The sequence below is a fragment of the Tauraco erythrolophus genome, chromosome 3 (assembly GCF_009769465.1).
Source record: "Tauraco erythrolophus isolate bTauEry1 chromosome 3, bTauEry1.pri, whole genome shotgun sequence".
NCBI classification, from domain to species: domain Eukaryota; kingdom Metazoa; phylum Chordata; class Aves; order Musophagiformes; family Musophagidae; genus Tauraco; species Tauraco erythrolophus.
Window position 1 is genome coordinate 75980885 of NC_141467.1, and position 288358 is coordinate 76269242.

The following is a 288358-nucleotide window of genomic DNA, read 5'->3' on the forward strand; positions in this document are numbered from 1 at the left end:
TATATTTAGCAATTTAAAAGTAGTAGTTTATAGATACAGTGACGAAAAAGAAAATTTCTGAAAGAATTAGAGTTGCTAACATAATTGAAGAAACAATATGATAACTTTTGCTTTGTACACAGTAATCTCAGGAGAGATATTTGCCTTACCTCAATTTTATGAACCATTTTAATTCACAAAAAATGTTCTTCTAAAAGATTCTAGGTGACTATGAGATGATCAATGATTTCAGTACATCGTACTCATGGCTTTTTATTGTTGATCAGCCCCTTTCTGCTACAACCACATGCTTCAGGCACATGGGCCCAAACTCAGCAGCCCATCTCCCTCGAGGAAACAATTTAAACATACACAGACCTATAAGCTTAATTTCCCTGCTGAACAGAACTTAATCCTCCTGCTTAAATGCCTCACACTGTTGGGGCTATAAGGGCTCTGTATAAGCGTTCATGTTTGAAATGTATCTCTCGTCACAAGTTCATGTGAACAGTTCTGAATACCCATTGAAAATCAGCTGCTGCTATTGCAGTGAGTCACTCCATAGATCTGGGAGTCAGTTACCGGCGAGGCCATAGGTCGGGCTGGAGACTGAGGAGACTGGGGGCAGCCACCAGAACGTCCCATTTGTGAGTATGTGAATGTGAGTGTGGGTTCTGTTAGCAAGCCTTGAAGCTGATTAGCCTGCCGATGGGAAGAGGCTCACTCCATTGGAATGATTCACATCTCTGGGAGCGCAGTTTGTGGGCACGTGGTGCTTGTAAGGGCACTGTTCTCCTGTCTCTGTCACCCTGCTGTTGGCTGGTTGTGTGTGCATGTATGAAAGTGTGTGTGTGTATGTGTTGTGTATATGGGGGGTACAAACATGGGCTGGCTCTTGGCAATCGGGCCACAGAACTCCCCAGAGTCTTTGGCTCCAGGGGCTGGGAATGATAATTCCCTTGGGTCTTGAAGTTCACTGGATTTGACATCCTTTTAGCTTGCAGTCTTAGGGGACTCCTGAATCACACCTTGCATGCAGAGGGAGGGAGCTGCAGGCACTGGGCTCATGAGCAGCCTTACCCTGAATCCTTGTTGCGGGAGCCACCAGCCCCACCGAAGCCCCTACATGCTTCAAGAAACTCAAATCCAAGCACAAAATTTGTGTGGAGAGTACCAAAACCTATCAATATGACACAGAAAGAGAGAGGATAGCTACCAGAATACAGAATCAGTGTGCCAATGTCCCATTTTGTACAGTAAGGGCAAGTTAATCAGGTAAAAAAGGAGTCTCTTCCAGAGGAGCCTAGAGCCATATCACATGCTCAGAAGTAGACCCTCAAAAGGCTATTGGTTCCTGTGAATTTGATCTGGAAGCTGACACAATTCTTCCTTCAACCTCCAACCTGACAGCCAATTGGATTTGGGGCACATTAAACAGACAACCAACAAACAGGCTCATCGGCACTACTAAAAGCACAAATGCATTTTTTTCCCCATGCCCTGTACTTAGCATGGCCATCCTCAGAATCTCTCATAGAAGGTGAGTTGCAGTTCTGATACACAATTGTCCAAGTACAAGGGGAAAAAACCAAACACTTTCTTGCCCACAAAAGTGCCCAGAGGAAAATCTAAAGCATGGAATCAATTTAGCACTGTACAAATCCAGTGGAATATGTTTCCTGTTATGTATGAAAAATTCATGGCCAAGCGTTATTGATAAAGAACCCATTTCTTTTTATCTTCTTAGGGTACTGAAAGAGGAAGAAATGGTGACGGAGGAGAAATAAAATTAGTGCTATTCTTTTTTTGTCAGCTATTTTTTCCTTATTCTGTCTTGGTTTTTATTTTACGGCTGTTCTATTTTGTATCTATGCAAGTAACATGTAGGCTGCTGACAAAATCACTTTTCCTTGGCCTCATTCAAAACACTGGCAAGTATATGAAATATCAGAACAAACTCTTTAGTTTTCACTGAAGGGCACATTTCAATTTCATTGTCAAAGCTAATTCTTTTAGGATTAAAAATATCATTCACATCTCAGATCCATCTTGATATTTCCTTGTCCATTCGTTTACGAAAAAATATGAAAGAACTGAACAGCAGTTAACTATGGAGGCAACCACTGCAGAAATCCCAGACCAAAATTATGATGCAAAATTTGCCTGTATTATCTTGCTTGCTCCCAAGGGCCAGCAAGACACTATATGCTGGTCACCATTTATCAACATTATTAAATACATTAAGGGGCATTAAATCCATTAAAAGCAAGGGAATCTTGCTTTTAAATTTACATATAAAGTGACGATGTCTGAGGAAGCTGCCTGAGAAAGTCTCCCTTAATCAGCCCCTTTCTACACCACATATCTCGAATTATTTTTTTACACCTTAGGGAAAAATCCTTCCTTTTATTTAAAAAAATATGACAAATCACTAATTCATTGCAAACTGTACATCAGGTCCATAGGTTTTCCTGAACCTTCCTGTTTGCATATGTATATATATACAGACACATTGCATTTTTTTAGAGAGTAGGTGATAGGCTGAGCACATATATATATATACTGATTGACTTGCTGCGTTACAAAGGTAAAAGATATATGAAAACTATTTCAAGGGTTAATATTTAGTTTTTAATATAGAAGTACTCAGCTGACCTCAGTGTGCCAAGTCAGCCTTTTCATGAGTCACACCGAGTACCAACACACAGAAGGTATATTCAATAGAAATCTTGATGATGTAAAGATCTGTATCAGGGAGACTGTCATAATATGATACAGAGGAATCCTTGTCTCAGACTAGGCCTTCATCTGTGTAAAGATTCAATTACTAATGATGAGCTTAAGTGTTATGAAAGCTCTCAAAGACATATTTTCAGGATCATTATTCCAAAGCTCATCAGCCCAGAAGTGGTTGATTATCATTGTGTCTGGTTTCAGTGAAGAGGCAAAAAAGAATTACATGCACTTATCCCATTTAAATATTGATATTAAGTATATCTACTAATGTATCAGTTGATATGAAATACAGGCTTCACTAAACAAAGATCCTCCACATTTACATTTGAAGTCTCAGTTACCCAAAGCAGTGGGAAGCTTGGTAGTTTACTCCTCACTGAGTCAAGTCAATTATAACAAATGCTACTTGTTTACCAGCTCTCTATATAAACAGTATGGGAATTAGTCCAGTGTCTCGAGCCACTTCCTCAGAGATACCACCGTAAATTTGCATTATTCTTCTCCACAGGCTTTCACCTCGGTGTGTCAGCTCCTGTCTGGAGGACTTCCCGTGCCCATGGTGGTGGTCAGTATTGAATAACTCGAAACAGATTTTGGTTCTTTGCATTTGTCAATTCACTTTTGAGTATATGTCAATTTTTAGTGTCCATGATTATTTGTAACAAGAGGATGAGTGTCTTACCTGTGTGTTGTATAACATATCTACTTTGGCTAGCTTTAAGCCTGCCACCTGGTAGTTTCATTTGATTCACTTACAAGATAAGACAGTGAAAAACAACTTCCTGTATACTTATTCAGGTTTTTAAGCTGTTTTTGTGTTTCCCCTCAGCTGTCTTTCTTGAAAGTCCTCCTATATGTAGGCATTTCTTATAAAATAGAAACATCTTTTTTAACTTTGCTCATCCTTGTAGCCTTTATCCAAACACAGTTGTATTATACAACATTATTACTTTGCCTCTATACAAATTTTGACACGCAAGCGGAGAAATGGAGGCAGAATTTCAAATAGAATTCAAGATGCAGGTACATAATGAACTTACACAGCAGCTTAATGATTCTTTTATTATTATTGTTTTGTGTTTTTTTTCTCTGTTCCATTCCTAACAACTTCTAATATCTCATTTGCTTTTCTTCACTGCTATAGTGTATTGAACTGACACTTTCATAGATTTCTTTCTCATATTCCTCAAACACTAATACTTGGCCCAGAAAACATCATTATATATACGAATTTTTTTCATATGTACTTCGCTTGTACATAATTTTATTTATATGCTATTTCATTTCCAAGTCCTTTAGTATTGTGCAGCTTTTCTTTTCACAACTGTGAACACTCATCCCTTGTCTTTATTACCGTTAGTATTATCAGCAAACTGCCATATAACACTTTCTAGATCATTTGCGAATACAGCAAGTAAGTCTCTGGCAGAGACTCCAATGAGTTTTATTCATGATATCTCTCTATTGTGAAAACTAGGTAATACTGTTTTCTTTTGTTTCCCATAGTTTAATGACTTGCTCATCCATCTGAGGATCTTATGTCCTTTGTTATCACAATTAAATTTCTTTAAGAGTGTTTGGAGAAGGATCTTACTAAACGCCTTTTGGAAATCCAGAAAAGTGTATCAACTTGGTTAACATTATTTAGATGTTTCAAGAACTCTAATAGATGATTCTGTTACTAAAGTAATTCTTCTTCTACTCTCATATGTCATATTTATCCATATGTTTACAAGTCCCTCTCCTAAGGTCAGTTTTCTCACTAGAGATGACAGTTTACTTGGCTACAGTTTTTCAGATATTGCACAAAGCGCTCTAAAAAACCACTACCACTTCAACTACCTTCCAGATATGAGGCAGTTTTAGGAAGACATGATACAGCACAATTCATAAATCGGTTAGTTCTTTTCTCAGTTTCTTCAGAACACTTAAGTTAATTCTATCAGAAATTTGATACTTGTTATCCTATCTGCTATTCTTTAACATTTTATACTTACATTTCAGCTCAAGATGGTACTATGATAATCATATCCATTAAGATAATTCTGCCTCTCCATGTTCTTCCACTCTTAACACAGATACAGAATTTTGCATCTCCAGAGAAGTTTGTTCCAGGAAAACAGTGCCAGGTATACTATCAAATAAAGTGAAATAAACTTAAAGAATATTTGATGGCATTAACCTCAGCTAGCAAACGGATACTCACAGAGGTGCTCACTCATTCCCCCTCCTCAACAGAACAAGGGCATAAAATAGGATGGAAAACCTTGTGGGCTGAGATAAAGACAGGGAGATGGCTTACCTTTCACTATTGTGGGCAAAACAGACTCAGCTGGAGGGAAAAAAATTTAATTTATTGACAATTAAAATAGGTTTGGATAGTGAGAAACAAAAATTAAAAACCACCTTCCCCTCACCTCTCCCTTTTTCCCAGGCTCCACTTCACTCTTTCACTGTTTTACACCTCTCCTGCCCAGTCGGTGCGGGGACGGGAGGTGGAGAATGGGAATTTTGGTCACTTCGTAACAGTTCCTCCCTGCAGCTCCTTCCTTCTCATACTTTTCCCCTGCTCCAGCATGGGGCCTCTCCACAGGCTGCAGTCCTTCAAGATGAACCTACTCCAGTGTAGGGTCCTCCATGGGCTGCAGTGTGCCTATCTGCTCCACCATGGTCTCTTGCACAGACTGCAAGAGCATCTCTGCTCTGGCACCTGGAGGACATCCTCCCCTTCCTTCTTCTCTGACCCTCGTGGCTGCAAAGATACTTCTCACTTTTTTTTCCCCCTCACTCCCTGTGCAGTTTTCACCCTTTCTGAAATACATTTTCCCAGACGCAACACCCACTTGGTTGATAGGCTCAGCTGTGTCCTGCAATCAGTCCATTAGAGCGGGCTGGAATCAGCTGGAACATGAAGCAGCCCTGACCTCTCGCAGAAGCCACCCTGCAGCATCTTACTGCCAAAACCCGGGCACTGACAGCAGATACAATGACAAAATCCCTGTAAACCACCAAGAGGCCTCTAGGAAGGAGATCAGCCAACTTATTCCACGCAGAAGAAACTTGCTGTGACAGATGTAACCTTAAAGTGTGAAGAAACACAGAATCCTCATGGAATTTATCAGTGACTCATCTTAAGACATCCACTACAGAGTCTTTGCTTTCATAGCTAAGCTAGTGCCTAAATTCCTTCTGCGTTGACTGGAGAGGCAGTTTAGAATCAGATTTCCACCAGTTGCCATGATATTTCCTAAATGAATGCTGAGGAAAAAAACAATACTGATAAATACTGAGGAAATAGAGTATTTAAAATCCTTCTTCTCTCTCTGGGATAAGCACACGAATGACAAAAGCTCTCTGGAGATTAAACATCTAATTTTTCCCTTTTTAGACAAAGAGGAAAGAAGATTGAGCTGATGAAAGCCATCTAATTCTTAAGAGCCAAATCCCCTTGAGCTCAGAGCACTTTGGAGTCCAGAAGTTTCCACACCTCAGGGATGATGCTTGAATGAGTCATTTCCAAACGTGCAATTTAGCCAATTCATCAATTGATGATGACCCAGAGCTCCAGATGTGCCTAGCTCTTCTCCTAGCTGGTGGCTAAGACTAGAGGCAGAGTTGCGCTGTCTTCTCCTTCATTGCTTCTTAATAGTAAGCTTAAGTGTCACCTTCCTCAACAGGTTGACTATTATGAATCATATTTTTGGTGGAGAGCTTAGACAAGGAACTTCTTATTAGCAGTTCTACTCATTTCAATACAGAGCATTACAACAGCGGGCCAGTGGTGATTATGTGATTCACTAAGGGTCAAAAAAATAATCTGACTGTGCTGGGGTGTTGAATTTTATTCCAGTTAGGCGAGTGTTGCCACCATCTAGGTATCTTTCTCTCTCAAGCTGCAAGACTACAAAACCAGCTACAAAACCACTTTATGGTCTGTGCAGATGGAAAGAATCAGCATTAGAGGAACTCCTGAGGTTGCTGGGCTGCAGACTGGGACTAACTGCTGTAATAATCCATGTAAAGAGTATGAAGGGAAAGAAACATGAGGGAATAAGATTACCAATGCTAAAATAATTACTTTTATGTATAAAGAAGAAAGCTCTGCATGAGCCACACAGCTTCCGAGATAAACAGGCACGTATGGTTGTGCCAGTGTAATTTGGAGAGAGGTGAGAAAGGTGAAAAGAGAATTTTTGTCCCTCAAGGAGCTGTTCCTGCAGCCCACATCAACAGAGGCATACATACTGCACAATGCTGTGTAGCCTGACCCATCAAAGGAATAATTTAATCTTCAGAACTTTCAATTTCTTGTCTCTCTGAACCACTTAAGTTCAATTCTTTTAATTAACATTTAAACGAGATTACAATTCCCTGTTTGTGTTTTCAAAGGTCATCAGGACTTTATGTCGTTAGGCAATGTCCCTTTCATATCAAAGGATTTGAGAAATCTTCTCACGTCCAGGCATTTTATGCTTTCCCAGCACTGCTAATCTGGATTTATTTTGCTGCTTCCTCTTTAACTACTGATTGTACCTGGGCTTAATAAGTAACACAGTCAGAAAAATGTGCATGGTCCAGATTTCCCCAAAAGTTAGGTAAACAGAAACGCTACTGTCAAAATTAATTTCCATATCGGATAAAACAAAGCTCAGAACTACTCTTTCTAAACACTGTGGTCTTTGCTGCTTTTCTCATTTCTCAGGATGTTTCTCTTTCCCCCATCTTTTTATTACATTAGTAATATTCTCTGTGTCCTCATTTGTCTGTACCCTCATCGCCTGAGAGACCTGAGTACACACGCTACAGTAACGTTTCTCAGGAAGATATAAGCTTGTATAAGCCAGCATATAAACCAAGCACTGTACAAAGAGCTGTACGTGCCAAATCTGTAGGAGTCATTCAGCATAACAGTCAGAGGGCGCTCAGCGCTGCTGCCCTTGTGAGGTCTCTTTTTGCCCTCACCTATATCCTGTCCTGCTGATGTCCATATGGGGTAGCTCAATGAATGTGTCTTCTCCATGCTGTTTGTCGTATGCAAAGGCTCTGCTACACACAGGACTTTCCACAGTGAATTAGTGGAGGCACCTTCCTTACAGGCAATGAGAGCGACTTAACTATACCTGAATTTTAGTTGACTCAAACAAAAGAAATCAGGAAGCGGTACACCTGGAAACAGTGTATCTCTGCCTGACACTTGTAAATGGGAGACTCAGATTTGGCTGTCATCTGGGCAGTGTCCAGTGGAATAGTACACAACTGTAGGACAGTCAGGTGTGCAAGCACATGTTAGATATTTAAACACAGAAGAATGTATTGAACTTTCTTTCCATTTTCCTTTTTTTCTTTTCTCTTTGTATTGTGATTCCTGACTGTCCTGACATAACTCATTTCTTTTAATTGTGTGGGATCTCTGAGCGTTGCTGTTCCTAGTATCATTTTCTATCACCTGCATCTCTGTTCTCTCAGCTGAGGGGTGAAAGGGATGCAATGAAACTTACATGTCTTATAAAGAGAAAGAGTCTTAAATTAACTCCCCAATTAAGCTGTCTGTTCAATGGAGAGAAGAATCAACTTCTGAAGGCCACCAGCTAGTGTACAAATCTATTATAGTCAGGTAGAGCCCTAATGTGGTTACTTTGGGTATGGATTAGGAGGTATAAATTGGAAATTATGCCCTACGCTAGACTTTTAAGGGGCATTTAAATTCCCGTATCTCAAATTGATTTTCTGATAGACTGAGCCAATCTCGGAGAAGGTCTAACTTTTCTTTACCTCTGAGTTTGCTACAGTTCTGAGTCTAAACAGTGCCTGTCTAGTCATCAATTATACCCAAACAAGACTTAGAAACTCATCATTCTTCTAACCGAACTGAACTTCTGAACTGTGAGGTTCTATCTCTTTTTGAATTGAGGTATTTTCAAAACATGCTTTATGCCTGGAAATGTTATACCTGCTAGGATCATGTAGTAGGAATGATGCTATCTTATCCAGTATAACAGAGTGATTTCTGGAATAACTATCTCCCAAAAGAAAACACGGGTTTTATCTCTAAAATTAGACCCAGCTAGTGTACTCCAAAAGAAAATCTGCAATGCATACACAGTATGGACTGCCAGGGAAACAGGACCTGGAAGACAATTGGGAATGAAGTTATTTGACACTGTGATGGTATTCAGATACTCCATATCTTCCTTGTAAAACTAGTCCTTCACAGTTAAAGATAATTTTCTTACAAAAGAGTGACATGAATAGAAAAACTCTTCAGGATCTTTTCAATCTGAATCTATTACTTTAATCAAAGTATGAGCAAAGACATGCAGTGGGAAGCTGGCCAGATTGACAATAACAACTTCCCAGTGTAGAAACGAGGGAAGTGCAGCCACACTTGCCATTTGTCATGGTGAGAATGTTTGACTGATGTTGAAAATCAAAGTAAAAATTATCTATGAACCACAACACAAGAGCACTGCACAATGAATCTCTTATCTAACAATTAGACAGCAAGTGAGCAAATCATGGATAACAAGGATGCCTCCACATGTCACTTCGGGCAAACATTTAAAATAGAAGAATCCTGGAAAAGCAAAGAAAGATAATCAATATGGTGATTAATGACAGTAATTTCACACAAACATATGGAAAATTAAGCATGCTTTTTAGGAGTTGTTTTTTGCAGTGGCTTGTGAAGGGATGAATGAGTTGCAAACCAAACTTCACATCAATATATTGAACAGCGTGGTAGCAACAACAATAAATTTATTTCAGCTTGGAAACTTTCCAGAAATTAAATACTAATGCAAAAACAACTTTTAAAAATATTAGTTCTTCGAATAATTTTTTTTCCTTTTCTTGGATGCTACTTTACTTCTACAGCTTACACACTCTGGCTCTCCTGAATTATAACTTAAATACTTCAGATTAAAAAAAAAAAAATAAAAATCATGGGCAAAAGAGGCACTTAAGTGAAAATGTCAATGTGTTTCATTTAATGCGACAAACACTGAAGTAAGAGAAAATATTTTCATTAAGCCTTGGAAAAGCTCCTTTGCATTCTGAATGTTTGTGCAGAGGATCATAATACACCTGCTTTTGGGTCGAAAGTTACTCAGGAGGACATTGATTAGGCATTGATTAGAATCTAGCTTTTTGTACTAGTGAAACACAATTCAAATATGCACCTAAATCTTGCATATCTTCTAGCAAAACACTTCTTACTAGTACAAAGTAATTTTCACCACCAGCAGCAATGCATTACCAATATACTTTGAGAAAAAGCAGATTGACTCGTGTATTGTAGCCTTTAGGACTGAATAATGTTCATTAAAGTGTGGTCTGCACAATTCATAGTAAGCACACAGAGTTTTCCCAGTTGGCTGAGTAGGTGGAGTATAAAATGCTCATTTATTTTATCTTTAGCTGCTTTTGAGTGGAAAATGAGTGTGTGCCACGCTAATATATGCTGTGTAGAGCTGAAGAAAGTCATATACAATACATTCTTTATTTATGTCCAGATGCTTAGCTGATTCTGTTTGAAATAATTCATACAAGTAGCATGAAAGCAGGTGGCAAGCAGTGCTAGGAATATTTGTTATTACTAACCAGTTTTGTCTAATTGGTGAACCTAGTATTGACTTTGTTTCTTGATCGGAAAGATTTTTGGAGGAGATTAATTCCTGGAAGCTAAGTCTTGAATTTGGGCCCAAACAATAAAACAAAAATGTAATTATCTACCAAATAATTATGTGAAAATAGGTCTGAAAAAGATCTAGTTATGACACTAAATTTCTCATATGTTAACCCTGATCGTTAGATGTTTACTAGTAAGTTTTCTGCCCGTAGCAGCATCTTCACTTATGAAGTGAATGGTACTAAGAAGACATGGATCAATTTTCAAGTTGATTTAATTCATATCTTTCAGAAAAAAACATGCTTCCATGAACTTAAAATGCTAAGAAATCTAAGATGCTCCCCAAACCCTTCCATTCAGAACTTGTGTTTCTCCTGTCAGTCACCTGCAGACAAGGCCCAGCCAGGGGTCTTTTCCTCTCTCGTGTGAGAACTGAAATCAATGACTTCTGTAGCATCTCCTTTATTCAGTTCTCTTCCTTTCTTTCTTTAATCAGCTAAACAATGGAATTTTCTTTTTTTTTTTTTTTTTTACTTCTTTTTAATGATGAGCTACTCGTGAGTTTTAGCAAGGGCAAAACACATGCACCTCTGATTTAGAATGGAAAAGAGCGAAGTTTTGGGTAGCTTAAGATATGTCATGAGTTTGGCCTCAGGTCTTGGATCAGATTAAAGCACTGCCTTTTTTCCTGCTAGAACTCTGAAACAGTAATAATTTTCAGTTTATCTCCAAATAGATTGAGCTTGTTGCTGGTTTCCTACACCCACACATACGCATGGGTGTAGGAAAGCTTTAATCCTCTATAGCCTAAGAAGAATTACATATTTGTTGACACAGGAGGAACATAGATCTTCACAAAGCTGAGCTAGATGGCCAAGGTTTTACAAAACTCTCCTTTGCATCTTAGTCCTGTGGTCTTCCATTATGATTCGATTTCAAGAAAAAGATATATTTTTTTGGGTTTCATTCTTCAGCTATTTTCTAATCTGAATAATTAGACTCATTTACATTATATTTTTCCTGTTTTTCTTAAAATTCAGCCACCTGTTTGTCATTTTTATGGCAGCTGTGACAGCAATCTCTAATGGATGGCCCTTCAGACAACACAGAAGTAGGTCCATTGTCATAGACTTCATCTCTTTTCCAGTAGTTTTTTCTACTCTGATTCAGAAAATTTGCTAATGTTTCACCCTGATTGTACCCAGATGTATCCATATCTCTATACTCTGTCATTATCTGTTAGGCATTGAGGCTAAAGTTGTCTGTAATGGTATATAGTATCCAAAGAGCAGCAGCTATAAATCTTAGACTAATACATTCCAATTAAACCACAATACCTTTATGAAACTTTTTTCTGTTCTCTTATTTATTGACAGATTTTTTTTAATTACAACACAATGAGATGATGGTAAGTACATAAGATGCAATAGTATAAAAAGCCATTTTAACCCTTCCCTTGGTTAAGACACTTACAGCAGACAAGAACTGCCCCACCCCAATTCCCCCTTCTCAAATGAAAACAAAAAATAAATATAAATTAATAAATATAAAACAAATCACTGCACAGCCCTTAACTCTTTGATTGCCACGGCAAGAACCATAATGACGATTCTAGCATGTGACTTTCTGTGGTTAAAGGTTGCCGCAGCAGTCAAAGGGTTATAGCATTGTAAACATAAGTTCTTTGTTGAAAATGTTCAGTCATGTTAATGGTCTACAGCAATGAGATTATTATCATGACCCCTTGACCTTTAATGACACATCATAAGGAGTTAAAGAGATAATAGCTTGGTCAGCTGTTACATAGATTAATTAACCCATTTTGTTTAACAATGCACTATGAGGTCTTGATTTACTAATAAAAGACAACTTGTGTATAATAAAACACTGTTCAATGCATTGATCAATAAAATCAATGAAAAAATCAGTCTAAGCACCACAAAATTTTGCCTGATAATATCTGACAGTCATAATACACTTTAGCACCATTTAGTCAGCCTTGCATTTGCACACAAACAAGCTTTGTGTTTGTCAGTAGAAGCTACCTGAAGGAATAACATATGTCAGTTATAAAAAGGTTACTGTATAGAATGCTGTGTGAGCAAATAAAATAAAATAAAATAAAATAACAATAATAAAATGAAATTTAGTTGCAGAAAGCAAAGAAATGCTCCAGTTATTTTGTTACTAACACACATCCTAATGAGCCAAACATGGGCATGGAATGTATATAGGGCTATGCAGAGAAAAGGCAATAAAAATGAGAAATTTGTGTCACACAGAGAAATCACCACATCCGTATTCTGACTTATTTGTCAGACTCTGTAAATTAAATGAACAACTGTCGGGCAGCTCAAGAAGTAGAGCTTGAAAAGAGTTGATGTTTAACAATGTGTGAGTTTTATGGTCATGTGATACATAAAACCACTTTCAGAGATATCTTAACAACTGCACCAAAATCCTGTCTCTGCAAGAAAAGTTGATTTCCTCTTTCTTAGAGGTGGAAGATAAACAAGCAAATCACACTGTGGGAAAAGTCACAACTGTAGTAGCTTCTACCTAACATATTGGAACCAAAACAATTTCTGCTGGAATTACAGGGATGAAGGAACGGAAACAAGACGGAAAATGGAATCAGCTGCTAAAATAACATCCAACAAGCAGAACTAAGGAAGAAGTCAGGTTCTGGTAGATTGAATATTGCAGCACTTGGAGAGAAAGTAAGGTGCATGGTATTCAGAAAGTAAGAGAAACAAGAATGTGTATGAAGCATGGAAACAATGTGCCCTTCTTGTACAGGTCCATGTCAAACTCTGATTGACTACATACTGACCAAACCAGCTGTACATGCTTTAACTGCTAACAATACTAACCACAGGACAGGCAAGGACCAAACATCACCTCCCTCAAACAGCTTCTGATCATATAAGAACACTTATCACATACAATAAACCTACAGAAGTCAAAACACCGGCATCTTCCTCTGCAAGCTGTGACTGAACTGTGCAACGAATCCGATTCCCAGACTACAGTACAGATGTCAGAGTGAGTTCTTCATAAATATGTTATGATCCCTAAAAATTAGGACCAATCAGAAAGCAGTGCACAATAGCAAAGCATTCTGCCACGCAGCAGTGCTAGCGTATTATGCTACGGCAGTAATGTAATGGTAGTTGATGCATGTGTATGAACTGACTTGTGGCAGAGGAAGGAGTCCAGCCTTATAATTATTGTCCGAATATCCATGACACAGATTACAGGCACCAGAATGCAAAGGAGAAAGAGAAAAACTTAAAGATGAGAACTAGAACCATTGGAAATAATACAACTATTTTTGAAATGCAGCTTTTTAGACTGCTCCCCTCTCACAGATGACATAAACCACGCACACAAATGGCATGCAATGGCATAGGTCTCTGCTGTTGTACACGTGACCAGGCAAGTAGCCACAAGATGCATAAGGAGTCCATGATGGTAAATGCTGGCTGTACCATGTCATTTTCATAAAAGTCTTAAAGGATGGCAATGTCAATGGATGGCAGAGACTTCAATAATCTGAAGTGAGTAACTTGAAGCTCAGTGTTGGGGGACTGGACAACAAACAAGATTTAGTGAAAGATATACATCAAGTTCCTCAAATGTTCACATTTGAGTTTTTAAGAAGGTATTACCTCTTCACTGTAGACACAGAAAGCTGCATTTCCTAGTGACAGACTGTGAAAAGTCATGTGTGATTAAATGAGATGGACAACAAAATTGTATTTTCTTCTTTTCTCTGTATAGTGAACATATCATTTCTCACTTGTCTACCAAGAATATATAAAATTAAATATTGCCTTAATTAGTCAGGAAACATGTCAGGGCAGAGTAAAAAAAAAAAAAAAGGGGTGGAGGGGAATCAGAAGTTTGGTTATGTTTATCAATTTGTATAAAGAAATAGCAAAAGATGATCCATCCAAAGGTCATAAATGTATTTCTATTATATGAAACACTTCAGGAATAAGATATCATGGAGATAAAGATACATAGCTGTAATATAGACTAATTAGAGATAAAGACTTCTTCATGCTTCAGTATCTCATCCAGTGGAGTTCTTCAAATGACATAACTTTTTTAATCTGATTTTTGAAAACAAATGTAAGAACATTTCACTGCAACAAGTTTTTGCACATAAATTCAGTCTGATGTTAGTTTGACTAGATCTGTCTCAAAAGATTTTTGATTGCAGCAGATAAATAATGTGCTCTATATACTTGTTGTCAGGTTTAGATTAACTATACTGAGGAGTCTTTTGTCTGACTGCTCTCTGGTGGGTTATGACACCAAATATAGAATTCAGTGGACATTCCACAGCCTAACAGGTTTCCTGGTTAGAGATCAATAATACTTTCAAAGCTATCACCAACTTCCTTATAATATCTCTTCTCTTTTATTGTTGATTACGTAGCAGTTACATGCAATTTTAGTGGTGTCAGGGGTCCTTGGCTCCTTCCCTTTCTGACAAACTTGTTTTGTACTTGCAACTAAAAGCCAGAATGTTCTCATTCCTTTTCTTATATTATTCTGGAAATGAAAAATGGAAATGTGCTTATGTTGCTTTTTCTGTGTATGTCTGCAGTTTTTGACCAACAGACCTACTTGGCCTTCCTGTGGATCCTAGAAGTTGTGGAAAGAAAGTTCATGACTAATTTAAGTTTCGTCTGAGAAAGATTTCAGTAGGGTGTTCCTTTGAACATCATCACTGTGATCAAGGTACTACCACCTTCAAAGGAATAGATATTGATAGCAAATGATGACCTGTGTATCTAGGGACAAGAAGCGAGGATCATACCAGATTTATCCTATAAAATTATTTTCAACCAGACAAAGTAAGACAGTAGTGTGCATGAATTGACAAGAGACGTCTGCATGGTTTTGGAAACACAATAAATATAGATGTTAGGCATATACTTAGTTGACAAAGTTTTATCAAATGCATCACACAGAGTAAGAGTTGGGAATAGATTATTTGCATGATCAAACATTCCTTCAATTCTAGATTCCTATTCAAGATTAAGTTTTATTTGGTATAACGATCTTAAGTATTTCCGTTAGCAGTGTGAGTATTGACAAGAGCTACCCTGAAAGATTTTTTAGTAGTTTTCCTCTACCTTGTGAAACATGACTAGAGTTCATAGGACTTTATCATACAAGGTAAAACACAACCATGTAAATACAAGTTGCAGCTATGCCTTACAGATATGAATAGTGGGTGTCACGATCATTTAAAACAGTGCTGCAGGTTGTGGATTATGTCTTCTGAATACATGCCATCACATGTACTTTTTCCTAACTTACGTAACTCATATCCAAGCAGACAAACTTCTTGGAGCTGACTTCAACATGGTACTCCCATAAGATATTAAGATGATCAGTATGTGAGCACTGACAATTTTGTGGCAATAGCCAAGCACCAATAGCTGACGTGCATGTCTGTTTTGATTCATTTTATGCCTAAATACGGGGCTGTGCCTTTCAACTGGAATATTTCAGTTGTACAATAGCAATTTTTGAGCTATATATAATACCACGTAGTTGGGAACACTGACAAAGAGTATTATAAACCATCATTCTACATTATGGAAAAAATTACTTTCTTTTCTTTGAGGTTGTAAAATGATAGTAAGGGAAGAAAAATTTGTTTACACTCATAAATGAGCTATTACTGATTGCCTGCTGACTCTAAGCACTCTCAGCTTCTACAAGGCAGATGATTTTATGTACAGTCATGTAAATTATGAATATGTGTGTAGAGTGTTAAACTATGCCAACATATTGGGATAGAAATATGGATTAGAAACATTTTTTTCTGACTTAACACACTACTCTTTGCCAGTGATGAACCCATCTGGGCATGCACTGATGGGCAGTTATGCTATTCTATTGCTGGTGGGTAAGTAACATAATACTTCACTAAAAACTCTTCAAACTCTATTGTCCTATTGTTAAGGACTAACCAGGTACTTTCGGAAGGTATTCTATCCCAGCCTTCTGTCACTAATCCCACTTCCCAGAAAGCCATTTCCCAGAATGATGGATGATCCAGGACACATGAATGGCACAGAATGAAAGTGATTATTCCACGTGTTAGTGCCAGATGGCAAGATGGAGAGAATTTTCAGCATATATTTTACTGCAATAACAAAAAAAAATAATGGACATGAAAGGCTAAGAATTAAGATATGCCAATAGCTCACCAAGGAGATTAAGGTTGTAGTTATAAAAAGTATGTGAAACAACTTCATAGGGTAGAAATTACTATTAACTGAACAGAAAGCTTTGGTTTATGTGGTGGCTATTATAATTATCATCTGTGGACAATGTCATTCTACAGGAGCAGAAGAAAATAAGCTGTGTGACTGGAAGGCTTTGTGCCATCATAAATGGCTGGCATGTGTAATGATGACAGTTTATGTAGTTTTTACTGTGACAGCAAGTAAGTAGCACTGTGCTACTTAAGTAGCATGCACATCCAAGTACAGAAAATTGTCTTTACATGCTAGCTTACATCAGCATTCCTTCATTTATGTCTTCTTTATAGTGTGGGCAGACTGGAGCAGTACTTAAGGCTATCTCCACAGGGCAAACATACTTTATGTACACCTTCCACATATCTCAAATACATAATAGGTAGCTGCAACCGTAAATGTTAATAAATTGATTATAATTTGTAGATGATATACTAAAGCTTATATATACTGGAAAACAAGACCTGTTTATGATGGATGTTATTTAATGCTGTCCACGTGCTGCTTTGAAATACATTTTAATTTTAGGAACAGATGCTTGCTGTGGTCACATACTGATGATCCTTCAAAATACGATCTCCTGATTATCTCTAGGCTTTCCTAGTTACATATACACATCAAACAATGCCACATCATACAGAATCTATGCTGCCTAACATTAGAAGCTACCTTACACCAAGCATCAAATGGAGCCAATATGCAACAAGTGATGGTATGCTTTTGATGCTTACCAGACATTTTCAGCATCGATGACACTGATGACAATGTCTTCTCTATCAGCTTCTGACATCTCAGATGGCAAGTCACAAGAATGGGTTAGACAGATTTGACTCACACATTACATTTTTTCATGAGACCAGTGGCAAACGTTGATATACATGCATACATCAGAGATTCATTTTATGAGCATATGGTTCATTACACCTGATTTTGTAACTGACATATGTTTAAATGGTCTTATCTTATGTGAACCACTCTGTTTGTCTGCAGACTGTGTAGTTCATGCTAAGGAAGTACACCTAACATTAAAGTGCTGGTGTATCAGTCATGGCTATACCATTCTATTCAATAACAGGTTATCTGTTCCTCAGCTCCCATGCAATATTATTTGATTTACAGCATAGCTGAACACCAAAGCAGCCAGTGACATTTGTTCCCTCCACCACTGATAATAATGATTTTCCATGTGGTTCATAGAGTTGCAGTCATCTGTTTACACTTCTGGAAACAGAGCTGTCCAAAGACAGTCTTGATAACAATAAAAGGTGACAGGGACCAATTGTTCTGTAATGGCTGCTTCACATCTCCTACTGCCATGGTGTACGGCTTCCTCCAACTCTGCAATTGGTGATAAAACTTAGGCCATATCGTAAGAAGATACGGGAGCCAGGACAGAGAAAACCCCTGTAGTCATATCCTTGCTCCTTGGCCCAGTCATCTTGTGCTATCTCCAATTTAGGCTGCTAATGGTGTGGTAGCTTGCATTTCTGCTTTCTTAAAAATGCAGTGCCTGGAACATTCACTGTTCAGTTTGCTACGTGTCTTTTTTAAGGTTTGTCCTAGTGATGGTTCAAATGCAAAAAACTATAGGAATAGGAATGTAATGTTTCCATTGCTTATAGGCAGACCTACTTTCTATTCTATGCACTTTTTTCTAACCAACAAGCTAGAATTGGATTCTGTATAATTTGGTACCAAAAGCTACATTTAACTGACATTAAGATTGTGAAGTAAGACCCCCCCAAAAGTTTGAAAAGTCAAAAATTTTAAGCCTTACACTCTGTTCTTAACCCATAGTGCTAATGGCACAGGATTCTTGACCAAACAACTGGACAGGTAAAATACACTTCTAAGAAAAGGTGTAAGTCTGCCCCTTACGTTTGAATTTATTAGCTTCTGTTATTTTCATTCACAAAATTTGCCTTAAAAAAAGCTTTTTCTTTAATTATCCCCTCCCTTTGCCCCACTTTGAAAGAAGAAAAAGAACAAAAGTTCATAGGAAGATATAAAATATGTATTACATTTATTCAGGAGACTTGAAAGGGCTCCTTTGGAGCCATTTGAGTCTCTCCATCCCAGCCTATCCAGTAAATATACAGTTACATAGTATTTTAAATGTATTTTTTGATAAAAATTAATTTTTGTCTACAGTCAATAACCTTTTCATAGGTTTATACATTAAAAGACCAGAGGCAACACTGCCATCATCTACTCTGGCCTCCTGCATCGTACAGATCATAGTACTCTGAAGATACACGACCCTGTATAGTCAGCTTGATAGACTGTAACTGATTAGCACAATGCATATTCAGTTTTGTATTGTTCCACAGTACAGATCATGACAATAGCAATATGGAAATGTTTATTAAAAACTTTATGAAAAAAGTTACGGCACATGAGCAGGAACCCAGATTGCAGAACTGAAAACATTTTTGTTTTTTCTTAATTCTCATAATTGTAGGCCCTGGTAGAAAAACAACCATTCAAAAAACAACATCATCTTAAAACTTTTACTCGTTTGAGTTCAAAACTAGATCAGGCAACATCACTTATTTACTTTGAACTTCTATACTTTGAAACTAGCCAGTATGTATTTGGGAATTACAATAAACACAATTGGTCCTACATCTTTTACTTAAAGCAAACCTTTACGACTGTGTTATAACCTACTGAAAATAGGAGTATGTAATAGAAATGCTGACACAATCTCGCTCTGCATGACATAAACATGGCAATATAATAATATTTTTTCTCCCTCTCTCTGTATATAATATATATGCACTTTTAAGTAAAAGAAAATAGATTAAACAATCAACTTATCATGTATTCATGTATCTATGATGTACCATATACCAAGCACTAGACTTATCACACTTACCTTCCTGCATAATTAAAGTTAAATTCTCCAAATACAAACATTTTTGTTACCTTATCAAAGAACAACAGTCAACATGCTCAGCACTTCATTACTGTTAGGGAAACAGTTGCACAAAAAGTTAAAGCTGCCATAAAAGAGATTTCAAAATTTAAGTGAAATTTTCAAGTGAATAAAAAAACAGATGAGATGCTCTTCTAACTTAAAGATAATATAAAATAATTCCTCCTATTGTAGAGGAAAATCAAATGCAGAACAAGTAGTGCTGTTAGTATTTTCCACCAACTATCCAAGGGACAAAATTGGAATGGCAACATGAATCATTTTGTTCCATCTGTATCAGAATGTAAGTTAAAGTAGTTTGTTGACAATAAAAATCTCTCCATGGATTAAAATATGCATGTGTGTGTATGTGTGCATTTGTAAGTATACAAACACACACACACATTTTAATATATATGACAAACAGGCATAGAATTCCGAATTCACCAAATGAGCTGATTTGTAGTAAATATCCTAGGTTACTTAACTGTCAATTAACCTATATTTTCAGCAACAATTGAATTGAATTTACTAAATAATGCTATGGGCTGATACTGGTGCACCTCTAACCTACAGTATGCAGTACCTCTACAAAACATTTCCAAAATGCCATCTGCATTGCATATTTGTTGTAAAACTATATCTTTTTCTAATCTTCATTTTTGTTAGCCGTACATATGTATATCTGTTTATGCTCTAAGAAATCTTTGCAATGCTTTATAGCATGCCACATATGTTCATAAAACAAGTCCTCAAATGAATATAAAATCATGTAATTGAACAAAAAGGCATACTATTTTTCATGCTATGCTCAATACAAATATAAATTCAAGGCAGTCAAGCTATCCATTACCAAAATAATAATAACCATAATATATATGCATATATACCTACACTCTCTAAAAAGTGATCCAGTTACGTGGATTAAGAAACCAGTAAGAAATTGGTTGAATGTAGTATAAAAGTCTCATTTTACATAAAAGCCAATAAAGGCCATTTCAAGTATTTTAATACTTTCCTATAACCTTTTCATTAATAACTAGCTATTTGTAGAAATGATAATTTTATACTGAAAATTGTATTCAAGTTAAATAAAAATTAACTTCTACTGTAGTTCATTTTTAGAGTGTGCATGTATACATAGCAAAATGTCCTTCTACAGATCTATCATAAATATTTTAATTTATGTCAGTTCTTTTCTATGAAAACACTTGAACTTTTTTTCACGAATTTTAGATAACGTATATTAGGCCTTTTAAGAAATAAAATTCATCTTAGTTCATTCACAACACCAGATTCCCTTCAGGTTGTGCCAGTTTGAAAGTTAAAGGTCAAAGATCAAAGACATAGGACAGTACACTTTAAGGAAATTCAGACAGTGAAGCTATTCACAGAAGACAATGTTTAACTTGGTAATGACAGTCAACAGGTCAATAATCAAGTTCAAGGCAAGCTGTTCATTGTTGCAAAAGCTACTCCCCTCAAATCCTGGCTTTCATAAAAAACCAGGTGTCTTGACTTTTGGGGTGCATCATTCTGACCATCTTTAATAAGTTCACAGCCCAGTGACTGTAAAGCCTATCACTGCAAGAAGCAGCTCCTAAAATCAATAAAGAGGTCTGTCAGTTGCTGACTTTTCTCTAGGAAAAAAATATTGATACAAACCTGCTCTGCAGGTCACATGAAAATGACAATACTGCTGATAGCACAAATTACACAGAATGACAAAATGCTTTGGTGGTCCCTTGGCTCTGTCAGTGATACCGTGTCTGGCTGAAGGCCAGAAATTTGACTAACCCTTTGAGAACTACAATGAACATGCAAAGGGGTAACACACCAGAGGACACTCATGCAATATCAGAGTCATTGTTTTAGCTTTCCTTTGAAACTGGACCTTTGCCTCTGCAGAGGCAAATTGAATTATCATGCAACATAGTTTAAAAGAGAAATTCAAGATGCTTAAGATAAAAGGCTAAGCTATAAAACTGTCGCCAGTTCAGAAAGACTCTTGGTAAGTGGTAGAAGTTATTAAAATAGGTTTGGTTCCTCTAACCAGAAAGTAGCTGGTAAATATATTTTGTTTTTTATTTATGTTACAAATGCCTTTCTATCAACAATGCAAATAATTAAAAACACTCACTTGCAGTCACAGGAAACCTGTTTTGAAAAACTGATTTTTTTAAAAAACCTGTATTTCCTAAACACAATCCTATAATTTAATGACAACCAAGATTAACATCCACCAGACTCTGAAAACGGATGCAATAGTTCTCAAAGGGTTACACCACCAATGTAATACCAGTGTCGAGTTTCTCTATAGCATGACTGTTGCTTTAGTTCATTGAAATCCACTTCAGAGACACACTGCTTTTTACCATGCTTTGGAATGAGTGCTCCTGACAGACCTATGCAAGGCCTGGGGGAGTTGGCTTGGTACAGCTTGGGAAAGATTATGCAGGAAAACCAACCAAAAATCAAACAAACCAATAAAAATGTTCTGCTTGAATACAGTAATGTATATAAATGAGTTTAAAACATTGAGGACGTAGCCCAGAGCAGCTGTAAAAAACACAAAATGAATGTATTATTAAGGCTGTTACTATATTGCAGATATTTTGGCCCCTTGTTTGTTGGAAAATGGCTGTCCGAACAGTCTGAAGTCCTGCGTGTCATCCGAGTCTCCCACCTGACAAAACTGGAAGTAGGAGTATAGGACTTTATCCGTAGCAGACAGAAAGCAATCCTCTTTGGAGACAAAGCTGTTTTGGGTCTTCTCACTTTCCTGAAAGTTCCGTTGCGGGTTGTTGTGTTTTTCTAAAAAAATTTACTTTCAGCAAAAAATTTTTCAAAGGGGAACAGGCCTTAAGGGAAAAATGTAGAAACATTGAAGATTTTTTTTTTTTTCCTCTTTGTTAGTTAATCCTGACAGTTTATAGGGCATTGAGCGTGCAGAGGAAAGGCCTAGAATCGAATGACAAAGAAAGACAAAGGACTGAAGAAACAGCAGATACTGTGTATCATGGAAGCTTCCCAGTTGAGCGAATCGCCACTCGTGCAGGACAGGCAACCCCATGGGTTTTAAAGATCAGCTTTGTTTCAGACTGACAGATGCCCGCTCCTAGCTAGGAAACCGCATAACAGCTCTTGTGTTGAATCTCAAGTTACCACAAACTCCTGGGAGGGAAAGAAAAAAACCAAAACCCTACATCACACCCACTCTTGCATAGAGCGTTTGCAGTACAGTATGTGGCGAGGTGTTCCTTTCCTTTTGAATTGGAACACAGTGTAAACCAAGACAAGGAGGCACAAGGCCAGGATGCAGGGAATGACGATGGCTATGGCTTTCACAGTGCTGGCTGTGTTGTCCAGTTTGATGACAATGTCAACGTCATCTTGAGGGCTGTGTCGGTCTTTATCTCGATCTGTTGGTCCATCACAACCCATAAAATCCTTGAGGATGGATCTGGGATAGCCAGATTCCACCCTGAGCATCTGGTTATTGAATTTCCAGTACTCTTTTCCTTTGTAGAAATATGTGAAGCCTGAGGAAGAAAATTGCAATTATTCATGGTCATAACAGATCAAATCATGCCATCAACACACCATGATCAAAACTATCAGTATCAAATTATTTTGTAATTAAAAAAATTAGGAAGGTATATGAAATAGATTTCAGTTACAAGTCTTTCAAACTGGGGTGGTTTTTTTTTAATTCAATAAATGGATTTTATATTCTTCCATTGCTACAAAAAAAAAAAAAAAATGGAATTCCAGAGAATACGATCTTTGACAGATTAAAGTTCTGCTGATTTGTTCATTCACTGAAAATCTGACCAGAGTTGGAATCATCAGGGTCAGGACTTTAAAGCATCACCATCTCTTCAAGATGGGAAGTCTACTGAAACAAATTGCAATGCTACGCTAGCCAAAAATGGGAACTGACACTCTTTAATGTCACATAGCCTACCACTGAACTTCAGAAGAAGGAAACCGGATGAAATAACAGCAGCTTTGCCAAGAGAAAAGAGGTGTAACCAGATTTAAGTTTTCTGCAAAGAGTTGGTATTTGATCATTCAGGTGTAACCCAACATTATTACTAAACATGTCTAAATGGAAAAAAAACCCACAACAAAACTTGACTCCTTGCCAATAATCTACATTAATTCATTATCTCAACTGGAAAATGGCACTGCTCTGGCAAGAAACAAACCTTCGGGATGGGTGAATTTCCTCCTACTGTTTATGAACTGAATACAAACAGCTGGATTTTTCCTTATCTTCACTTTATAGATCTCAGCTTAGTTCCTGCAGTATGAAAGGCCACTAAGAATACTAAGATTGTTGTTTTAACAATACTTCCTGAAATGACTGGTAACTGGCTATCTAGAGATAATATAAGTAATCATCTATTCAAACAGCAGTAAGTACCTTTCAATTAAAAAAAAAAAACAACAACCTGACTTGAGAGTATATTTTGCAGCTAAAACTGCAAAAAAAATCATCATCTACTTCCGCTTTTCAGAATTTTTAGAATATTTAAGCATTCTTCTATATTAACTGTGTAATTTTAACGACCTTTCTAGCCACTGTAAAGGTGCTATTTTCCTTTCCTTAATCCCTTGGAGTCTTATTATCTGAGAACATGGCAGTGTATCTATAGAAAGGTATAATACTGGTTAAAAAGACAAAAGAAAAGAAAAGCACTGAGCTATATGAAAATGGTAGTTAGAAAGCTTGTTCATAAAATGCCTTTTATTCTGATTAAAACAAAACAAAAAAGAGGACTGTAATTCTTTAAATAAAATTTTAGCATATATAAAGTTCCTTAAAACAATTTGTAGTTTAAACAAAAAATATTATCAAATGCAAAATCTCAGTATTTTGAGCCACAAGTTGCTTTATCTTTGCATTTCATATAACTACGTGTCTGCGGCCCTGGATGAATATTTCAAGTGTGAAAATTTGAAATATTATCTCTATAAATATTCTAATACATATCTAGAAACCATATGCAGATATGACATCTCTAAATCTATTTTCTTACATATATATATAGAATACATAGATGTATACATCAGGAGGTGTATACATAAGTCAGAATACTGACATTAGTTAGTATTAATTGTTACTATACATTGAATATCAAATTAAAACTGTTAAAATCAAAGCAGCAAAAGATTCATTAGCCTCTATAGATCCAGTAAAAATTCTTCAATCAGAGTACATTTTCCACTGGAAAACTCTGAAAGTAGTTTACACTTTTCTGTCATTTTGCTGAAGCAAGCACCAGGATAACAGTAACAGCTGAAGGATGGAAGTTACCAGCAGAGAAGGGTAGTTGTAAGAGACCGAGGGGTTTTATTGCTTCTTGTGGCAGAATAAGTGACTTCACACAACTGTTAAAAGTGATTTCATCTAATCTGCTTGACTTGTTTAGCCTGCTTTGGGAGCTGCTCCCCACAATCTTCCAGGTGTTAGTCGCTGAGAGTAGTGAGCTCAATGCCTGATCCAAACAGCATGGAAGGGCTTAGCAGTTACTAATGTGTCAAACAGAAACTCAAATTAGGATTGTTGGTGAGCACAAGATAAAAAAAACCTCGATGGGCTAATAAATTAACCAGCGTTTCTTTTTTTTTTCTCTCTAAAAATTGCCCCACCATTCACTTCAGCAGAATTTCTAGTTGGGAGGTGAAATTTCCTATGCTGCTCTCAAGGCAGAAAGAAAGATTTTTCCAATCTCGAGAACTTTGTCTCAGATTCCATGGAGCAACAGAAAGGAAATTTCTTTACCTCCTCCTAAGAGTTTCTACCAAAGCGTAGAATCTGGTTTGGTTTCTACCAAATGACAATATAGAGAGTAGCAGTGAGAGTTTCAAAGATGTTACCTGTACCTTACCAAGCTTCTAGGACACTGAGTCAGGATTACGACTAGAGTAGGAAATTATTTTTTTCTCATCTTTCCCAAGCCTCTTACTGCAAGATTTCCCAATTTTTTTTGTGGACAGTGAAGGAAATCTCTTTATGATCAGACTTATTGCAGGTGTTCATTTACGTGGTTTACACAATAGAAAAGCAAGGGAAGGAAAAAAGTATTCTTTAAAACTAAATGGATTAACTGGAAGACATGCTTTCAGATGTTCCCTTACAGAGTTACATAGTAAAACTTTCTTGTCAACTCTGCTTCTGCGCAAAGAAAGGAAAATAGGTTCAGGCAAAACGTAATCAACTTCGTTCCAACTAAGCTGTGGTACTTATCTGCATCTGCTTTTGTTTTTCTCTCCTCATACAAAAAACAGTGGAGTTGTGAATTGTTTCTTAAGACATCTATTTTCTTGATTTCAGGGAAAATGTCTTAGCAGTCTTCTTGGGATCTTTATGGTGCCACTTTTAGTCCCTATTTATGCGCTGGGGCCCTTTTGGGCTTTCTGAGAAGTCCAAGAATGCCCTCTTTTCCTTACCCTCCTCCACAATCTCATGTCACGTTTTACTGCCCTCCTCATTCAAGGAGTCAGACAGACTATCAAAGCCACTGGGGTAAAAAAGAGAAGTGGTTTTGATGTAACCAAGAGTCTTTCCCACCTTAGGAATGAGTGTTCTGCCTCTGCAGTACTTTCAAACCCACCAGTCTGCGTGTTACAGTAAGATAATTTGCATTTGTAATGAAAGACACATGTACCTGAGCTCAGTACAGAAAACTTATTATGGGGAATGCAATCAAGATAAGAAAAAAACCCAAACTTGTACATACATACATACATACATACATACATATGTTAAAATCCTTTTAGATGTAAATCTTTAAGCATACACTTAATAAAGTAATGAAGGGAAGAAAGTAGAGGTTCTATTTATTATGTTTGTCTCTGTATACATAATGTTTGTGTCCATTTCCACATATATGTGTATTTACAAACAGTTATTGAGTGTGATGTATGCAGAACATCCGCTTGACTGACTTACTTTCCAGTTAAAAACAAAACAAAACAAGTAAAAACATCACAAAAGTCCAGTCTAGCCAAAAGGCCAGGATCCAGAGAGTGTTTCTGCTTCTGGACAAAACAGAGACAAAGCAAGGAAGTAATTAAACATATTTCTCAAACATTTCAATGGTAAATTACTTAATCGAGTTAGAGGTTGAAAGAGGAGAGTGAAATGTTTTATACAAGGAAAGAAACCTTTTAATCTGTTTATTAGAAGAAAATTAAAATAATATGGCAATATATATGTGTGCTGTCTGTGAGGCAAACAGAATAAACTCAGAACCTACTAATAAATAAGTCATAAATGCTATACAACAATTCTCCAACAATGATAAGTGATGACAAATGCATATTTTTATTCCCATCAAAAGGATCTAAACTCTGTGCAACTGAGGGCTCCGTTGGCAGCCTGCCAGCAGCCCCTGAGTAGCACCGAATTCTCATAAAACAGAGGAGATTTTGGCTGCTCTCATTCATTTGGAGGTGTGGACAGCTGAGATTCTTGGTTCCTGTATGTGATGATGCATCCTGATACAGGTAATAGCACTTCATTCTAACATCCCCGTGATGTGCATTTCTGCATCATGGGCTTATGACATCTTTGATTTACATAGATTCTTGGGGATATTTCTGCTTAAAGATTTTGCTTCCCTTTTCTAGTTGTTCATAATGTAAGTAATACCCTTTGAGCACTGATAACACCGATAATTCAAATAGGATATACTGTGTTTAGGAAGCTTGTTTCAAGAGGTACTATAATACAGTAGAGAATGAAAATAATTTCGTAAATTAAGACACAAGGAAAAAAACGATGGAAACTAAGGTTTATCATACAAAATTTGAAAGAAAGATTTTTCTCCATTGTGTTATATGGTACATGCAAATAAACAGCCATTTTCAGAATAGCAAGTTCTATAGCAGGAAATATTCTTTCACTACTTAACCTATACAGTCAATCACCCTTCTACTACTCTATCTTACATAAACGATGCTAGTGAATCATTAAAACAGGAATGTGTTTGCATACCATTTTCTTTGTGGACAAAGGCTCCCTGAGGAGATTCTGGGATACCTTTCCAAATGGTGATTGGTTTGGGATAACCAGGATCCATGGATCTCATTTCTTCACTGTACCTCCAGTATCTGAAATTTTTTTTAAAGGAAAAAAAAAAACCAAAACATTTATAAGATAGCAGATGAGTAACTATACTTTTTTTTTTTTCCCTTCTAACATTTGCTACATTCATTAGCTACAAATGGGAATACTCGACTTCTTTTCTTTGAACATACTACCAGATTACAAAGAAATGTATTTTCTGTTTGGGCAACAGTTTCATGTAAGCAAAAAGAAGATAAAAAGATTTTTGCAGTTTGACAATTAAAGTTAGCATGCATCTCACTTATAATCACAGCAATTCTGATGCCTAGGACTTCTGCACAGTGACACAGAGAGTTGCAACATATACAAAAAAGATAAGCTAATGTTTTAGATAACAATTTAATCACAAAAATGACAGCAGAATCAGATTAAAATACTCCCAAAAATCTTAAGTCCTTATATGTATGCATTACAGTACCTTTCATTACATTAAATGAATACAGTGTAACACAAAATTCAACCTACTTTCATGCCTTTTTGTCAGCCAGACCTTCTCCAATTTAAAAAGCTTGAGCATGCAAATTCTAGGCAACTGGAACATGTAAGAGGTATTTACACTTGTGATTTTATTTACACTTAAAGATAATGTTGATGATTTCTTTGTCCTTACGAAGCTGGCTAAATTGCTATGCATATCTTATTATAAGCTGGTTCTAAGAATTAACATACTGTATGTCTAGTATTTCTGTATATCCTGATATAATATTTGGGTGGGTCATTCCATATTTTGACTGACTCTCTGAATTTAGAGCATACCAGTTTAGCACATAGTTTTGCTGGAGAATATTTTTTTTTCTCAAAATCAGTTTTATTCATGTGAAAAATTACATTAAAAGGCAGTCACCATTTAAGGACATCAAGATCCTGAGAATATATCACTTTCATTGATAATCTGGTCACTGCTAAAAACCTGACCCTTTTTTTCTATTTTGAATTCATTTGACTTCAGTTTTTAGAAATCCTTGTTATGATCATTCCTGATATATTAAAGAGTCCTTAAGTGAATAATATTTTGTCCCTGCAAAGGTACTTAGATGCTCTAATCAGTTCACATCTTAATCTTTTTAAAAAATAAAATAGTCTAAATTCCTCTATATTTCTCCCTGCAGGGCATTTCTCTGGCTCTAAACTTTCAAAGAAATTAAAAGGTGACAGATTTCAAGTGGATTAAGGGTTGGCAAGTTATATTAAAAAACATTTGTATTTTTTTTCTTATGCAAAATTTATTTTTATAGCCTGATTTCTTAATCTAGTCACATATGCATCAGTAACCAGACAACAAAGTGATGCTCTTTATTTTGAAATGTAACATCTTTAAGATTTTACATGGAGAAAGAAACAATATGTAGAAATAGTAAACAAAGCTCTGACATCAATACTATTGTAACCAATTCTTGCTCATCTTTTGACTTTGTGTTTCTTCATCCTTAGTTTGCATTTACTGTTTTCACATTTACTTGTTCTCTCTTTCTCTCTGTTTCTTTATTCTCACTCTTTGTTGAGCTTAATATTCTATTATCTAATCTCCATTTTTATCTGCATTTTTTCTTCTTTATCAGCTATCTTACCTTTTCCTCTGTTCCTCTTTCCCAGAATATTATTTCCTTCCTGCATATTTCGACTCATTTTCCTCTTTTCTCTTCCAACCTTTTCACCTTTTTGAGCTCCTTCTTTTAATAACCTCTGCATTTTTCCACTAGGCTGTGTGATGGAAATAGATAGTCCTATAGGACTTTCAAAAATATACACTGTCAGTAGAAAAACAGTCTTTGAGGACACACTCAGTGTACACTCAAAAGTCTTAAAGCTGTTGTTTTTTCAGCATTGATGAGAAATCCTATGAGTGAAGGACTGATCATGATACTATCGATCTTGGCAGTCTGTGCTGGAATAATGATCATGTCTACAGGGTAAGGAAAAGCCTGGTCCTGATTCTCCTTGGCATGCCACATGTTCACAAGCAGATTAACCAATGATGATTTGAGCTTTACAAACTATATATATTGTGTTACTGTATCTCAAAGACTGATAAAGTAACAGGGAGAAAATAAATGAAAGTGCACTTCATGGCCTTAGAAAAAGGGAATTTTGAAAATATTTGCTAAAACATATTTTTTCCACTACGTAATCTTATTTACTTAATGATATTCTGGACTATTGGATGACTAATTTTTATGAAGGAAAAAATATTAATTTAAACTATAAAGTACAAAAGTCAGTCACACCAGACAGGGGCATAAACAAGGCCATGTGTCAAGAAGTGCAGTAAACCTGTTATCATCTTGTCCTACGCTACTCAATTCTGGTAGGAGAAGAATGAGACAGGGCAAAATGTTTTCTGTAGTCATCTTTTGTCTCCTCTATAGCTTTCATACAATTATTTGGAAGAATTATCTTTAGTGTTTAAATGGATCATTTCAAATATTAATAATAATGATTCATACCTAAATTGCTTTAGACATACGAGTATTAAAATGTAAGTTAATATTTGGACTTTTAAATCTTCTTACTGTTTTGTCTGTTTTTTATTTTTTTCTTTTCATTTTATAGTCAATATTTGATGCTTTCTATTCTATTGCTCTAACATTTTTATGTATACCACTGTTCTGGGACATTTAACTCTGTCTAGATTCTGCCCCGGAGCTCCTTAACTACAGATTACTGTCAAAACAAAATAAATATACAGAGCCTTCAGTTACATAAGGAGAAACGTATTTTGTTATTTTGATGCACACATAACTTTTTAGTTCCCTTCATTCTAATCTCCTGTCACCGAGAAGCTACATTTATGTTCTATCTTCTTGAGGAAAAGATCCATCCCTATAGTAGACTTATATATATTACTAAATCCAGCAGGAGAATTTGACTCTAACTTTACATTAAGAAAAAATTGTGATATAAGCAATACACATTAAGAAGCTTAGTGAAATATGGGTTTATTCCCCCTGGTGGTCAATATCCTGTAATAGTTCAATTATCTCTGCAAGACTCATGTTGTTCAATCTTCTAACATACTGTATTGCATTTATATCCTGCTGAGTTTCGTGGTGCTTGTTAGCTCTAAGTAGCCACCTCTCTGTCAGCTGGTGTTTTCTCTGATAGTTATTTTTGTCTTCTGTTATTACCTCCAGTGTTTTAGGAAAGTCTTGACTATAAGTAACTGCCTGTTAATGGAAATATAAAAAGGACACTGCTGAATAAAGCCTAAAAGAAGTACAGGTCACATCAAATTCCTCCTGTATATACTTTCCCAGGAGTGTGGAGGTGGAAAATAATTACTTGAAAACGAACTTACTTTTAAAAAAAAAAAAAAAAAAAATCTACTCAACCATGAGAAGCAAACTATCTAGGTGGCTTTCTTCTTCACTGTGGAAAACGATTGTTTGAAACAATACCTAGTTTTCAAATACCACAAAAATTTTGCTACTTTCTACTTTCCTCATCATGAGTGTTGGAGAAAGTGTTTTTAAAAAAAACCTTTAACGATAAAATTGGTTGCTACAATCTGTAGTGTAATATTACGTACTGCTAAAAATGATGAACTGTAGTGTTTAACATATTCTATGATGTGCATTAAAATAATTTCTTAAGTGATCCATGAATACTACTAGTGTCCCAGAATCCTAAGTACCACACAGTAACAAAAGCAGTCATCATAATTTTAATAATGCTAATACAAATACTACAATTATTAATATATATTAATTTATCTCTTAGCACTCAGAATTTGCACAGCAATACATCAGTCGAAAAACACAGTAACATCCTGAAAAGCTGTAAAATCCATCATTGAGATAACTTGCAGAGTCTCAAAAATTAAAAAGTTCTCTTGACATCTCTATAAAGTAGACAAATATTCTTTCCCTTATTTTTACAGACAGGGAAATGTAGACACAGAGACACTAAGTGACTAATGAAAGACTCTTTCAGGACTGGAAAATAACTCAGATTTTACTTTTTTTTCCTGCTCTTTATTAATCATAAAAATAAGTGTCCTTTCTGAAGGGAACTGTAAGATTTATTTTAAAGTAATTCCTAGGGAACTGCTCAAATTGTTCTTTAGCTTCCTGTCGTTTCCCTTTCTCATCTCATTTTTAAATAGTAGCAGAGAAGTCATTTTCACTGACCTTAAAAAGCTTTGGATCATGCCTCGCCTGTTTATGTGATAGGGTTTAGAAACATGGATAAAAAGGAGCAGGTAAGAGTGTCCATAACTACATTACTTCGAGTATTTAAGTTTAAATTCACCACAAGTGTGATTTGCCTGTTGATTTCTAAAACATCACTTTTCCACTGGATATACGTATATTCATTTCAGTATGTTCACACAAATATAATTCAGCTCATGAGAAACGTGAAAACAGTACGATCTTTCATGCAGAAGTTAATTTCATCCACAGAAAGTGGACTGTTTAAGTGGCTTGACTTCTTTTGGGAAATAAAGGAAAAGGATTAACATGCTTAGCTGATATCCACAAAAGTGCTTCCTTGCAGAATTCCTATACCAACCTATCTCCTTTGAAGAAGTAGGTTTTCCCAACATCTTCCCACCAAATTGCTGAATCAATGCCATGGGAAGGAATTCCACTTCCAAGTGTTATCAAATCATGAGGATAACCTGGCTGGAGAGTAGTGTCCTTGAAAACCCAGAACTTGTTACCTGTACGAAAGCATATATATACACATATACATACGTGTGTTAGTCTTCAGTGGTCTAAGTATAAATATTAATACACTCCTAAGAAATAAGACAGAATCCCGAAGGGCTACAGTGTTCTGCCAAACACAATGAAATGAAAAATGTTCTATCACTGCAGATAATGCAAAATTAAATATGTCTTACAGATATCTTGCATGTATAAAGCACCTTTCATTCAATAAGCCCACAGAATATTTTGTTACCAACTATATAGGTATCAAACCCAGAAAGAAAATGAAGTCATCTCAAGAGGCTCTGTGGTTGATAATGTAATACATTTACAGCAATACTACAAAACCAGTTTACATTTCATTAGGAAAGAGTGAATTTTAAGACAGCAGGAGGTAGGGAAACACATAAATAAATAAAAACCAGAAATTCCTATTCTCATAGAGACCATATAGTTTTATTACTCTCTACTCTCCTTCTCAAGAAGTTATATTACTTATGAGGGATGTACAGACTATTTCTGAAATGACCATAGAATTTAAAATATAATTTTTAAATCACATTTTCTTTAGTGTGGTCTAAAGACAGCAAATTGAGGTTCTGAAGTCCCACAGGTGAAAACCTTGTGTTTCTGAAATTAACGGCAGGTTGCCTTTAGTAGCAGTGGCAGTAAGATTTAGCATTTGGTTGTGGGTGACAAATCATTCAAAATCACTCAATTGACTTACTACATGCTGATAATGCAAGGAAGTTGTATGACTCTAGGTGGTGTTAGCATAGTGTCTACACAAACCTCAGGTTACTTGAACTGTCTTAAAAATTATTAATAGCCTACTGCCTCCTGGACAGCAGTGCTCAGTGGTTGAACCCCTACTGTTGTAGTTACTACCTAAATATACTATATATAGGGATATGTATGTCTACAGAAGCAGCAGTTGCAACAGTATTTTGCAGTATAACCCCTCCTGTGCCAGTTTTTGGAGGGGATGCTTCCTGCGCTCTCTCTTCTAACTGGATAGCTTACCTCACCAGCCCACAACTCCAGTTTCCCAGCTTCCTAGCCAAGCTCTTCCTCCTCGCTGAACACTTCCATGATTATCTCACCTAGTTCATCACCTCATGTCAAGCCTTTAGTCTAACACTTTCCCCAATAATTGTGTTGTCCTCCAAACTTTTTACTAGGGTCTTCTCAATACAACGTGCCTCCTGACCTATCCTTGCAACTATCTTCTTTTTATGTTTTTTTTTTTTCTTCTATTTCTTCTTCAAAATACACTTCTTACCTGTGTACCTGTGTCTTTTCAGTAAAGATTTCTCTTTCAAACACAGACATTTTTGGCTGAAAAAAGGGAATAAAGATCCTCATGTGTCCCTAGAAATAGGGGAAAGGGAGCATAATTTGCATTTTAGTACTTATCCAAAGAGCTGGCTTTGAGGCCTGTCCTCTCTTTGCATTATGTCATCTAGGCCATGGGAATGCTATTTCTGAGCTAGGCTATAGGCTCCATTGCGTAGGACCCATGTGTTTATTTTCTCTTCAAAGCACTACCTTCATCTGTGTTTCCAAAAAGCATTGCTATTGTTAGAAATATTAACACCGAAGGAGAAGATACTCTTTGACGTCATGTAGACTCTTCTGAGTTACTTCACAGAAAGGTCTAGAGAAGATCCATGAATATATATATTGAACTAGCCTATTTGATACTTTGGTCTATCCATTGTTATTTATGATGATGATATTTAAAATACAAGGGGAAAAATTTGAAAATATATTTTGCTCAAACACATTTGGGAAGAGATCCTAAAAGATAAAACCATGGCAGTTGATATTAGCCATTATACCTACGCGTTAGATTAAGCAGGCTGTTGCACAGACTTAGGAGGTTAAGGCACTGTGCTGTATAAATATTTTATAAGGAAGTGTTATATTACCCCAATGATCTAGGACTAGGTGTATACTAGAGTCACCAAGAGGGAAAATCTGGAGAACAGTTTTGCATTTGATTTTATATTTTAGCTGCTCCTCAGTGGTATCAAATGTTTGTTTAAATGCAAGGGTTTCCCAATCTTCTCGTTTCCACTGTAGTGATTTAAAGCATGTTTTTATTTTATCACAGCTTTAATTAGGAGAGGGGATATAGTTTCAGTCCCTTTCATGCTGGGTTTCCAGAGTAAATTTTTTATCAGCTTCTTTACAGCTGCTTGTCACCCACTTCCAAGCACAGACGCCACAGTTTGCTCAACATATCCATCTTCTCCCCCCTGCCAGTTGAACGAAGAAAGGGTTCAAAAAATGAGTATGTACAGAGTCATTTGAAGTACTGAAAATAAAAGAGACACAGACATCTATGAAGAACAGTCATGGAAAGCTGAGGTCTGTGCCCATCTGGGATTAAGGTCTATGCTAACCTGACATTTACCTTTGCTGAGATTCCTTACAAAATTCACTTACAGGGTTTGATCATGACAGATGTGAGCTTCTTCAGTCATTCATTGTCCCTTCTCTCATGTTGTTTAATCCTTTTGCCAATTCACATGACTGGACACAGAAAGCTTCAGATGGTAATGGCAATTTGAAATGCAACGATAAGAGAAGTCATGCGTTTTGGACCTTACTAGTTGGTACTTATGGTGTGAACAACAGATGGCATCCAGTGAATGATACTGAGCCAGCTCATTTGTGTTTCAGAAGATCATTCAAAATGACAGCTGTTGCACAGCATTGAGAGGCATATGCTGTGATGTATGTAATGCCATTACCTTTCTCTGTGCCTCATAAGGAATTAAAGTAACAGCAATCATTAGGAATAGATCATTATTAGCCATGCCCAAGGAGTCAAATTTAGCTATTAACAAGATCACGTCATACCAAAATAAGCAAGGGTTGAGAACACACCATTGTAAGTGACAGCACCACGGAGCCAGGTATTCACTGCATATTCAGGTATACTGAAGAAGAAGGAAAATGTAGATGTGGGAACACAAGACTAAACTCTTCTTCACATAAAGAAACTAAACTCTTCTTCACATAATTTCTTACTAAGAAGCAAATTCTGAGTAAATAGAGAAAAGGTAAATTTAACTTTATTTTATGGAGACAGTAGAGCATTGAGAGCTCTAACACATGTGGACAAAACTATTGATTCTAAATAGAGGGAATTGTATTTAACATTTGCTTTGGAAGACATGTTTAGTCTGGTACAACTGTGCTGATGGTTAATGGGAAGGACTGTATATAAGAAATCCAAATGTTCCATCTGACAGTTTTCACTTCACTTTTTTTTGTTTATTTGTTTCAGGGGTTCTTAAGTGATTTGTTGCTGGTTTTGTTGTGTTTTTTTCTGTTTAGCTTTTGTCCCTCAGCTGGAGGAAAGTGGGTGGCTGTTGATCAGAGAAATTGAATTTACCAAAAGTCAGAAAAAATGAGAAGGTTTCAGATTCAGAACCAAATATTAGGAGGAGTTAAAGCTGAAAATCAGTGCAAAAGATGTCTGACTGTGATGAGAATTAGCTCCTTTTATTTCTAACTTATATTTATGGGTCTTAAAATGTATTAAAAATGAATGCTTAAGTCATTATGCTTTCATTTAGGTCATATTCTACTTTCACTAGTAAACAGTCACTACGCTTCATTAATTGTGATTATAATGGAAATAAAGAACATACGACAAAACTAGAATAGTTATAGTTTGATCCTTCTTATAGATAAGTAATGCTTGTTGAGGGTCCTAGCCTATGCCCTTGGCAGAAATCACCACTGTATTTATTTTACAAAGTTGTTTTTTAAGATCTGGTTGGTGGGTTTGTTATTCTCACAGAGAATAAAGCACCACATGTTTCATGAAGCCTGGCCAACCTTCAGAATGTTTCATCTCTCTGCTTTTATTCCCTAATGTAAGATCTAATATTATAACAAGCAGAACGGTAAGGTCACAAGCTGAGAATGAAGCAAGTGATAAAAAAGTCAAAATGTCTTACTTTTTGCAATAATGCTTTGTTAAATATCATCACTGTAGGGAAACAATTGAGAAGGATGAACTGTGACTGCAATTATTTGAAGTCTCTCAACATCTATCTTTGACATTCTAAGAAAAATACTGGAAATAAAGGGCATCTGTATTGCTATGCTTCACTTAAAATATTGAATACTTAACTCCAGATATTCTTCAGACTATTTAACTACCTACTGACTACTGCAAACAATTACACAGTTTTTAGTAACTATAGTTCTTCCTTTGTACAATCAGAATGTTGAATAGTTGTGCTCCTATGCTGTCAGCAACCAAGTTTTTTGTTCATGTTATATGCAATTATGGTATGCGTATAGTGCAAGACCTGTGTGGGACATAGCATGTAATCACTGTAAATGTTACAGTGATGAGACAAATTCTCAAAACTTTTAAGAACTATATTCGGTTGAAACCAGTTAAAATTTTAATATCTAATTCTGAAGGGGTTTTTTTCTCCAGTCACCTTTGCTCTTAATTTTGGTCTTTCAAGTCAGGATCGAGTGTCTTCTTACTAGTATCCCCAAATTCTTATTCATGCTTCCTTTTTTCTCATTCTCTATTTCCTACATTAAGTTTGTGTCATTTCTCTGCTCCATGATCTGACACTGTAGTAAATCTATTTTTCAAAATAAAACTGTCAAGCAGTAGGATAAGTGCAGTTGAAAGTTATGATGGTGGCACTGGTAGTATGAGTTTTACAGCAGCCTTTCTATTGCTACATTTGGTTTACCATAGCATTCAACAGCACAGATGGTTTGACAATTGCATTTTTAGCACCATATAAATTCCCACAGGTACACAGAATAAATTTTACTATTCACATTTCCTCATTTAAAAAAAAAAAATAATTCTGGTGCCATCCTCTTATTATCATTCAGCATGGACATCAGCAGTGAATAATAACAAGAATGTAAACATCTGCTTTTTGTAAGCAGCCATCCACCAGATTGCTATGTACTGTATGAGCATTACGAGACACAAGGAGGCAGGCCAAATATCTTAAGCCACACGAAATGAGCAAGCATCACTTTGCACTACAAGCACGCTACTGAATTTTTAGAACTGTTTTTCCCTTGTGTAAATAAATATTAATGCAAAAACAACCCCACTCAAAACTCAAAAAGCATATAAAAATTAAAATCGTAAAATAAATTTTAAAAATCCACACCAATGAAATATCAAAACCAACAACAGCCCTTGAACCAACAGTCTTCAATTTGATTCAGCTTGATTTTCTATAGACTTCTAGCACATTATGCATGATCATAGAATCATAGAATCATAGAATGGTTAGGGCTGGAAGGGACCTTCAAAGGTCATCTAGTCCAACCCCCCTGCAAGGAACAGGGATATCTCCAACTAGATCAGGTTGCTCAGGGCCTCATCCAACCTGGCCTTGAACGTCTCCAGGGATGCAGCATCCACCACCTCTCTGGGCAACCTGTTCCAGTGTTCTACCACTCTCATGGTAAAAAATTTTTTCCTAATATCCAATCTGAATCTACCTCCCTCTATTTTAAAACCATTACCCCTTGTCCTATCACAACAGGCCCTCCTGAACAGCCTCTCCCCATCTTTCCTGTAGGCCCCCTTGAGGTACTGGAAGACCGCTATAAGGTCACCCCGGAGCCTCCTCTTCTCCAGGCTGAACAGCCCCAACTCTTTCAGCCTGTCCTCATAGGAAAGGTGCTCCAGCCCTCTTATCATCTTCGTGGCCCTCCTCTGGACCCTCTCCAACTGGTCCATGTCCTTCTTATGTTGGGGGCTCCAGAACTGGACGCAGTACTCCAGGTGAGGTCTCACGAGGGCAGAGTAGAGGGGAAGAATCACCTCTCTCGACCTGCTGGCCACGCTCCTCTTGATGCAGCCCAGGATGCGGTTGGCCTTCTGGGCCGCAAGAGCACATTGCCGGCTCATATTGAGCTTCTTGTCCACCAGTACTCCCAAGTCCTTCTCCTCAGGGCTGCTCACGATCCATTCACCACCCAGTCTGTATTTGTGCCTGGGATTGCCATGACCCAGATGTAGGACCTTGCATTTGGCCTGGTTGAACTTCATGAGGTTGACACGGGCCCACCTCTCCAGCCTGTCGAGGTCCCTCTGGATGGCATCCCTCCCTTCCAGCGTGTCGACGGCACCACACAGCTTGGTGTCATCGGCGAACTTGCTGAGGGTGCACTCCATGCCACTGTCCACGTCACCGACAAAGATGTTGAAGAGGGCCGGGCCCAACACGGACCCCTGAGGGACGCCACTCGTGACCGGTCTCCACTTGGACATCGAGCCGTTGACCACTACTCTCTGAGTGCGGCCATTGAGCCAATTCCTTATCCACCGAGTGGTCCATCCATCAAACCCATGCCTCTCTAGTTTAGAGAGAAGAATGTCGTGCGGGACAGTGTCAAAAGCTTTGCACAAGTCCAGGTAGATGATATCCATTGGTCGACCCTTGTCCACCGATGCTGTCACCCCATCATAAAAGGCCACCAAGTTGGTCAGGCACGATCTGCCTTTGGTGAAGCCATGCTGGCTGTCACCCACCACCTCCTTGCTCTCCATGTGCCTTAGCATGGTTCCCAGGAGAATCTGCTCCATGACCTTGCCAGGCACAGAGGTGAGGCTGACCGGCCTGTAATTGCCCGGGTCCTCCTTGTTCCCCTTTTTAAATATGGGGGTTATGTTCCCTCTCTTCCAGTCATCGGGGACCTCACCAGACCACCACGACTTCTCAAATACAATGGCCAGTGGCTTGGCAACTTCATCCGCCAGTTCCTTCAGGACCCGCGGATGGATCTCATCAGGTCCCATGGACTTGTGCACCTTCAAGTTCCTCAGATGTTCTCGAACCTGCTCTTCAAGTACAGTGGGCGGTGGTTCATCCTCACAGTCCCTGCTAGTTCTTTCCACAGCTTGGGTGGTAAGACAAGAGGCTTTATCAGTGAAGACTGAGGCAAAAAAGTCACTGAGTAACTCAGCCTTCTCTATGTCCTGGGTAACCAGAGCACCAGTATCCTTTCGGAGGGGGCCTACGTTCTCCTTGGACTTCCTTTTGTCCCCTACATACCTATAGAAGCTTTTCTTATTGCTTTTTATATCCCTTGCCAAATTTAATTCCTTCAGGGCTTTAGCCTTCCTCACCTGATCCCTGGTCACTTGTACAGCTTCTCTGTATTCCTCCCAGGCTATCTGTCTCCGCTTCCACCCTTTCTAGGCTAACTTCTTCATTTTCAGTTGGTCCAGGAGCTCCTTGCTCATCCACGCGGGCTTCCTGGTCTTTTTGCCCGACTTGTTCTTCATCGGGATGCACCTCTGCTGAGCTTGGAGGAGGTGCTCCTTGAATGTGGACCAACTTTCCTGGGCCCCTCGTCCCTCCAGGGCCGCCTCCAACGGCACTTTGCGCATCAGGTCCTTGAAGAGGCCGAAGTCCGCCTTCTTGAAGTCTAGGGCACAGAGCTTGCTGTATAGTTTCCTTGCTGCCCCGTGGATCTTGAACTCCACCATGTCGTGGTCACTGCAGCCAAGGCTATCCTTAAGTTTCACATTGCCCACCAGTCCCTCCCTGTTGGTGAGCACAAGGTCGAGCATGGCACCCCTCCTTGTCAGCTCCTCTATCACCTGCAGGAGGAAGTTGTCATCCACGCATTCCAGGAACCTCCTGGACTGCCTGTGCCCTGCCATATTGTCTCTCCAACAGATGTCAGGGTGGTTGAAGTCCCCCATGAGGACCATGGCTTGTGACCGCGAGGCTGCTCCTATCTGTCTATAAAGCGCCTCATCTGCTCTGTCCTCCTGGCCAGGTGGCCTGTAACAGACCCCTACCGTAACATCGCCTATCCGTCCCCGTCCTCTAATCTTGACCCATAAGCTCTCTGTCAGCTCCTCCTCCAACCCCAGGCGAAGCTCCACGCACTCCAGCCAGTTGCTGACGTAGAGAGCGACACCCCCTCCTCGTCTCCCCTTCCTGTCCTTTCTAAAAAGCTTATACCCCTCCATGTTGACACTCCAGTCATAGGAGTCGTCCCACCACATCTCCGTGATGCCAATAAGGTTGTAGCCCTGCTCATGTGCACGCATCTCCAGCTCATCCTGTTTATTTCCCATGCTGCGTGCGTTGGTGTACATACGTGATCTCACAGGCTCCTCAAGTATTCTCAGGAGAGTAATGTCATATAGGTATAAATATACTGATAGATTGTATTAGCACAAGTTAAGAATAATTACTTTTTGCATAGTGAAAATATAAGCTATAAAGACATTTCAGAGGTTCATAAATAAGTGTTTCATTCTGAGCTGCTATTTTATATCATTTGCATATGGCTCACATTTTAAAACATATCTTCCATTCAAAAAAAATATTAGTCCTTAAATATTTTTATTCCTTTACTAATCTGTATGTCTACTACTGCAAAGAAGTCTACCAATATGATGAATCCAACTGTATACACAAAAGGAGAAAAAAATCTAATGCTAATAAAAGTAATAAAGATCTAAACCTGGTTCATAACTTAAACCAACTGTCTCAAATTTGATGTTTGCCATTCTGAAAGACAAGGATTGAAACAAATCAACTAGAGCATAGATTATTGAAAACAAATGAGATATGTGGATTTGTAAAGAGATAAACAGACTGCTCCGATCCAGGACGGTTCACAAGGTCTATCCTGAGTGCATCTTAGAAATGCCACTGGCCTAACAGACTATTGTTTATCCTGAACTTACGACAGTGTAGGCATGTAAGGAGAAGCAAGGGGGCAATTACTCACTAGCAATCACAGAGTAAATTGGCTTACTTCTTTCTTCACCTTCCTCAGAGAGTAGAGATATTGTTCCACAAATAGGAAAGCAGCAGTGAAAAACAAGTCAGTCACACGAGGCCCTTTTTCACACTAGCAAAAAAGTCTCCAACGCGAGTGAAAGAGAGAAATGGAGATGGAAGGTGTGCCTGGAACCTTCCTCTGAGCATCTGAAGAAGAAGCAGTGGCTATTCTGAAGGGAGGATATTTACACACCAACCTGTTTCTCCAGCCAGAGATTCGAGACTCTATACCTTACAGAACATAGGATGTTACTGATATTGTTGAGAAGATGTTTTGGAGACGATTTAAAAATCTGCAAGTAAATGCTGTCTTCATTAAAACACCACACTTTCTGCCATGAAGAACTGACAAGTCCTAAAATGAAGTAATCTGGAAAATGTTTTCTGAGCGGAGTGCATAGTGACATTTCTCCAGCCCAATCTCTGTGGTGGCACTGACTCCATCTTTTACATTTTTTCTCCAAATAATGGACATATACATTGGCTCAGATATGTGCTTTCTGAAGACATGTATATTCCAGATTTCAGATTTAAAGAAGCTCCTTCTAGAACTTACTTGGTTCGACTAGTTTAGATTGGTAAAACACACTACCTGGATAACACATTCTACTTGCTCATCATCTTAGCAACAATCAACTAGTTTAATTTTAGCACTTTTAGGGGAAAACATACGGTCTTTTCCCAGGAAGAAATTTTATGAAGGAATGGAAGAAGTGAGACAATGATTGTTACCTACACTCTATTTATATAGATTTGTGCAACATGTTCCACAAGGCAGCTGAGATCATTGGTGAACAGGAATTTTTAAGGACACACATACAAAAGACTCAGAACCTATTGATTCTGTGGCAGTGAAAAAACATGAATTACAATGATAGACAAACACCATCAGGTAGATACTGAAAATCATGAAGAAGTGGCAGAGAAGCAAAAATTCAGAAAAATTGCACAAGGAAATATGAGGACTTTTGACTTTGGCAAACAAAGGGACAACACAAACGTCACTGGAAAAATAATGAAATGAACTTTGAAAAGAAAGCAGGTGGAAAAATACCTGCAACAGAAAATTCAAGTATTATATCAGCTAAAGAGCACAAAACTAGCTGGTCTGAAGACAGCGAGCATATGCTGGGGATGATGAGGAAGGAAAAGAAAACAATATTCTGACTTGTGAGAGCACAATCCTGCTTCTGCTTGCTTTAATTAATCCTGATTATTTAGTTTCCCAGGTAAAATATAGAGAAGTTCCTCTCCTCCTTCTATTTTTTGTTATCTATAACCTACATACTACTGAATCAATCCATTCTTCTAAGACCTAACAGAGGTCAGTCAGCACTGAGTGAAGAGTTAAATAATGATAGAACATATTTTGAGATCCTTGGGAAGGAAAAGAAAGCAGGTATAAGACTAAGCTTGATCATTTCTACCTGAGGCTCAGGTAATGGATCCCAGGATTATCAAGGTAGAGGTCTGGAATGCACAGGGTTAGTTCTTTTGTTGTAAGTAGCAGTGATGAGCAAAGGACTATCTACAGAATAAAATTCCTATCCTCCCATGTCCCATGGACCCAAAAATCAAGCAGGTAGTGGAGATTTGGAGGTACTTTGATCACGATTCCTGATCTTATCAACTTTCCATAGTTTATGACATGAAGTTTATTTCATGGCAAAAAAATGTAAAAGCATATGCTGTGTTGAAGTCATGTAAACAGAAAAAGAGCTACATGAAATGTAATTTTTCTTATGATTCACACAAAAGCTACAATTTCCCTATAAGTAAGACATAAACTTCATCTTCATTGTACTGTTATGTAGTGTTTCTGCATGTTATTAAACTTTTTCCATTTAGCATTCCCAAGATGATGATGTTTCTATAGTGAATGAAATATTATTTCTATCTCGCCATTAATGATTTCACTTGTAAAAAACAAAATCATTTTTGATAAAATAACTTTTTTTTTTTCTACTTTTTTGTAAGGAGTTAACAAGTGAATCACTCAAAACACTAAATAGCTGACTAATTTTTCACATATCTATTCAGTTTCTTTGTTCTTTTCTCAAACTATTATATTGTAAAACACATTTTACATAATTTTCACTCTTTTGTTGCTAAATGGTATTTATTTAACATCTAGGATAATTTTCTCATTAAATCTAAATTAAATGCACGTTCAAGAACTTTCATTTTGAAGAACTGCTGATGCCTGGAGTGAAACTTAAAAACAAATGATTAGCAACAATTCAATCCATACAACATATTTTCTGAAGTTTATGCTTCTTTAAAAACACTGAATACACACCTATGAAAAAAAATATTTTTCCACCTGAAATGCCTTACATCACAGTTCTCAGATTAAATAAATACAGTGCAGTATAGTGAGATTATTTGTAGCACAGATGGCATTTAAATATATGCAAATTTCATTTGCAAAAAGAAAGAGCAAAAGAATCACCAAAAAAAACCCACCAAAAAGCTGTGCTCATTCTTGCTTCTTAATCCACATTTTTCAAGAAGAATTTCATAGCAGATTACTACATTGCTATGTCTCTTATTTATACTTCCAAACTTTTACTGAATATATAAGAGTAAATGATCTGATACTCTGAAGGGTAATCATAAATTAAAGCTGTAGTTGCTAAAATGAGAAAACATAATTCATATACTCTTCATTTAGCTTCTAATTTGCAACATGATTTACAAACCATTAGTAAAAATAAGCAATATATGCTCCAAGAAATCAACACAGCTGAAAGTATTACACAAAAATCTTGCTTTTCTTTTCTTACCTTTAAAGAAGACGAAATTCCCCTCACTGTTTTCATAAACTGCATCAATGCTGGGAGGCAGTCCCCTCCAGAAGTAGGTAATCTGCATGGGGTATCCATCCATCACCCTGTTGTTTCTGACTCGCCAAAACCACTGATCCTGGAACCCAAATATATGTCTCTTATTATGGTTTGAGGCATTTGTATGTGTTCAGTTGCCGTCTTGAAAATGCTCAACAGCCTGTCCTAGCGTTTTCAGAGAAGGACCTTTCGCTGTTTGCATAACCGTATTTGTGTTTGCATTTGTGTCACATCCTCACATTACAAATGTGTCAGAACTAGTTGCTCCCTGAGATGGGAATAAACTACCCATGTGAACTGTGTGTTTAGTGTAGACATCCTTCGGTAGGAAATATATCGTGCTATATGAGATGATGTAACTTTCTCAACATCATTCCTATAATGGGCTCAACTTAACATTTGTGGACTGACTACAAATGCTTTTAGATGGAACCGTATGTATATGTGTAAGCCTAATATAACAGGACTATAAACAGGCTTTGAAGATCAACTAATTCTGCACACCATTTTTTTTTGCAGTGGCTGCTAACAGTGAAATGTTGACAGATATAGATGCAGCATTACTACATCAAACTGATTAGAACTACACTTTGATGACAGCTTTACTGTAGTGAAGATTTACAGTCTTTCCATCTGATATTAAATGGAATGGTTAATATTACAGCCAGTTTTATGTGTTAAATCCAGTGTCCTGGTACATCTCTCTTAGCTTGTTGCCATTTAAAATGGCTTCTCTGTGTGGGATATGTTATTGCTTTAAGCGAGAGTCATACAGAAGTTGCACTGTTGAGGAATAAGGAATGTTCAAGTTGAGAAATGAGTATGTGACACATTAGGTGGGTGTCGATAAAGATGTCATTGTTGTACCTCTTCAGCTCTTATAACAACAACAGTTCCAGTTCATCCAATATTTAGAGATGAAGGATGGAGTAAGCGTTTAACTTTTTATACACATTTGCATATTTTTACAGCATTAATCTTATATAAGACAAAGCCCCTTAAATGATAAAGAAAGTGCTATTCTGTCAGATATCTATCACAGTTTTACGTGCCAGTTCAGCCTTTTTTTTGTACAGGTCAACTTGCCAAGTAAAAGAGATCTGTGGTCTTATGGGAACTGGCAGAGCTTAGAGAGAAGATTAATACTTTGCGAGAGCAGGCTTATGATAAACTGCATTTATCATCTTTCCAAACCTGAGATCACAGCTCTCTTTAATTGTTTATCTTTCAAATGACTCAACAATTTATAAATCTCCACAAAGAGTACTAGCCATAAAAATACAAAACAGCTCAAAAGATATATACAAAAATACATCCTAATCATATGCATAAATGAGTTTAAAATTGAAAGAGTGGTTTTGAGTCCCACATTTCTGAGTTCAAATAGCTTACACAATCTAAAAAATATTGTATTGAAAACATATGAAGATGTTTTTTCAAGTCTAGCTATTTCATTGCTAGTGTAACACAGTTGCACTATTCTCATCTGATTAGATTCCTATTTTCATCTTTCGTTGTTTTCTTTATTGTAAGATGTACTATAACATATAAGGAAGGTCAGCAAAGTAATTTTTTTAGGATTAATTGACTAAATTCCAGTAAGAGAACTTGCAAAATTGGGAGAATACAGCTTAGAGATACAAATACTAAGGAAGGCCTGTCTTAAGCATGCATTCTGAATGCTGGAACAGATATTGTCAACCTCTTTTATTTCTTATTATAGCATATAGATAAAACAACAAGGCTTTGAAAGACTAAAATTAGGGGGAACATCCTCAAAGCAGACATTTGGAAGTACTTTTTCACTGAAATGGTAATAAATGCTTGAAATGGATTTCCAAGTCAGATTTTTTAGGCATCATCAGTCTAGGAATGACTTAGGGAGGAATGATGCAATGATAAGTCTCAATAGGCCAAACAGTTCTTTGTCCTCCCCAAATTTCTCTAACAACACCCTCAAAAGCAAGGCAACACCTCAGAGATCAATTATTAAAGTTTAAAAAAAGGACAAAGAAGTAGCAAGCTGCAGTGATTTAAAATTGCAGTCTTTGTGATATGTATTACGCTCTTCATTACAATGGAATATTCTAATCTCGTCTTTCTTCACTCCAGCATAGAGATAATACTTTTTATTTGACTGACTTTGGTTGAAAAAGCACATCTTAGAAAACAGTGTTTAGTTGCAGGAAGGAACATATCCACCTCTCATAAAATGTCTACCAACTCAGAAGGACATTGATCAAGTTGTGGGTACAAACTAAGCAAGATATTTAAAGCTGAACAAGGCCTGACTACTTAGCTGAATACAAAAGCACCTAAGTACACCCATAATCACTTCACTGAACAAAGGTTGTAAATTAAACACTCAGGCTCTCAGGAGTTTCCCAATACAACATGCATACTCTGGAAAGTCTGGACATCAGTACTATAGACAAAGCTTGTAACATTCTAGGTTGGCTAATGAATTTCAACTTTCAGCTAGTACACCAAAGCAGATCTTGCAAATCACATTAACACATTCATGTATTACAAGAGAAGGATTTCTGTAGCTTTAATGACAGGAATAGTCTTCTTTCGATCAGACTCAAACTACATTGTTAAATATTCAGTCCATTCCATTGACTGTTTTGGGTTTGTTTTTTCTTTGTAAAAAAAAGTTATCTTAGCTTGGGGAGTACTGCACTGCTGTTTGACTAGTAGTATCCCTTCATGGTGATTTCTGGTACAGTATCAAAGTATCAGTGGAATAATCTCAGTAAAGAGACTAAACATACACTCTTTAAAGAAACTGGCTCTGTAATGAAGACAGATTTCCCAGTGCAATAAAACCTGTAAAATCAACAAGTCAATAAAGATTCTCTTCTTGGGAATGAGTTATGTTTCAGTTTTAGTGATTTGTGGAATATATTTGCATTAACTTATTTTGATAACAAGACCAATAAAACTATATTCTGAAGATTTGGTATTCGGTCGTATATGAAATAGTGTAGTTCATATTTAATATTAGTGATTTGTAGCATAATAGTGAGACTATTCTTACTTATTTTTTGCTCAAATTCCTTAGCAAATCAATAATTTGTGCTGCTACAACAATAAAAACCTTCACAATAGTACAATTACGGCAAAGCTGGAATGTTTGATTCATGCAGCATAGCCCCAGGAATTTCTTTTTGAATACATATTCATGTATATTTTTATATATATGGTAATGTCAATACTATGCATCCATGATCTTTCAACAAGAAATAATTCAAGGTATCTGGCAAGAAATTAATTCAGCAGGGTATTACTGTGTATATATATCCATCCTCGACTAGTACCGGCCTTTTCACCTGACACTGAGTATAGTGCACTATTCTATTCTATCATACCAAAACCAAAGGGAACATGCAACGTCACCTCTCTGATACGCTCTCCCAATCACCCATCACTTGTGGTTCAAGGACCTCCTGAACCAAAGGTGATAATTTTGTGATTAATAGCACTTGAGGGACTTTTACTCCTTTGGACTCCTTCCTAAACACACGCAAACTTAGAGCATCTACAGCTATCTGCAGAAATGTGTATGACAATTTAACAACCCATAGTGTGAAAAGCCATAAGCAATCAGCAACCGTCACAGCTGCTCACTGGTCTTAAGCCTTCATTCTCCTTATTTATTTTCCTTTATCACTGAGAATAGTAGCACTTTGATGGCAAGATCTAATCCAAGATCTTTGTCAATTCATATTAAAACCACCTCGTAGACTAAACCCTTCTGCTTGTTTTCAAGAAACCTTTCTACACTGTAACACATTTGGCAAATATTAAGGATAAAGGATCTGCGGCTTGAAACAAGATCTGCTGATGTCATTGCCTTTAATGTCTAAATATTTTGTTCTGAAGCATAACATACCATGCTCTCTCTTCTGCTGATGGAATCCCATAGACTCCCTGTTTTCCTGCTCTATTTTCAGTAGATTTACGTGTCATTGCAATAATTGCGAACAGTGGGGTATTACTTATCAGTAAGGACCCTACAGGTTTCCACAGAACTAAAGTTTTGGAAATAAATAATTTTAGCATTTTTATGGTCTTATTTAAACAGATAGAAGCAGGCACATGATTTGCCAAGAGATGTATTTTTAAAGATAGCCAGATCAACAAGAATCAGCAAATATCTGGAAATGTCTGAGAGCAGAGCTGGAAGTTTGGATCATTTATAAGGCTGGACAAGGTAGATGTTGGCAGAGGTTGATAGAATAATTGTTTACATAAATTTAATTTTTCTGGCTGACTTTCCTATGAACATGCTGGACTCAATGGTTTTAGACTGCCAGAGTTCAAACTCTGGAATTCAAGTTAAGAAACTCTAGCGTGTGGCTGTGAAGCATGCCAAGGATCTTTCTGAGGTATCAGATGGGATAGGCGCTGCTTATGGAAAGAATGGATCATTTCAGCACATATAACTAAATGCATTTACTTTATCTTAAACAAAGCTATATTTACCAGAAATTTTATCATCTGCATTTTGATAAACAGGTACAATTACTGAAAATCTGTTTTCAACACGGTTCAGTTATTACTGAAATTCGAAAGAGGCATAGTCCGAGAAAGTGTATTCACTCAAAGAAAGCTCTTTCACACTTGAAGTAAATAGCTTGAAACCATTTCTCTGACAAAACACATCTCAGTGTACTTGGTTATACGTAATAAAAACAATTTTTCTCTTTTGAGAAACGCTGGGAACTGAAAACTGTTTGTCTTTCCCACTATATTGGTTAAATATACTTTTAATTATTTTATTTCCCCAAAATACATTAACTCCTGCAGACAGGTTTAACACATGACTTTGTCACATGCACGCCAATTCCAAGCCTTGCAGACATATACATTGAATGCCAACAAAGAGGGGCTGGTGGGGAACGTGATGCTCAAGGATAGACTTGGATGCAGTGATCATGAAATGGTGGAATTCAAGATTCTTAGGGAAGCAAGGAGGGTGCACGGCAGGCTCACTACCCTGGATTTCAGGAGAGCAGCCTTTGGCGTCTTCAGGGATCTCCTCGCTAGAGTACAATGGGACGAAGCCCTGAAGGGAAGAGGGGTACAAGAAAGCTGGTTAATATTCAAGGATCACCTCCTCCAAGCTCAGGAGCAGTGCATCCCAACAAAGAGAAAGTCAGGTAGGAACACCAGGAGGCACGCATGGATGAACAAGGAGCTCCTGGACCAACTCGGGCACAGAAAGAAGGCATACAGAGGGTGGAAGCAAGGACAGGTAGCCTGGGAAGAATACAGAGAGATTGTCCGAGCAACCAGAGATCAGGTTAGGAAAGCTAAAGCCCTGATAGTGTTAAATCTGGCCAAGGACATCGAGAGCAACAAGAAAAACTTCTATAGATATGTCAGTGATAAAAAGAGATCTAGGGAAGATGTAGGCCCTCTCCAGAAGGAAATGGGGGAACCTGGCTACCCGGGATATGGAGAAGGCTGAGGTTCTCAGTGACTTCTTTGCCTCAGTCTTCACTGGCAAGAGTTCCAGCTGCACAGCCCAAGTCACGGAAGGCAAAGGCAGGGACTGTGAGAATGTAGAACCGCCCACTGTAGGAGAAGATCAGGTTCGAGACCATCTAAAGAACCTGAAGGGGGACAAGTCCATGGGAACTGATGAGGTGCATCCGCGGGTCCTGAAGGAACTAGCAGATGAAGTGCTAAGCCACTATCCATCATATTTCAGAAGTCGTGGCAATCTGGTGAAGTTCCCAATGACTGGAAAAGGGGAAACATAGCCCCCATCTTTAAAAAGGAAAAAAAAAGAAGACCCAGGGAACTACAGGCCAGTCAGTCTCACCGCTGTGCCCGGCAAGATCATGGAGCAGATCCTCCTGGCGACTATGCTAAGGCACACAGAAAACAGGGAGGTGATTGGTGACAGCCAACATGGCTTCACTAAGGGCAAATCCTGCCTTACTAATTTGGTGGCCTTCTATGATGAGGTTATGGCACTGATGGATAGGGGAAGAGCAACTGACATCGTCTACCTGGACTTATTCAAAGCATTTGATACTGTCCCACATGACATCCTTGTCTTTAAACTGGAAAGACATGGTTTTGATGGATGGACCACTCGGTGGATAAGGAATTGACTGGATGGTCGCACTCAAAGAGTTGTGGTCAACGGTTCAATGTCCAAGTGGAGGCCAGTGACGAGTGGTGTTCCTCAGGGGTCAGTACTGGGACCAGTGCCATTTAACATCTTTGTTGGTGACATGGACAGTGTGATCGAGTGCACCCTCAGCAAGTTTGCAGATGACACCAAGTTGTGTGGTGTTGTGGACACGCTGGAGGGAAGAGATGCCATCCAGAGGGACTTTTGACAGGCTTGAGAGGTGGGCCTGTGAGAACCTCATGAAGTTCAACAAGGCCAAGTGCAAGGGTCTGCATGCAGGTCGGGGCAATCCCAAGCACAAGTACAGGCTGGGCAGAGAATGGATTGAGAGCAGCCCTGAGGAAAAGGACTTGGGAGTGCTGGTGGATGAGAAGCTCAACATGAGCCGGCAATGTGCACTGGCAGCCCAGAAAGCAAATCGTATCCTGGGCTGTATCAAAAGAAGTGTGGCCAGCCGGTCGAGGGAGGTGATTCTGCCCCCCTACTCTGCCCTCGTGAGACCCCACCTGGAATACTGTCTTCAGCTCTGGAGTCCCCAACACAAGAAGGACATGGAGCTGCTGGAGCGAGTCCAGAGGAGGGCCACAAAGATGATCCGAGGGCTGGAACACAGGCTGAGAGAGTTAGGGCTGTTCAGCCTGGAGAAGAGAAGGCTCCGGGGCGCTCTTATAGCAGCCTTCCAGTACTTAAAGGGGGCCTACAGGAAAGCTGGAGAGGGGCTTTTTACAAGGGTGTGTAGTGATAGGACAAGGGGCAATGGATTTAAACTGAAAGAGGGGAGATTTCGATTAGATATAAGGAAGAAATTTTTCACTCTGAGGGTGATGAGATACTGGAACATGTTGCCCAGAGAAGTTGTAGATGCCCCATCCCTGGAAGTGTTCAAGGCCAGGCTGGATGAGGCTTTGGGCAACCTGGTGTAGTGGAGGGTTTCCCTGCGCATGGCAGGGGGGTTGGAACTAGATGATCTTTGAGGTCCCTTCCAACTCTAACCATTCTATGATTCTATGATTCTATAGCTTTTAGTGCCTTTCCATGCTGGCTAGCAAATGTCTTTTTGTAAGCATCTGTAGTTACCCACTGTCTATGCAGCTGGGATACTGCATAATAATGGATCATTAAATATTATGACTATAGACATACTAAGTAAATGAAACTTGGACAATTATTCCAGTTCAAAAAGCAGAACTGAAAAAAAAAAAAAATCAAAATTGAATTGAAAAGTAGGAATACATCTAAGAATCAGAAAATGGACATTGAGTAAGGAGACACTGTAAACTGTGTCAGAAACACTTATGGATAAAGACTAATAGCAGGATGAAGAAGCACGTGCAGTCACTAAAACTGAGTGTCATGAAATTTGTTTTATTTAGAAGATAGGATACTTCTGAGGAAAATAAACAAGAAAAAGACAATAAAGCTTTTTAGAGAAAACAAACTGAACAGAGGTAATACATAAGTGATTCTGCACTGTCGGTAAATGCTCTAGGTATTTTTTCCTGTGCATATGTAACTCAGAGATTAGATGAAAGGATTAAAATATAGTACATTGCGTATGATCATAGTGAATATCTTCCTCATGAAAGCACTTCTTTATCAATATCTTGGAGAATCTTGAATGGAAGAGTATATTTGAGTAAAAAAATCTGGCTTATAATGCATAATTTTCATACTTTATTGTTAGATACAGTCTCCTCTTAATCTTATAATAAACCACTTTTACCTTTTTAGTAATGATTGTCTTAAATTGTTCTTCATGTTTGATTCTATGAACTCTTTCATCAAAGTTTCTAAACAAAAAAAGTTTGTATTTTTCCTTTCATTTATTTCTATTTGATGCTGGTAAGCATTGCTGCCATCTCATTTTTCTAAAAATTTGTACTCCTCAGAATAATTAATTTCCATTTAGGTATTTATTCTCACCTTAAACAACTTTCAAGTTCCTTAAGGGACACAACTGATGGGTAGGAGAATTAAAACCAATCTCCAGATATTTCAGTTCATCTATAATACACAAACTAGTTGAGTTTTTAGTGCAAAATTAATGGAGCTTTCTTCTCTCGACACCTCATTTTTTCCCGTGTTTTTGGACCAACAGCCATTGCCAAGAATAAAACATTAATTTGCTACAAAATCTTTACAGCTCTGCCCTTTATTTTATACCTAATGAACTCTATCTGTGATTCTGTAATGACATTTGACACTAACTCAGAGATCCAAACAATACCTACTAAAACCAGAAAGATCGCTCAATGTGATAGACATTCTAAAAAATCTACAAAGAGCTAGAAAGAAGAAAAAATTAGAAACTTTCCAAGTGGTAACTTTTGTAACTACTTAGAGATGAAGATTAAGCTGACTGTAGCAGAAATTAGGTTTTGTGGGATAGGTGAAAAATGAGGACAAATCACAACTGTAAATAATAATATTTTGACTATGATTATAAAAATGTGTGTGAAACCCCCAGTAATTTGTGAAATACCCTCACATTGTACAGTAAATATCTCTGTGTGAATTTCTCTGACAATACTGAGACTTTGACTTGATGTTAAAATATATCTGTAGTGCTGCTAAGGGTATTCCACCTCCAAAAGATGGAAGGAGATGCAAACTGAAAAATATAGTATCTACAGCTGCTAAAGAGAGAAGTTTTATTGTGGCTAGATTCCACAGGATCACTGCTTGGCCTTTTTAATTTCCAAAAATAAAAGGAAAAATAAATATAATCTGCCCTAAATCAATTTTAATGAAATGCTGAATTCTAATTAATACTGTATCTTAATATTATTGACAAAACACATCAAGGTTTCACACTGGGTCATATCTTCTCCCATAAGCTACCTCTGACTATGTGCAAAAGCAAGCATTTGTCAATGGAAGATTAAACACATCCAGCAGCTAGGCAAAGCAGGCGCGGCAGACTGAAACATTCAGACAAACGAGTATCTTATTTTTTTCCTATCTATCTGAGCATTCTAAAAAAAAAAGTCAGTGGTAAACAATATACTAGACTATTAGTAACCTTAAATTATTCTCTTACAGAGAAAGAAAAGTTCATTATGTACAGAGAAATTCACCTGCAGAGACTAGATTTCAAGTCTGGGATCTAGGAGAGAATGAAGTTCCCCTACTACACACCTTTATGGGAGTATTAAGAAACATTCCTGAATTTGGGAAATGCAATGTATATTCATTGTATCTAAGCCAAAATAAATTGACAATATCCTTTTAAAAATCTTTATCTAATCTCAAAAGGCACTTTTCCACATCTGCTTCATTAGTTCATGTGAGCTTCACCAGGGGATCTCAATGATGGCAAGCCTGCAGCATGTGGGATTAAAGGCTTTGTTCCTACTCATTTGGAGAATTCCACTATTTCTTTAGTAACATTCATTTTCAACATTTCAAGTTTGGAATTTACAGCATTTAACTCAAAGGACACCACTGCACAGAGTAGGAAAAAAGACTTCAATGCTTTTGAGCAACTTTCTGAGAAATAATTTTCATAGAGCACAAGAAAAAAGTTACTGTCCAGGGGAGTTAAATGTAGAAACAACATTGGCACAATTCGGCTATGAGAAAGATTGCTGAAATTATTTTTCTTTTTCTGTTTTGCATTTTTTTTCAATACAGAACTTGTAAAGAAACTTATAGATTAGCCCTACTTCAGTTCCTACTTAATTCCACAGCAGAAAACAACTGGCTCTAGTGAGACTGGAATCAGACACTAAATGGATGCTGTCAATCTAGCTCATTTTAGGAAATAATTAACTAAATGGACTGTTCTATACGCTCACCAGAATACTTTAACTCAGTTTATCATTAGGCTGATTCACATTAAGAACAAACAAAACGCCTTTAAAACTACAAAGAACTGTTATCCGTTCATTAACTGATGAATATATAATGTATTGAAGATTACTTACTTGAACTTCTAGAAACAATCCATCTTTCCTAATGTGTTTGAGACAACAGCATGGTTGTAAGAGGGTAAAATGTGGTCTGAGAACCACTGTGAGAAGTCAGAGCATTCCACACTGCTCAGGAAAACCTCAGCACCTCCTGTGTTGAGATCCTGAACCTCCTGATCATATCCTCACTGGAAATGAGACCAACTCACTGGATTCAAAGTACAGTAATGCAAAAACATCAGCAAATGCTATTGCTAGTTCTGTTGTTTCCTTACATTCCCAAACAAGGAATGTACTTCCTTGATGCAATTTAGTAACCACTGTTAATTATCATTTATTCTTAGCATCTAATCAGACACCGAAGCACTCCTCCAGAAAAACTAAAGCCATGGGTTTTTATGATCTTATTCTTTTTCTTAACAACATGTTAATGCTAACCAACATCACGACCAAAAGAACAAACTGCTGTGACTCAGAGTACGTGCAAGTAAAAATCTAGTAAAGTTACACATTTGTTGTTCATGAGAAGTACTATACTGGGCCTGCTTTAAACTGTCTGTCTTCAGCTAAGTCACTGACATGAAAAGTTCACTGGTGTAAATACATTTTCAAGAAGAAAAATTGTCTTGTGATTTTATCTAGCATAATTTTTTCTGCTATCTGTTCTTACTTGCTTTTCTGTGTAACTGACAAAGCAATGTCAAGTAATGTTTTCAAGGTCAAAATGGCTCTGTTTATGTTAAAATCTACCTTCTTGGCTTCATATTCTGAGTCCTAGCTATTGACCTGAGTAGCTTCTTTTGCTCATCTGAGATATGTGCAAACTATTTGTCATTGCTCATGCTGAAATCTATAGCTATGCTTTTAGAAAAAAGCTACAGCCATCCAGAAATTAGGGAAAATATGAAAAATAACATCTTTTTTCCGAAGGAGTTAAAGGGCTGTGGCACTCCATATATACTTTGACTCTCTTTACAAGATGAATCTCTTTCCTTCCCCTTCCTCCTCCCCATTTATCAATGCTATATAGATCTCCTTCATGGACACTGTATACAATAAAATTATAATGTGCAATCTTGCTCATCCAAAGTCTGATTGTGGTTTATGCACCTCCAGGATGGCAGGATGTAACAAGAGGAACTATGACTGAAGCTGGAGCAAAAATACCTCCTTTACATTCAACATCAAATTCTGAACTACGGTCGATCAGCCAAAACATTGGCAATCCCTCTGAAACCTCTCCTGGCTTTTTGTAGCAATTTCAGTAAAGTACTACCAGCCGCACCCCGGTTTTCCCATTCCTAGTGCTGCACAGTGGTAGCTTCAAGATGGAGTTTCTCCTCCTTTATTTTGCCTTTGAATGTGTTCTTTTCTCTGTAAACTTCCTTCTTTCATTGTTTCTTTCATGCATAGTTTGGCCATTTGTACTGCGTGACGGTGCCTCAGTGCAAAAGCATTGCTCCCCACTCACAGTTTTTTATATTCAAAGCACTGTCATGTTCAGTAGCAGATTTGAGGAATTTCTGATTTTATTTCCAATACACAAAGGGTAATGCTGAATGCCTGATGGCAAGCGATACAAGAATTCTGCAGTTCTTCAACAAGCTTTGAGAAACACCCATTCATGTTTAGACTAGTTTCTGCAAGTCACTCCTTCTGTTGAAAGACAACATTCTTTCTTCAATTATTTCAAAGAGGTGCTATTTTGTCTAAAATCATCAACTTAAAAGAAATATAAAATCATTAATATTTTAAGAATATAACTGTGAAGTTTATTTTGGGTATTGTATGTTGAAATTTTGCTAAATAACTTGCATGTTACAAGGCAAATATGAAAAAGGTGCACAATGCTGCGAATATACATTACCTCTTCCTAAAGAAAATATAAGAAAATATTCAGTCAAGTACCTCCTCCAGTTTGGGTATTTACTGTGCAGAAATGGTTTTGGACATCTATTTGGATGAACTATTAGTATAACCAAATACTCTGTGTGCTTCCTCGAATATTGAATGTATAAGACATACACATACATACACAAAGAAAAACAGCTCTTAAAAACAGATTTTAGGCTTAAAAAATTCTCAAAGAGGCTGTTAATTTTTTTTTTTTTTTTTTTTTTTTAAGGAAATAGGCTTGGTATAATTCAGAGAGAATCGCCAGAGAAATGGCACTACTCTTTAAATGAATGTAGTGAACGTAGCCTACTTGCATCCATAACCATGGTTATAGTTCTCTTTTGGAAGATACGTCTTGATTTAAATCCTGACCCTTTCCTGTCCCTGAAAAGCTGAGTGCAGTAACTGCAGTAACTAACTTACTTTCATCTGCACCGCAAAGGACATATGATTGCTGTTGCCCTTTCCAGTGCAGATGAAAACAGTTTTTAAAAAAATATCTTCTGTACATTTCAGATTAACAAATTTAAATTACTTCATATGAACAAATCCACTGTAAAATAAACATCTTTTAAGACTGCTATTAGTATTTGGTGTCTTATGGAAGTAATTAATTTAAGAAGACTTTGATGTACATTTGGTTAATATTTAATTTTGAAATACTATATCCTTGTTCTGTTACAGATCTATTCTCATTAGTAAATGATTCTTTCGTTATATCCTTTATTTTAATTATTTCAATCTTATTCAAATATGTATTTTATAAATTCTCCATTATCAAATTGTATGTGAGGATTTTATAAAATTTTTGATGCATATCCATCTGTCCTATTTTTCCTGTATAGACAGTAGCAATGTTATTTATCCATTTCTTTTCTTTGTATACATTAACCTTTCAAAACTACTCTGAAGCAATCAAAACCTGTAAGTATCTATAGAATACTTTCAGTTCAAGGAAAAACCATTATGCAGAATACTTTTAAAATGTGCTACAGCCTTTGGTTACCACCAGTGATTGGGTCACACTAGGTCTTATGTCATACATGAGACTCAGCAATCTTAGAGATCTCTAACAAGACTGTAAGTTGATCTGGGTCTTATGTGGAAGAGTACCATGTACTTGGCTCCGCCTGGAAAATCTTCCACATCAGAACTTGTCCAGTGTATAGATTCGAATTACAAGTCTGACAGCTACACACTTTTCACTATGGTGCAGCTGGAGACAATATTGTGCAGTGCTATTGCTTTTCTGATGTGTCCCAGAACATATTTATGGTAACAACTCAGGTATGAGAGTTATCAATGCTTTATCTTTGCCAACTGGTCATTTAATTAAAAAAAAAAAAAAAAGCTATCTCCCTTTGGACGTATTTCTGTATTCCTAACTGAATTCAGCATTTCAATTCATTCTGATTTTGTCCAAATAACTAAAATGACTGAGACTGTATAAAATGTTCCCATTGCCATGAGATGATGATCCAATATGAAGAAACAAACAGACAGCCATAAAAGAGGCACAATAAAAACCTCTGAAGACATCAAATCTAGGCTTGCAGCCAGGAATATCTGGAATGCTCACATTCCCTCCCATGCTCTGTAGCTAACAGCACATGCACATGAAGTACTGCACAAATCCCTTCATCCACAGGATGAACATTAGGCCTTTACAGAGCAGTTAACTGTTTATTTCTCCAGTAGAGATTGCAGTTTGAGCCTACAAAACCATCTGTAAATTTTCCCAATTCTGTTGCCTATACTCATAAGGAGTTTTCATAGAAGTCAATGAGTTCCACAAGTTCATGGAGCAATGGTGTGTTCTGCACTGCGGAAAGATAACTAGGCATTTCCTATTATTTTTTAAAAAATATTAATTTTCTTGATTCAAACTTAAAAACTTTCTCCTGGCATTGAGAAAAAAGTGTTCTGCTGAGGAATATGTTATATTTAAACTGCAGATATTCTAACAATGATGACTCAAATACAAAAAATATGTTTTCATTAATACATGTGCCTGTCTGTGTAATATAATTCAAATAAGGGATTCTTGGTAGCTCCATCTTTGAAACCAGGCAGGTACATAGTACGGGCTAAACAATGAAAAGAAGTGAAAAGGTTTAGTAAGTAGTTGCATAACAACATGAGGTGAAGATGTCTGCTTTGCAGTAGCTATCCTTGTCTCTTTACAAACAATAGTGGAAAAACAAATTGGAATGAAGACTGGCTTTCTGAGAGGCCTGCATTTATACAGACTGTGTCAACACATAGAATCATAGAATCGTCTGGTTGGAAGAGACCATCAAGATCATCGAGTCCAACCATTCGCCCTGCACTGTCACGGTGCCTAAACCATGTTGCTCAACACCAAATCTACACGGTTTTTAAACACCTCCAGGGCTGGGGACTCCACCACATCCCTGGGCAGCCTGTTCCAATACTTCACAACCCTCTCTGTAAAGAAATTCTTCCTCATATCTAACCTAAATTTCCCCTGGCATAACTTGAGGCCATTCCCTCTCGTCCTGTCATTCATAACGTGGGAGAAGAGACTGACCCCCTTCCTTTCAGGTAATTGTAGAGAGTGATAAGGTCCCCCCTGAGCCTCCTCTTCTCCAGACTAAACAGTCCCAGCTCCCTCAGCTGCTCCTCACAGGACAAATTCTCTAAACCCTTCACTAGTTTCGTTGCTCTTCTTTGAACCTGCTCCAGCACCTCAATGTCCTTCTTGAAGTGAGGGGCCCAAAACTGGACACAATACTCAAGGTGTGGCCTCACCAGTGCTGAGTATAGGGGGACAATCACTTCCCTGCTCCTGCTGGCCACGCTGTTTCTGATACATGCCAGGATTCCATTGGCTTTCTTGGCTGCTTGGTCACACTGCTGGCTCATGTTCAATTGGCTGTCAACCAGCACCCCAAGGTCCTTCTCTGCTGTGCAGCTTTCCAGCCACACTTCCCCAAGCCTGTAATGCTGCAGGGGGTTGATGTGGCCCAAATGCACGACCCGGCACTTGGTCTTGTTGAATTTCATACAGTTAGCCTCAGCCCATCGATCCAGTCTGTCCAAGAACATGATCATGATTCTTGGAAATATCATGGGATATATGATAAATATAATGTTTAATTTAGTTAAATCTCCTTTTCCATTTACCAATACCTACTTCTTGGTACTTTCCTTACACTAACACATTCCCCTCTTGATGTGCTCTGTGGGAAACTAAATAACCAATACTTTTCTATGACAGATTGCTAGGTTAAATTTGAAAAACATGTGAGCCTCTATTCTATTTGAAAGCTCCATAATACTAATTTTACAAGTCCTTTCATTCCCGAAGTCATCACTAATACTATATGTCCTACTCTCAACTTCTTTCCACCATTTCACAGTCTCTTTTACAGTTAAAAAAAAAAAAATATCAAGAACGTTGGACTACCTTTTTCCCTTTTAATAAAATTGTCAAGAGGATTTGAAAACACGTGCAATTGCCTAGAAATAGACAAGATATCAGCATAAAAGTATTTTCAAGATTCTTTTCCCGGCTGCACAGTATTCTCTAGCATTATGCTATATTGCCTTACCAACAATAGCACAGACCTTAGAACAGAAATCTTCCTGGAGAAGGCCAAGTATACCACCTAGGATCCTATAGAAAAATTGAGGATTTTTTTTCTGCAGTTTTTTCTAATTTATTTTTGCTATCCATCTTGGGCCATTAGAAGAAAATAAGGAATATTTGGGTTTGTGTGCTTACATTTTCTTCTGTAACTCCCCCCACTCACCCCTAGAATTACACTCTATTTCTCATCAGTCTGAAATTGTTGACTCCACGTTTGTAAGGAATAGACAAACAAATATGTGAAAATGGTGCAGGACAGACTTATCTTTGTCCAAGCAAAACAGACTAATCTTTTTAATGAAATAATTGTGTTTTCTCTTCTTTTCTGTCCTTGTGACTTTACCAGTTGCAATATGATGCTTCACCATCTGTCTGAGGGGTGAGTAGACTATTTTAAAAGCTACTACAAATATGTCTGAGTCATCAAGCTCGGGCACTCCTTGAAAATCAAAAAGTCCAGAGGACAGCAAACCCTTTTTGCAAACTCAACTCCCTTTCTTTACTTTTACCCCCAAAGCATAGGGATTAAATCAGCATGGAATGGAAGTTATGGGCCTAGATAACCAAAAGTTACTGACAAACCGAGAGAATGTATGGCCTGTTTCATCAAAATTTCTAGACACGGGCAGGGAAAACACTGAAAGAAGTCAAACGGAGAAATTATGATTAAGCCAAGCCATAAATACTTGTTTCGAGTTTCTTTAACCTAGCTAGATACCACTGGCAAACCACTGGCAATTGGAAAACTCTAAATAGAGCATGGGAGGATTCACTCAGCAAAACATAATGTTCACCTACATGAATAAGCCTGTGGCTTGTGAACTATGGCATGTCTAGGACATCATCTAGCATAATTTCCAGCTATAGGAAGCTTCTAAGTCTCTTTTCACTGCGGAAATAAAATATGAATCATTACCATTCACTCTTGCTGGTCAAAAGCTTGTGAAGACAAGGGAGTAACAGACTATATCCACCAATATTAGCTAAAATCAACTATCAAAAATTTATTGTTGATATTGTAGGAACACAGAAATTAGTACTCAAAATATTTTCCTAGATGTAATAGATTTTTTTGTTTTCTTTAAGCAGTGATCTTTTTACTCTAAAATGAATTGTGATATGTTTATGTTAATATTTATATGACTTATCACTACTGTATCACCTGTCTTTTCATATTTCTGCCATACCCATAAACTCATATATATCTATGTTTCTCTCCATATGCATATGTATGTCCCTGCCCATGGCAGGAGGGTTGGACTAGATGATCTTTGAAGGCCCCTTCCAACCCAAATCCTTCTATGATTCTATGACTAATAATAGGAAAGCATTCGCAAGGAAGTAAGAGGGAAAAAACATTTAAAGAATAAATGAAAATTGGGCAAAATGTTCCCAATAGAACAGAAACATTACAAGTTGTAAAGAAAGATGGATGTCAGTGGGTGAGGACATAGCATGAGCTGATGGAAATCACAATGTATGTGTGTATCACACATACACAAGTCTAACGCATGAAAACAGCTTGTCAGTAACTCTCACATTGACATTTCTTACCTCTCTGAAGACCTAAAAGAATCATGTCCCTCTCTTGAAGCTTCATAATCACTGAAGCCAAATTTCATGGTTTTGCAATACAGTGTGATCCTAAGTGCAGATGCAGTATGTGCTCATCCTACCACTTACCCTCTCTCCCCGCCTTCCCCACACTGCACATTGCATGGATTCTCTGAGGAGACCCAAAGAAGGGGAAGTGCCCTGATGAGTCACATCAGAACCACAGGTGGAAGCAAGAAAGTGACTAATTTAAGCATTTCCTCCTGGTTGCAGTTGTTCAGGACAGTCCATGCATAAATAAGAGACTGAAGTAGGCTGGGGCTCTCAAAAGCATGTCCTACTCCTTTTAAACACTCTTTGTAGGGTAAATGGAAGAGGACCTACCCTACTTATTTCAAGGCCATACCACCTCTGTCCACACATGCATACCTATAATGAGTAGATGTGAAGAGATGTATTATCAGCCTTTAAAACTCCATGGGTTTGTAAACCTAAATGCAAGATTTCTGAAATCAAAAAGTAGAAAACATGTAGTTATTCAGGTCAGAGCTGTGGTTTCTTTTCAAAAGGAATCAGACAGTCGTAAACAATATAAGAAGGCATTTAATTTTATGCATGCCAACCTTTGTAAATGCAAATAAGTAAATATTTCTGTGGAAGTCCACTAATGCAATACTCTGAAGGCCAAAATGTCCCAATCTTCTGCCTCAAAATCTTGCTATTTTAATGGTGCATGGATACAATGGAGGATACAAGAATTCTGAGATATATTGAAACTAATGAACTAGCTAACTAAACACTTAGGTAATGGACTAACAAGAGGCTGTTTGTAAATCATCAAATGACATACAAAAGTCCACACAAGTCACTTGTAAAGAGCGAGATGTGCTCTATATGGTTATAGGGTATAATCATATTCGTATTTTAAAAATATATAACATAAATTGAATATATGTTGCTGATAACTCAATCTTTCCTGTTGTTTAGGGTGTGAATTAAGCAACAAGCTCTGAAAACATATGAAAATAGAGGAAGACACGATGTAAGAAACTCTGCAAGTGAGCGTATGGGAGTTATTTTAGATTCAAGTCGCTGCAAGCTAAGATGCTAATATATGCTGTTTGATCTCAGTTTAATACTTGTGATCTATGAAATTGTGCTGACAACAAAAATTAAAAAAGTCTGGGTACCAAATCCAGGTTTGAGTAGCATGGGGCAAGGCTAAGTAAATCTTCTCCCTCATGAGAGGGATTAGAAAAAGACTGTAGAAGTTCCTGCTGCAACCACTGGATGAACAGCAATATTCTCAGAGTGACTCAGCTTTAAGGTTGACAGCACTGGCCAAAGAGAAAAATAGACCATTAAGAGTGGCATATCCAGCACAGAGCAGCCAACAGTGACATCTGTCATGATATCACAAATATGAAAATGGTAGATATTTGATTGTCTTTGCTCACTGTCTCTGTCACAGATACAGGGATTAGATCATGATGAAAGTGAAGGAATTTCTAACAGTGAATATGCAATATTGTAAATTACATCTGATTACAGACAAAATGGGAATGTACAATTTGAAGTAGTAAATGACTGTGTTATAAAGGGCTGGCCAGACATCTCTCCAAAACATCAGCAAAGGCTCCATCATTATAAGATTGAGGAGGAATGTTGGTGAACTGTTAGGGAGAATGGGAAAGGACTGAACCCTGTCATTATCAAGTATAACCTCTGACCTAACACAGACTATTCTCCTCAGTGACAATATTCTCACCAGATATGTCAAATCATTAATTTAAGTGATTCCTGTCTCATTTTGATTTATAGACTGGACAAGGAGTATAATCAAATTTGATTTTGTATAGGAAAATATTTTTTGATTTCATATGCTTGGTATTACCTAATATGTATGACTCAAAATAGTCTCCTTCTCATGTCAAAGGTATTTGTTTCCCACTTAAATCTTGAATCTGTTACAGTCAATGGAATTTTTTCCCATTACTTTCAACTGTGCCAAGTTTTGACTCAGTAGTCAAGAAAGGCAACACTTCAAAAAAAAATTAAGCTAAAGCTTATAATAAAGAAGAAACTATAGGATTTACATAAATATCTATTACAACTTTTTTATGTCTTTCAATACATTTTAAATAGTGTGAATGGTGTTTCAGATTTGTTGAAAAAACAAACATGGATGTTGTTTTAATTTATTTAAGACCTCAACTGTTTTGTAGTGAAGTTTTGCATAGGAAACGACTAATTCAGAGGAACAAATGAGATTAGTTTCTTTTCATTTAAACACCTGATAAACTTCTGCATTGTGGACCCTCAACCCCTTGAAAAGGAAAAAGAAAAGAAACAAAGAAATTAAAAATACACAAATACTTCTGGAATATAAAGCTTTAGCTGTAAATTGAGATTAAATAAATATTTCCAAGAGTGGTCAATACCACTGCTTGAAAAAGCTTACATTACAAGCCATTACAATTGTTTCCCAAAATGTTTACCTAAATTAGTTGAAAGGCCACAATTTTGTACAACAAGAAATTTTAATTAAGCCTGGTGCTTGAAGTGTTTCTGCAATTACTCCCTTTGGTTCCATTAGGATGTAGCCCCAACTAAAATGTATTGTTAATATTACAAGATAACACTTTCCGGTGGTACAAAAATGAAGATATGCCTTTATGTAATTTTAGATTATTCCTTGCTGTAAGTTTTTGCAATTATTTTTCATCAATAGTGCTTTTTTCTATTGTCTTGCCAATGGAATATTTTTAATAAGTTCACTGAGTCTCTAAAACCAGGCAAGTTCTACAAAATTAAATACCTGTTGCACCTTAGTATTCAGTTAAAGCTTTTTGTTAGTCATTTTTATTGTAGTAAAATAAGTGAAAAATTAATAGGGTCACCAGATTCTCTGACTGTAGCAAGGAAATATTGTAATTGTGATGGATAAAAAAAGCAGGATTTGATCTTTCAACTTCAGTACACATCGTTAGTCCTTATTCAAGTGATTATGCCCACTGAGGGCTTATGGGCATATATTTTCCCCACTGAGATTCTCTGTCTAGGCTTGAGTTATTCATAAGAAGTAAATCTGCCAGATCAGTCTTTCACGTGCATTTATTTATCTGCATTTTTAATTTCTTTCACTTATTTAATACTGCTATGCAGAATTAAAACCTTTCTGTATTTCTTGCATTTGATAGTATGTAAAACTTGTTCTGATAGAATTACGTTAATGGTCAATTAGATTTCAGAACAACCTCTTCACACATGGGGAGAAAAAAGGAATAGATATATTCAATGACTAGGAAAAATAACAATTCTAAACACACAAGTAACACCATATAAGCATGATATAATTTGTTAGAGGAACCTGTAGATTTTTGGGGGCGGGTCAAGAAAAGTCATAATTTTATTTTTTATTCAGAATTGTTACAAGTACTTTCTTAAGAATATATAAAAATTTGAATTGAATTTTGGCCTATAATATTTAGTCTCATATTTTTAAGTATTTATTAGATTAAAACTAAATCAGAAATAAGAATTTGTTAAGATTCACATTTAACTGTTCAAACCTTTACAAACTTTTTCCCAAATCCTATAACCATATTTGTACATGGCTTCACACAAGAACTTGAGTATTTCTGTTAAACTCAGTATGTCCACCCCATTGTGAAAACTCTTGAAGAGTCTGAAGGACCTCTTTTTAATCTGTGAGGACTCTCATAGAGACAGGACCAGGTCTGAATGAAGTGTTTTAGCCCGGAGCCTGACCTTAGAAAGGAGGCTGATTTCCCCTGAAAGCTGAGACAGGAGAACGAGACAGCGGAGAATGTCTCATGCAGCTGGAAGAGGTGCACATTCCCTCCCTTGCAGTCCCTTCTTAGCGCTTTGTGAGCAGCAGCCACACACCTCAAACTCCTCTGCCGGGTCTCTTTTCAGCTGAACACAGAAATCACAGAATCACAGAATCATAGAATGGTTAGAGTTGGAAGGGACCTCAAAGATCATCTAGTTCCAAACACTCTGCCATGGGCAGGGAAACCCTCCACTACACCAGGTTGTCCAAAGCCTCATCCAACCTGGCCTTGAACACTTCCAGAACATTCTCCTGACCAAATCTCACTAGCTATTGCCTGTGAGGACCATATCCCAAAAGAGATGATGGATCAAATGCTACTGGGAAATGAGTGAGTGAAACAGTCAAATTTCAGTGGATTCACGGAATCACAGAAAAGCTGAGGTTGGAGGTTTCAGGGGATTATGAAGCAATACCCAATCCCTCCTTTGGAGGAAAGTGGGGAAAACAGGTAACACGGAAATGTTTTGGGAGGCTGTGCTTTTTTAGTGTTCATATTTCAATTGCTACACAAAATAGCAGAGAGGTTGATGTTGGAAGGCACCTCTGGAGATCCATCCCCCTCCTTAGCTTAAAGCAGGGTCAACTACAGCCAATTGACCAGGTCTATGTCCAGTCAGCTTTCAAAGATGGAGACTCCACAACCTCTCTGAATAACCTCTTCCAGTGTTTAATCTGTAAGGGTTTACAATGAAAATTTTTTTCTTATGTTTAAATTGAATTTAAACAAGGCATTCTGCCTTGCTTTTCACTCAGGGAAAAGAAAATTCAGTAGGATATTAGTTTGTAAGGTCAAAGGGATGTCTCAGCACAGCTGCTAAATCTGCCTCTTCTCCCCAGACTGTTTTGCAATGCACATCATCCAAACTTGCATTACGGAAATAATCAAGCAACAGGTACCATCGCATCACTCAAAAAATGGTATGAGGAGAAATAAAAATATGTGCCTTGCATGTGAAGGTTTATTTGGGTCAAGATGGTGTGAGCAATTACATGTTAACAAGATGGTAACACCACTTGCATTACATGAGACACTTGTGTGGTACACTCTCGTGAGGGTCACATTCAAAGACACCAGTGTCTAAGGGATAGCTGCCCTTCACAAAAAACTGAACCACATGTATAGTGGAACTGTTTGGCCTCAGAGGACAGACTGTATCTAATTAAAAGCAATGCACGTATGATGGACATGAGAGGAGCATACCATCTGCTCTGCTACTGATCAAATCCTTTTACATCAGACTGTTTGCCAATGAAAACATAGGCTTTTTGAAAAAAAAAAAAAAAGTACTTTCTTCTGATAAATCTAAAGCCCTGCTGACGATACTGAGTCATGCATCCTGCTGAGGTTATACTTTTTAACGGGCTAGTACATGAATAATAGGAATTTTATTAGCCAGATAGATAGTACAGATTGTTAATCAGTTCAAGTTGTTTACAGGTTTCAGTAACGTGTCTATCCATTACACTGATGCTGTTGTAAATAAAGTCCTAATAATAATATACTTATGATTTTTTAGAACTTTCTATATATATTTATATGTGTACAAGTATACCTGTAGGTTAACAGATGCTAGATAATTAGTATAGCTATGATTGGATTGACGTCTTTTGAATGGACATAAAACTATGTAATAAAGATGTAATAAAGTTCAAGACTATTTTTTAAAAGGTGAGACGGTAGAAGGAGTTTTAATTGAACTATTCTAGTACAATTATTACCCAGGTGATTATAATCTTGTCTAAATTCCTCTGCAGTCAGATGGAATATACTGCCTACTTTCCATACAGTGAACAGACTGTGCTTTCCATTTTAAACCTGTGAAATGTGCTAGCTAAAACCCTTCCCTAGCTTAGAAATACACTGAAAGGTTTAGGTAACATTTGGAAAATATTTTTGCATCTGTTAGTGAAAGTATCCATTTACCAAAAATATACAAACTATGACTTTTTACTATTCCAGCATGTCCCTGCTTTTTTCGTCTTGACATCCTACAACTTGTTTCTGTACCACAAAACATCCATCCTGTACATTTCCGATGGGCTTGCTCTATTGTGATACATTGAAGTCCCCATTGAGTTTTTTGCTGCTTTTCTCCCTCCTTTTCAACATATAACCTGAATTACCTGAATTAAAACAGCCTTCCTCCCTGATGAGCTAAAAAATGGCAAATTCCACCAGATTATTCTTCCTAACACAATGATATAAAATGTAGGGGTAAAGGAGTCCACTCTCTGCAGACTTGACTACTTGTGACCTCCTGTTCCCAGTCTTTTACAGCTGAGACATTAAGTTGTTTTCCCTCTCACATCTCGAAGTGTCTACTTCCACAGCATCCTCTGCTGTACTTTCCCAGGCTGCAACTGACAGTCCGGAAACAAAAACCAGCTACACAAACAGACCATGAGAGCTTTGAAAAAATAAAAATATCTGCTTTCAAATATGATAGAGTCAAGTCTCATGCTGTAGTTGTTTCTTTGTCTCTACTTTTTATTAGTAGTATTTTTCCTCTGTCTCACAGGTTTTTTATTAGACCTATTAGTTATGATTAAATAGCCAATGCTTTAAAAATTCCTCATGTGTTTACCACATATCAAGAAACAGGATTTTCTTTTCCTTTTGTGTTTAACAGCATACTCTATATAAATACACAATTCTGAAAGGAATATTAAATGGCATCTATACAGTTATGTATGAAAGCAACTGCAGTCTAAACTAATGCCAAGGAGTAATGACAGGCTAATTGGCTTGGCTTGTTTGGCACGTCGTAAATGTTTTTACAATGGTTCTTAGCAGATGACGAGTCAGAAAACAAATTCCTGCAAGTTGTAGAGAAATTACTATAAAATAGTAAAACACAGCCTGTTAAGGCCTTCCTAAAATTGGTTCCATATTCTACCATCTGTAATGTTAACATTTCAGAAGACGTTTGTCTGAACTGTAAATGCCATTTATCTAATGGACAAACTTCTTTCTCCTATACTTACATCACATTTCAACAAACGCCCTAGTATACAACAGTGGTTAAAAATACTGTTCTTCAAGGTGCGAGTTAATTTTTCCAACATGACCACTAAAATGATTATAGACTATTTAAGATCCATTCATTTGTTTCTTAAGGATTTAGCATTCAACAAAGAAAAGACCAGTGCAACCTCTATGAGATGCTCTTCTGTGAAGCAAAAATCTGTCTCTCAAACAAAGAGCAGTGACTTATCCCTCTAACTTGCAGATTACGGAGGACAAGTTCCATACATCTAGTGCTTACTTTTCTAGATGTAACCTGTTCAAAAAACTACGGATTTTGTGAAAATCTATGAAACTGAAAAGGACATAAAGAAAAAGGATATTAACAGCAGTCACACAGATTGCTGAAGCAGAGCTAGAAATAATTTTGTTGCCAAGGAACAATCAGCGTGTAGAGTCAAATACAAGCTATACACAGTTCAAAAATGACAGGATAAGCAACCAGTGTTACTTGATCTGCATCCTTTGAGAGATAAATACACTTTATGCAACCATGGGCTCCCTTGAACATTTTTTTAATTGTGTAAAAGATTCAGAAGGTGTTAACATAAGTATCTTTATTGATAGGACATCTGTGATAGTTTGATGTGGGGAGGTGTTCTGGTGGCAGGAGAGGGGATTTGCTCCCTGTGCCACCAGATCTGAGTCCCATCCCCCTCGGGGGGTTGAGCCAAATTGGCGCCTCTGCGAATTGCCCTATTTAAGTTGAGACAAAGGGATGGGAAAAGGTCTTTTGCTCAGGAGAGGAGAGGGCAGGAGGGCGCTGCTCTCGCTCCCGGCTCCCGGCCGGGCGGCTGCCCGGGCCCGGGCTGGCGCCATGTGCTCAAGATGGCGCCGGGGGAGCCGCATGGGGGGCTCGGGAAGCACCTCGCTCCCGGGGTGCTCGCCGGGCCGAGCTCCCCCAGAGGGGATTAAGATCTAAGAGAAAACGACCACAATGACCAGGTCAGTCAAGATAGAGCAGGAGGAGGTGTGCTAGAGCTGAAGTTTTCCCTTGCAATCAGTGTGAAGATGGCAGGCGGCCCCCCTGCAGCCAGGGTGTACTCAGCGGAGCAGAGACCCACTCGCAGCCCGTGGAGAAACCCACGTCGGGGAAGAGATGCCTGAGCCCAGGAGAGGTCGTGGAGCAGGGGATGCGCGACCAGGTACTGTTAATAATGGGCATGGAATGCACGACGAGGTCGTGGAGGCATCTGGAGTCCGTGGGACGACCCACGCCGACGCGAGTGGCAGCAGCTCCCTAAGAGGCCGAGACTGGTAAAGCCCGAACTGGTGCAATCCGTGGGGAACGATTGCAATCCTGCGGGCAGGACTTACGCTGGAAAAGTTTGGGGATTTTTTCTTCGTGAGTAGGGGATCCACCGAAGCAAGGGAAAAATGGTGTAAGGACTCCCCCTCCTTTAAGTAAGGAGCGGCAGTTAACAACATGGATGAACTGACCTGCACTCCCCCATTCCCTGTCTGCCTGCGCTGATGGGGGGAAGGTAGAGCCAGGAATGAAAGGAAATAGGGGTGGGGAGGTGTTGTTTTAAGATCTGGCCTTGTTTTCTCTTTGTCCTCTCAAGTAACCGGTTTCGTTCCCTTGTGTCTCTTGTTAAGTAACTGTTAATAAATTGTTTTGTTTTTAAGAAGAAAGCCTGAGTCATGTTTTGCCCGGGACCATGGTTGGTGGGTGCTCCCTCTTGGTTCTTGTCTCGACCCTCAGTCCAAAAACCACGACAACATCTTAGATTATCTTCAAAACTCTTTTGCTACAGAAGACTGTAAAAGCAGTGTGAATTGCACAGAACACAGGAAGAAAGTGGAAATATATGCTATAAACTTCTTCACTAATGGATCTTTTCTGGTGACCTTAGACAGTGGGGTTCCTTTTCGTCATGCAGTAGCCCTGGAGATACTCTCAGGGACTTTAAGGAGAAGACCGTATGGTTGGATACCACATATTGCTATATACAATGGCTGAGAGGCTTTTCCATTAAAGGCAAACAGTGTCATACCACTCCACACGACTTTCCCAGAAAAGGAAGACCAATTTGTTTTTCTCCATTTTCAGCCATTTTCTGTGTCCCAGAGGAGTTCGAACTAAGCAGAAGGAGAAAATAGCTAGAGAAAAGATTGGAAATGAGAGTGACAGCTAAATACTAATTGCATTCAGCAAAAATACAGAAACTAACTGGAATCTCAAGATAAAAAGTGGCGCTCATGAATTTTGGCATAGAAACTCTACTGTCCTGATGGTTGCTTATACCAGTTCAAGCATATACTAAATAATAGCAGCAATTTAAAAACTGCATTCAGTTAAGACAAACTTCATACACTTTAAAATATCAGTTGGTGACAAATGAAACCTATAGTTACAATATATTGATTTAAACTAATATTTTTCTTCTATATTATACTGTATCTTCAAGCCTTACAGCTAGCAGGGTCATGTTAAGGACATCTAACTTAAAGAATTCAGGAATAAGCTCTTTTGGGACAACACATTTATATGTCAGTAATCCATGTTTATTCGATGGAAAATAATTTTGTTTTCCTTAAAATCCAATCATTTCTACCAAAATAATTGATTCCCAAAATTCTATTTTTATTTGGTCGTCTTTGGGGAATCTTTAACAAGTTGATTGCTTTACTTTTGTGTTTACTGTTCATGTTGGATCAAGAACAGTTCCTCTTTATTTAATTTCTTTAACCCTACAATTTTTATCAAGTGTTGCTAGGATTGTTACTTTGTCAAAGTGATGGCAAAACAATAAAAAGGGATGGATAATTGTAAATTCCATTTTCCTTTTAAGCTTACTGTTATTCAGTTTTACTCTGGATATATCCATTTGAGAATGCCAGATAATCTTAAAACCACAGACAAAGCTCATCAGTTTGAACATAGAAATTGTTACTAATATTCTGATACTCTTAAGTATACCTAATAGCTCAACAGCCAAAAGAAAACAATCTTCTTGAAATTAATCTTGTTTGTTATCTACTGTGAAAATCCACAGTGTATCTCAAACTGTTATCTTTTGTGCTTCAGTTTTATGTTTAAATTAGAATTTAATTATTCAAAAGGGCTCCCATTCTTCAACTCTGTGGCTAAGTTCCCAAGCAATTTCAAGGATTATTTAAACAAATTGAGCTCGTGAGCTTGAGACTTGCCCATGAGATAAAAAAGTGGTTATTTTCAATTTGGAATTGGTACATGGCATACGTGCCATTCAGAAGGCAGTAAAATCTGTCACTACACAATCATTACAGACTTGTGGATAAAGACAAAGAAGGAAAAGGATGTCATTTGATTAGCCTCCAATTTTATTAATTTAACTAATCTGGGAACTATCCAGCAATAATTTTTTCAATGACGGTCATAATTCTTCTTTAATTGTTTCCACCTGGTACAGTACTGCCATCAGTCCCCTCTTCTTCTCCACCTCTCTGTACTTTGCTCTCAGCCCATCACTCATGCCTTCACAGTCTATCCTCATACTAACATTAAGGGTCAAGGGCAAAGAGGTTTGGTGGTTTTTTTTTTCTTGTGTCAGGCCACAGAACCTCCAGCTTCGCTTCCTCCATTGCTGGATGCTTCCCCTGTATTCAGTCCCTATTCCTGTTTATAGCTTCTGAGAAATAATTCCTGCCCTGCTTCTGCTACAGTCTAACACGCTGAGCTTTTCCTTATGACCAGCCCCCTTGAGATTCTGCAAAGTAAGTTGAAAATGACTAGCAACCCCTAACTTTTCTAATTCCTTCTCTCCTTTCTTGCTCCTTTCATAATCCTCCCCATACACTCCTCCCCCCCCCAAAAAAAAAATCTCAAGCAAGTAGTGAAACAACTTTAGCAGATGAAAATCTTCATTTGAAAATCAATGTACAAACCAGAAAGTTAGGGCCTATAAACTCAAGCATTCAAAGACACTCAGATTACAAAGTCAAGATTTGTACACTTAAGCAAACTCCATTGCTTAGCATGCTAACCCAAGCCATGCCTTGCCATGCTTCCAGATACCCTGAGAAGAAAAGGGGAACTGTGGGACACTTAAAGAAATTAATCTGGACAAAGGTCATCTCTTTCTTCCCTTCTCAGCAAGTTGCTTTTATGATTGCAGCAACTTCATTTTGGAAAGTCAGGCTCTAAATCTGCAAATGCTCCATTACTGGTCATTTTTCTCTGACAAAGTTTTGTCGATCATGAATGGAGTTTTACTTTTCGACTATAAGGACAGTTTGCACATTAGTAAGCATGCAAACTGTATACTAAATACATAGTGCTAAGGCAGTAAGCAGTAAACATTTTTGGAAGAATCTTAATTTTTATTTTCAATCAGAATATATCAGAGTGATTAGTGGTGAATCTGTTTATCCAGGAACACAGACTTGGCTAGACAGGAAATTTTATATTAGTGGGACAGCATTTCACTATTTATTGATTTATGTCTAAAATAAATGAGAATACGTTCTATTGCTCTTGAGGTGGATGACATGAGATTGAAGTAGGTATTTTAATATCCTGTTTAATGTCAAGTTAGAAAATTAGATTCTTCCTTAACCTTTGAGTTTTAGTCATAAAAAGACTGATGGTTCAGGACCTCCCAGTGTTTGAAGATATACCATGTATTCGAATGGAAATAGCTGACAGCCCCAGGGCTGGTAAGATCCTTAGCTGTTTATGGGAAACATATTTCCTGTCCATTGGGTTGTGAAGGTAGCTCAATAATTTTGAATGAATTCATGTAAAGCTATTTGTACATATTTTTTTCAGGTATGCTAAAGGAAGTGAAAGCCTGAATACCATTGCTAATATAAGATTTATCTGGAGTGATAAATTACATAAAAAGAAAACACGTGAGGGAGAAATGCGTCTTATCAGAAAGGATAACAAAAGCCATTGAACTGCAAGCTTCATGTTTTGGGACAAATTCATTGCACTTCCCTTGCACTTACACTATTGCTGAAGGGAAGAGTGTTATCTATTCACATGTGAAAGGCCCTTCTTCTCTACCTATAATGCTGAAGTTGAAAAGAATAATTTCATGTATTTACAAAACAAATCCCACACTTCCTATTGCTTAAACAAATTTGACACACCGGTAGTTCAAAATAATAGATTATGCTGTTGCTTGTTTCTGGAACATTTGCACAGCACTATGTGTCAGCAAATTGGTTTAAGATTTAAGAAGGTGAATAATAATGATTCTGTAACTATTCTTCAACATTCAATGCCCTCTGAAAACCATCCTGCAGATTATTTTCCTAAAATAGCTTTGATGTCCATGAGTTTTAGTAAAGTCCTTCTATCAAAAGATTGCCTTTCGGTTCCGTTTGTTTATTTTATTTGCTGTTTATACCACATTTTCAGCTCAGAGTAAAAAAAAATGAATGGAAACAAACAATGTCACAGTTGCAATAAGATTTTTGTGGCAAAGACCTTTACTTAGATATTGTGATTTCAATTGCTACCACAAAACAATGACAAACTTCCTTTGTAAATGACAGATCAAAGTGTAAAGTTAAAATTACAACTCCATGGAAAAAAGAAAAAAAAAAGCATTGAAGAGACAATCTACTGTATGTCTGGATGTGGCTGTATTCCCAACATAATCATTCCTATTATTCATGAGTTGATTTACACTTTTTATCTCTCCATAACATGCAGCATTTATTTACCCTTACATTTTGAGGCATTGCAGTTTCTGCTGACATGGATATTTTCCCAAAATAGAACATTACAGCTGTTCTCTGCTAGACGTTTAAGCCATGTGTATGTTTATTTTCTAATTTCTCTCTTGAACTTTCTGTAAGCAGACTAGGAAAGTGGAGTCATGATGAATGAGAGTTTGCTTGAAAAAAAAAAAAAAGGAGAAATGCAGACATTTGATGTAACATTGAAAAATTCACAGCCTCCTACCTTGAAAACAAACATTTCCCGGCGAAGAATAGCCAGAGTGTTGAAGTTCCCATCACAGATGTTAGGCTTGGCTCCAGGATAGGAAGGTTTGTCACCAGTGGGTGGCCGAGGAGGTTTAGGTTGCCTGTCATTCTTCCGTGGGTCTACTGGAGGGATTGAACGATGTGGGGGCACTGTTGGCAGAGGTCTTGTTGGTGGTGGGATTCTGTCAGGTGGACCTTTAAATACAGCAGCAGTATGTAATTTATATGCCCACCAGTGCCACTCGAAGAAATACACAACAAAAACCTGCTGTAAGCAGTGCAAATCCTACAGTGGCAGTGGAATGGAAAAAGTGATCTAACCCATGTTATATGGCATAATGTATAATGAATAACTACCATAAAACCATGGCATGAATGAAGCAAATAATTACTTTTCACTATCCAGAATATTCTTTTCTTATTGAAACAACATTCCAGTAAAACTTGCAAAAGATGCATATTCCACTATCATTTCAGATGAGAAGCAACTCATAGCACATACTTTAGGAACTGAGTAACAACTGTTAAAATAGAATCATTGTCCATTGTACAAAATAAAACAAAACAAAAAACCTGTTTCTAATGAGATCATCAGCAGAATTTTATTTTACAGTAAGTTTTACGAAGCTCAATACCTAGTAATTAAAGGAATTGTTCTGAGGATAAATGAATTTAAAAGAACTAAAGTGAAAAGCTAAAACTCTGCACAGTGATTTAAAAATATTTTTCTTCTTTCAAATACATTTTCTGTCATAATATACAGAATTTGATGAAAGCTGAAATAACTCTCCCATTCGTAATTTCTCTACCTGAAAGTCAAAAGGCCATCCTAGACAGATGCTGTTCATGACCTTAAAGGCATACTGAATGACTTGCAATGGGTGTACTGAAAACTCCTTTCTCTTTCTACACATATTACTATGTTCACTTATATTTTCCATCTACAAAAAGATAAGAAGTTTCAGTTGGATCAGTAAGAATTCTGGAAACAAGATGAACACTTTAATTTTGCTGATTCTATTTGTTCCACTCTCCAAATCATTTAAATACATAATAAATTTTGACATTAAAAAATAAATATCATTTGCAAGACCAGTTTCAGAAAGACTTTTGAATAGTAAGACAACTCTAAAACTGCATAAACGGCATTTGAATTTCTGATATTTTTTCAAAAAAAGTGTACTTTGTAAAGAACAAGATGGACTTTGTAAGGAAATATTAAACTCACCAAACAGTTGTCATACAATTTAATAAGGCATTTATTTCATTCATTTTAAGGCTTGTGACATTTATAATTTACAGTTAATAATGGTGTTTCAAGGAATACTGCAGACCAAAGTAATTATTTTAATAGGTGAGACATTTTTATTGAGGCATATGATTCCAGATTACCTCTTGATTTTAAAGGAAGCAAAGGAATCAGTTTGCAGTAGCTCATGTTGGAAAGTTTTTAATCCCAAATCAAAGTTTTCATATGCCATTTGGTGGTGATGTCAGATATTACTTCCCAGGTGTAACACATTTCTCCTAATGTATAGCTCACAGCTGTTAGAGCTTAGCAGTTAGTTTTCAGAAAAATACTCTTGTCTAGCCCTTAAGTCTAGACTACCAACTTATGAGGTCATGAGAAACAACCTTCTTTCCAGCTAATCACACATGAAAAAAAACCCCAAACAATACTTGATCAGACAATCATTTCAAAATTGCTGTTTATGCTTAATGAAAATATATATCAGTGCTTGCTAATATAATAATATTTTAAAAAGCTTTTTAATGTAAAATACCACGGAGGCTGCAGAGTTACAGTTAGCAGTACAGTAATTCTGCATGATCATAGTTTTCCTTTCTAGTAGTAAAGATAAACAAGGAATGGCCCTGATAATATTCAATATAAACCTGACAAATCTTTAAACTGAAAATAATAGTGAGTACAAAATTGAATCTGATACAGAATTAATTGGAGAATATTAAGCAAGACAATTCCAGACAATTCCAAATATTATCTACTAGATATCTAGTATTAACATACAGATACCTCAGATTTTTCATTGTAAGAGAGAAAAATAAAATGCATTTTTAAAGAAAAAAAACAGACTATTTAACAGGTACCAACAGAATCAAAGTCTTTAAAATAAGAACAAAACCAAGTCTTTGGAAACATAAGGAATGGTAATATGGGAGTTAGTGTTACATTCAACCTGTAATCAGAATAATAGTACTGGGTTTGCTTTTTATTTTATTCCATTTTCAATTGCTTTGCCTTGTCAATTTGAATTCAATACATGCAGAATTTATTTACACTATAGATGTCTTTTACATCAGGCCACAACAAACCTAAACAAACATATTTTAAAGACATGCACCTTTTTCTCCCTAGGTAGCTCAAAATGTTGGGTTGGTAATAACAGTCTTTTGGGATTAAGAAAGGGTTTTTCTGAGACCACAAATTTTGTACACCCAGGGAACTGTTTAGTACTATAACTGATAAACTGAGAAGCAATCAATTCATCCAGTTACACAAGATTGAACTAATGTGGAAATAAGCTTGTTATGGTTAAAGGCCTGCATTTCTTAATATTTCATTGTTTTGGATCCTTTTGCACATATTTTCTTTATGGGTTTTTAAAACATTTAAAATTGCTATTCCAGCTGAGTGCAAATATGAATGCAAGTTGTGAACAGTGAGAAACAAAAGTAAAAGAACTTTGCCCTACTCACAAGCAGACCTCCGGCATGTAGACTAGCAGAGTCTACACTAACAAACCCTTTTGGAGAGGTGGTATGGACAGGAAGACCTGAAATATATTCTAAAGTGAAAAACTGATGTTGCTTAATTAGAGTACGACATACCATATATCTTCTGGATGCCCTGTAAATCATCATTAGGTAGTTTGAAGTTGTCAGTTTCCATGTACTGGTAAAACGGAGCCATGATTGCAGTGGGATCGTTAGAGTGCTCCAAGCCCAGAGCATGTCCCAGTTCATGTACTGCAACTAGAAAAAGATCATTTCCTGTGAAAAGAAGAAGGGGAAAAGAGACTTTTGAAACTAGAAGCATAGTAACAGAAATAACACAAGTGGACGACTCTGCACTTGAGAAACATTTACACTGAATTTAAATTTTACAAGATAATGCTTAATAATGAGTCATAAGGATAACGCGGTACCAAAGGCAGCTTTCCCTTTTTTTTCAAGAAGGGAGCCATTATTGTTATATATAATATATGATACTCTTACAGATTATTGTAAGTATAATCTTTTTTAACTGAGGCGCATGGTTAACGTAGGGTTCAAGTGTGATAACTCATACCTAGGCTTATGTGCATCTTCTGACTTAAAGCTGATGTTGCAATGAACCTGACTAAAAATGCTTGCATCAAGACACAGTTCCGCAATGAAAGTATCCTTGCTGTGTGTGGTAAACTTCACAAACTGAGGACTATCTATTTAGGACAAATCTCACAGGAAACTTAGTCATTCAAGTGCTTGTAAACAGACCCCTGCTGATTATTTGTCGATGCCCCTTTCTGAATCACCATAACTGTAATCCTAATGAGGAAAATATGGGTGTTGTGCTATCCTCCTCAAAACAGGATGCTCTTATTTATTTCATTATGTAATTCCCTTATAAGTGTAGTTGCTTACTTAAGTATTAGAACTTTTTGACTTTTGTACATCTAAAAAACAAAACAACACACTCATGTTATAGATTGATTTAATTTTTTTCTTATTCCCTTCTAAAATCCTCTTTCTGTTTTTTATTACAGGCTATTTGACACAAATAGAAGTCTTGGCAGTAGAATTATGGCACTCTGTGAAGCAAACACAAATTCAAGCCAATGGGATTGTTTCCGTAAAAATTTCAGAGCTGGACGTCTATGGTATTAATTTTGTCTATTTTTATTCACCTAAGACTTAGTTCAGCATATCTTTCTGTAAGTCATGTGCAGATTCTGTCTGTAGTCAACCTGTCATATAATGAAGCTTTGGAAAAATGTTTTACATCACAAGAAAGATTCCGGTCACTTGGAGAGGGTTACATCCAGCATATTGCTCATTTTCACCACCGTGGGAGGAATCATCCTCTAGTTCCTGTCCCACTGACAAAAGAAGTATTCTAGATCAGTAGCTTATGCTGAACATCCAGCTTTTATATGGCTGGACTCAAGAGAAACAGGTGTCACCTACAGTAGGTAGTTTCTTCCTGAAAGAGCCCTATAAATAACAAAAGGCCTGTAAGTGGCCTAATAGACAGTTCTATATTGGAACAAGAAAATGCTCAACATTAACATTTATCTTATGTGCTGTAAATTCTTTAGGGGTAGACAGTTATTTTCCACTGCTGGCACTAGATTTGGAATTCTAAGTACTATTATAATATTAAAAGTAATAATATTAAAAAGTTGAATTTAGAAAAACAAATTACATATATTTATAGCTACAGAACTTCGAGGACATAGTTGACAGCATTTCATTTTTCAAGTACTTCCTCCTGTTGACACAAAGAAATAAACTGTCTCCCAAGTATATATGAAAGGGGAGACACTTGGCGGTAGATGTTTTCATGATGTAAGGAGCCATGCTGATATTTGTAAAATAAGTGTTTGATTGAAAGCATAGAAACAGTCACAACTAAAACTATGTGCTCAGTTGACAGAGTCTTTTCATGTCTTTCTGATCCTTAACCTGGAAATATGAAAACTAAACACTCTTGCTCTTTTATTCAGTATAACTGTGCAGACAAATCCTGTCTTTCAAAAATTCATGTGATATAATTTGCTTTCAGAAATGAGAAGAATTTATCCTATCATTTATAATTATGTGGTTTCCAGATGAAATATTTTCTTGACAATATTTTTTCTTGGTTGCAGCTTGATAGGCTTGACTGTCCTGGTAACAAATGCTATTGACATCTGAATCTGCCCTTCTATATGCAGTCAAAGCTGATCTTGACATGATCTTTTATGAATAATCCACAGCTTCTGTCGCTAACCTCAACATTGGAAGCGATGCACAGGAGAAAATACATGAAAGTTTTCGTTCTGCACTCATAATGGAATAATTAATATAATTTTAAAAAATTTGAGGCTTAAGACAGAAAGACATGAAGGAAGAACATGTTACTGTACTGTAACTATGTACTGTGACATGTCTCACTTTATTTTTCAGTTCTTTTCTGTGTTTTATGAAAGTTAGAGGTCTAACCCAGGTTTATTGGAATGAAATATTTCTTTGGCATTAACTAATATATATGTAAGATGCAACTTTCTTTTGCTTTTCGGACCTTGTTAAAGGTAAATTTACTTCCCAAACCTCTGCTTCCTACATGATAATTAAGAATATTATCCAGTCTAGGTCTTATATTAATAATTGTACTACTAAGCTGGCCATAGTCTTTTCTGAACTATTTTCAAATAGTTTTAAATTAATAGTATTTGATTCTACCACTGTTATTAGGCTGGTCAGTATCAGGAGACCAAAGAGTGTTACATGTGGCATTCAACCTCTACTATTTGAGGTAGGAGGTCTGGGAAGTGAATGTCTTACTATTTCCAAAAATTCAAGAAACCACAGTTTATAAATAGTCTTGGAAGAGTCTACTGCTTCTTTCTATTTGTGCCAGTTATGCAATGCATGAAGAATCAATACATTCTTTGGTTATCAGTCCTCATTGAGTCCCTTTAAAGATGTCCAGGAATTTCCATATTTTGTTCCATGTTGACCTTGAAAGAGTGTGAATTCCATAGTAACAGGGAAATAAATAAAACACACTGTCATCTACTGGCATATCTTCCTTCTGGGATCACAGATAATGAGCATATGGTAGAGCATTTCCAAAGTAGTACTTCTAAATGACAGTGAGACTATGTCAGAGAACAGGCATTATGCAGGGTGTCGCTGTTTCTTAGTGTGTCTTTCTCCCTCTGTCTTTCGGATAGAGGTTATTAAGAAAAAAAAAAAAAAAACAATTCATCATCTAAGCCTAAATCCAAAACGGAAAAAAAGCAAAAGGACTATGAAAAGTAATTTCCACCTCCTGCAATGCAACTGGTAGCCATCGGGGGAGCTATTAAATGACAGAGCAGCCCTTGGAGCAAATGGATAAGGAGGGAAGGGAGAAGGTCACAGAAAAGAGCTGGGAGAATAATATTCTTGCCTGAGGTGACAGTGATTTAACAGGGAACATATTTTCTACTTATAGTCAAATAGCCCCATTATTCATAACAATTTCCATCAAGAGTCATGATTGTCTCCAGGGCATCCTGAATTTAAACTGACCCAAATAACTTAGTGCAGTTGAAACCGAGGTTTAAAGCAGTTCAAGATGTGTTGTCTGAGACCAATGCAGGTAGGACTTACTACTGTCTTAGTTTCCTTCCTTTTTCCTTTGCATATAATTAAATTTCTCCAATTAGGCAACAATTAGTCAGTCCCTCTTTGCTTCCAGGAGCAGATTTACCTTGAGCATCTCAATGTCACTGTAACTAGCTACTGAGAGCGCAAAAGGATAACCCTGAGTGCTCACTCTTTCTCTCCAGGCTGCATAGAAACGTACTTGTGACTGCAAGGTTGATGGTAGGCCAACTTCAGATCCTTGGCCAGTGGTCAGAGTAAGATGAAAGAGTGTAAAGGCAAGTGAACATTCATACCAGTTCAGGCTAGCTTTGTTAGTGACAAACTAACTGACATTGGATACAATTTTTTGCATGTTTTTGGTCTCCACCACTGAAGGAAAGAGGCCCAAATTACTCTATATTTCAGTATACATTACCCAAGTAAAAATATATATTTCAGTCCACATGGCAAAATGAAGCACCATCGCGAAACTTTAACAAGTTATGAGTAACAGAGTTAATATACATATGGCTATGATGACTTTTAAACTAAACATTGCCACTGCAGGATATACGATGGTGAACATTGATTGTGATAGCCTCAATTACATCTTGTTATATTTAGCTATGGAATAGTAAAGAAATATTGGAAAATATATTTCCCACCTCCCAAACCCGTGCATCTCTGTTCTTGTGTTCTCCATTAGCATGGAGATTTGAGATAGAATGGATATAAGCTCAAAACATTGTGATTGTTTTTATTTTACCTCAAGTATGATTTCACAAGGAAAAAAAAGTACTGTGTGTAAAGAACTAAGACAAAATTATTATTTTTATACTGACACTTTTCTCTGAGGCTATAAACTATTTTAGGCACTAAATCTACCTGACTTTACAATCACTGTCCAAGCTCCAGGATATGAGTATGTATTAATATACCAACTATTCAACAGCCAGCATTGTGGAGCATGCTGTATGTGGAAGCCTTTCCCTGTAGCTAATATATACACTATTTTTCATGTCTGCAGATAAACAAAGCTAATATTTTTGTCTGCAGCACACTATTAAGAAACCCTAGTTCTGAAGACATTCATTCCTGTTTTAAATGGTATTTGAGCTTAATTTATAAAAGCAATACCCTAATGGCTTAGCAAGCCTTTGATTTATCATTTGGCCATCTTTTTAATGTAGCACTAAATGACACCTCAGAGCATGTCACTTGGTTCTTCTTCTTAGCACATGAGAGCAACTGCTACAACACATTGTGAGCTCAAGAGTTGCCCAACATATAAATGCCATGTGACCTCAGTTTTGAAGACTTTCCCATCCAGGGAAAACCAAAAAATCTAAAAACTAATTTTCAAATGACGAACAAACTGGAAAACTATAAAAATGTTTTATATATGGACATACACTGTTTCTTCCAAAGATTATTCTACTTCATTTTTCATGTGATGAAGATGGAAGATTTCAGATTAAGTCCATATTAATCTGAAATGTAAATCTGTACAAGAAAGACTTCTATTACAGCCCTGTTATCAACAAGACAATACCTGAAATCCAAGCTTACAGTTCAGCAGAAAATATTACACGTTACCCATGAACTTGTGTCTGATGTATTTGGAATTTGCATTTCCATTATTCTGTTCATTTGTACCATTGACTCATCAAACCAATGCTGCTAATCCCAACTGGCCGAAATGCTGCAAACTTTAGAGTAAGATTAGTACTCTACATATCATACAGAAAGGGAAAAAAAAAGAAACAAACAAACAAAAAAAGTTTTATATCTTTGTTATTATTATTTTTCCAGACAGGAAAGAATTTTAAATGTTCTATTTCAACAGCCAGTGATAAGATTCTTTCTCTCTCTGACCTCATGGCAGTAGAGCGGAATTGAGCATATACATTATGTATGCACTTACATAAGCACCATATATGCATATATATTCTATACAGAGAGTATACATGGATCTAAATATAAATCACAGGCATACTTTTATCCAAATAAAGGTGCCATATTTTCTAGTTTAAGAAATCATATACAGTTATTATCTGAAACTTCTGCCATTGGCACTGAAATTTGGTAGCTTGGTGATTATTCTGGAAAGAATAATCAGTAGCTTTGGTGCAGTAGCTTTGAAAAATGAAGAGCAAAACTATTTTTTCCTGGTTTTAAATAAAAATAAACCTGTTTTCTGTATGAACTTGGTGTATCTATTTTTTACAAAGTGTATTTTAAACAATCATTTATCAATAACATATCTATATATTTAGTCTTTTCTCCATTGTGACAAAAGAGAATGACATAAAAATATTCTTCTTTCACTCTATTGTTACATATACTAACATATACACTAAAATCTTTGCAAGCTGACTTACTGATATATATGTATTTGCAGACAGAAGGGGAGTAACATGCAATTTGTTATTAAAAAAGTATGTACTAATATACTCTGTGTATAATTTAGCATACCTACACCCACACGTGTATATTTTTGAAAAACTATTCTATTTTAAAAAGATCAACAGATTAGTGCGAAATTTAAACATGCTTGCTTGTAATTTGACAAGGGGATATTCCTATAGGGCAAGACTGTCTTCAAGTGACTCAGTGATCGTTGATGAGATATGATAAGGACATGTGAGTTTAGAGGTGTTTATTTCCTTCCTGGCAGTATTCTACTGTTTCTGCGGGTATAATTTAGAAGTCGGGAGCCTGAAAAATAACATATTTAAAAGGAGTCCACTTTCTTCTATAATACAGATCAGCCTGTGCTTTAGAAGGCAAGAACATGCAAAAGGTAAGAATTTCTGCCTTACTACTTAGATTTATCACCAAATACATTCTACAACTTTCTAGTAAATTGCTTGAAATGGGTGGAATTAATTACTTAATGTATTCTTAATTTTCCTTCCAAAAAGGCATGGATGTAAGGATATTTCCACTTTGTTTCTGACAGTTTCAATCACTAGTACTGAAAAACGTTGCAAACTATTCTGACTAGTGAATGAATACCAACTTCTCCAAAGAGTGAGAGGTGAAGTAGCTAGAAATGATCTTAGGGGAGGTAAAGAAGACATGAGAGCTCGCTCCTTCCCAAAAAGATGTAATATGACGTTATGTGTTCCTTCTGCAAATGTAATGCTTCTGGCTTAATTTATGCTTTGAGGAAAAACTGCTGTGACAGTGAACCTAACAAACTAAGAAAAACTACACTAATGCTGAATCTCTGGCTCCTGGGATTAACCTCTTCATTGCTCAAGTCCACTACTGAATACGTATGCTATTCTCAAATGGCATTTGCTTTCTATTACTAAGAAAGTCATATCAGGTAACAGACTGAAAAGTTTTATTTTGGGTATTTTCATGGTCACCTTTAGACAATAACTATTTTAGACAAATTATATTAAAATTATAATGGAATTTTGCATTTTGCTAGAAAAGATATTAATAAATTAATTTCTCTCAGCAAGCTCACATCAGTAAAAACATTTGAAAATACAATGGTTGTTCTCATAGCATGACAAATGACCAGGTTGCTAAATAACATTTTTACTATTTTTCCAGTAGTGTCAATGCAATTAAAAATGCTGCAAATACTGTAGCAGCCTTATCTGTTTATACTCTTTCCCATCTTCTCTTTGTTTCTGTTTTTGGTTGTTGCTGTGGGAACAATAAGATGGAGAAGTATTTTAAACTTCTTTTTGAAGGCTGTGAGAATGAATGCATGCTGGGATTGAAGATTTGGATACGTGCATGAAAAGAGCATGTGTCACACAACTCTCAGTTATCCTCTGTGGTCCTGTCCCTGAGGGTCATTCATGTGAAGGGAATGGACATCTTTCTGTCACTCCTGAGTAAGTGCCAGTCTGGGTGAGAATAAATGTAAAAGGACCTTAATTGTGCATGAGTCTGTATTAAAATCAAATCCTTGCCTTTGACAAAAACAAATGTAGGTTTTGTCTTTAAGCCACTCAGATAAAATGCTGGCATGTTAACACGGTGGCTGCTTTTGATTTGAAGGGATGTTTTTTTTTTCACTACATTTCTCCTAATGTCCTCTGTGTCTAACTATAAAGAAGTATGTGTAATTACTAGGAGGAAGGTCAAAGTCATGCTGTCAATATTCACAATAGATGTAACTTGCCATGGGGCAGAAATCTGAAAGGGTCCTACAGTTCACTAAAATCCCCACAATAGAATGTACAGAGAATTTAATTTATGTGTAAATCTTGTGTTGGCTCTCTGCAGAGATAATTTTTTACCCTATGTGAGTTAAACTACTGACAGTAAATATATTATCCTCTAACTTAACTCACATTAAAGCCATCAAAAACAGGTTGTTATTCTTACTCTATCATTGTATTTACTTAACACGTATATAAGACTTTAAGATTTTTTGAAGAGAAAGTGATATAGTGTTGTAAGTATATTTGAGAATTTCATATCAACAGCTCTTCTTCCTTCACTGTTATTTTGCTTGTTTAATTCCTATTAAGAAAAAAGTGTCAAGATAGAATTGTCTATGTTTTTTTCCCTTGAACTGGTGATAAAAGAAGTGAGAATTTTGAATCCTAATTGGCAAAGTGATTAGGAGAAAAAAAAATCATTAAAAGTTCTCTGATCTGAAAAGCAGATATGTTTTCTAAGAAGTCTGCAGACTTCAAAGGAAGATGTGATCCAAGCGTGTACCATTTTCTAAATTGAAACATCTGCAAACTGGGGATCATATATATGGATAAAGTGACAGAAAGACAAATCTGCTACTTTGGTTTTACTTTGTTAAAATTTACTCATATGAAATGCTCTGATGTATTGGATAATCTGCTACTATTACTGGGTATACTCATACAGCTGATTGGTTCACTCTAGCTAGAGGAACCACAGTAAACTTCTCTAGCACTCAGAGAATACTGGCAGTTTGGCACTAGTGACTTTTGGCACTTGTCAGCATGGAGATGCCTCAGCACCCGCTGCGGAGGGGCAGTCTCCGGGATGAAAGATTGCAGAGGGCAAGGCAAAGGGTGCTGGAGAGGCCAAGATGGTTAGGCAGCCAAGCCATCCTCCTGGGCCTCCCGGCAGAGGAAAACCTGTGCAAAAGGATGCTTACAGAGGAAGATGAATGCAGGAGTTAGCTGCTCCTGCCAAAGTGGGAGAGGAGATCTTGGACATGGGAATGTTAGCCAGGGCAGAGGTAATCCTGGCACACTTTCCCTTCTTTGAGTTGGGAGCTCAGCAGGACCATGGTCTGGGGTGACTGCAGCTGGCACAGAAAGGGAGAAAGGTCAATGCCAGAGGTACCAGGTCTGTGGCTCTCAGACCACAGCTTCCCACCAGAAAGCAGGGAGCTGAGTGTAGAGTCATTGGGGACACACTGCTCCCACAGCTGCTCTGCCACATCCCACACTCAGGTCGGTCCAGGACCACTATCTCTCCACATCTGCCAGCCACCATGGCCAGCCCTACCAGTAACACAAGTGATCATTAAAAGCACGAACCAGCTAAAGACTGACTGCTGTTATATACTGTAGTTGCTAACTCTTTCTGAAGCTCAGGCTCTAATATTTTTACTGCTTCTGCTAGCACTGCTAGCTGGAGTACAGCTAGCAACATTAATCCTATGTCACTATCGCATCTTCAGTTTCCTGAATACTCAGCAATAATCCCATTTCCTCATACTTACATCGTATTAGTTCCTAAACTGCATCATAAGAAAAGAGCTATATATGATTCTTAGAAAAGGGAAACTAATAGTATGTTTATACATTATCATGTTACCAACTATGCATTCAAAATTTCAGTGGTGCAATCCATTTGCGAATGACCATATTTAGACCAACAGGAGAGTGTTCGTCCTGCCATACCAGGGACAAAGGGATAGTTTACACCAGTAACTACCTTTTCTGAGTGTAATACTGTTCACAAAACAGACATGTCTGCTGCTGAGACAGATTCCTTTGGACCTCAGTTGGTGCTGTTATTTGGAAGTACTTATCACTTCAGTTCTCCTCTAATATGAAATCGTGCATGATTCAACATCACTGATGGAAGTCATCTAGCTACAGAAAACTGTAACATAAATGTCTATACCTGCACCTTTCACAGCCAGTGACGAGAAACAGGTATTTCAGGACATGATTCATCTAGTTTATTTTAGACACCTACCTCAGGATGCAACAAATCTTACCCAGGAAGGCAATACATCTCTCCTCTAACTCTAAAGGGACTCTCTGAGATTAATTCAGATATAAACATCAACATATGGTCAGATTAATTCCACCCCCTCAAGTCTTCTGGCTGCTGACTTAGGTCTTTTCATTTAAGTCAGTGGCAAAACATTAATTGTAAAAGTACAGGATAGGGACTTAAGTGATACATGTACAAAACCAGGAAGCATTGAACTAGAGACTTAAATCTGTCCACTACAACAAAACATTTTGCAGAAAACAATATTGTTATTTTAATTTAGCTGGTTCTTTTTGATTTTTGTGTTTCCATCTTTTTTCCCAACTTGATGTTTTAGCTGTAGATGTTTCCAGGTATTGCTGTTAGCTGCTCAGCACTTTTTGAAACCCAAGCCACTTACGAAGGAGTCTAAATATAGAATAAAAACATTTTGGCCTCAAGAACATATGGTTCGAGCATTGTAAGTGAAGAATTTTCAGGCTAAAGCACAAATTATTCTCTAAGCTTGAGAACATGGATATTGTAGAAGATCTTTTATTAGTTAGTCATACACAATTCTTTGAGAAGCTGTGTATAGTATTACCTTATATTTTGGGGTTATCTTACATTATTCTACTTTTGCAACAACAATCCATTAAATTTCTGCCTCATAGATAAATAAATATGTAATTACTGTAAAATTCTTGTCTCAGTCTCTCAGGAAGCCATGACAAAATCCATAGTAATAGGCAACATGATTTTTCAGATTCTGTTTGCCCCTGAAAAGGCAGGGGAAAGGAGAGGGCATCACAGTAATAATATTTTATAGAACATGTTTGGGAAAAGTCAGATTTCCTAAGGCTGCTGTCCTGGTGAAAAAGTCTCTGTGAAGGGGTCCTAGCAGCAAACAGAGACTTGAAGATCTCTGAATCACATGAGAGTTGGAGTGTTAAGCCTGATGCTTGCTTTAAAAGACAGAAATGCCACTTTCTGTTTAAAGGGACAATTTGATCATAGATAGTTTCTCTTTCCTAAATTATTTCTACTAACAGATCAGACTGAAAAGAAAAAAAAATAATTTCAAGTCGTTAATTCATTATGTGATTTTTCACTTGTGAACTGATTTCAACTTATTTGCAACAATAAAGGTAATTTTCTCTTTTTCTAACTCCACATGTTTGAGATTATGGCTTTTCACAAGCTCCCCAAAGCAAGTAATCTTCAAGAACCTGAAATTCAGTCTCTGGTATGAAATCTCATAGGTCATAAGGTAGTTCCTTTGTTATCAGCATTCATTTTATTATTACTATTTTTATATTATATATTTCATACATTTTAAAGAAATATTGCCTTTTTGTAAGCTGATAGAGAACACATAAAAAGATTCATAGCAGATAAGAAAAAAAAGCACTTGAATACATTAAATTCTTACCTTTTTCCTCCTTTTTCTATAACTTTTTGTCATGTACAAGAATTATATGAAGCTCTCTCAGATTCAGGACTAAAACTTAAAATCTGCTAAGCTTCTTTCTAAGAGGAGGAAAAGTTAAGTTAGGAGCTAGATTTATTTGTTTGTTGTATGTGAGGTGTTACTTTTTTCTTTTTCCTTGTCATTCCCACACACTAACTATATGTGAGAGGTTGTGGGGTCATAAAAATAATCATGAAGGAGCTGGCCCACATTTTATGTATGCACTTACTCAAAATACATCTGTTTCCCTGAACAAAAAAGCCTTCCGAATACTCTTTTCTAGCATACTGCAGGGGAGAAAAAAAACTAACGAAGCAAAACTAAAAAATCAACATTGTTAGTTTCAACTTATTAATAATCTTACCAAACATTTTTCAACTAAATTTCCACATATTAACTTAGTACTCTTAATATATTAATACGAGTTTCTGATCAAATGAATCCAGTTTGGGAAGATAAACTTATTTTCATTGTTGTATAAACAATTGTTTGAGACAAAGATATCTCTGAAAAAAAAAAAAATAATAAAGGCAGTTCTTTCTCTGTGAATGCAGGTGCAATGTTTGCCAAAATTGTCTGCAAAGATCCATTCTGCCTTTCAGTATGATGTTTCCTTGGCAGTAAAATTGATGTAACAGACAATGTGAACTCTCCTCATTTATTTCACGCAAAGTCAGCCAGCCTCGTTTTAACACTTTTCATTAGCAGTTTAAGACAGGCTGGCTGATCACAAACTGAGGCAGATGGCAAATGCAAGCAGTTTGTTCTACTGCCCCTGGTATGTGGGAAATAACCTCCAGTTGCAGTTTGAATGAATAACTGAGTTTGCAACTTCCCTAACTACTCCACATAGGCTTGCAATGATCTGTGTTTACCTACACCATGATGGAAGCAATATGCAGTTTAGTGGCTCAGGTTACAGTGCCTTTTTTGGTTTATGATCTGCATCATGACCATTTCTGTTTGGCAATTAAGCCCAGGGTAAATATCACCTTGCTTCTACAGACATAAAAAGCACAATGTAAGACGGTGTGTAACAGTCTGCATTTCCATTGCTTTAATTAAGAATATCACAAAGTCCATCTTCTTGACATAATCCTCAGCCTCTTTCAGTTCACATAATAGTGCACTTGACAATTTTAGGCCAAGAAGGAAGCTGAGAGCATGATATTGCACACTGACAGCCCCTGGGATGTATTAAGAGCAGCCAGCTAAACACACATCTAGAACATGGGGCTGGATTCATCCACAAGACTGCTTTCACTGACTGCCAGTGTTTAACAGATTTCCCTTTTAATGGCATGTAAATAAAGTGTTTTTCTCAAAGCTGAAAGGGTGTTCCATGAAAGCAAAAAACCACCCCCAAAACAATGAAAATGAGGTCATTACCTTGCCAACAGTTAATATTTCCCTCATTGGGCTTCCAGCCAGTAAATGGGGTCTAGCAGACAGATCCTCTTCTCCTATTTGTATAGCCCTATGTCTAATGACCAAGTCCTCACAAGCCAGCCAGGGCCATTTATGGTTTATTTTTTAACCATTTTCCAACTCTTCTATATCTGAAAGGGTTCTTTCTATTCTCAAGTGCAGCTTTGCATCCTATGATACTACTTTCAAGGACACATTTTATGCAGCAGACACTGAATGTTCCAGAGTTACCATTTTTTGTAAGATCTTGGAATGACTGGATATGGAACATCTGGGCATATGCACACCAAGCAAGCATAATCCATGGAAGGTTTAGGAAGTTTGAGGACAGATTACCCTGTTAAATTCTATCAGCACAACATGCACTTACTGATGGGAAAAGGCTGGTTTGCTTTTTAAATACTGAAAGCCTTGAGGTTTAGAAAGAGAAAGTATTATCTATGTTAGTTGACTCCTGAATTAAATTGGATTTCAGAGGGAATGGTGAATTGAAAAGAATCGTTACTCTGTTCGCCTGCAACTTGGAAAGTTCTTTTAAATATTATCCTGGCATCTTCATCGCTGTGCAATATTATAAATGTAATAGTTGTTTTTTTTTCCATATTTTATAATACTGCTGATTCTCTGATTTTGCATTCAAATAGATTCCATTTAAAAACAGAAGTTGTGCTTCCTTAACATCATATAAACAAAGCTGTAATTCAACAGGCTAGGTGTCTTTATCCTGGAAACAAGATATGACAAAGGTCCATAAAATTATGAATGGCATAGGTAAAATTATTAAGAAATTACTTCCTCACAATATAACCACTAGTCCATCTAAAATGAATTTATCAATGGCAGGTTCAAAATTCAGAATTAGGTAGTTTTTCGCACCTGCTTAATCTATAGAATACATTGCCACAGGTTGTTGTGGATACCAAATGCTTACATGAGTTCAAAAGAGATTACACCAATTCATGAAAGGAAATCCCTCAAAGGCTATTAAACACAAAAGTATGGCCTGTGGCTCAGAAATTCAATGAGCCACAGATTGCTGGAAGCTAAGAGGGAATATCCTGGGGTTTTGTTGTCATATGTTCGCCCCCCTCTTATTCTCTTCCCTAGATATCTGTTAATAGCCGTAAATGGAGATAGGATAACCTTTGATCTGAACCCATGTTGGCAAACACGTCTGTGTTTAAAAGTATATATACAAGTATAATACAATACAAATTCAAAGAAGATATTAATCTTTTACATATGTATCCTAGTACAGATCTGGAAACCAAGCATGTGACAACTGCAAGGTCACACTGCTTGGTTACAGATCAAGTTTGATATTGATAAGAGCTTATTAAAAATACATATAATCAATTAAGTAAGATCACTATGCTTTATGAAATTAAAGTCATGGTAATATTGTAATACAGAGCTCCCTTTAACCTGAATTGCTTGGCTTTCTTTATACCTAACCATAGCATATGATGTGAGCATGGTTTAAGACACAGAGCTCCCTTAGGAGACTTAGTTTTCATAACTCCACTGGTTCACATTTCCAGTAGCATATATCTCCAACCACACTGACAGCCAAAAGAAATTTACTACAAGTTGATCTATGCAGTTCAGAGATCAGGATTTTCATAAATTTTTCTTGGCTGCCAACATAGTGCCCACAGCAGAATCTATGCACTAACTAAAGCCCAAGTACATTACACTAGATACTGTATTTGCATAAGGTACAAGAAGCTTTTACTTGGCACTCTACAAACAGCATGGTACAAAGTGACAGGTTTGGAGGTTTGTTTTTTTTTTCTTTTTATTGCCTGTAAAATTTGAATAATTTTTTGAATGCTGAAGAATTAACAAAAAAATTACCAAATTCTTGAAGTTCTGGTTTTGTTCTCCCAAAACCACATCTTCATACTTATACAAGTTACAAACATTCCACATGAATGTAAGCACTACATTCTTCTTAAATTTAAATGCAACTAACTGTAAAAACATCTATTTCTTCTGTAATGGAGTTTCACTTGCTATTATTTATTGTATATTCTTTAATGGAAGAAGTCGCTTCTGCAGAATTTCAGTACGGTACAGTAGCTGCCTTGGTAAATTTGCTACAGAGGTAAAAAATCATGCATTTTACTTTGTTTTCTGTTTCTTTTTCAGATATGAATATGAAGATAAGAGCGTCAAACTACCATTACTGATTTACTGGGTTTATCAAAGGAGAATTTTAACTTAGTTTTTGCCAAATATTTTCTGCCACTAAAAGACACAGTCTGGCCATCAGATTTTAGCCAGTAATTGGTACATTAAGCATCATGTCTAATGTGCTTGAAATCTAAGCTCCCAAGAAAGCCTTGTTTTCCGCGAGAGCTACTTCTAAATCTTGATCTGTTTAAAAAAGCTGCACTTGTGTAAGTAGGTCAATCCTAAATTAATCTAGTAAATTAGTGTACTCTCCATTTAAACTGGTTTAACACTCCCTTAAATAGGCTTAGATGTATCAGTAATTTCCCAGAAAAAAAAAAACGAACTGCTTTACACAGGGTTTAAGCTAACCTAAGTCCATGTAGCCAGACAAATGTGAAATCAACTTTGATAAATCAACATAATTTTTGAAATACAGGCAAGAGTTCATGCCTTAAGTTAGAGATGTTTACCTTATGACAGATAGCAAAAATGTTTTCATACACTCTCAGGTTAAGAAAGGAAATATATATTAATTAAGAAGCCATAAAATATATGATGATATGTATTAGTAATAGATTTTTCTCTCTATTAGAACATATCTTCATCCATGATGGACCCTTCTCTGCATGTCTTCCTTTCTGCTCTCTCTGCCATAATTTTTAGGATTCCATCCAAGAGCTTTCCTATACTTAATAGGAATTATGTTTATAATTCATTATGCAATAAATCTAGGGAAAAGAGGTTAGTGGAAAAAATGCAAGGCAATAATGACGAAGAAGAAGAGAGACATCTAAGCCATTTTTCCTAACTTATAGGAATAGTCTGTATTTCATTCAGGTAGCAGTGACTATTAATTACAAAAGTCATCACATTCCTTTCTTCCCTTCCCTGCCACTATCAGCCAAAATGAAACTTCTGAGCACTGTCACTAGTTAAGGAACAGAGGGAATTTCAGAATGTTACACAAACTTGATCCATGAAATGGCCCTTGGGATTTGCCAACAGAACTAGTGAAGATACACAGATTTCTAAAGATGAGACAGCTTCCTCTGAAGTCACTGTTCAGAAGACTGTTTTCAGACTCTGCGTTTGTCATAGAATCATAGAATCATAGAATGGTTAGGGCTGGAAGGGACCTTCAAAGGTCATCTAGTCCAACTCCCCTGCAAGGAACAGGGATATCTCCAACTAGATCAGGTTGCTCAGGGCCTCGTCCAACCTGGCCTTGAACGTCTCCAGGGATGCAGCATCCACCACCTCTCTGGGCAACCTGTTCCAGTGTTCTACCACTCTCACGGTAAAAAATTTTTTCCTAATATCCAGTCTGAATCTACCTCCCTTTATTTTAAAACCATTACCCCTTGTCCTATCACAACAGGCCCTCCTGAACAGCCTCTCCCCATCTTTCTTGTAGGCCCCTTTGAGGTACTGGAAGACCGCTTGTCGTGGTTTTAGGCTGATCCAGCAACTAAAACTCACACAGTCTCTCCTTCTCCAGTAAAGTAAAGAGGAGAGAAAAAAAAAAAAAACAAAGGGACTGAGGGTTGAGACAAGAACAGAGGGAGCACCCACCAACCATGGTACTGGGCAAAACAGGCAGAGCTTTTCTCAAAGCAAAACAGTTTATTAATGATTACTTAGAAGGACAAAGGGAAACAAAAACCAATTACTTGAGAGGACAGAAAGAAACAAAAACAGATCTTAAAACCGACACCTTCCCCCCCCCCCCTTTTCTTTTTCCTCCCGGCTCTGCCTCCTCCCCCCAGCAGCACAGGGGGCAGGGACTGGGGGAGTGCAGGTCAGTTCATTCCGTGCTGTTACTGCTGCCTCTTTCTTAAAGGAGAAGGAGTCCTTACACCCTTTTCCCCTGCTCCAATGGATCCCCTACCCACGAGGAAAAATCCACAAACTTCTCCAGCATGAGTCCAGCCCACTGGAAACAATCCTCCCCACAGATTGCTCCGGTGTGGGCTTTACCACAGTCTCGGGTACTCAGGGAGCTGTAGCCACACGCTCCGGCGTGGGTCGTCACTCAGACTCCAGATGCCTCTCTGCCTTGCCGTGCACCCCAACACGACCATCCTCAGGCTCAGGCATCTTCTCCCCATGGGCTGCGAGTGGGTCGCTGCTCCACCGAGGCCGTCCTGGTTGCAGGGGGGCCGCCTGCTATCTCACCATCAGCCGCAGGGGAAACTCGGCTCCGGCACACCTCCTCCCGCTCCATCCTCACTGACCTGGTGTCGATGCAGCTGTTTCTCTCAGATCTCAGTCCTCTCCATGTGAACTCAGCCCAGTGGGCACCCCGGGAGTGGGGTGCCCCCGAGTTCCCCAGCTGGCTCCGCCGCCGCCATTCTCCGTGGGCGGCGCTGGCCCGACGCAGGCAGCTGCCCGGCCGGGAGCCAGGGAGCGGGGGCAGTGCCCTCCTCCCTTCTCTGCTCGATCCTGGGCGAAGCACCTTTTCCGGTCCCTTTGTCCTGACTTAAATAGGGCAATTCGCAGAGGCGCCCTATTGGCTCAACCCCGAGGGGGATGGCAGTCTGATCTGGTGGCCGGAACCAAACCTAACCCGGTTCCAAAACCGGGGAGGTCACAGGGAGCAAAACCCCTCTCCTGCCACCAGAACCATCCCCCCTCCACATCAAACCATGACACCGCTATAAGGTCACCCCGGAGCCTCCTCTTCTCCAGGCTGAACAGCGCCAACTCTTTCAGCCTGTCCTCATAGGAAAGGTGCTCCAGCCCTCTTATCATCTTTGTGGCCCTCCTCTGGACCCTCTCCAACTAGTCCATGTCCTTCTTATGTTGGGGGCTCCAGAACTGGACGCAGTACTCCAGGTGAGGTCTGACGAGGGCAGAGTAGAGGGGGAGAATCACCTCTCTCGACCTGCTGGCCATGCTCCTCTTGATGCAGCCCAGGATGCGGTTGGCCTTCTGTCCCTCTCTTGGGTCTTAACTTCAGAAATGGTGAAGGGTCTGAGATTCATTTAGCTTTTGAAACTATCCGCTTTTAAATTACTGAGAAAACTACAAACTAAATTAAGAATAGTTCTTGTCCTCCCCAAGGCTTTACAATGGATTCCTCAAAAAAACTAAGCCAAAGCAAACCAAACAACCAAATAACACTTCCCCTCCAAAATACAGCAGCTAATGATCCTACAATAAGGTGTATATATCTACTTCATCATTTCAGAAGCAGCCCCCACTGTGTAGATTGCATTTAGCAGTTCTTGGGTTAAATATTGCCTCTTCTCTTTCTCAAAATTCTGTTATGGGATCATAGACAACCTTCAGTCACAGGAATGAGGCAATGAAATAAAATCTATTGAGTACTGTATATAATATGTGGTTTGACTTCTTTCTAATTTGCTTTTTATCGGAAAACTGGTCTATTGAATTTTTTTATTGGTTTTATTACTCTATGCTATTAACAAGGCAGAGTTGCAAGGTAAGTTCTATTCCTAATCATGCCACTGTAGAAATACACCTTCCATTTTTTCCAGTAGCAAACATCTATGCCCAGCAGACATTATTAAAAGCTTTCAAAAGACTGTTGATCAAAATATAAGTAGAAGCAAATAATTGCCAGTCCTGTGATAGGAAAAGATCTTATCTATAAGACCTTGTGAATGTTTATGGTCCATCATGCTGCAGTAATTTGGAGGATAGTGAAGGAGGGACTATAGGCTCTGAAGCTTAACAACTCCATAACGGAGCATATCTTCCAGAAATCTAGCACACTACTTTTTCTACTAGAATCTGACACTTCAAGCTCTCATTATATTGCAGTGCATCAAAAAAATTCAATGCTGCAGATTTAATAATGGACAGATGAAGGTAATATGTGGGAGAACCTTGTTAAGGCTAATAGGAACACTACTTGCTGTTTTGGTACAGGAAGACAGGGCATAGGACAGGATTTTTCAGCTAGCTACAAGAAAATTTACAACAGAGACAGTCAACATCCTCCCCACTCCTTGGCAGTGACTTTGAATTTCATCACAGTGATTTGAAATTGAAAAAAATACTTTGAAAATATTTTTGTTGAGGATTTTGACAATACAATATCTGTAAAATATTGCACTCTGAGCAAGACATCATTGTCTTTTTCTGGATTTAGATACATGATTCATTTTCCATAAATTTTTCATTCAAAAAATGAGGTGATATATATCACCGAAATGGATTGGAGTCATGAGAAAAATGAAATTTCTCCCTAGCCTCAGGACTGGTATATTAAGATTTCTTCGTTTTCCTTTTTCCTCTACATCTTTTTCTTTCTAGCACTGAAGTTCACAAGAAAATAAGGATTTAAAGTATTTCCTAATAAGTGCTGATTTTTCAGGTAGCTGCTTATGTAACTTGATTTTCATCTCCTGTTTATTCTTTTCTCTTTTTACATCTTTACATGTACATATTGTGGAATGTTTTCTGTGATATCCCTGTCCTTTCTGATTTGCTATTCCTGAACGATGTTTCACCTTCAATGTTTGTTTCTTTCATCCTCTTCTTCTACCATAGTTGACAAGTGTTACCATAATTGAGTTTTAACTGAAACTGCCTAAAAGCACAAGATACTTCATAAAGTGCATGAAGAAACCCCCGTCCCAAATAATTTACAAACCTATGGCTGTGATCTCACATTGAAGCCTGAATAGTCAGACCATAAAGGAAATGGAGGCTACCATATGAGAAACAGCCTACTCCCACAGAACACCTTGAAAAGTAGATGTCCTAAAAGAACAAGTGGAACATGAAAGCTGACTGGAGGAAGGTACAGTCCAATGCATACAAACACTTTGTCCAAAGTGTTGGAAGAGTAGAATTTCCCTACCTTGCAAAAAAACCCCAAACACCTTTTATCCTCCAGTATATCCCTCCTTCACTAGCAAAAGAAATTCTGTCCTTGTTTCCGTTGCTCCCCTGTGATGGCAAGTTTCTCATTCTTCTTTATGGTCAATACTTCTGGTAACACTTGCGGCACTATGGAAGGAAATTTGGAGAAAAGACCTCTACAGATCAGCCAAAGTTAAGGTGCCAGTTGTACTTTACTTACAGGGTATTATGAAAGCAGAGGAATACATCACTTTAAAGAGCCTGCAACTGTTAAATTTTATGACAGGAGGTTTTTCCTTGAACGACAGGTCCATTAGTCTTTACTCCTACAAGAGCCTTATTCATTCTTCAGAATGAGGGAGGACCTGAAGCACAGATCTCTTCCTCAGAACGTGATTGATAAGATAGGTCTACAATCCACAAAAATATACCACTGAAGTGAGTATAAAGGAAAGCAGCACTGCAATGTGGAAATCATATATTTCTATTAGAACTGTCCTTTCAGTCTAGAGCAAAAACCATTAAAACCAAGCAAAACACGAAAATCAAACAAACATGATAAGAAAAAAAACCCACAAAACAAAACCAAAACCCAAACCTAAAGTATGAAGACACTGCAATTAACAAGTCAGGATAAATTACCTTAGGAATTAACTATACTCAGAATACTGAGTTTGTATATGATTCCTTATTTGAAATGAAAATTATTTTTTAAAAATACAACAGCTCCTGAAAGCATTTCAAGAAGTTGCCTCTCTTTTCTGAGGTAGACAGTGTGCAAATCGTTTTCATTAGATGGACAGTACAAGGTGGAGAATGAGGCTAGTACTTTTCAGGAGGATCTTATATTTGCATTTTTACTGCTAAATAACCAAATTGTTTCGTGTTTTCAAATCACTCAGGGAGAACAGAATAGGAATCAAAGAAAATCAGCCCTTTAGGGTAGAGTTAATTTAAAAATAAAAGTAAATCACCAAATCTTTTTCCCCTTCCATTGGATTTCTAATAACACTATGTGAAGATGACTATTGGATTATTGGAGCAATGAACCTTAAAAAAAAAATGATACTCACCTTGGAAAAATGACTCATAGCTAAGATCATACATATATTTTTCAACCTTCTGCTTTTCAGTGCTCTGACACAGAGCTCAAGAAGACAGGGAGCCTAAGAGAGCTGTAGGTCTTTTCTTCCTGTCAATTCCAAATGGCATGTGTGACTTCTTTTTCCACCCAGAAATTTTTTCCAGTCACAAAAGAAAATTTGGACATTCTTTCAGGATTCCTAGACATAAGCTAATGCAGTAAGATCATCAGCAGAACTTGGCCTACCTGATAACTGGAAGTCATAGAATCATAGAATCATAGAATGGTTTGGGTTGGAAGGGACCTTAAAGATCATCTAGTTCCAACCCCCCTGCCATGGGCAGGGACACCCTCCACTACACCAGGTTGCCCAAAGCCTCATCCAACCTGGCCTTGAACACTTCCAGGGATGGGGCATCCACAACTTCTCTGGGCAACCTGTTCCACTGCCTCACCACCCTCAGAGTAAAAAATTTCTTTCTTATATCTAACCTAAATCTGCCCTCTTTCAGTTTAAATCCATAGTCACCAATTACACGAATAAGCACTCTGCATATACAGGTCAACTGCACATTTCTATCTATTTCTAGAGTTAAAATGACATAAGGCTTTTCTCTGGACAATAACTATGACCTAAGATCTGTGGTTCATACCATCTCAACAATGAAACTAGCATTTGCCAAAATTCCATTCTAACAGTAATAGGTCTCTCCCTATTGCACACCAAAGTACATAACTTATTAAATTTACAGAATAAATTTCCAGTGATACCTATTAAACCTTTATGATACAGATATATTTTTTCTATTGTGAAAGTTCAGTGTTCTAAAATGATTAGTGACAGCATCGTTTTACTTTCACTTGATTTTTTTCCTTCAAAATATCTTAAAATTCATTAATACAATAAATATCTCTTGAAAACTGCTCTACAAAACTCAACCACAAAAAGACATATAGACATGAGTGCCTTTTTGCACTCTGAAAATTATTTACGTTAAAGGAGAAGGAGATAGTCACAAGTTTGCATGCTTTCAGACAGACTACAAGTATCCATATGTGGAACTGCTCCAAAAGAGCTATCACATTTTAAATTGACACCTAGACTTCAACATACACATGCCTATGGATTTTCCTGGGTGCTTGCAGTCATAGCTCCAAAAACACAGGACATTATGTGCAGTGTTGTTCTCCCACTAGGCTCATAAAAATGTCTTAATTTAGGCTCACAATGCCATGACAGACTATGTACCTGAACTGCACAAACAGAAGATCCTCACTACTGTTTCTTTGAGCTAAACTTGTGAAGAGGGCAAATATCAACAGTGCAATACCACGGATTTTGCTCCAGTAAGAATCTAGGGCTTGGACCACAAGAAATAAGCTTCTTTAACTCATTCTGCTACTAAGGGCTTTCACAGTGCAGTGCACTGCTCTTGCTTCACTGACCCTGGCGAGGCAGATGTATTGCACCACTAGAACAGTCACAATACCATATTTATACTCCTGAAACATTAACTTCAAGCTTTGCTGCAAACTCCAGGCTACAAATACTGCTACATAAAAAGGTCTGAACTTTACTTGGAAGATCTCAGGTGAGAAAGGGAGAGGAAAAGAATTAGATAAAGCCTCTTATTGTTCACAAATTCAGTGTAACATTGAAATACAACAGTTCTGCACTTCTTGTCATCTGTACCGTCTTTTGTATGCCAGAAACATCCTCCTTGTGCCTCTGTGCATACCCTTCTGTGCATCATTGTTTGCTGAAGAGACTCTCTCAAATTCTATGCAATTAGGTTAAGGAAATCTACTAGGACAACTGAGGCTGCTAGGAACCAAAACCTGTCAAAGCATCAAAGCATCGAAGACACATCTACACACGAAATCTCATTTGATACTGCTCTGCAGAGACGCAAAGGCTAGTTTAAAATTAGGTTTCCTGGATAATGGCACTAATTTAGTCACATGAACTTGGAGCTCAGCAAGGGCCAGATTATAGTTCTGTGAAGAGTAACTTTATAGAGTATTTTTAATCTCGATTTGGTAAATTTTAGGTATGTCAACTGCACTGTGTAGTCACTTATTTGACTACGGGGAATGTACAACTTAAGTAAATTGGAATTATTGTTGGAATTAACAATTGCAAAAGACATTCAAAATTTATTGGGAAAATACTAACTCTGTTCTTGGAGTGGCATCTTTAAGAGTTGACTTTAAATGCTGCCACTGCATCACCAGAAAAAAAAATGGAGAAGACTAAGTTTTATGTACATTGGTATCCACTATATTGGTGGGTAGTCTCTTAAGTTGTCCTTATATCACTGCAAAAGAGCATTCCACATTTTCCCTAAATTTAAATAAGATCTATATGGCAAACAATTTCAAAATGAAAGTAGTTTATGTAAACATTCAACAGTACAATGTTTGAATGAACACAAAGGTTCCTTACAAGAATTTGATGCTTTTCAAGAGAAACACGTTTTCATACTGTAACTTGCATTTAGACAGAAGCACAGAAATAGTTCTGTTAGCTGAAAATTCATGTCATTTATTTATTTTGTTTAAACTGAAATCTTCTCTTACCATCATGATTGGGATTTCCCAAAGTCCACGGCTCATCTGAGTCAAAATGAGTATCTCCCCCAATTCCTGGCCCAGGGAAATATGCATGAGCTAAAAATCCTCCCTCCCCATCAAAGGGAGAACTGTCTCCATGAAAACCTGATGCAAAAATGATTGTAATATCTACGTCTCTCTTGCCATTTTCTAATTCAATATAAGGAACTTCTTCAAATGTTAGAGGAGTTACATTCTGCCACACATCGAAGGCACGGCGAATGGCTTTACGAGTTTCAGCATCACCTACTTTTGGAGTGACGTTCTTTATGCTGAAAGAAACAGAGAAACATTAAATAGATTAAATTTGACAGAGCAGTAAGTGACACTACTTACATTCGTTTTCCCCTAATTATTAAAAGCACTGTGTTTTTAATAAAATGTGGCATCCTTTAAGAAGAGTTTTTAAACAAGCTGGTGCAAAATTATTGTGTCCATCTGTGTAGTCCTTTATCCTACAACTTATATGTTGGCTAGGTTACTCTCAGCAGTACAAAAATCTTATTTTTAGAAGATTAAAAATGTTGTAAAATGAAAAATTCTTAACAGTGGGATAACCAGATTAATCAACCACTGACTGTTTACCTCCTGAACCACAATTAGAACTTATCACAGCTAAAGAACAGCATGTCATTTCTGATCAAAAGAAAAATGTTTCCAGTTAAATTAAATGTTAACTTCTTAGTGAGTCCATTAACAACAGCAGAACTCCATACTGTGACCACCAACCAGTATTCACAAAGCCTTAAAAACAGTTTTTGTTGCATTTGTAACTGGATAGATAATTCCTTTTCAGAAACAAAGCCTTTTTATTTTAATACAGGCTAAGATGTCCTTTCATGATCTGATTACTTCTATAAATCTTGCATAAAACTGTAGAATTCTTCCGAGAAATCATTTTATAGAAGACAATTATGTGTCAATTCAGAAATATATATTTAAACAGAAATTTCAGTCTCCACTACTTCTTCAAATGGCACATAATAGAAAAGCAAAAAAAATTGCTTTTTTTTTTTCAACAAGAATTACTGTTGAGGTCAGAGTCACAGTTACTTGTAAATTATAGTGGAATCACCTTCAAAAAAACCTTCTTGATTTATTTGTATTATTGAATTCAATGAAAGAATGGCAATAATCAATTTCAGATCTAATTTCCTCCATCATTTTTACTCAATTCATACAGCCAGCAAAAACTCTGTTAGGTTTGTGTCTGTTCTTAAACTGCTGCAATCAGATGCTCTTTGTTCATCTGACATATGCTTGACTGAATGTCCAGCACAAATTTCAGAAATTACATAGTTCTGAAGTATATGTAAGATTTATGCAAGTTTACACAGCATGGCGTGTTAATGGAGAACAAAAATATTTTCATAAATAAACCTGGAATGATTGATTGGTTTGGTGCATTAAATGTGCTTGATTATATGGTATTGTAAGTTTATATAAATGGAAATAAATCCTTCAAGTCTAATTTTATAGATTTGACTTGCCATACATTATATTTTGTTCATAGGTTCATGTACAAAACATAAAGTTATCTATTTTGACTTCCACTCATAAATATTCTTGTATTGAGTCCAATAATGTTAGTCTAACAAAAGCGTTATTTCTTTTTAGTTAGTATGTATGTTCCAAAGAGACACCAAGACAGATTAGAAGACAGTATACTGTAGAGAATCCATTGCTTCCCTTAATCTTTTGTTCCAAAGATGATTTAACCAGTCATTACATACTTGTGCCTATTCTCTAGTCTGGCTTGTAACATCAGTTCTTGTTGTCTTTCTCTGTCACATGCATGAGCTATAAGAACGTTTTTTCTCCCTAAAAAAAAGACATTTAAAAGACATTTCTGCACTGCAAAGTCATCTCCTTTTTGTTGTCTCTTTGAAATTAAAAGTTTGAACACTTTAAACCTCTTACAAGACATTTTCTCCAGTCTATAAATATTTTCTGTGACTTTTATTGAACTTACTAGAATTGTGCAACGTTCTTTTAAAACTTCTTCAGTTTTAAAAGAACTACTACTGCTGTGCTGATCTCACTGCCAGAGAGAAAAAGTCCTTTGATCTGTAGACACAGCCTTACCCTATATGATGTAAATGTCACGTGATTGAAATCGCTTCGTATGATGCTCTTTATTCATAGTTATTTACTCATCAGTAATTTTATGATAAGTGTTGTGTTGATTTTCAGGTGATTTAAAAAATATTGGATGCACTGGACCAACTATCAGTCTCTGCAGAACCTCTCTCTGAAAGCTCCCTCCTTTGTGAATTACTTTTTTGAGATCTTTTATTTGGCAAGTTCATAAACTACTCATCCTGTGCCCCTTGAGAATTAACAGTATTTTAGAACCAGAGTGTCATGTGGCACTAAATCAAAACACCTCACAAAGGCTCACAACAGTTACACTGCCACTACCAAAAACTTGACAACAGTTAACCTGTTGCTATGCTATGAATACCACTTACAAAGCTGATGAATTTTCTCTCAGTCAATCCTGCAGTGTGCTCTCTAAAGCACATAAATTGTCTCAAGCACAGCTCATGGAAGGAATAGAGCCTTTGTTATTTGCTACATATAATGAATACAGCAAATGAATCAACAGGCTTTCATAGAAAATAGAAAATGTCTAGTAAAACTGATATTTTGATGTAGGAAAAGTTCATGTGAACGATACAGTTATTATTTTTTTATTATTTTGTATTTAGGAATCTTAGTAATAGGTCAAAGTCACACTTTGTGGTTATGTAAACAGAGCAAAAGAATGGTCTCATGCTGTTATATGTGACATGAGGAAATGGATAAAAACAGATTTGAATTTTGTATTGGTGGAAAATTAATTAATTACTTGGCCTGAAAGGGTTTGACTCACTTTTTAAACCTTACCGCTTTTTTATATATATATATATTTTTTTTCTTTTACAGTGCACAGAATTAAGTTTTAGTCATTGATTACAAATGAAAAATTGAGCCATTGTGCTAGTTTCACACATATTAACTAGGGGTGATTACCTATGATGGGAGACCTTTTCCAGGGGATTCAGCTATTGAATTACTTTAAAACTAGCATTCTACATCTCAAGATTGATTTTCAAGAAGAAAGACTTTTCAAAGCAAACATTCTGTATTGAAACAAGACAGATTTCTGGCTTCCAAAACAACCTTACGGAGAGGGTGAGATTGCACTGAAAAATGTAGCTTCTAAAAGAAAGGAAATAAAGCAATAGTTATTCCAATATAAGAGTATTTCCAGAAAATGTTTGTCCATTTTAATGTGTTTAACACAAGCCATGCTCAATCTTAAAAGGGCAAATTCTAATACTATGTGTAACACAAATGTTGAAGTTGTCTAGCTGGGAACTTTGCTTAGAATAATTCGCTAATATAGACATATGAAATCCAAGTTATTTTACATTTCTTTCATGGTGTCGATCATATAATCTCCAAAGGGGAAGTATAGTAAGATCAATCCATACAGACAATGTATCCACTACCAGAGATTTTAGGACTCATCTCTCAAAAGTCTTTGATTTAGATGTATCACTGCAATAGCAAATAAAGTTTTATATGAACCTTTTTCCTATTACATTTGGCTCTACATCATAATGCCAGCAGTCACGTGAACTACTGGCAACTGATAACACTGATAAAAAAAAAGGAGGAACTAAGTATCTTACACTCAAGATATCTAGATAACAGAGCTAAAATAAAAAAAAAAGTGGAGGACATGCCAACTCAGAACCACTACTATTGCAAGGTGACAGCATAGCAAGACAAAGGTCATCACAGTAAGAAAATAAAGTTTCCTAAACCTTACATTCCTAACCTCCAATTCTAGTGATCATTTCACAGAAAAGATGTTCAGTAGAGAGAAAGATTCAATGCTCACCTTGAACAGATTGGCTGTGCAACTTTTATAGAAAGGCTGAAGAACATACTCATAATTCCTTCCAAAGGGAAAGTATTTTAGAAAGCAAAAAATTATATATAAGATGAAATATTTACTTCAATGTCATTTTTTACAGACTAGTAAACTGAGGGATCATAGAATCACAGAATTATAGAATAGTTTGAGTTGGAAGGGACCTTTAAAAGTCATCTGGTCCAACTCCCCTTACAATGCGCAGGGGCATCCTCACCTAGATGAAGTTGCTCAGAGTCCGGTTCAACCTGACCTTGATGTTTTATACAAATTTTGAAAGCTGCTATTTTTAGACAACCACAACCATATATCCATTGAATTCAGTATTTTGTAGTTACTACTGCAGGTTGATGCAAACATGGTTTTCAGCCTGCTAGTTGCTTTGGGCATTACAGCTTTTAAATCCATGTCTTGCAGAAGAAGAATAAGATGTCATCAATGATACACACTTTCCACACTGATTTACTATTTCTACAGGTACCTGGAAAGTCTTGGTTTGGAGGCTGTTATTCTGAAATTCTGAGTGCTATTGAGAAAAGCTTTGTGTTTTCCTTCAACTCCCTCTCTTTCCCCAAAATATCCTCAAAAAAAATTATCCATGTTTCAGTGACACATTTTTGGCTGCAATCGCTTCAGGAGCCTTGCAGGGCTGTCAGGGTAATACCTCACTTGGCTGTGTAAAATCAGTCCTCTGAAATTTAAATACAGTACATTAAGTAGCATGTATTTAACATTAAATTTCACTATTTCCTTTTTTTCTTCCTGAGCTGTCATTAGAACAGCCCATTATATTTTTCATGTAAATTCCTACAATTCTGTATATAAAACCAACCCTTCCGATCCAAGCTAGACCCAAGAGGCAATTCAGCAAAGGCTAGACAAAGCTCAAAATGCATAAAGCTTATTATTACTGCTTACCTTAGCAGTAATGCCCTCCACAAGAGTTGTAATAACTCAGTGACAGACTTCTTCATGGCCTGTAGACTTCGATACTTCTATTCTCCATTGCATATAATAAATACTGTTTTTAAATTGGTTCTACGCTCATTTGTGCATTAAATCCAGAGTACAAGATTAACAACATCTTACTACCCTGTTGTGCTTATTAGACTGGATACTAACGAGTGCTTTTAGAATTATTAGGTAATTATAAGGATGCAAGATGATTTTTTTTTTTTGAGAACATAAATATATCAACCAAATATAAATGAGGAAAATATTTCTACAGTGCCACTTGTCTAAAACATTCCAAGATTTTCTTGTAGCAAAGTCACATATTGGAAACCCCATTCTAAAGAAAGAAAGGACACAGAAGACAAAAGAGCAGAAAATTCAACAGAGTAGGTTAAAAGATGCAGTCAGTAATCTGTTTGAAGTAGGCCAATTATAGATCTGTATTTGATATGAAACAGTTAAGATAAAATGAATTGAAATATAGCTTAAATTGAATAACTGGTTGAAAATACTCTCTTATTGCCATTATTGTCAATCAAACCTAAACTGAACCAAAGCTTTTTTTTTTTTTTTAATCCCACTGTTACTTTTATTGAAATTAATAGATTACCTCTGGTCAAAGGTATATTACATTTTTACGCCATCATTTCTCTAAAGATACTTTCTATCGAGTTGCTTCATTAATCTCTCACTGATGTGGGCTTTCTTTGCTTCAACTTCTTTCCAGTCTCACTTTGTTAACTCTTTGCAGCTATAGCCTAAGAACGTTTCTCACATAAAATGTGATCTTGGTTCACATAGCTCCTGCTCCAGTTGATTAAACTCAAGACAAAGATATTGCTTTTGATTTTCTTGTTCTGTGACCACATTAAAAGTCAACCTGCTGCTGCCATGTTGGAAAGATTCTATAATTCTCTTGCCTTTTTGGTTTCATGGATAATATTCTCCCCATAATTCATTAAAAGAATCTGAAAAGTGACAAAGATGAGATTTCCAAGATACAAAACCAAGATTAGCAAAATACTTGACAAACGTTTTTATAGGAAAGATATCCCATGTCATAATTTACTACTAATTAATTTAAAATGAATAAAAGGCAAAAAAAACATTTACAATTATAGCATATTGATATCAAAATATTTAATTATTTCAGGATTGATGAAGTAGGTAAGTATTAAAGAAATGAGAAATGATATTCTACAATATTCAGATTTTATATGGAAATGATTGGCACTAAAAATATACATAGTGAAGAGCATTATTTTGTTGATTACACTGTGGAAAAGCATAACTAAACGGCTTAATTGATTGTTACTTAGGAATCCTCTCTCACAACTACAGTTATCTAGACTTTTTTCACTGCATAAATTTTAGAATCATCACAGTGTAGTTTAATCTCCTCTTATTAGGTATATTTTACACGACTTCCCCCTTTCCATTCAGAGGTTAAAAATGCTAAGGTAGGTAACACTGCTAATACAGTTAACGGTGAGCATTACCTTTATTAAATTGGTTTTGGCGAATGCATTGAGCTTTAACAAAGGGGTAAATATGTTTAAATCAACATTTAGGAACTGAAGTATTCCATTTTATTCAAATTCTTATTGCCTATAACGGCATTAGCAGATATCAGGTAGGTAGATACTGAAAACTTTCCTGTATATCATCAGGTTGACTATAATTGCATTTTTTATGGTAATCTGATGGAAAGCTGGTAGGACATGCAGTTGTAATGACAAAAGAATGTTTAATAGAGCCTTAATTAGCATCTATTCTCCATCTATGCTTACTACAGAAAGATAATGCTTTGTCAGGAATCATCTCATCCCTGCCCCATTAGTCCCTAAGGATTGAAGCTCTATGGTAGGTAGTCTAAGAGTTTATGAGAACTTTGGTAAAGAAAACAAGTAGTCTCTCTAGTACAAATTACTATTTTTCTAGATGTGCAGCTGTAAATCATCAGAGTTCCAGCAAAACATGCAAGTAGAAACTCTAAGAACTCATTGATGGGTCATTTTGAAAACATCTATTTTCAGAGAACCCTGAGAACTTCTTCACCATGCCGCTCAAAATGCTTTCCACATCTGGAGGTATCACTTTTCAATATAAATCTGCATGTATTTTCTATACTACTGTGTGCTCAGTGATACAGAAAAGATACGAACTTCAAAAATTGTTACTGGCTCAAATTGGTAGGGTAGGATTTTAGAGCATGTAGTTAGACATTTCCACTGCCTTCAGGTCTTGTAGGCCTCATATGTACATAGCAAAAAAAATATATTAAAATGAAGCCCAATTCTGTAAATGTTTCTGGAATGTTTCAAAATATATTAATCAGGTACAACTCAATTAAAGCATAGAATATTGCTAGTGTATTGAAGACTAGTTTCCAGACATTTCAGTTAGTCATAAATTTGTTAAAGTTGGAATGTTCTTGGTTTGCTGACAAATTATGGATTTTACATTACATACATGACACTTCCTTTGGTTGGCAGAGCTCTAGCAGGTACACAGTTTGCATCTAACTTTCCCTGCAAAGATCAGTTTCGACAGTAGGCAACATACTGTGTAAACTACACACCAGACTCAAGAGTTATATGGATGTACACCTCCGTGCATACTCCTATGCCCATCATCATGTAGGCAGAAGATGGTTGGGTCAGTGACTCACCAAATTATAACCAAATTCATTTGTACTTGGGACAGAGCTGTAGGCACCTCCATGTTGCAGAGAATGACTCCTTTCAATAACCTATTTTACATACTTAAATTAGAGATCTGAGTTCCATTACAGCGATCCTAGCTTCAGAACAGTGTTGCCTGGGAAGTTGCCAAGAGGGTTGAAAGGTAAGGTTAAGGACATATTTGGTGTTAAATCAATGCTGAAAGCTTCCGAGACTTTACCAATTACTAAATGTATGCAATTTTAATCCAAGAAATAATTTGGCTCTTACGTAGCACATACATACTTATCCAAGAGTATCTAAATCAGCATTTTTATATCAGATATTAATAATAAACTCCTCAAAATATTAAAAAATATTTCAGAAATTTATAGGGAAATTTATATATCTATATGAATATCTTTGGTACCTGTAAGTGATATGTTTATGTTGCCATTTCTGTCCTGTTAACGCGTAGCGTTTCCGACGAATGTTAAATTTGGAGCTACCTCTTGTTTGGTCAGGCACACCACATCGAGGCTTCTTCATCCAGCTGCAAGACAGCACCATACAGTTAGAGTAACATGAAAGAAAATTCATAGCCATTGCACCTAACTAATAAAAACATCAAACTTTTTTAAAATTAGAGTATTATCAATTTTGTGTCTACATGCAACAATGGCTACCAAAAGGAACAGTTAACTTGTTACCAGTTATGTAATTTGTGGACTTTCATTGCCTCCCATGACATTCAGAAACAAATTAATTTGCTGTTATTTTTTTCTAGTTTTCTTCTGCTACAACCTCTGAATAAAGACTTCACAACTGGACAATCTTTCACAATCAATAATTTATTCTGATTCATTCAAGGTAATTATGATCTGTATTACTAGCTTGCTTGCTGAAGGTGAAGACAAAGTATATACACAAATCTTTTGTCAAATCACTGGTTCTTAATTTTTTTTTTCTGTGATCCTTTTCTTTTCTCTAATTGTCATGATATCGAAATAAGCCTTAAGTTCTTTTAATCAATCAGCCCAGTCAACTGCTAGAATTTTTTTATAATTCAAGATACTGAAACTGCTAACTTTATGATAATTAACTTCTTCTATTTTACTCTCTTTCCACACAATGAAGAGTATCTCTTTGCAACTGTAAGCTCCTAGTGGAGATATTTAACTCCAGAATTCTGCCTAAGAATATTTAATGCTCCGCACAAAATCAAACTAAAAAGGTCTAAATTTCAAACAACACAAATGATCCTTGTAGCAGCATCAGAATTTCCACAGAAGTGCGCGATTTTTACAGTGGCCTTCAATATTTCAACGTTTTCCAATATTTCAAAAACTTCAAATGTGTCAGCATTCAAAATGCAACAAAATTAGAACGACGTCTAAATTAAAAGCATGAGTTCAACAACAGTACCAGGTCAGCAGGTCGAGGGAGGTGATTCTGCCCCTCTACTCTGCTCTCGTGAGACCCCACCTGGAGTACTGTGTTCAGCTCTGGGGCCCCCAACATAAGGAAGGACATGGAGCTGCTGGAGCGGGTCCAGAGGAGGTCTGCAACGATGATTGAAGGGCTGGAGCACCTCTCCTAAGAAGACAGGCTGAGAGAGTTGGAGTCGTTCAGCCTGGAGAAGAGAAGGCTTAGGGACACCTTCTAGCAGCCTTCCAGTACTTAAAGGGGGCCTACAAGAAAGCTAGAGAGGGGCTTTTTGCAAGGGCATGTAGTGATATGACAAGGGGCAATAGATTTAAACTGAAAAAAGGTAGATTTCGATTAGATCTAAAGAAGAAATTCTTTACTCTGAGGGTGGTGAGGCACAGGAACAGGTTGCCTAGAGGAGTTGTGGCTGCCCCATCCCTGGAGGTGTTCAAGGCCAGGTTGGACGAGGCTTTGAGCAATATGATCTAGTGGAAAGTGTCCCTGCCTGTAGCAGACGGGTTGGATGCAGATGATCTTTAAAGTCCCTTCCAACCCAAGCCATTCTATGATTCTGTGATTTTATGATCATTGAACTATTCTCACTTGTAGTATAAGGGGTTGTTTAGTTTGAGTAAAAGTGAACGAAACTCAGATGAAGTTATCATTTTATATGAGTTGAATAGCTGCAGAACAATTTACCATCAGGAAGATAGTAAGATTAAAGACATTCACTGCATAAGGAAAAGACAAATCTCTTCTGTTACTTTTCCAGTTCATTTGACTTTATTTCTACCATGCCAAATAATTACTTATGTAAAAGCTATAGTTTTCCAATGGTATTTACCACAAGAGTAGTCATACCCTATATTCAGGCTTGCATGAATGAATTTCTGACCATTAAACTGGCATTTGAACATTGTTTCATAAATAAATATACACACAGCAGCTGTATGTATGTATGACTAGTTGACAGAAAAGTAATTTGAAATGTCATCTCAGATAGTAGACTCCTTTTAAAACATGTGTAGGTAATGAAAGATAAAAAAACCAACCAGCCAACCACCTTTCATCTTTTCCAGTAGATATTCTTAGTTCAATATATGCAAAATAAAGAAAACCATCTTCTTTTATACAAAAGAAAACATGCAATATTTGCTGTACAATGGATTAGTGTGTGTGTATACAAAATACACAATGTAATGAAATCATTCATTTTTTCAGTTCTGTACTCAAGAAATGAGATGTGCATTGTAAGTTTTACACTTATTAATACAAGACAAACAATATTGCATATCGAATGAATTTTTAGAGGCTAAATCCAGTCAAAATCAGCCATGCTCATATTCATAAATCCGTGTGAAGAGGTTTAAAAGTACACTCAGGTGTATAACACTTCATATATGCTGTAGCTATGGATATATAGCAAACTATTGTTCAAGTGAGTAAATAGGAGTTAAGCTCACCAGCCTGTGGCAAAATACAAAATTTTAGTGATAGTACCAAGATGGCATGGCACCCCACTTTCACTCATAAAGACTATTGAAGTCCCTGCAAAAGCTTTGATGCATGACACATCTGTCAAGTAGTACAAGTGGGGAAGCCAAAACTTATGAATTTGACTGCCCAAACGGAAGACACTGAGTTCACAGTTACCTGTTTCAAATAGGAAACAATGATTTGCTCTAATTTCTTGTCAGAATAATTACAAAGTATGCATGGCACATAAAACAGTTGACCGTTACTTGTATTTGCAAGGAAGAAAATCTTCTTTCCCTACTGTCTGCAAAGACAATACTATAATATCTATAAAACTTTATCCCATCAGTATTTGCTGAAACACTCTGCAACTTTACTTCAGGTTCCTCTGTTTTTTTAAAAGAAGTGTCAATTAAATAAAGTAGATGTTAGCAATTTCTGGGATGAAATATTATTGAAAAGTTTAATTTGCTCTAATAGTAAAAGAAAATGAAGGAAAGAAGCAGATCTTAGTAACAGACCAAAAGGCAGTTCTATTCTCCTTAGTAAAATGATATCATATTTACACTTCGGCAAATTAGATTAAAATTGGTTTAAACTTCAGAAAACATTTAGATGTGTTGTCAGTAATACTTTTTTGCAAGGCACGTTAGATCAGCATGCAGTTACCATGCATTTTAATGACAGGTTATATTTAAATTATGCTGTTGAAACTGCACACACACATTGCAGAAAAAGAGATACAGATAACAAAAGATCAGTGTTCTCACCTTAAGGTGATATCACTACATCAAAAGAAAGAAGCAAGGGATAAAGCAAAAACAAATAACTACTATAGTCTATTAGACACGCTATACAAAATGTCAGGGTCTTGTAAAAAATACATATTATATCACTTATTGTTGTATTGTTTCAAGGGCAATTACTTTAAATCAATTGAATTAGGCCTCCTTCCCAAGAAAAAGTTTAAATTATTTAGCTTAACTGACAGAGACCTATTTTAATGACAGGATTTGCTCACTGGCAAGCCAGGGGCGTATAAGTGTAAATATTCCAAGTTGTGAATTTAAAAATTAATTTTCAAAGCTGTTACTGAAACAATCAAGTTATGTCAAAGGTTCAATACTCTTACAGAAATAATGTTAGCATAAAATGTTTTACACTTAAGGTTTAATACAAAAGTCAAGAACAGTAGGTAGCATGGATTCAAAATTCAACATAATATTATCTTATTAGAACTACTGACAATCCATTTTTAGCAAAATAAAACATAGCTCAAAATAACTTATTACGAAATTCAAGCAGTCACACTTTGTTCTTGCATTGATTTGAAGTGGTATGTACATATCCAGAACATTATGCTTGTATCCTTATTGGATTGGATGGGCAGGGGATGTTCCATGTTGTCATGCTGTCTGGCCCACTAATGTTCTTACTGTTCTTATCTTCTTGGTGATTCTTCCCCTCTACTGGTGATTCTTCCCTCTACTCTGCCCTCGTGAGACCCCACCTGGAGTACTGTGTCCAGTTCTGGAGCCCCCAACATAAGAAGGACATGGACCAGTTGGAGAGGGTCCAGAGGAGGGCCACGAAGATGATAAGAGGGCTGGAGCACCTTTCCTATGAGGACAGGCTGAAAGAGTTGGGGCTGTTCAGCCTGGAGAAGAGGAGGCTCCGGGGTGACCTTATAGCGGTCTTCCAGTACCTCAAGGGGGCCTACAGGAAAGATGGGGAGAGGCTGTTCAGGAGGGCCTGTTGTGATAGGACAAGGGGTAATGGCTTTAAAATAGAGGGAGGTAGATTCAGACTGGATATTAGGAAAAAATTTTTTACCATGAGAGTTGTAGAACACTGGAACAGGTTGCCCAGAGAGGTGGTGGATGCTCCATCCCTGGAGACGTTCAAGGCCAGGTTGGATGAGGCCCTGAGCAACCTGATCTAGTTGGAGATATCCCTGTTCCGTGCAGGGGGGTTGGACTAGATGACCTTTGAAGGTCCTTTCCAGCCCTAACCGTTCTATGATTCTATGATTCTATGATTCTTACATGAGGACTCGGACTGTGGTTCACACACAATATAAATCCCAATGTAAGTCAAATGGAAGCCTTTGCACAAGTGATTCACTAGCTTTCAGAAAATTATCTTCATGTAAAATTTAAGGAAAGATGCAATTTGCAGCTGAGGAGTTGGACTACCACCGAATCTATCACCTAGATCTTAGCCGAGCTAAGTTTAGCAGTCAGAATTTTAAACAAATTATCATACGATTAGTACTGGAGTTCAGTATTTTCTAGCACAGAAATGAGGCAAAATGTTAACAACTTCTGGCATATAAATTTTCCTTTTCTTTTTTTAATATATTTTTAAAAATTCTTTAAACAGTAGTCGTTCTCACACTGACTGTGAGGACAACTTCCGTCAGTAGTAATCACTAATGCTCATGACATTTGGGAGTACTTAGTATGTAATATGCTCTTTCACCTGAGGGGGAATTGAGAAATAAAACATTCATTTCTATTTTCTTCCAAATATAGCTGCCTTTAACATAATACAATAAAAGTCTTCCATGTTCTTGTTTGCTTGTTGGAGCTTAATTAATTTTTTGAAATAATTGTTTTTCATTTTTAAAAAGCGCATATTAGTAATGACTTTGCCTCTCGTTCATCTGTTTGTTTCTCAACTTGCAAAAATCTTATGCAGCAGCCCCTCAAAATTAATATTTTATCAGTACTCAATAAGAGGCTTAATTGTGACTAATGTACTCTATCTGTAGACTATGTCACATCAAATTCCTCTCTTAGCTCCATTAGTCTGAATTTTGAGGAGCTGTATATGCCAAGAGAATTAACAGTTTAGACTCACAGAAAATCTGAAAAGATTAAAATAAAAATATGCAGCAAAACAGTAATGCTTTTCCAGTAGAGAGAGAGTGGAAACTGAACTTCTCATAACTCAAGCCAGGTGCATAACCACATTTTGCTCTTTGAGGGTTGAGAGGAAGAATCTCTTCTGTCTCCTCACTTTCTTAAGTCTTCAGGGAAGAGTTTGGTCTAATGCAGAATCAAACATTTAAAAAACCTACCTTTGGTTAAACGTCCCCCTTAGTTTATTCCTCAACAAAATTGCTGCTTAGCCTGTATAATGTTTTTGTTGTTGCTGGGTTTTTAGGGCATTTTTTTTGGCAGAGTTATAGCAAAAAAGGAAAATAAAAGGGAGAATCCAACTTGACTTAGTGCAACTTGACTTAGTGGTTGGGAAAACTACAGACATTTATTTAAGAAAACTACTGAATGGCACCCTTAAACTTCTTGTGAGGAGAGACAGATACATTTTCTAAACATCTTTACTCTTCCCTGCTGTGCTCAGCTATTACAGGACTTTGCTGACACCTCCTAAGTAATAGGAAGCAGTCAAAGTGATGTAAGATACTGTATTTCAGCCTGGTTACTGACGATGAATTGTCTGCAAGGCTTCTTACTGAATGCTTGCTGAGGGTACAAGACCCTACCTATAGCTTTTGTACAAAAACATTTACTAATAAAACAGATCGCTGAGTCAATTTCAACTGCTCAAAATTTACCATTCACTCTTACTCTGTGACTGATAATTAACACTTAAACAGCAGAGATAAAGCATAAATATGACTACACCTTAATTAAGAACCTTGAAGTAAACTGATTAGAAGCTCATATGAGCATTAAAATAACCAAATTTGCCATTTATTTATAAAGGATGACATTAAAAAAAAAAAGAATACTTTGTTACTATCGCATAGGTTTAGTCAGCATCCTATACACCACCATCTATCTATATGCCAAGAAGTTTGTAATGTATCCCATTAAACCGCAATGCATGTTTTGGAAATAAATATGTATAGCAGTTTTAAGAAAAGACAAGAACTATTCTTTTTCTACTTAATGTGTTTAGTTTAGGGATGTGAAAGACCAGGATGCCAACAGCGGGTCCATTTTCAGAGGTCTCCTTTTTAATGAATCATTGACTGTGCTGGGTAATACGTAAATGAATCACAGAAAATACAGTGGCATCCCATGCAATTGTCAAACAGTATTTTCATCGGTTTTGCCATTGTCATGATACTTTTACTCAGAACATCCCTCATATTTTTATGCCATTACAATTATCATTCTTTCTGTAACTCTCCCTTATCCCCAGCAATAAGCATGCATCATGTTTTCAAGTCACTTGGGAAATGAAAAATATAGCAAAAACATGTGAGTGGTGAGCAGTAGGGAGATCAACACTCTTCATATTTGTGCATATCAAATAGTGAGGAATTATCTTTTTTTCAGAGCAAGAAAATCTCCACAGAAGACTTTTGATGATGCTGCTGCAAGGCATTATTTCTCTGTTAATATCCCCAAAGCTGGTTCCTATCTAGTTACCACTATAAGTTCTTTTAATTGCTTGCCCTTCTGAAGATGAATAGGCACGTTGTAATCTCTTCTCAAGACATGCTAGAGAAGCAGGTAAATCCTCACACACAAGGTGAGAAGATATTGTTTTTATGAGGTTCCTGCTGCACTCTTTATTTTGTAATCTCAGCATTGTATGTCATTATAACACATCAATCACAAAGAAACAAAGGGTCGACTGTCATGTATATCTGGCCAAAGAGAGTATAGATACTTCCTGTGTAGATGAAGGGAAAATGATTTTGAACATTTACAAATACTGCCATAAATGAACAATTAAAAAAAATATATTTATCCTTTGTTATAGTCGCATGTCCCAAGAATACTCAGTGGTGTTAATTGATGGTAACTTAGGCCACAGTTTAATTTAATGAGTTTATTTTTTTTCTCAACACCAATGCAAATGTGACAAGTCTCTAAGAATCAGATCTGTTCCCAACTTGACTCAAGTTAATGCAACACCAAATGTGTAAGTGCACACAAATTCATCCAGCCGAGTTATATGTACCTAAGAATTGCTATGCTTTAATATATCTTTCTGTGTACAAGTAAATCATGCATCAAAAGGTTTGGAAGACTCAATATCCACTAGATTGTAAAATTAATGTTTTGGACTGATGCATAGATGGATACCTTTGTCTCTTACATAGCAGAAGAAGTGAAGAAAACCGTGCTGGCATGCTGGCCAACAAGCTCAATTTAGCAAACATAAACCACTCTGCTTTGCAATTAAACTTTTGGTTTTTTTTTTCAGCTTGATACTTTTTTTCAGCTGATACTCCAAACTAAAAGATGGCCTCCACTTTTCCTTAGGTTACCACTTTCTATCCTCTCTGTGCTGTTAACTGGGGACAGATTATTTTCCTTTTAGTGAAATATATTGCCTCCTACAAAGCTGCCACTAATGCGTCTTTAAAAGGCTACTAGTAACTGGTATAGCAGCACTCTCCCTTCAAGGATCAATCATTGAAGCTGTATAAGAGCCCAGTCTCTCCACCCTGCAGATTGGATCATAAACATACTTTTTAGCATGGCTGTCTCACAAGGCATTTACTGCTATTGCATGGCATGTTCTAAGGTCCTTTAAATTCCTAAACTGAGGGATGTGTGATCGACTCACCTCCCCTTAGGGCAGCCCTAAAATCTGCTTTGCTTTATTGCTTTTCAATGCAATAAAGCATGTGCCAGTGGAATAAAATGATTTTTCCAATCCTGCCAGCATTTTGGGTAGTCTCTTCCCTAAACTCTAAATGATAGAAAAATCATTCATGTCAGCTACTTTACCAAAAAGAATAATGAAAGATGACATATTGGGTTGGGGCTGGTAAATGGGAAATGAAGGCGGACTTTTTTTCTTCCCCTCCTAAAAAGCATTTTAGAGAAATAGTAGAAACATATTTCAATAAAGTAAATCTTGGATATGGAGTGACAGTACTATTTTGTTATTGTTTGCTTTACAAGCAAAGTAACTTTTTCTAAAATCACAAGATAATCTTTATTGCATTTTAACTGAAATGAGTCCAATGGGCACTTCAATCTTAGTTCCAGATAAGTTTTCTTAATTGTGTGCTAATGCTCTTTTGGAGATTTTTTTTTTTTTTTTCTGGAACATTTTGAAAATTTACATAGTATAGAGTTGTTTGGAAGTGTCTTTTAATAGCTGTTTCACAAGTTTCTCTGTGTTCAGTCCATCAGTAAAATCAGGCACTGTTGGCTTACACAACTTCAGAATTGCAAAGGGCATGCAAAACTAATCCAATTTATTGCATGTTAAAATGACCACACCTGGTCTTTTGTTACTGGAAACTATTAAATGAATGGGCAGTGGAGTGTGCTCTAAAATTTTTTTGCAATGAGGATAAGGAAATTTACACTTCAGATTTTCAGTAAGAAAAGACTCTTTCCACTTTGAAACATTTAATTAATTCTTGCCAATTTTGAATAGGTTTCTCCACTTCCACATTGATAACCTTTTGGCTCTTCTTTAGTTAACCCTGAAACATTTTCTTTACAATCACATGCCCAAAGGCAGACAGTAGTCAGGCAGGTGACTACCTGCTACCATGAAACATAGAAGACGGAAAAAAAAAAAAAAAAGGCAGGGAGAGAGAGAGAGAAATATTTTAACTCCCCATCTGAAGCTGCAACACTGTTAGGATATCCCAGTCACTCTGCTTCATGTGTTATAAAGTTTTTCCAGTTCTATTTACCCTTCTACAGAAAAAGTCAAGAGCAGTTCAGTACTGGTTACTTACTCAATTGTGTTCCTGTCCACTTTTCCTGTCATATTAATGCCATAGAACTGCTGCATGGCAGCTATAGCTGATTGCATGGTTTTCTGCAGAGCGCAACACCGACATTCGGGGGTCAGTTGGTGGAAGGTAGCCATACTTTTGTAACCATACCTGCAATGACAAGTGCAGTGGCTATTAAAAGAGAAATTAGAGGTAAATAAAATGTGCCCTAGTAACTAGCTTTATACCATATATAATGACGCTTCTAATTCACCAAGCACAAATTCTGTTAGTTTGGGTTTGGGGTTTATTTTGCAGAGAAGGAATTCTTTGGGGCTTTTATTTGATCTCCTTTATTAAAGGTTCTGCTATTTTAAGACTTGAAGTCTTTTCCCACCAGGAGCCAGCTCTCTTTATTAACTTAAACTTCCTGCTTCAATTATTTATTTAATGTATTTATGTATTTGAAGTTACAACTGAAGCACCTAACCCTGGCTCCAGGCACTTCAAGAAATTTGTAAAGCAGACAAAATATAAAATCTACAATATGTGCCACATATAATTGACTGTCCACAGGGTACATATAATATTCACCAACTACAATATAAATCCACAATAGCTCTTGCACAGTTACACTATATTGTTATCGTCTCTCAAAGAATATGAAAGAGAAGGTGGGGACACATTCAACTTTCCAGGAAGAATATAAGAATCGCATACTTATAGGCAAAGCAGGTGGACACGAGATAGTGAGCAGCAGAGTCTCTGCCCACTTACAGGGAACTCCCTGAAAAGGATCTTCGTTTTTAGATTGAGATAGATTTAATGCCAACTGTTTATGCTCTTAATTGTGTAGAAGTGAGAAAGTATGGTCCAAATAATTCAAAGCTTTATGGGTTAAAGCCAATACCTTAAAGAACACCTGGAAAAAACCCTCTGAAACATGCTGTCCTCTTGAGGCAGTATTTCATAAACAAGTAGCTGCAGTTATCTTAATGTTTCTAAGCATTCTCAAAATCCAGCCCTTACAAAGCACAGTGTAAGACTTTTGAAGCAATGAGAGCACTGACACATCTTTAAAAATGTCTTAGCTTCTCATCTAAAGACTGGAACTACCCACTAGAATGAATGGTACATATATTGTCTCTCTACAAGACACAGTTAAATTGCATTGCTGCAGCTTCACTCTCCTCAGTAACAAAGTACTTGTGATCCCACAAATCTTATCTTCTCTTCTTAAAAAAAAAAAATGAATGAGTAGATAAACAAATTAAAAAATGGTCCAGCCACCTCTTTCAAATGTATCACATCCCAGTTCACGGATTCTGAATCATTGCATTAACGAATGCTATCCACCCACTCTCCCCTTATAGTGCGTTTCAGGGTCTATCCGCCTCATGCAACACTTCTGGGTTTTTTATCTGTTTATACACACTGTTTCATATACAGTCCTAACACCAAACTGTGTAGCTGAAATTTTCAGCCTTAAGTTTAGCTTGCAGAGTCCACCCCAATTCAGTTCTGTAGCAGGTTAACCATGTGATGGTGCACTCCCATTTTACAGTCCCACTGAAGAACCTGAAGATGGACCAATTCATTGCTATGGTTCACTTCACTGACACTGGACATATATCATAGGTGAACATTGGCTCAGTGTAAATAAAAGATCAAACTAGCACTAAAGATAGGGAAAATCTTCAGGTTATAAGCTCAAATCTTTCTAAATTAAACAAGTTTACCTTCCCATAGCACATTTCAGATACAATCTCAGTGACGTCTGTGAGCTCCACACAACAGGGAGATACAGTACAGACAGGATTAAGACCCAGCCTAACCTCTTTCACCTTCACACTATCTCTATATACAGGACTCATTCAGAATAAGAACAAAACTACGTTTAATAGATAGGAAGATGCTCTTATTTCCAGTATAAAGGAATTGCTACAATCAGTACCTACATCTGACTTTACATACTCCTGATTTCTTTCACTTTTCGGCTTCAAGAGTGAACTTGTGAACACTAAGTTTGTGCTAGATTTGGGTCATCACACAAATAATTTTGTTTATGTGTCTCTTTGCACAAGAACTCTGGTTTTCCCTCCATTATTGAAAGACAGCTCTGAAAGGCCAGCTAGAGATGGAAGGCTGGCAAGAGCAATGCGATGTGTGGAAAGAAGATCACGGAAGCGAGAGATAAGTTTGACATATAGAGTAGACGGATTTCAATGTAGCACATAGAGTCCCTTTGAATTAATATTTACAATAAATATATTTAAGGATGGGGTTATTTGAGATTCATCCTCTCAAGTCATTCCATAAAAGGCAAGGGAAACAATGCCAAACACAGTAATATTAACACAAATGATCAGTCAGAGAAGAAAAATAATTCTGAGCAGTGCGTCACTATTGTCTAAAATGATGCCACCTTCTTGTCATCTCAGCATGAATTTGGTATGCAGACACAGAGCAGGGCTTTTCGTTAAGCTCTCTTTCAGGTGCTAAGGGCACACAAAATTGCTTGGTATGCTTGTGAGGCCACCTATCACCACTCAAAACATCCTCACTGTGACATAAATGAAGGAGACAGACCGATGTGACCTGGAGTGGACCAAATTTACCAGAAGCTAAACCTTCAGATATTTGCATTAGGAAAGCTTATAGCTATATAGAGAGACAGAAAAATAGACTATTTTTCAAATTGCTTGGGGAGTATTGCTCATGGGACAAGGGGAGTAGAGAGGACAAACCGGAATCTAGCAGAGTGCCACAGCAGACACAGGAAAGGGTAAAGAGAGGTGGCTCAGAAAAATCATGAGAGGACAGTCTAGCCTCTCCCTTCTAAAAAGGCTTAAATACAAGTTAAATGTGGGACGCCTTATAGCCAATCCGTATCATTGAACAAAGGAAGTAGACCACCTGGGTCTTCCTTCAGCCTTCAAAATAGCAACTAGAAGACTCAGTCAACATACCCGAAAGTCAGATGGTACTCTGAAAGTAAATTTCTTTTTTTTTTTTAATTTAGACAAATTGACCTCCAAGACTAATAATTGGTGAACGCTTGCAAGCTAGTAGCATTTAATAGCATTAAATGCTACTAGTGTTCTATCCTTGTGAGAAAGGATCATGAAACAAGATAAGAGACAACTTATCTGGTTCTTGTTGCATTCCTCAGACTCCTCAGTCTTCTATTAAAAATTTTGAAAGACCTTGGCTCAGTGTTCCAGACACCTGAAATATGCCCCTCAGATTCTATTGTCATAGTCAAAAAGCTGGGGACTGTGAAGAAGCTTGACTTAAAATGAGTCCAAACATCGTGGTGGGCAAAACAACAAAGAGGAAAGAAACAGAATGAGGCAGCCACAGCAGGAGAATAAAGGAAAACAATTAGTTCACAGCCTTGTATTTTTGAGGCAACCTATTAAAGAAATTATGACAAGAATTTCCACCTCCCCTTCTACTGAAATTAAATGTCTCTCTGACTTAGTGCATTTCAGCATTGAAAACACAGTGTTGGTGGGCCATCTATCATCTGAGGAACTCATCTGTCTTGGAACAAGGAAATAGTGAAGTAGATCCATTCCATAACATGTAATGTCTGGAATGCCAAGAGAGACCCCTTACACAGATTCCAAAATCATTGATATGTCCCATTAAACAGTTCTGGAAGATAAAATATTGCTATTTCAAGTGAAGTTTTTGGGCAAGAATTTCTTGTCCTGCAGCAAAATGACAGCCATGTTAACCACAGAAAAACACAGCTGGAAGACAAACAGGCTCCACCACTTCCCTCTATATTACAGTGCTTTATTATCCTACTGCTGTGAAATTTGCATCAGTGTTGAATCTCCCTTATTATAATTTAAACCTGTTACTTCTCATTTTACCTGCTATGGTGAGAGGAAACCGATTATTCCTTTCTCCTCTGCAGCAGCTTTTTATGTATTTATAAACTCTCTTACGTGAGCCGCTCTTTCTAACCTTTTTTAAACAAACTAAAGAAACTCCTTTTGTTCAATCCTATTTCATTGTCCACATTAACCTCCAGGAAATTAGATTTGTATGTTAGTTCCCATTGTTAGCCTATTAATGAACACTGGAGTTTAGCTGAAGATGTTATTAGTAATTCAGAAGAACACGGACTCTCAAACATTTCATTTGGGGGAAAGAAAAACAACAACAAAAAAAAAAACCTCAGAAATAAAAATTAGCCTAAAATATTTTTTCTCACTACTTGAACGTCAAGGCTTATGTCCTATTTATCTATACATTTTAAAATTATAAACCATGCTTTTTTCCATCAGAAAAAATCTTTCACCATAATTCCAGTGTCTCTTTTTATAATTGTAAGTTAAAAAGATAACAGAACCCGTTAGTGACAAAACCTGTAGAGATGCTAGGAGTTGTTGGGGACCTGCCACTTCTGCAGGAGTCGTTCCATGGAACCTGTAAGTGCTCAGCACATGAGCTGTATCACCTTCCAGATTTTGGATGTCATTGACTAGATGCCGAGGGTTTGGGTTTTTTTTCTGCAATGACGAAAAGATCTTGTCATTTAGTTTTTAAACTGCTACTAATGCTATGCTACACAGATCATCTGGCTATGGACCAGAAAGATAGCCCTTTGTCACATGGCTGTATGTCTATCTCCTCTAAAGGATAAGCATGGGCTAACTTAAAGTCTATTAAATATACACCAATGTACTTCAATCATCAGATCTTTGCTAGTTTGAGAAGAAAGAGTGCTCTTAAAAACAGTATGTTGACACGACATTGTTACTAAGAATAAAGAAAAACCGATATGTCATCATTAAACATTAAGCAAGAACGTTATGAGGATAATCAGAGTTTCAGGGAGCTTACTGATTTCTAAGATAGAACTTATCAACAAATTATTAATGTTCCTGAATGGCAGTACATAGTATAAGCTACAGGACAATTATGTTCTATGAACCTGAAAGCTTAGTAAATCAAACAGTGTAATAAAGCATGGATCAAAACAATTTAATAAACACCTTCAATAGTGCAGCTGCATATAATTATTATTCATGTATTCATGTTCCTTTTTTAGATTTATAATGCAAATAAAATTCCTGCTTGTACGCGAGTAAAACTCTGAGATTTCAGAATTTCAAAATATTTTGACTTTTGTTTTTTAACACACTTTCACCAAAGACATTATAAGTGAAATCATTTAAAATGTCTGAGTAATTCAGGAGACTTATATTTTCAAAAAGTATACATTAAGGATCTTACACTAATCGCCACATGATTTAGCAGTTCACGTGCTGATTAATTTTGAAAAAGAGATTGAAGGCTGTTGCTATGGTATGGATGAATAAGCCAACTCCAGAATTAGTATCCATATGACCAGGTCATTCCTCCATTTAGGCCAATCAATCATGGCTAATGGTATGTTTTAATTACAGACCTAACTATTGCAGCTAATACTGACTTTTGAGTGACAACTTGATAACCAGATAGACGGACAAAACGGTTTACATAGAGCCTTATAGGGATCTTCTGCTGCTTTTCCTACCTCATATCTTTAATGCCACCAATTCCTCACTGGCGACGTTTCTACAGAAGACATCAATGTGGAATTTACAGAATTGATATATTGTGTATGATATCTAACGAAAAATATACTTAAAAAAAAAAAGCATATAACAAAAACATACAGTCCAGGAGAGCCTAACCTAGTCTATCGGAAATGTCTACAGGATGAGAATAAGAATTATGATAGATAATATAATAGCTTAATGGTTATGGTTGTAATTTGAGATAACTAATCCTTAACACCTAAAAAAGAGCCTGCATATTCAGAACACATTAGCTTGGAATGCCTTGAAGCTTGCAACAAATCCACTTCTTGGAAATTGTATAGCGGAGTGGAAGAGATCTCAAATAGAAGGAATCATCTTCAAACCAAGCAAACACCTTACTGTCATTATGAACATGCCAAAAAAAAAAAAAAGTTTAAATACCAACTAGCAAAATTTAGTTCTCCAAAATGACATAAACTAGAAGTGAATCAACTTTGTTTCTGTGAATTCTTGTGACAATCCCAAACAAAACCCAATATTGATGTGGTATTCACATAGTCTTAGACACATTAATGACTGTAATCTTTATTGTGGGTTACAGAACATGTAGCAAGGACTTAATACTTAAAAAAGTCTGTGGGATGTCTAGGTTGGCAGGCGGCACTATCAGTAACTTCCTAGATGCAGTACTATAAGTAGCAGAGTTGAGCTGACAGTGGGCCAAAGAAGAGAATAAATTAGGCCTCATTGAGTTCAGTGTTACTGCAGCTAGATAGCTAGTTCAAAATTAGTTGAGACATCTCCACAGTTCCTAGTGTGTACACGTGTCCTGTTTTTGACTGGGTCATAGTTTTCAGCAGCTAGAAGAGCTCTGTGTTATGGATTTAGTCTGGGATTTATTATGAGAAGGATGTTGGCAATGCACTGATGTTTATAGTTGGTGCTGAGACATCAAGGACCTTTCAGCTTCCCATGTTTCGCCAGTGTGCAGGAGCACAACTGGTTGGGGGGAGCATAGGTGGGACAAAGGGTCCACAACTCCCCTTGTGATTTGAACTTAGACGTTGGATTGAGGGCCAAACTGGCCAATGGAGTATTCCGTATCATGCAATGTTCATGTCCAGTATATAGATGAGGGTTGACCGGGAAGTTGGAATGACTCTTTGGGGGGTCTCTCTTGGTCTCTTCTCAGATTCTTGGGCTCATTCAGAGTTCTCTCTCTCTCTCGCTGTCTTTTTGAGCCTCTCACTCATCTGGGATTGCAGTGTCGGGACTTATCTGGTTTTGGGATCACTTACCAGAGAGTAGTGAGCAATTACACTGCCACTCACTGTTAGTATATATTATTTAAAATTATATATATTTCTATATTATTATTATTTAATAATTACTAGATTTAGTTTTATATTATTTTTAAATTGTTCTTATCTCAACCCATGAGTCTCCTTCCCTTCTCCTGTTTAATTTCTCTTCCCCACCCTAGGTGGTGGGGGAGGGTGAGCAATAGTTGTCACATTTAGTTGCCGCCAGGTTAAACCACAACAATATGCTCACATTCCTTTCTGCGTTCCATCTACAGAAGGGATGATAAACTGAACATGCATATATATTTCTCATATAGTATAAAAAGTATATTTACCAATTTAAATATATAATACATATTACCAATATAAAACTAGATTTACCAATACATGATCTTTATGTCTCTTGCTATACGAAAGTCGAGAGGGGTCTGGAATCTCCCCCACACATATGGTGACCGAGGTAATTATAAAAGGCAGCTCCTGTTCTCAGTGAGAGGTATTTGCATTGCAAGAATCAAAACTGCAGCCCAAGGCCAGAAGCTCTGCCTGGTTAGTGACTTGAAGCAAAGTCAGAGTCCAAGGAGTGGCAAAAGTTAATAAGGCAAAATATATCAAAATCATTTGCTGATTTTCTTTCATTTATAACTCAATTTCAGTTTAAACATGCTAAATCCTTTGCTCTACTGACACACTTGTCCATGGAAAAAACAAGGTATCTTGAAAGCAACAAGAGTGGAAGGTGTAAAAGAGCAGCTGAGAGCTCCAGGGACAGAACCATTTGCAGGTTCCAAACAGGTGGGGAGCAGTAAGTGTCAGATGCAGGATCCACATGCGAAACTCTGCTTCAGAGACTCTGAAATACACTTGGAACAGGGATGAGACACCACCCAGCTCCAAAGGCAGGAGTTACCTCGTTCATTCACTGCTTCTACTCAGTATCTGTACCGAGAGTAGGTTAGTGTTACAACAACCATGACACAAATCCTTGCCCTGCAAAGAAACTCTTTGTACCTTGATCGTTCCCTGTAACAGTATGTACATTTATAACTGACTGCAGAATGTGGACTTTATTCGTTAGTTCCTCAGGGGAATTTTCTCCAGTCACTAACAGAAATCTCTGGAGAAGTCTGGCATGGACCCAGACCAGTGGAAACACTTCCACAAATAAAACTAACAGTTCTAGTAGATGTAAACATTCAATCATAGAGCATATGTTAGAGGACACTGTCCTTACATTTTACTAGGATTTCTATAGCTTCTAGGAAAATATGAAGTGCTTTACAGGGCTGTGTTGAATAATCTGGCTAAATAAATCAGGACTGCTTCAGAAAAGAAACAAACAAACAACACCACCAAACTTCTAGGGTTGTGAAGATGATTAAGGGATCGGAACACTTCTCGTATGAGGAAAGACTGAGAGAACTCCATCCTTGGATACATTCAACAGCCATCTGACATATTCCTGGGTAGCTGGCTCTAGGTGACCCTGCTTGAGCAGGGCTTGGACAAGATGACCTCAAAGGTCTCCTTCAACCTCAAACATTCTGTGTGATTCTGTGATTCTAGACTGAAGCTCCCAAAACTGTAACATCCTAAAAACTCGTAGAATCCTGTTTATACTGGCTTAAACCATGGAAAAATCCCTGAAGGATTAGAAATCCAGGTAAGCTATTACTGATATTTTTATAGGCTTTTTTTCCCCCAAGCTCTGTTTTAATAATTACTATAAAGCTACTCCAGAATAATTCTCATACAGTCAAACAAAACAACAGATTCTTCTTCTATGTACACTACTTTCAAACTGAGGTGAATGTATACTTAACTCACACAGAGAAAGGTGCAGAGGTGCATACAGGAATAAGTTCTGCGGCTGGCTGATTTAAATTAACAATTCTAAAAGACTGTTCAGTTGACTTCATGGCAAAACTTTGGTTCAATACAGAGAATACTAACTTTGGCTAAGTATGTACTCCTTGAAAATTACATTTACAGTGACTGATTTTCTCAGACAGACACTCTTCTCACGGAAAAGGGGAGACTTCATTTGGTATTATAAGTCACACACTTATACCCAATGTCATTCCAAGATCTTCAAGACAGGAAGAACAGTAGTCGCCTATGAGGAAAAACATCCCTACACGCTTATTATTATATACATGCTTATTTTCCTGAACAGCCAGCACATTCCATGGCCCCTCTTACCTTTGGCCTAAGGCATTGACACTGCTCCTAACATGAGGATAAAAAAAGATCGGCAGAGAATCACGAAATATGAACATGGAAACAACACTAGTTACCAGTATTTGTGCAGTAGAAGTCAGACAGTTTGCTGTAAGAAGCAACAAAGTCCCACTATGCTGCACTGAACAAACTGAGAATGAGAGTTAACTCCATCAACAGAAATAGGCACTATATAGTTCAATGTGAAATGAAGAAACAGCTTATAGGCAGGAGAGACTGAAAACATCTTGTACAAGGGATGTGGAGTTAATTTAATCTTTTCAAGAAGATACAATAGAAAATGTAATGAGTAATTTCTTGGTAGTCATCCACATTCTCTTTCTACAATACCAATTCAGTAACATGTTTTATTTACGAATGCTAAACTAAGGAAGAACTTAGGTAAAACGCCATCCAGGGGACCTTGATAGGCTTGAGAAATGGGCCAGTGCAAACGCATGAGCTTCAACAAGTCAAAATGCAAGGTCCTTCACCTGGGTGGGCCAATCCTAGGCACAAAATACAAACTAGGCACAAAGTGGGTTGAAGTAGCCCTGAAGAGAAGGATTTGGGGTGTTTATAGATCAGAAGCTCAACATGAGCCGGCAGTGCACTCATGCGGCCCAGAAGGCCAACCGCATCCCGGATTTATCAAGAGAAGCGTGGTCGAGGTCAGAGTCAAGAGAGGTGATTCTCCCCCTTTACTCTGCTCTTGTGAGACCCCACCTTGAATACTGCTCCAGTTCGGCTGTCCCCACCATAAGAGAGACATAGATTTGTTGGAGCATGTTCAGAGGAGGGGCCACAAGATGATCCAGGGGCTGAAGCACCTCTGCTACGAGGACAGGTTGCGGGAGCTGGGATTGTTCAGCCTTGAAAAGAGAAGACTTCGGGAGACCTAATAGCTGCCTTCCAATACCTGAAGGGAACCTACAGGAAGGCTGGGGAGGGACTTTTACAAGAGTGTCCACTGATAGGACAAGGGAAATGGGTTTAAGGTTGAAGGAGGAAAAGATTTAGATAGATCTTAGGAAGAAATTCCTCAGTACAAGGGTGGTGAGACTTGGAATAAATTGCCCCGAGAGGTTGTGGATGCCCCCTCCCTGGAGGTGATCAAGGCCAGGTTGGATGGAGCCTTGAGTAGCCTGATCTAGTGAGAGGCATCCCCGCCCATGACAGGGAAGTTGATTAGATGATCTCCTAAGGTGCCTTCCAGCCTATGCCTTCTATGATTCTATGATTCTATGAACTTTTTGCCTGAGAGCTAAGCAGTCAGGCTTCTGAATACATTTTCCAAGACTTGTGGTCTATTCATCTGACCACCACCATATTGCAGGTATGGAGATTGCTCACAAGATCCACAGCCTTCAGTCCTATGGGACTCATTTTATTTGTGACAGCTTTACATCTTTTTTTTTTTTTTTTTTTTTTACCTCTTTCTCTCTGTGTATCTTCTGAGAGGTTACTCATGTGTGCCTATCTGGAATATCCTTATCTTGGCTGGGTTTAGATTTTTCCCTTTCACATGTTTTCTATGGCTATGTTATATGCAACGTGGGAGTTCATTCGATGCATGGATCCTAGAACTCACCTGGTCAGATCAAGGTGACTGGAATATATAAAAAACAATGATGAGAAGAACAACCCTGTTTTGAGCCACAGGCCATCAGGCTTTCTGGGAAATCACTGGCTTCTGTGTTTGCAAAAATAAGAATGAATGATGCTTCTGAACTTTCCTCAGCACAGCATTGAAAGAATCCAGACAGGGCTTGGAACATACAAAATGCTATATAACGCAACTGTCTTTTGGTGATGTATCAAGGAAGACAAGAGTTCAAAGCAACTCTTTCATCACATTCCAGAAGATTACCCCACCTTGTCATTGCCTTGGTATTAGCATCTTTGATCCCTATAACTGTGCAATATCTCACCTGCAAGCTGATTATTTTGGTGTAATTCCATCTATATTGCTGGGCTTATTTTGACTATGCTTACCATCACAGTGCAGTTGTTTCTTCTGTTTCATTATTTCTAAAAGCAATAATGATTCGAACAACAACCAGGCAAATAGAGTTTGCTGCTTAGATCCTAACCGCTTAGCATTCACTCAGACTTTTATTTCTTTTGGTTTAGATTCCACAAGAGAAAGGCCTATTGCTCCCCCCACGCCCCGTATGCTAAATAACCAAAGCGATGCTTTCATCAATGAATTCATAGGATCGCCTCACTACTTCCATTGCCATCCTACAAGTAGAAAAAGTCTCAAAGTAGTTGGCACCAGCTAGAAAATGGCTGCAGATTTTTTTAGGCTCTGAGAAGACCATTGCAGTCAAGCACATACTTCAAAAGAGGAGGCATCATATCAGTAAAAATTTAATGGCAATATAGGATTTTTCCTCATAGACTGTAAAATCATTTGCAGCAGCAGCCACATCAGACGAAAAGGAACTGTATTACTACTATAAGACGAATGTGAAACATCTTGCTTATTTGATATGTCTTCTAGGGCACAATTCTAAATTACATGCTGTCATGTAAAAACCAAACAAAATTAAAAAAAACCCTAACAATATATTAACAAAAAATACAGTAATCAATACTGCTCTTTTTTATTGTCCCAATAGGTTCTTTCAAATTATCTTCTTAAAAGTACTAGAATTTTGTTCTAAGACATTTACATAGGAAATACATAAATACATAATGCACCAACAGATGGTGATATGCTACTTTAAAAAGCCTTGTGGGAAGGTAGTCCATTGTAATAAAATCAAAAGGTCAAGCTACAAAGTTCCTTTGGGGAAATAATTATTCAAATCATATCTGACACTTAGTATTTGAATCCATTAGATAAAATAACTTTACTATTATAGTTTATGCAGTTTTAAGTTCATATCACTGAAGGAAATGAACTGCAAGGTAAACATCTCTAAGAAATGTGACTTGGCCAAACTTCTTTTTTCCTCCATACCTTTTATATTTAATTTGCTTCATTATAATAGTTTTTTTTCCTCATTTTATAGACATAAGAAGTATACTATTTTGAATCATAAACACATCCATTAAATATCTATGCAAATATTTCCTGTATAGATATCAGCATCTCGAATGCTCTTGTATTACGGATTAAACTAAAACTGCATTAATGCAAAAGAACAGAAATGCAAGAACGCATTGCATATTTTTCTGGATTTATACTTCACAGGTTTTTTTACTACACCTTTAAAGGTAAGATCGCATGTAAATTCATATCTTACTGCACATAAGCAGTGTTCGAAGTTGTTGTCTGTAAACAAACAACTGTCTAGCTACAGTCAACAGCAAAGTCGCTTTCAGTGGAAACAGAAGGTATTTAATTGAATGAGATGTTCCTTTATTTTGTTGAATGTTACTTTACTTTTTTCCTTTCTATCTCTTTTCAGCAATTAATGACGGTCACTTCTACTTGCAATATAAGTTTTTATGGCACGGTATATTTTTTTCCCATGATCAAAAGAGTTTTAAAATATAAATTCATAATAAACCCATTTTAAAATTGAAAATATCTTTTTTTCTTTCTTCTGCTTTTCAAAGTCTGATATATAAGATATAAAATTCAAGAAGCTGTGGTTCCTTGAAGGGTATCATTCTATATTTTAGAAATCCTTCTTTTTCACAATCAAGCTGGTAGAAGATTTGTGATATTTTAGTACTATAATAACTCTTTGAAAAATCTGATACATGTTTTCCTGCAGAAACCTGTAGATAGAAGATGAACATGTATTTTATAAGGCATATAAAATCTACAGAGAGTATCAGTTTGTCACTTCCCAGGAAGAGACAAGAAAAGAATGCAATGAACATAAAAGGTAATATTGTAGTTTCCCAAGTTACTTTATTTGGTCCATACGGCAGAATGAAAACAACAACAACAAAACAGTAAATACTAGAACACCACATAATTTGAAAGAAAAAACTTGTAACTTCTGCAAAGAGGCCAGGGAGCTAATAGAGCAGAAAGGAAGTAAAATCCTTGAAAGGTATGATTCGTTCTTTGGAGCAATGCATCCAGCAGGGAGGAAGGAAGGCAACATTTTAATTCAGACGTTCTGTTCCTGTTTTGCAATGAAGACAATCCATTCACCTACATAGCAAATCTATCTGATCGGAAGCTGAAGGATGAAAAGGAAAACAGTACGGAAACTATCTCATCCTCTGTTCCATCCTCTTTTAGTTTCTGACATTATCTCCCCGTTTTGAAAATGCTGGGTCCGTAAGGAGTTCCATTGTGATTGATCTGTAATAATGTTTTCCACTTTCATTTCCACCCTCCTCAGAAAATGCCCGTTGGAGATGACGCTGCCACAGGGAGGGCAGGATCATCAGAACTAGCACTTCCATTTTTACATGCTTGCTCTACTGATTCTCTCTGATAATTTATGCAAATTACACCTGTCTTATTTTCCCCTTTGTACAGGTGTTCAAATGGAGGCAGGCAGTGCTCTACAACTGAAGAGGTAACAACGCACACTTGTTAAACAGTTTACTTTTTTTGCTGCTAATCAGCTTCACACAGTCTCCACACACCTTTCATAAATTCTGTTTTAACATGGATCACAATTGGTGATACAGTAGTTTTCTGTACAGAGTTCAAATCTTAAGTAGCAAGAAAAGGGATTTTAGTATGTGTAAGTCACTTACCCTTGCCTCAAATCACCCACCGAATCCTCACAATTGACTCCTGCCATGGATGTTAAGATGAAGAAAAAAGACCAAAAGTGTAGAGAAAGCGTCTGTGCTTGCTGTACTAAAGACATATCAATTCTGAAGTAAAAACATTCCCTTTCCTTGAAACCATCTCTGTGTAGATTAGTTGAAGAATATGACCACTCAGGCAAACTGTATTAGCCACCTACTTTCATAAAGACAAAAAAGTCTGTCATCCTTCGTTTTGATAAGTGAGTCTATTTTGCTTGCTGTACACTAACTCACCAGCTCCTGCAATCCTTCTGCAAGTAGCAGAAAGACTGCATATATTTCAGTACATTTGCAACTCTCCTTTTTATGTCATCCTCTAACTATTTTTGGTTAAAGGGCAGGATTACAAAAATAGAAGGAGGGAAGGGGAAGTGGTGGATTGATGCAAGTGAGAGATGTGACAAGGTGAGTCCTGCAGGCAGAAAGGGACGTACAGTAATTGCTTCAAAGTAAACCATGGGATTATCTTTATTAGCTCCCCTATGGGCTACAGTCATGTGTACTGCAATTTTAAAATGTAATAGAACAATTTTAGCTTTGCTTAATTAGGACCTGATGCTGGGAATTCCTGAGTACTCTGATAGCCACAGATTCAGACGATGTTAGGGCACATCGATATCTGGGAGAAAATCAGTCAAGTGTCTCATCAACCAATAGCAAGATTATGATTTATCTATACTTTTATATATACTAAAAAAATAAGTTGCTAAGAGAAATAATTTCCTTACACTCATCACTGGTAACATGTATAAGCTCAGAAATGTAGAGGGTTTTTTTTCTCTATAAATACATTGTTTTTCTAGCTGAAACATGCAGATAGAATCAAAATAGCGGAAAAGGACAGAGAAAATTCCATGTGCTGCTTTCGGTTTCTTCTTCTGAGACATGTCCGTCCATGCAATTAAGAAAGATAATATGCAAAACAAGTAACCAAGTACATTTTAGAAAATTAATTAATTATCTGCAATTAATAAACATAATAGGGTCCTGTATTCTCCTAGCAATGTCATTAGCATGCTAACCCTGTGAATCTAATACTTAAGTATCTGAAGCAGCATCTCATTTGATATTCGCTTCAGTTCAACAGAAGTTTTTTAGACTGGTGATCTATGATAAACTAGAGGCAAAACTAGAGCTGGGATTACCCCATTTAGCAATTAAATACAATTTCCGAAACTGTGGTAATGCATTTTGTACAGGTTCAACTGCAAATAAGAACAGCTTTTGCATGTATTAAGCCAAGGGTGTGTTACAACTGTTATCTGTGTATATATACATATCATTAAGAAAAAAAATTCACATTGTTTTCAGTCTAGAAACAAGAAAAGATGTTAATATAGTGTTTGAGTAGCAGTTACTCATGAGAAACTGATTTCTCAGCTACTATCAGGAAGGAGGAAGAAACTTAGGAAAGAGAAATTGTGTAGGTTTTGCTATACTGGCGGGGGTGGTGGTGGGGAGAAAAGAAAGACAGGGTTAGAATCAAATGAATTCCTGCATTTTGCAAACATTAAGTTATCCTCCAGATTAAGGTATCTCAGAGCTGCAACTAAGGAACCACACCCAACAACACTCCAGCCTCTGACCCATGTATAATGAACAAACAAATACAGATTATGACTGACATGCCATAAACGGGTTAGGATACATTGTCGTAGTCCATCCTAGTCCCGAAACAAAACAGCATACAAAACATTTCCAACTGTGATCTTCCAATAGGTGGTGGACATCATGGAAGTAGTGTTCTCATTTTGCTGTAGCAACAACTAAACTGAGCTTCTTTTAGACACTTGGTAATGTTTTTGTAAGAGCTAACAGTATGATTTTGCATTGTTTTGAGGGTGATATCTGTATAATAAAAATCTGCAGTATAAATTTCATTTTTATCAAGCACCATCTCCTTACTCACCTTAAAATTGTACAATTGACCTTCATCATATCTATGCTAAGGTTGGATTTGTTTAATACGTGCTTGCCATACACTTTTTTCTGTAAGTAATTTTTCACAAAATGTAATCTCTCTTCTTTCTCCTAAGCTAAGTAATATTCAGTTTGAGAAAGTGATAAAGTTACCCATCCTTTTCAACAATGAGAATTTCATGGTACTAAAAAGTAGAAATTCGTAGTGTTACTTTCTAATTTTGGAATGCTGTATGAGATCAGCTTTAAGTAATATAGCTTCTAACTGAACAATCTAACTTGGTTATTTTTAAAGGCATTTTAAATATATTATTAGGACTCAAGTCTTTTCTAGTTATCGTGGATTGAATAATGCAGCCAGTATCTGAAGAGAACTAGTGCAAAGGTGACTTCCTGAATCTACAGAAGTGCTCATGCTGGGTTTTTGACGTCTTATAAGGAGAAGCAGGGATATGAACAAGATTTTAAGAAGAAGGTCCTAGAGAGTGGAAGCTGTGAGAACTCATATTGCTGAGAAAGCAATCTGTAGCAAACACAAGGATGTAAATGAGGCTCAGACATAGCAACATTTCTTTGTCTTCATAGCAGAAAGTCTGAAGAAGCAGTGATGGAGACCAAGTTTGCAACTTGATGCAAACTTGAAGAAGTTCTTCTATCTCACAACTATGGAAGGACAGAGTTTCAAAGTTACTAAGCACCCAATAGTCAGAAGTAGATTTAAAGGCCCTAAGACATCACCTACCAAAACTATAACCAGCTTTCCATTAGTTGTTAAGGTACCTATAGTCATTGAAGTATCTCATGTGTCCTTTCCATGAAGTTCAGCACTATAATCTTAGGAACCTAAAGCCTGTCAGTGAAAACTGGAGTTTTCTCCTCATTCAGTTTTAACGATAAAAAGTGAGTCATGGTCACAACGGTCTACTGTCGAAACGTTAGGTACATGTAATGAAATTAGAGTCTTTAGCAAGTGGCATTTTTAGATTCACGAAATGTAATTCATCTCTAGTATCCCTTTCCTCTTCCTTTCCACCTTTCTAGAGAAGAAATGTAGTCTTGCTTCAGCAATGGGTAAGTTTTTCAGATGACCAGAAAGCAAAGTAAAGCTGAACAATCAGATAACGTCAAAAACGCTTAAGTGACTGTATGTACGCATACCAGGATCATTACTTCTATCCCATAAACTGATAATCACGATAGTGACTGGAAACTCAGTCAGGAGAACTCAGTTTAGCTTTTCTCATTCTTAAGGCTGATCCTATTTAGTCTTCCCAAATGAAACAATATTAATACAGTCCGTTACAAAGTGGCATTCCCTTTCCTCAAATTTCACCTCACTCTTTAACTAGATTCTCTCTTTCTTGATGAATCACTTCCTGACATAAAGTTATAAAAACCTAACAACACTATGTAAGAAAGCAGTAACAGATTAACTTAATGAATTCAATAATTTCAGAATTTTTAGAATTGTTTTTTAAATGTCCTAGCATTTCCTTTGCAGCACATTGAACAGCTGTTTTGCTGAGCTGTCCAAAACATTGCCCAAGTCTCTTTCCTCAGTGATTACAATTAATTTAGGAATCTGCAACGTGTGTGAGAAATTCAAATTATCCCCTCTAGTATGCACTACCTTATCACACTGAATTTCACCTGTCATCCTCAATAAACTGACAACCATTCACTTCAATCCAAACATTCTGAGACCTGTACTATAGCACTCAGAAAAGAACCTCTCTCTCTCTCCACTCCCTCTGCCCCAAGTAAATTAAAAATATCACCATAAACCAATTTCTTAACAAAATCTGTGGGAAAAAGTCTTGTAAAGGTAACTAACTAATGGAATAAGTTTCAAAGTGGTCAGAAATATTCTTTTAACTGGCAATTAAAAATCAGATGGATTGCTTTTTCCCTAATGGGTGTGCTGCATTTCAAAGAAGAATTAGTTCAGGGAAGCCCTATGACCTTTACTATGAACACAGAATGATCAGCAGCCTTCTATGAGAATACATCTCACATTATTTTCCTCCTAGAGGTAACAATCTTCTGAGAGATAATAATTCTTTCGGAAGAGGAAGATGTGATGTGGACTTGTACCATCATCATGGCAGGAGCTATCAGACTTGCATTTTGCATATAATGAGAAATCATGAGTCTTTCTTTTATGCCTGTTCACTTTATCTCAGCCCCACAAAACACATGGTTGTGACAGCAAAGAGGTAACGCTCACTGTAAGAGAAAGCTCTATATTTAAGTGATACACATCATAAGAGTTTGGGGAGGTCTGGCAGTTGATGCCTCCAGGGAACAGTGCAGAAGCCTTATTGAAAAAAAGCAGTCAGGGACTGACAAATAACAGGACATAGGTCTGCAGAGGGACTAATATAGACCAGTCTGGTACTGGAAAGAACTGGAAAAGATTCATGTTGCTTTAGTGAGCACTGAACTGCTTGTAGGAAAAAGAATCTGAGAGAAACGATCAAAAGTGTGCTACTGAAGTCTGGGATGACGGATTGGCTCAACGGCTGTTTATATAAATGGCTTCATTTATACTCATAAGGTCTAGACAGTTAGAAAACACACATACATCCCTTCAAACTTAATCAAAGCCAGTTTCTGTCATAGGATTAAAAAAAAACACCTTAAAATCTGCTTGCAGGCTCAGAACAAGCTATTTATTTGTTTATTTCCATAGGGCACATAGGGCAGCTGACACCCTGTTCTGTACGTGTCACTTTTCATAATGGAACATTTCAACTAAATCTTGTAAAATCCTTACAACTATCAGTGTGAGAAGAATATATAGAAAGTCTCTGTTCCCAATCTTGTGAAGGTCTTCAAACATTCAGATAATGCCAACTAGTGCACAATTCAGCATTATAATAGACATACCTGGCGAGGACTTCTTTTTTCTTCTCCTGATGCTAATTTTTACATTCTCCTTTCCTTCTTAACTTTAAATTATTGAAAACTTGTAACACCAAGAAAGTATTTGGAATCTCTCCAAATGCTGCTTTGATTCTCATATCATGTATCGAAAATTCTGCTTAAGACTTGAGCCATGGGGACTCTCCTGTTGTATGGATCTGGCATCCTCAGGCACTTTCTGCCATTCTGAAAGGCTTCTAGAGTAGCTGCTTTTTTGTAGAAAGGCACAGAATCTAATTTTGAAATACTCAGACTTAAAATTGAATTTCCACACAAGATAGGAAAAGTTTTATTATGGACAGGTTAATCAGTACAACATGGATATGTACACATAAAAATCTATCGTAGAGTTTACATTGCCTTAAAAAATTAGTTTATCTGGATTATTTCACAATTTTAAAGGATTTTCTTCCAATAGCAGATCAGATAGAGAAATAATGGCAATATCCTTTCATAGATGGTGAACCGAAGCAGAGCGAAGGCAAAGAACTGTCCCATTAAGCCTCTGACAGGAGTTTCAGTGGAGAGGAGGAAACAGGGGAGGAAACCCTCTTGGACATAAACTGTGCTTCTTCCTGATTCATCAGAACAGAATCTTAAGCTGATACTTTAAACTCCTTGAAGTTGATAGAACTATTTTCACCCTGATATTTGGCCAAATGCTTTGGAAACATATAAAAATACTCACTAAGGAAGATTTTGGGACAATTTAAGTCTTTTGCAAAGAGGAATCACATGAACAAAAGCACATACACTGTTATGCTTATTTCCATATTCAGATATCAAAGCCAATCTGATAAAGTGTATTTAACTGTTAGCTACTTCATAGTTTTGTCTTATCTTTGAATAGATACTTTAAAAATAAAACTCCCATACTTTTTTAAGTACAAGAGCTTTAAAAATCTGTGCCTGTGACTCTTGTATTGCTCACTAGCTTTACAGATGTGTCCCCACACTATACTTTGGATCATATACTAATTTCTTAAAATAACTGCAAATTTCTCATACTCCTAAGCAAATAAATATACTTCTATTGTACTAGTATTACAAATATACAGTAACAATTAGCATGCTGTGGGGTATTTCTAGGAATAATTAAAATAATTGGAAATAAATAAATCTAAATGTCTGTATGAAAATAAATCAATGAAATACACATATGAAAATGCTTTACTATTTCTTCATCTTTTAACTCATAAAATTCAATTACCCTAAGTTCTCACCCAGTAAAATTCTGCTCTCACCTATGAAATTCCAGCTAAGATTATCTCAGAAGTTATTTTAAAGAGCATTCAAATAGACTTGCTACTAAAAATGTATTTTTCCACATTTCAGTGTTATAGTTACAGGAATTTAAGTTACTTTTCCAGCATTTTTGCATAGATTCATTGAAAAAAAATTATAAAAATTTTACGCTACGGTATACAGAAGTTTTCCCCCCAACTTCAATTTATCCAGAATTTCAATATGTTTAATAATATCATTAAACATTTTCCAATTTCAGTGAATTTACAGAATGTGAACAGTTTCATGGAATATTTTCCATTTTTTTTCTTCTGTCAGATATTTTTATGGTTGAAAAGCTGTTATTGAAAGCTATGTATCTCATTCTTTAAACTACTGATTGTGGAACATCTGGTTCGCTATCTGGTTTTAGCACAGTACCTATAGTGCAACTCTGTTTATTTTTGGAGACAACACATTTTCCTCGGATAGCGTAAGCATTACCTCAGATTCCTCAGGTTGCTTTGAATTCAGATTTTTGCTATGCCAAAAGATCTTTAGATGACAGAGGTATGCATGTAAATTTCTTTCGCAGAAAGAGCAATAAGCAGCCTTTGGTCTCGTTCTCCTGTTTCATATTCTAAGCACTGGAATACAAATCCACGCTCTTACTTGTGCCCTCCTCTGTGGAGGCACTCCCACTACTTCAGGTAGCATTCCTCCTATCCAGCATTTTTCTTTCCAGCATATTTCTTCAGAGGGCAGAGAGCTTCAAACTTGCCCCTAGTCTAACAGACTATTGCAAGGGACTGTGGCAGGGAAGAGTCAAGAACATGAGCAAATGCTTTATTTACAAGACTATTATGGAAAATTGGACATCCCCTTAGCATCAGCTATCTGTCAGTACTTTTCAAAGACCACAGTGAGCCAAGTACCCAAAGAGCTTATTTAGCTTGACAAAACCTGAAGAGAGTAGATGTCACAGACAAAATGCTCTTTTCCATATTTCTGAGTGAAAGCTGAAGGCATCGTATATCCCGTGATGATAAATACCCTGTTCTCCCTTCCCTGTAAAAAGAACGTTGATTTGGAACATGATTTTTTGAACTCTCTTCCTAGTCTAAGCCCTGCTAACACTCAACTTTGTCACATCTTCCTGCTTGCCTGGGTGTGACTTTTTCACACACGATTATACGTGACAGCATATACTACAGTGAATGTGAGTCTGAACTGCTTAAAAAGCATAGACTCAAAAAAAACAGGAAAAAGAATGTGACAATGAAAACAAGATAGGAGCCTATATAGAAAAACAGGCAATCAAGGGAGGCGTTCACCCTTGTGATCCAAACCAACAAATCTTTTAACCATCTTTTGTGCCCTCGTATGTAAAATTTTCAATGCCTCTAGGTTTTTGCAAAGTGGCAGGCTCTTAGATGTCACAAAGAGAAGAACAACATGGATAATGACAAGAAATCCTCGGAAGTTCTCAAGTGGTGGCTTAAGCTACTTAAGTTCAGAGAAGCATCTCAGAGGCAGACTGAAAAATCTAATAGTGGACTTGAACACATATTCTGCGTCAGTTGCAAGCAACGAATTATAATCTGGAAATGCTTCTGTTAAAATTAAAGCCTGGAAAGTTAAACCAAAGCCTCTTCAAGAAGACAGCTCAGTAGGTCAGGTGGAATCGTACACAGGGTACATATCATGAGTATTGCATCATTATATATTTCTAACTGGCGAGGATGGTTATATCCTGAAGAGTTTTTTTCCAACTAAAACCATATTTTCATACCATATATTATTCATTACTACTCTGAATTATAAATTCTATAAAAACATATAAAATGCATGTCTTCACAGATAATTGCACATGACCGAACTTTACAGAAATTGTGAATATAAACTATTGAAAAAAAATCTCAAATTAGGAATAAACAAGGAATGAAAAAAATGCAAGAGCCAATATAAATAAATAGTACAATACACTTAAGGTATTAAAAAATATAATGAGCTATTAAAACCACATCTAGTTTCTCTGTGGTTTTTTTTATATTAATACAGTGACAAAACCAAAAAGCATGGATTTTCCAACCGGAATTGCAGGCACACTCTGTGTGTACTGATTAAACTAAAATACCTTACATGCATTCACTGTATTTGCAGCCAGATAGAAATGAGTTATGAATTTCACCGTGTGTTTACATTTTACTTCCATTACTGTTACATTAACTGTCTCATAGTTTCAAAATATCTTAATGGTTATCACTTGACTCTGCTTACTGTCCTTCACAGGTTCTTTTCCGTCTGTTCTCTTGTTTAAAGTGCCTTTCATTTGATAAAACATACTTGTATTTCCATTTACTTCGGCATTAAGTTTTATTATGGTATATACTTGGTAGTTTCTTACTACACAAAAAAAGACACAAATTGGCAGCTAGGCAGAAGCTTTAAATTTAGGCAGAGAGTCTCCACAAGCACAGTTCTTACCAGGCATTTTTCATGTCCTATTAGCAGTGACAAGGCCCATGGATCCATATGACACCTTAAATACTATCCTTTTACTGTGACTGATCCCAGTAACAATGGCTTGGCTTTCATTTAAATATTTTCCATCTTTACAACAAAATCTGTACATACTTAGAAAAAGAAGTCTGTGTTTCACTATACATTAATGTATCAAAGTAATGCTTTTAATGTTGCCTGTAACACCCAAGCTCTTGTTGATAACTGTGCTTCAATTAATAAAACGAACTACAAACACATTAGTTTTCACAAAGTCTTAAGTTTATGTTGTTTTTTCAACACTTGGTTGTGGAAACAGGGAATTAAATCCAGACCCAGATATCCTCCCCTGTGTGTTACAAATTCATGCAGACTTGCTCATGAGGAAAGGCTTAGCTTAAAGCACATGAAAGTCAGAAGTTGTTTTTTTATCTGGATGGGATATTATTAAAATTGGGATTCAAATGGACTCACCAGATGTTTACTCTTGTGAAATGCTAAAGAGCAGCACCAAGTTAGACTTGGTGTCAACTGCTTAGTTTCATTTTGATAAAGAATTGATAAATCCTACTTTTTTAATATTCTCTGAATTTAAGTAAACTATGACGAATGTTTGGAAAGATAGTTCTCATTTCACCTGATTTTGCTGGCAAAAATTTTATCAACTTTCTGATATGCAATATGATACGATAGATGTATGATAGTAGTTTGATAGATGATTTTGAGAGTTACATTTTCAGATAATGCCCAAATAATGCTCAAATTTTATTAGCCTATATTTGCTGCCCCAAAATTCAAACAGAATCTCAGTGACAAAGGATCTGACAAAGAACCTCCAAGCAATGCCATCTGTGATGAGAATTTGACATGTTCAGCTTTAGAAAGGTCAATGCAGAAGGACAACCTTGCTTGCCACATCCATCACAACGGAAATCAGCAGCTTGGATGAAGAAAATGCTTTCCTTTAGTCTGATCAATCACACAATATCAGGGCAATGTCTCAAAATACTATGAACAAGCACTAACGTGTTTGAAAATATTGATTTTTCTTCAATGCTGTCACCTTCAAATCTGCATAATACTGCAGTTTGGGAGACTACTTCAAACTATTCGACATCATAGAAAGAATGAATTAGAAAAGTCGTCAGAAAAAATATTTCAGGAAATACTATTCTCTTTAAATCACAGTTTTCATAATGCCTCAAAGAACTTGTAAAAAATGTTTAATTGAAAAATAAGTTTAAATTTTGGTTAACGAGTTAAAATGTTGTTCAGTCCAACAACCTTCAGGCCATGAAACTACTTTAATTGTTTTATTCCTTCATGAGTTACTCAATCCTGTCTATGCAGACAATGCCCTTCATCAACTTTTCAGTCTTCTGGTCTGCAGGAACACTCTGACCTTCTGCATGCATCTCAAAATGTGAGAGCAAAGTAGAATTACTTACACTATGCTTTGCTCAGAGTTCAGCCTCTTCCATGGACATGTCAGAAAAATAGATGCAGTAGTCAGGCAACACTTGAGTCTTGAAGAAAGCTTGGTGCTACTTTTTGGTGGTGCCAGCTTTGTAGCTACACAGGTAGCTATGAATAATGCGAGTAGAAACCATACATGGAAGTACGTATGGATGCAATGAACCCTGTTCAGAATTCAGTCAAATAATGTAGAAAATACAGTAGGAGTAACACTACAGAAAGTTACAGAATAACAGTCTGAGGCATGCTGCCATCGAAAACAGTATCAAGCACTGCTTGAACTCTATGGCACAATGCTTTATGGTACACTAGTTGTAACTGATCAGTCTGAAGTCTGACACAAAAGTGTATGTATGTGGCCTCAACTCTTTGGTTACTTTCCACTGTTGAAATCATATAAATAATAGTTTACATATGATGATAATTATTTCTTTGGGATGATGGAACACTCAAGTAACATTGAATTCAAGAAAATGTATTTATTTCTTTAAATAGTTCATGGGGTTTTTTTGCTACCAACACAACTACTATAAACAGACTATATCTTCCAGAAGTACTACTTGCTCTAATTCTTTCATCCAGGGATAGTTGTTTCTCCTTTCCATTTTATTAGAACTAAAAGAACAATTCAGTAACAGCCATATTTAGCATCCTGCCTAGATAGTCCCCTGCGACTAGTGTAGCAGTCTACAGGTAGAAGCACAAACATGAAATAAAATTAGAATATGAAGAAGATGCTCAGACCTGTGATAGTCACTGCCATTAAAAACACCTAGAATCACAGAGTGGTTTGGGTTGGAAGGGACCTCAAAGATCATCTAGATCCAAACCCCTGCCATGGGCAGGGACACTTTTTACTAAATCAGGTTGCTCAAAGCCCCGTTCAACCTGGCCTTGAAAACTTCCAGGGATGGGGCAGCCACAACTTCTCTGGGCAACCTGTTCCAGTGCTTCACCATCCTCAGAGTAAAGAATTTCTTTCTTAGATCTAGTTGAAATCTAACCTCTTTCAGTTTAAAGCCATTGCCCCTTGTCTTATCACTACATGTCCTTGTAAAAACTCTCTCCAGCTTCCTTGTAGGCCCCCTTTAAGTTACTGGAAGGCTGCTAGAATGTCTCCCTGGAGCCTTCTCTTCTCCAGGTTGAACAACCCCAACTCTCTCAGCCTGTCTTCATAGCAGAGGTGCTCCAGTGCTCCTATCATCTTTGTGGCCCTCCTCTGGACTCGCTCCAGCAGCTCCATGTCTTTCTTATGTTGGGGGCCCCAGAGCTGAATGCAGTATTCCAGGTGGGGTCACATGAGAGCAGAGTGGAGGGGCAGGATCACCTCCCTCGACCTGCTGGCCACGCTCCTTTTGATGCAGCCCAGGACATGGCTGGCTTTCTGGACTGCAAGATGGGGAGCATCTTGCAGATGTCTTATTAGTTTTTTACTTATAATTGTTTTACATCTTAAAGATGTCTTATCATTGTTTACTATCATTATTTCGCATGCTGCTTCTAAGTAGATGGTGTCTGAATTGTGAAAAAACGTATCCCATAGTTTCCTTGTTTTGGACTAGAACAACAGCTAGCAAACTGTTCTGCTATATCCAAGACCAATGCAGACTTGATGGCAGCTCATTGTTGGAAGTGGTGCAGCTAGTTATGAAGTAGCCCAGCTAGGACATTTGCATTAAAGTGCTGTCCCCACCTCTATTGTGCAATGATAATTACCACAAACTGCACACTCCTATTTAAGATCAGTGCTTTGCAGAGAGTCAGGATGAACAGTGACTCATACATTTTTAAAGCATGAAATGTATTCAGCCTTCCAATCCTGACAGCTTGCCCTAAGCTGTCCCCGACCTCGGCTGAAAAACATGTATCAGGCAGGAAAGCCAGGCAAAAGAAAGCAAAACTGCTGCTATCCTAAAAGTTCTTTGGGATCAAAGTCAATGTCATAGTTTGATGTGGGGGGGAGGCTCTGGTGGCAGAAGCTGCCCATCACACCGGGCTCCCATCCCCGTCGGGGCTTGAGCCAATCGGCGCCTCCACAAATGCCCTATTTACGTCGGGACAAAGAAAACCGGAAAGGTGTGCCTTTGCCCAGGAGCAAGGAGAAGGGAGGGGGGCACGGCCCCATTCCCAGTGCCCAGCCGGGCTGGCGGGCCAGGCTGGGCCGGTGCCCCCCCCCCCTTGCTGAGGATGGCAGCGGAGCCGCTTGGGGAACTCGGGGAGAGCCCCGCTCCCAGGGCGCCCACCGGTCCGAGTTCATCCAGAAAAGACTGAGATCTGAGAGAAACGGCCACACAGACACCAGGTCAGTGAAGATGGAATGGGACAACGTGTGCCGCAGCTGAGTCCCCCTTGCGAGCGGCCCCTTTGCGACCAGCCCTTGGTGGAGCAAGCAGAGACCCACTCGCAGCCCGTGGAGGATCCACTTCAAGAAGAGATGCCAGAGCCTGAGCACGGTACGCATCTAGAGTCCGTGGGATGACCCCCGCCGATGGGGAGGTGCTTTGTTAAAGGAGATGCCTGAGCCTGAGACTATTGTGAATCATGGGCACAGGTCGAGGTGCATTCACGCATTTACGCATTTAAAGTCTGTACGGAGATGCATTTAAGGTCTATATGATGACCCACGCCAGAGCGCGTTTAAAGTTTGTGTGATGACCCACGCTAGAGCAAGTGGTAACAACTCCTTAAAAGTCTGAGACTGTGGTAAAGCCCGCACTTGGAGCAGTCCGATAGGGTAAGGATTGCATCCTGCGATCACGCTGGAGAAGTCTGTGGCTTTTCCTCGTGAGTAGGGGATCCACTGGAGCAAGGGAAAATGGTATAAGTACTCCTTCTCCTTTAAGAGAAGCAGCAGTAACAACATGGAATGAACTGAGCCTCTTTTGCCCAGGACCATGGTTGGCGCGTGCTTCTCTGTTCCTGTCTCGACCCTCAGCTCTTTTATTATATTTTTCTCCTCTCCACTTTCCTAGAGTGGGAGAGCTGCGTGGAGTTTAGTTGCCAGATCGGCCTAACCCATGACAGTCAACCAGTGCAAGTCAAAGCACACCACTTGGAGTTCTTTCACCTGTGCTTAGAAAGTGGCTTCATGGGAAACCAACCTGGCTTGAAGTAATGTTTGCGCCATCCACCACTTAAGATGTGCCAAGCACTACTTGGTCACAGCTGTGATTCTAAATGAAAATATCTCATATTTGAAAAAAAATATATAAATAATTCATCATTCACTTACAAAAAATAAGAGCTTCCAGATGGTACAACTGTCAAGGCAGATCAGTTTCTGATGCAGTTCCAGCTACCTTGACAGTATCGTCTTTAGTGCAGATGCAGACAAAAAAAGTCCAGAAAAACAACAGGACAGATGAGATTTGAATTTCAATTGTAAGGTTCTCTCTCTTTTAATCTTGTGAAAAAAGTCACTTTAAAATAATGTAGCATTCTGCTATTGCCTTTGAAACATAATATGCAGCTATATGTTGTAGATAGAGTTGAAAAGCCCAATTCTGAAAATAGCATAATGACACCAGACTAGTATTTTACAATAGAGCCCAGCCAATATACCCTTCAGTATTGTTTCAAGCAAAAGCAAAGCAGAACTGATACAGCTGAAGTGTCTAGGAAAACTGAGAGCTCTAAGAGATGAGAACATGTAAATCAGAGAAACTGCACGTCTCACAGAGGGAAATATTGCTGATACTTGTGAAGGAATATTACCCAGAAAACCCAGTAGCCTCAGTTAAAAATGACACGCAATTCTAACCAATTAGAATGATATCTAGTTTCATAACAAATTTGACTCAAAGTTTTCTCTGCTGTTTCATACAGGTTACACCATTACTTCATCCTTTCAAGAATCTTTCTCAGAACATTTCATCACCTGGCGTTTCACAGTTCACCCAGCTACTGTCATGCAAGCTCACAGATCTCTGGGATAAACTGGCTTGTGGCAGGTGACTTCCATGGTCAAAACATAATGTATGAAAGATTTAAGCAAAGCGAGTCATCACACCTCACGTGGGAGATACATTGTTAATTCCCAGAACCCTCTGCTGTATATCACAAAATGTTGGATGTCTGGGAAAACTTCATAAATAAGTGCACAGGAAGGAAAGGAGAAAGAGAGAGAGAAAAGTAGGGTACGAGTACGATGAGAAACACAAAAGACAAGAATAGCAACATAGTATGTATTTAAAGTTATATAAGATCTTCATAAAAAAATGTATTTCTAAGACAGAAATTTAACCTGGCTCTAAATGGGTTCCTATACGTGCATATAGGAAACATTTTGCTGTATAACTATGATGTGCGCAAACCATTTTGATGCTTATTTTCTCAGCTACACCGTGCAGGACACATAAGCCATATATGGTTTAAGGTTTTTGCCTTACTGCCAGTAGACTTTTAGAAATTACTCATATTTGTAAATAATTCCCAAACAATTTTGTCAATTATTTTTCTCCATTTGAGGAGGGAAAAAATCCAAACAATAACTCCCAAACAAAACCAAAATCCTTAAGGTTTTTTTGGACACAAAGAAAAGAAGCCATTATAATTTTAAAAAACACAAGCAGTTGGTGGATTGGCATCTAGAGGTTGATGACAGCTCTGTGGAGTTTACGGAACTTATATGCACTTAAATGCCTGCACTCTAAGAATGATACAAAACTGAACTACCCATTGCTTAGCCTAAAGCAGCATTAAAGTCAGAACCGTGTTTTATAGTCAGATCTGTCTCAGACAAGAAAAAGACATTTGTACTACTGTTGCTGGTTACCATGTAACCTGGTACATTTACCCAAACATGTCCCAAGATCATCCACAGCACTTCCCAACCTCAAGTACCCATCACCTTCCAACCATATAACAGGCTTTAGACTTCCACTATGAAAGACCAAGAGCTTCACAAATGATAATGCTGCAGTATACCATCTTTTTCAGGAGTGTTATGGTGACTTATTTGGAAATACAGTGTTTGTATCTTGCAGAAGAGAAACACTAGCACCAAGGGAAAAACTTGAGGGTATATGGTGATGAGAGTTCCTTCTACTTGGTTTTTCACGTCTGCACCTGGTGGTGCCATTTATAGCTGTTTGCCATCATAAGCATACTGACCTAAAATGAAAATAGGAACCATTACAGAATGACATGTGTAAGCTTTCTCAAATAAAAACATGCAGGCAGCCATCAGCAGAACTAAATTTATATGATCAACCTGAAGTATGCTTTAAAGCAGCTGTGTGGTGATCATAACGTGAAGGAAGAGACTGCAGCTGGAAAAATCTTCAACAACTTCATGCCTTTGCCTTTTGATTATAAAGAAGAAAAAACAGAGATAGTTGATATCAACTGCACCTTGCTTCACCACAGCTTGTGAATTAAATAAATTGCAATACATTCTGAGTTTAGAAGAATCAGACATTCCTTCACAAACCAGCTATTTAAAGTCTTCCTTCTTAAAAAACATGCACTATTTTATGTGATTGCATAGTTTGCTCCCATTCATTTGCCCACTTGTCATTGCAAACCTGATTGACACTCTTCCTAAGGCGTTCCCTGCTCTCATACACCTGCCTTCTGTGCCTCTTTAGACTTACATTCAAAGCTCTGCTGCTGCCTTGTTCAACATTTACAGTCCTGGATTATTCCTATTTACACCCCATTTGACCTCTCTACAAACTCCAAGAAAATTTTACCTTTCCTCCTCTTTCACTATCCAGCTTGAGATTTCAAAGCACCAAGTCTGAGTGCAGTACTTGCTTGCTCACTTCACCCAGGTTTTACCCCAGCCTCTTTCCCTATATTTTTCACGCCAACTGCTTCCATAGCAGACTATAGCCTTTCTGGCAATGGCCCACGAGTCTACATGGTGCATTACTACGGGAGATGCTGAGTTCGTTCTCTCCATCCTATGGGATAGACAAGTGTGGTGGTTTTATAATAAAAGAACTGAGGGTCGAGACAAGAACAGAGGGAGCACCCACCAACCGTGGCCCCGGGCAAAACAGACTTGGCTTTCCTTTAAACAAAACAATTTATTAACAGTTGCTTAAAAAGGACAAAAGGGAAACAAAACCGGTTACTTGAGAGGAGAAAGAGAAAACAAGACCAGATCTTAAAAACAACACCTCCCCACCCCCCTTTCCTTTTGTTCCCGGCTCTACCTTCCCCCCAGCGGCACAGGGGGACAGGGAATAGGGAGTGCAGGTCAGCTCATCCATGTAGTTACTGCCGCTCCTTTCTTAAAGGAGGAGGAGTCCTTACACCATTTTCCCTTGCTTCAGTGGATCCGCTACTCACGAGGAAAAATTCAGAAACTTCTCCAGCATGAGTCCTACCTGCAGGATGCAATCCTTCCCCATCGGATTGCTCCAGTGCAGGTTTTACCACAGTCTTGGATTCTTAGGGAGTTGTGGTCACTCACTTCAGCGTGGGTCATCCCACGGACTCCAGATACCTCACTTCCTCGTTGTGCATCCCATGCTCCATTATTAACAGTTACTCATCGTGCATCCCATGCTCCACGACCTCTCTCAGGCTCAGGCATCTCTTCCCCGACATGGGCTTCTCCACAGGCTGCAAGTGAGTCTTTGCTCCACTGGGACCGCCTTTGGCTGCAGGGAGGTCGCCTGCCGTCTCACCACCGGTTGCAAGGGAAACTCAGCTCTGGCACACCTCGTCCCATTCCATCTTCACTGACCTGGTGTCAGTGTGGCCGTTTCTCTCAGGTCTTAGTCCTCTCTGGGTGAACTCGGCCCAGCGGGCACCCCGGGAGCGGGGTGCTCCCCGAGATCCCCAAGCGGCTCTGTCACCGCCATCTTGAGCGCGTGGCGCCGGCCCGATGCAGGCAGCTGCCCCGCTGGGGCCAGGGAGCGGGGGCAGTGCCCTCCTCCCTTCTCCTCACTCCTGGGCAAAGCACCTTTTTCTGTTCCTTTGTCCCAACTTAAATAGGGCAATTCGCAGAGGCTCCGATCGGCTCAACCCCAAGGGCGATGGAAGTCTGATCTGGTGGCACAGGGAGCAAATCTCCTCTCCTGCCACCAGAATCCCCGCCCCCACATCAAACTATCACACCAAGATGTATCTGTTTGACACAGAACTAAGCCTGAATTAAAAAAGCCCTCCTGAGATATAAAATACATCAGATAAAACTCAGCATTATGTCAATATAGGCACAGATCTTTTGGACTCAGCTCAACTCACATTACACTTTCTCAGAGCCCACATGACAGACTCTAAATATACCTATAGAATATCTTGGACATATTTCCTCATTTTTCTAATTTTCCCTCCTCTTTAAAATGCCACATGCATTCACACAAATTTGTGCAAACCATTTGTGGATGAAGGAAAAAAGACAAGCCCATACTCCAGAGTATTCCTTCTTGTTTACCCTTGCTATTTCCTCTGTAGTTTTGTTTGTTGAGTTGTTGGGGTTTTTTTAATTCCCCTTCCCACAAAACTTCTGCTGAAGGTGCAAAACCACCTGAGCCAGCTCTGCTTATGACCATGTGGATATAGAGGATTGCTAGCCCATGCTGTTCCTTACTCAGGTACAGTTGCCCTGCTTCTGATTCTGCCTCTTTTTGGGGGAGATTCCTATTTCCACACCTTGAATACATTTCCTATCATGTCGTGGATTACCAGAGAGGCATAGACACATGGGAGCAAATCCAGCCAAGGGCCATGAAGACGATTAATGGACTGAAGCACCTGCATATGAGAATAGGTTAAGAGAGCTGGGACTGTTCAGCCTGAAGAAAAGAAGGTTCAGGAAGGATCTCATCGATGTGTATAAATAACTGATGAGTAGGAGTAAGAAGACAAAAGCAGACTCTTGTCAGTGGTTCCCAGGGACAGTTTAAGAGGCAATGGGTACAAATTGACATAAACTGACATAAAGGAAATTCTCTTTATACAAAAGAAAAATCTTTCTCTCCATGAGGATGCTCAAGCACTGAAACAGGTTGCCCAGAGGGGTCTTGGAGGCTCCATCCTTGGAGACATTAAAAATCCAGCTGGACATAGTCTTGGGCAACCTACTTTAGCTGATCCTTTGAGCCAGGGGGTTGGACTAGAGCATCTCCAAAGATGCCTTCCAGCCTTCAAACATTCTGTGATATCTATCATCTTTGTGCTTTTGATCCATTTTCTCACTTTTGACACTATTCACAACTCCCTCTTCTTTCTTCTTCCTCTATTCCCAGCATTTTGTGTGGTTCTTTCCTGGAAGACTCACTAGTGACACCCAATTGCAGAGTCAGCTCAAATCAGAACGCAGCACAACCATCTCTACACAGCTTTTGGATTTTACAGGGACAGCACATCCAAGAAGGCCAGAAGAGAGTTAATTGCGCTAACTGAACGACAGCATGACCTACATACAGACCAGATAATTGATAACAGAAAGTTGATTTAATTTCTGTTCTCTCAATTCCTGCTCAGTCTTCTCACCTTTGCATAAAATGCCTCTTTGTTTTTTTTGACCAAATAAGAGGTTATGCTAGCTATGATTAAAGACAAACTACTTCTGTGACTCTCTTTTGTTTATTATAATAGGCACAATTTGGCTTTTAAACAGGAATATCAAAGTAAAGGCCTTAAAATCCTGGGATTTTAAGGAAAGAGTTACAAGACTTTAATTTCATTATTTTTTCAGTTACTTTATTCATTGTAAAATCAACATATCCAGAATATAGGCCTCCTCTCCCTCCATCTCCACAGTCCTTGAGTAAACAGCAAACCTGATCATCCTCTCATCAACTCTAACGACTTTGGTGGAATTATTCCTTGCTTACGCTGGTGCAATGGAGGGAAGAAGCTGGTCCCCCATGTTGCAAGACTTACATCAAAGTACTGAAGAAAGAATCACCAAGTCTTCTACGGCTTTTTTTTTAATATTGCATTTAATTACTGTTATAAGAGTGGTCCACAATAAGCTTCAAACCTGGCTATATATGAACTGTATTTTTTTTTTTTGTTGCCACACATGCAAGCTGACATAAAGGAAAATCTTCAAAGAACCCATTTGTCCAATTGAGACGGCCTAGATTCAATTAAAGATAAGAAAAAGGCAAAGTAGTAAATTATTTAATCATCTGAATGTCTGCTTTACTAGAGGTTGCAGTATGATAAAGCTTTCTGTAATCAGATTTTACTTTATCACAAATCAAAACAAATAAATTGAAATATCATCCTGCTTCATGAAAAAATATAAACTATCAATGCTATCAAAAAATGTTTTTTCTGCATTCTGTTATATAAGCTGGTATTGCCAAAAGTTATGTAGTGCTTAAAATACGTAATTATACTGAATAACAGGGACAAAGCCCTGAGGAGTTTTAAAGTAAGAGATAAAAGCCAACACAGTAGACGCAGCTCTGCAACAGGGAGACTGGCGTTAGTGCTGCTTGACTTTTACTGCTAGAAGTAGACTGACAAGTCAAAATCTGGCTATGATAGATGCAGACACAGGTCAAAATGATTGAAGACCTATGTGAAACAGAAAAGTAGAGAGGGCATGCTGGATAAGGTGCTCCTATTCTAACTCAGTGCTTGCAGGGCCTATGAATGCCACGATCTTCCACACTTCCCCATCAACAGAAACATTTCAGTGGTAGTTATGTTAGGACAAGTTAGTTATTTTAGTCATGTATCCATCCTTATCGGTGGATAAGGAATTGGCTGGATGGTCGCACTCAAAGAGTTGCGGTCAACAGTTCAATGTCCAAGTGGAGGCCAGTAACGAGTGGTGCTCCTCAGGGGTCAGTACTGGGGTCGGTGCTGTTTAAAACCTTTGTCGGCGACATGGACAGTGGGATCGAGTGCACCCTCAGCAAGTTTGCAGATGACACCAAGTTGTGTGGTGTTGTGGACACGCTGGAGGGAAGAGATGCCATCCAGAGGGACCTTGACAGGCTGGAGAGGTGGGCCTGTATGAATCTCATGAAGTTCAACAAGGACAAGTGCAAGGTCCTGCACGTGGGTCAGGGCAATCCCAAGCACAAGTACAGGCTGGGCGGAGAATGGATTGAGAGCAGCACAGAGGAAAAGGACTTGGGAGTGCTGGTTGATGAGAAGCTCAGCATGAGCCAGCAATGTGCACTTGCAGCCCAGAAAGCCAACCGTATCCTGGGCTGCATCAAAAGCAGCGTGGCCAGCAGGTCGAGGGAGGTGACTCTGTCCCTCTACTCTGCTCTCGTGAGACCCCACCTGGAATACTGCATTCAGCTCTGGAGTCCCCAGCACAAGAAGGACATGGAGCTGCTGGAGCGAGTCCAGAGGAGGGCCACGAAGATGATCGGAGGGCTGGATCACCTCTCCTATGAAGACAGGCTGAGAGAGTTGAGGCTGTTCAGCCTGGAGAAGAGAAGGCTCCGGGGTGATCTTATTGCAGCCTTCCAGTACTTAAAGGGGGCCTACAGGAAAGCTGGAGAGGGACTTTTTACAAGGGTATGTAGTGATAGGACAAGGGGCAATGCCTTTAAACTGAAAGAGGGTAGATTTAGATTAGATGTAAGGAGGAAAGGTTTTACATTGAGGGTGGTGAGGCACTGGAACAGGTTGCCCAGAGAAGTTGTGGCTGCCCCATCCCTGGCAGTGTTCAAGGCCAGGCTGGATGAGGCTTCGGGCAACCTGGTGTAGTGGAGGGTTTCCCTGCCCATGGCAGGGGGGTTGGAACTAGATGATCTTTGAGGTCCCTTCCAACCCTAATCATTCTATGATTCTATGATTCTATGACAAGGAAGCAAGCTCACATGGGTTTTCCACTAGACAGGTACTTCTTCTGGTATCCCTCTCCTAGAAGCCACTTTCCTAGGTTTTTCTGACCACGCTTTTCTGAGAAAAGAAAAGAAAATGAAAGTAGAATAATTTATCCTTGCTGAGGACTGAAGAAAAAGATAAATACTAGATTATCACTTCCCATGTAAAAGGAGAAAATCTGCAAATAAGACCTGTGAAAATACATATAAAGCTAAGAAAGCATCCATGCAGGTTTTGCTATAAAGTAAAACATGTGTAAGACCGATTTGGGAATTCCCACCATGTACCTACTGAATATCAGCCATGACAAAAAAAAAAAAAAGGTTGAAATATCTGAGCTCAAAGAGAAGTGAAATGCAAAACTAATCAATGAAGATAAATGAATAATGAAAACTATTCTTGTCATTCGTTGGACCAGAACAAAAACATTACAATGGATGAAGAAATATGGATGCTATTGTTGTTTAAATGGACAGAAGTTTTGCATGAGATTGCTTTCATTATCCACAAAACAGCAAATACTTGAATGCTTTCAAGGAATTTTATAGCTTTAGTAAACTTCCATTGAAAAACAACATGATATGGTGGTCTACTATTTATTATTCAGAATAAACAAACTGTTATGACCAGAGTATTATGTATTAAAGGGAAAATGTGACTGTCTTGCCAGAAATAACAAAACAACCCCAGCAAAACCCAAAACAAACAACTCTTTTACATAATCATTTCAACTGTGAAAAACGGAAGAATCCTGCTTAAAAACCAGAATACCCCTAAGTATCACACATCAGCTGTGCAGGAGCAAAATAAACAAAAGATTACACTACTGCTGCTCCTGAAGCAATGACTTTCCTTACTCCAGCCAAGAATCCCTTTCTTTTTTTTTCTCCTTTACTGAAGCAACAAAGATGGAGATATCGATGGAAATTAATTTCACCATCAATGAAAATAAAACCTGTCCAACTATGCTTTCATATAAACCTCTCAGCTTTTAAATGAAAGGAGAAAATATTTATGAAAAGAAATCCCCCCAACTATGAAACGAAGTCCTGTTTTCTTACTGAATCAAACAGTTTGAAAGAATTTGCTTACAGTTCTCTCGCTTTCACAGGCACAAATCAGGAATAAGTCTGTCGAAGCTTATGTAACTCCTCTGGTACAAAAGTCATGCGAGCAAACAGAATACCCAGCGCAGTTTGTTCTGAGAGAGCGGTGAAATACGTGTTAGCCTGTCTGAACTACATTTTCCATGAGGCACTGCAGTCTCACCTAAATGAAACCAATGTGATAGAGGAGATCTAATCTAGTAAGGGAGACGGAAAACAAATGTCAAAATACTGGAATTGCCTACGGACAAAATTTGTGATTCCAGCTAGCTCTAATGTGATGTGCTCAGATACGGTGGCTGCTATTTCCCTCAAATAGCCCCAAAATAAACAAGATCAAAATCTGGAGAAGTGATATTCTCAGGCCACAGCAGAAAGACTGCAGTGCTCCAGATGCACATCTGGAGAATCCACAAGACAGAACAGTGTTCATGCAAAACTGTAGAGAGAGTATCCATGGAGTAATACATAGCAGCAGTCTGGCAAGTGACTCACTCTGAGCTGATTCAGAAGTTCTATTCCCTGTCTCTGTGTGTGTAAACCTATTTGGAATATCCGATTCATTACGAAGGCATCATATTTGAGGTAACCTGTACAGTTCCCCAAATATAAAGACTAAATTAAAAAGCCACATGAAACAAAATAGAAGTTTAAAAAGAACACGGATGAGGGCAAAATCAGAATTTTAACATAGCATTTTGCAAAGAATCATAAAAATGGAAGGCTGGCTGAGTGTACAGGAGTGATGAAGTCACTTGCCTACCCCAAAACCATAGTTAAGTGCATCTTGACTTCAGGACAGATTTTTTCCTTAAAAATCCCCAGTGAAAGAGAATCCACACTGTTTCCTGTTAGTCAGCATTCCTGCATTTCATTCACAAAGGCACAGTTTTTTCCCAATACCGAATCTAAAGCACTGGGTTTTGATTGGTTGGTTCCTTCTGGGTTGGTTGGTTTGTTTGTTTGTTTTAAATTAAGCTAACCATTACCTGTTTATCTACACCGATGTCTTTTGTCTATAACAGTCCTCTACATACTGAAAGTCTGTTATCAGGAGTTCCACCATTTAGATGAAATCAATTAAAAATGTCTTCTCTGCTAAAAGGGGATTTTTCATACGTCTTGTAATTTTGCGACTCTCCTCTGAGCATGCTGTAACTTTAAGCTCTTTTCTAAAGTGTGGAGACAAAGAATGGACACGTTACTTCATAGTCAAATCTTCGTCAGGTCCAGAATGAAATTAGTAACTTAAACACACTGCATATGACATTCTGGTTAATACAATGAGAATAACATCTAAAGTTTATTTTTCAAAATCATAATTTTTTTAGCTGACAAAGTCTGTAGTCCAATATGGCATTCAGATACTGTTCTTCAGAATAAATACCTAGTTCTTTATCCTCATTTTGTATTTGTGCATTTCACTCTTCCCCCTAAGCTTTTTACGCTTACTTATTACTGAATTTCAGCACAGTGACACAGACCATCTCAAATTTTCCAAGATAGTGATGTTTCTTTCCTATTATTCAAAATGATTCCAAACTTTCAATTTCACCATAAACTGTATGAAGTATACTTGTTAGTCCATTTCCAAGTCATTTATGAAAATGCTGAACAAAACCAGGCCCAGCACTGTCCACTCTCCTTGACAGTCAGACATTGATAACTCAGCTTTAAGTATTGTTTCCAACTAGTTATGCACCTTGTCTTAATTCCTTCTGTTGTCCTAATTTATTTACGGACTCCTTTATGGGACAGTGTCAGAAACCTTGCCTGAAGCCAGAAGTTAATCCTATCTGTTCCCACATCTGATTAACCCAGAAATCCCATCAAAGAAAGTAACTATCGAGTATGTTGATGTGATTGTTTTTGACAAAATCATACTAGCTGTTTTTATTGCTTTATTATCTTCTCTGTACCAGCACATTGAATGCTTAATAATTTGTTGCAGTAACTTTCCAGATGTTGAAATTACACTGATTCATCTATAATTCTACAATAGCCTATTTTTCCTTTTTTGAAGATAGGTACTATGTTTGCTAATGGTTCAGGGATTGAGCTGGCTAGGTTTTCTAAGTACTTAAGGGCAAATTTAATTGGATCCTGTCAACATGAATACATCATGTTACATTAATATTCTTTAAATCGTTCCTTCTGAATTCTGTTTGTATGTACTTGGTAATGTTGTTTTGTTAAATAAATGCCTACAGAACCACAGGGGATATTTTTTTCTCCGTTTCTTGTTATTCTTTCTTGCTAAGCAATGGACCAGCGCTATCCTTTATCATTCTGTCATTCTAATGTAACATATAATTCTAACACCTTCAGAACTTTTTCCCCAAAGCTTTCATGTGCCTTATTTGTGTAGCCTGATGCATCCATATTTCTGAGTATAACTCCTGTCTTTCCTCACCATTGTGACAGTTTGTGATTCTGCTTTTAATACATTCAGTAACTGCTAGCTCTCTTTCACTCATTTATCCTTTAGATTATCTTCCCAGGAGACCATTTCTCCTAGGTCCCCAAGTTCGTTAAAGTATACCTTTTTGAAGTCAGTTGTTCATGTTCTGCTACTATGGTTGCTTCTCCTAAAACCACAAATATTGCCATTTTAGAATCACTTTCACCCAAATTGGCTTCCAAGTGCAGATTCTCATTCAGTTTCAGAGATCTCTTAGTCTTAGCCAAGACTAAGAAATGCTATTTGTAATAACTTTCATTCTTTTAAAGTAAAGTAAGTTGTTCATATGTCAGACCTTCTATAGCCTTACATACCATTTTTGGAATTAACTGATGCTTTCCAATTCAACCACACCAAATCTTTCAGATGTTTCCAGCAACTCCATTCTTCTGACCAAGCTGTCTACAATAGATTCCAAGAATGACAATGTCTCTTTTCTTCTCCCTTCATAACTTTATCCAGGCTAGTGAAGGTGTACCTTCAAGAAGTCTACTTCTTATTTCCTGCCTTGAACATCAGAGAGCTATAAATACATTTTTCTGATGAACTGTAACTCTACTGGATTTCCTTGGCTTGACTTTTTCTTAAAAAAAAATCATACTCTTCTAATCCAGTAGTCCAGCTTCATGGCATCTCTGTGATCCATACCAAATGATACTTTATCAGTGATACCTTTACTCACAAATAGGTTCTTGTCATTAACACATTTCAAACTTAAGTCAAAATGGCTGGAACACCTCTCCTATGAAGACAGGCTATCTGTGATGATACCTACAGACCGACAGTATTGGGGTTGTTCAGCTTTGACAAGAGAAGGCTCTGGGGAGACCTTATTGCAGCATTTCAATACTTTAAAGGGGACATATAAGAAAGACAGAGAGAGACCTTTTTACCAAGGTCTGCAGTGGCAGGACAAGGGGCAATGGTTTTACACTAGAAGAGAGTAGATTTAGATCAGATATAAGGAAGAAATTTTTTTACTATGAGGGTGGTGAGACACTGGCACAGGTTGCTCAGAGATTTTGTGGATGCCCTGTCCCTGGAAGTGTTCAAGCCCAGGGTGGATGAGGCTTTGAGCAACCTGATCTAGAAAAAGATGTTCCTGTCTACAGGTGGGTTGTACTAGATGATCTTTAAGGTCCTTTCCAATCCAAACCATTCTATGACTCTTCTATGAAATCTGACCCCTCCCCAGGGCTAAGCAAGCTGACAATGGAGTGTATTCTCTTCCTAAAATTCATCAGAAGAGTTTTATTAATTATGTGTCTATAATGAAAGTGAAATCAAAAAGAATGGAAACCAAAAATGTTTACAAAATTTACAAACACCACAATAAATGCTATTAACCAAATCAATCAAGTCCTTTAATATTAATACTTAAAACACCACAAAAACAATTTTGTTATGGATATGGTTTTTAGGATTTGAACATTTTTGTTATTGCTTTAGGCTGAACTAATACAATCCTAAGTGACTTTATGCTTTCTTAAGTACTAGGTATTATGTGAAGACTTGTCAGTCATGTCCCTTGATCTCATTATGACTGGAATTTTAATTAAATTATCGTCAGAACTGTGAGGAAATTCTGAATTACAAAGATTATAATGAATGAACAAAAGTGTGACTTTCTAAAATAAATTAGTTTAGACTAAAATAAGCACTGAAAGTACATATTCAGAACACTGGACAAAACCTGGTGCAACTAGCTGTTCTTACGTTCAGTGAAGTCACAGCATGGAGATAATTGTGCAACAAGGCTATATCTGCAATAGAAAGTTCCACCACTGACATTACAACATTCATCTGTAACTTTGAGACAACGTGCATAGCACCTTCATTGTGCAAGAGAATTTACAAGAATATAGGTGGGTTGTTATATTAGCAGACTAGTGAAGGAAGATTACTTCCTCAGTGAGTAGGCTTTGGAGAGAATAGAGGCGCATGCATAAATTCATCTGTCCACATAGTAAGAAATATCCAAACGGCCACTATAGCAGTTTGATTCCTACCATCACAAACTTGTCTTTGAAAGGAGGTGAGCATTTTGCTATATATACTTCACATCTCTTTTTCAAGATAAACATATCTACTGAAACACCGAACCTGTAAAAACTTTCTATATAAAAGATACAATAATCATATCTATAATTTTATAAGCATATACAATGATGAAAACATACATCCACATATGCAAATATTTCAACAGTTATGTATACCAGGAAATAAAAACATAATTTGTGTTCTTGAAATAGACATAATGAAATTTACAGAGTCTCTACATATTTTCCATCATATATGTATTAGGAAAATGCAACAAAAATTTAAAAGGATTCATTTAAATTCTGAAACTATGGCTCATATAAAGCTGATTTCTTATCTCAGATTAAACCTAACTTAAAGACTGGGCATCTGAGTTAGAAATGTAGCACTTCATTGTACTAAAATCAAATTAAATGAAAAAAGAATTCCAATAAATAGCAAATTCCAGTAAGACATAATATTTTCATAATATTTTCTTCATGTTTCACATACACTGCTGCAAAACAAATAAACTGAAATAATGACTTTGTAATTATCAACTAGTATGGTGACATTATTTGCATTTTATTAACTGTTTAATTTACACTTAATTAAGTATTGTTGCATTTGCATGAGATTTTCTCAATATGCAATTGTTTTATACACAATTCTGATAAGATAAAACTTTTTCAGCCTTCTGCAGGGTTTCTTTTACACTGTCACTAGCAAATGCCTGGCAATTTAACGACGTCTCTACAGTATAAACATTTATGAAAATCTTAATCATTGTGGCTTATATGTTCTTAAAATATTTAAAATTTCCCCAGAGGGCAGTAAGCTCAGTTCCTTGTCCTATTCTTGATACAGTAATAGGCTGTTGTTATTGAAAGTTCTCTCAGAGTTTTCTGTTTCTTTTAGCTGTTGCTAAACATGGTGAGAAGAAGGCTTTCTCTACTGTCTTTTTAAAGGCTTCTCTAAAATGGCTTTCTCTCCAGCTCATTTGCGTTTATTCTTGCATTCTGTTCAACAGGAGGTAGGAGATGGCTTCTGGGGTCTTAAAGGTTATGTAAATCTAATCATTAAAGCCATTATGGATGTGAAGTCTTTTCCACCAAAAGATAGCTAGCATGATAAAAAAAAAAACAAAAAAAAACCCACCACAAAATCAAAACCAAAACCAAAACGAAAAACAAAACCAAAAACAAAACCAAAAAATATCAGAGATAGATAAAAGGCATTTAATGTATTGCATGATTTCCAAAGGTGCCTTAATCTGGTTCTATTTCGGAGATCGTGTAAACTGTCTTCTTCACACTGCTGAATAGAGTGTAATGGAGAAACATTTTTTTCATAGTTTAGCTCATTTCAATAATTTAACGCTGAATAAGACACTGGCAGTTATAATGAGTAGTGTGCTCTGGTGCAGAGCATAAAGAGAAATTAAAGAAGAGGAAAAGAAATTTTGAGGATCTAAGTACTGAAAGATGACATTTCTTCACTAGAAGACATCTTAAATAAGCTATAGCACATTAACCTTTGGAATTGGCACAAACATGTCTGGCAAATCCAAAAGGCCAAATGCAAACTTCATAGCTCTCTAAAGTGAGCAGAATATTAAAATCAACAAAAGATCCACTAGCTTCAACAAGATCCAGATTTCCTCAGGACACTGTAACACCATCACTTCACTGTCCCAATTTACTACAAATTTCAAAGCTGAAATAAAATCGTAGTGGTAAAATTAATGAAAAGAAGTTTTGAAAAGGGCAACGTAGTCTATCAAAAAGTGACAGGAAAAGTTTCAAGAAATTTAAGAATTCAAGAATTTCAAGATAAAAAAAAAGAGGGGTCAGATGTTAGGTTGAATCCATCGTAGACTTTGTTACAAAGAAATGTATTCATCCTTGATGTTAAAATAATAAGGTCTCTCTGATCTGTTTCTGCAGTAGCCTACACTGCCTGAGCCAACAAAGAAAGATGTTTTTACAGTTTCTACTAGAAAGGAACAAAGCTTTTTCTCTTATTAGCAGAAAACGTTATAGAAATTCAATAACATGTTCCCAAAGTTCACCCTACAAATTGAGAAAAATCTTGTTCACAGAATTAGACTAAAACACTAAAGAAACTTAAAAGGAGACCATTGAAACAATGGTTGAATCTGTTCCAGTTTATATGAACTTTGTCAAAAAGTGTAAGAGACATTTTAGCTGAGGAAGAGGCCTGTGAGACAGAAAATCACGAAATCAAAAAGAGGTCAACAGGCTAGAGAGATCTGAAAGAAATTCTTATTGTGATGAGTTGTAGGCATTTAGACAAGCTACATTTTAATAAATTTAATCTAATTTACTGGAATCAAATCTTTGCTACCAGATTCTTCATACAACAAAAGATTTATCAGTAAACTAAATGTCATTTTGCTATGCATAATTTTTTACTAAAATCACATACTCTGCTATCTAGCAGTGGGTTCCAAGAACCACAGCTACAATAACAGCCAAAATGTTTGAACCGTACTGAGAACTTTTGACTAAGTTAGAATTCTGAAAAAAGTCCACCGAAATTTAGAGTCCCATAAAACAAAGCAGAATGAATTGTCCATTACAGAAATTTAAGAAAAAGGGTTGTTTCGCAAACAAATAAGAGTCATATCACAATTCTTTTATCTAGAGTAGAGGATCCAAACATTCTAGACCAACCACTCCCAACAATATCTTTCATTTCTCACACACATATTTTCATTACTTGAAGGTTTTAAGTAAAAAAAAAAAAAAAAACTACCTTTCATCATTGTAATAAGGTCCTGAACAATTTTGGAGTCAGTTCTAGGATACATGCAAGGATCTGTAGGCTGTAGAATGGAGAGTGCACAGGAAGGAAAGCACATAATGTTCTTAGCACCCTGCAATTTATTCCCCACAACCTTTGTACTAGGAGACTTGATGCTCACACAGGAAGGAGGTGATCACAAATTCTGAAAGACTTCTTTCCCCACAAGCTCCTTTCTGAAAAGTGCAGTGCATAGCACGTGCATGGTAGAAGTTGGGTCAATGAACCTTTCCTTGGATTTACTGGGCTTGAGGTACGAGTTTAACGAAGGAGACATATGTGGCTACCAGTGTCAGCTTTCTGTTACTTTTTTGCTGCTCCTAAAATCCTTAAGCTGTGTATTTGTTTAACTCTCAGACTAATTTGCACCTTTCTTTTTCTGACAAGGCAAAGATGCTATATTTAGTAATTCTAAATAGCTTTTCTCATACTGTCAAATAAATGAGCAGGAATATGTCTTCAGACCATTAAGGAGAAAACATCTGCCCCTACTCTGGAATTTACCACATTGCAACAGAAAATGTTACAGAAGAATGAAGAGGGGAGGTTTTTGTTTGGTTTGGGGTTTTTGAGGTTTGGGGTTTTTTATTCCCTGTTTTATTTGGTTTTTGAAAAGTTAGCCTAAACTAAGAAGTAATAATGTGTAAGGCTAAACACTAAACCTTCGATGGAAATAAACAGGAGTCATGATCAACAAACATATCAATATCTCCAAGCAAACATCTAGACATTAATTATACTATTTTCATACACTAATAGCTTTGGACTGCACCTAAAAGAGCCTACAGTCACCTTGTGAAAGAAAAAAATTAACCAACAACATACAGCTCCTTTTTACAGCTCTTGCTACTGTGAAGTTATATTTAAATTCTTATTCAGTAAGCAGCTAGTGACACCTTTTTTGCCTTAGCTGTAGATCCAGTGGTATAAATCTTTATTTGTTCTGGTTTTAGAGCAAAGAGAGGAGCTTTGGATCAGCTGAAGAGATGATCAATTCTCATTCCCTGAAAGGAAAACACCCATTGTGGGCTTCTCCAATTTAATTATAGATCCAGCTGCAGCCTATCAGAATCACATTAAAAAAGACCTATATCAAGCTTCTAATCTATATACTCACCTCGAAACTGACTTTTTCCCCTGACATATTAACATATCAGCTTGTAACATTTGGGAAGTCTGATTTCCTGTTCAATTTGTAGATGTCCAGAGTGCTCTTATGAGAGAGGATGATTTCAAAACCATTATATGGTACAGGATTTTCAGTCCACTTAAGTCTATTCTTTTAAAGAAGACTGAAACCTAAGAATCTGCCATAAATCCATACATTTTTTATTTAATAGTCAAAGATAAATAACACTCTTTCTAGAAAGCTGTCACTTCTGCGAACTATGCATACATCCATCATTTTGCAATCAGTAGTCTGAAAAGCTTAAAGTTAATTACTATAATGGACTCATTGCATAACAGATGTCTCCAACCACTTTATAATGAAAAAACACAGAAATTTTATTTACTATCATTTAACGTATGCAGTATGTCTTTCACTTTTCAATGACAGATTAGGGGCAAATTCAAGTAAAGAATTCAGATCTTCTGACTCCAGTGTTCTGCTGTGCCACCTTGGCATTGAATTTCCTCTCTTTTCTTCAAAACAATTAGTGAAATACAGTGCCTAACTAACTAACTATATGAAAAGTGTAAGCTAAGCAGAGAGGGTTTTATCTTTTTAATTGAAAAATATGCTAGCCAGTGTCTGTATTGTGGCTCTAATGAATTAAGTCTACTATAACACCATCATGTTTTGAATTGCGACTTTGTTTAATTACAGCTGTGGGTAAATCTCCTCTGCCTGTGGTTAGCATAAAACACCGATATGTATGACCTACAAAAATTCAAAGTCTTAAAATAAACCTAATAAAATCTATTCTGTACTTATTTAAAAGTACTCGAGTATACTCATTGCCTTAAGTACTTGAAAGATTAGAAATTGTCATTTCTTGTTATGAAAGAACAAAAAACTTACCCATATTAACCTGCACAACATTGATCTGTGCTTAGGAGACTGAGTTAGAAATAATGTTAGTTTCCAAATACAGTGTTAAAAGCAGTTGCATGTACACTATAGGCCTGCAATTCCCACACCAATTTGTGTTTCTACAATCACAGTTTCTTAGTGTTAACACTGTTTTTCTCTCCTCTTTTGTAGTGTAAAACACCTACACTAAAAGTGAGAATTGACTTATTAGCACTCTTTTTAAGTAGATCTAATGCACAAAGATGCATCTGGAGCATCTCTCTTCTCCCGTGAAAGAGCAAAGTAACTCTGAAGCCTATTCATCTTTTTCCAAACTTAAATAAACTCATTTGCATGAGCAGTGATGTTAAGAGATAGTGCTCCTATCTGGGACAGATGTTAGACCCAAGAAACAGCTACTGAATACAGACAACATCTTTTCTCCAAAGGATACAGAACACTCCAATTTGCTTCAAATATTACTGATGCATGGCAGAATGAGAAGCACTAGTTCACTCATGTAGCACAGCTAGTTTCCTTACACATAACTCAGTAGGAACACTTGACAGTAGTAGGCATCTAATTGCAGGCACTGAAAAAAGATCTTCTTATGTGACAGGAGAAAGACAAAAGTAGGGCACAACAAGAAACGAGAAAATTACATGTCTGGCTGAAGTCCACATCCCTGCTTTTCCCATTAGTACAATGCTTCTTTCCATTACAGATTTACTATTGAAAATCAGTGATGGACATAATTCCACTAGAGACAAAATATGACAAATATATTTTTTCTCATTTGCTTGTTCTGAGAGGTTTAAACTCACTTCCAAACTCTACTTGATCATACTTAATTGAACCACATGCTATATGCAAACTATATGTAAAACATTGCTGCAGCAGCCAGCACTATGTATTCTGCTAAGAAACAGATCCCTTTATCCATACATCCAGCTTTCTGCTGTGAAAACTCTAAATTCTTCTTTAATCTCTACTCAGGCATTAAAGAAATGTGATAATCTGTTGCCACAAAATGCACCCCTACAAATAATATCAATATCCAAAAATTATTAATTTTTCTTTTTTAAATGCAACCAGAAAGTTTAAATTTCCAGTGAGTTCAGTGGACTGCCTAAGAACCACCTAATGTATTATCTCTTTCACTTTAGATTTAGGGCCACTTCTTTCCATCTCTTGTCGTCTGTTTCCTCAGCTACGCAAATAATAAAATGAAAATCCTATAATCTATTCTCTCTTTAATTTAATGAAAATCCACAATATAGTTTTTCTCTTCCAGTGTTTATCCACTAAGCACACATCTTAAACGGGTTCATTCTTGATAAAAATGTTAAAACCAAGCCCTGTATCACAGCTTGGTTCAGCTCTGCTTTTCTCAGTGCAAGCTAGTCTGTTGTGATAGAATTAACTTACTTGCTATAAAGCTCCCTCTGTTTTAAGCAGTGGGTGATAACGATGTTTACTTTGGCTCTCTCAAGTGCAAATTCTAATCTGACACTATTCTAGGTGAGCAGAATCCTCAGATTCAGCTGCCTCAACTCTGGAACTAGCTCTTCAAGGCTTTTAAGTGCCACAGTTAATTGAAAACATTTCTCCTAGAAAACATATGGCTATAACAGAGATGCTGGCTTATCATTACCTTCTTAAAGGAGAACAAGTTGGTAACAGAAAGAACTCAGGTTCAGCAAAGGAATTTCTAAAAGACACACAAGTGCCATTCTCCTGAAAAATAAAATTAGTGAAAAATAAAGGAGAAAAAAAGGAAAAGGGGAGGGGTGCAGCCGGCAGAGTAAGTTCCTCAGGGAAACAACAACCTCCTGAATATAATTTTAATTCTCAAACTTCTAATGAACTTTATGCTCATCCAAAAGTTACATCCATTCTCCCTCTTCATATTCCATTTCTGAGTAAAAATAGCCTTCTTTGTCTAGAGAATATACTCTTTTTAAACCTTTCCTACTTTGGCTGTTTTAATGGAAGTTCTCTTTGCTCTAATGCTCCTGTCATTTGCTACTGGCTCTCTGGCCAGAGAGCTGTTCAGAGTAAATGGCCCTTCCTAGAGAACATCCACGCTGTTCCCAAAGGGAATCAATGCCAATAGCATGGCTTTTCTCTCTCACATCTTCCCACACTGGGCAGTAGGTTTTTTTGTAGAAAAATTAACTCATACAGCCTCAGTAACAATCCTATTCAAAATAAGACTGAAATGCATTTTGACAGCCACGCACACACACAGAGAAAAAAATAACATCCAAAACACCAAGGACTTCAAACCCTGGTGAAGCCTTAGCCATCATCTAGGTATAGTATGTAGCACAACAAAATATGTTTGAACTAGTAAGTGCAGTCAGTTTTAAAGGGTGATCAGCAAAGCTCAATGTTCACTGTTTTTCAATGACTTCATCAGTTTACAAGTAACAAGATTATAAAGAAGCTCCCCCCGCCCACACCCTTTCCACCTCTCAGCATGGGATCCAGAAAGCAGGTTTCTCTCATTCTCCCCAGTAATCTTGATCCTTATTGTGTCCAGTTTTGGGCCCCTCGCTTTAAGAGAGATATTGAGCTCCTGGAGCGAGTCCAAAGAAGGGCGACTAAACTGGTCAAGGGGCTGGAAAATAAAACTTATGAGGAGCGGCTGAGGGAGTTGGGGCTGTTTAGCCTGGAGAAGAGGAGGCTGAGGGGAGACCTGATTACGGCCTATAAATACTTGAGAAAAGATGGTGGGGAGTTAGGGGAAGGGCTCTTTACATTAGTGATGGGTGATAGAACAAGAGGAAATGGGTATAAGCTTAGTCAGGGCAGATTCAGGTTGGATGTTAGGAAGTATTTCTTCTCGGAAAGGGTTGTCAGCCACTGGAATAAGCTGCCCAGGGAGGTGGCTGAGTCCCCATCTCTGGATGTGTTTAAGAATAGGGTGGATGAGCTACTTGAGGATATGGTTTAATGGGGATTAGGGATGGTTGGACTCGATGATCTCTAAGGTCTTTTCCAACCTAGAAATCTATGAATCTATGAATCTATGATCCAATGTGTACATAGCAAAGTGACAACTGTGGCAAGGATCACTTCTCTGGACTACCGCCCTCATCAGTAAATGTGGACATTAACCATTTTCTTCTTAAAAAATGATTATTTGTTTGATAATATTTATAAATCCTATACATATGTTAAAATATATCTGGAACCTACGCCCAACTCGCCAAACTCTAGGCACATACAAACTCCAGGTGCACAACTTGCTTGAAAAAAATGTCTTTACCCACATTTTGAAGGCTAGCAACAGCAGATAGACTGCACAAGCAGTTGTACTCCAAGGCTTCCGCAGGAGGTGACTGGGAATATTTGAGAATGCTGTTCTCTCTAATCACTGTGAAGAAATAAGTTCTGGAGAGACTAGCCGTTTTCAATTTCTAGAAACTCACCGCAGATAAAGTACAGTTGTATTCCAGTTGAGGGTGATGTGGCCCAAACACTAAAACGCTGATGCATATTTCTGTGCATAAAATTCAAGAACAATTTGTCACCTGCTCTTGCTACAGATGGAGCATCATCAGTAAGGGCTGGGATCACATCGCCCATTGCCCTGCCACTGGTAGTAGACCATCCAGGAAAGTGCTACTGTGTGCCCCAACTAAAGAGGAAGGCTACAACCACCTTCACCTCCTGGGTAAATCCAGGCTATTACGAGGGTATAAATGATTATACCCCAATTGCTTTCTTTAATGTCTGCTTACATTAGTGGTTTAATTACTTTTCAATATTTTTAAAAAGGATGCAAGTACAATAGAAAACCTTACCCCTTCACCATAAATCAATGTCTCATTTGGAAGATTTAAGGGTAAAGTACCATCTGTGTTAACAAAGAATTTAGTTTTGGCAGCTAATTATTCTGACTGCACAAAAAAACCCTCTGCCTTTCATAATATTTTAGGTAGTCAGAGGTTAAATTCTTGATTACCTAATAAAACACCTGCATTTTGCGGCACTTCTCTGTGTAATTAAAGGTGCAGCACTGAGTTGTACTGTCCAAGGTCAACAACTAAAAAATCAATCATTTAAGTAATAAGCCCTGGCTGACTTTCCTAAAACCATTCTTCAGCTGTGAAGTGTTTTTTAACAGATCAAGAAGACAGCTAGGTTATGAAATAGTTGCATTTCTCACTGTCAGACCTTTCCAAAAGTTTTAATTAGAATATAAGCTTCAGATACCACAGCATAACATGCCTATTAAGAGTCACATAGGCATAGTCAGGAGTGGTGCTCAATTATAAGCATGTTATAAAATGATTTTGCCTTGGTATTCCTCCCAAGCTAAACGCTTCCCTTCATATTCTAAATATTATCTTCATTAACTGTATCTTAATAATGCCCAGCATTGTGTACTGTAGATAGTTTATCATGTTTCATTAGGCTGTAATTCAACCAGATATTTAACTACTAAGAACGTAATTGATGTGATCTAAGTCAGTGGGTCTATTTAAAAAGCATAGAGCTGAAAGTTTCCTGTGGGAATTTTGAAGGTTAGTACCAGCACAGAGACTGCAGAAGCAGTTGTGCTCCAAGGCTGGTGCAGGTCACTGGGAAGATTTAAGATTTGCTTGTGGAAGGACCTTGCGGTATCTAGGGGGAAGGAAACAGTTTCACACCTGTGTCTCACTGAAGGGTGGATACAGCTAGTTTTTCTTAAGCAAGACTCCAGTCACATTCAGTAGTGGACATTTTACCCGAGTTACTGAGCTAGAATGAAGCATTTAGTCCAAACTACCTTTCTGAGTTTTGCAATTCAGCACAATACAGAAAAGCAACCCAAAAGTTCCCTGAATGTTTGACTACGCCCTTTCTCCATTCAAATATTCAACATGACCTCAGAGGAGTTAAACATCTCCTTTTAAGTATTTAAAATGGAGAATATTATCTATCGTGCACTAATGACAGAATTATTGAAAATATAAGTATCTTCCCTTTTTCATAACTCTCAACCACTCGCATACATAAAAAGTTGGAAGGAACAACCATGTATTGTAGTTCAGTGCAAAAACATTCACAATATTTTAACAAGGCCATGTCACAAAGGGATAATTACACTCATTTACATTTTCATAGCATTTTGAGACTTTTGAATTAATTTTAGTCACTTTTAAGGAACTTAAAATTCTCTTCCAGATTCCAATATTCCAGGAAGCAAATACCTCTGTTCTTCTTATTCCGTTTTTAAAAGGTTTTAAAATGTAAAAAAATGTAAAAATGTAAAAAAAAGGTAGAGCATAATAAAAGCAAGAATGACTGAAAAGCAATTGCAATGGTTCACTGTTTCACAAAGTGATGAATGGAAAGTAAATGGTAGAAAGAAGGAAAGAAGAGTGGATAAAGTGTTCCAAACAGGGAGAAATAAATGCTTTATAGTACTTATGAATCTGTTAAGCAGTTATGGTTGCTCTGAAGAGGAAAAAAATCTTATTTCCTTCTTAAAGGTTAAGAAGAAATCTTATCTATTTAGCATAAATACGAGCCACTACAAGAGAAAATAAAAATATTTCCAATATAGTGACTATTTCACATTCTATCATATGCATAATATCTTTAAAGGGAACTCCGCTGAATATGCAGCCTCGTCCCACTAAAGTTACCTGATCGAACTGTATAGATCTTTCTGTAAAAAATGTGCCACATGTTCTGTAAGGCATATTTATATCAACTGAAAAACTAAAGGATTAAGGTTAAAAAAGAATCACAACTTGCGATTATGTGCACTAACTCCCTGTTACATTAACATTCTATTATCATTCTGTAGAGGCCATATATATCTGCCTATAGATCTGTTTAATGAATACCATACAAAAAGTGCAAAGCCCTTTTATTTCAAATTAATGGGGAGAAGGTGGTGTTTGCATTAAACCAGAGGCTAAGAACAGTCTTTATTTCTCATATAGCAGTATGTATGTCAGCTATGTTGCAAGTGATATTTATCCTCCTGAATTTGCAAACCATATCAGATCTGAAGGCCCTATATCACTCTTCTTAATCTGCACCATTTCTTTTAGGGTCTTATTCCTCTTCTGTGAATGGAGTTTCAAAAAATTGCTCATAATATAGCTAAACTTGTCAGAAAATGATACCTACTTTATTCTATTAACACGGTTCTAGTATTTGGGCACACATCCTACAGAGCCCTTTCAAAGACTAGACTACAGGTCATTAAGATCAAACCCATTATCCATCAAAAATGGCTTGCTCTCCTTTATTGCCTAATTTCAGTCAAATGCTCATACTTAACCATGCAAATTACTCTCATTTATATGCTTATGTAAAGTTATAGCTGTCCATTGTTACAGAACATGGGCATTTCAATGTATAAAGTGTATAAACCATATGTGTTTTGAACTCCACATTCTCAGAAACCTATACACTAAGAAACGGAGGAAAGAATTTCAAATATCAGCTGAGTTTGAAGGAAAAAAAACATTTTCGCTTCAGCAGTACTCTTCAGTTCTTTTTAGGCAAGAAAATGATCAATACATGTTCACACTTTCCAGTGCACTGCCTGCAACAATCCATTAGAAACTGTAACATACAGGAAGAGAATATAGAGATAGATACACTTTCACACATTCACACTGATTCATAATTCCACCATTTGGAAAATATTGATTTTTCTTCTTGTGCCCTGAACAGAAGTGAAATTTGCATGTCTTCATTTGTTTAACAAGAGCAACTTCAACTTGCACAGCGTCTTGACATTCCCATATATCTTTGTCTGCATACTACCATCATTTGACTGATACTTGCATAGCTCTAGGAATAGTGATTGCCTTTTAACTGCATCAGCACAAAAAGGGAAGAACCAAAAATAACGTCTGCATACTCCACAGAAATAGAGATTTTAAAAATCTTTACATCATAATACATTAAAGGTAACCCAGCCTAGATAAGGGGGATCTGAAGACTATAATCCAGCAGAAGATAACACTCAACAGCTGAGCCTGATTTGATGTCGGACATTTACTATTACATAATAAATATATCATGCCAGACTAATATCTGGCCGAGTTCTGGCTACACTGCAATGAAAGTAGTCTGATCACACTACCTTTGAGGGCCTGAATAAAAAGCTGGGATTTGTTTCTTGTACTCCTAATGTACTACCGAACACAGCTCTGCTCATGCCCTGAAGAGTCTGGTTTCTAGTAAGACGGAGAGAAAAAAATGTAAGGAATAACTAGTAAATAAAAAATATTTATGTCTGAAAAAAAACCTAACCAGAGAAAAAAATGCTGTATCCACAACATGTTGTAAATGGATGATACACGGAGACAATTACGAGTTTCCTACAAATACATAGTTCTAGTTACTTGCAGATATAGAACTCCAAAGGCATTTGGAAAAGGAAGACTGAGTGACCTTGAGGACAGTCCCTAAGTTTGGCTATTATTGCACTAACTGAGAAAAAAAAGTGTCTTTACAAAGGTGTTATTTCCCAACAAAAATTCTTGTGTGCATGACTGTGTGGAAATATTTATTTTTTAAAAAGACTTTGGTTAAAGAGCCCAGCATATTAAAAACTGCAATAAAATCTTCCACGTAATTTATTTGTTTCAGTAGAAAAGTGGAGCTGGTCCAGGGTATTTTATGTATTTCACTTTGTAGCAGGGAAGCAGTCAGTCACATTTATGGAACTGCAGTCCATCTTTGAATTACATGTATTTGACTCAGCAGTCACTTACAGATAGAAAAGTACAGTTTTTCAAATAGTAAATCTCAGAGTAATAGCTTTAGCTAGCTGGTACTGTGGGATTAAACTTCTTCAGTAGCTCATCAGCCACAGTTTAGCCCAGTCAAGTTATATTAAGGTCAGAGGTTCAGGTACAGTTGCCTTTGGCTGATGAGTTCTGGGATAAGCAGTGCAGGTTGTCTGTTGCTGTAATAGGCCAAGAAAACGTGCAGAACAGCATGTTTCTCTTCAATTTATACGGCTGAGCTTAATACAATGGCTTTCTCTCCATCCCTTCCCCATAACCTAATATCTTAGCAGAAGTATGCCTATTCTAGCTTTTTAAGCATATATCAGTATTCTAATTTATTATTGAAAGAGCTTTCGCCAGACCTACCTGTGAGGGGTTACTTTTCTTAACCATTTCTCTGCTATGCTTTGGTATCTGCTTCACCTGCTGTGCCTGCAGTCAAGCAGGGCATGTTCTGCAGATGCTTCATCCCATATTCTCATTTGAGATGTTACCAAAACTTCATCAGGCGGGACATGCTTTTGCAAATGGAGAACAGAATAAGGTAGCTAGTGGGACAGTGTCCAAGGAGGGTCAGAGACAACGAGAAATGGGAATACAATGGAAGGGATAACAAATATTGAGAGGTAAAGTTGAGGAAGGAAGGGAAAGAGAAAGCAGAAGGTTTGGGAACACAGGACAGTTATGAAAGCATTCTGGGAGTAGAATTTTTGGTAAAGTTCTGTGAAAAAGGAAGTAACATAAATATATAATGGCAGAAAGTGGAGAACAGAAAAAGGGAAGAAGGAAAAGAAAAAAAAAAGGAAGCCATAGTGAGCTTTTTTAATATTTTAAAACATGTTCACCTTAGTCAGTAATTTCTAGGTATAATGGTGAAAAAACAGCTATGCCTATTTGAAAAAAAAAAAAAAAAGGATTTTTAAATTTCTGGATGAGAAAGCAAAATCTCCCTTTTTTTTAACTTTTAACTCTGCCTTCACCTCCTTACAGAAAAATATATTAGTTTGACTGGACTTGATGTATGGTTCACCACAGAAAGGCAGGGTCATGGGGATTCTCCCCCCAAAATATCTTCTCTTCTTAGATGCAAAAATTTGCTCCATTCACAAGAAATACCACCCAAGACACTTCTTAACACTCATCAGCCACATAAAACTACGTGATACTAAGTGGAAATTGAAACAACAGATTGAAAAAAAAAACTAGTTGATGAAAACTGTAATGGAATTTGAGAATTGCGTGCTACATTTTCCTCCTTCTATGAAATTCCAGCATGTTTCTATCGAAAATAACAAGATCAAGCAAAATATCAAAAACTGTTTTATAATGGCACGTTTCATTAGGTAGACATTTATTCCCTTTTCAACCACAGCCATGGGAAGTAGATATTAAGTTATTGAACACTCTATAAAGTATTAGAATCAGACAACTGAATAGCAGGCAACTCCTTGTAATATCTTCCTGGTAAGGTATTTAAGCTGTTAAAAAAAAAAAAAAAAAGGCAAATATAGCAAACCCAAGAATATGGCAAAGCAGCCTATTTTTGGCTCCCTACTTATAAAAAACTGACTAGTAATCATATTCTGAACAATCTAAAATAAATATGGATAGATAATTCTGGAAGACTCAAACAGTCAGAGCAGTGCTATCCAATAGGATTAAACAAAATTCTGCAGCTGCAGTCACTTATATTGAGCTAGTACAAGCATTTCAAGATACAGACATAGAAATGAAATGTGCAGTAACACTTTGAACATAAAAGCTCAATACACAAACAGAGTGTGGAATGAAAACATACCACTTGTAAAAAGACAATGCTATTTTCTCCTAATAGGATTCATATGCATTTTAAATTTCAGTGGACATACAAGAAAAGAAAAATAAGTTAATACTTTAGTGAGAAAGCTTACCAAAATCAACACTCATTCCAGGCATCCAGAAGATAAATTTTAAATAAATCATTACTCAGGTTTTACAAATCAGCATTTCCGTTCACTTACAGAAAAATGCAAAATATAGTGGGCAACAGCATCAGATAAGAGTTTAGCTTAACCACGGACCATATGGGAGGATGTCCCCATAGACTGTGTATCTTGTACTAGCGTGGCATCTGCAGTACATAGCAACACTTTATCAGATGTAATAACGCCTTCTGCTTTTAGCCTTTCTAAGTTATAAAACAAATGATTAAGCGATTTCACCACAAGCAGCCTCATGGAACTGACGAGGTGGGATGAATATAGAGAGTTACCATTCCACATGTCAAGCACCTTGTAAGTCAACATATTAAGAGTTACAGCCTAAGTTTATCCTTTTTTTAGAAGACTACATTGTTTTAAAAAAGAAACTTAAAATGTTAACTTGCAAATTGAGCGTAGGCTCCTGGAGCAATTTGGTTCCTTACCCTACTTATGCTGGTGGATTAATACATTCAATGAAAATATAATAAAATCAATGTAAACCTGTTATCAACAAATGGCTATCATGCTTTGAGATTGTTCTGCTAGCTAGAATGCAGTAATGTAACCAGGTTATAAATCCAGAATGTGTTTACAGCCATTCATTTTCAACAAACATTAAGAGAGCACAAACAGACTTTAATAACTTTCGCTATGAGGTGTGTTCACAGCAGTGCACCTTCAACAAATACTAAGAGAGCACAAATAGACTTTAGCAACTTGTGCTTTGAGCTGCAGTCTTTAGAGCAGAGGGCCTTCCAACGGGATAGGTGCTCTCTGTAGGCACCATCTCCCATTGCATCTCTGGAATAGTTAACAGAAATGGTGCTAATACACACTGGAAGGGAAGGTGGGAAAACATTAAGAGAAAAATGGTTTCCAACAAAGTCCATGTCTCAATCATGCACCATAGAAGGGTGGCATCATTAAAATTTATTGCAATAAACCAAATACCAGCATTCCTTTTTCCACAGAAAGACCATCAAATATGGCCTTTATTATTCCCTAGTATTAGAATACGTATCTACATACATAAAGAAAAAGAGACATGAACGCCATAAAACTAAGGAAGAATGACATGCGTTTATCTCTTTAATCTTCCTCAGAAAAGGGATAAGGAAATCACCTGTCATCAATCTGGATTTACCTAAAGGAACAGAGACAGAAAAAACAAACTCATCCACTGTTTCATGGGAGTCTTCATCACAGGAGAAAATAAGTGGAGAAAGAAAACATACTCATGAAATGTTTCGGTTTTATCGAGTTAGCGTTTTCCAACATGTGCTCTTCCTTAAAAAAATTTCTATCCGGCACTTACCTTGTCTTGTCCTACGCTAAAAGCAGTGAGCAGGAAATGCTCTCACTGAAGTCATAAAACCAACAATATAATAAAAATGTCTTCAGAGTGCTCTGTCTTCTGAGAGCTCCCTTATAGTGTCTGCATCCAAAATGACAGCTCTGCTGACAGCTACTGACAGAGCTAGCCCAAGACAGGACCACATTAGAGATTAGTTTTAGAGATTTCAACAGTGATGTCATGTTCTCACACAACAGAGATTAATCCATGATATTAGTCTCTTGTTTTATTACAAACTCAATTTTAGTATACTATGTCTGCTTTTAAACATTCTTCACTGATGTGTGAACACCACTTGACCAAGCCGTGTTCCATTAAGTACTTAAAAGGAAATTATTTTTCAGAATTGTAAGAGATGGATTATCCAGAAAACTAGAAAGTCAAATTTCATACTGCTTTTCCTTAAATATTTTTATCCTTAAAGGCATTGACTCTCCAATAACACACAAAATGCATCTCCAGGTACAGTAATCTAATCCTCTTTAAGCAGGGGAAATTCTTTCAGAGTTTTCTCAAAATCTGTAAAATGTTTGTCATCTTTTGGCCTCAGATAAAGATAGCCTTAGAATAAACTATATTTTTTCACCCCCAGGATTGCCTTCAAATTAACATTCTGTAAATCAGAATTATTTTCTCTGTAATAAATATCTACCTAACAGTCTGTTTCCTATTGTCTGTTTTAGGGCAAAACCAGCACAACTGCACTGGTTATAAAAGAGATCCTCTGATTTTATACAGCTGAATTTGCTCAAACCTGCCTATTAAATTTGACTGCTGAGGAGATTACAGAGTTTAAGGATTCCTTGCTTGTGAAGCTCGAATAACCTCAACTGGGTTATAGGTCCTGAGCACTCCACACAAAAATGATACGGTCTCCAAACATTTGTAGGTAAGTGGACAGTCCTCAGCAGGGCTTTTGAAGAAAGGCTCTTTCAATTCAAGTGCTGACACTCTACCTGAATTTTCATTTGAATGCTAGAATGATTTTTGGATATTTTCTTAAAAGGGATTACACAGAAGGAAGATGTTTTCATGTTTGAAAGCACTGCATGTTACATACATACTGCAGATTGTCTAGTATAGCTAAAAACTAGTGGATCAGTAGTTACTGCCTGCTTGAAAACTGCCACTCATGTCCCAAAGGTCTTCATGCAGTACAGTCATTCCATAGCTAATCATCAGTAATAAAAAAGTAACACGTCTTCCTTCAGTAGCACAACTGCTAACTCAGTTGACAGCTAAAGGGATCAAAAAAAAAAAAAATCTTTTAATAACATGTCTTAGTTTAATTTTCTAACAAGCCATGTCAAATGAAACACATCCAGGCAACAAATGGGATTATCATGAAATAGGAGGGCCACTCTACCCCCATTCCAGCCACTGATATAGATCTCATCCTCATTTTCAGTGTAAACATAGGTGCTTATCCTTTTTGGTCCAAACTCAGAAGTAACTACATTAACAGAAGTCAATTTCAGACTCTTAATTTTTGGCATTGCCTGTGAGTTCAAATAGAATTCTCTAGGCCTTTTTTCCTACTTGGACTTTTTGGATAAACTCTATTCCCTATAATTCCTAATTCCATGCGTGACTGATTCCTTCCAGTTTTGGTCACAAAGGAGGATAAAAAGATTCAGAGATCGGGGCTGAGAGGCAGAATACTTAGCTTTGCAGAGATGTGCTAATCTTTTTAACATAACACTGTCATTGTTGTATGTGAATGAGATCACGCAGTAAGAACCAACATCACTGGTCTCTAGCTGGAGGTAGAACAGAAACTCTTGGCTAAAGAGTAGGAAGAACAGATAAAAAAAGAATGAATAACAAAGGCGGAGAAGAAAGAACTGAGCCAATCTGTGCCAGAAGAAATTAATCATTCAGATTTTTCCAACAACTAGGAATAGATATCAAGCTTCTACTACTCTTCCCCAATAAGTGGCACTTCTTTGCAAGGTCCAGTGAAGGATGAGGCAGTCAGGAGTCTTTTCTCCTATTTAAACTGGTACCCCACAGAAAGGTGGATTTTACATGTTCTGCGAAAGAAGTTTGGTACTAAAGTAATTAATGCTGATCCCAGGAGGTGTTATGTTTCTCCTCACAAGGGCTCATTTAAAACAGCTGTGTTCAAATCTCCATGACTTGTTGCCACACATGCTTTAATGCTGTTGGAGGCTGGGATGAACCATTCCATTTCATTTCACTCAGTAATAATGGAGGGCCCTGCTATCCTGCTGTGAAATCATAGGGAGGTACAGCATGGTGGAAACAAGAAAGTGTGTCAGCAGAAAGCAGTGAGACACATCAACATAGGAAATGGTTTTAATGAAAATAGACTCCTACTCTTCTGCTCATATTTTTACCCCTTCACTTGAATTTCCATGCAGACTGGCTCTGAGCTGTAATGCTCTTGTTCTGCACAGGCAGTAGGCTGAATTCCAAGGGATGTCAGCAGGATATAACATTGCCTGTAGAGTTGCACAAGCTAGCTCAAATACTAGAGGCAGTACAGTTGTATTATAGAAGTGTTCTGCCACAGCTAATTAGACCAACCACTTCATCATGTTGTGGGAACATACCCTAGGAGAGTTCCTGAGATCTGACACTGGATTTCTCTTACATTTTAATTTCCAAGGTGGTGTATCTTTTGTTGAACCTAGACTGTTTCATGGTCTTTGAAACACTTTGGATGCTGAGCTTTCCCATCTGAATTGACTCAGAACCCCAAAACCAATCCATACATTCGGTGGAGCTCTGGCTACCATCACAGCTCCTTTTCCTTCTTACTGGCTAAATTTCGGCCTATTTCATGAAGCACTTCATAGCTATCAGCAAACACAATTGTCAGCTTCTGTTTCAGGCAGATGCCCAAATCGCAGCATGCTCCAATAGTGAACCCTGAATGATGTGGAACTTTTCGAGGCGTCTCAGTCCTAAAAAAACTTGTCTTTGTAATGCAAGCTTATTTCACTTGCAATGATTTCCCACATCTCCCTACTCTGTTTCACAGAGAAATTTCTTCACTGTTTGAAATCCCCAGCAGTCCAATAGTTTTCTAAACAGCTATAGAAACAGAGTACTTGCTTTTCCTGAACCAGAACAGCCAGTTGTTACATCCTTCACCTGGAGGCTTCCTCTACATCCTGCTCCAAATACTTCACCTTCAAAAGCTATGCTATCACTCTTTGATTTAAAAGTGGTACGCTGGTACTCAAAGGAGCACTTTACACTGCAGGGTGAATGAATTTACCAGTTCATATTCCACTAACGTCTACTCTGACATTAGCAGCTTCTTTGGTAAGTTTTCAGTAGATCTGAAAACAGATTTGAGTTAAGTCTACTGAATTATGGCAAGAGATAAGCCTTAGTATGCGTACTTTCCTCCTGTACATTCAACTTTTGTTCTTCATCTAGATACTGTCTTAAAATATCAAATGCCTGTTAGGGCATCAGCATTATTGAGTTTCTGTCCATGTCTGCTTTAACTTTATAATCAACCATAACATTTCAGGGTTTCATTCTGACCACTTAGCTAGCTGCCCCTCAAGATTCCTGAACCATAAAATCTATTGCAGGGATACACAATCTCTCTTGAACAGAAATTATGAAAAATAAGATGAAAATGTTCTAGAATGTAATCACAACTACAAGGTTGTGTAATTATTTATTTCAGGAAAATCTTGACTTCTCCTATCGTGACATACCACCTTCTCAAGACACTGGTATGCTTACGTACTGTTCTTAGACTAAGGACTGCCGTGTATGTTAAAAGCATTTTGGCATGCAAGCAGCCTAAAACTTGAGAAATTACAAGAGCTGTCAATGCCTGAGAAGGAAAAATCACATTGCATTAACTACTGTAAGCTTGCCTTTCTCACTTAACCTGTGCAGTGGCTGTGCAATACTAATTTAGCAATATTACTGATCAAAACAAGAGGAAGACCCTACAAAACTTTCATCTCTTAAAAGGAATGGAAACCCATCTATTTCCACATAACCTTACTTATTTCAGAAGAAATGCTGATCTCACTCACTTACTGTCCTCTTTTTAAATAATTCTTTTCTCTTTGGATTCAGTTTCTGACTGACAGCCTTCAGTTTATCACAGACCACTTGCCAGACACTTTTTCAAAGATTTCGGCATGCTTAAGGATATATATTAGCAGGATAAGAAACAGACCCGGAAAGTCTGCGTCGATTGAGTTATGCTGAAACTTCCACACTTCTCTTTGTTTTTACGTTCTCTTTACTCTTCCACATGCAGCCACTATCTTCTCCAAAAACACGCCATCAATGCCCACTGTAGTGCTCTGCCAAAGCTTTTCCACACACAGCCTTTCCATTTCTGAGCAGCTTTGTGCTATCTTTGCTTCAGACAGATAGCAATGCTCATCTGTCACATGTAACCATCAGAAATGAAAACCAGATATTAAACTTACTATTTCCTTATTTTGAACTTTGAACATGAACTGTCGTTTTAATGAATGAATGTTCAGCTTCAATCTACCATACAGCTGCTGATGTAGTAATTCTTTTAAAAAATAAAAGAAACGTCTATATAAATATTTCCAGAAATTGAAAAATATTAGACAGTAATAAAGCAGCAAGTAGCTTTCAACTTCAGCATGCAGATTTACATTGCTGTTAAATCTCTTGATGGTATAAAATAGGGCCATGATTCAAAGTTTTTAAACACATGCTGTACTTATTTCTATGGAAACTGAAAGTTTGCTTTCATTTGGAGATGCACATCAAGCAAACCTTACAAATTCTATATAACCTATTTCGGAAGTGCTCAATTCTGAAACAGTCCTTTATCACATCCCACCAGAAGTGCTTTCATGTGTCCAAACCACACACCTCACCAGCTAAACTCCACAATGAATGAAAGGAAAAGAAATAATCTGCAGCTTTTTTTTTAGACACTAAATAGCTTGTCCCCAAGGGGACGAATAAGGACCCTGGATTCATAAGACTGACCGCTGAAAACTGTCATCCATGTACACAATCATCAACCCCGTGAGCTGTATGTGCACACAAAGGGACAACCACAGACAGACCAGCACAATCAAGAACACACCAATGACTGAACGACATGTTCCCAGGTACCAGCATCACTGCTCTTAAGAATCTCTCTTCTGATAAAAAAATTAATTGATCATCATATTAATAAAAGTTATACAACACTCATTATGCATTATTTGATAAACACTTCTGCCTGAGTGTGTTCTGAAGGAACATTTAGAATTGACTCCCCCACAACGAGTTTCTTTATACAGTGATATCTTTTTAACTTCTTGCTTCCATATCTAGAAACAGATAAATCAGTATAGAGGACCTTTACGTTCATGTTAATTCTGCCAAGCCATGCTGGCGTAGAGTTTGCTTCTTTACCTATCTCTTTTACCGCTAGGAAATAAATCTGTAGTGTGAACAAGCTGTGATATGCAGCTTTTGGCTTTCATTCTTGATCGCAGTTAGGAACACTTGTTGGGATGGAATCTGTTGAAAATTTTGCTTTTTCCTTGGGGAGGATATCAAGCTTCCTCAAAGAGAAAAAGGTCAAGCAAAAGAACCTGCATAACAGTACAGAGCTGGGAGCCTGCAACTCATTTGAAAAGGTGAAGAAACGATTGCAAGGAGCAGATAACCAGGACTCAGAGCTGATGGGATCTTTTTTTTTTTTTTTTCCCCTGAGAGCCCGACAGGATGGCACTGAGTCAGGAGGTCAGTGAGCTTTCTGCAAACAAGGATCAACTCTGGGAAGTCATTTGCTTACAAATCCTTCTTATTTCTATTGCTTTTCCTAAGTTATTTGAATTTTCTCAGGAAGTTAACTAATCCAGTGTTATGCTAATAAAACCTAAAGGTAATTTACTTATTTACTTGTTTATTTAAAAGCCTTTTGGTTTTCTTTGAAGAGTTCCTTGTAAGGAAAAGGTCTACACACATCTGCTTTGCAGCTGTGAATGACTCGGGGTCCCATGACACTAAAAAGTAAGTTCTCAAATCAGTAAAGCTTCAGATGTTTCTGGCAAAAACAAACAAACAAAACCACCACCAAGAAAACAACCAATAACGGAATCCAGCTGTACCTAGTATGTTGGTCTTGCAACTTCATGGATTTGGCCACCAATTCAATAATTCAGCCCCCCAAACTTTTAACCTTGACTGCTGTCAGACAATCACCTACCAGAAGGAATAAGAAGTGCCTCATGAATAATGAGGTCAGATTAAACCCAGCTATACAAAAAAAGGAAAGCCAAAACCACAGCACCAAGCACCTCTCTGCAGCCCCATCAGTCTCTACATTGGCAGTGTGGTCTCAAAACTGTGACATTGCTGTATAATACTCCTCAAGTATTTTTTATTCATAATATTCCTTAATTTAAATCAAACATTTATAAATGTATTTTTGAAGTATACACTTTTCAAGTTGACCTGAAGTTTTTCCTTTCTAATTATAACAACAGCACACCAAATGATGTAGACTAATTTCCAGGTAACGTTCATGCTTATTGTAATGCTAAAAGTATACACATACCAACAGCAATTTCTGGAGCAACACAAACAAGAAGGTGGGCAGCTGCAGAGGTCCTGGGACACGGTGGGGGGCTGTCCAGCAGCGCAGCCACCACACTAAGTTTTGCTTTCCTTCTCACGACTTCTTTAAGAGCTGTGCCAATCACCAAACCCATGCCAGGCAAAGTCTTTTGCCCTGAGAGCTGATCTCTTTATGCAGTCTCTACTCTGCTTCTACACACACTTCGATGTGTCATCAGAATCATCCCATGCTTCTTTTTCTCAGTTTTATTCATGCAAATGTTCAACTTAATCCGACGGAAAATACCAGAAGAGGATTAAGGTAATCAGCCGCTAAAAGAGATTCAGTCCACTGCACTAACAAACAAGAGTTAAAGTGTCATGTTTTGAGTCATAATTTACAACAGAAATTTCTCCTTCCATATCCCAATTGTGAGGCCTTTTTGAAAGGCAGGCCTAACGAATATGAAATTATTATGAAATTACTTATTATTTCTTAAATAATGTCGGGTTTAATTGCATAGAGTAAAGAAAGTGCATTTCACACTCTTAAATTATAGATTACAGTCTTCTACTTCAGCAGGGCTATGAGATCATACAGTGCATTAAATGTTAATTAGGATATTTTCTTTCAGTTCCTCCTTAAATTTAGAGAAATGAGAATGAATTCTGCAGAACAACTCCTGGCAAAACTCTCTTCCCATTTATCTAGGATGTAAATGACAGGAGTAATATTAGTGCACTTGAACAGCATTTTTCTCCGAGTAAAAACTGTATAAAACTGAAACTGACTTATCAAAAAAGTTCTCTGTTTTCTTCAAAAAAAATGTCAGGAAGACATCCAAAATAATATACAAAACTGGATAACAGGCTTTTAACTGCTTTGGGGAAATTTGTTTGGCATTCTAGAATTTTAAAAAAAGAAATATTTTTTTTCAAGAACAAAATGCATTTCCTATGGCATAGGTAAAGTCACATTATCTTAAAGGAATTCTTCATTAAACACAACTGCAAACTAAAGATGTGCAAACCTCATAATGTTTCTTTAAAATACCATTCATCCTTGCTCCAGACACTTCTATTTTAAGTAACAGAAGAAAACATAAGAAAAAACATGAAGAATATTGCAATTTAATACCACATTATACAGCTAGACCATTGACTAATCAGTTTTAACTAATGGTATAGTAAATTTTTAAGCCTACTGATTAGAGGTTCTACACCTGACTTCTAAACATACCTGAGCCATTCAGCAACAAAGTCAACACAGTGATGAAAGTATTTTGACCATGGTTTTCAAGTGTTCAAAATAGCAGCAAAGATATGGAGACTGAAATCCTTTCTTCACTAGGTTCAGCGGCAAATTGAGCTATTTCAACAGGGCAAAATGGCACAAGGAGATGCTACTAAAATAGTTAGTTCTACTAAAAGTGATGTTGAAACATAACAGTCAAAACCACACACTACATTGCCTGTAGAATTTATTTTTACATGTCTACCAGGTAACACCAGGTTATTTTGAAAGCCAGAGCTGGAAAAATCAGGATATACCTCATAAATAACTGTAACTATAAATTAGTAATCAAAGCTGATCAAAGGTCCTGAATCACTTTAGCACTAGCAAGATGGTTATCACATTGGATGATTAATGTAAATAACCAGGATTGATAAATTGATACTATAAAAAAATCAAAAAATATGCATATTGGAAAATAAAATATATTACTTACATGCTATCACTTTAAAAGCAAAAAGAATCCATTCCCATCCTTTAGTACCTTCTTTAGAATTACAATTTCTCTAATGTTAATGGGATCAGTCTAATCAAGATCTTATTTAATGAGTTTTATCTGCACTGTTGCAATGGTATTTCAAGGAATTTATTTAATACACAGACAATTGTTTTCAGTGGATTCTACAAAGATGCTTTGAATTTTGAAGTCATGTTTTTTGTAACATTTTAAAAGTGAAGCTAAGTATAAGCTTACATGTTTGATTGTTTGGGAGTAAATACAATCCATGTAATAACAATACCCAGATGTTCCACCTGTCAAAATAATATAATCTAAAAGAAAGGAGTACGTAAACTCCAGATTTCAGCTGTAAGTAACCACCTAAAAGTCTTATGTAGAGTACCACTGCCAGATTCAGAATCAGTTCTCCCAAGAATAACAAATATTCCTATAAATGAAGAAAAACCAAGCTGATAAACTAAGCATTAATGAAAGAAGAGAATAGTACTTGTTGATTATTCACAGAAAATGCAGACTTTGGAATTTCCTAGAATCAGAAATCTATGTTTCCTTTCTGCTGAAGCCATCAGTGTTTCTGCATTATACTGTTCTATTACTGTGGTATGTTTGCCTGATCAAAAATGACTTCTTTTTTTTTAAAATCATTAGCTGTCTGCCTTTGGATTATACTGTATGTCTTTACAGTGACTTCGTAAGGTCTTCAAATTCTTGTATTCTCTAGATTATAACAGAGCTCTGTATTTACTAATTCATCTTTATTTGCAGCTTGCAGATGCAAAGATGTTAGCTACACTCAGGAGACTTTGACTTGTGACTTCTTGAAATGTAGAGAATTTACAATTTTCCCTTTAGCAATCTGTTACATGTTTTATTTTCAATAAATGTGAGTCTCAAGGCAAAATGAGATTATTAGACTGACTTACTCTCTTTCAAAATAAGGATTTAATGACTAACATGCAGCTTTTCTAATAGCCTTAGCAAAGGCTTCAGTTTAGTTAATGTTACTTCTGGTTAGAACAAAAGCTGAGTGCAAGGGGACAGAGTAATCTCAGACCCTTCTTTCTGAGTCCTGTCTTGGACTTACAAGCTGACAGAGCTCTAACAGGATCCTTCTGGCTGAGGCTGAAGCTGCAAAGACGAATGGAGTGAAGGTTGGGCACAGGCACGCTGCTGCTTTGCGAGCCAGCGATGGTGAGAGGTAGCACCATGAGCATTGCGCCGGGTTAGTTCAAGACACACGTGGACTAATTACACAGTATGCTAAGCAGGGAACATTCCTTCTGCAGGTTCAGATTTCATGCATAAGGTCAATGCTGTATTGTCATGTCTAAACTGAAATGAGGTGAGTCAAGCAACAAAATACACCTGAACTTCAATCCCCTGACACAGGCATGGTCCCCACACTGGATCCGTCCAATGGCTCATTAGTAATCCTTACTTAGTGCTGTTGTATAAAGAGGGGTCATAAGATGAGTTATTGTATGGCTCCAAAATATGCACAAATACACCACGCCCAGGGAAAAAAAACTATATGAAACATTTCACTTTTTCGACATGAACAGAGATTGGGTCAGTGGTAGTATGAAATAATCTTCTCCCCTTAAGAAGAAAATCATGAGTTCTTCTGAAACAGAGGGCTTTTGAATCTTAGCCATGCATGTATTGGTACTCTGCCCTGAATTACACGCATGTACATAGATCAAACTTTTAAAAATCAGGCAAAATTTGTCTCTGAAGTCTGAGGTGCCAAATCAAAGAGTGTGCACTTGATACATAACCTCTTCCCCTAGTAGTCCAAATGTTCTTCATATTTGCAGTATGAGGATAATACTGTTAGAAATAACAATAACTTCTGTCTAATCTACTTAGATTCCCTACCCGCAAGTATGCCTCAAAACCCAAAATTGCATATATGCATTTTGGATTGGATACATGTAATCCAAGCACAATAACAATGCAGAAAAAAAAAGATAGGTCAGTTAACTTTGTCAGAAACAATTGACAACTACCAAACACTCTTTCACAAACAGATACAATCATCTAAACACGCAGAAACACATAGAAACTTTGGGTATAATTATTTCTGGGCTTAATAATTCAGTGTATGATAACGTCAAACCCTTATCGTAATTTCTCTCTATGAAAGTATATTGTTAAAAATGGAAGAACAAAATTGTTCAAACATAAATAAAAAAAGATCACCAAGGGAAAGGTGACTATCAACTTCCAGATTTATTATTCTGTTATTTTCTGTTCATAACCATTGACAAAATGTGGGTATCCAATATGGACAGTGATTAATAGCAGAGCCTTAAGAAAAACAAGAGCAAACTGATCCCTCTGCTAGCTGGTGAGAACCCTCAAGCACATCAGTATAAGCTGACTGATGTCACCTCGCTGATCTCCTCAGTTACTCACTAGGAGCCTGTTGCTGTATTTTTCTTCTTCAGCAGAGCTAAATAATTCATCAGGGCATGGCGTTTTGTGAGCAGGCCAGACTGCAGGCATCAGGCCAGGACCAAGGTCGCCATGGAGACCTACATGCAGCTTCATCCCTGCTCCCTCCCTTGCAGAGAGAAGCCATGAGAAACGGCATCAGCCGAGCAGCCGTGCTCATTTCAGCAGTGAACAATAGGTATAATAAAAACAAAAAGAAGAAGCAAAATAAGGATATAAAAGCATCTGCTGTAACTGCGTTGAAAGATTTAAATGACAAATGACTCATTAAGCAGTTCCTATTTGCACTGATACAACCATTATTTTTCATGAGAGAAGTACTAACCCCCCGTTATTAGTAAGAGTTATTGCTGCTCTTCAAACCAACAGATTACTCTATACATTGCAGATGGCAAATTATTAAAGATACATGCTCTTTAGAACTCACTTTTGCTACTAAAATACAGTTGTAGGGGTAAAATGAAATCCTAATACAGAAATAAGATTTATTGCTTAAATTGCCTTTACCCTCTTAATATTACATCTAGTTACTGTAGAATACTGATTTTCAGAGTTCTCTCATCAGTCTCTAAAAACACAGGCATATTAATTATCTAAATCAAAAAAAATAGTAGTTAGAAACGCAAAAAATTACATCAAAGAGGAAAAATGCTTTTGAACTGTGTTTACTGAAGGGTTGTCTTGTTTCTCAATTAATGTTTTCATTAACACAAAACTAGTGTTTTTGTAAGCTTTATCAATGAAAAAATGAAAATCTATTTTGAAATATTTATAGTAGATCATCTTAATTTTCTAACTTGCGTTCTTTCTTATTTTTCCCGCTACATATTGCTGTTCTTTGACTATCTTGTTCTGCAGGCACCTGTTGTTAAACATCACCATATTTTATTACCCAAAACCACCTGTAAAGAGAGGGCCTAGTCATTTTTTTACTAGATATATAAAGTAGAGAACTTAAAAGAAACTACATTCTGCAACCTCCTAGAACGAAGTTCTTGATTTTTTTTTTCTCACTTCTAAGCCTGTTTATTCCAGAAACCATATAAAACCACTCCTTCTAGCACATTCCCACATCCTCGAGCTTACGCGTTCATTGGAAAAAGTGATTCTGCGGAACGCTGACATCACGCTAATACAACATAGTACTATATATATATATAACCTTCACAAGCCACAGTGTGCTCTCTGTAGGTGCTAATGGGAAAATTTACAGTATGAGACCACAAGCACGTAAGTCAGAGGACCACATGACTTCTGTGTGGTAACCCTGAAACCAGAAGAGGAGCATCTCTGCCTGCCTGCCTGCCTGCCTGCCTGCCCTGGAAGGTCCTTATGGAGCCTCCCGTTGCCTCCAATACACACTCCTGTGAGGGCTGCAGAACCCTGAATCCAGTATGGACTAATCCCTTCAAGTTTTTTCACTATGAGTGCCAGTCTCATTCTCTGCTTTGACTTAATGCTGTCCAGCAATATTCTTGTCTATCACTTCCCCTTCCGATTTTTTGTTTACTAAAAACTCTAGTCAAAGTATAGCAGGGCTGAGCGGGCAAAATAGACTTCTTCTTCTGATTTCCCATACCCCCATAGAGATACTCCATGTTCAAATAGAACTCCATAAACCCAAGGCCCACAACATTTTCCAGCAGTGGTCCCTATGGCAATTGCATGTATGTGAGCCATACAGATTTTGAGACCAATTTCTCCTGAGGTAAAGCTGCTAGATGAGAACTGGAGATGAGTGAACTTCTTCAAAAAATCTGAGGAGATAAAGGTCAGGCAACTCCTGATCTCAGAACCATCAAGCCTAATATAAATCCCAGTCCAACCACCAAAAACCTCAATATCAATGTATTTCTTCTGTCTTTGCTGTATAATTATTAAGGAGGTAAAAGAGTTCAAAAACATACCTTTTTAGGTTTTAGAGAAGACTTTTTTTTTTTTCCAGAATAATATTTTGGCATCAAGAGATCCAGAAATCTAGGTATTAACATGGGACTGACTCTTACCATCACGTATTTTATGGACAGAAGGCACGTGGGACATCTTTTCACTATTTCATCACACAGAGAACAAAAGCTCCCTTGTCTAGAAAGAGACTACTAAATCACAAAAAAAAAAAAATCTGCTGATGCTCTGAAGCACCTCAGACAGAAAATTAGAACAAGTAGAGTCCCTTTCCTCAATTACAAAACAATAAAAAATCGAAGGTTAAAGCCTTGCAGTTCAGGTAGGGACAGCACAATGGATAGCTGGAAGCCCAAACTCCACTACAGGAGGGCAGACCTCCGGGTGGAGTTTGCATTCTCGATGATCTAACTGCAGCCTTCCGAGCCAGCTGGCCATTACATTTATTTTCCATTGGATTTGACAGGTCTGGTCTGCCTCCAAGGCTGCACACAGAACAGCCTGAGTATCATGGATCTGAAGACCTCATTATGAAATGTGTAAAAAATCCAGATACGGTAACAAAAACACCAGCAAGTGTTGGACAGCTGAGGAAACATGCTAAAGGGTTCTGATGCCCACGCTGATTTAAATGGACTAGAAGAGAGTGACTTCCGATCCAGCCTTCACGTAACACCAGAGCCAGGCCTTTTATCCTCTCCTGAACAAACACAGCTTGGAAAAAGTTGTTATTCATCTGCCTTAAAATGATCTATTGTTTCATGAATATTGCACTTACTCCTGTAAATCCTTGCAGCTATTGGTATTAATAAATCTCTTTGATTTTTACAAACTGTTACTTGTAAAAAGAACAAAAAACAAAGGGAAAAAATATATAGCTTAATTTGCTTTATTTCTAAAACATGCAAAGAAAAGGCATAAATGAGAGTCTGTTGCTGCATTTATCCTTTAGAACACAGCATAAGTGGACATGAGGAAAAGTATAAAAAGAACAATTACCATGAAAACTTGCTAGAAATATTGTCACAGATGGATTCAGTGGCTGCTGAGGGTATATGTTGTAAAAACAAAAGAAATAAAGAAAAATCACATTTCCTGACATATAGTTTCTTCTTTTGTTATCATGATCATATGGGAGATAGAGGACATCAGAAACGAGTTCTTTTGGACTTGGTTTTCAGCTACCAGCCTGCTCTTCTACTCTTCTATATACAGGAGTCCTACAATGGACATAAATGTTATTTACAGAGTTTTGGATCCTTTTAACATAGAAGAAGGTAGAAAAATAGTTGTTTGCCTGAGTTGCACTAAATTTCAAATTGTCCCAAAGCAATCTCCTCTTTCTTCTATATGCTCTTAGGGGGAGGGAAAAATGGGTTAGAATGTACAAGCCCTTTGTCCTCTGCCATGGGAAGCCACAGCTTTAACCAGAGGGAGGCCATTTTCTCTACTCTTCACAATTTCTTGAGTCTCTTTCCATCTCCTGGTTCCTTTAGCATCCCTTTTGCACTGTGCTGTTAGTTATTTGATCCACATTTCTTCTAATCCTGTGCAACCCTTGTAGAGAGCACGGCTTATACGCTGGCGTACGAAGGATTTTTAAGTTTGTTATTAGGGGAATGTGTTAACATCAGTGGTCTGACACTGCTTTTCCAAAGATATTAATCATGATGTATGATTCTGGCTCTTTCAGAGATGTTTGGGCAGATTAACTGATGTCAGTTTCCTCATATGTATGTTACGCTAATAAAAGCATCCTAGAAAAATCTCATTTGACAAATTAAGAATGCATACTTTTGTCAAAGGTCTGTTGAAGTTTCACAAGGCTACAATGGTATAAACATACTAGTATCAACAAGTATGAAAGTATTGCAGCTCACCTTTAATCACATAGATCAAATTATCAAACACTCCACTTATAGCTGAACTGGTATATATGAGGAAGACTTCTGGAGCAAGAACTTTTGGATCCATGCCATGATGCCTTAATGACTTTACCACCAAACCACAGATAACTCCTATGGCATATAATAGATCCATAGGAATAGGTGGGATGGTAGGCTTTTTCTGAATGGGATCTTTAAACAAAGAGTGAGCATGTCGAGAATCTGAAAGCGGTACAGACTGAAGACTCAAAAAGAACAATAGGACTGTGGCAGAGTGATTGAAAAGTCTGTCTGGAGTGATGACTAATATTTTGCAGCATACATCTAGAAGGTTTTAATAAATGTCTCATAAAGTGCTACAGAAAGCACAGAGATAATGCTTTTACATAGTATTATTACTGTTGTGAGAATTTGTTTGCCAGTGTTTGTCAAGCATTTAGAACATGGGCATAATTATATGCAGTAATAATAAAACATATTTAGCTGCTAGGTAACTATGAAAGAATGTAAGGCTCTTCCTCCAGACTACCATCACAACTTCATCTTGACGCCCCGTCTTTCTTCCTATGCACTTGGGAATCATGGGCACCTACATTTTGGTTCCACTATTTTAATTGCTGTACTGGTTTTGGCTGGGATAGTGCTAATTTTCTGCATAGTAGCTTGTATCATGCTATGTTTTGGATTTGTGATGAAAACAGTGTTGATAACATAGGGAAGTTTTAGTTATTGCTGAAAAGTGCTTAAACACTGTCAAGGTTTCTTCTGCTTTTCATGCTGCCATGCCAGTGAGCAGACATGTGCACAAAGCATTGAGAAGGGACACAGGTGGGACAGCTGACCCCAACTGACCAAAGGGATGTTCCATACCACATGTCATCATGCTCAGCCATAAAAGCTGAGGAAAGGAGAAGGGGCGACATTAGGAGTGATGGCGTTTGTCTTCCCAAGTAACCGTTAAGCATGATGAAGCCCTGATTTCCTGAAGATGGCTGAAACCTGCCTGCCCATGGGAAGTAGCTTTTGCTTTACCTACTAAACTGTCTTTATCAAAACCCATGAGTTTTCTCACTTTTACCCTTCCAATTCTCTCCCCCATCCGACTGAGGGGGAAAGTGAGGTAGCAGTTAGTAAGGGACCTCCCCTAGGTTCTCTAACCAAAAGGAGTAAAGTGATGTAGGTCTGGATCTACTCATACTAATTTTCTATCTTTGGATATGGGGGGGTTTTGGGTCAGGCACAGCACTCTATGACTGCTATTGGGAGCCCAATCAAGTATCTTTACCTAGCAGGCAGAGCAAGGTAGAATCAATGGTAGTTTCAGGATATCTGTGTTTCACTCTGTACTGTGGTACAGATACACCTTGCATCCCATAAACAGTATCACAGATCTGCATGTCACTATATCTGTCCCAGGATACAGTCCAAACAAAGAGGTTAGGTCAAAGTAGCAACATTTACATCTTGTTCTGCCGGTGACCATTCAGACTAATTTTGAGAGAGAATAATTTCAAGTTGACGAAGAAATTATGATGAAACATAAGAAAAATATTTCTAGTGATGAGCTATATATCCAGCTGGTACATACAGGTTAAGTTAAACTGATTGATAATCATCTGCGACTTTTTTTCTGTAAGCGGCTTAAACTGAGGCACTACCTTGAAAATTGTCAGACACCTTATTTCAAGGATCCCTAGCTAAGTCTCTCCCAGTTCAAATACCTCCATTGCCTCATTTGATACTTCGGTGTATTTTAATATTTTCTAAATAAAATAAAAGAAATAAGTCTTAATGACTTAAAGCTACTTTGCTAAGCACACAAGAAACATTCCTGGAGAATTATGAGCTGTATTATCATCCTGCAAGCAATACTCCCCTGGCTTACATTCATCCCATAGTCTACAGTGTTCAACTAATATCACTGATGTCAGCAAGAGCTAATCCCATGAGTGAAGAGTACAGAACAAAAGCAACATGAAACATTCTAGCTGGTGACAGGGGATTCCACAGCTTCAGACACTGTCCCCTTGCACTTGAACTGAAAGCTTTGTAAGAGAAGTGCTCCAGGTGAAACCACAGCCACACACAGCTCAGAGTAAAACTCCCATTAACTTCAGTCAGGACACAATTTCACTGTAGGAATTTCATTGTCGCTAGCCTTGCTGTATTTTCAATATCCTTTCTTCTACTCAGAATAAAGAAGAGTAAGTTAAAAAGGGGAGAGTAAGCACCATATGCTATATGATAATAACTATATTTACATAAAGAACAAGGGAGGATCTGAAGAACTGAAATTCTGTAACTCTGACTTCACTTTTAGGATAGAAATTGGAAATGCTTGTTATGGCCTCATTTAGAAAACTGTAAAAACTTTAAAACTGTATGCTGCATAGACTAGCCAAAGTAACTCAAATTCTTAAAAAAAAACATGCGTGGCAAATTTACTGGATGTATTGCTGATATGACAGATGATAAATGTGACACAATGAACATTTTATCTCCATTTCAAATCAGTTAATGCTGCATCACACCTACAAGGTCAGCCATAAGAAAAGTTGCTCATACAGATTAAGAACTGGCTTACAAAACGAGAACAGAAGGTGTTGGATCAAGAGAAAACATTTGACTTGTGTAGGAGTAATAAACACAATAGGTATCAATGGCTTGATTTTGTTTACACAGTTTATACTGAAGATAGTATTTCACAGGGTATCAGAGGAGGCTAACAATATCAATGACAAAAAAAACAATATGGGCTTTCTCTTTTCCAAGACATTGAAAGGTCTAGCTTTCCTAAACACAGTTCTCAATAGCATGCTTTCCCAAATCAAGGCTAAAGTCCTCTGCTATGTACCAGGCTGAGCTTTATAAAGACAAATGCAAAGGAAAAAAGCAGAGGAAGGCTCATTTTTCCCCATCTAAGTACTACTCTGAATATGGTCTTAAAGGCAAATAATGCTAGATCATTGCGACTACAGGAGTTCAGAGGGCTGCTAGTACATAACACAAGTTGATCTTCCCAGCTCAGTTCCCAAAAAAAACAGTTCAAATCAATTCTCAGTAGCACTGTTCCTTGACAGTCCCAGGAAGTACCAAAAAGTGAAGGAGTCTTGGAAAGCTCTTGACTTACCTCACCTTCAGCACAGGAGACTCCAAGTACTGGTTGCTTCTTTTGCCTATATATCCCAGCCAGCATACAACTGTCCACATTCTACAAAGGGGTCTTTGGTTTTCTAACCAAAGGGCACATGTTTTCGGGCAAAATTTCATCCACTGTGAGACTTTACCCAGAGATATGGACCTGACTGTGAGACAACAGGGTAACATTTGCGCCATCCACAATCTGCAACCTTAATGGAAGTTTGTGACATGGAACTGAAAACATATAAACTGCAGAGAAGCATTTCACAAGAGTCAAAGGCGTAGGTCATGGTCAGAGGTAACAATTGATGTTTCTGCTTCGGCTGACTCTATTCTCTCACCTGGACACTTGGGTGCTGCTTTCTCCAGCTCAGGTTTGACCAACTATGATACAACGTTGGGTAACTTGCCCTGTCACTAAGCATTCTAGAGACAATGATGGGAAAAACGTGTCTGTCTCCTCAACAGTTGGTCAACATAAGTCAAACTTACAACCAAGAAAAGAGGATCATCAGAAAGCAGAGATTCCAAAGAAATACAGTGCAGGGCACACAAACAAGGTGCTGACTCTCAATCTCATGTATGCACCAAATGGTAATAAAATTTTTTCAGGCTTTTGAAGGCATGTCTTCTAGATCACACATAAAACCTGACTGAGCTCTAGCTCAATACAACAGTATATGCAGACAGATACTTAAAAAAGTCCCATCCTCAAATCCTCAAATCTGGTTAAAGTCTCCTCCTACCACGGAAGTGTCTGGGGCTAATCTTTGTCTGTGCTGCCTGGATGAGGCAAGTCCAGAGAAAATACTGTTATGCAAAAAACAAAAAAATAACAAAACTCTCAGTTTTCCAACACAGCATCTGTCATCAAATTTTTTTGAGAGAAACTGCAATGAATGGCAACAAGGACATAGATGTTCTGGACCTTTCCCCTTCGCACCTCATCTGAACAGAGTGAATCACCAAGAGGGACAAATAAGGATCAGTTCATTTAAGAACACTCACAAAAAAGACTGGTCATGTCTAAATTAAATGTGCCTGAGACCATTCTCCAGCATGAAAAAATTACTGGGACAACAGCCCACCTCCATACTGTTAAACACACAGAGCGTCTTAATTCAAATCTTTCAAGAGGTTGTCCCTGGTCAGTAAAAATGCTTGCTGGTCTATACTGAAACCATGCCTGAAAATATTTAACTGCATAGGTGAGTTCAATGCCTGAAGACTTCTCTGGCATTGCTTCGATTACCAATATAGACAGAGTTACTCTGATACCGAATTTTATACTTTTTGAAACGTGACATGTTACCTTGAAACTTAACTCCTGCAAGTTAACTTGTCATGAGCTTGGTATCTTGCATCAGGCAAATCGACAGGTGAAAGAGACAGAAGTTCCATGTGATATAAAAGTTCATCCAACACTTTTCAGTTTACCATCTGCACTGGAAATTTCTCAACATAATTAAAGATACTGAAGACTTACAACAGTTTGTTAGGTGTGTAAATAGTAATTTAAACTGTATTGGCACTTTTGCATAGAGCTCTCCAGAAAACCTGCAAAAAAAAGTTTTATTATTTTAATGTATATAAAGACAGTCAGATCTCTTTCAAAAATCTTCCAATACTGTGTTCATTCAGCATAAATCCATACAGCGTAACTTGAAACTCGCAGTGAACTCAAGGGAAACCTTCTTGTACAGATTCTGCTTCATCGTAAATAAGACAAGGGTTTTGCGGTCATCTAGGACTGCATTTCAAATACTTTTTTGTCTCCAACAGTAATGTGATTAGGGCTTTACATCTGAGCTGGATGCAATGAGTTAAATTCATTCCACTGTATTTAGAGAGACCCTTTGTGCGACAACACCTCAAAAGCTGAATCTAACCCTATTAATAGAAGCAAAGAGCAATGCCTGAAGGCACTACCTCCTCTGTTCTTTCAAAATCAAGAGCCACAGCATCCGCTGTCATCTGCCATTTATCTGACATAAAACTGTGTTTCTGTTTAGCTCTTACTTTAAAATTCCTGACTTGCTGTCTCCTTTCTTCTCAAGCAACATTTTCTGAATCGTAGGACAGAAATGTGGTGGCTGATTTAAAATATCCCCCATTATAGACATATATGATTAAAATAATGTTGAACACCCTGTTTGCATTCTTGAACAAGCAGAACCCCTATCGTCAAGTCTTCCAAAGCCTGTCCTCTGATTTTCAACTCGTGACTCGTGCATGAAGTCAATCACTATGGGAATTCTGAAGTTTAAATTTATATTGTTAGGCAGTCCACTGTCTACCATGTTGTATCATCCCTCTCAATCAATATCCATTGAATATGTATCAATCATTGGCATTTTTCTAATGAAAATATTATCTAAGTAGTCAGCTACTGAACAGTCCTGTCTTCTTAAATGTCATATATCTCAAAGTAAAACAAAATAAAGCAAGAAAATAATATAAAAAGAAAAAGCATCTGATTACATAGAGAGAGGGAGGATTTACATTATCTAAATACTCATGTAGAATTCATTTATATTACTTCAATACTATTATCTAAATTAACCTCACTAGTTCACAAATTGTTGTTAGTTTATGACTAAAAGTACACATCACTACTAATATCGGTGTTTTAATATACTATGTAATCTTTAACCTGTAGGACACTGGTCCTACCTCACTACAACTCTTATTTGTCTCTCACAGATGCTTCAAAATACCAAGTTAAGAGTACAAAATCACAAACCTAGTTTAAAAGCAGTAAAATCGGTGCTTTTCTTCTCTTACCAGAGAAACCACAGTACCTTTAAAAATAAAAGCTAAATTTCTGATGAACTGCCCAGTCCCTGCTGCTGTAAACAATCAGTGGTCAAGTCGTAGAATCAAACTTAGGCTTGCAAAAAGCAAACAAGCTAACAGCGATGCACAAGGCCAGCCAGGTAGCCACTGTTAAACAGTTTAATGGTGTTATGAAAGTTGTATAATATTAGTAGTCATCATATAGTGAAAACCAGTGTTTGTCGGCAGTTAGAAGTATCTTGACCTTTTGAAGCGGCAAGTTTTAACAGCAGCAAAAATAGCAGCAAACTCAATTTTGAAGGCAATCAAAACCGAAAAGAAGTATGAAGTGAGCACTGTGGCTAGTGCTTGATAGGTTTCATCTTAAATATTTGGTATGTTTCCTGAAGACTCAGCTTACTGGATATAATGAAAATATTCCGTTTCTTCTTTAACTGTGAATTTCCCATCCTTGTTTCAGAAAAAAAAAAATAAATATGAAGATGTGAACTGAAAATCTCAAAAAGCAGAAGAACTAAAAATATTCCAAAAGCCTTTTTATGATTTCCAAACCAGTCTGGTTGATTCCACAGGCCTTATTCACAATTGACAGCATTGAATTAAATGTTACTGGAAAAAGAGACTTTCACACATGGTGTCTGAATTGTCTAAGTGACAAAAAGCAATGAAGCGGAGAAGTCAATTGACGCAATATAGTCCACATTTTTGGTCTAATGCAATAGCTGTGGAGTTCTTAAGGTAGACAGACTAATGCAGAAGAATAAACATTACAGTCAATGACTGTCAGTAGAGCCATCAGCCTCACCGAATGAGGAAAATCACTGTCAGACTGAGGGTGTAGAACAAGGTAGGAACCCAGTCCATTGCTGCTGATAAGAGAAGTTATACTATGTAAGCCCTTTCATTAAATAGTTAGATCCCATCTCAAAACGAGTTAACTTTTTCTCCCCTACACCACCCACCTACTATTCTTTCTGGAAAGTAGTTCAAGAATACCCCTCCTCTGGTGATATTAATTTTTCTTCTAACTACAAGATTCAGTTTACACATAGATAGGTAGCTTATTTCCACTCTATTTTTTTATTTCCACTTCTTTTTGTACCAACTTTATCCTTTATATACTGGTTAAGGCTATGGATTTCCACTCCAATATTTCTCTTAGGTATTTAATATATACATACTCTTAATTTACTCAGTTAAAATACTTGGCATGTCAGTGCTTTTCAAACAGCTTGGAGTAAAATCTCAGATCCAATGAAATTAGTGGTACAATCGGACCAATTCCATGAAGTTAGAATCTCATAAAAGTTTTCCAATCAAGACCACTAGACACAGATGTCTTATTAGAATAATAAGTAAGTAAGCAGTTATGTAAAAGAAAATAGATCAAATATGGGTGGATTCCCTTCTTCTTCCTGTCTCTGAACAGTTTCTTCTTATCACTGAAACATGGGTAGTGTATGAGCTCTAAAAAAAGAAACCATGGAACAAAGCCAACCATGGAACCATGGTTGGACTCGATGATCTCTAAGGTCTTTTCCAACCTAGAAATCTATGAATCTATGAAAGCATATTTATACTCTCCATTTCTATATAAATCTGAAGGCTGTTGATTTCTTTCAACAACCCTGTGAATTCTTTGTTCCAAATGAAAAAACCACAATTTTTAATCTTTTTATTAGATACTTTATCAAATACTGTTAAACAACTTTCAACTACACATGTAGCTATTTTATTTCTAAAAACAAGTAAACACCTGCAAAGCCCTTGCATCGTAGGACACCTAAAGTTAAAAGACCCACTCAGTCCTTTTCTAGCTATCATGCTAAAGCTAATAGGCATGATGAATTTCCCTGTTGTGTTAAGAGTTGGAACATGAGCAAAGCTATAGTTGCTTCAGGCTCTCCTGTCCTTCCTCACTCGTAGCTTTTGCAAAACATCACAGAATTTATTGTTCTAACACTTCTAAAGCTTAGTTTCACCTTAAGAATCATTTCCTCAGCTGTTGAAAATTTAGAGAAAGAAGGGAATATTCATAAAGACATTAAAAAAAAACTTTAAATGAAATGGAATCTTTATTTTGAGCAAAGCTAAAGAAAGAACATGTTTCTATAGAATCTAAATCTTTTGGTCCAAATTAAATTGACATCACCTCCTTAGAAAGATCTTGCACGTAGAGAAAATTCTCTAATATCTCAGTGGAAAAGGCATCTAAGCAATTAATCTATGAAGAACAATGACTCTATCTTTATCTGACTGCTAGGACAAAAAGTGAATTCTCTTGGCGGACGGGAAAAATGATGGGATTATTCACAAAGGAACTGAAATACTGTTTTTTCTCTAAATGAGCCTGTCAGTCCAAAACAATAGAGCAGAGCTAAATATTACAAAGGAAGCTCTTCTGGAATAAAAGATTGCAGATATATCACTCTTCCTTCCCAAATGCAGACCTAAGAATCAACAGCAGATCTAATCTCTCTATAATTACATGATAGCAGAAAACTCATTCAAATAGTACATCAGGTAGCACACTCAGGTGTTTCAAATTTTGGACTTACAAATAAGTAAATAAGCAAACATATACACATAAGCTGGTCAATAACATTGTTATTCTGATCCAGTAAATTTCATAGTTCTGAAGAGCTAAAGCAACTAGTGTAAACAAATCAGTCGAATTACATACCTGCCTATGATGAGATCTAAATTCTGGTATTAACACAGAAATGCAAATTTCTGTTGAATTAATCCACATTTTACTTTACATAACAAAAGTACTTGAAAACATAGCTAATTATTCTTGAGGGCCTAGGGCTCTTACCCAAAGAAATTATTAAAATGTCATTTTCATTTTTATCTTCTTGGAGATTGTCTATCAAACAATAGACATTTAGCAAGCTTATTCTTCTAGAATGTATCTTCTAATTATTTTTAAAAAAAAAAATGCTTAACATTCTCTTCTCTCCCTGCAAGAGCAACAAATAACTGTTTAGAGGTTTTTATGTTTTAGAAGGAAAGACAGTCTTTAAAATCCTTTACAATACATCATTGGATAACAGTCAGGAGCACTAGTTTATAAAACGTGCCAGAAGTACTCTCTGTAAGTTAGGTAATGCGTTTTACAGATTTAAACAAGCCCAGGCCTGGTCTCCTTGAGGTTGAAGGCAAAACTGCCTTGTTGACAGTGGAGAAATGTTGTGTTCTTTATATCCCTAACTAAATACTTAAAATACATGAGATCTAAAGATGTAAGAAAGTGTTAGCCTCTTGCACTGAGGGAGAAACCTATTTAATAAGGTGCAGGGCAGCAGAGCGAGAGGGTAAAAACTGTACTACCATAAAAATTGAGGTCTGCTCTTGGTTTTGTCAGAAGTACAGGCATCTGGTGTGATCTGAGATGATCTACATTATCCAGGGGATGGCAGATACATCATCAGACCTTTAAGAGATACATGATTTTCTGGAACATTATCTAGAGGCCAAGCAAGACAGACCATAGGGCATAAACAACAGCGGGTACGTAGGCAAGCGTACTGAATCCCACCATTGCAGACGGAAGGGATTCAGCGCCAGACACCTGAATGCCAGTGTCAACCTGGCGGGAGTCCTGTAGATATAGGTGTCACCATCACCACCATCACTTAGATTGGGAACAGGATTCAGTTACCTGAACTGAAGTGTCTAGTGACACCTGAGATGACTTAGGACACAGTCTGGCTTTTTGTTGCTAGCCTAAAAGATAAAACTTTCACAGGTTTCATGCTATTTGTGCCAGCCCTGTGCACATCTCAGCCAAGGGCACCCAAAATGGTGCTGGATGCCTACAGGTAAGCAACTAAATTACGGTACTAGTCAATGCCAACAGCAGAGTCCAGAGAAAAGACTCAAGTCACTCTGATACAGACATGAACCGGTTGCTCAGCTGAATTAGTCTCACCAGGGAGCAGACCATTATTAATACGCAGGAAACACGTACAGCATGTTTGAACATCTAGATTTAAGTACTGTTCTCTCCAACTGAACCCCTTTCCAAATCTAACCCTGTAGCTTGCACACTTGCTGGAAAATATACCTCACACAAATCATCCTGCACAAATCTCATCATCAGGATGTATATCAGCAAACAAATTCAACCTTCCCACACAAAATATCTTGAGATCCTTGTTTTGCAAGTGTTATATAATTTGCAAAGCATGGACATTATGATAGCGTATATGTGCCAGTGTCATGAACATCTTTAAGTCTGTGTTTGCGACCACAATAAGGATGTAATGTGTGGAATTCCAAAATAAGATTTTTTAACGGAGCGTAATATCTAGATATCCATAACACTCCTAGTAATATCCGATTTTATTCACTAGGTAGTAATACCTAAATACAACAAGACATAGGACTTTGAGGAAATAATCGTAAACTAGTCAAACCCTCCTGAGACAGTGTCAGCGATTCATACACATCCAGACATCTTTTAAAATCAGGTAGTGTTAGTCCATTTCAACTGCAGTAAGGATTTCAAATGGAGTGAAAATATAAATCAATCTTTAATTCCTCTCTGCCCCTCCTGTATTTTTCATTCTGTAAAGTCAAAGAAATGCATCGAATTATCAATCAGTGCTTGCCATCTATGCTCATAAACAGCTGCTATCATCTTGGATTAGAGAACAGACACCACTTACTATTAAAAATTGCCTAACCTAAGCCAACTTCAATCTGTTGCCAGTAGCTAAAGGAAAAGTCTGTTGAAAAGAATTCTTCCACTGTAGTTTTCCCTACTGTACTTTTACCAGGTTTTTTTTTTTTTCAATTCCAATTTTGGAAGTCCCACCACTGTGGATTTTAAAATTTGACTTGGCAAAACTCCAGCAAATATACAATAGTTAGCAGTCTTTCACCGGCAGAGAAATAGGCTCTTTTGAGAAGTCTTTCCCATCTCTAATATCTCTGAATCCATGGTTCAATGACTGACGATTTTCCTTGGTTGCAGGAAATGGTCTGTAGGAAGACAAGCTGAGGGTAAAGAAAATTCAAAAAAAAAGAAGGAAAAAAAAAGAAGAAAAAAGATAAAAGAGATAAGAAAAGAGAAGCAAGGAAAATAAAAGGAAGGAGGACAGTGGAAAGAAGGAAGGAAGGTCATAAGGTGAACTCACAGTACAGGAACCCTGAAGAAAAGGATTCGGTTTCTACTTCTATCATACTTAACATATCAGCATAGCAAATCTCTAATTTCCCCTGTGCCTCATCCTCCCATCATTGAGTTTTTAACATCCAGGGGTACGCAAGCAGCATGTCTGCCTATTAGTGGTGTCTAACAAAAAACATTAATACCTGGAGCAGTGAAAGGCCAATCTTTTACTGTATTTCATAAGAATCCACAAATATTCAAATGAAAAAGGAGAAACTTAGGTACTATGACAAGGCAACATGAATGTTCGTGGAACAATTTACTTATTTAATAGTACAATTGTCCAAAAATAGAACAGTTTAATTTCGCATCGTGTAACATTTACAATCTGATCCAAAATTCATTTTCTTTGTTAAGTCTTACATTTATTTAAATACATTCTGAAGCAGACTATTTGTTTTCATATTTGGGTAACAAAAATTATCTTATTCAAGCTTTCATTCTGAGAGAGAATGTCAATACTCTCTTATCTTCAGTCACCTAATGACATCCTTTACATAATCCTACCGATAATATTCTCTACCAGGTTTTGGTACTTAAATATTAAAAAAAAAAAAAAAAAACAAAAACAGGAAAAAAAACACCAAACCACATCAGAATTTGAAGTGTTATAGGCACATTTTTCACCTCTTCTGCTCTGGTACTTGTCTTTTGAACATATTCACTACTTGAATGATTACACAGCAGATCAAACTGAAATGTCGTATTTATATTTTACGATATCCCTCTACTACTTTTTATGAAAAAAAAGTGAAACAGTCCTGAGACAAATGAATGATGAAGATATATTCTTGGCTCTTTTAAATCACTTCTCTTCTATTGTTATCGACATGTATTGGAAAAAGCAGCGAATACTCTTCAGCTAATCCAATTCACATTTGTGCAAGCTAGGTTACAAAGATGGACAAGCTATGTGATTGGTATGAAAACTCATGCTGAAACTGGACACACAACCCCGATCTCCAGCCCTCCAGTACAATGCCTCAGTCACTTACTCACATGGCCTGTTTTTCCTACGTATTTAAAAGTACATGCAACAGAGAAAGAGATAATAAAGACCCTTCCAAAGCTGACATTCCATGTACGAGTAATGAAGGACAGAAGTATCAGAATCCAGCACTCCAAAATCAATAACAAAAATCGAAAAATGGAACACAGTCCTGGGTTGTAGGGGTTTTTTATTTTTTAAAACACATGGAAGTAATGAAATAAAAAAAAAAAAAGCCTCATATGCCAAGACTAAAATCATGCTGTACAGTTAGCAATATAATACTATTACTTCTAGTAATAATAGATTTTATTGCGTGGAAGACAGATCATTTATTTTACTTGCAATTAAATGCATTATTACTATTCTGTACAGCATGTAAACCATGACGTGTAGATAAACACAATCTGTCAATTTCTCTGCAAAGATTGTGGGTCAAAGCAATTTCCTAGAAGAGCATCACACAACCAGCCTCTGAGGTAAGAAAGAAAAACGTGACAGGATCATCACCTTCAGATCCGGATGCAGTACAAAAAGGAAGCAATTTCCTCTTTGGTACAGTTTGTAAATATCCACTGATACATTTAAAGGAAGTATGTTCCTTCCTATTGAAAGGGATGATTGTTTTTCTGTTTTGCTATCTATATTTTAAAGAAATTGGTAATTTTGCGTCTGTCTTTCAGCTGGTAATTTTCTGAAAAGGCAAGTTTTCCCCTTGCCAACCTGTATTTCACACTTGTAAGTGGAGATGTGATTACATGTTAGCAAAAATGAACAGCACCAGTGAAATAAAACAACTGTTTCTCTACAAGATCATGAGGAAAAAAATAATAAAGACCAGATTTTCTGAGGTTAGCATTTCTTTTCAAATTTTCCACACAACTGTGAAACCAGTTCAATTGTTTCATAAAAGGTAAAAACACATAACAGCATCTTCATGTACTACAGACATGTCATATGAGCGGGAAAAGCTGATGAAAATCAATACAGATTTGCCTGACAGCAGTTACTTTGTCCTCCATAACCACAGCCTGCTATGAAGAACACTGGTGAGTTAACACAATCAGAAGCTCAAAGTAGAGGGCATCAGTCCTAGAGGAACTTTCTTTCCCCAAGCTCTGAGCCATTCGGGACAGACGCAAAGCCACTGCTACCAAGAGGCTGCAGTAGAAAGACAAATCTACATCCATCCTGCCCCGACAGTGACAGATGTTCTTCTAAGATGCATCCATAAGGAATTTGTTCAAATACTCCTCTCAATGTGCAGAGACATCTACAAATACTCTGTAGCACAACTGCCCCTTTCAACACTGCTATGCCACACAAGAGTCAATCACGATATGATCCATAAAGTATTAATTCAAAAGGCAAAATGTTTTTCATTCACAGTCACAATTGTCAAATAATATGCTTTAGGAATGTTTTCTCACAGTGTAATAAAAACTGCTATTGTTCTACAGAGAGCATCAAGTGACTTCAGTGTTCTACAGAGCTGTTGTGGCTTACTGCTTCAGCCACATATCCCCTGCTGGAGCAGTTGTAATCCCAGAATTTTAAACCCCTTTCCCAATACTAGGTTCAAGCCTCACCACTTGATACTGGATTGCCTAATGCTAAACACTGAAATCAACAGGGGATAAGTTTCCTCACACCTTGAAGCCTTGATCTTGAAATTAACAGGAGATTTTAAGCATGACAAAAACACCTGAACAAGCCCTTAAGTCAATTATATGCTGTAATACCTCAAAAGGTATGCTAGGAACATTATGATCACAGCTGAAGTGCAGAGAACTCCTCAAACGGTACAAACCAGCAGTTAATAAGTAGAGAAATATTGTGCCAACAGTTTTGGTTACTAAGTAAAACTACAGAATTTTTTTTTCTTATTTATGTAATTTATGTCAATTTTAATTCATCACAGAAATAAGTTGTTACCACTTAATTGCTCTTACTGTACAGCAAAGATGCTTATAATGAATGATGATAAGCAGGAACATGAATGAACAGTTGCCAGGCAACCGATAAATAAAGGTTCCAAATAGCATGACCTCTCTTTAAAGGATAAAGCTCTAATCATAATTATTTTTCAAATCCATTTCAGTGCCAACTAAAATCATGTTTGCAGCACTAATCCTGGTCTTCCTCATACAAAATGAAACCAAATCTGTCATTTGACATATCACAGATAACAAATGAAACAGACTCAACCTGCTCCTTCAGACTAGGTCAATAGTGTAGTTTGAGGATAGCAGACAGGTTAGATAATAAACTGGAATCCGAAACAGAGAGGTGAGAAGAATTAAGCTGTTTAAATAGGTTATTAAAATTTATAAAGAGTTACATTGTTACTTTAAGGATCTTCAGAAAGCATCAACACAAAGTCCTCCGGTGTTTAACTTCACAAAATGATCATTCAGGAAAGTAGAAGGATGACACAGACTTTAAAATACTGAAAACAGATGCAGTTTGAAATGTTTTCAAATCTATATAATACCACATTCTATCTTTATAAACTCTTACAACTCAGTCTTGTCAAGTGCATAAGCAGAGCTGAGGTGCCTAGAGCAAGCACTGACCTTTTAGATGGATTAAAATAAAACTGACAAAGAGCAGCATAAATCTTAAACCAGTTAAAGAACACAGTATATCCATTCTGAAGAAACAATGAATGGTTATGCAGGAGTTTTACGTTATGCCTCCTGAATAACAGAAGGCAGAGAGCTTGCGCTTCTTCAGGGTTTCTTGGTAGGCTAATGAATTGTGTACTTATTTTAGTAAGATGTCAGAAAACATTAGGAATACATGTTTTGGTAAGTTTGTCTTGCACTACATAAGGTAATTACATAAATCTCTTTATTTAACCATTTTATTTCTTTTCTTTAGTCAAATTGAAAATCACTAGTAGCTGTCATGCTTAAACACCAAACAGTCAAAAATCTGCAATAGGAAAATAAGATGTATTACAATTATAACCAAACATGTCTTGCAGCTAAGGTCTAACATACTATGTCAATTGTGAACTCGTAAGAACTGAGATCGTCTTTTCAATCTGTCTTTGAACGAAATACAAGCAACAGGATCCACAAATTTCCCTGCAACATCAGTAGCACAACTTTACAGTAGAAAATTGATCTACTGGAATTTTCATAAACAGGAATTATTGTTTAAATTACAGCAGAGAATGCACTCTGCTATCTCCACATTTCTTTATGTCGAATGAGAGCCAGTTCGTTACATAGTAGGTATTTGCCTTCTATGACAGAAAAATGTTCTGTTGCCTATCGGACACATAACTTTCCAATTATTTTCCTTATCTAGATATATGTGCTCATCAGAAGCCTTTACAGGAGGTTTTCTGTGTATCTGTATTCCCTCAATAATCACACAGGAAATACAGATACATTATATCTACATTTTTATTGGCTAATATTTCACCCACCAACCACCTCCACCACTGGATTCAGTAACTCCTCTCCATCCTTCTTAATAATTTCAGTTTGAAATTCTTGTTCTAACAAAAATTCAATTCATTTAGTTGATACCTTATGCAAGAGTGAGATTCAGAGTTTAAATAACTGAGAATCATGCATACTGACTGCAACTGAAAACAGTGCAGAAGACCCTGTAAACTCCTTTTAGGACATGCGGCACTATTTATACCAAAACCACCTTAATTGCTTCTCCAGTTTTGAGCTTGCATTTTAACAAATTATAAAAATATTATGTTGTGCTTGTAAACCTGACAATCAAGCCCACTACTTGAAAGATGTGTAAAGGCGATACTGGAGAATTTTTTCCTCTCCCAAATATTCATTCCTTTTCAATTACCAGCTGAAGAATTAAACTGGTCTGGTTTTAAGCTTAAAAGACCCAAAGCCTATGGAAGAAAAGGTCATGCATTACCATCCAGCAGGAGCTGGAGGCTATTGAAAAGGAAAATAATGGGGTTCTCAGCCACTTATTACCATGGAGGAAACTGATGGCGTTTTTCTGAAGTTTGGATTCTACTGTATTTTGTCCACAATGTGCAATTTAACTGTCCCACCTCTGAAAATGGGAGAAGAGAAAAGACTGTATTGTTTTAAAAAGTCGCACATACTAAAATAAGTGTCATTTTAAGATCTCCTCTAGGGATTCGAGTCTATATATTTAGCATTAGAAGAAGGAACGTAGAATGTATCTGCCAGCTTGAGGAGAGAGATGATGAAGTGTGCTTTGTCCCTTGTGCTTCCCGTATCACAGACACAGTCAATGAAACTAGGCATGATTCTAAGAAACACTTCTTTGCTCAACAGGCTTTACGCAGATACCCAGCTGAGTAAGCGTAGGCAGTACTAGGATCCAGAGACTAATCTTACTCTACATTCATGCTGATCCTGTCTTCTTCTGACCAAGGTATTCTTTTTTCAATAACCATTTTTCCCTTAACAAAATGGTGATACCCTTTTTCATTTTTTTATATCGACTATTCAATAGTAGATTAAATATACACATACTTGTTTTTTAAATATACACATAAACTAACATAACAGTAGAAGATAAACTCACAGGCTAATAGCAGCTCAAACAGCACAGTATTATTGGTTTCAGGAAAACATAAATATATAAATATAGTCTATATGGACAATACTTGCGAAAGATCCTCTATAGATACTCCCAATAACAAGCAAAGGAGTTATCTTTGAGCAACACAAGACATTATTACTATAGTGAGGAACCTAAGAGAGAGAAGGGCGAAGCTGATTGCTCTGTCAGTTTTTAGTAACTATCTTGTGTGTGCTTTTTTCAATTTTACATTTAATGTTTTTTTAATAACTCTTATTCCACTCACTACCTCACTGATGGACATTTCCTCTGGCTAGTGTACAGAAATAGTTGAAAATAGTAGAAAAACACTACATTGATGAACTCTACATTCTGTCAGTGCACTTACTCATTGATGTTATAGTTTTGTACCAATAATTCAGCATTGAGAAGAGGGAGCTAACAATGTAGTCCTCAAGTCTTCTCATGATGTCAGAAACAACGTCTCACAAAAATGCCACTGGTAATCAGTGAACTTTGAAAAGTAATGCTAAAGTCTTCTTCCCCATAAGACTACGTGAATCATAAACTTCACAGAATCATAGAAACATAGAACGGTTTCGGTTGGAAGGGACCTCAAAGATCATCTGGTTCCAACTCCCCTGCCACAGGCAAGGGACACCTTCCAGTAAACCAGACTGCTTCATCATCATCATGATTACTTAAACTGTCAGTCTACAATCATCTCTCATGCAGCTTTGCCACAAAGCCTTCACTGACTCAGAGTGCAAGTATGCCTCTCCAGAGCCCCATACTCTGTGATTCAAATCCTACTCAGCTATGTCTATGACATGAAATACCACATGCGTGAATACATTTCAGGACTGACAACTCAGTTATCATTGGAAGCTTGAGGACTTCATCTATGTAGATGTTTGGTTAAAAGAAATTTTATCGAGGGACAACAAAATTGTAAAGAACAGTAATGTTCATACAAGCTTGTAAACTTCAGCTTTGTGTTTTTCCTTGAAAAGTTAAGATTATTATTTAGTATCTTTGAGCTACAGTAATATCACCGAAAAATGGCCCTGCACCACAGCCTAACAAACCCTCATTGAAACAAGCAAACCAAACAATCTAACACTACTACATAGATTTTGCTAATACTACCACATAGATTTTGCTAATCAATCAGGAACATGGATTAAATGAGAGAGAATAACAAGAGGGTACAAATGATCTCTGCATTTTATAATGTTCAACAGGTATTATCTGCACTTTATTTAGAGACAAGAAAGAATGAAAAGAAAAAAAAAAATCTGCCTCCCAACCATCCTAAGTATTTGTTCAGTGACATTTCATTCAACTAAACATACACCACTTCTTCCCTGAACCTTACTTTCAGTATTTATTCTTATTGCAATAGGAAATGTTTGTCATATTTTCACAATTTACTATCAAGTACAAAAGTTTTATGCACTTGTGCTGACACAGAGGATCACACAGCACAATACACGCATGCTGTTGCCAAGTCCTTTGCCTCAAATTTCCCATGCATTTAGCCTTTGCTATTCACAACAAAAAGAAAGTGAATTTTCAGCACTATCGAAACAATGTGAACATGGCAATGGCTGTTCTGGGGCAAATGTCAGGTTCCTTTAGCCCAGGACCATGTCGCTGACAGTGGTCAAAGGCAGCGGCCCAGGGAAAAATCCCATATTTTAGGACAGCTCTTGAATACTGGAGTAATTCCCTGGAACACTCTCCTGGCTCCCAGCAATCTGTGGCTGAAAGATTTAAATATGAAAAGAGATGAGGAGCGCTGGCATGTGACAACACACTTTGTTTCAGAAGGACTGGGAGCAAGAACAGGAGATGGCATATTTCAGTAGGAAGAAATATGTGCCCTCATCACACACGCACGCTACTTCATTCCACCCAACAGCATTTCTTGTTCTCGATATTGCCTTTGCCCTCAAAATGTGCCGTTTTCCATATGGAAGAGGTGGCAAAAATGAAAGTGTTTCCCTTCTTCCCTCATAAAACCTCCTTCTGACTGGAGTTGGCCTCCTGTTCATATTCCACTTGACTAAACCAATCTTTTTTCTCCTCCCACACTAGCTCCATCTGCCGCCCGTCTCTCCAGCAGAGCCAGATGCCAGCAAAGCAGACTACTGTGGGAGGAGAAAGTTCTGTCGCTGGAATTTCTTCCCTACACCCTGCAGGGGGGCAGCCTGTGAAGCCTGGAGAGGAGACAGGGAACGACTTCCTCTCTTCCACGCTGCTCTCCTCTGCTCATCAGTAAAGAAGGCAGCTGAGGACACGAGCAAAAGAAGGACAAAACTTGAATCTGCGCTCTGAAATTTGCGACTTGAACACTGTTTAGCAAAAGTTTCGCAATTGTACTCCAGACCCGAGCATGGTACACGCTGCAGAAACATGTTAGAAGACACAAGTCCTGCCCCAAAGAGCTTACAATCAGAGGCAGAGATGCACGTTTGTGATCAGGCACGAACAAGACTGGCTAGAGCACAGATGACAGAAAAAAAGACTAGGATTTTGAATCGGAGGAGATCTTAACGATGGAGTAAAAAGACGTTACTTGCAAGAGAAATAAAAGGCAGAGAAGCTACAGATGTGTTGTTAAGCTGAGAAAAGGATTGCATGTGGCAAGGCAGTTGCCTGTAGAGAGGGAAAGACTAAAATGAAAGCAGACGTGGGGAAAGAAAAAGTGATTTTTTTATATGTTTGAGGCAAACTTGCAGGAGGCAGAGGGAGAAGTAGTACAGGTAAGAATTTTAGACAAAAAGGGACAGAGTCTAGGGACAGAGGAGCATCTGCGGGAGCAGTGTTGCCAGAGACAGTAGCAAGAATGAGTGTCACTGAGTGAGAACAAGAGCTCATTAAAACAAGCAAGTGTGCATATGTGCGAGACAGAGGAAAAGACACAGACTTAATTTCTGAGAGAAAGAATTATGGGAACACAGAAGACGAAAGAGAGTAGAAACAAGAATGACTGAGGGTGGTGCATGGGTGCAGCAGAAAGTTTGGAGAGGGCAGGACAGAAGAAAGCGAAGGAACACAGAGATCTAACAGGAAACCAGAATTATGTATAAGAAGTTGAAAGAGCACATATAAATTAAAGAGACATATAACAAGAAAGATTAAGAAAGATTAAGAAAGAATAGACAGGGAAAGGAAGAGGGGAAATATACACATCACATTGAAACAGATTAAGAAAAAGGGCTCACAGCAGAACGAATGGAGTGACAGGAGGGGGGAAAAGGATGAAAGAACATATGCAAAGACGATAAAGTCAGTAAAGGATCATTAGTTAATAAAAAGCACTATGTAAAAACCTCGAATGAAAAAACTGGGAGCGTATAGAAGAGTGACTAGAAACGGATGTCCACCAAATTCTCACTGTCACTGTAAACTCTCAGGGTTTGCCCCGTCTAGGTATCCCCACATTTTAAAGTTCTTCCCTTGGAAAAATTCTGTTTCCTGGTCCTCCATACCCTCTAACTTTTGAGCTGTAGTTGCACCTTTATGCCGTTTGTTTCACTATTTCTAGTGGCAACTCTTTTTGTTACGTTTAAATCGGAAAAAGATCTTATTTTGTCAATTACTCTACCAAAAGGAAACGTGTCAAAATCTCCAGTTTCCTTCCTCCCGTCCCCATAACGCTCTTTCATTCATTCTTCTTTCAAAAAAAAAAAAAAAAAAAAAACAAAAAACAAAACCAAGGCTGAGGAAACTCAGCAATACAGCGGCATCCTAAATCCAAGATATTCACAGAGCCTTCCCTGAGCCGCGCGTACACGCTACGCCCCAGGTCTCCTGTGTGCCCGGGCGGAGGGTTCCCCGTCTCCCGTGGGCGAGGGCAGCGGGGAGGCGCGCGCGCTGCGCTCCGGCGCGCGGCATCGCGCTTTGTGCCGCCGCGGATAACGGGAGCTCCGGCTGAAACGCATCCGTCAGGCGGGGGAACTCAGGGAGGGGAGCTAGCTACCGGCCGCTGGAAAGAAAGCCGACACAGGCGTATGCCCTGGCTGCTGGAAGACATGGCTGGCTGGATATTTGATGTGATTTTATTTAGGGGGTATAAATAAAGGGGGGGGTGGGGGGGCGGGGAAGGGAGAGGGGGGAGCACACACGCTCGCACACGCATACGGCTGATCTTACCTCCACATTGAAATATTGCTCCGCTTTGCACACTGTAGCACATAAAATCCAAAGGAAGGTTTGCAAGAAAAACACCCTGGACTGAGACACGAAATCCAACCGGCTTCCAGTGCTGAGTGCGAGTACGATCATAGTGAACTGTGCTTCAGTGGATGGAAGATCTCTCTCTTTCTCTCCCTTTGCCTTAAAAAATACACAAACAAACCAACCCTCCCCCGGTGTCGGTGAAGAGCCCGTAGCGCAGGTTCACCCACAGCAGGGGAGGAGGAGGAGGAGGAGGAGGAGGAGCAGACACTTCACAGCACAGGCGGCGGCAGCGGCGACAGGGTCAGCTCTCGCTCATCCTCACCCCCAGTCCCGTAAGGAGGGAATGTGGCGTCCGAGTACCGCCGCAGCTCCTGCACGACTCCTCTCTGCCCAGCAGCAGCAACTGCCTCCCCGTGTCCTCCCTCCTCTCCTCCCCCCCTCCGTCCTCCTCCCCCTCCTCCTCCTCCCTTGCCTCCTCCCCTGCCTCCTCCCCCTCCGCCCAGGAACGGCCGGCCTGGCCGCCCGGCGGCTCGGCTGAGCTCGGCTCGGCTCGGCTCGACTGAGCTCGGCTCGGCTCGGCTCGACTGAGCTCGGCTCGGCTCGGCTGAGCTGGGCTCGGCTCGGCTCGGCTGAACTCGGCTCGGCTGAACTCGGCTCGGCTGAACTCGGCTCGGCTCGGCTCGGCTCGGCTCGGCTCGGCTCGGCTCGGCTCGGCTCGGCTCGGCTCGGCTCGGCTCGGCTCGGCGCCCTGCCCTGCCCTGCCCTGCCCTGCCTCGCCTCGCCTCGCCCCCCGCCACTCCAGAATGTTCAGCCGCAATCTACATAGCCCCGCCCCGTAGGCGTCTTAAAGGCGACGAGCCCACCGGGCCGCCCCGCCGCCGTACGGCCGCGCTCGGCGGGCAGCCAGCCCGCTTCCGCGGAGACCGGCTGTCAGAGCGCGGCTGCCGAGGAGGAGCGCTCGGCACGTCCGTTCAAGCAGCCGCCCAAGTGCCAAGTCCGCCGGGAGGGCGGCTCTCCCCCCGTCACGGACAAGAGCCCGGCGCGACGTGACCGCTCCGAGTCTTTTCCCGCTCCCGCCGCGTGTGCCGAGGGGTTACCACACGAACGCACCGCCCGGGCCGGGCTTCCCCGCCCGCCCTCTGCGCCGGGGAGCGGGGGCGCAAGCCCGGCGGGGTGGCGATGTGCGCTGCTCCCGCTGAGCGACCGTGAAACGCCGTCTCGGCGCGGTCTGCGAGCGGCCGCCGGGCCGGGCGGGGCGGGGCGGCGAGGGTGTCCCTTGGCCTCGGCGTTCCCCGGCCGCCACCGAGGGGCCGGGGACGCGCAGCTCGTCCCAGCCCCGGTGCGCTGCAGTTTAGCGGCGCAAGCCCACCCGCCTGGCCGTGCTGCCGGGAAACCTCTCGGCACGCACCGAGACGGAGCGCGGCGAGGGAGGAGCACGCAGTGGAAGCGGGAAATTCAAGTGGTTGGACAGTGACTAAGGCGGAGAGATGGATTTGCTCGAAATGCAGCCCTTGGCGGGGAAGGATCATCGCGTAGTCATCAGTGGGTCCCGCAGCCGTTTGTTCTTTCCGCGGCTTGGAAGAAAATCCGAAGTCACTGCTGACAAAGTACTCAGAGAGTGAGATCATGATAGCGTAGTTAACAGTGACATAAACAAGCCAGAAAAAAAATCTGGGTATGGGGTTGATTGGAAATCTATTTTAATGCGTCCAAATATGTAGTCAGATATTTAAGGGAAAACCATGCATGACATACCTATAGCTTAGACGAACTTTATGCTGGATATTGTGATCTTCAAAATGCCTTGTGATTATGGCAGATAAACTACTCTTGCAGTGATTTTATGGTTAATGAGACATTTTCTGCAGCCCATTGGTGTGTTATCCAGTCAAAGGAATGGAGGAATGGTCCCCAATGTTGGTGAGACAAGCTATTGCAATAATCCATCTTGGGAAAAAAAGAGAAAGCAACGACAAACGCCAACAACAATGACAACACCCCACCCTCCCATCGCCACCCCTCAAGCTTACTGAGAAAAAAAAAAAAAATTAAAAGTTCCAAGATTTGAAAATTTATCTTATTTTTTCTTGTTTGTTTACCAAAAATGTTACAAAGACACTTGATCATGGTCTAGAACAGCCTGGAGGACATACCTGACAGATCTTTGAGGTCCCTTCCAACCCTAACCATTCTATGATTCTATGAAATTACGTTACTCAGATAGTTGAAGTCAATGACCAGAATTAAATCACATGCAGATTAGATGTATAAAATCTTGACAATATTCAGTAGCAGCACACAGGATTGTGATAGGTTATCATAGAATCATAGAATGGCATAGGCTGGAAGGGACCTTAGAGATCATCTAATCCAACTTCCCTGTCATGGGCAGGGACGCCTCTCAACTAGATCAGGCTACTCAAGGCTCTGTCCAACTTAGCCTTGTACACCTCCAGGGAGGGGGCATCCACAACTTCTCTGGGCAATTTATTCCAAAGTCTTACCACCCTCGTATCCATCATATGATATCCTTGTTATCCATCATATGGTATCTTAAGAGTAATGCAGTTATCTCTGAAGAAGTCATGTTCTGCCTAGCCAGAAGTAATCAGATTTAAGCAGGATTCCTTATACTTTTTTCATGTTGACTGCTTGATCTTAAAGGCATTTTCCATTCTTCAGATTGTTAGTGATGTGAATGATGAAACCATGGAATATAGAGTTGGCAGCAAGCCAGAAGGACCTGTTGGCAGTTTGGTGTCTGGTATCAGAAGTCAAAATGATCTTAACAAATTAATGTCTTGGAACCATCAGGAGGAAACTTAATACTGAAAAATGCAAATTACATTTGGGAAGAAAAATCAAAAGTAAAATCAAAAGAATACTGGTAAAACAGCAGCACTTCAGAAAAGAATACGGGGGCTGTAAAGGACTATAAAGTAAATATGAGTCAGCATACCGTTAAAGAAAAAGACAAGGCAGCCTCATTGTGGATGTATTAATAGGTGTGCATTATCTCTGACAGAAATATTCTAGATTTTCTGCTAAAGATTGATAAAGCCAGCTGTGTTCGTTCTCAAACTAAGGACAGTCCAGAGGAAAAAAAAAATATATTAAAACACATAGAAAGTCAGACGTGTAAAAGTTGAAAGAGCACTATTTATTTAGCCTGAGAAGACTGGGGGTAAATAGTCTCTTGATATGGAAAGCGTTGCTGTGAAAAGGACAGAGATAATAGTTCATTGTTTCTGGGCTTGGGATGAAGGAAAAAATGAATCAACTAACTTATTCAGAAAGTTCAGATACAACGTTAGACAAATCTTTCTAAAATGTGATGGAAGTAGCAATTGGAACAAGATACTTAAGTGGGAGTGCAGAACCTCGTTTATACAGAGGTTTGATAGGCAAGAATACTACAGCTGTCCTCTCTCCATTCCTAGGGTAGTGAATTGTATTATGACATCTAGTAAACTCTGTAGCTTCTAGTATATCAGTAATTTCTTTCCTTTCATTAGTCTATAAATTAAGCACTGTAACTGGTGTGAAAGAAACACTACCTCACTAACTTTATACTGTCACTTTTGTTTTTCCTGTTCTCCTAAGGGGCCTCCTTCTTGTTTGCACCCTCAGCAAGCACTGGATCTATTTTTGCTGGTTTATTTGGTAGAGTCTGCCATTAGCGTAATACCCAGAAATGGAAACGGAAATGGAAATACATATATCCCTGTAACTGGAATTTCATTCACCTGTCCCATCAGGACTGCTGTGGCTATGTATTCTGAAAAGCACAGGGCCATAAATACAGCTACCTCCTTCCTTTACACTGTATTCATCAGAAGAAAAAAGAAGAAAAGCAGTAGTATGAATAGAACGGTGGAGAGCAAAAGCACCTGAGTATTTGTAAGCGTGTTTGAGGAAGAGAGAGGGAGACCACACAGGTAAAGAAAGAAGTTGGTAAGGAAAGAGAGTAGCAATGTGTGAATATGAGTGCCAAGGGAAGAGACAAGGCACGTGAAGGACAGAGAAGATCTTTGAAGTGAAAAATGTCATTCAGGAATGCTTGCGTGAGGGAAGAAATGCCAGCAATAATGAGAAAGGGATTTGAATATTTATGAGTAAGCTGTGGGCAGGAACATACAGGAGTAAGGTCAGAGCCTCATGGGACATTTAAAAGGTAAAAAGAAATAGAAAAGAATTTAGAACTCATACAGAGGGCTGTTTGTCGATATGTGTGCATGAGATTATGAGAGAGAATAAAGCAAAGACAGAAAAAAGCAACAAAGATGAATGGGTATGTAAACAGGTAAAGAAGGAAGGAAGCAGAAAAAGCCAATTGGAAAGAAATGGGACCTGTTGAAGTACTGGAATGATTTAAGTCATATACTTTATAAGTGTCTTGCAAATTTTTATCTTTATCAAATACCTATATGATTTTTCTGTCCTTGCCTATGGCAGTTACCAGCAGCAATTAATAAGCAGTGTGCAGGTTTATAAGGGAGCAAAATTGAAAAACTGAGAATTCCATTTAGTTCTAAAATTTTTAGCCTTTTTGAAAGGCAGGAAGAGGTCTGTCTCCTGTGGTCCTTTACCAGCTGAGTTTCTTAGACTCTGTAGAATATATCCTTTATGAATGACTATAGTCACAGGTTTACAGTGGATAATTACTAGAAGCAGGCACAGACGTCGTCAAACATTCCCATGTCCAGTTTTGAACACAGGGCAAAAATCTTCCACTTCACTGTATATCAATTCTGAATGGAAACGCATATGACAACTAAAAAATAAAAATATTACATGTTTTTTCTGCATTTTGTGTTGCTTAGCTGCTGATAGTACCAGCTGGAACTTTTAAAGAGAAGAGAGCTTCATTACAAGATATAATAAACTGCAAAGATTGAGGATAGATATCACATATCGCACACATCTATATTTATCTCACACTGGTATATTTAATTCTGGTTTGGAAAAGACATTCTAAACACCTGGCCTTTTGCTCATGGAATGAGGCTTTCATAGATATGTCCATATGAATTCTGTTTGACTATTTGAAGAGTCCAACAGGACATGAAAGCAACAAATGAGTTTAACAGTGTAGGAGGGAATACTGCACTGAATATGCGTTCCTGCCAGGATCACGCTCATATTGCCTGTGTTCAGGTATCTACGGTTCTTCTTTTATACAAGGTTCACTGTAGGCATAAGGCTGTCTGGTCAGGAAGCAGAGCGGACTTAGACTGCCAGTGCACTTTACCATGTTGTCCTACAGCTCCACCGATGGCTTTATAAAGAACCTAAGTAAAGATAAATGACAGTGCAAAACCTCACACATAATTGTTGTAGGATCACAAGGAAAATTTCTAGAGTCATAGAAGTCGGTAATATTTCAGAATGTTTTGGTTCATGTTTAGGTTGCAATTTTTCACAAAGAGCCAGTGAAGTCAGAGAGCAAGAAAGTCTGAAAGTGTAAAAATTCTAAAAAATTATGAAGTTATAAATTGAATTTCTAATTCACAGAGTCATAGAATCATAGAATCATAGAATCATAGAATTGTTAGGCTTGGAAGGGACCTCAAAGATCATCTAGTTCCAACCCCCCTGTCATGGGCGATGAAACCCTCCACTACACCAGGTTGCCCAAAGCCTCATCCAACCTGGCCTTGAACACTTCCAGGGATGGGGCATCTACAACTTCTCTGGGCAACCTGTTCCAGTACCTCACCACCCTCTGGGTGAAAAATTTCTTCTTTATATCCAATCTAAATCTGTCCTCTTTCAGTTTAAATCCATTGCCCCTGTCCTATCACTACACACCCTTGTAAAAAGTCTCTCTCCAGCTTTCCTGTAGGCCCCCTTTAGGTACTGGAAAGCTGCTATATGATCACCCCGGAGCCTTCTCTTCTCCAGGCTGAACAGCCCCAACTTTCTCAGCCTGTCTTCACAGCAGAGGTGTTCCAGCCCTCCGATCATCTTCGTGGCCCTCTGCTGGACCCGCTCCAGCAGCTCCATGTCTTTCTTGTGTTGGGGACTCCAGAGATGAACACAGTATTCCAGGTGGGGTCTCACGAGAGCAGAGTAGAGGAGCAGAATCACCTCCCTTGACCTGCTGGCCATGCTTCTTTGGATACAGCCCAGGATACGGTTGGCTTTCTGGGCTGCCAGCACACATTGCCGGCTCATGTTGAGCTTCTCATCAACCAACACTCCCAAGTCCTTTTCCTCTGTGCTGCTCTCAATCCATTCTCCTCCCAGACTGTACTTGTCCTTGGGATTGCCCCGACCCACATGCAGGACCTTGCACTTGGCCTTGTTGAACTTCATGAGGTTCTCACAGGCCCACCTTTCCAGGCTGTCAAGGTCCCTCTGGATGGCATCTCTTCTCTCCAGTGTGTCTACAATACCACACAACTTGGTTTCATCTGCAAACTTGCTGAGGGTGCACTCGATCCCACTGTCCATGTCACCAACAAAGTGTCATAATATCATAGAATAATTTAGGTTCAGCAAGACCTCTGTAAGACATCAGGTCCAACTGTCTGCACAAAGCAGAGGCAACTCAGGTTAGGTTACTCTGGTGCTTGTTCAGGGAGTTATGAATCAAGTTAATCTAACCCAAGCATCATTTCCTAGTCTGCAATATGATTTCTCTGTCTCAGGGAGCTATTTTGAAGATAAAATCTCTTCTGTGAGGCTTTTGTCAGTCCTTCGGTTATTTTGGTCTTTGTGGTGACAACATCCGTTTCAGCACATACAGCAGGTTTTCTCCTAGTATCTTGAAGGCAGGAGAAGTGGCCAAGAGAAATAGATATAGAAAATGTAATTATGCAGTTCAAGACTAAGAGAAATATTTTTTAGGGAGAAAGAAGATATGGTATGAAAGAGAAATGGCTCCTGGAAGAAAAACATCAAGAAATACACAATAATAATAAAAATCTCTTGTTTGATAATAACATTTTCATAAGAACATCTCTTGGAACATGACTTAATATTGGGTTATATAGTGAAGAACAAATCCAAAAAAGGCGCTGAAGCAGCCAAGTCCTTAGTTATATACTCTGTGTAACTGTTCGTATCAAACTTTATTTTTTCTACTTTATGACAATTTTCATGCTGCTGTTTCCTCTCCCACTGCTGATGCACATTCTCCATGCTTTCTTATTTTTGACTCAGTCTGCAGAGCAAGAATGGCCCGTTGAAACATCAACTTCATCAGCAATTTCCCAACATTTTTGTGTCAAACTAAAGGGTTCCTTACAGCCAAAGGCTTACGAATGGTCCAGCTCTCCTTTGGACTGTGCTGCTGATTATTCACTGAGTTTACTGTAGTGTCAGAATGGCAGTCTGGTGATTGTTGTAAGATCTTAACAGTTTGTGTTGAACATTATCTCCTTCATTTGTACAAGATACCCCGTGTGTAAGATTGATATTATTAACAGCTAAGAGAAGAAAGCAATATACAAAACTGAAATAAATAATACAGAGCAGTGACAGGTGTGCCTGACAGATTTGAGGAGGAAGATACGAGGAGTTCTGAGAGAATACTCTGACATAGCCAAACCGCTTGAGAAGCAACAAAGTCCTCTTAGAAATATGTTGAAGGGTTTGGTCATGAAAGAAACAAACGTCATAAATACTATGTTTCAAAAGTGTGAAAAGGTCTAGTTACTAAGTGGCTTCTGTAACACAAACACAAAGGTATCCATAACTCCATATCAACTTGAGCTTTAAATGAAAGGTAGTTATCCCAGGTTTTGTGTTGCTCTAACCTGACTGGAAATTCCACATCAACATGGTTAAAATAGACTTTTTTAAAAATTACTGTATTAATTAACTTGCCCAAATTAGCTGTACTTACAACCTGTGTCATTTAATTTTTGTCCACAGAAATTAATTTTATATTATCCGTTTCAACTTTCAACACACTATTTAGTACATTTTTTCTTCCATATGTTTACAGCACAAATGAATGTTGGAAGTATTACCTGGGGAAAGATGAGTCTTGGCAATCGAAGTCTGGGAGAAATAGCGTTCAATTTGGCACTGGAAGAGTAAACCGAAGGCTGTGGAATTTCCTAGATGGATTGGATGCATCTGGAAAAAATGAGTAGCAGTAAAATAGATAGGAAAGTTAACACTTAAATACTATTGATGAATTTCAGAGTTAATTACCAGTGTCATTAATGAAATCATGGCATCTCTTAGAGCTATTGTTCTGCACACTCAGGAAAAAAATTATTATACTTGGCACATACATTTAAAGATATCTTTATCATCACAGCATAATTTATTTACTTATTTGCTTTTGCATGAATTAAAGTTTAGGTTCTAAAAAGCAGTTCTGCTGCTTTGGTAGCCCAAGAACTGGAGTTACTCACCTCAAAAACATTGGACATTTATGACTCCTCAAGAGGATTTTGGTTTATAGCATTCATATAGGAGATTTTGGATCAAGAAGAGCTGCTTAGAGAAGAAAACTGCACACTGATTGTAGAGAAAGCAGTGTTAACAATAGAAAATGTGGTTTAAAAAGGCACATTTGAAAATGTATGTGAAGAGTGTGTATGGCAGTCTTGTCAGCCTGCAAGAAACAGGAGGTTCACTCAAGGTTTAGCTTATATGCTACTCTATTCTGCAACACAGATACATCCCAAGTGGCAGATACCTATCTGATAGAAACAGGTATTCAAGTGAGAGAGGAAAAATCACACACAGAGGATTCGGTTTCTCTGTGTCCGTACTCCTCCGACTACAACCTGTTTGTTTTCCCCTTTTATTGGCAACCTTTGCTTCCATGTTAGCGTCCTTTTGCTATAATTGGCTGATTTTTTTGTCATTTAGCAAATAGTGGTCAGGTCAAAGAGGACTATAAAATAATGCACATTCTCATGAGACTAGTGTTAAGGTTCCATTTACAATTTCAACTTTTTAACTTGAATGCAGATGATCTAATAAGCAACATCTAACAATTTTAAAAATGCACCTTTAAGTGCAGGAGTATTGAAGTATCGAAGTGTGGATGTGAAAGGAAGGATTCAGAAAATGAATTCTTTAGAACAGTAGGTCAGACATGTTTACTAGGGCTACGCTGTCTGAAAGTGCATTGCACACTTACAAGACCTAGTTGCACCATATAGATGGTTTCACCTATCTTTGGGGAATATATGTTTGGACCTGACTTAGTTTTCCTTTGTCCAAACTCCTCTAACTAAACAATGTTCAGTGTCTCTGTTTCTAGCACAATTTGCTTCTCAATTAGAGCAATGTGAACATTCTCTTCTTACTCTTACAGGTGGTTTTTAATTTATATTTGAACTGGAAGGAGAGGATAGGGAATGATTTTAAAGTAATTAAGCTTAAACCGAATTTTACCCTGATAACTTTTTTCATCAGTCAAATTTAGTGGCCATCCTGGCTGTTCTTTGCTATTCCATTGGCAGTCATGACTCTAGCAACAGCAATTTTAAAAATTTGCATAAAATATGTGAAAAAGATTGAAGATGCTGGTGTAGATGTGATTGTTGAGAAAAGAGGAAATTTCTTAGAATCTGATGATCTGCCACAATATTACTGTAGCATTTCTGGAGGGGAGGATCTCGTATAAAGAGGAAGATTTCAAACCTATCTGTACATGTGATTGTATTGTAGGTGTGTGTAGAGCTACAAAAATAGATTTAAATTCATTATATTTCTAGTGCTGTATCAGGCGAAATTATTATAAAGGAAAAAGATGGGAAAATAAAGTGGTGGAGCACAACCAACGGTTATTAGCCTCAAAATTCTCTTTAATCATGGCTACTGGTAACAGTGACATTGGCAAGAGAGTGAGATAAGCAGTCCAGTTTTATATCTGTATTCTGGGAGGAACGCAAAGGAAAGAGTTAGATTATGGTGTGGACTTTTATAAAGTCTTACTGGTTCAGTTTGACGTGACCTGTATAACTCAGGCATAGAAAAGTCACACAAAAACTACTGAAGATTTTGCAACACCCCTCCCCACCCACGGATTTTGCTCTGTACAATGTGTAAGCACAAACAGAATTCTGGTCCTTGAAATGTTTTGTATGGTCTTTCTTCAAGAAAACCACTATTTATATATTTTTAATGTATATATTTTTAAATCTTCCTTAAGCTGAGACATATAGGATTTTATATCTTTCCTCTGTCTGTCTTCTGGAACTTTTCTGGTCTTCCCAATTTTATTTTCTTCTAACTTCTGTATTGCAAGACACACTCCATAAAAGCACAAGAACTAGCTATGCAGTATTTCTGTATCATTAAGGGGGCTCCCAGTAGAGATCCTAAGCATATGTTCTTACTCACGCATAACTGAAGAGGAGGCAGAATTATACTCAGACCTTTAGCTTGAGAGAGGTTTCCAAATAGTGCTCATACTTTCAGGTTGAAATTTCAAGGCAACCTAACAGATTTGAACACCTAGTTCTCATTAATTTTTATGAGAACTGGACAAACCTTTCCCATAGGCATATTTGAAAACACTAGGCTTACATGTCATTAATTTCATTGTCCTATGGTGGAAAGGACTAAATAAAAATGAAATAAAGTAAAAATAGGAGAATTAGAAAGCGACTTGATAATACAGGTAATCATTTTTTAAAGTGCATTTACTGCTGTTTATTTAGTTGCTTAGTCATCACCTAAGGTTTACACCGGGTTTACATTAATTGATTGATATTGCAGTTGGCCAACTTATTAACTGCTCTGAAGCCTTTCTTACTGTTCGTATGGTTTAGTATTATTACCGTTATTAATGTGTCCAGTCCTTCATAGTGAAAAATCACCTTCTTCATATAGTGAGTGGGCTTTATGAGGTCAGGGGCTTCCAGTAGACTTTCAGACCTTCAGCTCTCACTGACCTAAAGGCAAATGAAAACATTTGTACATTTTGGAAAGTTTTTCACATTTTGTTAGAACATTCCCATGTTTGTCAGGATGATTAAAGTTTCTGGAGGACAGAAGATGTCAACAGCATCATTAGAAATATGTGAGTTTTTTCATTGTAACACACATACTAAAGTTGCTATTCTGCAAAAGCATATATATGTGTGCATGCACACACAAGAGTGTGTGTGAGAGAGGGAGGGAGAGCTCTCAAGGCAGAGTTTCAGATTGTCTTAATAAAGGTAATATAATATCGATTTTTTCATTACAGCTATCCAGAATGCTGCCAGAAAGTAGAGTGATAGGTGGAGTTCTGAGACAAAGGCTTCTTGCTTTTCCCAAACCCATACAGGTACTAATCTTCAAATCCATGATGTTCATCCATGTTTAGTATTGAACAAAATGAGTGTGAATAAATTTTCTCATTAATTATTTGAGCAAGATCCATTTTACCAACTCTTAACTTTTCAGTCTGGAACATCAAATCTGTAAATTTACCATTTTTTATTAACCAAATAAGTGAGCTTGTCAGTTCTTTAGTTATCATTACAACTTTGAAACTGGAGTTCATAAAAGAATTTAGTTGGAAATTTATTTATTTATATGCTGTTTGTGCTTCATTTCTTACTTAAGTGATGTTAAGATGCATATATTGTAGTGTTTAAGTGTCTGTCTCTAAGCTTTGTAGTTATTTTTCTTCCTTAGACAATATTTTGAGCAGAGGTTATAGTAGGAACATTCAAAACCTAAAATTTAAGGCTAGGTTAAAAATCTAAATATCCACAGAGAAAAAAATTATATTCGAACTATGTAAGTGAACAATAGTCAAAAGAAAATAGCTAATTTTACATTTAGATGAGGAATTCAAACACATCTGTAAATACATGATCATATGGAAAATATTCAGGGACCATAAATAATATTCAGGTGACTTGCAAAGCTATGCAGGCTCATACAAAACTTGGAAATTTCCAGTAAGTGTTCTGCAAATAACCTGTGAATTAAAAATCATTTGCTTAAAAATTCAGCTCCAAAAAAAATGTAAAGCACATAGATGCATTTCCGGCATTCAGGTGAGGATTCAGGTCAATATGCTGTAGACTGATACTTTCATTGTTTTCAATAGAACTAAGTTTTACTACCAAAGGACCTGTCTCAAGAAATCTATATTTGACCTAAATAATTTCCTGTGGCACAGTACAACCAAATACTTTTCATAAGAGAACAGATTACTGTATATGTGACAAGAGAAGCACTAATAACTTTGAAAACTAAATATTGTTTTAGTTTTTACAGTATGGATTTCAGGTAAATTTAAAATCTATGGAACTGAGATCTTCAGCCTAACAAGACTACTTTGATATTCAAAAGAAGTTCTGGTATGTATTAATGGTGCTTTCTCATTATGGCATTTTACAAATACTTAATAAAATTTAAGCCTTTTTCCTAATCATGCTATACAGTTCCTTGGATTCTTATTATCTTCTCCCTTTTAAATCATAATGATGTAGGTAATATGGTTTACCAACACACGCCACATGTTCTTAACTTATTTTCTTTAAAGTAGTATGACTGGATATGTACTTCTTCAACCCTCAAGAATTTCAGGTTACTTGACAGTATTTCATAAAATGACATTGGGTGTAATGGTATTGAATTGGCACTTGGGAATCTCCATTTTCCTACCTTACCATAGGATCAAAACAGTCCAAATTTTCCATTTTCAAGATTTGATGGTTCAAGTCAAACATAACTGTTTGCTCTATGTGTTTTAGCTGAGTGCTCTGTTTCCCACCAAAGGACTTTGTTGCCATGATAGAGAAATTATTCACTCTGAGGGTGAGGTCTCTTCCAAATCAAACCATTCTATGATTCTATGAAACAAATCCTTCCATTTTACTTGGTACGTTCACCAATCAGTTTAGTGTATGTTTTTCATGGAGGGCAGCAGAGATTTAAGCCTGAAAATGTGGGACAATAACCAGGTGATGAAAAAAGTTCCTTTCTTAACATACAGTTTTTAGAAATCCAGCTCCTTAACAGTATACTATCATGTTAATTTTACACAGTCTAGAAGGAATTACCAGAAGAGGTTAAAAAAATATTGACGAGTTCAATATTGACATAGTTTTGTTTAAAACTGGAAAGGTGATGCATTTCTGTCTCAGTTGACCCATTTAGAGAAACAGCTTCTCTGAAGGTCTATTCCATATTTTCATTAATGATTTAAACAATGAAATGAAGGATATAGCTATGCAATTTACGAATGACACATTTGTGGAGTTTGCTAATATTCCAGAGATCAGTGGATGTCAGAGAAAAGCTCCCAAATTTGGTTAAATTTAACAATGACAAATGCAGGCACTATGCTGGGGAAAGATGTTATGTAACCAATGCAAAAGGAGGAAGGGCAGTGCAAGAAAGACTACAGAAAAATATAAACATGCGATAATATGAATTAAGGTTTATAAGATGTTGCCAGAAAAGGTAAATGTCATTCTGGGAATGGTTAATGGAAAATTGACAGCTCTGAGTGATATTTTTTCATCCTTTCTCAGTCTTGACAAGGCTGCAGCTAGAAGTTTAGGTTTGGGCACCATTAGCTAAGAGTAAACAAGCAGAAAGGAGCAAGAAAGGGATCAGAGATTTAAAAGTTTTTAAAAGTATGAGAAAAGTTTTATCTTGGACTGAAAATTGAATTTGAGCCTAGAAAGGAAGACAATGCAGAGGACATGGCAACGATATCTATGTAGCTTTACAAGTATCATGAAAAGAATACATTTATCCCCCATCACTGCGGGATAAATTTGACTTAATATAAACCTGATTATATTATTAAAGATACTTAAGATACTCAGTTTAGACTTTTTTTTTCCCCTTCCTGTAATAATCTGTAAATATTGGAAGAGGCTAATTAGGAAAGCCATGAAAGTTTTAAAAATAAGAATCTTTCAAGTTAGTCCTACCTCAAAGCAGAGTAGATTGACCAAATGACCAGCCCATTGAATTATACTTTTAATGAATTATATATAAACAATGCAATCAACATTAAAGAAAGAGCAGATTTGACCTAGATTTAAGTATGTATAGAAGTATTTTTTTCTATAGGAATAATTTTTCACTTGTTCCACTCCTTGATAATGAATATAGGACAGAGAAATATATGCATTCCTCCAGTTCATACATTAAATTTATTTATTAAAGATCAGTTTCTCCATTTTTATTATTTTGATTTTTTTTTTGTCAGGAAAAATCCTCACATGATGGGAAGTTCTGTGGGCTTTTGTTGAACACATTAGTGTGCTGACTAACAGGACTACTCTTTGAAACACTAGCATTCTCTCCATTTTTGATGACAGATGATGTATTTTTTCATAGCTCTTGGAACTAAAAGCTTTTCAATTAATGATTAAAAATGTACTTGCTTGGAATGGTATGAGCTTGCCATTCTGAGAACATGATGACAATAATATGATTGTGATGTAATTACAGCATGTGCAGCTTTGGGAAGCGATCTTATTTTCAGAAACCCGTAGCCCCTCATAATAGTTACCAGTACAGTCTCTAAACTTGCCTTTACAAATGGGAAAAGAGTAAAGCTTGTCTGGACCCTGTGCAGATGCCAATAATGAAACTGTAGCCATCTTTTAATGTATATTGTTGCCCTTCTCAAAATACGAACTTGAGGATCCTGAATTGTTAAAAATACTGGCCACAACAGGTTATTTTCTAGATCATTTTCACTATATTGGTAGCTAAATAAGAGAAGTAGGTAAGTAGGTGAGTGTTTCTGGTACATGAATGAAGATAGCCTTTTCTAGCCTTTTTTTTTTTTTTTTTCCCAGTAATAGATACCACTTGCCATTTGAAGGAGGAAAAATGAAGAACAGGATACCTTTTAAACCTTGGTCCACATCATTGAAGACCACTCTGTTATTAATGCAGCTTTAAAGGGATCATTTCAAGATGAACAGTGATACCGCTAACCATATCATTCTTCTACTTGCTGTTTGCTGTAATAAGCGATGTGTCTTATTCTGCCTAAATGTCTACAGCCAGGATGACCACTGACTTAGCTTCAGTAATGAAGACAGGGAAGAATAAGAAACAGCATGTCTGAGCATGTAGTGCCTTACAAACAACTCATAGTCCGTATGGCTAGAAACCTTTCACATGAGTAGAGTAAGAGACAATATGGCATAGAAAAACAAAATATGACACCAGTACTGTTTAGAAAAACAAAATGAGGCATGCAAGGGCATGACCTTGTGTTGAGTAACCTACTCTTTATGCAAGCAATTTTCATTAAGATGAGCTAGTGAATACAATAAATGATTTCTGTAAATATTCATTTAATTTTTTTAATGAATTCACTTCAGCATTTTATTTCTTGGTCATGTTTGTCTATGAATATTCTAGTGAACTAGAATTTCAGTGCAGGATTGTACTTATTTGGTTAGTTAGCTATTCTTAAGAAGTAATTCATTTAAAGGAAATGCTGGAGAATGTTAAGGGAAGATGAGTCTTGTACCTGTAAACAAAACTAGTCATGGCAATTAAAATATATTGCAATTGAAAACCTGATCAGCTGCCAGTAAGTGGAAAACAAACAAACAAAAATGTCCTGGGAACCAGATCTTCGCTTTTAAAATGTGTGAGGATACTAATGCCATTCTTTAGTACCACCTCTCCTCCTTTGAGCTATTATCTGGAAATATGCTGAAGCAGCTCCAGAAACTTTATTTCTGAGGCCTCCAGTCAAAATCTTTTACTTATAATTTCCTTAGAGTGAGAGGGAAGATAATATTTTTTTTTCCAGTGTATCTGTTCTCTTCTTACCATATTCATTTATTTTACTCAAAAGATTTACAATTGTTCCCTCTTCATACTGCTCCAAGGGCAGCTGTGTTTCTATTCTTTTTCACTGCTACCTCCATATGGACTCTGATGAATTATATAATTAGTTGTGGACTAGAACAATTTGAAACTTTGGCTTCCTCTACTTTCAGGTACTCCTAATCATTTTACCTTATATCTAATTGCATGTGGGACTCCTGCATACTATAATAGAATGCTCCAGGAAGAGTTTCACTAATAGTAGGTCGTAAATTTTAAAGTTTTTCCAGCTCTACAAAGTCCGCATTGCATGCCTAGAAGTAGGTCATGGGTAAAACTAAGTCTGCCCCTTCATGCTACTTCTTTTGCTTGTAGAAGCCATGATCAGTTACCGACAGAGCTTAAATTATTTGTAAGATGGTAGTGAAAAGAAGAAGTAAAGCAAAAGAATAAAAAGTGGGGGAAAAAGATCCTAAGACAGAGAAGCAGCAGAGAGGTCAAACACGAGCTTGCAATTTCTGACGCATCCCTCATGAGTATCGGCCTTCTCAGGCATTGTTGTCTTTCACCATTTCCTGTTAATGCCTCTGACCGTCCTCCATTCTTTGGGAGACATTTGCATTTCTGCGATGAAGGGAAGAAGCAATCTCTTCCCTCTTGAGAGTGGTAGGTCGTGTTTGTGACATCCATCTGAGGGCCACTTTCATATTGATCCGTAATAGCAAAGAGCAGAGCAAAAAAAATGCAAAAACAACCAGAAAAGAGATGATAAGTGATAAAAACGATGAGTCAAGCTGAATGGAAGAATATCTCTCTTGGATGTAGACAAGAGATTGATTATATGTGGTAAGGATGAGATATCAGTGCACCTAAGAGAAAGCAGGAAAAATGATACCATCTGAGAACATCATGATTGGGACAATGGAACAAAGAAATAACGAAGTAATAGGACGAGATCAAGAAGTGGAACTGTGAGGCTTTGTTCCTGCTTGACTGAATTGGGAGAAAAGATCATTAGTCTAGAAATTGCCAGGAATATGTTGAAACAGCAAGGGCAAAATTACTAGGAAAATGTTAAACAAAACTGAGATAAATGGAAAGATATCTTTGGATCTAGTCACTTCCTTGCTCTACTTAACAAATGAATTGTTGTTGCCCTCCAATGTTGCTCACCAGCCTGGGCTGCGGCACCAGGGACACTGTTGCATCCTCCGCAGCTAGGAGGAAATGGCCTGCCTCTTGTGGGCAGGGTCGGTACCTTGAGTTGAGTAGTTAATTAGTTAATTAGTAGTAGTTCATTAGCTCAACTCAGTCCAGCTGGATAAGAATGATTGGTGCCATAATTCCCCCTTTTTGTTTTACCGTTTTTTGTTTTCACAAAGGCTTTATGGGTGAGCAGAGACCCGGCCCATTCATCCAACTCCAGCACGCTTCCCTCCTGCGAATACCACGTCGGGGCTTGCGGCTTTACCTTCTTCTCCGAAGGACTCTCGCTCGAGCTCCCGGCTCCGGCTCTGGCTCCGGCTCTTTTGGCTCGGGCTCCTTTGCAGCCAGGGCTCTCGGCTCGGCGAGGGAGTCGGGGCTTCCCAGGGCTTCTCATCGATGTATCACGTCGGGGTCACCAGTTGTTGCTCACCAGCCTGGGCTGCGGCACCAGGGACACTGTTGCATCCTCCGCAGCTAGGAGGAAATGGCCTGCCTCTTGTGGGCAGGATAGGTACCTTGAGTTGAGTAGTTAATTAGTTAATTAGTAGTAGTTCATTAGCTCAACTCAGTCCAGCTGGATAAGAATGATTGGTGCCATACTCCAAGTCTGATTTTCAGGTAGAACAGAAAACAGTTTCTCTCTCCTTACAAGAAAAATGGTGAAATCCTGGGTCCCCTGCAATTCAAAGAGAGATCTGTCGTGTAGCTACAGCTTAGGGATATGAGTTCACCCGGTGTATTGAATATTTGCCTTTATACTTTGCTGTATTTCAAAGTTTCTCTCTTGTGCCTTTCCTATTAAGAAAAATTTCTTGGACAATTACTTGAGCAGTACATATTTTTATTTTTCAAAGTATCTGTTATATACTAGCTATGGCCTTGAGTTAATAAGGATATTTTAAGAGGCAGGGGAAGGAGCAAGATTGTGAGTATAAAAAGACACAGAAAGGGTAACACCAGGCAGAGGAGTATGTTGCCTGTTGTGGTGGGTTTTGGTAGTAGGGGAGTGACTGCAAAGATGACCCCTGTAAGAAGCTATGAGAAACTTCCCTGGCTCCAAAACCAGTTGGACTGGCGTCAGGCCAGGTCGGACCCCTCCTCCCCTCTGGCCAGGGTGGAGCCAGTCAGCACCTCTGCGAATGCCCTATTTAAGAAGGGGACAAAGGTGCCCAAACCAGGCTGGACCTGCAATGAAGGGAAGGGGTAGGTGGGAGGCTGGCCTCCTGGGTGGGCAGCTGCCCATGCTGGGCCACCACCACTTGACTGGAGCTGACCACAGTGGCGCAGCTTGGAGAGCTCTGAAGCTTCCCACTCCCAGGATGCTCACTGGGTAGAGTTCATCCTGCTGGGACTGCCGACATTCATCGGATCGATTGGACTTGGCATGGCTACAGCAGAGAGAGGACTGAGATCTGAGAAAAATAGCTACGCAGACACCAAGGTCAGTGAAGATTGAGTGGGAGGAGGTGTGCCAGAGCTGAGATTCCCCTGCAGCCCATGATGAGACAGCAGGTGGCCCCCCTGCCACCCGTGGAGGTTAACGGTGGAGCAGAAACCCACCCGCAGCCTGTGGAGAACTCCACGCTGGAGTAGAGATGCCTGTGCCTAAGGGAGGTCATAGAGAATTGTCTCCATGGGAAGGAACCTCCACACTGCTGGAGACTGACAATGAAGCAGAGACACATCTGAAGTTCGTGGAGGATCCCATGATGGAGCAGGTGGCTGTGCCCTAAGAAGCCACAACTCTGTGAGAAAAGTCCGTGCTGGAGCAGTCTGGTGGGTAGAGATTGCATCCTGTCACAATCATTGGAGAAGTCTGTGGGCTATTTTTCTCATGAAGAGGGGCCCCAAAGGAGAAGAAGAAGGGCATAAGGCGTCCTCCCCTTTAAGAAAGGAGCAGTAGAAACAGCATGTGACGAACCGACCTGCAACTTCTCCATTCCCCGTGCCCATGTGCCACTGTGGGAAAAGGTAGAGCTGGGAAGAAGGAAGGTGTGGTAGGTGTTTTTAAGATTTGGCTTTGTTTCTTGTTTTCCTCTTTGAATGCGCTGTTAACAAATTAAACGGACTTCTCCCCAAGCCGGGTCTATTTTGCCTGAGGCCATGATTGGTGGGTGATCCCTCTTTGTTTGTATCTTGACCCTCAGGCCTTTTGTTAAGTTTTTCTCCTCTCCACTTCACCGAAGGGAAGGAATGAGCGACTGTGTAGCAGCTTGGCTGCTGGCCAGGCTAAACCACACCACCTATGTATTAAAAGAAAAGAATACATACAGTTTAATGCAACATGACAAAATTCATCTGCATTTTTGGGAAGAAAAAAGAAGATAGTTCAACTAATGAAAAAAATGCTTCTCTTTCAATTACACTAATATATTAACCATACAGAGAAACAAACAATATTAATGTAGCCCACTGAGATCAAGCAAACTCTACATCAGCATTACTTGACTGATAACTTTATTTCTCATGCTGGAGAATGCTTTATTTCCAAATAAAAATAACTTTATTTTTCATGCTGGAGATGAGTTAAAATCCATGAATAACAAAAAAGTGGAATCTTGCTGTGAGATAGATGTACATACTTCTTCCTACAGAATTTAAATATAAGGTTAATTAATATAAAACCACAGATCTAACGGGAAGTGCCTGCAGTAAATTTTCAGCTAAAGTTGGCTATCTCAAGATCTCATAAAACTAGTCTTAGATTCTTATTCACAAATATTGCTGTAAATTTGGATTCTGTCAGTCTTATTCATAGAGTCAATCCTGTAATCTCATAGAATTTTATGAAATTCCTAACAAGATGAGCACAATTCAAACTCAGTGAGAACGCCAAATTGATTCCTTAATGTGAGGAATCCAGCTCAGTGACATTTTTGACATAATGTAGTGCTGGATAACAGTTTATCATAACCACTCAAATGCTTGCTTGCTTTCATCAGCTGCATATAGAGTGTTTTATAGTTGGTCTGACACCAGGAATAGTACAGGGATGGAACTGTATGCATGGCTGACACACGTCACCACTCACCTTACTCACCTTACTCGCTCTTAGAGGTCGGGTGTATGAGGCTTTATAACAGTGTGGTGATACCTGTATTGCGGAGCACTTGAACTGATCAATTTTTTATTATGGCAGAGGCAAAGCACCGTCATGCCAGATTCCATTTCCTTGCTTGCTTCTCTGAGGATGACTAAGATATACAGTATCTGTTCACACTTTCACCATCAGTTTGATGTTTTGCACTTCCCTCACCACCCTCAGACATTAACTCCCAGATAGGCACCATATAGTTGAAGGATGTTGGCCTAATTTTAGATTTCAGCTGTGGAAGCCTCTTCTCTCACAGTCCTTTTGATTTTACTTGGGGATCTCAATGTATTTTTTGCCTAAATCGACAGTTGCTGTGAGATCATAGTTGGCAAATTATGCAATCGGAAAACAAATTTTAAACTGTAGATACAACTTAGCAGTTAAATGCCATTGTTAAAAAGTGTTTAAAATCTCTGAAATGTGTTTATAAGTGAAAAGTGATTTTTAGGAATGTATTAGGGTTGCATATGACAGAAGCGGAATAATGCCAGATTAGAAAATATTCAGAATAATGTAAGAAATATGTTGTAGAAAAAATTACCTCTAATTTTTTATGTGATATGTAGATTTCCTGTCTGCCCTTAAAACTCAGACACATGAAACATCATTCACAAAATTGAAGCAAATATAAATTTAGGCCTAATTTACTGATACTGGATGTAAATTTGTTAGGGAAAAATTCTCATTTTATTCATCTGTTTGCCAGGGAGCAGCAAGAGCCTGACGGGTCCTTTGAAGAGGATGAACCAAGAGCTGAGAGTAGGTATGGCACAGGCAGGGCAGTGCCCTCCCTGACGAAGGCATAGCCTTACTGCATCAGAGTGGGGCGATGAAAGGGATGAGGTCCATCAACAGTCCCAGATAAAGTGAGATAATGAGTCAAGTCCAGGGTGAGCCCAGGGATCCCCTCAGAAATGATAGGAGAGAGGGTTGGAAACAAGGCTACTACAGGGTAGGTGCAAGGTCTATCCAGGAACCCTGCAAACCATGACAGCAGGAGACAGGTCTGGGCTCAGGAACATCTACAACATAACTCAGGGCAGGTCTGGGTGTCCAGACATGAGCTTGAATGAAACCGTTGTGCCAATGGGCAGAGGAGGTGGGTGAAGGTCCAGGTGAGGCTGCTTAGGGTAGCTAAAGCCTATTAATGCACTCAGGGCCCTGACAGTGTAAATCCAAAGTAATCCCATTCACTTCAAAGCATAAACAACAGAATTTACAATAATCGGTCTCGCTCAGTCAAGCTTTCAAGGCCACTATGTGCTAAGAAATGGTTTAGAAAAATAATAAGTAATTTGATAAATACTTATGATGCTTCTTATTGTGTGAAATAAGTCCTATTCATGAACTCCGAATATTAAAACGACACCCACTGGATGTTTAAAACAGATTAAATGACCAAATTATGTTAATATTAAAATTACTGCAACATGTAAATTTTTCATATTTGTGAAGCCGTTTTACTCCCATTAATCCATATTTCATAAAAATTTAGACACATCTTATCCCAAAGAGACTTTGATTCCTGCTTCAAATTAAAATATATAAAATATAGTTGATTTTTTGGATATAAAGGCCACATTTGCACACGTTTGAAGGGGTCTAACTATGCAGATTGATGCTTAGTGCAATTTACAATGGCAAGTGAGGTTCATTAAACAATGCTTTTAGAAGACAATGAGTTAAATACTTACTCTAGTGGGTTCTTTAAAAAATCTATCTACATCTTTACTCACCTTAACTATCTTTATTAGACCAGTCTCTTAAATTCTAATCTTTATAATGTCATTCAAAAAACTGTTAAATTCCGTGCATGCTGCCCTTATAATTCTGTAACATACTTCTGACTTTCTTTTGTTGCCTTTCAGCACTACTCTACTTTTTGTCTGCTAGGACGTTGTCCAAGACTTGCTCTCTCTCTCTCTCTCCAGCAGAAGCCATGCGAGTTTGACATGATGACTAATTTCAGAAATTTAACCAAGCATTGAAACTACAATAGAACATGAATAATGGCTGAAGATTATCGAGACTGATTAATACACATAATGCAGCAGTGAAATGACAGTCACCCACTCGATCTGATTGTATGGTTTGAGCCTTAGGCGGTCATGCTATGCTTGCTTGCTTGGTGCCACTGCTAGGAAGATTTTGAACTTTTGTTAAAACAGACTTTACTCATTGTTTAATGTCATACAAGAAGAGTCCTGTCTTCCAATATAGTTCATATTTTACAATCCACAATGCATACCTTGCAAAAAGTAACTCATGGGATATTTTTCAATCAGGGACATTTTCTGGTTCAGACTCACTGTTCTATGTTACAGAGTGTATGGTGTATGTTTTTCAAAATGTTTTCAGGATAATTTATATAATTGCAAATAAATAAGTCCACTAGAGGGCAATAACATTGCTAATCTAGCTGAAATAACAACATTCCGGTTGATTAAAATACTTGAGTGAATAAGGAAAGACACAGGAAATCATGTAAGTGACAGGGTAATTGTAGTGACTTCAGACTGGGAACACTACTCATCCTGCTGCTTCGGTTCTCCTGTTCCAGGCATACAAATTAACACCCACGGTAGATATCATCAAACACGCTGACCCTCTATTCCATGAGGAGAAAAGGGAATGTCAAAAGGACAGTGTTTTAAGTAAAAGACTCGGAAACCCTATTTACCAGTGTCATTTAACCTGAAATGTAGCCCTTCTGTCTTTAGTCTGAACAGTAACCACATGAGTTAAAATGTTCTTTACTTATATAAAGAAGTTGGGAGAGTAAAATAGTTGTCAAACCATCATCAGTTTCAACCTTATTTAGAAAATCCATTCCTGACCTGCCAGGTACCAATCAGAAAGATTTACCAGTGTCTTTGAAAATCTATCCTTTAGGAGTATATACCAACCCTTAAAATATGAGAAGGAAAACATGAGTAAAGAATGGTAGAAAAGATAGAAGAGTAGTTAGGAGTCTCTTTCTAACATGTTTTGACTGGAAAGAATGGCAGAAGGAATATTCCTGAAGGGGAGAGGCTGAGACCATATTACCCTATGTCCACTTACCTTCTCCACCTCATTCCTCAGAGCTTTGCTTGGGCTATCTATCATGTATGTTTTACATTCAGTGAAATGAGTGGCAATTTCTACAGTAAGTGAAAGCATCATTTTAATTGATTTATGAATGAAATATGTGAACTCTCTTTTGCTTTACCTTTCTGATGCAAACCTAGATAATACAGAAAATATATGAAAATGACGAATACAGTGCAATTTCAGATTTGTACGGGATAAATTATAATGAGGGATTCAGACATATATTTATAACAGTCTGCTCATTTGTCTTGCTAGATAACTCTAATGAAAAATCCACCTGGAATAGACCCCACCTGGAATACTGCATTCAGCTCTGGAGTCCCCAACACAAGAAGGACATGGAGCTGCTGGAGCGAGTCCAGAGGAGGGCCACAAAGATGATCGAAGGGCTGGAGCACCTCTGCTATGAAGACAGGCTGAGAGAGTTGGGGCTGTTCAGCCTGGAGAAGAGAAGGCTCTGCGGTGATCTTATAGCAATCTTCCAGTACTTAAAGGGGGCCTGCAGGAAAGCTGGAGAGGGACTTTTTACAAGGGTATATAGTGATAGGACAAGGGGCCATGGATTTAACCTGAAAGAGAGCAGATTTAGGTTAGATATAAGGAAGAAATTTTTTACTGTGAGGGTGATGAGGCACTGGTTGCCTAGAGAAGTTGTAGATGCCCCATCCCTGGAAGTGTTCAAGGACAGGTTGGATGAGGCTTTGGGCAACCTGGTGTAGTGGAGGGTTTCCCTGTCCATGGCAGGGGAGTTGGAACTAGACGATCTTTGAGGTCCCTTCCAATCCAAACCATTCTATCATTCTATAAAACTGTCCATGTTGATAATCATGAAAGTTTTGAGGAAATCACATATACAATTAAATTGTCTGCAAAATGCAATAAAACATATCGATCTCAGCAAACTATCTATCTCATTTATATAATGTATTCATATATCGATTATGTAAACAAGACAGGGTAAAAAGGTGGAAAAAACATCGATAAATTAATTTTAGACTGTGTGTAAACGAAATGTAGAAATGAATTATTAATGATGTGTGAATAGTTTGCAATAAGTTTATAGGGTCAATGTGTCTTTTTTTTTTAGGATATTCATAAACAAAGAGTTTGAACACATTTCAAACAGAATGTTGAAGCAATGTTAAGCTCCTATATTCTCATTCTCACTGTTGCTTAGCTGAACTTCGTGAAGGAGCGATTCTGATAAAGCTCAGCATAACTGAGATTAAAACTGGGTAAAAAATAGGTATTATTGGTTTCCAGTGAACTTTTATTGAGAGAATACATTTTTAACAAAGCAACTACTGAATGAATTAAGAAAACCTAGAAACTGCATGATGATAGCCAGTAGTCATTGGACCACAATGGCTAACGAAAGTTTTTTAACAGTCTATTGGTGTTCTTCACCTAGAGCTTTCTACTTCGCTGTTTTTTACCACAAAACATGCTTCTGTGCTTTAGCATGTAGATGTAGCATACGACCCTCTATTTTCATGCCAAAAAATTGATATTCTTTAGGTTTTTTCACTATAATAAGCAATGAATTACCTGGTCTCTTCACAACTCGGGAAGAGAAACAGCAACTGAAGTCTTTGCAAACAATCTCAATGCATTCATCAAAAGTCGGTAAGCTCCAGAGAGCTTTTTTATTCCCTGCATGATTGTTGTCTATTGTCTACAAAAAAATAAAACCTTAAAAAAGAAATCTTGATATAATCTTCGTATCTTCATCTGTACTTCGAAGACCCTCCAGACTCAGGAGCTCTGACAACTCTGTTGCAGATTTATTTTCAAACAGAGCCTTCCATAACAAAATATGGCTAGCCTGTTTGAAAGGAGTTGAATCGTGTTTAACAGAAACCAGAACTAGATCTGGATAGTTTATAAAGGTTATACATAATTTTGTCTAAATGTTATTCCATTTGGTATTATAATAAAATTATCCCCTCCATTGTGTGTTTTGCTCCAAGGAAAATTTCCATTACATGTGAGTCTGGGAACAGCAGCTAAGGAAAGTTAGAGAAACATTACTCAGTAGTTGTGGCATTAGGCAGATCTCTTAGAGGTCTAGGCCTTGCAGGCAGAGGAAATGTGTGTAGGAAGTAGGGATGAAGAAAATAAGACAGCATTAACAAAAAGGCACATGTTAGAATATTCTTCTGAAAAAAATAATAACATGTAATTGTTAGGAAACAACAAATTCAGCTAATCTCTGTTCAGTTATAAAACTACATTTGCAGATTTATTTGAACAATTAAAGTAGAAATAAAGGTCTCTCTTTAAAATTCATCCCAATATTAATGAAGTTTTAATGATATGTCTAGTTACTATATACACATACACTTATGTGCAAGGTCTGAAATGGATTAAGGAAATAATAAACATACATATGAAATTATAGGTAAATCAGTTTAAATGGAAATATGTTCCAGATGCCAAAGGAGATGCTGGTAAAATGCCTGGGATGTGACGTCAAAGATGATGAGCAAATAGGGTTTAGTAGTAGCATTGAATTAATCCTGAAGATAAAGGAGCATTGATATATGCTCCAGAAGGAATTCACACAGGAAACTGCAAACTAAAATGTTGTAACTGTTGCACCAGATGGATGAAGGAATATATTCTGCTTGTGCCTTCTCTCTGGCACAGCATAGGTGCCCTGTCATGCCAGGGGCGCTGAATTCCTTGTGCCTTGTGATAGGTATCTGGAGGCAAGGCAAAAGGAATATGAAACCATCTTTTCCTTTTGTCTGTGTAAATGTTTAGATAAGTCCATAGATTCTCTTTTTTCCCCCCAAATAAGCAGGTTTTGGATTATAGTTTTCCCAAAATACACAGTCCTGGTTCTGCAAGATCATGATATTTGCATCAATTCCGATTTGTCCTAATCTCCGCTAGGTAGTATGTATGCAAGAAAAAGCCAACATACTTAAATATTAAAACTCAGGCTAGAAAGCCTAGAAGGTTTTTATCTCCAGAATGTCCAAGTGAATTATTGGTAAAATAATCTTGCAGGAAAGCCAGCTCCTCTACTTGCTGCATTGCACATTGTTGTCAGGGCGTCCAGGGCACCATTAGCCCCAATTGCCCCTTCCCAGCCCTCCTGGGACTCCCCCACCTTGCCCATGGCCCAGGATACCATTTCAGCCCCGCACGGCTGTCAGCTCCCTGCCCCAGCAGCACTTCAGCAGGGCTGGTCTTCACCTCACTACAGCCCAACCCACCAGGTTGGGCCCACCCACAGGTCTATGCCTTGGCCCGTCCCTGTTCCCATCCCCAGGGAGGTATCCAATGCCCCAGACTGGGTTACCCTTGGTTACTCTCACCAGACATGAACCTAACCTGCCACCTGGCTTGACCTCAGACCTACGAGATCAATGTGACCTTGCCTGGTGATCCAAACTCTTGGATGAACCTGTCTGCTATCTTCAGGTCTGCCCTACCACCTTGCAGGGATGGTGGGATGGGTTCTCTGGCCCCCAGCCCTGAGGGAGCAGCTAGTCCTTGCTGCTTCCCAGAAATTGGCTTCTGAGTGAGCTTTCATTAATAATGATTGTAAAGCATTAAGAAATAATACAGATTTGAATTGATAATCTTGAAATGATAGATTCTGCATTCAACTACAAAAACATGTTGTTCTCTTAAGCTGGTAGATATGTGTTAAAACATTACGTCCAGTGCATTATGCTATAGATCCAGGTACAAAACAGTTAAAATAAACCCCAAACTTTATTACAATCAAAGTTTTTTCTGTTACCGTGTCTTCATAAATTCCAAAATACCTTCATTATAAGAGTATTGTTAGACGTTATATGAAGTCTTATCTCCCAAGAACAACATGGTCCTGACAGTAAAACTACGAATTCACTCCTGAAGACCTGTAGTAGGAAGGTGTCCTACCAATGCTCACTCTTACACAAGTATGAGCCTCTTCTATGCACACCTCAGTAACTGGGTAAACTTTCAATAAATTAATAGCCCCTGTTCTTTGCATATGGAAACTTTTCAAATTAATCTTTCGACCACTTCAGAATTATAGTCTTTGCACCATTTGAAAGGGACCTTAAGTACTCTAACCAAGAACAGAATCCCAGTAGCACAAATAATACATAATCTTAATAATTTTATGTTACAAGAGTGACTTATTTTTAGATTTTTACCAAATATTCATTGTAAGCCCATTTTAAGTGGATTAATGGGCTTTCTTTTTTGGAGTTATTAATACTTGGCAGGAGGTAGAGTAGAAAAAGAATAATCTCCACAGCTTTCTTAGTCAGTGAGAGAGGTTCCTCCTGAATGACGAGGACTTTAACTTAACATGCTGAACCACCTCTGAAGGAATCTTTCTACACAGACTATACAAGAAGCCAAAGCAGATACATAATTGTAGGTATAGGTGTAATAAGATATTCTTAGAAGAAATTGATTTTTTTTTTTTCTGATGATGAGTCCAAATTTGTGGGCTTTCTCTACCTAGTATATGATTTTCTGGAAGTCTGAAATTGTGCTATTACAATGCCAGAGGTGGTTAGATCATTAAATAATATATTTCTAAAAAAACCCAGAACTAAAATCCAGTGAATCATAGACAGGATAGTTGTGATCCAGATTTGTGCTTAAATTGCAATCTCTGTTAATTTTCTTTGTCTGAAAAGTAATACATAAGTTTTCCCCAAGTATCTAGCCTAGCCAGTAGAAATAACTTCTGGTGAAACAGTACAGGGAAATATATTGATTTAGAAGCTAAAGTATTTCCTTTAAGAATTTTTTGGTTTATTTCAGTGTCTTCATTTTCTCCATGTGATTTACCAATTAGTTTCTCTCAGCAAATTAAGGCTAGAAAGGCCATAGAGATAGTTAGATAATTTCCTTAAGAATTAATCTTCAGGAAGCCATCTCTATGATGAGATGACTCAGAAAGACAAAAATAAAGAAGATTGTTTCAAGATTTCTCAGTGCCTGGTAGTTAATGCTCCTCAGAAGCACTGTGGTTTCTTGCTGCCATAATCATTAAAGATTCCTATGACTTTGACATGCCCAGCCTTTTGTGTCACAAGGTATCAGATAAATGAGAGAAGAAACACAGAATGAAATCCTTAACACAGGGAGATACAGAGGAACTTCAAAATGTGACTTTCTCTGTCCAGCTCTCACATAGCACTTATCTATGCAGCCCTCTAAATTTTTGTAAAGTGAGTTGCACAGACAGACTAGATTCACCAGAGTGGCCTGCCTTGAAAACATACTATCAGTGCAGCTTTACTGGAGTTTGAATTGTTTGGCATGGTAACAAATCTGAGCTCAACAGTTAAAATATTTTTATTTTTTAAAGGTTGATATTTCACATGTTCACATCATTAGAAGTTGTAAAAGGATCATTCTCTGACAGCTTCTTACTTCAGTTTTGTAGTATAAATTGTTTGGTAATTCTTAAAATGTAAGAAAATACATAGAAAAATCTTCTGCAAAGATAAAAAGCAAAGTTTGCCAACAGCAAAATGCTGCTTACTCTTCATTTACCAACACACACTACCAACTCTGCTCTGTGTTAAAATATTTTTTTGTCTCTGGATTATATATTACATATGCAAATGTACATACAGTGGTGGCATTGAGTTGTTAACTGACAGACACCTACACATACGCATAGTTTATAATTTCAGCAGTCTAATCAGAGATTCAGGCTGATCCATGGTGATTTAAAATAGATGATTTCACTACAGTCTGTATCATGGAAGAGTTTCTATACTGTGCAACTTTATGGAGGGATGGAGGAACATGAAACATTTATGCTAAATACAAAACCACACAAGACCACTTTTCTCAGCTTAATAGTAAGATGTTTGAAGTCTGAAAGAATTTTAAGTTTTCCTGCCGGCAAATGAGACCCATTCTGTAATTAGATTTTTAGGTACATAATTCCTGAAACCATACAAAGCAAACAGATGAGCAAAAGAATGAAAACAATCACTATTTTTCTTTCTTGATATGCCTCTACTATTACTTTCTGAAGGAAAGGCACAAATGGTAGCTATTTTTTATAAACTCTTTCAATCAGGTGTGGAAATATGCGATGAATATGCTTGGGCCATTATAAAGAGAACTGCCTTGGGTCCACTATAAAATAACATTATTAGCCTCTACTGCTTTCAGAGCAATGTCAGAATGATACCAAAAATCATTGGTAGCTGAGTAAGCTACTCTGAATTAGAGCCACTGGCTGTGTCCCTTTGGATGACAAGTGACTTTGCTGATTGTCCTTGGAAAAGAATTTCTGTGTTCATATTAAAAGATGTACTCATTGCACTTTAATGCAAACTTCTTTAGAAAGTGGAAAGTAGCTGTATCACACGAGTGAAATAAAACTAATTTTAATATTTATTTTATACTTTCACTAAGGTATACACAATATTATGAACAAAGTAACAGATAAGGCAGCTTTAGGATTTGTCTTTCTCCCTTTTCTGTTCAGAGGACTAAGTTAAAATGATAATAATAAGAAAGAAATCCTCAGAGCAACCATATCTGAATTCACCTCTCAATGAGTCAATTGTTTCTCCACAGACCAAAATTTGTCAACTCAGATTAACAAATGGATGAAAGTGCTTTTGTGTGTTATCCTGTATTAATGACTTTACTGCTTTTATTGGCTTTCTTTTTCTGTTCTTTTTCCAAAGGTTAAATTTAATAAAATCTGGTTTTATTCACCATTTATTCAGAATGGTGAAAATGCAGGCAGATCACCAGGACCTATATCTTCTTTCTCCCCTCCAGTCACTCATTTGCCCCATACAACATCAGGGCAGATAAATATCCAGCCGGATGCAGTGAGGTACTTTGATTCTAATTTTAGATATTAATGCCTACAGCACAAGAGAACTAAATATTAGTTGGAAAAGGACTCCCTGATATTTTAAACTGTCACAGATTCATATATAGCAGTATCAGTTGATTGTTCTTGCCCATATTTCCTGAAATTTCTGCAAAGTATTTCAACTTACCAGATGCAAGAAACATTTAAACATGCAATGCAACCTAGTAACATCAGACACCACTTCGAAAACTTTCAAATGTAGTGAACGCATGACTCGTACTCCCCATCCCACCATCCTCTATCCTAGGAGTGGTTTCTAAACTAGGCTTCTAAATTGCTTCTTCAAAATGATCATGTTGTCATCCTTCCTGTTACTGCTATTTCATGGCCATGTTACTCAACCTCTCTCTGAAAGCATCATTTAAATGAAAATACTTATTTCTAAGAATTGATATTTGAAGAAAAGCACCTTAAATATGATAAGAATCGACAACAGCACACAGGAATAGAAGGTGAGTACCTGATTTTCTTACTGAAAGACGATTCTGCTGTCTGCATCATAGTTAAGCATATCGATCAGCATGTCAGCTTGTGACCAGAGTAGCATTAGACTACTGAGTAGTGATTATGGCAGGATGTGTTTTGAAGGAGAAAGCAAGACAGCAGCTCATTTACAGCTAGGATTCTTGCTGTACTTAATGTAAATAAATTAATAAAGAGTTTTAATAAAAAATCAATTTATCTGTAGAAACCTGATGTGGTTTCATCTACGTACTGAGTTGTCTTATCGGATCCAGAGTTAAGAGTATTCGATTAGTGCACCAAGTAGCACTTTGGAGGACAGTAAAGTGGCAACATGGAAGGAGTCAACTTCTAGCATATCCTGAATTTCCATAAGTTAAAATTGGCATAGGCAATAGTTTATAAGCAACATGTGAACCAGTACAGAAAAATGAAACGGGAAGATAAAACTAAAGCAGGAAGAATAAAGCCTTTTTTCCCCCCTCTACTGCATTGTTCAGGGAAAAGGACAAAGCTATTGGCAGAAACAATAGCAGAAAAGTAGAATATGTGATCACATCCAGAGTAAGACAGAAGAAAAATACTCTTTTTACTCAAAATCAAGATGCACTATGGGTACTAGATACTTACAAATTTGAATGTACTGCCATCTGCTTATAACTGATAAAAGGTCACATATGTAACACATAACAAGGTTCAATAGAGACTGTGCAATAATCAATATAATTAAAGAAAAAATATCTCCAAATAGAAAGGAAATAATCATCGATAGAGTAAGCTGAAGTGGAATTATATACTCAGATGCACCTTGTGAGACAGAATTATAGTAGAGAATAGAAAACCTACAAAGACATATCATTACATCAAAAACTAGCACAGGATGGGTTGTCCTTGATAAAAAGCAAGCAAACAAAATCTTCAAATAATCTGAAGACTAACACTATCCCACACCACTCAGATAGCATTGAGAAGGAGTCAGTATCAATATGAACAACATGGATGTGCTGTCCAACTGCTACAGAGAAATAATGCTTACTTTTTGTGACATAAAACTGAATTCTGTCATATTGAGCCATATGAACCATTGAATCATTGACAATTTTTGCCATGTATTTTGGCAGATACTACCAAATTTCAATGCCTGGTATCACCAGAAAACAGGATGATACCCAATTGTATCAAATTTATTGTGAATACATTCATTTATTAGGTGGGAAAAAATAATATCAAGAAAATAGCATTTTCAGTGCAGATACTAGAGGAGGAATAATAGATACAATGCAGATAAATTGCATATTCAGTGAGATTACTCCAGTCTTCCTTTCTTGACAGGTGGTGATCTCCAGCTTTGACTTCAACCTTGAGAAAAATAAAGGAAGCGCAGAGTAATGAATAGGAGACAACTCCAGGAATTTACAGAGGTGGTTAACTACCTTATAGGGGAGCTAAGGATCTTAGCTTCAGAATACCAGGAATTCTTGAGAAGCTTTGTATATAATGATGTGATATGGAAACAAAGAGCAAGGGACAGTATTTGAAGAAAGAAATCAAATCATAAGAGGTCACTAATCCTGGACAGCTTTACCTCTTCAGAAGCTAGAACAGTAATACACTATTTTAAAACGATGTTTCAGGCACCACTGATGGGAAGCAGCATCTACTAGTAAGTCTTTAGGAACAGTAAAAGGGGATATACTTAAATACATGATTCTTAAAAGCATTTTTCATTGTGAATGACTTTCCAGAAGTAATTTTTAAGACAAATGTAACATATTTGGTCACATTACCAGTGTTTAAAAAGTTTCATAAGGAAACTGCTATGATGATAAAATGCAGTGAATAATACTACATCTCTTCAGTCTGGAAGACATAACATTGTATTGCTCAAAAATGGCTCTTTTTTTGTACTTGGCATAGCCAGCAGGGTTTTGGTGCAGGGGCAGCAGTTGTGACTGTTGTGGGAGAAGACCTCGAACTGCCATGAACTGGCTGATCACAGCCAGCTCTAGTTGGCTTCAACACCAGTGTGAGTGCTTCACTGCGCACCAAAGCCACATCCAGCCAGAGAAGTCCCAATGCCATGGCTCTGCCATGTTTAAGGAAGAGCAGCAGCAGCCAAGGAACAAGATGAAGGAGATGTTTTAGGAGATGTGGCTGAAGATACACTCTCGGAAAGAGGTGCTCCATGACAGGCAATGTACAATCCGGAAGGACTGCAGCCCATGGATAAGACACACCAGGGCATGGACACGTCTGAGGCACTGTGGCCGTGGGTGACCCTTGCTGGCGCAGAGACACCCCTGGGGGACTGTTGGAAACTCAAAACAAGTAAGAACCAAGGAGGAGCAGAAAGAAACCATTAGGTACCACCCCAACCTCTTGTACCGTCCATCGCATCAACAGAGGAACTAGGATGGGCTAGGTAAAACCCACTGTCAAAATAAGGTAACCAGCACTACGAAGGGAGTAGGAAAAATGTTTGACTGAAATTGAGCCTGATGAAGGGGAGAAAAGGTGTTTCCTGTTTCCTAAGCGTTTATGCTTTTTTTTTTTCCTCAGTACCTGAATGAGTAGAAAGAGAGTGATATAAAAATTTTGTTATATATCAGCATAGGAAAGAACAGCAGTTTGGGGCAACAAGAGCAAGAGCTTGTGGCAATAATCCCCTCAAGAGATGAAAGGCAAGCTGTTGAGATTCTGGAGTTGGAGCTACAAAAGAGACAAAAATAACTACATTTTTGTCGAACAAGAAGTTCAAGCTGCAGATGAGGACATTCTGCATACCAGTGAAGTGTTAAGCACAGAGTAGCCACTGTGGTTATACCCTAGGCTACCTGTCCTGAAATTTTTGTTCAAGGATTCAAAACTTGCTGGTGGAAGAGCAAATAGTGCCAAGTGGTAGAAATATGTGCTGGCCTTTACCCAGTAGGCATGTACTGGTTTAAGCTCCAGACTGGGATTAGCTGAGTTTATTAGTCTGTAGCCAGTAAATAAATAATGTGAGGAAATCAAATTCCTCAGGCTGTTGAAGCCCCAGCATAAGATGAATTAAATGCTGAAAACAAACAATGGAGTTTGTTTACAGATGGATCTTGTAAAAATGCAGCAGGAATCAGGGGGTAGTGAGCTGCTATTTGGAATCCCTCCACCAGAGAAGCTGCCACCTGCAAAGGGATTGGAGGCTCTAGTCAGTTTGCAGAAGTAATGGCCTTGAAAATAGCCTTGGAACATGTTCAGGAGCATCATTGGCCCCAGTATATGTACATACAGACTCCTGGATGGTGGCTAATGCAGTGTGGAAACGTCTTGAAGACTGGAATCATGCTAACTAGCAGCAGTGAACAGTTGAGCCTGGGGAGGAGAGGTAAGTGTTAGTGTTTAATTGTGTATGTTTTCCTTTTTTTCTCAGTACCTGAATCAGTGATCAAAAGTTTGTGTTAATTACCAATAAAACTTAAGTAAAATTCCCCTAACTGAAAATATTTTGCCTCTGATAGCTGTTGGTAAGGTGGTGCAAAGATTTCTAGAGGGTAAGTCTAAAAAGCAAAATATTTATGCCTAATTACTGAGGGAACTATGCAGATAGTCTTGCAGATTTAGGAACAGACCTAAGAAAATTGTATGTTTCACACTAGACATAAAAAGACTAGTATCTGAGTATGTGTGCTTATTTGGCATATGTTTGAACAGTGAGAGGAGTGCAAACAATACAGAAGACATATAGCCTCACCAAATTCTCAACTAAACCTAGAAAACATCAGATCAAGGTTTAGGAAATATATGGATGACAGAAGGTTAATTTCCAAATTTCTGAGAGAGAGTCTATCTGGAGGGCAAAAAATGTGATGAGGGAACTAAAGATAGATTTTACAATTTCTGACCTATCTGACTTTGACTCAAGAAATAAACAACACATTGCAGGAGAATTCAAGTGGTTCAGTGGCATCTGGGAATCTGAAAACATAACAGATAGCAGTAGGCATGCATAATCCCCTGGAAAGACATCCAAGAAACTGATAGCAAGGGCAAACAAACAGAAAAGGATCCTTACCTGCTAGTGTTGGATCCAGCAAAATATATTCCCAGGTAACAAAGCAAAGTTTGATGAGCTAGAAAAACATTTTTATCCCCTAAAGTCATCTGGACCTCACTAGAGAAATGACAGACCTTGTCACAGTTAGGAGAATGCCAAGTGAAGTGGACAGCCCTGTATAGCAAAGAAGTCAGTGATTTGAGGTGAGGGTGTACAGCTGAGCATGCTTGGGTCCGTCCACAAAATCACCACAGAAAAGACAGCAACAGCCCATGTTCCCATGGGAAACATTGCACATAAGGTAAACACAGACTGAGAGAACGGTGGAGAGAAAACCATGGACAATTGCATAGAATTGGCAGACAGGCAGCATATAAAGGACAGGAAAAACGTGACCTAGAGTGACTTATTATGTGACATCCTATGAAAAATGAATTTGCCTAATACATCTACGACAAGGGTTACATGAACTGACAAGTCCTCTCAGGCACCACAAATGCTTTCAAAATAAGACTTTCAAAGACCAAAATATTTTTAGCATTTATGTTTGATAAGAATTCTGAAAAGATTTGTTCCAATTCTGATTCTGAAATAATCATCAATCTTTTTCTTGAAACAGAAAATCTGGATTTAGCCAGCTGTATATCAAACCTGTTTCAAACTGATGGCAAGATCTTTAATTTTTCCACTACATCCCATCTATGACTTTTTTTTAAAAGTCTTAGCTGTTATAATAGATACAGTTTCTGAAAACAAACAAAATAAATAACATAAATAATATCAGATGTTCCCAAATGTGAGTTAACAATACATTAATTTGATGCAGATTCTTTAAACAGTTAGTTCAAACAAAAAAGGATGAAAAAGTGTTTTATTAAATATAGCATAAGTTACCATTACCAGAATCTCAAATTTTCCTCTGATTTGATTTTCAGGTGAGAAATGTAGTATTTACCTTGTATAATCAATCCTTAAGGAAGTATATATAGAATATTCTTTCATATTTTGACAAAACACGTTGTCCTAAATAGATTATGTATCTTGTGGATTCTGACTTTAATCTAGGTTAGATCTGATTAATCATGTAAGTCACTTACAAAATTACATCAATGTGAAATTTTACAAAGTTTGTCTTTGCAGTTATGAAGGAAGAACTTGCTAATGAACACTACTTACAGATTTCAGTTTATACTCAATTTGTACGGAGAGAACTGACAGCAGGTTCTTAATTTTATCTCCACCATACTAGCACTGACAGAACTTCAGTGTTATAAATTAGCACTGGTAGGTGAAAATTTAATGGGAAACAGCGAGAGTGCATTTGGAAGGTAAACACCTTCTCTGACCTCCTCTCAGTGAGAATATAAGAGAGCTGAGAATGTGGCAGTGCCCATTTCACAGTTTATCCATTTTTTTTAAGTAGGTTTACTGAATGGAATACTTTCACTTAAATGAAAAGCATAATTGATCCAGTATAGACATAAAGGATGGATGAAAGAAGTGATGCCAAGTACTGTAGGAATAGACAAAATATATATTTGTTGTGAAGTATATGATATGCTGGATGTGAAATATTAAACAACATTACAGCATTTTAAAATACAGCCCTAGAGAATCATGATATTTAGACTTCAGGCCAAAAATACTTTCACTATCTGTGAAGAATCTATAGTAAAAAAGATCACCCTTTTTGGCATATGTAGCCATGAAATATGACGGAGACTTTTTGGCTTGGTTTGGTTTGTGGGTTTTTTTCAAAATAGGCAATGTTGAACATGAATTCTATCTCTTTTAGTTATTTTGTTTAAAAAATTATGCGCATGCTTTCAAACTCTCTGTATACTTCTGGGTATTCATACAAAAGATAAATCTATTCAAGGAACTAGTCAGTTTTATGTTGTTTATGGAAAGATATCAAAGATTAAATTTTAATCCTAGTTACCATTATAAATAATAGTTTTTTGAATAGTTCACAAACAGATCATCAGGGTTTTAATATAATTTCTGGGTTTTATATAGAATACATAACCTTAAGGTAGGAAGATAATCTAAGATATAGTTTACCAAACCCAGAAATTGATGCTCATATTGTAATTCAAAATACGACAGTTACAGAAGGTAATTAAGCACTGAGACGGTTTAACAAGAACTGTGGTAGATTTTTTTATCAGCCTGAATTGAAAACTGAACGTCTTTCTAAAAGACATGCTCTAATCAATAGCTGATTTAAAGAGTATGTGATGAATTTCTATTCCTTTGATATATACAAGATATAATTACAATCATACTTCTTACCTTAAGTACTCCAAGAAGATCTCTTACCTGACAACATGCCTGTAACATCTTTTCACAATAAGGATGACCATACTTCCATCCTAAAGGAAAAACTAAACATTTGTTGGTGCTGATTGCATGCTATGATGTGAGAGCATTTATGTACCACCCATCACTTCCATTCCTCTTTCTCCTAGTACTAGTTTTGGCTAATAATGAAAGTTTGAAGTACATGAGAATAGAGAAGTATCCCCTGACTTGGCACACAAAAACTGCCTCTCTGGAAAACAGTTTTGTATTTTATGTTAGCTGGAAGTATTATTTTAAATATATGTAGATTAAACTTTGATTTTGCACATTTTAAAACTACATGTTCATAGATGTGCTCGTATGTTCACAGATAAAATATAATGTGAAATGAGGAATGAAGAGTTAACAACTTTACAGTCTTATTCTACCACCATATTTTTATTGGAATGATCTATTCATTTCACTGTATCACTACAGTGCTGATTTAGAGCCTTAAAAGGTAATACATAATCATTTCCCAGGGAAAAAAAGAAGTGAGGGTTGGAATATAGCCTATCTGCAAGGGAAATAAAGGGGTGGAAAGAAGGTAGGAAAATGTGGTTAGGTTTTTAAATGCAAATTTTAAAATGTTAAAAATAATTTTAATTGCCCTGGTGTTGCATGAACATTATTGGATTAGTCATTAATCCAAGCTGGCAGCACGTTTTTTAATACCTTTCCTACTTTGCTATGTAAGGAAACAGATCATTTTAATGGATATTTAAAGCCTCGAGATGTATCTAACACTGGAAAAGCTTCAATGTAAAACTGTCAGAACCATAGTGACTTCCTAATTTTATTCAAAATGGTCTCAATGTGGCTAATATGTCATGTAGAGACTACTGACAAAAGGCAGTTCTTGTTTACAGAATGGCATCAATGAAGAGTTTGGCCCCATTTGTGCTTTGTCTTCTTTGCTTTCCTCACTTCTCCTTTTAAGGTCATAGTTTGAGAGTGGCTTGTGTAGAAATTTGCTCTTTCCTTCCAATCTGTAAAGCTTTCACTGAGGATAGTTAATGGGCCTTATGAGTAGTTTGGAAACTAAATCATTATTAAATAATTCTAAGTTAATTGATTCCCACTGGATTGTGTTTTTCTTGTCAAAGTGGAACTAATCACAGGCTGAGCCACAAAAATAAGTAATGAGCTTCTCTGAGGCACAGAGAGAGGACTAAGCCTAGTGAGAGATTTAAGCATACAGAAGTGTTTGACGGCATCTAAATGCACCTTTCTACGTAGATTCCCCAACTAGCTCAAAAAGAGATTATAAATCTGTAATACCATCCCAAATTGCTTGCCCAGGTTCTGAAAAGGTGCAGTTTTGTTACCCAAGAGCTCCACATACCTGGGAAAAAGCATGCTATGCAGTGCAGTACCATGCACAAAAGCACAAGTGTTTCCTGGCATATCAGAGCTTACAAAACTCTGGCAGCTGTAGGCTTCCTGAAAACTTTTGCACTGTGTGGTGTTTTTTACAGACTCTTGACTCATAAAATCATGAACATTTAATAATTTATCTAAATAAACAAGCAATCAAAAGAACAATTTTATTACTTTTAATTATACTGGGCAGTCCTTACTGGAGTCCTTGTAAAAGGTGTCTCCAGCCTGACAACAATAAAGGCACTAACAAAGCCCTTGTTAGTGTTCCAACATTAACAACCACCAATAAATCTTTTGGACTCACAGGAAACATACAAAAGTCAATCAGAGCACATGACACTTAAATAATCAATGAAGGTGAATAAACTAAATTTTATTAACTGAAATGCTACATTCCTCATTTTTTTTGCCCTTTTTTTTTCAACACAATTGAAATTGCCTGTTTTTTTTTTCAACACAATTAAGTGTTGAATCTTACACAGGAAAAAATTCACCCGATAGCATTTGAAAAACATTAAAGAGAGCATTAAATGTGCTGTTTGTGGCAGAAGAGAGACAAGTTGGCCTAGGTTATATTGAGTAGTTATTGCTGCTGCAGAAATCCAGTCATTTTTCTTTTAACACACACAAGGGCAGGAAAAAGATAAAAAATTGTTGAGACTGAGTCTCAATTGCAACTTAAAAATAAGGAAATTACAAGTACAGTGTGCAGTCTTATCTGTCACTTCCAGACACGATAAACCTCTATCCATGCCTGTGAATAGAGGAATAAGAATCTGATATAAGAAAGTTTAAGTTTCCTGACTTTTGCAAGATTGTACAGGCAATCTGTGTGTGTAAAATAACCTTCAATCAGGATTGTCAGTCTCTTCAAAAATATTCAGGACTTACATTATGCCTGAGTCCATCCTTGCCCATCTCTAATTAGCTGGAGAAAGCGCTTTACTCCTAAACCCTTAGAGTGTTAAATGATACCGCAAGTTCCTTCAGTCCATAAATTTGAAAAAAAAATCCGGTGAGGATTCTTGTTTAAGCTTTATCAAGGAATATGATTTTGACATGCTTCACTTCCTAATTTCTGCATTTACTATGGGGTAGTTTAAGAAGACTCCTCACTCAATAATGTAATTTCTGGATTACCTAAGACATCATGCACACTCCAAGAGATCAAGGCTCTTAATTCTGTATTTTAGATTCCAGTCTGGTAGGTCTCACATGTCAAACTCATATGCTCCAGGGGATGAATCCAGTTCGTTTAACTTAGGTAACTAGCTAATACCTCCATTTTAGGTATCTAATGAAGTAGTAAGCTTTATCTCCAGTGTAAGGATGTGTTTGTCCAAGGTTAAGCACCTAATGGCAGGTATGATCTCACTCATGAGGCATTCAAAGGCACCTATCTCTCTCCATTGACCCGATAAATGTTAGCTTTACCTTTTGAAGTCTGTGTGCATTTATACAACTAAAATGGAAAGTAAACAGAGGAGGCTATACCCTAAGAATACTTTGGGGTGTAACCTGCAATGCTTTATCTTGCATTACGAATTTTTTATTTTGTCCCATTTATGTTTTATTTCAGTCCTCAGAATCATTCAGCCATCCTCACATGATATTCTGTATTTAAAGTGCCTTCCAATTCATAGAATCATAGAATCATAGAATGGTTAGGGCTGGAAGGGACCTTCAAAGGTCATCTAGTCCAACCCCCCTGCAAGGAACAGGGATATCTACAACTAGATCAGGTTGCTCAGGGCCTCATCCAACCTGGCCTTGAATGTCTCCAGGGATGGAGCATCCACCACCTCTCTGGGTAACCTGTTCCAGTGTTCTACAACTCTCATGGTAAAAAATTTTTTCCTAATATCCAATCTGAATCTACCTCCCTCTATTTTAAAACCATTACCCCTTGTCCTATCACAACAGGCCCTCCTGAACAGCCTCTCCCCATCTTTCCTGTAGGCCCCCTTGAGGTACTGGAAGACCACTATAAGGTCACCCCGGAGCTTCCTCTTCTCCAGGCTGAACAGCGCCAACTCTTTCACCCTGTCCTCATAGGAAAGGTGCTCCAGCCCTCTTATCATCTTCGTGGCCCTCCTCTGGACCCTCTCCAACTGGTCCATGTCCTTCTTATGTTGGGGGCTCCAGAACTGGACGCAGTACTCCAGGTGAGGTCTCACAAGAGCAGAGTAGAGGGGAAGAATCACCTCCCTCGACCTGCTGGCCACGCTCCTCTTGATGCAGCCCAGGATGCGGTTGGCCTTTTGGGCCGCAAGAGCACATTGCCGGCTCATATTGAGCTTCTCGTCCACCAGTACTCCCAAGTCCTTCTCCTCAGGGCTGCTCTTGATCCATTCACCACCCAGTCTGTATTTGTGCCTGGGATTGCCACGACCCAGATGTAGGACCTTGCATTTGGCCTGGTTGAACTTCATGAGGTTGACACAGGCCCACCTCTCCAGCCTGTCGAGGTCCCTCTGGATGGCATCCCTCCCTTCCAGCGTGTCGACGGCACCACACAGCTTGGTGTCATCGGCGAACTTGCTGAGGGTGCACTCCATGCCACTGTCCACGTCACTGACAAAGATGTTGAAGAGGGCCGGGCCCAACACGGGCCCCTGAGGGACGCCACTCGTGACCAAGTGGTCATCAATACCAATACTCGTGACCAATTTATCATCAATAAATTTCATTGTCACACTGACATCTTTGTGCTGAGTCTCTAATGAAATATTTAAATAACATCAGACCCAAGACTAACTTTTTAGGAACTTCATCAGTAGCTTTCTTCTATGAAGATAAATCTAATTTCAGTTCTTTTTCATATTTCATTGGTCAGTTTCTTACCTATCATACAGTTCCTCTACTTGTTCCTATTTTCTCCGGTTTAATGAACATCCCATGTGACACTGCATCAATTTCTTTTAGAGAAGAACAGATTAAATCTGCTGTATTTCTCTAAATGTCTTAGGAACAAAGGAAACATAATCCATGTTATTAAATCAGCTCAGAAACTACATCTCAACAAAGTTTAGTGTAAAGAGATAGTAATTTTAAGATATTAATCAAAACTGACAATATTATCAGAATTCACCCAGAGCCCAAACTGAAAGACTCCTTATTAAAATAGGTGGAGAGAAACCAAAACAACACCATCCAGAAGAATTCGACTAAAAAAATAATCTTTTTAAAATAAGAGTTATTAACTGAACTTTTTGATATTTAGACACCAATCAACTGGTTACCCTGCTCCCTTGGCAACTGCAAATACTGGCTCTACAGTATAATTTGATGTTTTATTTCCCTCCTCCTTAGTTCTTTCTTTCTGACAGTGTGATGAATGATATTGGTGTTGCAAGTTATTGGGTCACTAAAGTTAGAGCACAAACTCATTTTTATGACAGCGCTAAGATATTACTCTGCCTATTCCTTGAAAATGAAAAGAGTTATTTTGAAGTTGCAACTTTTTCTACATGCACCAAAAATGATTTCTGTACTCTCTTAAAAGAGAAATTACTTTGTAATGCACATCACATCCATGTGTCATATCTGACATCAATAAGCCCTCCTGATATGTTTCCTGCTAGGTGTTAATGTCTATGCCTGAAACACAGCACTGCTCCAGAGGAGAGGAATAACCTGGGAAATACAGATGCACTGCAGGCTCTTGTGATTCGCTATCATAGAAATGTCTTACTGGGTGAAGTGATGAACGTGTTCTCTATGCTATTTTCCAGCCAAGGCATACTGTATTTTCCGTTCTGTGAGCAGAATAACATGAAAGATTAGTACACTGATGTGTAATAATGCTTATCAGACAGCAAAATAAGAAGTGGACAAGACCAAGAGCAATCTATTATTCACAAAATTTAGACTTGCAATTTAGGAGTGATCTCTGAGAACGATTATTTTGGAAAAAGTGGATGAAATCTTGGCTCTGTTGAAGTCAGTGAAATGTTGTGACCAATTTGAACAGAGATAGATCTCCAGCTCTTTGTTTTCGTCTTCATTTTCAGATGTCCCTCTTTTTGGTTCTCTGGACACTTTGTATTTATGGTGCATTACAAATTGTTTCATTTTTCAGCTTGGGCCTAAGAAACGTTTGCACATCTATATGTCCAAAGCACTTGAGTCATCTCACTGGTTTTTTAATTCATTACTTACATATGCAAATTTATTCTTGAGCATTACTGTAGGAAGGGCTGGAGCATCTGTGAGAAAGGTGAACAGGTAAAAGGCAATTACATAGATTTGACATGAGTTCAATGGAAAACAAATATAGCTTGCTGTCTCTAACGGTGTCTCTGTTTCTAAAGAAAACTGGTACTCATAAACACCCTGAGGAATATCTACCAAGATGCTCAGGGCACACAGCCTTTATGAAGAGGTTAAGGGAGCTTCTTTGGATCGTCAAAGAGAAGACTAAGGGACAACGAAATACCTGAAGAGTAGTTGCAAACATGATGGAGCCAAACTCTTCTCAGCAAATGTTTCAACAAGTTGCAATAGGATAATTCAGGATGAAAGGGAACTCAAGAGGTCTTTAGTCCAACCTTCTGTTCAAAGCATAGTCAACTGTGAAGTCAGACCAGTTTGCTCAAAGCTTCACGCAGTCTGGTCTAAAAACCTTCAAAGATGGAAAGTGCACAACCTCCCTGGACAACCTGTTTCATCGTTGAGTGCACTCATTGGGTAAAAATTTATCCTTATATCCAGTCTGAGACTCTCTTGCTTCAACTTATGTGTGTTGTATCTCACCCACCCACTGTGAAGAGCCTGACACCATCTTCTTGATGATGCCACTGTCAGTACTGGTAGATTGCTGCTATTTTTTTTTTGGAGCATTCCTTTCTCCAGAGTGGACAAGTCCAGCTTCCTCAGCCTTCCCTAGTAGGGCAAATGCTCCAATCCAAACCATCACGGTGATTCTCTTCTGAATTTAATTAACTTGTTCAGGACATTTTTTATACTGGGGGGGCCAAATCTGGATGCAATATTCTGCATGTGGTCTCATGAGCGCTGAATAAAGTGGAACTTCCCCTGATCTGTTTGCCGTGCTCCTGTTCATTTCACCCAGGATGCAGCTGGCCCTCTTTGCTGCCAGAACACACTGCTGGCTCATGGTCAGCCTGCTGTCTATGAAGACCCCCAGGTCCTTTCTGGCAGAGCTACTCCTCATCCAGGCTCTCTCCAGGATTCTTCTTTCCAAGATACAGGACTTGGCATTTGACCTTGTGGAATTTCAGAGATCCTGTTGGCTCATTCCTTCAGCTTGTCCAGGACACCTTGGATGGCAGTCCTACTCTTAACTGTGTCAGCTGTTCTCTTCATTTTAGCGTGATCTGCAAACTTGAGGAGACTCAGTCATCTCTTCAAGATAATGGTGTTAAACAGAACAGGTCCCAGAGTAGATCCTGCCGTTCTGCACTTTTTACCAGCCTCCACGTAGAGCACAACCCATTAACTATTACCCTCTGAGCCTACTCCCCTCCAGCCATCTTTTTACCCATGCAGACTATAATGTCCTAATTTCAATTCAAGAATATTGTGGAAGACAGTATTAAAAGCCTTGGTAAATTTGAGCTAAATTATATTCTCTGCTCTCATCTCATTCACAGACCTTGTTATTTTATCACAGAAAGCAATCAAGTTGGTCAGCCATGATTTATCTTTGGTAAATCTATGCCGACTGTTTCCACTTAATACCTTCTCCCTTGTGTCCCGAGGAATGTGTACCAAATTGACTCCTTCCATTATTTTCCCAGGGACTAAGCAGGCTGATGGGCCTGGCACAGACTATGGCTTGGAATGCTGAGGTTGGAGATTAGGTAAAAAAATTGGTAAGGAGTAATGCAGTGCTGGAAAAGACAATGGAATTTCCATCTCTGGAGCCTGTCAAGGCTCAGCTAGGCAAAGCCATTACTGATCTAATGAAACACTGATGATCTCCTATCTTTAAGTAGCAGGTTGGATTAGATGACCTGCAAAAGTCTGTCTAACTAGCATTTCTGTGATTTTGTGACTCTGATATAATTAATAAAATTCACGAGGTTTTGAATATTCTATAGATTATGAGATCTCTTTGATGTTGAGATACATTTATTGCTCTTAATAATAACCCTAGTGTCTTGTGGAAGCCTACCTTATGTTGTATTACAATCCCATTTTCTATGCACATCAGATGAAGCCATTTTGTGACTTTCATGCAGAATACATAAGACTGTGTTTTGCCTGTAGGAGACTATTTTTGCATTACTCTGGGGAAAGAATAAGTAGTTAAAGGTGCTCTAAAGCAACATTTTATATACAGTCAAGAGAGCTTTAGAAAACATTATTGAGAAAATACACAGCCATTAAAAGGTTGCTGTCATATGAACTACCTACCTCACAACTACTCCTAATATTGAGAACAAAAGAATTAGGTCGCATTGTCCCTCTTCAACCACCCTACACCTTACACAAACATTAAAAGAACTTTTTAGGATGTACTGTGCAGTATGAATGACTGCATACCAAACTGCTTTCCATCCAAGGATGACTTAAGTACCTTACAAAAGTTGTTGAATCCTATCAGCCATATCATACAGATAGATGTTGTGGTTTAGCCCAACTGGCAGCTAAGCTACCATGCAGTTGCTCATTCAGTCATCCCCCTCGGTGGGGTGGGAAGGAGAAAAATGTAACAAAAAGGTTGAGGATTGAGCCAAGAACAGGGAGGGATCACCCATCAACCATGGCCTCGGGCAAAACAGACTCAGTCTGGGGACAAATCAGTTTAATTCATTAACAGTTACTTAAGAAGATAACAAGAAGCAAAGCCAGATCTTAAAACCACCTTCCTCCACCCCTCCCTTCTTTCCAGGCTCTACCTCCTATCCCCAGCAGTGTGATGGGGAATGGGGGCATTGCAGATCAGTTCATCACATGCTGTTTCTTCCACTCCTTCCTTAAAGAGGGAGAACTCCTTACACTCTTCCCCTGCTCCAACATGGGTCCTGTTGCCACAGGAAAATAGTCCACAGACTTCTCCAGTGTGAGTCCTGCCTGCAGAATGCAATTCTTATCCATTAGATTGCTGCAGTGTGAGCTTTTCCCACAGAGTCATGGCTTCTTAGGATACAGCCACCCACTCCGGTGTGGAGTCCCTTCCCATGGACTGCAGATGCATCTCTGCTTCACCGACAGTCCCCAGCAGAGTGGGGAGTCCTTCCCATGGAGACAATTCTCTATTAACTCCCTTAGGTGTAGTCATTTCTGCTCCAGCATGAGATTCTCCACAGGCTGTGGGTGGATCTCTGCTGCACCGTGTCTCTCATGGTTGCAGGGGGGCTGCCTGCCATCTCACCAGCTCAGTCCTGGCCAGAGGGAAGGGAGGTCTGACCTGGACAGAAACTTGTCTGACTGGTTTTGAAGCTGGAGAAGCTTCTTGTAACTTCTTAGAGGAGCTATCTCTGCAGCCCTTGTCTGCTACCAAAACCCCACCACATAAACCCAGCACAATGGGAAAATTAAGAAAGAAATTATTAAACCCATAATTTTATGAATGACATTTTAGTAGTGTTATGAGCACTCAGCATCTTGAAGGATTATGCCAAAAAAGCCCCATTCAAGAAAACTCTGTTGAACTGACTTTATGAGAACCGTGATGAAGAGGATATTGTTCCAATAAAACTGTATTTTCCATCTTTTTGTGTCATCATCAAGTTCGGTAAGACCTGTGTGCAAATGACTTTTTTATATCGCTGACCATTTTTTATACTTAGACACCTTTTTTGCAGGCCTTAAAAATTGTTATTCTGACATGATAGGACCTTCAAAATCAGAATCTTATTGAAACTAATGGGGATTTAACCTGATTAAGAACCTAGTAAAATACATACAATTTCTCAGATTCTATAACAATTTTAAGAGTTGAATATAGCTCACTATGCAATCTATTAATATATCTTGAGAGGTTTTTTTTAGAAATTAAGCATGGCACTATTTCTGTTGATTTTTTTACCTGATTTTACAAGTATGTTGGAATGCTTTTTTATAAGCTGTGCGAAATTTGATTTTCTTTTTTAGTGTATCATATTGTGTACATCTAAGGACATCTCTACAGAAAGGTATATCATCTGTGTAGTAAGTTGTACAGGCACAGGATAACTTCCAGAAGAATGTGATGCATTCACCTTAGGCTTGCATTTGATTGTCTGTTTTTGTCTCTACTCACTACTTTATTTTCTCCACAACTTAATTTCCCAACCTTGGGGAAACATCAAAAAATTGCTTAAAAAGATGAAATCAATGCACTGAAAAAGTATTTTCCATCTCACACATTGCAGACCCTAGTGCTACATCCTCGTTTTCGTCTTGGAAATAATGACCTCACTGTAACTACTTTTAGGGCCTGGGTTCAAATTTAGCTCAATGTTAAAAGGGAATGAGCAGAAGTTTTACATCTCTTATTCAGAAAAAAATTTATTATATTTTAAGCCCACTTATTAACCCACAGTTGTTGCCATTGTTGAAGGACAGAAAACTGTCGGAGGGCTCAAAGCTCACTGAGCTGCATGGTGAGCAGCAGCCCAGTGTTGTGAAACACTGTCGGAATTTCAGTTGCGTCTTTTTGTTACCAGCCATGCCTCTACAAGTGGGTCAGATGGGATCTCTAAGGGAGCTGCTCTTCTGGCTCATACCCACAGGACTCTCTCTGACTAACAGTCAAGCAAGTTGCTCACCTGCTGCTGAGTGTCAGACAATGGCAGGCGCTGCCCCTGCATGTCCCTCATGAGATGCCAAAGGGAGCCAGCTTATATCTCTCCAGGCTAGTCTTATCCAGTTTGTTATCAGGCCAATCTCCACTGCTTTAACATTTATCTCTAAGCAAAGGATTTCCACAAAAAGAACTTAAAAGAGGTTTTTAAAGATCTAAGCCTTCTATATCATCTGCTTACCTGCTAGGAAATGAGGAGGCCAAACACCTTGGATTCACTCAGGCTGGACAAATTAGTGGCCCCTGAAACAGCAAAGTATCAGTGAACAGCAAACAAACATTTTCTCATGATAAAGGGCATTGTGAAAACAGTCTATAGCTCATTGGACAAAAATAAACAGATTAGTGCTCCATGCAACTAATGTTTTGTACGGTTTGGGCATTGACACAACAAGCTTATGAAGTTGGGGCCAGGCCAGTTCTGATCCCAGGAACACAGCAAGAGATTGATTAAAGTGAGCTTTATACCATCTGTGGCCAGGTTATGCTTGGTATAGTTCATGTATCTGCAACAACAGCAATAAATATGCCAGTAGAGACAACAGGCTTTCATGAATTGAGAAAAGAAATAGACGCTGACCAGGGAGATGGCTTCTGCCTATCAGTAAGGATTCAAGAATGAGTGGCTCCTTGTCACCCGTGAGAAAACATCACCTGCAAAGGAAAGGCGGTACTGGAAAATGCTTCTTCAGAAATGAATTTATGATTCAAACTCAAATTCATTCCAATATTTATTCAATTAAATTTGGTATAGGCATCTTGGCAGAAATTCAAAGTCTACATTAGCAAGACAGTAGCAAAATATATATCTGGTTAGGAATGACTGGCTATCAACTGCGTTACTCTATTAATGAGATTGAAAGTAAAAGCTAAATTATAGCCAGGGCATGAACAGGCGCAGTTTAATTGGCTTCAGTGATATGGTACACATTTGTGCCAGGTGTAGATTTTTCCACAAGAGGGTCAGGCAGAGCAAAGCAGTCCTTTCTTCTCCACACCTTAGGCTAACACTGAGCAGCTGTCATTCCCACCATGCCATTTCTGATCCATCCACAGTGCAGGCCTTGTGCCAGGTCCTGCTGTGGGTGGCTTGGCAGGGAGCAACATTAAGATCTGAATTACCAGCGCACATAATCGCCAATGTCAGTTGCTAAACATGAGGCAGTTATGTCAAAGGATAAAGCAGAGAATATATTTTGCAATTAATCTCCTGTTTAATGTTTCGTTATCTCAAGCATCTAATTGGACCCAGAAAAGATTTGCTAGGATCCATAAGCATTTTAGTATAGAACTCAGACAAGTTGGAATACTACGGGAAATACTTACCATGTATAAGGGAAGACAAGAAGCAGGTAGCTGAAAACAGTAAAGTAGTATGATTTAGGCAGGTAAATTAAAAATGTGTTCTCAGATCCATTACATTGGAGTATTCAGATACGCTTTTGTGGTCAGTTTTGCATGGCTTTTGGCATAAGCTTTCCAAAATAGGTTATGTGTGGATTTATAGCAACAAAAATGTAAGGCACATTTCTAACAGCAGTGTATACTCATGAGTTTACCAGGCATGTGTAACGACTGTTGAATCTATTCTGGAGCCATATCTTCTTTTAAAGAGTACCAATCTATTCTACGTTATTAATTAATGCTGTCATTAATGCATATATTCTCTGATGGAGTTTTCTGGGGTAGACCCTCATGCTTCTCACTAAATTACAATGTTCTCATTAAATCCCATAACAGTGTGAGGTTAGACAGTAATGATAACAGACCACGCAGCTGTCATGAACTGAAAATATCATCTTCTGACATTGTCTTTTAGAAACTGTTTGATTTTAAAGTTAGTCTAATAATCCCGCTTTCCTTAGCAACATCTTTTCTTACATAGCCTTCTTTCAGAAGAGTATTTTTCAAGTTGTGTTATACGAGAGGCAATCTTTGGATGTATTTTTGGATATTCTTTGGAATATTCTTGGTTAAGAATATTCACCTACTTGTTGCTTAATAGTTTTAAGCTTTACTCCTCTTTTGAGCCATAATACGTAGCTTTTGATGGCCAGAATAGCTCTGCTAATGTTAAGTATACAATTCCTATTTAGGCATTAACATTCACATTCACAAGCTCCCATTATCTTTGCCAATATATGACTTTTCAGATAAATTTTTCATTTGACCAGGCTAATTCTAGTATCTTTCTGGATTTCGTGGCTGAGCTTCTTTTGCATATAAACCAAGCCATATGTCAGTCTGAGGATGATGTGGGGTTTTTGATGGTTTAATACCATAAAAGCTTCCTGGGAACCCGAAGCCATCAAGAGATAGGATATATTTTTATATAAGTTATGTACCATTCATCTTCTCGGTTTCGTGCAGATAGATGTTTGAGTCATTTAGAAGATGCATTTTTAAGCATTACATTTACCTTTGACACATCTTAATAGACCTCTTCTGCTTTGAACTCTAAAATTACAAGGTCAAAAAAACCCTCCATATTTTGGACCCTGTGTGAAGCAGTGGCTTTTCAATACAAGCCAAGAACCCATATGGCTGCTTTATTCAACTTTCAACAATAGAGTCCTTTCAGATTTATTCAGCTATGTAGATGAAAGAAAAAAATAAGAGAAGAAGCCAAGCTCACAAGAGCCATCCATAGCTTAGAGAGCATGAAAGACTGGTTCTGTGCTTACCATGGTGAATGACAGGTACTTCGAAATGCAGGTTCAAGCTTTGCCACTGACTTGCCACTACCTTTGCCACATTTCCTAAGTTTAGCTTCACTGAAGAGCATTCTGAGTGTTTGGGTCATGAGCCCAAGGTGGAAAACTGTCAGTTCTAAGATTAGTCTTAGGTTCAGTGTGCCTTCAGCCTAACAGAGTCAAAAATTCATGTCCATGGAGATGGCCCTCAAAATGATCCTTTATATAGAGGCTTAGGTAAAAGTACTTACCCAGCCTCGGACAGAAATGTGCATAATACACACATAGCCTTTAACTGAATTTCAAAATAATTGTCTGATAATGTGTGACTCATGAATTTTAGAAGGGCTTGTAGCCCTATGGGTTTATTTTCACTGAGGAGGTAAAGGGTTGTGCTTCACATCTTCGGTAAAATGTTGGCTCATGTTCCAAAATTTGATGTGCTTCTCATATTGTGAGAAATAGTCACCAGATTATTTCTAAACATCTTTTTCCCACACTTCAGTTTTGGGTAGAGCTGAACTCTTCTGTGTGAATTTTATCGAATTTAGATCAAGGCACACATCTGGTAAGAAAAATTGTAGCTCATTTGATGAAATTTGAGGAAATTAATTGCAAGTGCCAATAGAAATATGTTAAGGAATAGCATCATCTTATTACTAAGAGAATCTTCTGAGACTTTCATTTTACTTGTAAAAGATCATGAAAACCAGTCACATAAACACAATTGCTTAGTAGTATCTAATTACATTATCAGGATACACTTGTCACTGAGATTATATGCTGCAGTAAGTGCAATAATAAATAATATCAGAAAAGGATTTGCTGAAGAAATTCCAAAGGCTGAATCGTCGTTTTTTGTTAAAATAATTACATTGGGAAGTGTTTCAAAATTAGGAGAGAAGCCATTCACTTAACCATGTAGAGAGGATTAAACAGTGTTGGTTGTACATTGAGATAGTCTTTGGCCCATCCTCAACATAGCTGAGAGTATGTGAGTACTCACAAAACTCTTAGCTCAGCAGGAATTTTCAACATTAAGCTTTGATGTTGTTCTTTTTAATTCCTCCCTTAAGCAACATCTATTAGGGGACATGTTTCAAGTCAGACAGTTCATAGATTTTCTTTCTGTATTTTTACATTATCAGCTTCTGTTAAAATTCAGAAATGAAAGGCTGAATCTTAACTAAATTGGAAAAAGGGATGGAGAATGTGGGTTGCCTGGATGAAAGAATACATAGGGAGCCAAGATGGGATGCATCTATGGCACCAGACCCGACATGAAACTTCCCTGTCCCTGGAACAGATCATGACATTTAAAGCCATGGGATTGTGCATGGTATTTGTCCATCTTACTGCAAACAAATCCAGACCCATAGGATCCATTTTTCCTCTTGCATAGAAGGCATTACCTTTTTATTGGTGGAAGTCAAAGTGATTGTTTATATGCCTGAAAGAATAGAGCACTAGGGACAAGAAATTTTTGCTTTTCATATAGGGGGATATCTTTGAGCATATGTAGTGCAAGAGGCTAATAATAAAAGTCCATTATCTGTGGACTATTATACTCTACCATGAAAAGAATGCTTGTTCTTTAAGACAAACATTCAAGATCCCAGATTGGAGCGGAAGTCCTCTAGTGTCCTATTATTTTATGCCATTGAAATAGACAGACAGACTTGTGCACTGTACAGTTAGTTGCCTGTGGAAGAAGCTCTAAAAGACAGCTTCTAAAAGAAGCTACAATTCCCTGTAGGAATACATATGTGAGTTAGGAGGGAAACTGGATTAAGATGCTAAGAAAACTGTACTTATACTTCCTTCTAACTATTCCTCTGGGGAATAACTAAGATGCTGAATTTATCAGGCTTGAATCTAGAAGGAGTTTCGCACAGCTAAAAGGATTATTTGGGGATGAGAGCTCTGACCATACTTACGACATTCCTGTGGTAAACATGCAGAAATCAAAGTTTCATACAGAAAGCATTTATGCTGGATCATGTCCCATCTGCACTTCACTGCTCATTTTAATCTCAAATTCATGCTTCTGTTCTATCTCCACTTAACAAAACACACTTTGTTTCTAATTTCTAAAAATCCAACCTCAGAATATTTTAGTGGCCTTGACTCAGAGAAGTGTGAAATGCAACTAAGCAATTTGAAAGGAGCCTTAATGGAGATCTCCTATTCTTGAATTAATTTAGTTGAACAACTAAATCTAAACTATGAAGTTCTTATTACATATTTAATTCCCTAAGAACATTTATTGCTACCCTGTTTTTTTTTCAGTGGTGTCTGATACCAGCTTTAAGCTTTATTATTTTTGTAAAATCTGGTTGGCAAATTAAGATTTTCCTAAAAGTATTTGAAACATATTTCAAATACACAAATACTTTTCAATACTACTGGCACCAGACAGGACTTGCCTTTCTCAGAGGGGAACGAGGGTCTTAGTGCAACAGCTAGCAGGGCTCATTGACAGGGCTTTAAACTAGATTTGAAGGGGGAAGGGCGAATATCGAGAATGATAAAGATATGCTGGAAGTACCTGAAGAACAGAAGAAAGGAATTCCAGCCACTCCAGCCAGGAAGTCAGGTTCATCTGAGGTCCAACTTAAATGCCTTAATGTTAATGCATGCAGCATGGGGAATAAGCAAGAGGAGTTAGAAGTGTGTGCGTGCCTGTTGGGATATGATCTTATTGGCATCACGGAGATGTGGTGGGATGAATCCTATGACTGGAGTGTCAGAACAGAAGGGTACAGGCCGTTTAGGAAGGATAGGCAGGGGAGAAGAGGAGGAGGGGTTGCCCTCTATGTCAAAGACCAGCTGGACTGCATGGAGCTGCACCTGGGGACAGATGAGGTCCCGACTGAGAGTTTATAGGTTAGGATTAAAGGGAGAGCAGGGACAGGGGACATAGTAGTAGGGGTCTACTACAGACCACCTTACCAGGAGGACCAGGTGGATGAGACCCTCTACAGACAGATAGGAGCTGCCTCACGTTCACGAGCCCTGGTCCTCATGGGGGACTTCAACCACCCTGATATCTGTTGGAAGGACAACATAGCAGGGCATAGGCAATCCAGGAGGTTCCTGGAATGCATGGATTGTAACTTCCTTCTCCAAGTGGTAGAGGAACCAACGAGGAGAGATGCTTTGCTGGACCTTGTTCTCACCAACAAAGAAGGGCTGGTGGGGAACATGACACTCAAGGACAGCCTTGGCTCCAGTGATCATGCAATGGCGGAATTCAAGATTCTTAGGGAAGCAAGGAGGGTGCACAGCAAGCTCACTACCCTGGATTTCAAGAGAACAGACTGTGGAGTCTTCAGGGATCTCCTCGGTAGAGTACAATGGGATGAAGCCCTGGAGGGAAGAGGGGCCCAAGAAAGCTGGATAATATTCAAGGATCACCTCCTCCAAGCTCAGGACCAGTGCATCCCAACAAAGAGATATCCAGGTAGGAACAGCAGGAGGCCTGCATGGATGAACAAGGAGCTCCTGGATCAACTTGGGCACAAAAAGAAGGCCTACAGAGGGTGGAAACAAGGACAGGTAGCCTGGGAAGAATACAGAGCGATTGTCCGAGCAACCAGAGTTCAGGTTAGGAAAGCTAAAGCCCTGATAGAGTTAAATCTGGCCAGGGATATCAAGGGCAACAAGCAAAACTATAGATATGTCAGAGATAAAGAGATCTAGGGAAAATGTAGGCCCTCTCCGGAAGGAAACAGGGGACCTGGCTACCCAGGATATGGAGAAGGCTGAGATTCTCAATGACTTCTTTGCCTCAGTCATCACTGGCAAGAGCTCCAGCTGCACAGCCTAAGTCACAAAAGGCAAAGGCAGGGACTGTGAGAATGAAGAACTGCTCACTGTAGGAGATAAGGTTTGAGACCAACTAAGGAACCTGAAGGTGCACAAGTCCATGGGACCTGATGAGGTGCATCCACGGGTCCTGAGGGAACTGGCAGGTAAAGTTGCTAAGCCACTATCCATCATATTTCAGAAGTTGTGGCAATCTGGTGAAGTTCCCAATGACTGGAAAAAGGGAAACAGCCCCCATTTTTAAAAAGGGAAAACAAGAAGACCCAGGGAACTACAGTCCAGCCAGTCTCACCTCTGCGCCCGGCAAGATCATAGAGCAGATCCTCCTGGCGACTATGCTAAGGCACACAGAAAATAAGGAGGTGATTGATGACAGCCAACATGGCTTCACTAAAGGCAAATCGTGCCTGACTAATTTGGTGGCCTTCTATGATGAGGTTACAGCATTGACGATGGGGAAGAGCAACAGACATCATCTACCTGGACTTATGCAAAGCATTTGATACTGTCCCACACAACATCCTTGTCTTTAAACTGGAAAGACAGGGTTTGATGGATGGACCACTCGGTGGATAAGGAATTGGCTGGATGGTCGCACTCGAACAGTTGTGGTCAACAGTTCAATGTCCAAGTGGAGGCCAGTGACGAGTGGTGTTCCTCAGGGGTCAGTACTGGGACCAGTGCTATTTAACATCTTTGTTGGTGACATGGACAGTGGGATCGAGTTTGCAGATGACACCAAGTTGTGTGGTGTTGTGGACATGCTGTAGGGAAGGGATGTCATCCAGAGGGACCTTGCCAGGCTGGAGAGGTGGGCCTGTGAGAACCTCATGAAGTTCAACAAGGCCAAGTGCAAGGTCCTGCATGTGGACTGGGGCAATGCCAAACACAAGTACAGGCTGGGCGGAGAATGGATTGAGAGCAGCCCTGAGGAAAAGGACTTGGGAGTGCTGGTAGATGAGAAGATCAACATGAGCCGGCAATGTGCACTTGCAGCCCAGAAAGCCAACCATATTCTGGGCTGCATCCAAACAAGCGTGGCCAGCAGGTCGAGGGAGGTGATTCTGCCCCTCTACTCTGCTCTCATGAGACCCCACCTGGAATACTACATTCAGCTCTGGAGTCCCCAGCAGGTTCCCCAGGAACGGGGCACTTTCAGGCTCTCCGAGCTGCATCGCCGCAGCCATCTCCAGTTGGGTGGCCGTGGCCCAGTGTGGGCAGCTGTCTGCAAGAGGCGGGGGGCTAGGGCTCCCACCTCCCCCTTCCCTTCACTGCAGATCCCCCCAGTCTTGGGTTTCTATGTCCCTTCTCAAATATGTTATCCAAAGAGGCGCTGACTGGCTCCGCCTTGGGCAGAGGTGCGTCTGGTCAGGCCAGAGGCTGCTCTGGTTGGTGTCAGAGCTGGGGAAGCTTCTCGCAGCTCTTTACAGGGTCTGTCCCTGTTATCCATCCCCCACTACCAAAACCCCACCACATAAACCCAGCACACTTACTTTGCTCACCCACGTCAAGAAATATTGTTCTTTTGAAAGCACAAACTAGATGTTGATTGAACTGAGGAATACAAGATTGTATACAAAATAAAGGTGAATAATTAATATCTCTTTATGCTTCCTTTGATGAAGGCAATGTAGAAAATATACATCACAGGAGAAAACTGTAGAGCTCATTTATACATTTTGTTCAATATTTTTCTGTAGGAGACAATTTACATGACAAGACCATTTTTTTTCTTAAGAGTTCACCAATCAGAAGGAAAATCACAGTTAGTTTGATAAATGTGTGGGATTTTCTATAGAAACATTACCAACATACTACTTTCACCTCTTGCAAAATCCAAAGGTATTTGTGAGTTCTACTCAGAGGTGACTAAGCCTGGTCTATTGTTGTCTATCAGACAGTGACATAGAGGCCAAGGAAACAGACAGGGAGTCAGAAATTACGACAGTTTGGGTAAACACAGACACCACATTGCATCTCTCATACTATTTCAACAGGAAGACTGTTACGAAGTGATAAAAATATACCAGACAAATGGCTACTCCAAACTGTTTTTAAGCTTCTGCTTTTCCTATGACACTTTAACATTACATTAAAATGTTCTTTATGGGCACCTCACTCATTTGAAAGTACAGAGTACTTCATATGCTAGAGGCCTGGCAGATGGTCTGGCTAGTTCTGGTAAAAAGGTCTAGAAGTCTTCGAATTGGATCTCTCAACTTTGAGTTTAGTGGGAGCCGGAAGAGCAATGAGAAATTTCTTCAGTCTAAGTGATGCCTCTTTAAGGGTCACTTAGTCTCTTGCGCAATGTAAGTGCCTAGTGTTTGATAAGCATTTGGAGACCCTTAGATGGAAAATGTTATTTAAATGTAAAGGATTATATCTATGTATTTATTCATGAGAGAGAGAGGCTGAAGTGGGATTGGCTTTCTGTCAAAAACTGTCAGACAGAAATAGAATTCCTTCTGGATAGTTGTTTTGAGGATTCCTCCTGCTGCACCAGAAATTTATGTAGAAAGATTTACAAATGTATTATGATTCAGTAGGTTGTACAAAGGACTAGAAATGGGAAGAATTATATTCTACTAACACCTCTGACATTAATTATTTTGTGTTCTTTGACATGTCGTTCTGCCTTCCTTTTCTTTCCTATCTATTGTCAAAGTTTTCTCCTTTTGGAAATTTGCAAGGACAAAGGAGAGAGAGGGAGCTTAGGAGCTCTAATACTCCAATAACACAATTCCCAATGATATTGCAAGAATGTCTTCATAGATTATAGTCTACTTCAGCCTCCAGCTAACCTCTTGTCAGAGGTAGTGACTGTCTCCTAGTACGTATTCTTTTTATGAACTAAAAAATGAAATCTGAATATTCTATGGATGTTAATGTATATTATTATTACTGTTATTACTACTGGTAATAATATTAATAATTATGATAATGTCATTACATATGTATTAATATAAAAATTTCCTAGCTGTGCATTAGTGTCTCAGACTCCAGGTTCCCATAACTAGGAAATCACCTGGCCATATGATATGTCAAAACCAGAGAGCAATCTCATTTCGAGTAAAGAAAGTTGGACTGTACAAGGGCTGTAATGCTTTCTTACAGGTCCCTAATCTGAAAACAGGGTGACCAGGAAGCCCAACAGTTTTATATAGGTAGTAAGTGAATTCTTTTCAGAATACGAACAAGACAGAGGCCACACATATTTTTGTTCTTGAGAAGCACACTAAGAAATGGATGCAAAAGGAAGATTGTACAGATTCCCTTTCAGTTAGCTACATGTGCATGCAAAACAGTCATATTCAGAACAATCAGATCATAGATTAATCTGTCCATGAAAAATTCATGCTTTGACTTTTCCTTCAAACATTATGCTTTATTGATTTTTAAATGTCACAAAAAGGACATGTAATTATTTAGCATAGAAAAAACAGGTTTAAATCTTTCAACAAATAGAGGAGACAGAAGACTCATAATAAAAAATGACAGTTTGCAGACCTGATTTCTTAAATTATGGAAAAGGAAAAAGACATAAAATAATAATAACTTAATGGTTATAATCAGATCAAGGAAGATGCAAAATATTTTCTGTGATTATTTCATTGGCTTTTTTGTGGACTCCTGTAGGTCGCATTTTTTGCTTTTTGTTTCTTTTTATTAAAGCCAGTACAAATTAAATTTTCTGGCCAAAATGTTTTCAAACAGATAATGCAAGGTCACATCTATGAAAACAACCCAAAATCTAAATTTACATTTACGTGTGTGAGGATTTGTGGTAGAGCTACTTGGATGTTATTTCCAATCAGGACATAAGAACAATACCATATTCCTTTGCTGATCAAGGCATCCAACAAACGAATACTCTATAAAAACAATTCATATTCAGTCCATAAAACTATCAACTTTTTTAAGAAGCTATTTTAATTCTGAATATTGAATAAATTTGTAAGAACTGCAATCTGCTTACAGATATGCCATAAGAAAATATTTCAATAAATTATTCATAACAAGCCATTCACTCATTTATGTTCTAAACAATATCCATCAATATCCACTGCTCCTGGAGGTGTTTATATAACAGCAAAATGTGTAAATATAGATATGAAGGTGGACTTCCTTATATTACACTTGAGAAAAGTAAAGAGCTTGTTACTTTAACCTATAATCCACAAGAAGAGCAATTTAAAAAACAGTTTAGTGAAGTAAATTTTACAATAAAATTTTCATATTTTATTTACATGATATTATTCCTCAGATCAGTTGTGTAGGGAGCAGTTTGGCAGCTGTTTCCCTAATTTGACAGTGGTTATGTGTCGTGACCCTCGGTATGATTAAAATATACCAATCAAAAATTCAAAATGAATAAATGTTTTCCCCAAAGTACTGAAGCTACTCTAATCTACTGAAGCTGCTGTAGTATTGGACAGGGAAAAATAAAAAACTTGTCTTAGTATACTAAGAACAGACAAATAATGTTTTCCTAATATGTCCAGAAATTCATTATATAATAGAAGATACTGTATGGCAATAATATGATATGGTTTTAATTCTGAAAAAAATTGTAGGATTCTCAGTTAGACAAAACCTAAGTAGATGGGACATACATTTACATACAGAATGAGATCTAAACTGGACATTTGAAAGTGTATGTTTAGGTCTTGAATTCACAGTTGATAGTAGGACTGCAGAGGAATACAGACATCCTCAGTGGAAACAATTCAGGGACCAAAGATTACAACAAAAACTTGTTTTTGTTTAAAGTGATAAAATCAAAATCTGGGTCTTGATATGGCACATGAATACATGTTCAGATACATTAGTTCTCTTTTTCTCCTCTCACACCAATCTGTGCTTACGATTGTATAGAAGCAGTGACACAGAAACAAACTCTGAGGCATCGGATCTCTGTTGTACAGTTGTCTCTGGGTTTTAGCCCTTATTTTCAAAAAAAAAAAAACAAAGTGATGGTCCAACATTCTCCCTGGAAAAAACATACTGTGTCTGTGGAAGAAATGTAAAATAAATATACTCCACAATGAACATTTAAGGAATCTGTACAATTTATGAATTTTGGGGCTGTCATGTCTGTGAAGTGATATCTATATTAGCAAACTCTCAAACTGTTCCCAGGATTTTTTTTGTAAAAAGCAGTTGCCCCATGACAATACTATACCAAGGATTGTGCTAACAGTTGCACAACTTAAATGATCACATCCCAGTGCCTGAAAAAGCTATCTATACAGACAGAAACAAATACGTCCTACAATTATATGTACTATGCTATGGACAAGGACTAGAGCTTGCCTCTTGCAAGTCTGTCTTTGGACAAAACTGTCACTGAAGGATCTTCTCTATGATCTAGGTACGCAAAGAGAAGGTTACAGTTGTTTGCTTTCTTTCACAGGGCTAGAATTTAGAGCAGGACAATTTCTCTAGCTGTTGCTTGTACTCTGTATTACTACAGACACTGAAGAGTAGCAGAGACTTCCAGGAAGACTACAACAAAAAGAGGATGGCAGGGGAAGAGCATACTGACTTGTTTCTGACCACAGGACTAGCCGAAAAAGGAAGCTGATAAAAAACAGATAAGCAAAAAGACTATCATGTTTCAGAAGAGAAATTACAATTGTGAACAACATCCCAGAGGATCTAGCTGGAAAGAAATGCCCTAGAGTGGAGAAGAAACTTAGGTAGAGAAGTATATAGATTGCACATTATTTTATCCAAATCTCTACACTTTCTATACTAGCAAAACAAAGAAAGCATCAAGTGTGGTTAGTGGCATTAGGTGTCACTGTCTTTGTTTTCAACTGTCTCTCATTACCTGAGTGTTCTATTCTGTGTGAGGAAAAAGTTAAGCATTTCAAAAAAGGAAAAGGATTTAAGCATCCAAGAAAGCCAATTGCTAGCCTATAGGGGAAGAAGTGAGGCTGAAGTCACCCCCTTACCTAGGGCTGAGGAACCTGACTCAGAACTGTAGGGCGACATCCTGATCTTTTAAAGATCCTCTTTTGTCTGAAACTATTTGTCACTATTCATGTGAGTACTGAACAGGTAGGTCTTTGGCAGGACTTCTAGCTTTAAAACGTGAAAAGCCTCAAAGTCTTTTACAAGAAATAGATAATCAGGGTTTTACATACTATGAGTGCACATTCATGAGTTTGCAGGACAGCAGACTTTCTCTCTGGGAACTTACTTGGCAAAAGTCAAGGTATTCAGTTGCTTTTTTGTTTTACAATTCAAAGACCCTGATATACTTCAAAGCCTTCCATGTTTTCAGGTTATAGGTGGTTACCACATCTCAACACAAAGCTTTATTATCAAACATAGCTGCTTGGTTTTTCATGAATTAAACACAACAATCTACCAAACACAGGGAGGTTTCATTTCCAGTATAGCATTTTTCATCTCTACCAAACACAGGGAGGTTTCATTTCCAGTATAGCATTTTTCATCATTCTGTGGGAGGAAAATCGTCATTCTGTGGGAGGAAAATCGTCATTGTATTGGTAGAGGAAACCAGTTAAAAAAATATATTAATTGTTTCATAAATCAGATTCATGTAGTACTGAGATGTTTGGTTTTAGATGGTATGGAGAATTTGTGAGGAACAGGTTTCTCTGGCTTCATTCTTTTGGTTGTAGCCAATGTTTACTTTAGAGGACTCATAGGTAATATATACACACACAATTGTCTTAATGTTGAGTAATAAATATAAAGAAATTTTCCTCTGATTGGCTTATTGAAAAGATGCATCCTTAGCATAAAGTACATGTAGCACTTGCTATTTATGCTCCAGAAAACAGTAAACTTTCCATTTTACAAAAGAGAAAACCTAACCAGAGAGAGAAAATCCTTGAGAGATGTGGGTATGGTACTAGACTTTTCTGTGCAACATCAGGCTACAAGAGCATTTGACAACTGAATCGTATAGTGGGTCTGAAAATTAAAGGGAAGGCATCTTCCTTGTCCTTTCTCATTCACTTTCAGATTTAGTTTTTATAACATTTAGTAAATTATCTTATTAAATTTAAAGAGTTGGTTCTTTTTGGTACAATATTTTTGTTGTCTTGTAATCGCTTGAAAAAGTCTGGATTCCCGAGACTCATCAGACAAGTGATATTTGTCTGACTTCAGGCAAAGATGTTAGGTAATGTCTGAAAGAGCAAAAAGTACTTGAATAGAATATTCCATCAACTAGTATATATAGTACCTGGAGTCATATATGGTAAAAGCTTTGAATTGTAGCTACCACTGAAGCCATCAACACAGCTAATTAGACATGATTGAATGGGGGATATAAATCTGATTGCTAAAAAAACCCAAAAAAATAAGATTGGGGGAAAAATATGTCCTGGAAAACTAATCTAATTTCTAGTACTTAGGAGCTCTGAACATTTTTAAAAAAGGTTATATGATCTAAAATACTTATTATCTATTTTTAATATAACCAGCAGGAGGATTATTGCCTTCTAGAAGAGGTGAACAGGGCACTTTGAGCCACCACTACCTGTTCTTAAATTCATTGAGAGAGATTGAAATCTTGTAGAAACTGCAAGGCAAACACCAGCTCCTTCTGCATTAGATTGTTTTGTCAGGGAGGACTCATCTCATTAGAGAAGTGTGCATTGAACAAATACATGATGCCTGGCTTTCTCAGGGTCTTCCATTATTAAGTCCATTCAGCTCTTATCATCATTCTGGCTTGGATAATGCTTTTGTTTCAAGTTTTTCATTTTTCCTTTTCAGAGAAAGACGAATACTATGAAACCAGCCTACTGGTTTGGAAGTCAAAACATGATCAAGATTTCTTGTATTTTTACTATTATTTCCAGTGGTATTCATGCATCTTCTATCATTTGTATTTTAAAAAGCTTTCTTTTTCAATTGTCATGCTGGAATTCTCCCTTTCTGGGAAATGAGATTATTCTATGTTTGCTGTCTTCTCTGCGTTTACGGTCACTAAAGAGATTCCACAGGGGTACAGTTGAGGTTGAATTCCCAAAGTGGTTTTACACACAAGAGCAGAGATTAATCTTTTTTCTGAAAGAGAGTAAGTCAGTAGATAATTTCACTCAGAATTAGTTTTCCAGTTCTTAAATTTTCCTTGTAGATTTTATTATTTGCCATCCAAAGCACTTTCCATGAAAGTCTTTGAACTTGGGCTCTAAAAATTGAATTCTGCCAAAGTCATTCATACTTTCAGTTGCTGACTGGTAGCTCTTTAGAAGTAGTCTGTCATATACAGTTTGTCAGAAAAGTGAATCTTGAATACATCTGTGGTGACCTTTCATCTCAACTTTCTAAGGGTATTTTTTTTTTGCCAGAATTCACATCAGAGTTAAACAGCTATGCCCAGTGCTCAAAATCTGAAAGATTGAAGCTAGCTGCATGCCTGTTAGATGGATTAACACAATCCAAATATCTGTGGCTGGATGAGAAAGGATGCTATCCTGATGCCATCTCATTGATATACCATCCAGTATATTAGTCTTCACAAAAAATGGGCTATTTTAATATGAATATATGTAGTCAATATTCTGCCTCAGTATTATTTTTAAAAATAAATAAGATGCAGAAAAGTGAAAGGAAAGCATGATTAGTCTTACACTTCATGCTCCATAATGCATGATAGTTTTGTAGTGCTGTGAGGAAGGGTGACTGGGAGACTAGAGCATGGGAATTTTAAGTGTGTTAACTTCATGTTTTCATGCTTTTCTGTGAGGCATTCTATCAGTAAAAAAAATTGAAAGGAGTTCCCTGTTTAAAAAAGCAAAGGCATTCTTTTTAATTATAGACAGGAAAGATGATGCTGACTTCATCATAGCAGAAATCTATAACGCCCAAGTGAAGTTCACTGTCTACTAACAGAGTTTTCTGCTTTATATTCTATTCCATGAAGGTAAAGTCATGTTGTATCAATTTACGGTTATAATTTCTGTGTGAAAAACACTACATTTCACAGAGTGTATTGCATTTGTTTTAAGATATCAGTGTGTGAACTGAAAAATCATAGTATCAGAATTTTATTAAGGGCAGTTTGTCCTCAGAAATCTGAAGCTGTCCACATTGATAGCATAAATGATTACACTCAACTGGGCCTTTGAAATGATTTCATGATAACTCTTACGTTGTCTGCTCGTTACCCCTTATTCTGTGTGTTGGTTTTCTAATTTTGTCTCTATAGGTCTGTGCTAATCTTTTATTTGTGGTCAAACCTACATCCCACAAAATGTGAACACAATCATAGAATCATAGAATATCTCAAGTTGGAAAGGACCCATAAGGATCACCAAGTTCAACTTCCTGCTTCATGCAGGACTACCTACAACTAAACCTATTGGCTAAGAGTTCCATCCAGATACGCCTTGAACTCTGACAGGCTTGGTGCCCTGATCACTTCCCTGGTGAGCCTGTTGCAGTGACCAGTCACTCTCTCAGTGAAGAACCTTTTCTTAATGTCCAGTCTGAACTTCTCCTCACAGAGCTTCATTCCATTTCCGGTTGCTGGTCACTAGAGAGGGGAGACCAATACCTCCTACTCTACTGCCTTCTTTGAGGAAGTTGTAGACTGTGATGAGGTCACTCCTCAGCCTTCTCTTCTCTAAGCTGAACAAACCAAGTGACCTCAGCTGCTCCTTGTTAGTCTTGCTCTCAAGGCGTTTCACCATCTTGACCACTCTCCTCTGGATACACTAGAATAGTTCGGTGCCCTTCTTGTATTGAGGAGCCAAAACTTCACACAGTACTTGGGGCAGGACCGCACCAGCACAGCATAGAGTGGGACAATCACCTACCTCAACCAGCTGGCTATAATATGCTTCATGCATCCCAGGACACAGTTGTCCCTTTTGGGTGCCAGGGCACACTGTTCACTTGTATTCAACTTACCATCAGACCAAACCTCCAGATATCTTTCTGCAGGGCTGCTCTCCAGTGTCTTGTCCTGGAATTCGTATGTATTCAACTCCCTTTCCACAAGCAATATAGGAAGTGTAGTAAGGTATTGGTCGAATTGATCTTGTATTCACATTATTGGTGCTTTAAAGAGCAATCAGATGTGCTGATTTTTCTTCCCTTAGAACTGATTGCAGTGAGATACTTCGTATTACTTCACTGAGGATGTTTTCTTTTCTTTTCTTTTTTTTTTTTTTTTTTAATCCTCTCAGTGTTTTTTCCACTGGACACTCCTTAAAATAGAATTTTCCTTTCTGAAGTGAGTGTGCTGGATCTTTCTTTGTTATAAGACAGGGAAAAGTAACAAACCAAAGTACAGTTCAGGGACAATATTGGAGAAATCGTGGTAGGAAAAGATTGTGAATTTGGTGCATATGCTCAAATAAGAGGGCAATCTTCACTTGTGTTCTTCTGAAGCTTTCTCCCTTACTATTGAGAGCCGCAGTTGTACTTTGGTGTTTACATACAGTGGAAGAGCTCTAGCAGAGGATGCTGTAAAAAAATCCATCATCCACCCCAGAACATCCGTAAACTCAAGACTGAAGAAGTTTGAGTTAAATCTCTACTGCAAATTAAACAACAAATAAACTTCTATCTGGAAATGGAGTCATATACATATATGTTGACTTAGCTTCTAGGAAATCCTTGCACTGTTTGCTTGTTTGATAGTCAAGTTGTAATTAAAATTGTATGGCTCATTAGAAAAGTCTGAGTGAAATCAGTGTAAGAATGGCCTGTTCCGGAAAGAGAAAAAACCTTTGTTGCCAACAGCTATAAGCCTTGATTTTCAGGGACTGTAAGGTCTAAGCCACTGGAATGTATGGAAATGAATTTTCATGGGCTTCAGGAGCTCTAGTTACTGAGGGCTACAGGGCCTGGATCATCATGCAATGCTAGCTTCCTGAGGGCTATCGGATTTGATCTGTCAGAGAAAGTTGCAACTGTGAACAAAATATGGTGAACTGTGATTTATTGCTGTCACCCAACATATGCATGATTCCGCTTTATAGCAGGCAACTGTCGGGAGTTTGCACGGCTAGTCAGCTAGTATATCCCTCATGGTCTGGCTCTCATAACTCAGCGAATGAGCAGCCATTCATAGCTATAATTTCATATGGGCTCCACATCTGCTCTTCTGACATTCATTCTCCTTGCTATCGCAAGGGTCATGCAACATACTCCTGGCAAAGAGGATCTATGCAGGGAAGCAGAGACCAGATTCAAGCTGAAGACTGAAACTGCTCCATTTTCCATACTCTACACTTCTCCAGCTGCTCTTGTGCCATATTGGAAGAAGCTCTGGAAACAACCAATATTGCCTGTGAACAGTTCTATAACACCAGATATCATACAGTTGGTAGGGTATGTAATATAAATCTGAATTAGTATTAACTATCTATAGCTATTAAGCAGATAAACTAGTAACATGAGCATGCCTAGGACCTGTCTCTGACTTGAGGCTAACTGACATAGAGTGTGCTGATTGAGTCCTATTAAACTCTCCTGAACTTCGGAAGAGACTACTGGAAATATTCTGCAGCTTGCACTGATTCCCAGACTGCCTGGCAATTGTTTGAAAGAGTGCAGTGTTGGCCAAAACTCAGATACAATTGTAAAAAGTTACATATAAGAAAATCAAATTTAAGAGCCCAGAAACATTCCTTGTAACTGTTGCATGTACCCTGTATATTCTGGTTTGCTTGCCTAACATCAGCCAGGAAAGAATTATGGAAGATATGGACATCATGAACTAGTTGTCAGACCATTCATAAATGACTGTAGCAAAGTGCTGGCAGAGACTTACAGCTGTTGTAACAACTGAATAATGTCCCTTCCAGTTGGTAATTTATTGAACCTAACATGAAAGCAGAGAGGGAGAAGAAAAAGAATAGAAAACAGGGAAATACATACATGTATACATCTAGTGGTAGCATGAACACAGCTGATCATGAAGGAAAAGTCTGTTTTAATTTCTTGTGTCTCCATGTCTAGGAAGTGTCATGGAATCAGATCCCTCAAAATGGGGAATATCACCTCTGAAATTGCATTATGGTAAATCTTGTTTCTCAACATAAATTGAGAGCAGAGAGATAAGAGTTGGTACTGCCAGCTTCTAAATGTCTCTTCTGCCCACTGACGCTCTGTAATCAGTTATCTTCTGCACTAAATGAGGAGTGACCTCAGTACAAGTCCCCACAAATGTGAATTCTCCTTCGATTGGCTCTCCTCCCACATTTGTAGTAAGAAGTTATTTGTTCTTCTCAGAAACTCAGAGGCTGAGTGCAATAGGAAGCTGAAGGTCAGTTCAGCCTCCTGTAATTTAGTTTCTTCATGTACTTCCTGTCTCTGTGTCTGGTCCATGGTAAACAAGACAGCTTGCTCCCATACATCTGTTTGATCGCAGCTGGGCAGAGATCAAGCCTTTTGCAGTAGCTACTTTATGTTCATCTCGTCGGAATGGGCCACAGATGAAAATAAAACTTGGATTGGCCATTCCACAGTGTAGATTGTCACTGGACCAGCAGTATTGTTTTATCGCTCTTTTAAAAGAGAATACTTCTCAGGCACTGGTGGGTTCTGAAACCTAAAGAAAACTGTGTGGCAGGGCTGGCATTCCAGAATGCACACAGTTCACAGAGGGTGAGCTCAATCCACTGCAATTTAAGATGCACTTATTGTTTAAGATTGATGTAAGATTAAGCCTAAGAGTAATAAGGTCAGAAAATCTCAGTTGCATGCTCTTGCTAATTTAACAATATAATTTAACATGTGGTAATGAGACTGAACTCGCTCAACTCTACCATCAGATGACTGAGCAGCGCAAGGATTAACTTGTTAGTGCTAGTTGTCTTCTTTCTCTGCTAATAACTTCTCTGTTTTGTGAATGTTAACTACTGTTTTGGTATTGTGCATGATAATATTGTATATTATTGTTAGTGTACTCAATTACCATAATTAAACCAAGGGCAGTATGACTATCTACTATTAGTTTTTTGCTGCTGCTTCTTAGGTTATATAGAGGTTTATATGGGCCCAAAATAAGTGTTTTCCAGCTTTCCTACATAGCCTAATAAAAGATATTCCCTCTCCTCACAAGCCTTGCTTCTATCAGTAGTTGGGACTATCCCAGAAACTTTTACATTTGAAGGGACCTCTTGAGATCACCTGGTCCAACCCTTGCTCAAGCAAGGTCAGCTAGAGCAAGTTGCCCAGGACCATGTCCAGTCAGGTTTTGAGTATCTCCACAGAGGGAGACTTCACAACCTCTCTGTGCCAGTGTTTGACCACCCTCACAGTAAAAAAAAACCCACAACTGTTTTCTTGCATTCAGGTGAAATTTAGTGGTTTTTAATTTTTCTCCATTGTCTCTTGTTCTGTCAATGGGCACTACTGAGAAGAGCTTGGCTCCCTCTTCTTCATTCCCTCCCACCAAGTATTTATAAATGTGGATAGGTTCTGTCCAAACCTTTTCTTTCCCAGGCTGAATCTCTATCTATATAAATAAAGAAGTAATTAAGATCTAGAAGTGAAATAAAATACTCTGTTCCATACTGAAACTAAACCTTTATCTGGTAGGATTTGGATAGTATTAAGTAGGATGGATTTTTAAAAATTGTTTTTATAGAACATAGAATTTGCTGGGTTTTTTTTTTTTCTGTTTTTTTTTTTCTTTTTTTCTGGGACTTGCTTACTCAAATTTTTTATTTGAATCACTTCTATTAATTGTACCTGATATGTCAACATCACGTTGTGTCTCTAACCTAAGATACTCTTCTCTTTTTTTTTTTTGTCTTCACCAATGCCTTCATTTTCCCTTGTAGAAAATGTCCATGTCCTGTGAGTTTTATGAACATCACCTTTTAGAAGGAAGACCTAATGTTTTTCTTGTAGATCTTCAATAATATGGCTACTGTTAGCAATAACCCTGGCAAAGTATAAATAAAAAGTTATTTGCACTAGTTTTACTTCTAAATGCTAATAGCATGGCAGCAGCTCATAAATTATTAATGATGAGCTTCTAATTATGTGCCAGAATCACAGTGGGATCCAATCTAATGCCAAAAATTTACATATTCATGAATACACCCATACTTGTGCATGGAAGAATGCATAATAAAGAGAAATCAGGTAATAGTCTTCTATTTTCTCCAAACTCTTATTTGAGTGAATTGCCTCCTTTCCTAACGCCCTTCTTCAGAGCATGTACCTATGATATATACTCTCATTTCAAACAGTTTTCTGTGGAGTTAGATTTTAGGCTGTAGATAGCTTTAACTTGTCCGAAAGAATGTGTGTAGTCTGCAATGTTACAGGTAATGAATACCTCATATAATTAGCGTCCACTCCATTTCTACCTGCTGACATGAATTTTGAGTTTAAAATATAGCTGGCATATGTTTAGTCTAGAACTAATGGGCTTTTATCTAAATTTTCTGTGATGTAACTTGGCATAAATGTTTTTAAAAAATCTGCTTGTTTTTCAGTGGATACTTAAGGTTGTCTGGAACTGGGAAAGTTTGTTTTGGATTGTTTAGGTGCTTCAATAGATCAGCTATAAGGCATGACTTGTAAATGCAAGTGGTAAGGAGTGGAGGGAGGAAGATGGGCTTTATTTGTTATGTTTTTACAGAACTTTGCCTTGCAGGCCCTAGAAAGCATCAGCTTATAGATGCGAAAGCAACTAGCTTTCTTTCCCAGCCCTGAAAGAATCTAGTATGAGAGTTTCTTTTGAAGCACAATTTTATTTTCCAGAATAAACCTTGAGTAAAATGTGAAAACAAACCATTGCTTATGTTTCCTGCAGATTTCCAGCTCTGGAAACTTGGAGAGGTTTTTTTTCTTATGCCTCTTTGAGTGTGATACTCTCTTCTTCTTGGTCTTTGGGTCTGATGTGGCAGCTCACCTGCAGATCTCTTTTAAATGAGTCACTTCCTACCTCTGTAATCATTTCTACCTTTTTCACTGGACCCATTAATTGGAAAACATGTGCTGGCTCCTGACATCCTGTTTCCTAAAGGGAAACAAGCCATCTCAGTACAAGCCACAGTCTCTGCTTGGGGCTTGTTGGAACTACTGCAATTCAGGCACTAGTGATAGTTTTTTTAATTGAATGTATCTATGACTAATTATGTGTATTTCCACAGAAGCTATTATCCAAGGATCCCTAAGCAGTTTTTGCAATTAAGAATTATTCAGGTTCATATCAAACCTGCACAGTATAGAAGAAGAAGAAGAAGAAGAAAAAGAAGAAGAAGAAGAAGAAGAAGAAGAAGAAGGAGAAGGAGAAGGAGAAGAAGAAAAAGAAAAAGAAGAAAAAGAAGAAGAAAATCACTATATCTAGCACCAAGCAATCTCTGTTGTAGAATGTAATATCTTTTAAAAATGACTCGGCAAGAACTTCAGTGTCTACTGTCTTCCCAGTCGCTCCCCACCCACCCCCACAAACTGTTAACCTGTATCTTTCTCATATGTGTAGCACAGTGTCATAAATTCCTTACTGCTCCATTAGCCAGATGCTGTTGGTCAGAGAATAGAGAAGCTCCTTCTGTTGGCAGAATTTCCCCATGTCAGCTAAACTCCTTCCTCATCATTCAACAAAAAGAACTCCCTAATATAAGACTCAGTGTTGCTCAAGGTGATGGGTCTGCTCAGGTACGAAATTGAAGTTCAATATCTAAGGGAAATTGCACAAAAAATTCACGGAGTCACACTTACTCAAAGTATGGCAGGGTGAGAATTACCAAGTTTGTCTTCACCAGTGGTTTGCTTAGTCCAACTTTCTGTCTTTGACAGAGAGAAGTGCTTGGTACTTTCAAGCAATGTGCCGTGAACTCAGTAATTATAGGATAGGCAATAAGAAATCTGATAAAATAAGAAGTCTTTTCAGCACCTAAATTTTGAACTGTACTGGTTTGTGCTTGCCCTCTTAGACTATCACAGCAGCCTCCACCCTGATAAAGCGTTCTCCTTTTTTCTGGCCTGTTCCAGTTTATGCTTGAAATTGCAGGCAGAGCCTTGCTCATCCTCTCAGCTGTATATTTTTCCCATTTTGGCTGAATGTAGCATGCAGAGTCCACAGTGGTGTGCCACTGAAATTGTACCTGTCCTTTGGTCCTGGAGGACTCTGGTTCTATCTGGAGGAGGCTGGAACATAGTCTGAAAACAGCAAGGTGCCAGCTCTCAGTGTTGTTTCGTGTTCATCATCAGAAAAAAGCAAGGAAAAATATCTGGTGAGAAAATTTTACGTGTTTTTCTCTACCCATGATCCTTAAAAGTCCTCATTTTATCCAAATCTATCTTTTATTTTTTCACTGACAAGAATTCTAGCATGCATATCCTAGAGGCAAATAAGAAATTTTATTCTAGCAATTAACACTATACAGTGCTATTGTATAGAAACTATACAATTGTATAAATTAATACATTTTAAAATACATTTTAAGTTCACCTTTAATGTTATTAAATCGAAACATTTGACAGAGAACAGCTAATGTGATGTTATACTCTCCAGATTACAGAAACAAGTAAATTTGTAGTGAAATTGTCCAAACTAGCAATTGCAAGTAATTTGTTTTCCTGTGTACATGATGCTGCCAGTGGAGTACAGCAGGTGTTAGGACTAAGAGCACATGATGAGATAGCATTGTAATATCTCAGGTTTACATTTTTGCTTATATAAACTAGAGCACCTTTTATAAACTACTTTTACTGAACCCACTTTTATTAGAACAAACTATGTTGAGCTAATGTATAGCTTTAATATTTAGAAAACTTATTTTGCAAATAACACTAATACAGAAGTTTTTGAAGAGTTCAGATAAAAAAAAAAATCCATTCTTTACCCTTCCAACTTACCCAAATATAGCTTTCTCATACCTACTTCTATCCCAGTGATATGCCTGTGGCTTTTATTCCTTCATCCTGCTGTGTACATCACTGGTCTCCTTACACACCAGGGAGGCCTTTTTAACATACAGAAATCTCCAGCAATGGGATGTGGCAGCTCAATACTGCAAGGTCATTTAAAGCGTTTTCTCACCTGATTTCCTGTTTCCTCAGGGGAAATTATTTCACAGGATAACCTTTTTTCTTGGTTCAAAAAGATTAAGAAACTTGTCATATATCAAATTGGGATTTTTTTGACATAACCACAAGTACTGGAAGTCGAATAGTGCTCACAAAGTACAAAATACCCCAAACTAAGTGAAAAAATGGGATAACAGTTGCAAGGCGTGTTGCTAAAGAAAGGAGCTTCTAGATTTCTGTAACAACACTTGGAAATGTCTTGTTTAAGATGCCTGCCCCTAGTGCAGTGTTCATTCTCTCACTGGTTTCACCTCGTTCTGGGCTAGGGTCTTAATTTTTTCAAACACAAAGGGCAAACTTCACCCTGGGCAAAATGCACTTCTCCCAGTGGAGCTTTGCCACTTGACAAATGAAAAATTCTTACATGAAAATTTCCTTGATTTCTTTATTTTTTAAGCTTTTGTTCTTTTTCTGATGTGTATTTTCTAGAAATGTGAGCCAGTAGCATTCTCTTACTTTCTTAGGTCATGTCTACATTTTCCTCTTGTAAGAATATTTCTTTTCCACTGGAACATGATTTTGCTGTGGCCATACATTAGCAAATTGTTCAGCATCTGTGGAGATGGTTAATATCGCATAAGATCTCAAAATGAATATAACTTATCTAGAAGAAATTAAGGATATATCTGAATGCCTCCACCATAGCTGTCTTGATTTGATTTTGATGCTCCTAGTCTAAAAATCACATTGCTAGGATGAATTTTTAAAAGTTAAGAAAAACAAATAAACTTTTAAAATAATAAGCTTATTAAGAAGATAATTCAACATCTATGTTTTATTAAGTATGGACATTGTCTACACTGGAATAACAATAACAATAACAATAATGAAGTCACAGAAGCAGCAGGGAGGGAGAGGGGTCAGCAGAACTGCTGCCTTGGATTTCCGGAGGGCAGACTTCAACCTTCTTAGGAGACCGGTTGGAAGGGTCCCTTGGGAGTTGGTCCTGAAAGGCAAAGGGGTCCAGGAAGCTTGGACAATTCTCAAGAGGGAAATCTTCAGAGCCCAGGAGCAGGCTGTCCCAGTGAACTGCAAGACGAGTTGGAAGGGCAGAAGACCAGCCTGGTTGAACAGAGAGCTCTGGCTAGAGCTCAGGAAGAAAAAGAAAGACTATGACCTATGGAAAAAGGGGCTAATCACTCACAAAAACTACAAGGATTCTGTGAGACAATGCAGGGAGAAAATTAGAAAGGCAAAAGCCCAGCTGGAGCTTAATCTGGCAGCTAACATAAAAGACAATAAGAAAAGTTTCTATAAATACCTTAACAGTAAAAGGAGGGTTAGGGAGAATCTGCACCCCTTGCTAGATGCAATGGGAGAAATAGTGACTGAGGATGAAGAAAAGGCTGAGGTACTCAATGCCTTCTTTGCTTCATTCTTTAATGGTCAGACTAACTCACTGGGTGATATGCCTTTAGAACCAAATGGTGGAGATAGAGCTTTATCAAGGTTTCTTTCAAGAGGAAACGGTAAGTGAACTGCTGCACAGCTTAAATGTGCAGAAGTCTATGGGACTGGATGAGATCCACCCAAGAGTTCTGAGGGAGCTGACGGAAGTGCTTACCAAGCCACTTTCCATCATTTACCAACAATCCTGGCTGACAGGGGAGGTACCAGCTGACTGGAGGTTGGCAAACATGACACCGATCAACAAGAAAGGTAAGAGGGAAAACCCAGAGAACTACAGGCCTGTCAGTCTGACCTCAGTGCCAGGTAAACTCATGGAACAGATCATCCTTAGTGTTATCATGCTTCATGTACAAGACAGCCAGATGATGAGGCCCAGTCAACATGGATTTACGAAGGGCAGGTCTTGTTTGACCAACCTGATCTCCTTTTATGATAAAATGACCCATTTAGTGATGAGGGAAGAACTGTGGATGTTGTTTACCTCAATTTTAGCAAAGCCTTTGACACTGTTTCCCATAACATTCTTCTGCAGAAGCTGGCTGCCTATGGCTTGGACGGTGTACGCTTTGCTGGATCAAAAATTGGCTGGACGTCCGGGCCCAGAGAGTGGTGGTGAATGGAGTTAAATCTAGCTGGCGGCCGGTCATCAGTGGTGTTCCACAGGGCTCAGTGTTGGAGCCTGTTCTCTTTAACATCTTTATAAATTATCTGGATGAGGGGATCGAGGGCACCCTCAGCAAGTTTGCAGATGACACCAAATTGGGAGGTAGTGTTGATCTGCCTGAGGGTCGGGAGGCTCTACAGAGGGACCTGGACAGACTGGATCGATGGGCCGAGGCTAACTGTATGAGATTCAACAAGACCAAGTGCCGGGTCCTGCACTTGGGCCACAACAACCCCCTACAGCGTTACAGGCTTGGGGAAGTGTGGCTGGAAAGCTGCACAGCAGAGAAGGACCTGGGGGTGCTGGTCAACAGCCGATTGAACATGAGCCAGCAGTGTGCCCAAGCAGCCAAGAAAGCCAAGGGAATCCTGGCATGTATCAGAAACAGTGTGGCCAGCAGGAGCAGGGAAGTTTTTGTCCCCCTGTACTCAGCACTGGTGAGGCCACACCTTGAGTACTGTGTCCAGTTTTGGGCCCCTCACTTCAAGAAGGACATTGAGGTGCTGGAGCAGATTCAGAGAAGGGCAACAAAACTAGTGAAGGGTTTAGAGAACTTGTCCTATGAGGAGTGGCTGAGGGAGCTGGGACTGTTTAGTATGGGGAAGAGGAGGCTCAGGGGGGACCTTATCACTCTCTACAATTACCTGAAAGGAAGTTGTAGGGAGATGGGATCGGTCTCTTCTCCCACATTATGAATGACAGGACGAGAGGGAATGGCCTCAAGTTGCACCAGGGCAAATTTAGGTTAGATATCAGGAAAAATTTCTTTACAGAGAGGGTTGTGAAGTATTGGAACAGGCTGCCCAGGGAGGTGGTGGAGTCCCCATCCCTGGAGGTGTTTAAAAACTGTGTAGATTTGGTGTTGAGCAATATGGTTTAGGGACCCTGACAATGCAGGGTGAATGGTTGGACTCGATGATCTTGAAGGTCTCTTCCAACCAGACGATTCTATGATTCTATGAATAAGAATAAGAATAAGAATAAGAATAAGAATAAGAATAAGAATAAGAATAAGAATAAGAATAAGAAAGAATCCAAACCGAAATGGTTGGAAAGGATCTCTGGAGGAATTGCTCAAAGAAAGGTTAAGTTCAAAGTTAGACTAGGCTGCTGAAGGCCTTGTCCAGTTTTGTTACGAAATACTCCAAGGACAGAGATTCCATATTCTTTCTGTGTTCTTACATTCCCATATGAAAGTATAATATACCTGCAACAGTCTTGTAGGGAATGCTGGTGTAGATTCATAACTATCTGCATAATGTGTTTTTCATGTGGTTTTAGAGGTACATATGACATTTAGTTTAATGATTCCTTCTGACATTCAGCTCTACAATTCTATGAATTTTCTCTTCTTTATACTTGAAGATGTACTTAAAAATCAATTATGTACACATTGTTTTCCACTAGTAAGATAGACAATGAGTATTTCATAAAAAACTTGGCCTCCCAGAAGCTAATGACAAGGATCCCATATGTTATAGTGGGATCAAGATTTCACTGAGAATATACATAAAATATGACCTTTTTCTGATTGCTATAAATATGCAAATATCTTCAGCAATATAAAAAATGGATATTTTCCATACCACACTATTTATCTTTATTGCTATATTTGCACTATATCTGACACTTCACGTAGGAAATTCCTCAAACACTCCATAAATTTAAGGAATGGTTCTGGTAAATGTCCAGTTGTTATTGGCTTTCAATGTAAGATGAAACATAGGATATATAATGCCTTACAGTGTTGTCCTAAAAAATAAATCTTTCTATTTATGCCTTAGACGTCTCTTGCCTCTGAAAACTTCTTTAAGTCAAGGTATCACAGCTAGAGCATAATTCCAGGCAATGTTTTCTAGGTCAGTGGCAAAAGCAGTCTTCCTTGAGTTTTAAGGATGCTTTTAGTAAAATTTCAAGCTGCTTGCACTTGGTTGAGATTTAAACAAAACATAAAGGAGCTAAAGAACATGGGATAGAACTAGAGGGAATGACTGAATATTGTCATAGGTGAAGATGAAAACAAGAAAGAATCTGTGTGGAAAGAGGGGAGAGTTAGGAAAATTGGGAGAAATCTGATCTAGAAAAAAATCATTAAATTTACGTGGAAAAGAATGTGATACAATTTATACTTAATTTTTCCACTCACTTCACTTACACTATAAAACTGCCAGTATGGTCCCTGACATACTTGTTGATCAGACCAGACAGCATCCTTACAAACAATTTCTGACCACCTGTCAGAAGTTAAAGTAGGGTAGGTCTTATAGAAAGTTCAAGTATTACTGGCCTATTTGGGGTGCTAATATTATGTATAGAGGTTGTTATGATTGGTATGGAGGTTGGAGTGACTGGCTTCAGTGCAGACTCAGACTCAGACCGACAGTCCCAGGCACATTTAATTTATTAGAATAAATATATCCTTAGATTACTTTTTCTAATAGATCTTACTTTCATCTAAGATAAACTTAGCTCTGACTTAGGGGCAACATAAAGTTTCTGATTACTCTTGAGCTTACTTCCTGATTTCAACTTTCTCTGCATCTACCTCATGACTTCGAGTGTTGCATCACTTTTGGACCCATTCTTTTTCTCTGCAGACATAAAGCCTCTGCCTCAGTGTGATCCCTAGCTCTTTGCTTTTTGACACTGTCAGAGAAGAAGCTAAGTCGAATGAGGCACTGTGTGCTTAACATGCCCAAGAGACACTTGCTTACTGAAATGACATCAGTATACATGGGCTTGAAGAAGCTGAGGTCTGAGTGATCCTATAATACAGAAACAGATATAAAGTACGGGTGAGAATTACTTCAGAGGTATTTTAAAAATTTTTTTTTTTTTTTTGAGGTACTGAACACCTCTCAAACAGAAAAATGATAGTGAATGTGGGAAATTCACACTGCATAGCAGAACAGGCTGTTGTTTGTTTGATGGATGGAGCCATGGAAATTACATTTCTATTTGTCTATTTCTCAGTTAGTAAATATAAGAACAATTTAATGATACAACTTTGTTTTATAAATATAGTTTTCTTGGCTAGAAATTAAAGATCATGTGTCTCACCTTTATTGGATTTAACAGCAGTGTAGGAATCCAGAGTTTAATATGGATTAGCTCATGACAGCTGGTGTTACTAATACCCCATCAGTCCTCCTGTAGTGGTTTATCGAAGTTTCAATTGTTTGTAGCTGAGATGCTCATTCATGATATCTTTGCAACTGCTCGGTTAAAGATTACATTCTCTGTCACATGCATTTATCTCCTCTGATTACTTGTAATTCTGCTTCTTTTTGCCCTCATTCCAAAGCACTCAAAACTTTTGCATGATTTTCAGGGAAAGTAAGCACAGTTTGACTGTTTCTGTTACAGTTCATGCCTCAGTGGAGAAGCACTCTCCTAGATAAAGTGTATTATTTTAGCCAGTAGTACACTATTGACTACTCCAGGAAAGCCTCACAAAATAGTGTAGCTGCATAGATATAATTAATTTACCATTTATAGAAATAACATCCAAGCCATGGTTTAACATATTTTGGGAGCGTCATGCAGACACTCTCATTGTGCCTGCCTAGACATGTATTCTTTGCAAGTGATTTTCAGTGTATTTGATCTGGTGGCTTATACGTACAATAATTTCACTTTCAGAAGAAAGAGAAATAAATATTCTTCCATAAACTTCCTTAGTCATTAGGATCTCAGGGTCCTTCTTCCATTTTCCAATATTTAGAGACATTTCTTTACTAATCAGTGAAGATGTCTGACATTATAGGAAACCAAAAAGCTTTTTAATACACAAAAACTGTGACGAGATCTCTAGCATAGTAGCAGTAGAAAAAACAGATTGTCTTACTTTAAGTAATGTAGTCCTAGACATTAGAAGAGCTACTCTTAATTTTCCCTGATACAAATGAACTTAGATTCTGCCTTTGTAAGGAGAATGAATGTTGGAAATGTTATTGTGGTTTTGCTGGTGTCTTTTCCGTGTCCAGGAAAGTGATGTCACAATGTATGGGCTCAGTATTTGATTACCATTTCTTCACTGTGCCTTGGATGGCAATCACTTAAAATAAAATATGATATTAACAAAAATTCAAAAATGCAAGGCAACAACTTAGTCCCTTACGATACAGTTTCTTTGAAATCACTTTCAAAAATGTGCACCCCTGCAGCCTGGCTTTTAATTTGTATATTTTCTTAAGCACATTATAGTATAGACATCCCACTGTAAGACTGGCACCATTCATAAGCTGAGGGAATGAAAATTCAGTTTGTTTTTATTAATTCATGCAGGAGCGGCCCATGTCTGGTATGCACAACCTACATTCGCCAGTTTGTGTTTAAACGCTGAAAAAGAAATACATTCCCTCTTTTTTGCTACAGTTGCTTTAAATTAAAATTGTGAAGAAATACAATGTTAGGTATCACAAAGCTTCTTTTATTTCTCTTAAACAAAAAGCTTTATGAACATGCTGATGTATTTTGTAAACATAATAAATTTTATCTAGCGAATCAGTGGGAAAACATAGCCCCAAGGCTCAACTCTGTGGTGTCTCTCTGAAACGATACGGGTAAAGTTATGCTAAAACTATCATAAAAGTAAGGAGAAAAAGTCCTTTTAGCAAGTGATTGCAACATTTTAATACTAATGGAACCATATTTGCTCAAATGAGAACATTTTGGTAAAAGCTTACAGAGCAAAAGGCACTACATTTTCTTTACACAAATTAAAGATAGAGCATTAAAGGTCAGATGTAAAACTTTGCCAAATAGCTCTCTCCATTGATTTTATAGTGTGTTAAGAGGAGAGGATTTAGCTTGCTTGTGATATGGAGAAAGAGTGCTGGTTTGACTGTCTTTGTGAAAGTCTGAAGGAGCAATGGAGCAAACTGTTGAGTGAGAAGAGATGAGTGCTAGGAAGGCAGAGATACAGGCAAACCTTCAAGGTCCAAGATGACAAAAGGAACAACATCCCTGAAAGCTCATCAATGGAAATGCCAGGTTTCAGCCTCCATTGATTTTCCATCCTGGGCTCTGCCAGCTACAGTGTCAGTGTCAGTCAAATGCTGAGGCTCTGTAAGAGCAGTAACCTGTATGCGGGATATTCCCAAGACTGGCAGTTTCACCAGGAGCTATACTTGAAAAGTTGAAGGAGGAGGCAAACACAGTGGAAAACTGTTGTTCTAATTTATATTCTTAGTGAACCGTAATGCTCTCAGTCGCTAGTGATGAGGAAAGTATTTTTACTACTGTACAATGTATTCCTATGGTTCGTGAAGGCAAGAGTTGGACCTGAACTGCATATTGCCTAGGCAACAAGCATGCAGTCATCTTCAGGGGAAAGATGAGATCAGAACTCCTTAAAGCTTTTCAAACTGGTTCCTGTCAATACAACTTCTGTGCTACTTGGGTTGAGGTTGGAAAGTTGGTCAGTACAAATATCTTAAAAACCTCATTATGAAGACCAGTCTAGGAGTACAATTATGTTAATTTCATCTCCATTATTCATGTGTATGAAAAAAGCACCTTTTTTCTATGACTACTTATTAAGAAGGAAAAAATGTCAGGAATAGTACACAGAACTGCAAAAGAATGTCAGAAAAAAATTTTTTTAGACTCTATTTTAGTAAATCCTTCTTTTGTGATGAAAACGATCAAAAATATTTCATAGTTTTAAGTGTTGGGAAGAGCTGTTTTTTTCTTTTCACTTCGAAATTCAGTTTCCTGCTAAGGATTGCTTCTGCCAGGGAAACCTTGAAGGGAGATTTTGAATGGAGGCAGTTGAAGGCATTCTGAAATGCATGTTAAATAAGTCAAGGCTGAATAGTAGCACTAGTGTTTGTGTTGCTAGAGTTAGGTTATATTTATATTTCGTTAAAAACCGTTAGCTATAAAATACAACTCTGAGCTCTATCGTGCCAAATAAAGTTCGAACACAAGAGAGTCTCTCAGATTGATAGTAATTTGATATAAATTTTTGTATTGCTTTTGCTTTCCCTCAGATGAATCATTAAGTGCCTTAAAAGATACAATTTATCCTGCTCCAAGATCACCAGAAAAATCAACATATTTTACTCCTACTAATAGTCTGATTCAATAGATTGAATTTTACGTAGAATCTCCTGGCATGACAAGGTTTCCTCCAGCTGGCACAATGCTCTTGCATATTGCTGTCTCCCTAGAGTCCTTTAGCCAGTTTGAATTTTATCTCCAACTCATTTTTAATGAATCTTTGATAGCTGAATTGATAAACTACAGGATTGCATGTATGGTTACAGAGCAGCAGAATAATGAAAATAACCACAATACATATTGGCATACATTGATATAAAATTACAATTGGGATGGGAGAAGGAATGTCTTTAAATATTTGAAAGAAAAAGTCACCAAAAGTCAGAGAAACTATCTAGTCTGAAGAAAATTGGTTTAAAGAGAGAGAGAAAAAAAAAAAGAGAAATTTTTAAGTGATTTTTTAAGGGAAAATATGCTGGCATGCACCTCTATTATGTTATGCAATAGTTTTTAAAGAGAAACCATTAAAGTCTTCTCATTTGAGACATACAAAGTTTCAAGTGACTGAAAACTAAAAATTATACTGTAGGGAACAGTTATATACCGGTAGAGAGATGGACAAAATTATCTAAGAAATGTTTTCCTTTCCCAGTTTCTATGCTTATGAAAATATTTCTTTAATATTAGAGTGTCTTTCTGTGTGAAAACATAATAGCAAAACAAACTGTCCTCATTCTCCTGTGAAAAGCATAGGAGATGGAAGGAGAGTGGAGAACTGGATAATATAAGAGGAGAAATGGCAATACTAGTTATAGACACAAAAATAGCAGACAGATTTGAATCTACATATATTATGGTGACAGACACCACACATAAAAGAGGCATACTGGAATGTTACATCAGGAAACAATCCTACTCTTACCACTGAAGAATAATAATCTCAAAGCTGCTCTGATATTTTTTAGCCAAGCTCCCTCCTGCTATGAGCACAAGTGGAGAGAAAACGTAACGAAAGTATAAACAAAATCCATGATACATAAACAGGAGAAAACAGGCTTAGTAGGATAAGAAGAGTGTCTCTTGCAT

At 37.8% G+C, this 288358-nt stretch overlaps 1 protein-coding gene across 1 annotated transcript; it reads right to left on the reverse strand.

Annotated features, from left to right (window-relative positions):
* Positions 1–22753: 22753 nt before the first annotated feature.
* On the reverse strand, positions 22754–208749 carry MMP16 (matrix metallopeptidase 16). Its single transcript, XM_086609441.1, is given in 11 exon segments — positions 22754–23088; positions 27555–27670; positions 32196–32346; positions 43947–44085; positions 73915–74132; positions 76788–76949; positions 100016–100320; positions 108021–108143; positions 117183–117262; positions 117264–117332; positions 208618–208749. Coding segments are annotated over 11 exon segments (1830 nt in total).
* Between the last annotated feature and the right edge of the window lie 79609 nt (positions 208750–288358).